Below are 288,358 nucleotides of genomic sequence, written 5' to 3'. Positions count from 1 at the left end.
TATTCAAATTTTTTTTCATTAATTAGGTTGTTTTTATTATTTTGTTATTTTTGAGCTACATGAGTTGTTTATGTACTTTGCATATTAAGTTCTTATCAGATGTAAGATGTGTAAATATCTTCTATGCAGTAAGCTGTCTTTTTATTCTGCTATTGTTTTCCTTTGCTGTACAGAAATATTTTAGTCTGATGTTGTACTAGTCATTTAATTTTACTTTCATTTCCCTTGCTACCAAAAGACATTGCTAATGTTAATATCAAGAGTCATTCACTTACATTACCTTCTGTGTATTTTATAGTCTTTAATTCATTTATATAAAGCTAAAGAGTGATCAATCTTAATTATTTTATTTTAAATATATATATATTCCCCAGTGGGGACCCCTCTAAGACTGCACCCTCACTACAAACTAGCAATTCTCAGAAGGGAGGCTAGGTCATCCTACTTTGCCACTCAAGGAGGACTGGTCTTGTAAAGTGTGCAGCCTAGAATGTTCCTAGCTATGACCATGGAATGTGAACTCAGACTGACAGGGACCCTGAGATTATATAGGTTACTGTGCTAAATATTAATATACATGGGCCCTGGGTAAGATCAATGAGGTAAAGAGTTTATGATATATATTCAAGTTTGGGAGTCACTGTCTACCCTAACCCAGCTCTCAAATTCCATCTTCCACTCTGGCACCATCGTCCCAGGTATTTTTAATCCACTTTCATGTTAGCCTTTAAGCTTAAGCAAACATTACTAAAGTTATTGGCTCCAAGGAACATAACTCAGATAGACATACCAGCTTCTTTCCACCCTAGGGTCCCTATTGTCATTCTCATTAATCCTACTTTTTGGTCCCTATGTATTTTGTCCTGCTTTATATCTTACTGTCTTTGAGCCACCAAGTTCCAGGTGCTACAATGATCCATCCTATCCCGACCTCCATGGGCAGATAACCTTGCCAATATGTCCTGGAACCTAACCTCTTCAGATCCCTACCTTACTAGGGAAAGATAAAGACAGGTTGGGATTTGGATTGACCTGTCAACATCTATAACCAGTATAGAAGCAATTACAGAAGCCAGAACTCCTTCCTTCTGCACCCCAAAAAGAATTTTGGTCCATACTCCCAGATGGGAAAAATGGTTGAGGTAAGGGGCCAGAATGTTCTGAACTCCATTTGCACCAGAATCTGAAACTTTTGTAACTAGGAACCTTTGTTTTTGCCCCATCACTGAGAAGGAAAAGAATTTGAAGAACACCTGAGGAAGTCTGACCCTGAGAGGGAAGAGTAAAAAGGAAGAACAGCCAGAAATTATAATAGGTGTATGAGTGGCTTAGAAAGGATGCAAAAAGTGGGTTTTAGCAAAAAATAAAAACAGACATCAGCTTCCACATGGGATTATCTCTTTGCCCAAATGGCCCACATGCTTCTCTGATGCATGCCTTTTCGTTTTCCTGAGTAAAAGTTTAAAATCTGGGAAAAGGGAAAAAAAATCCTATGAGGAATATTTAGAATACTTTGTGGAGTGGGGAGATACTATGGTTATACAAAAAGACTTTCTTATCTGAGGCACCAAAGGTCCCATGTTTAATCCCCAGCTCCAACATAAACGAGAGCTGAGCAATGTTCTGGTGAGAAAAAAAAAAAAAAAGAACAATGGAATCAAAGTCATTTATATGAATCATACAAACAAAGGAAGAAAGAGGAGGAGGAAGAGAAGACTGTATTGTGTCTTTTAAGACAAAAATGGATTGAACTGATGGTGATTATAGTTAGTGAAGTAACTAAGGAATTGAAGTACAACTACAGGATGATGTCACTCATATGTGGAATATAGAGAATTAAAGTGTATGAACTTGAAAAAATAAAAAATATTTATTAATTATAATTAACATATCTATGGTCTTGGAAGAACAATGGTGGTTACTGTTGGAAAAGTGTCAAAGCACAGAACTTTGGTGGCAGGAGTGGTGTAGAATTATATCCCTATTATCTTTTAATCTTGTAAATAACTGTTAATATAATAAAAAAATACAGACCCAAGAAAGAAGAAGAGTGAGACCAAAACACTGCTTAACTGTGGTTTACAGTGGTGCTGGATTAAACCTAGGGCCTCATAGTCTCAGGCATGAGTCTTTTTTGTATAATCACTATTCTACATCCACAGTCTCTGATCAAGCTAGGTTCTTTTGCATGTAGTTTTCAGGGTTTTTTTGAACACTAGTTATTGAAACTTTTGAACACTATTAGTTGAAAAAAACAAAAATCTTCCTTTCTCTATTTTATACTCATGAGAGTCTCTTAAAAGCATATGGTACCCAAACATCTTCAAAAGCAGGCAGAGCAGCAAGGTAACATTATTGTTAAGTGCCTTTTTAGTCTCATATGTCATTTTATAATTTGAATTCAGTAGGGACTTTAGATCATAAGAAAAAAAAATAACCATATGTTGAGAGAAAAACATTTATTACTGAGATTAGTGATGTTTTAAAGAGCTGATCGATTAACTTACATGAAATTTCATTTACTTTCCCACACAATTGTAATGTAACAGTTTTCCCATTTGTAAGCCATTTGTTTCCAATGAAGCCAAGAAAGTGGTTTGAAAAATGAATCTGAGAAGCACCATTTGAGGTCACATAATTGTTTTTTTTCTCACAATAGAATCATGTGCCTTCATATTTATATAACGTATTATCATGTTATAGCCAAGAAGTTTAAACAAATAAATTACTATTCTATTATAAAGTTTGTCATAGATGAAGGCATCCATAAATATGGTCATAAATAAACATGACTTGGTTTCATTTCAAAATCAATAGTGACATTTGACATAAAAATCAAGTTTATAGATTACTTTCCACCACCCATGTTTCAAGAACTTGAAGCAGATAAATTGGATGCAAACTGCACATCCACAGCACACATTGCCTCAGCTGACTCTTGGTCTGTCCCTTTAAAATTAAAGGGATTTTGTAGGATGGTAAAAGAGCTCACATGGATGGTGTTCTGCTTTGCCATGTGTGTTATCTTGGTTTGACCTCCGTCCTCAAGGCGAGAGTGAGAGAGAGAAAAAGAGAAAGAGATGACAGCACTGAAGCTTCCTTATGTTGTGAGAACTGAGATCAACTTACTGAAATTTATACCCAGTTTTTGCACATTAATTGTATTATAAATATAAAGACATATACTTTTGAATTTGACTATGATGGTCATGTTGCTATTGTACTTTGTTGTTTTTCTGACCTAAGTACCACCCAGCTTTAACTATTGGCAGGCCTAGGGAGCAAATCTGGTTCCTCTTGTATTCAAGTTCTGTAAAACTTTACTATACTGTACCCCCAGCCCTTGATCATCACATTTATATGTTATAGGGATAAAATTTATATACAGTTGTTTTATGTATAAAATTTCATGAGGTCTGACAAATGGGACATTCATATAAAATAATCAGAATTGAAAAGCTAAATTGAGAGGAGACTTCCAGAGGCAGAGCTACAGAGCAGCAGCAGCTGTGTTTCTCTCCTCTCTTCTCCAGGGTCAAGTAGGAATACCAAAGGAGACAACCTGGGACAGCAACAAGACAGGACTCGAATGATATCAGGAACCCAGAAAATCACTGGTGAGTGCAAACAAGTGTGGTGCATGTACAGAGAGGAGCCTAGAGAGAGATTAAGTGGCTGGTAACAGTCCAGCAGTTTATCAGTTGAGACACCACCTCCAGTCTGTTTCACCAACAAAAAGACAGCTTAAGGAAAGAAAGTACTCCCCTAAGACTCACCAATGCAACTGTGAGTCTCCATTGCTACCCTTCTCAGAATCTGGAGCAGCTGTGGGGAGGCCCTGTGCTGACATGAGGGGACAGAGAACTAACCAGGAAAATCAGGAGAAGATCTATACATTGGTGGCTTAGCAGTGGGGCTGTGAGAGTCTCTTTGCTTAACCACTAGATTATCTCTGCCACACACTGCTTTATCTCTTGGACAGGAATCAGTGATTAAAGCTAAGAAGCCTACTTGTACTTTAAAAGCCCTCAGGCCCTCATAGCCTACAGGTAAGAAAAAGAACAAAAGAGACTTTTAAGCCACTGAGCTCCAACTCAGGGAATAAAATAACATGAAAACAACTGTCAATTCCCACAACTGTGAACTCTTTAATTATCCTTAATTATCTATCAAGTCAATCCAGGATGGAATGATCAGTAATTTGAAAAATGCTGAGAGAGGGAACTCATAACATATTATAGAGAATGGCTAAACCAACAACAAGAAATATTGGAGAAATGAACCAGGACAAGAGTCCAGCAAAAATCCCTCCAAAGGGTGAAGCACAAAATAATGAGGTCAACATCGAAATACTAGTTAAGGAAATAATCACAGGAGTGAGTAAAGAGTTTGAAAGAATTGTCATCAGAAATATAGAAACAACAAATGAGACTCTGGAAGAAAACACTAGTTATCTCAAAGTTATTAGAGAGCTGAAAGCTGAAATAGCTGAGCTAAGAAGGCAACTAGCTGAACAAGCTAAAACAGTATCAGAACAGGGTAACAAAATAGATGAACTCCAGAAAACAGTAGAAGGGAGAGAGAATAGAATAAATAAAGCTGAAGACAAAATTAGCAAGATCAAAGACAAATTAGAAACAACTAAAAAAGAAGTAGGAGGTCTCAAAAAGAGATTAAGAGATACTGGAACAACAACAGAGACCTATGGGATGACTTCAAAAGAAATAATATACACATTATTGGCTTACCAGAGGAAGAAAGAGAGGGAGGGGAAGAAAGCATTCTTCAGGACATAGTAGCTGAGAACTTCTCTAGTCTAGACAACATCAAAGACATAAAGATTCAAGAAGCCCAGAGGGCCCCAAACAAAATTAACCCAGACTTAAAGACACCAAGACACATCAGATTTACAATGGAAAGGAATAAGGCTAAATAAAGGATCCTGAAGGCTGCAAGAGAAAAACAAAGAGTCACCTACAGAGGAAAACCCATAAGATTAGCAGTAGACTTCTCCACACAAACACTACAGGCCAGAAGAGAATGGCAAGATATCTATCGAGTGCTCAATGAGAAAGGCTTTCAACCAAGACTACTGTATCTTGCTAGACTGTCATTCAGACTAAATGGAGGCATAAAAACCTTCTCAGACAAGCCAACAGTTTTAAGAATCAACTATCACTAAGCCTGCCCTGAAAGAAGTTCTGAAAGTTCTCCTATAAACGTTCAGACCACCATAAATATGCCATCTATCAGAACATTCTAAAAATCTACAAGAATGGTGTTAAGATATCTTCAATCTTTGGTATCAATAAATGTCAATGGCCTGAAATCACCTATTAAAAGACATAGAGTAGGAAGATGGATTCAAAAACACCACCCAACAATATGTTGTCTACAGGAAACCCACCTAACTCAGTAAGACAAACAGAGACTCAAAAAAGAATATCATACAGAAAAATATCATATGAGCCAATGGCCACAAAAAAAGGGCAAGAACAGCTATTCTCATATCTGACATGATAGACCTTAAAATAAATAAAATTTTAAAAGATAGGGATAGACACTACGTAATGCTCAGAGGATCAGTCAATCAAGAGGACTTAACAATTATTAACATCTATGGACCCAATGAGAAGACATCTAAATACATCAAACATCTACTGAAAGACAGCTACAGCAATATATTAACAGCAGCACAGTCACAGTAGAGGACTTCAACAGCACACACTCTCAACTTGACAGATCATCCAGGCAGAAAATCAATAAAGACATGGGGGGAATAAATGAGGAGATAGATAAACTAGAACTATTGGACATTTTCAGTGTCGTTCAACTGAAGAAACTGGAATACACATTTTACTAAAATCCACAAGGGTCAGTCTCAAGGATAGACCATATGTTAGGCCACAAAGACAGCATCAGCAAATAGAAGAGCACTGAAATCATCCCAAGTATCTTCTCAGACCACAGTGGAATTAAACTAATACTTAACAATCAACAAAAGATTAGAATAGTCCCAAAATGTGGAAGCTCAACAGTACACTACTTAACAATTATTGGGTCAAAGAGGAAGTAAAGGAAGAAGTTAAAAATGTTTCAAATGTTCAGTGAAAATAAAGACACAAGCTATCAAAATATTTGGGACACAGCTAAGGCAGTAGTGAGAGGGAAATTCATAGCCATACAAGCACACATTAGGAAACAAGAAAAAGCTCAAATAAACAGCCTGATTGCACACCTTAAAGACCTAGAAGAAGAAGAACAAAGGAACCCTAAAGCAACCAGAAGGACAGAAATAATTAAAGGTAGGGCAAAAATCAATAACATTGAAAATGAGAAAACCTTACAAAAGATCAATGAAAGTAAATGTTGGTTCTTAGGAAGAGTGAACAAAATTGACAAACCTTTAGCCAGACTCACAAAATGAAAATGGGAGAAGACCCAAACAAATCAGATCATAAATGAAAGAGGAGATATCACAACAGACACCACAGAAATTGAACATATCATGTGAGATTTCTATGAACAACTAACTATATGCCACCAAGCTAGAGAATCTGGAAAAAATGGATGATTTCCTACATACCTACAAACTTCCAAAATTAAGTAAAGAGGAACTAGATAACATGAACATGCCCATCATAGCTAATGAAATTGAAACAGTTATCACAAACCTTCCCAAAAATAAAAGTCTTGGACCAGGTGGTTTTACAAGTGAATTCTACAAAACCTTCAAAGAAGAACTAATACCTCTACTTTTAAAAGTCTTCCAGAAGATTGAAGACACTGGAATACTCCATTCTAGCTTCTATGAAGCCAACATCACTTTGATACCAAAGCAGACAGAGACACAACCAAAAAAAAAACACTACAGACCAATATCTTTGATGAACATAGATGCTAAAATATTGAACAAAACTCTAGCCAACTAGATACACCAGCATATTCTAAAGATTGTTCATCATGACCAAGTGGGGTTTATCTCAGGGATACAAGGTTGGTTTACTATATGTAAATCAAACAATGTGATCCACCACATAAACAAAAGCAAGACCAAAAACCACATGGCCATATCAGTAGATGCAGAGAAAGCCTTTGATGAAATACAACATCTCTATATGATCAAAACACTAAAAAAATGGGAATAGATGGAAAATTTCTGAAGTTAGTGGAGTCTATATACAGCAAACCTACAGCCAACATCATACTCAATGGTGAAAAACTGGAAGCATTTCCCCTATGATCAGGTACAAGACAGGGCTTCCCTCTATCACCATTACTATTCAACATAGTGTTGGAAGTGCTTGCCATAGCAATCAGGCAGGAGCAAGGAATTAAAAGCATACAAATTGTAAGAGAAGAAGTCAAACTCTCCCTATTTGCAGACAACATGATAGTATACATAGTAAAACCTATAGAATCCAGCAAGAAGCTTTTTGAAATCATCAGGTAATAAAGTAAAGTGACAGGCTACAAAATTAACATGCAAAGTCAGTGGCATTCCTCTATGCAAACACTAAGTTAAAAGAAGTTGAAATCCAGATATCAATTCCTTTTACTATAGCAACAAAACCAATAAAATCAATAAAATATCCATAACACCCAACCAAAAAGAGGTGTGCACTCCTATGTTCATAGCAGCACATTCATAATGGCTAAAACCTGGAAACAACCTAGGTGCCCAACAACAGATGAGTGGCTGAGAAAGCTGTGGTATATATACACAATGGAATACTATGCAGCTATCAAGAACAATGAACCCACCTTCTCTGACCCATCTTGGACAGAGCTAGAAGGAATTATGTTAAGTGAGCTAAGTCAGAAAGATAAAGATGAGTATGGGATGATCCCACTCATCAACAGAAGCTGACTAAGAAGATCTGAAAGGGAAACTAAAAGCAGGACCTGACCAAATTGGAAGTACGGCACCAAAGTAAAAACCCTGTGGTGAGGGGTAGACATGCAGCTTCCTGGGCCAGTGGGGGTTGGGAGTGGGTGGGAGGGATGGGTCACAGTCTTTTGGTGGCGGGAATGGTGTTTATGTACACTCCTAGTAAAATGTAGTCATATAAATCACTAGTTAATTAATATGAGAGAGGGAAAATTAATTGTATGTCTCGAAGTTCTTTAAAACACAGACTGAATCTTTTTAATATATAGGCTGTGTAATTGATATGCAGACTCTCTCAAAAGCCTAGACCAAGTAGATCAGAAGCATCTGGAACCTGGTGACTGAAAAGAGAGTTAACATACGAAGCCAAACAAATTGTTGAGCAATCATGGACCCAAAGCTCAGAATAGTGGAGAGGAAGTGTTAGGGAGGTACTCACTGCAAACTCTAGTGTACTTCTGCTTTCAGGTATATATTTTGCAGTAGTTTATAGATACGTGTGAAGATATGCTGTCTCTCACAGAAACTTTCTTACTTTCTAACAAAGTCCCCAAACCTAAATATACACCAGTTTTGGTGAGTATAATTTTGAGTGGGGGGCCAGGTGGTACTGCACCTGGTTGAACGCACATGTTACAGTGTGCAAGGACCCAAGTTCGAGCCTCTGGTCCCCATCTTCGGGGGAAAGCTTTACACGTGGTGATGCAGTGCTTCAGATATCTCTCTGACTCCCTCCCTCTCTATCACTCCCTTCCCTCTCAATTTCTGACTGTCTATATCCAGAAAATAAATAAAGATTAAAAAAAATTAAGTTACAATTTTGAGTGGATGTACATTTTTACCAGTTTTAGAGTGAAATGGTTTCATAGTTCTCTATTAACTAAAATTTGACAACAGAGTTTTCAAAGATGCTATCCATAAGATTAAGAAAAGTCCTTTCTATTCTTACTTGATTAGAACTTTTTAAATTACCAGTAGTTATTAGATTGCTCAAAATTTTTTTCTGTAACTATTGAAATAAAGATTCCAATTTTTCTTGTTTGTTCTGTTAATGCAGTGAATAAAATTAACTGGTTTTGATGTTATATGATGTTATACATATAGACTAAAAATTCATTTCACTAGTAAATTTTTATTGAGTTAAAATTTGTTTAAAATATTATACAATTTTTAGGTATAAAGTTTCATACTTGAACATCTGATATGTGCACTATGCTTACAAAGGTTCACCAGCATCCAATCAATCCCCTCTATCTTTTTCACCCACCAATTCCCATTCTCCTTTGGTAAACACCATTCTGCACTCAGAATAAAAGGGTTTGTTTTGTTTCATTTTCTTTGTTCATGTGCCTTGATCTTATCTAGCGTATACTGATATAAATGAAATCATGTGGTATTTGTTTTTCTCCTTCTGACTTATTTCAGATTTAATGTAATATCTATCCATGTTTTAGTAAATGACAAGACCTCATCTTTTTATAGCTTAGCAGTATTAACGCTTGATTATGTAGACCACATTTTCTTTATCTAAAACACTTGTGTTGTTTTAGTGTCTTGGTTCGTGTAGATACTGCTTCTCTGGGAGCTGGACAGTGGTGCACCTAGTTAAGAACACATAGTAGCTTTGTGAACACAGAAATGTTTATGTGTCCTCAAATTATTTTGTTTGTATTCTTCAGATAAATGCCCAGAAGTGGATATCATAGCTAGATCATAGGTAATTCTATCTTTAATTTCTTTTGAGGGTCCTGATATTTATGTTACAAAGGCAACACCTTTATTTAAAACTGTATTATACACAGCTGCAAAGTTCAAGCTGGTTCAGAAAATGTAAGCAAGCAATGGATAGATAGACAGAAACAAGGCACCCATAACTCCATCCTCCCAGGTAATTTGACTTTATTCTGCTTAAAATACGAGAGGATTTGTCATTTATTTTGTTATAAAATCATATACTAAGTCATTTCAAAAATAATTTAGTTATCTCATTCTCTTCATAAATCTACCCTACTGAAGAAAAAGCACAGAGAGGGATTCCTTCAGTCTAAGCACTTAAACTTCAAATTGGTAATCAGATTGAATTTTAACAGTGGGCTCAAATTGTTAATACATTTCTAATAATAATTTGTTCTCTGAAAGATTAAATCTCCTAAAAGCTTAGACCAGGGAGAACAAAAGCAACTGGTGTCATTACTTTATAAGACACAGCTATATGTAAATAGCATTAGAGGACATAAATTATGGTGGGGTCTTGTATGATACAGCAAATTCTAACAATGGAATTTCAAAGTTAACCCAATTGCCAAATAATCTGGTTATAGCAATAACTATCTATTGCCTTCTTAAACCCTTAGACAGCAGGAACCTTCCCTTTCTCTATAAACCCATATTTCTCCCAGTCCTGGAACCTCTATGGTGGGGCTCACTTTCCTGCACACTTCTCTCAATTCATACCAACTAATACTGCCTCTGCTGATCCCAACCTGATCAATGCAATCAGTGCCACCTTGGCATATTTCACTTCGGACTGTGTCCAGAGACATCAGGCATGGAGTGTCAACCCTTCAGCTTCATTACTCTGGTGAGACCTTTCCTAGCTCAAAGAACTCCTTAAAGTTCATGATTAGTCAACAATTTTCTCTGCTTTATATTTTAACTCTTTTTCAGCCACCAGGTTCTAGATGCTACCATGATGCCAACCTGACTTCCTGGGCAGATGACCCCACCAATTTGTCCTGGAGCCTCACCTCCCCAGATTCCTACCCCACTAGAGAAAGAGAGAGACAGGCTGGGAGTATGGATTAACCTGTCAACGCCCATGTTCAGTGGAGAAGCAATTATAGAAACCAGACCTTCCACTTTCTACACACCCTATAATGATCCTGTGTCCATACTCCCAGAGGGGTAAAGAACAGGAAAGCTATCAAGGGGGGGGGGGGGGATGGAATATGGAGTTCTGGTGGTGGGAATTGTGTGGTATTTTATTCCTCTTATCCTATGGTATTTTTAATATTTCCATTTTATAAATAAAAATAAAAAACTAAGTTGTTGGGTATGGCATTATTAAAATAGCACCTACTAGACAAAAATACCTGGAAATTTCTTAGTACAACATTGCAGTGGTGTCCTTTCCTACTTACGACATTAACACGCATTAACTGTGCATGAATTAAGGCAAATATTTGTTCTGCTATATCACATCCCCTTACAGGTGTCATAGAAAGGAGCTTAAATTAGAAGCTGAGAAATGTTTGCTATCACTGATTTCCAAAGAAGTCAATTTTTGGCAGAAGTCAAAAACTTTAAATGTTGATTGCTATCAACAAACTGTATTCTTTCCAGGACCTCATTTCCTGAGTAAAAATGTCAGATAAAGAAAAAAAAAAATTCTCAGACTTTCAGGAGTCATGGCCATGGAATAACTGGGACAAAATCACCTCTCCTCCCAAAACAACAAATAAATACAACAAGAGACCCAACTGAAGTCATAATCTACAGCTAAAAGTTCTGCAGCCTCAGATGTGGTTTGGGGCAAAAAGGGGCTTGGGTGTGGGTTGAAGAACAGCAAAGTCAAAGCAGAGATCTGGGTTGTGTGGGTGCTGAACTGTGTCATTTTGGCAATTTCACTTTAAGCACAGCAAGCATGTAACATTGAAAAGAGACAGAGTTGCTTAGGATATATCCCCAGGAGAGGAATTGCAGAATCAAAGGGTAGGTCCATTTCTAGCCTTCTGAGAGTTGTCCAGACTGTTCTCCACAAAGGTTGGACCAATTGACATTCCCACCAGCAGTGTAGGACAGTTCCTTTGACCCCACACCCTCTCCAGCATTTGCTGCTGTTACCTTTTCTGATGTATGACAGTCTCAGAGGAGTGAAATGGTATCTCGCTGTCTTTATTTGCATTTCTTTTTTTTTTTTTCCTTCCAGGGTTATTGCTGGTCTCGGTGCCTGCACCATGAATCCACCGCTCCTGGAGGCCATTTTTTCCCCTTTTTGTTGTAGCTTCGTTGTGGTTATTATTATTGCCATTGTTGATGTCATTCGTTGTTGGATAGGACAGAGAGAAATGGAGAGAGGAGGGGAAGACAGAGAGGGGGAGAGAAAGACAGACACCTGCAGACCTGCTTCACCGCCTGTGAAGCGACTCCCCTGCAGGTGGGGAGCCGGGGGCTCGAACCGGGATCCTCACGCCGGTCCCTGCGCTTTGTGCCACCTGTGCTTAACCTACTGCGCCACCGCCTGACCCCCTTTATTTGCATTTCTCTGACAATCAGAGACTTGGAGCATTTTTTCATGTGTTTCTCAGCCATCTGGATCTCTTCTGTGGTGAATATTCTGTCCATGTCCTCCCCCCATTTTTGGATGGGGTTATTTGTTGTCTTGTTGTTGAGTTTGGCAAGCTCTTTATATATGTTGGTTATTAAACACTTGTCTGATGTACGGCATGTAAAGATTTTCTCCTATTCTGTGAGAGGTCTCTTGGTTTGGGTAGTGGTTTCTTTTGCTGTGAAGAAGCTTTTTTTTTTATTTTTATTTTTTATTTTTTTGTTTTGTTTTGTGAAGAAGCTTTTTAATTTGATGTAGTCCCATAGGTTTATACTTGCCTTAGTCTTCTTTGTAATTGGATTCGTTTCATTGAAGATGTCTTTAAAATTTATGTGGAAAAGAGTTCTGCCAATATTTTCTTCTAAGTATCTGATAGTTTGTGGTCTAACATCCAAGTCCTTGATCCACTTAGAATTTACTTTTGCATTTGGTGAAATAGAGTGGTTCAGTTTCATTCTTCTGCATTTTTCCAACACCATTTGTTGAAGAGACTCTGCTTTCCCCATTTAATAGTCTGAGCCCCTTTGTCCCAACATATCCATCCAAAAAGATCTGTGTACACATATATTCTTGGCAGCACAATTTGTAATAGCCAAAACTGGAAGCAACCCAGGTGTCCAACAGTGGATGAGTGGCTGAGCAAGTTGTGGTATATATACACAATGGAATACTACTCAGCTGTAAAAAATAGTGACTTCACCGTTTTCAGCCGATCTTGGGTGGACCTTGAAAAAATCATGTTGAGTGAAATAAGTCAGAAACAGAAGGATGAATATGGGATGATCTCACTCTCAGGCCGAAGTTGAAAAACAAGATCAGAAAAGAAAACACAAGTAGAACTTAAAATGGAATTGGCGTATCGCACCAAAGTAAAAGACTCTGGGGTGGGTGGGTGAGGAAAATACAAGTCCAAGAAGGATTCAGAGGACCTAGTGGGTGTTGCATTGTTATTTGGGAAACTTGGGAATGTTATGCATGTACAAACTATTGTACTTACTGTTGAATGTAAAACATTAATTCCCCATTAAAAAAAAAAAATCAGAAAAAAAAGAAAAGAGAAAAGAGAGAGAGGCTTAAAACCTCTAAGTGTTTGACTCAGGGGAGCTTTAGCCTTCTGAATTCCAGGCAAGGACTCAATATAAAACAGGGCACTTGTGACCAAAAGACAGCCCAAAGCAACCACCCCACCCCCACCCTGTCCACCAGCCACAGATCATACAAACAACGGAAACCTAGAGATCACAACAGCACCACCTGCTGGCCATCAATAACCAGCACAAAAGTGCACAAACAGCCAACTATGCTGTATCAGCAAGACAGAACTGAAACAGGAAATCCAATCTAAATTACAGATTTAGAGAGACTCTCATAGACAGACTACACAGAGCTCATTATAAGTACTATCCAAGAAATTAAGCAAGAAGGGGAGTCAGAGGTAGTGCAGCGGGTTAAGTGCATGTGGCACAAAGTGCAAGGACCAGCATAAGGATCCTGGTTCAAGCCCCTGGCTCCCCACCTGCTGGGGAGTCACTTCACAAGCGGTGAAGCAAGTCTCCAGGTGTCTATGTTTCTCTCCCCCTCTGTCTTCCTCTCTCCATTTCTCTCTGTCCTATCTAACAATGACGACATCAACAACAATAATAACTACAACAATAAAACAACAAGGGCAACAAAAATGGAAAAATAAATATAAATAAATTTTTTTTAAAAAAAGGAATTAAGCAAGAAATAAAGGAGCAGGTTACTACAGAATTAAAACACATGAAAGAGGAACTTATAACTAAGAATCGCCAAATCTTGAAAGAACTTCAGTCAGAACTCCAGGGAATAAAAGACACCCTAACTGCAACCCAGGCCCAGGTAGAAGGCTTAGCAAGTAGATCCACACATTCAGAAGAAATAATCTCTAGTCCAGAAGGTACGGCTACCCCACTCTTTCAATTCAAAGATGAGGGAGAGGAATGGTTCAGAAAGACTGAAGCAACTCTCTGTGAAATTGCAGACTCCATCAAAAGATAGAATATAAGAGTGATAGGTATACCTGAAGAGGAGGACAAGGCCAAAAACCCAGAGTCCATTTTCAGAGTGATTTTAGCTGAGAACTTCCCTCACTTAGGAAACCATCACAACATTCTCATCCAAGAGGCAGAACGATCAGCCAGATTTAGAAACACAAAAAGACCAACGCCAAGGCACATTATTGTAAAACTATCAAAAGTCAACAACAAGGAAAAATTTTTTGCTGGATGCTAAGGAAAGGAAAGAAGTTACATACAAAGGCAGAGCTATAAGACTTTCATCAGATTTCTTTTCACAAACTCTAGAGGCAAGGAGAGAGTGGAATGACATATTCAAAGTTCTAAAGGAGAGGGAATTCCAGCCACGAATATTGTATCCTGCAATTATCCTTCAAATATGAGGGAGAAATAAAGGTTTTCTCAAATGTTCAAGAACTAAAGGAATCTGCCACAATCAACCCCACCTTACAAGAACTACTGAAGTGAGTCCCACAAGAAAGGAGGAAGCAAAGGAATACATGTTCCAAACACCAAATTGCAGATGCTACCAGGATGTTAACCTGACTCACCTGGACAGACAACCTCACCAATGTACCCGGGAACCCCACCTCTCCAGAGCCCCAGTAAGGAAAGATAGGGACAGGCAAGGAATATGGATCAACCTGTCAATACCCATGTCCATCGGAGAAATACCCATGTCAATACCCATGTCCATCTGGTTTCCATTTCAGAAACCAGACTTCCCACCATCTGCACCCAATAATGACCCTGAGTCCGTGCTCCCAGAGAGATAAAGAATAGGAAAGCTTCCAAGGGAGGGGATGGGGTATAGAACTCTGGTGGTGGGAAATGTGTGGAATTTCACCCCTCTTGTTCTATGGTTTTTGTCAATATCTTCTATTTTTCAAATAAATTTAAAAAGAAAACAAGAAAAAAATTATCAGGATGGAGAAATAACTCACTTTGTACAATACTGCTTTGCCATGTGTGAGCCTGGCCCCAACCACATTGAATGAGGTTTTGTGCTGTGTTATCCCCACCCCCTCCCTTTGTCTCTCACACTCCCATGTACATATGAACATAGTTACAGATATGAGATATAGTTATTTATTACTATATAATACTATAATAATTCCTTTAACATATGCACTTGTCTCTCCTCTAATTTTTATTAATGTATGATTTATTTATAACAGAACAAATAATTTAAATTCTTTAATGAAAAAGACGGTTAAGAAAAAGATAGCAGTTGAAGGTCCCTTTCAGTTTGGATACTGTTTGAACCTATAATACACAGCTGAATGTTTCAGCTTTATATTCTTTCCTGCCTCCGACCGAATGTCAAAATATTTGAGACTTTCTGACACACTTGTGTAGTGCAGTGTGTTTTTTAATATCTATTTTCATCTTATCAACAAGATTTTCAGATTCACTTTCCCATTGTCTACTATATACCTTCAGGTTTCATTAGTTCAAACCTTTTTATTGCTATGTTATATGTAGTTCATTTTATTATTGTGTTTGTTTGTTAATTTTTCTAAAAATTAAAGCTTCTAGTTTTGTAATATTATTAAAGCACTACTATAAATATTTACAAAATTCTCTTTTTTGTGCAGGTGTCCTATTATTTCTCTGGAAAAAAATATCTGGAATTGCAAATTCTAAATCTTAAGGTTGAATATTTGTTTAGTTTTAAATGTCTGAGAATTTCAATTCCTCCACATATTTACTATTGGTAGGTGCTGTCAATCTCACTTATTTTAAACGTTTAAATTGATGTCCATTCATATCTCATTGTCATTTGAATTTACTTTCTCCGGTGGCCAGAGATAGTGGACATATTTTCATGTGCTAATTAATCAGTCACTTGGCTTCCGTTATGATGGTTCTACTCAACTTTTTGTCCACTCTCATAAACTTTTGGTCTTTTTATCTATAAAATCATAACAATATAGTTTGGATACTAATCCTGTGTCAGATAGATACATTGTGAATATTTCTTTTCTTTTCTATTGTGTGTGTGTGTGTGTGTCTATGGTTGTCGCTGGGGCTTGGTGCCTGTACTATGAATCCACTGCTCCTGGAGACCATTTTTCCCAGTCTGTTCCCTTGTTGTTGTTGTTGTTATTGTTATTGCCATTGCTGCTGTTGTTGAATAAGAAAGAGAGAAATTGAGAGAGGAGGGGAAGACAGAGAGGGGGAGAGAAAGATAAGACACCTGCAGACCTGCTTCACCACTTATGAAGCAACTCGCATTACAAGTAGAGTGCCCGGGGCTCAAACCAGGATCCTTATTCCAGTACTTACGCTTCACGCCATGTGTGTTTAACCTGCTGTGCTACTGCCCAGCCCCTGTGAATATATTCTGTCAGTCTTCATTGTCTTTATTTTCACATAGAACAGAAATCTTCAATTGTATCAACTCAAATTAGTGCTTTCTCTGGTGTGAGAAATCTTCACCTTTGTTCTTTATTTCTAACTTACTATCCTTCAGATTTCAATGCACATTCCGAGGGATTTAACACGACTTTCAGGAATCCACACACATGTTAGGTGGTCAAATCTGGCCTGAGATATTTTTATCATTATTATTATTATTTTATTTATAAAATGGAAATATTGACAAGACCATAGGATACAATTCCACGAAATTCCCACCACCAGAACTCCATATCCTAGCCTCTCCCCTGATAGCTTTCCTGTTTTTTATCCCTCTGGGAGTATGGACCCAGTGCCATTATGGGGTGCTGAAGGTGGAAGGTCTGGCTTCTGTAATTGCTTCTCCACTGAACATAGGCCTTGGCAGGTCAATCTATTCTCCCAACCTGTCTTTCTCTTTCCCTAGTGGGGCAGGAATCTGGGGAGGTGAGGCTTCAGGACATATTGGTGGGGTCATCTGCCCAGGAAGTCAGGTTGGCATCATGGTAGCATCTGGAACCTGGTGACTGAAAAAGAGTTAGGATATGAAGCAGAACAAACTGTTGACTAATCAGGAACCTAAAGACATGAATATTACAGATGAAGTTTTGGGGTCTCTATTTTAAAAAAAGCTGATAGGTCTATTATAGGTATATTCCAAGGGACCCATGACTACTAGTTTTTGCCTGAGCCTGGCATCTAGTATGAAGGTGGACCCTAGTTATTGTCTGTGTAGATGGTGTCATAGTTGGAAAAATGAGACAACCGTCAATCAGAGTTGTGGTCTCATTTGAAAGTCTAGCTGGGTGAGTACAGGGAATACTCTCTAGTCCCAAAGTCACTATATGACTATTGCCAGATCTCGATCCTTTGCCTCACTAGCACAGGGCTAGTACAGGGCTGACTTATTACATGATAAGTGACTTCATTGTGAAATCTAGATCAGGGGCCAGATTGTGGCACATGGTTGAGCACACACTTTATCATGCACAAAGGCTCAGGTTCAAGTCCTGGTCCCCACATGTAGGGGAGGAAGCTTCAAAAGCAGTGGTGAAGTAGTGCTACAGGTGTTTATCTCTCTCTCCCTCTCTATCTTCCCATTCCTTCTCAGTTTTGGTCTCTATACAAACTAAATAAATAATTTAATTACATTAAAGAGATCTAGGGGAAAGTAAGAGAGAAAGCTGAACCCCAACACAAAAGTGCCAGTTTTCTAGTTCCATCCAAGAAGACATCACGTTAATTGAGATAAGCCAAACAGAGAAGGACAAATACCCAAAGACCTCATTTATAAGTGGGACCTAATAAATAGAAACAGGGAAGGAGAAAACAGAGGGAAACATGAACTGGGCATGGTGTATTGCATCAAAGCAAGGTACTCTGGGGAATGAGAGGTGGAAGAAAACTTTGAAATTATACTCATGTGACAATGCACTATAAAGCATAATCACCTTCAATAATAAATAAATAATAAAGAGCTAGTACTTTTTTTCTTTTAACTTATGCTATTGAGGGAAATTATAATTTTCATGAGTAATAGTCACCAAAAAATCCAATCTTTTCATCACTTCATTTTAGAAATGATAGCCAGTGTTTTGCCATATTTTATCTTTTTTAATAACTGACTTTTAAAATAATTTATTGTAGTTTTAATTTTGGATAGAGACAAAGAGAAATTGAGAGGAAAGGGGGTAGGGAGAGGAAGAGAGAGACAGACAGAGAGAGACAGAGAGAGAGAAAAACCTGCAACACTGTTTCACTGCTCACGAAGCTTCCTCTTGCAGATGGGGGCCAGAGGTTTGAATCAGGATCCTTATGCATGCCACTGCCTGGCCCCTCATATTTTATCTTCATAACTAGTCAGTAAGTATAATTCTTGAGAGCTTGTTTAGAGGTTCTAGCAGGGGAGCACAGCTACTCGTACACCCTTGACCAAAGACTGGTCCATCTCTATTCGGCAAGGCCGTCCTCTTCGACTGAGTGCGCAGCTTCGGGGCAGACGCACATGGAGCGGTGAGGGAGGAAGGGGACACCCGCCTAGCAAGCCAGATCAGCCGAATCAACCCTGGCGAACAATGGGGTGACAGATGTCGCAACCAGACCGCCCTCACATCCGGTAAGTATAATTCTTAAGTATAGTTTATACTTAAGAAGGAGATGAGAAAAGAAGTGACTAGCAGGATGTAAGAATCTTTAAGAGTCAACCTAAAGTTAGCCACATTAGCATTTATAATTGATGAGCATGTAGAGTAAAATTTTGTCACCGGGTACCTGCTTTACTTTGTTGGTCTCAAACGTCCTTATTCTTACAGTAGTCCTATCTGAACTTCAAAACATATGTCAGTGAAGATTTCAAAGAATTTCCCAGCTGAAATCACAAATTGATCTTCTAAAGTCTTTATTGTATTCTCAAAGCATGACACATTCAGAGGACAACTCCTACTCCCTTCTCAGGTTTCAGTTTAATCATCATTTCCCCCAGAAAGTCTCCCCAATTCTTCAGGGCTAAATTTGGAATACACTTTAGATTCTATTTAAGTCTCTGTTGTTCTCTTATTATAGTCCTTAGTACCCTGTATTGCGACTGCAATTGTACTTGTCAGTGTAATGACTGTAATACAAGCACTTTGAGGACAGAAAGCCTTTTTCCTCATTGTTGCATGTCTGCTGTTTTTCCTAGAAATCTACTGGAAAGTTCCTGCCTCAGGTAGAAATATTAATTTCTAAATGCAAATGGTCACCCTATTTACAAAAACTAACTTAATGTCAATGTCTTGGGTGGGAGAGCAGCCAGTGAAAAACATAAAAAGAAAGAAGAAAAAGGAAAAAAGCCAATTATCTCCTTTGTAGCATACCTCTTCTCAGATTTGCTCACTCACTGGTCTAAGGATTATTTAGTCTTAAAATATATCACCAAAATGAAATAGAAATAAGAATGTTGAGTACAGGTTGCACATTGGCAGGGCAATGAATCACAGCTTTGTGGCCACTCTGCAGCTATTGGGCCTTCCTGCTGGGTAATCTGAGAACCATGACAGACATTGTTTGACACTCCAGGAAGATCATTTTTGACAGTCAGTAGTTAATTTTCTCACTTTAGCATTTGATTTTTTTCCCCTCCATTTGGAAATGATTCTTTTGTGTACTTTGACTTTCCATTCCTTAGGTTCTCCAAGGTTGCCAGGGAAGATTGTAGAAAATCTTTTGAATGACAACACTTCAGCACTTTTTCTGAGCATTGAGGAATACTGTTGCTCATGCTTTTGGAGGATGGATTATTTTTTTGGCAGATAGTGTGGCCTCCACAGGGCTCATTAGGCTTCCTGTTGGGAAGATCTAAAGTGCACAGTTGAATACTGTCATAAAAAAAAAAAAGTGGTTTAGGTTTAATTCCTAATGGAGCTGCAAAGACTACAGCTCATTTTTGATCTCTGAATTCGAAAGTAAGCCTTTTCTAGTTGTCATATTATTGACTGCTCATTCCAGAGTCATGATTTCTTTTCTCTCTAAATCTTTTATACTCAGAACGTTATTTTGATGCTTAGTATAGATGAGGAGGTTTGGCTAGCTCATGCATTTAATAATATCAACATTTCCATCCTACAGTGTGTGTGTTTGTGTGTCACAATGGAGATCTCTTTTTCAGGACCTAGTTTCTTGAGATCATGAAGTCACACATGGGAAGTTGGGGGCGGGTCTGGGCAGCACAAGGACCCGGTTTGAGGCATCTGTTCCCCACCTTCAGGTAGGACGTTTCATGAGCGGTGAAGCAGATTTACAGGTGCCTTTCTCTATCTTCCCCTCCCTTCTCAGTTTCTCTCTGACCTATCAAATAAAACACACTCACAAAAGGAAGAGGAGGAGAAGGAAAGGCCGCCAGGAACAGTGGGTTCGTTAGTGCCAGCACCAATACCCCCAGTGATAACCTTAAAGGGAAAAATAATTGTACATCAAGGGCCAGATGGTGGCACTGGTAGAGCACACATTATAGTGCACGAGGACCAGGGTTCAAGCCTCTGGTCCCCACCTACAGGGAGAAAGCTTCATGAGTAGTGAAATAGTGCTGCAGGTATCTCTCTGTATCTCTTTCTCCCTCTCTGTCTCCCCCCTTCTTAATTTCTTAATTTCTGTCTGTCTATCCAATAGTAATGAAAAAAGTTAAAAAAGAAAAAGGAAAAGAAGTCATACATCAAATTTGGTTGTCTTTTTTCTTATTGTAGCCACTAAGTTACAATGGTTCTCACGTGGTCACAGGCAAACATTTTAATGTCTGATGTTCTTTCTGGTGGTGAGGGATAGAAGTAATAATTTCTTGTTTTTGACTTAGGGTGATTTGACAATGAAGGTTCATGGCAATTGTATGTCCTGGATGATTTTTCTCCCTATCTGTCTCCTTCCCTCAATTTCTCTCTGTCTTATAAAAAAATTAATTAATTAGTTAATTAATTAAAAAAGGGGGAAAATTAGCCCAGGAACAGCGGATTCATAGTGCAGGCAGTGAGCCCCAGCAATAACCCTGGTGGAAAAAAAAAAGAGGGGGAGAGAGAAAGACACCTAAAGACCTGCTTCACCACTTGTGAAGCAAACTCCCCTACAGGTGGACAGCTGGGAGCTTATGCTTTGTAATATGTGCACTTAACCTAGTGTGTGTCACCATCCCATCCCTGCCTTTTTTCCTTTACCTTAATAATTCTTTAGCTTTTAATCCTTGTTAGCTTTATGGTATATTTGAATGTCTATTGCAGGGAAATTGTGAGGATGTGGTTGAGTTTGGCAGGGCTTGACTTAAGGGGACATGCATCCTGTCAGTCTCGATCTCGAAGGGATACAACCCCCCAAGGTTTGCCTCGTCTTATCAGACTCCCTGCCTCACAAAGCACCCTGCGTTCCTGATACTATGGCCTGCTCCCTTATTATCTACATAATCATTGTTTTGCCTGAAAGATCCCCACCCATTCCATTCCTTTGATCTATCTTCTTTCTACCCTCAAGACCCTCCCTACCTGCAGGGTATTATTTATCCTACCAGTTAAAACCCTCGCAACAGTTGCTAAGGAAGTTCTTACCTTTTCCAGCTCCCTTTTGCCTTTTTGTGCCCCTTTCCAAACCATGTCAAGCCATTTCCATTTCCCACTTTCCACTTCTGGGTCCAACTCTTAAAAGCCTTGGCTCTCTGATCAATAAAAAATTTAATTGCCTTGCCACCACCAGCTCTGTTCCTGGGTCATCTCTCTTATGTCGCTGAGTGAGTAGCAGCCCAGGCTGGTTCCAGTCACGTTCTCTCCAACCCAGAGAGTACCACCCAAGAAGAGGCACCCCCACACTAGCCCAGCAGTCTATAATTGATAGCTAAATGTTATTTGAAATTCTTAAAATCTGGGATTACCTAGAATTCATCACTTATTATAATATAAACTAATAATCTCTGCATGAATTAATAATTTCTGCTTTTAAACAGAAAATATAAAAAGCACAAATATGCCACTTACTGGATGTTTTATCAGTGAACAAAGGCTACTGCAGCAATTCCAAGGAGATCATATCCCTTCCTGTAAGTAGTTCCAAAGTTTGTCTTCACATTTGCAGGATAGTCTTTTTGTCCTATAGCATTAGACTATATTGTCTCACCATTTTAAAATGGGAAAATGATAATGCTGCAACAGTTTTAAATACAATTTTGTAAAAGGAAAAATTGGTTAGCCTTAACCCAAACTAGTTATTCTACTTTTTTTTCGCATTGGATCCTATCCTTATCTATTCATACCTATATTTTGTATGGCATATATTCCACTTTTGACACGATAGTCCATTCACTTTCCTATGTCTTTTAATAAATTTCAAATCATCATTTTTGTGTAAGTCTGATTTTTCAAAGGAGACTTATTGTTTTACAGCAAAAATATTTGTGTTTCCTTTCCTCATACTCTAAGAAAGATGTGATATAAATATCAGTGAGCTGCCATATCATTGATGCAGAGTTGCTGGCAGGATGAAGAATTTCGCAGGTGAATTTACAATGGTGAGTTAATTGTTTTGAATTAGGACTTTTTCTTCAGTCAGTACCTGTAACATTATGTCCTCTCAGGTCCCCAAAAGTAGACACTACATTTCAAGTTCAGGTCCTATGCAGGTCAACTATTACCTAGAGTTTCTTTATAATCTTTAAAAATCCATAAAAAAATGTTTTGGGATGCATTTTTTGAACTAAAGTGGTGATAAGGATTATTATTTTGTCAACAAAGTATTACTCAGTAATTTCAACAATAAATCTATTAACATTTTCCTTGAATAAGTTTCTTTAAAACAGCAAGCAAATAGGTATGTTGGATGATTTAGCGTTATTAAAAATTATTTTAGACATGTACTGATTTTTGTTACTGTTTTTTTTTTCTTTCAGTGTGCCATTCTTATTTAGGCCTATCTGGAAAATTAAGAGCTTGGGGTGTAAATATGTAAATGGATTATCCTCTCCATTCATGTTGGATGATCTTAATTTTACAAGAATTTTAGCTCTATGGTGGTGCTTGGCTCCCACTGAGATGATCATTTTTTTTGGCAGAATGATCAGTTCCAGCTGTGTGAACACAACATGGCTCCTTTCTGGCAGATGGTGAAAATAACTCATCTTCAGGTATACGTATGAGGAAGCTGCACTGCTAGCATGCTGCATATATGCTGCACCATTATAGCTAACATACTATCACACGGGTCTCAGCGTCAATACGAGCTGTGGCTAAGGAAATCCCATAGATGTAGAAAAAGCAGCACTTTACAACTTGAGATTTGGGAGTCAGAATAAAACTTTGTTCTCTTTTCCTATTTATACCAAAAGAATACTACAGGACTCATGCTATTTCCTATGATAAATGAGCTTCATTTGCTTTCCAACATGTACACATTTAATCCATCTTCAAAGGATGAACCTAATTGTCTTGAGTTTTTTTTTCTTGCCAGATTGTAGCTTAAAGAAATAACCTTACAAACATCTTCCTTCAAATAAAATCACTACTGGAGGCCCCCTTCATCCACCTAATCCATACTTTTGCTATTTTTCTTCCTGCTGACAAGGACAGTCACTTATAAAGTATTCTTTACAACACTAGAGCAGTGTTGTAAGATTAGCAAATTATTGAACAGATCATCTAAGAAGAGTGGATGTGCTTGTCATAATAATAATTTCAAGTTTTGAGGAGTCGGGCGGTGGCACAGCGGGTTAAGCGCAGGTGGCGCAAAGCGCAAGGACCGGCGTAAGGATCCCAGTTCCAGCCCCCGGCTCCCCACCTGCAGGGGAGTCGCTTCGCAGGCGGTGAAGCAGGTCTGCAGGTGTCTGTCTTTCTCTCCCCCCTCTCTGTCTTCCCCTCCTCTCTCCATTTCTCTCTGTCCTATCCAATAACAACCACATCAATAACAACAACAATAATAACTACAACAACAACAACAACAAAAAGACAACAAGGGCAACAAAGGGAAAATAAATAAATAAAATTTAAAAAATATATTAAAAAATAATTTCAAGTTTTGCTTATTTTATGGCATGCTGTACTTGGTTTTTTAATTATTATTTATTGCAAACCTACAATCTCAAAAAGAAACTAAGTAAAGAAGGAAATAGCTGAAATTTTACCTTAGGGGAGAAAAATAGTGCACATTTATCAAGGTTCCCTATCTAGATTCAAAGTAGAATTATTTGCAACATTAATGCATTAGATAGCGGACGGAATATAGTTTAATAATACAAAAAAATAGTAGAAGGGTGGGGGGCATCATAATGCTTATGCAGAAACTCTTATGCCTCAGGCCCCAGGTTCCAGGATCAATGCCTCTTACTGCCATATACCAGAGATGAGCAGTTAAAAAATTTAAAAAACAAAGTTATAAGAGAGACTTGGGGGATTGAATCCACAGCAGGGCGCCCATCTTGCATACATGAGGCCAAGAGTTCAATCCCTGGCATCCTAAGAGAATTAGTTGTAAATGAAGAGTGCATGAACTTCTATGGATGATAAACCAGTACTTTGCACATGTGCTCTCACTTTCTGTCTCATAAAAAATCACCTTAAAAAGCTCAAGTAAGGGGCCAGGAGGTGGTGCACCTGGTTAAGCACACACAGTACAGTTCACAAGGAGCCAGGTTCAAGCCCTGGTCCCCACCTACAAGGGGAAAGTTTCATAAGCAATGAAGCAGGTCTGCAGGGCTTCTCTCTCTCTCTCTCTCTCTCTCTCTCTCTCTCTCTCTCTTCTCTCTCTCTGTCTCTCTCTCTCTCTTCTCCCTCTCTGCCTTTTCCTCCTCTCTCAATTTATCTCTCTATCCAATAATAATAAATAAATAAATTTAAAATATATATAAAGTAAAGGGATTAAAAAACGAAAACAGCTGAGGGACAGGGGAGATAGCATAATGATTGTGCAAACAAACTCTCATGCCTGAGGCTCCATGGTCCCAGATTCAATCCTTTGCACCACCATTTACCAAGGCTGAGCAGTGCTCTGAGAGAGGAGGAGAAGGGAGGGAAGGCGAGGGGAGGGGAAAAGAAAGAACAACTGGAGTAGAATGTAAAAGACATTGAGTTGACCAAATATTCACATGTTCTCCTAAATCTCCTCCCTTATGATAAGATTATGGTCACATGACTAATTCTAGCCATTGAGTGATGTGTACTACTTATAGAATGACACAACTAACAATTGTTTTTTTATTTTTCTACCTTTATTACCTTTGGCAAAGTGATCCACAGGGTAACCAGTTTCAGTAAGTACAGTCAAAATAATGAGAAAGACACCCTAGTCCGCAAAAGAAAGAAACTTCTATTGTGTTTGGTCAATAATTTCAGAGTTTATCTGATATAGCTCCTGGAGTTAATTCCCCTGACTACTATAAGGAATAATGATTACCTCTAGGTATTCTGAGTGATTAGTCATTTAGAAAAGTAACATGGGGGGGGGGTCAGATGGTATCGCAGAGGGTTAAGTGCACGTGTGACCAGCTCAACAATACGGGTTCAAGCCCCCCCCCCATTTCTATCTTTCTCCCCCTCTCTGTCTTCCCCTCATCTCTCCATTTCTCACTGTCCTATCCAAAAATGATGATATCAACAACAACAGTAATAACTACAACAACAATAAAGCAACAAGGGCAACAAAAGGGAAAATAAATAAAAATAAATAATAAAAGAAAAATAACATGGGGAGAGGTAAACAGCATAATGGTTATGCAAAGAGTCTCATGCCTGAGGCTCTGAAGTCCCAGGCTCAATCCCCAGTGCTACCATAAACCAGAGTTGAGCAGTACTCTGGTTAAAAAAAAAGAAAAAAAAAGTAATGTGATTAAGAAAGCAGGACTAAGAAAATTAAAACATACAGAAATACATTTAAAAATATTTTGTCCTAAGGAACCCAACATATCCATCCAAAAAGATCTGTGTACATATATGTTCTTGGCAGCACAATTTGTAATAGCCAAAACTGGAAGCAACCCAGGTGTCCAACAACGGATGAGTGGCTGAGCAAGTTGTGGTCTATATACACAATGGAATACTACTCAGCTGTAAAAAATGGTGACTTCACCGTTTTCAGCCGATCTTGGATGGACCTTGAAAAATTAATGTTAAGTGAAATAAGTCAGAAACAGAAGGATGACTATGGGATGATCTCACTCTCAGGCAGAAGTTGAAAAACAAGATCAGAAGAGAAAACACAAGTAGAACCTGAACTGGAATTGGCGTATTGCACCAAAGTAAAAGACTCTGGGGTGGGTGGGTGGGGAGAATACAGGTCCAAGAAGGATGATAAATGACATAGTGGGGGTTGTACTGTTATATGGGAAACTGGGGAATGTTATGCATGTACAAACTATTCTATTTACTGTTGAATGTAAAACATTAATTCCCCAATAAAGAAATTATATATAAAAAATAAAAAATAAAATAAAAATATTTTGTAGTGGGCACCAGGCAGTGGCACACCTGGTTAAGTACACATATTACAGTACATAAAGATCTGGTCCTCACTTGCAGGGGGAAAGTTTCACAAGTGGTGAAGCAGGGCTGCAGGTGACTCTCTGTCTCTTGCCCTCTTTTTTTTTTTTTAACTTTCTTTAATCACTTTTTTTTACTGGATAGAGACAGCCAGAAATTGAGAAGGAAGGGGAAAGGTAGAGAGGGAGAAAGAGAGACACCTGCAGCACTGCTTCACCATTCATGAAGATTTCCCCCTACAGGTGGAGACCAGGGGCTCGATGTGGGTCCTTGTACATTGGAACACATGCACTCAACCAAGTGCACCACTGCCTGGCCCGTCTTACCCTCTTTCTGTCTTCCCCTTCTCTCTCAGTTTCTCTCTGTCTCTATCAAATAATAAATAAATTTTTAAAACTTTAAAAAGAAAAAAATTAAATATTTTGTAACAATCATAACTGTACAAAGATGAATTTTATTCTCTTGAGGGAAAAATAGTGTTTCAACAGCATAGGAATGCTGCAAAAAGGACTGGAACTTTCAAGAATGCTTGGCCCAGGGATCTAACAGAGAATGTGTCACTCTGGTTGCAGCTGTAATTTATTATAATCATTATTTTATTTATAAAATGCAAACAGTGACAAGACCATAGGATAAAAGGGTTATATTTCCACACATTGCCCACCCACCAGAGCTCCATATCCAATCCCCTCCCTTGATAGCAGTAATTTTTACAAGAGGAAGGATCCCTAGCAAGACTGTGAAGGCCTGTGCTATTGCTTTTAAAGGCAATAGTACTATACACTAGCTATCTCTCTGGAAAGTGGCTGCAGCCAAGTAGTTAAACTTTCATCTCACCCTCTCCCTTGATGAATTTGGAAAACTTTTTCAGTGTCCTGCATATTTCTCCATTCATCCTTCCTTCAGATGCGCATGGCTTCTGACCTTTCTAAACAGCATCCTTTCTCATCCTTTAATTCTTTATTCATAGCTGAGTTATTTATTTTTCAAAACTCCTTACCCATTATCTTGAATTCCCAGTCATGAACCTTAAACCTTAAGCAATAAGGCCTTGTGCCTTCTAGCATCAAATTCATATTCACTTGAGCACTACCAGCCAGAAGCAGTTTAGTGCGTATGATTTGTTCATTTTTAAACTGCTGTGCACTGCTCTGACAAAGGAAGAACTTCCCTGAAGTAAGTTTGCAGCAACCCTTCCAGGCAACATCTTCCTAGGAAGACGAATTCAATTCTTACGCAGATTATTGATTCCTATCTGGATTAAATTTAAAAATGGATGAACTCAATAGGCATTCACTCGGCAATTCAAAATGTATTTCTGAGCACCTGCTATGTACCCCAGGTGATAAGAGTATACCTGCACAGAACTAATGCTGAGTGTGTGCCTTCTTAGAACTTGCATTCAGTTAGGAGTAATTAGAACATAAATAATAAGCACTGAGGAGCAAGGTAAAGGAGATACGCAGATATGTATGGTGCTATACTATAGTAAGACCAAACTGAGCCTGTCAAATTTATTCTTTGTGGCTTACTAATATCTCATGTGAAGCTACCTGATTTTATCTCAGGGAACTGAAAATCAAAATTTTTTTGTATGCTCCACAATCTATCTCAAGCTGCCATATTTCATGAGATAATTACCTCAAAACCCCAAACAGAGTGATATATACTGTTGGCTCACAATCAACAAGGACAGTGGTCCAGAATGGCAGTGGAGATGATGTAGTATATCTATTAGGCAAAAAAAAAAGGAAAGGAAAGGAAAGCAGAACCAGAAACTTGTCCAATGCAACAGCCAAGGTTCAGAATTCAAGAAATTTTCAGAAAAGGAAGGACCAAACAGAGCTGTCCAAACAAAACATCTTTTCCCAGGCAGAGAAAGGACACAGATGGACAAGAGATTATTGTCATGTGCAGCCGATGCCACCACCAGGGCAGGGCCCAGCAGTACTCTGAGCCAGCATGCAGAACACCCAAATGCCATAAGCCAGAGGTAGCCATATGTAAGCATCAATGAAAGGCCATTTGATAGTCTCTTTACTTTTCAAAACTGGCATTTAAAATCACTCTGGCAGATGGAAGAAAAATATGTAATAAAAGTTGACATTTCATTTTACTGTCTGTGTTTGTTAAGTTAATCTATTATCATTCACTGGGATACTAGTACTGCATGGTAATCAGGAGCTGGCAGCTTGCAGCTAATGTAAAGAGTATATAGTTTTAAAGAAACAAATAGATAGTAACCAGAAATATGTATGCACAAGTACGTGATTACCTACAAAGTGATAATGAAGGTTAGAGGTATGAAAGTCTATGTCAGTGTTTGGTGATAATCATCATTAAAGAGCATTCTTTTGATTTTTATTTTATTATTTTTTAAATATTCTATTTATATGCAAAAATATTTTATATCTGAGGCTTTGAGGCCTCAGGTTCAATCCCAGCACCACCATAAGCCTGAGCTGAGCAGTGCTCTGTTCTTTTTCTCTGTATCTCTCTTTCTCACTAAGAGATTACATAAAAGCATATTTAAAATAAAAGCAAAATAAAAAAGAGATACACTGAAAGACCAGAGCACTGCTCAGCTCCTGCTTATGGTGGTACTGGGATTGAACCTGAGGCCTCAGAGCCTCAGGTATAAAATCTTTTTGTATATATACTATACTGTCATACCACTGCTCGATATCATTCCTTTTAACAGTACATTGGAAGGAGAGTGAGGAATTAGAGAATCTCTCTTTTGTTTTATGCCTTCATTTTTGTCTTAGGTCTTTATATGGGAAGCCAGTATTTTCTTTTCCAACATCTTTCTACTTCATTTGAACAGGCAACTTTTAAGTGGACAATTTTCAGCCACAGTCTGTTACTTTTGATTGAGAAATATACCACTTCCCCCATTTATCTCAGATAGTTAAATATTAAACTGATTTAAACTGTCATTATATTATGTAATAGCAAATGTGGATGCAGTTAATGTTTACATCATTTTTAGGGATTACAGAATAATTTATCCTCCAGAAATGAATTTCCTTTTTATCTTGATCCACTTTTATTATTCTATCTTTTTAAATTTTTATTAGTGATTTAATATTGATTTACAAAAAGTGGGATAACAGGGGTATAATCCACACTGTTCCCACCATCAGAGTTCTGTGTCCCCATTCCCTCCACTGAAACTACAGTAGTTCTCCCAAGGTCACAGATATGAGTTGACAGGAGCCCAGTAACCTGTCAGTCTGAGCTCATAGTCTCTGGTCACACCTGGGAATATTCTAGGCTGCTATCATTTCAGGACCAGCCTTTCTTGAGTGGTAGAGTAGGATGACCTAGCCTCCATTCAGAGAATGGGGCATTCCTTATTAGTGCTACTTTATAGTGAGGATACGGTCCTTGAGAGGGCCGTAAGAAGCCTTATGATGTTATTCCTGATGGGAGTGACCAGTGATGGTGGAGACAGGAAACTATTAGAGGTCTTGGCCCATATTGTCTATGGGGGGATCCAAGGAATCCCTGACTAGATGATGGGGTGGCCTGATAATGACCATAAACATCATTAAGCATCTTTTTATTATTACTATTATTATCATTATTACCAGCATTATTGAAGTGGTTTGGTGTTGGCATTACTAATCTGTTGCTTTTTATTTTCTTTAATTCTATTTTATTTGATAGGACAGAGAGAAAGAAAGTTAGAGGGAAGAGGAAGACAAAGATATAGATAGATATATAGTGAGAGAACTGAAGACTTTACCATTTGCTTTACCTTTTGTGAAGTGACCCCCGGTAGGTGGGGCATGGGGGCTTGAACCTGGGTCCCTAGACGTGGTAACCTGTGCAGTCAATCAGGTGCCCCACCACCTGGCCCCTCATTATTCAGTCTTTATAGCTTTTCTTTTCATCTTCCTTTTACCCAGAATGTCAATGGTGTATGTCATCATAGCATAGCCCATATACCTGCTTCCATATCAGAAGGGAACTGGACCCTGGTACACAGTTCCTGTATATAAAATGACTCTTTTTTCTTTCTTCTTCACCAAGACTTCACAACTCAGGACAGACGTTTTAATGGGGGGGGTGGGGGGTGGGGGGTGGGAGGAGAGGAAGCAAAGAAAAGATACCACAGCACCAAAGTTTTCCAGTACAGAGGACACTGACTTAAACCTGGACCGCCCACATGACAAAGCAGACATATTATCCAGATGAGCCATCTAATAGGTTCTGCAATGGTTTCTTGTCTCTAGCACCTGCATTCAAGAAAAGCTGCAAGTGCCAGCCGATTAATGCTTCTAGGAGTAATACTGAATCCATGAGGGCTAATGTTGCCAGCCTGATACTGCAGCTTCTTGCCATCTGGTGGAACTATAGTGACGTATATTCTTAACAGCCTTATAAAGAATCTCCCATGTATTTCACCTCACTTTTCCATAATGGCAGCCTGTTACAGCACCATCCTTCCTTCTCTGTGAAACTTTCCTATGCCACTTTGCTCATTGGGATTCTTCCCCAAATCTCAAATCCCTTATGCCCTTGTCCTTCTTTGAGAGACTGCTTTGGGGAGAATTCAAATTTCAGCTGTCAACCGTTGTTGTAACTTGAAACTTAAAAGGGGCTCTAGGCTGCAGCACATAGGGTTCACTGCGGGGGCACTGGGAACAGATTTAAACAATTCAAGGTTTATTTAGGGTGATACTGGGCTGAAAGGCAAATATCTAGGTACTGCAAAATAATCGGCTCCATTTAAGGTTAAGCAAAAGAGAGGTTTATTCAATAAGATCACTGAGAATGTGAGGGGAGAAGTCTAGCTAGGAAAACAGGCAAAAGTCCGAAGTCCACAAACTAAGTTACCCAAGATCATCACGTGAAAAGACCAGGCTCAATCCACAACTAAGGCAAATGGAAAGTCCACGGTGAAGGTAATCTAATCAAGATAGGGAGCTACTCCAAGTCCACCCTTAAATACATCCCTTTGTCAGTCTGCTCCACCTCAGCTGACGTCATTCATATGCTGATTGTCCCAAACTCTTATTGGGGTTACAACAAATTGTGAAGGGAAATTAGCCACCAAACAAGCATTAAATACTCACATATTGTGCTGGACACTGTCTGTTGTTTGTATATAAATTTTTTAAAAATATTTATTTATTCCCTTTTGTTACCCTTGTTGTTATATTGTTGTTGTTACTGACGTCATCATCGTTGGATAGGACAGAGAGAAATGGAGAGAGCAGGGGGAGAGAAAGATAGACACCTGCAGACCTGCTTCACCACCTTCGAATCAACTCCGCTGCAGGTGGGGAGCCGGGGGTTCGAACCAGGATCCTTATGCGAGTCCTTGTGCTTTGCGCCACGTGCGCTTAGCCCACTGTGCTACTGCCGGACTCCCTGTATATACATTTTTTATTTTGATTTCCAGGATGGAGCTATGGTGACCTAGGCCTGGAACATTGGCTTTCCCTCAGAAACAATAACAACGATATATAACAAAATCACTCAATGAATTTCACCAGAGAACAGCTAGGATTTCTGTAAAAGAAATGAACATCATTATCTGAAGGTTGGTAGCTGTGAGTGGGCAGCAAGAGGAAGAGGTAATGGAGATAAAGGCTCCAGCAGAAATGTGGTACTGCATTGCCCGTGGACACCATATTTACAATTCCTTCAAATCTAGTGGGCAGATTTAAAGAACCCCCACAGAACCACTCAACCAAATGAGGAAGAAAAATTTTAATAAGGAGCTCAAGACTGCTATTTAGAGCTAAAGAAGGCACATGCCCTTGAGCAAGATCCAAGGAACTATTCACAGGAACTAGGAAACTGAACACTGTATCCTTGTGGCAAAGGTGGCCCAGTTTCCCAGTTGTGATAAGATCCCTGGTGACTCAGGTCAGACTGTCCTGTAGACAAGAAAAGTGACTTTGACCTCACAGCACAGCTCCTACATTGAGGAGTCAGTTTGGGAAGAGAAGGAGCTTTGTGATCTCTCCCCCTCACACCTTCCAGAATAGGAACACTTGATGCCATATTACTGTCACTTCTTCAAAGCTCTTCCCCTCCCTTCACAATTCACATACAAAGCAGAAACAAGCACTACCTATAACCAACAACAGAAACCAAAACAATGGATAAAACCAGTAAAATGCTTACTCTGCAAAAACAAATAAGGGTCTGTAAATCTAGAACTATCAGAGAAAGAACTTAGGAAATACACTGCCAAGAGATTTGAAGAAATACAAAACCCTCGATTTAATATAAACAAGTAGTTTAAGAAAGAAACCTGTGACTTCAGCAATTAACTTGATAGAAAATGGAAAACTTGAAAATATAGCTCCAGGGTATAAGTGACACTTTAAAAGGAAAAAAGAAGGGGGGGGAATCGTCGAACTGTGAATAAAACTTTTAAAATGTGTGGTGTTATCCTTGGTAAGGGGAGCTGGAGGTGGGGGGTGAGGAGGGTATGCTATGAAACAATACCTCTGTAAACTTATGATCTCATAAAGTATTATTAAATCACTAATAAAAAAGTAATGAGTTTAATTACTTTTGAAAATTCTTCCCACTGAATACCCTATTAGAATAAGGTGAGTCCCTATATCCCATAAGGAAAAATATGATATTCTTACATTCATTTTTTATAGTCTTTGTTCCCTTTGATTATTTTCACAGGTGGAACAAGTGAGAGCCCAGAGGGTTTAAGTGCATACCTTAGCCACTGCACACTCTAGAATGTGTGGTGAGGATGTACTAGTGTGGTCCATTTAAAGTCATGGATTTCACCAGAAGAAAAAGGAGAAGGAAGAGGGAAAGGAGGAGGAGGAGAAAAAAAACAACAAGAAGAAGGGGGAATGTATTAGAGAATAAATATTGACAATGAATAATAGAGACTGGTTAATATTCTCTGGTGGAGGTGGAGTCAAGCCTGCTATGTGACAAGATCTAGCCAGGCAAGGACTACCTGAATACAGGCAAGTCCTAAGACCAAACTAAAGCTATTTACTCCTTATTGTTTAATGCCTGAAGTGAAGTCATGTGGGACTATATGGAAGTTTGGTAGAGCTTAGGGAAGCTCCCCCAATCTTCACGGATAAAGGTCTGAAAAGACACCTCTCTTGTTAGCCTCTCTCCATAGAGATGAGCCAAGAGACAAAAATCTATCAGACTCAGCTTGCCCTCTGTAAGACTTCCCAAATTCACAAGGAGCCTACATCCTCGCCCCCCCACTGCACTCACTCAAAGTTCACACATTCCACTTCCTTTTGATCACAAAGGAAGAGCACATCCTGTCACACACTCCTAACACCTAACAAGTGAAAATCCCCCCAAGACCCGTATTTCCTGGATCCCTTTTGATGTCTTTAAAGCCTTGTTCTTCCTTCTCTATCTCACCTTACTGGTTCAACCACTATTCTTCTCTCAAATGCCTTTGGATAATTAAATGCCTGCAAGTGTATTGATCTTTATGTATCAACTCTTGTCATACCAGCCCCTGCTATAGGGGCATGCTGACCTTTAAGAAACCTGTGAATTCCGACGTATGTGAAAACTGTTCTTTTCTAGCCTTCTATATTAACCCAAACCCACTCCCCAATAAACGAGTGTGTTCGTACCAGAATCCTCCCCGAGTTTCTTTCTTTTCATATAGTCTCTTGAACTAGTGATGGGAACTTGGTAAAGTTTACCTTCCTAGCTGAGAGTCAACCCACTCGAACTCCGGCAAAGTCAGGCCTGCTGTCTGACAAGGTCCATCCAGCAGGGACTATCTGCAAACAGAGAAGTCCTAAAACCAAACCGAAGCTATTCCTCCTTCTGTTTCCAAACACACTGGTAATTTGAGGACTTATTGGCTCTTTTGGAAATACACAAATATTACCTAGGTATAATAAAAAGAGATCCCCAGGGGAAGTACATAGTAACAATAATTATGGCAGTGAGTGTAACAAGACTAAAAATGGCTTAGGAGCAGCAGTTGTTGTACTCATTAAGAGGCTTTCAGAAAAAGAGCTATTTGCCACTACTATAGCTTCTCTATTAGCTAGACTCAGACCAAAGGCCAGTACTATGGGTGGTTTAAAGTATCAGTGGCAGACTGTGGTCTCCACCTAAATATAAAAAGACCCTATTACCTACCCTCACCCACAGACCCCACACTTCCACTTACAGGTATCTATGATGAATATAGAGGTTGTGTAGTTAATAACTAACGTTAGGGTATATGGGTAGAAGTTAGTAAACTTTCATATATGCAAAGGTTGGCCAGAAGACAGCCCCCATGGTGTGTGCTTACTTTACAGCAGAAGATTTCTTTAGGTAGTCAGCTTACTAGATATTACAAAAGACTTGGTTTATATGTTCTAGTTAGACCCACCCATCCAAGAATGGAAGAAAAGCTATTAGATTGAGTTCCAGGGAGGAATCGATTCATATAAGTCAGTACAGGGAAATGGTCAAAACAAAGATGGTCATTTCAAGGGGAGATTTAGGCTGCCCCAGACCAAGGGAACTTTTAAGGGGAGATTAAGATGCCCCAGACCAAGGGAACTTTCAAGGAAAACATAGCTAAAATAATAATAATGTTGTTTAAGGTTATTCTTGATGTTAATAAAAACAATCATGCATGATGTCAATTGTATCCTTGATGTTAATGAAAACAATCTTACATGATGTCAACTATATCCAGGTAAAAATTGTTTAAAAATAAAGCTCTACAAAGAGAAAAACCAAGGTGCTTCTCTCCTGATAGAGGTGCCTCTCTCCTGCACTTGAAGCAGCTGACATGTCTCTCACTTCATTTACCCGCTGAATCCCCTTCCTTCAGGAAGTACCCTAATTATTCTGCTGAGGCTGGCCCCCCAGCAATTCTCAACATGAAAAATTATACATAACAGTAAACAAGAAAATCAAATATAAAGATTGGTTAAGTGCACACACTATAGCACACAAGAACCCAGATTCAGGGCCCCGGTCCCCATCTGCAGAGGGAAAGCTTCATGAGTGGTGAAGCAGGGCTATAGGTCTCTCCCTCTCCTCCTCTTATCTCTATCTCTGTATCTATATAATAAAAAAATTAAAAATATTTTTAAAAAAGGTTCATAGATGCCCTATAGACAGGAAAACATTTGAGCAATACTAGCTGCAGCAGGCTATTTTTCTAAGAATGGTTATAACAATGCTGCCCCTTTCATGTTGTTTCAACAATATAGCTTTGACAGTCCTCAAATACGAGACATATGTTAAAGTGATGTTATGAGACTTCTGAGGGTAGGTCATGAAAATCTGTGCACTTCCATTTACTTTCTTGCAATTAAATATTATTTATTTACTTATTTATATTTATTTATTTATTTATTTATTTATTTGCACTTGGCCAACATGGGATAAGAAGCAAAAAAGGGGGGGGATTTTCAAGTTAATTCAATTGCCAAATAATTTGATTATAGCAATAACTATCTATTTCCTCCTTAATCCCTAAGACAGCAGGAACCTCCTGCTTCCTCTATAAAGCCCGTATCTCCCCCCAGCCGGCCTGGAACCTCTAGGGTGGGGCTCACTTTCCTGCATACTTCTCTCAGTTCATACCAACTGATACTGCATCTCTGCTGATCCCAATCTAATTAATGCAATGAGTACCACCTTGACATGCTTTACTTCGGACTGTGTCCAGAGACATCAGGTGTGGAATGTCAACCCTTCAGCTTCATTACTCAGATGAGACCTTTTCTTTCTTATAGGATCCTCTAATTCCATTTCAGGTGGTTCCTAACAAAGCCTCCAAAACCTAGAAATAGACCAGGTCACATGAGATAGGACAGATGTACACATGTACCCATAAATTAGGACAAAATATATACCTGAAAGCAAAAGTGCACAATAGTGAGGCAATAAATAAAGCAAGCAAGTAGAAAGACTTAAACAGAGACCATAAAGTACCTAATAAAATAGTTTCTACTTAAACTTAGATACCCTCCTCACCTACTTCCTGGTACACTTCCCTCAGTCACTCCAAAGTTAACCTTATCAAAGTAAGGACTACAAAAGCTGAATAAGGGCAAGAGACTGACATACTTTAACAATGACTCTTTAGTCACTATCAGGCCACCCCATCAGCTGTGGCCCTAGTTCAGGGAGTCCTGGGATTCCCACACAGACATGATGGGCCTAGATCTCGAATAGATCCCTCTCTACATTGTCACTGGTCATCTCCATCAGGAACAACACAATGGACCCCTTTTGGGGCCCCCCATAGGACTTTGCCCTCAAAATGAATCAACAATGGTAGAGAATGTTCCATCTGCTGAAGGGAGGCTGGACAACATACTCTATGTTCCACTTGAGGAAGATGGGTCCTGTATTTGGGGCAGCTTGGAATGTTCCTACTCATGACCACAGAATGTGAGCTCAGACCTACAGGGATGCAGAGGTTACATAGGCTCCTAAGCTGAATATGGGCCCCAGATCAGATCAAATCGATGGGGTTTAGAGTCAACAGTATTTATACACCTTTCCCATATTTGGGAGCGACTCTCTTCCATGATGGAGCTTTCTAGCCTCTTTTCCAATCATGACATCAACTCCCCAGACAACAACTTGGGTCCACCAGCATATCAGATTTCCGGCTCAGACAAAAGTTATGGGCCCCTTGGAATCTCATTAAAATAAGCCTACTAGCTATCTTCAAAATGGAGACCCCAAATCTTCATCTGCGAGATTCCAGCCTTTAGGTTCATGATTAATCAACAATTTGTTTGACTTTATATGTTAATTCTTCTTCTAACATGATGCCAACCAGACATTCCTGGGAAGATGACCCCACCAATTTGTCCTGGAGCTCCACTTTCCCAGAGCCCTGCCCCACTAGGGAAAGAGAGAGACAGGCTAGGAGAATGGATCAACCTGCCAATGTCCATGTTCAGCGGGGAAGCAATTACAGAAGCCAGACATTCCACTTTCTGCACCCCATAATGACCCTGGGTCCATATTCCCAGAGGGTTAAAGAATATGAAAACTATCAAGGGAGGGGACAGGATGTGGAGTTCTGGTAATGGAAGTTGTGTGGAGTTGTACTACTCTGATCATATGGTTTTGTCAGTTTCCTTTTTATAAATATATATATTTTTAAAAAGTGGAAAGACCCACATGAAGAGGAATTGAGCAAGACTCCTGATTAAGAAAAAATGGGGGGATCGACGGTAGTGCAGTGAGTTAAGTGTACGTGATGCAAAGTACAAGGACCAGCATAAGGATCCCAGTTCGAGCCCCTGGCTCCCACCTGCAGGGGAGTTGCTTCACAGGCAGTGAAGTAGGTCTGCAGTTGTCTATCTTTCTCTCCCCCCTCTGTCTTCCCCTCCTCTCTCCATTTCTCTCTGTCCTATTCAAAAACAAACAACATCAACAACAATAATAACCACAACAAGGGCAACAAAAGGGGGGGGAATGGCCTCCAGGAGCAGTGGATTCATGGGGCAGCCACTAAGCCCCAGCAATAACCCTAGAGGCAAGAAAAAAAAAAGGCTGTATGTACTCAAGGTCAGCTGCCACCAAACAGGGAGAACGATGACTGAAGCAGACCACTTCTGGGTCTGAGTCAATGAAACAATCTTTAAAGACACACACACACACACACACACACACACACACACACACACACTGAGAGAGAGAGAGAAGAGAAAACCACCTGAGTCACATTTGAGTACAGGCACATGTGGCTTGTGGATGGAAAGGGGTTGAGGGAGCAATTGCCTGGACTAAAAACCTGTGCTCAAGGATGACTGGCACCAAGTTGGGAGATTGGCAGCTGAGACACACCACTTCCAGGTCTAAGTTTAAACAACAAAAAAGCTGCTAAAAGAATAAATCACCTAAAAACTCACAAATTTACAACCATGACCTTTCTTGACCTTTCAATGCTATTGATCCACAGCAGCAGGGAGACTCTATATTGACATCAGGAACACTGAACCAGTATGGCAATTCAGAATTAAATCTCCCCTCCTCTATCAAGATATATAAACAGGGGAATTGAACACCTTAGCCATAGCATCTTCTACTGGCACAACAACAGAAGAACACTAAATACAGAAACTGAGGAATACTCGGAGCACAGTGACAGAGACAGATCTAAAAAAAATGACAGAAATAGAGTTCAGAAAATATGAAACCAAGAAACTAAAGTTATGATTCAAGAACTCAGTTATCATTTTACAAGGAATTACAAGTATAGGTAGAAAAATAAAAACTCCAAACAGAACTGAAGGACCTGACGAACACTTAGAATGCAGTTCAGATTGAGGAAGAAGCCTCAGACTTACTCTGGTAGAGGAAAGAATATCAACACTAGAAGAAACAACCACCACACTCTGAATTTAAAATTCATAGGGAAGAAAGGCTTAGGAAAAATGAAGCACTTTTCTCTGAAATAGCAGACACCATCAGCAAGACAAAACACAAACTATTGGAATCCCTAAGGAAGAGGAGAGAGAGAGAGAGAGAGAGAGAGAGAGAGAAGTAGAGAACACATTCAAAGAAATTTTTCCATACATGAGTGATGTTCAAAATATAGAAATCCAAGAAAGTGAACACATCCCTAAATTCTTGAATCTAAAACAACACAAATCAAGACACATTATTGCAAAACTACCCAAAGCCAGGGACAAGGAAAAAATATTGTGGACTGCCAGAGAAAGAAAGGAAGTCACATACAAAGGTAGTACCATCGGGCTTTCATCAGATTTCTTATCACAAATCTTAGAGGCAAGGAGGGAATGGAACAGCATATTCAAAGTACTGATAAATAAGGATTTGCAGCCATGAATTCTGTATCCTGCTAAATTATCCTTCAAATATGAGGGATAAATAAACATCTTTGCAAACATTCAGAAACTGAAGGAATTTGTCACTACCAAACCTGCCTTGCAAGAACTACTGAGAAGTGACCACATGAAGAGAAGAAGGAAAGTAATTCCAAATTTTAATGCAATGGCCAGTCTTAGAATAAAATCAGGAACACAACAACAGGGAAACAAAGCACAGGAAATGGTGTGCAAAATAGTCAGAATGGCACTGTCCAATGTTGGTGAACCAACACCAACTTTAAAAAGACTCTTGTAGATATTATAAGTTAGATACAATATTCATGATCATCATATAACAAAATATGGCACTAAAGGCAAATAGAAATATATACAGTAGGTAAGATCACCATAGAAAACCATCCGCATAAAATAACAAACAGAAACAAACAGGAAAAGAGTCAACAAGAACATAAAACAACCTCAAAACAAAAACTGGAACGACTAGAAGCAAACCACATTTATCAATAAGCACCCTAAATGTGAATGGCTTCAATTCACTAGTCCAAAGATTCAGAATGACTGAATGAATTAAAAGGCAAGATTCATCTATTCTGTGTCTTCATGAAACGCACATCCAAAAAGAAAGACAAACAAAAGCTTCCGGTGACAGGTGGGTACAAGGTTTTCCAAGTCAATAATGCAAATAAAACAGCAGGAACAACTATTTTAATATCAGATAAATTAGAGTTTCAGGCAAAGAAGTTGAAAAGAGACAGATATGGACACTACATATTTGTCAGAGGATCAAACCAACAGGAAGGCATAACTATTCATTCATTTGTGAAATCTAGACATCTTATTTACATGAACTCTCAAAATAAATCCAAACAGAAGCAAGCATACTGTCTGTAAAACTTGTGAGGACTATGGTAGTTAACTGTGGAAGGTTGGAGGAGGCATACAGAACTTTGGTGGTGGGTGTACTATGGAACTATACACTGTAGTCTTATAATCTTGTAACAAACTATGAATAAATAATAAAAATATTTTAAAAATTAATTAAAATAAAGATTGCTGTCTTCCTTTCTGTATTTTAGTCTGAATATTATTAATCATTAAGTGGATTTAGAACATGTAATTTTAATACAACAGGTTGAATTGAGATGACAAGCAGAGATAGATACAAATCAATTAGTAGGCATAGATGCTAGAGACCCTAAATAGTGGTTTAAATATTTTTCTCTAAAGTTCTTGGTAATAAAAATAAGCACTTTTAGTATGTAAATGGTATTTGTTATCTTAATACACTCATCACCAAAAACCTGTCAGATTTATCACTCCAGTCTCCTTTTGGTTGGACATTTCCCACTGTCTTTGGCAAGGGAAAATTCTGTTTGACCATCTGCTATTAAAAATAATTAAATCCATATGGTCTGAAATTCCATGAGAAATTTTAAGATTCAAAAAACAGTACCTAGATCTAGTTAAAAAGAAAAACTGCCATTTCGTGATTCTCCTTTCCCTCATATTTTCAAACTGTTTAAGACATTGTAAACTCTATGCAAATATTATGATTCCCAATCTCAAAACGAAAATACTTCAGTTTTTTACACTACAACCATTGTAACAAAAGTTTTTAAAACATCCATAATAGTTCGTTAATTAAGTCCCTTTGTCTTTTACAATACTATTTCCCATATTCTACACTATACCTGACATTAAATATTTTATGATGAAATGGAAATAGAGAGCAGGGAGAACAAAAGCACAGAGATATAGTAGAAACTAATTATTTGAAAGTATTTTAACCATGTAGCCTATATTCTGGGCAAATAGATCAGAATTAAAAAAATATCCAGAAAGCAAATGCACCCCTCTAAAAGGGGGGAATACTTTTTGAATGAATTATGTATTTATTTATTTATATTTGTTTATTTACTGTTGGATAGAGACAGAGAGAAATTGAGAGCAGAGGGGAAGACAGAGAGGGAAAGAGACAGAGAGACACCTACAGCTCTGCTTCAGCACTCATGAAACTTTCCCCCTTCAGGTTGGGGGACCAGGTGCTTAAAACTGGGTCCTTGTGCCCTGTAATGTTTGCGCTTAACCAGATGTGCCACCATCTGGCCCCTTTTTGAATGAATTTAATTTACTATTTCACAAAGTACCAAAGTAATCATTAACACAATCTTAAACTTTGCTATATATATTTGAATTATTAATATTGATTTTACTTCAAATTACTATATATAAAGGCTTTCAGTTCTCAGCCCTACCTTACGTAGGTAAGAAGATAGACTCTTCTTTATCTGCAAAGGGAATATATTTTAAAATACTTAGGAGTGGGTGTCTAGCCACCTAAAGGAGTTACCATTAGAAAATAGTATACTTCACGTAACTTAATGCCCCTTGTTTCACCTTATTCTTACAGTGCATTACAGTTTCTCTGCTATTCACTTCCACCCCTATTACCCATGGATTTTCAAATTAGAGTTCAGTTCTTCTACTAATTAGATGGAGATGCCAAAAGTAGAAAAACCTCTGAGATCCATTACTGAAAGCAAATTGGAAGCAGCTCTAATGACCCTCCTGTAAAAAAAGAAAAGGAAGTCAGATGAGACAGATTGAGATTCACAGAGGAGTAATTCCAAGCTAGGGAATACCATGCAAACTCTAAGAGCAGTGAAAAGATGGCACTGGGGTTACCAAGGACTTCCTTATGGATTTCATTGTATTGCAAGACCTAGTCATACCTTCTCCTTTACAGTTTTACAGAAGATGTCTACTAAGTCTTGACAAGTTATTGATAAGATCATATCTCTTGCTCCCAAATACTTCTTAATTAGGGGAGGGTCAAAAGTACTTCTTAAATACACAGTGATAAGACTCAAAGGAAATAATACTTGTTTTTTTTTTAAAAGACACTACTGATGATGTCATAAGTGATCATTGGGAACTAGTGCGTAATGGTGGAAATGGACTAAGTTGGTAGTGGGAGTGGTGTCCAGACAGCTATCATGGGAATATAAGAAATTATACTCACATGACAACTGTCTTATTTGTTAGGAGAATAAGTCATTATTTCCCTAATAAAACACTTTTAAATATTAAGTTAAATATCTTCATTATTAATATTATGGTAATTTCATGATTATCATTTGATTTTTCTATGATTATTGTGGTTATCACATTATCTGGTTCTGTCAAGAAGTTGTGAAGGATTATATATATATGTGTGTGTGTATGTACAAACACTCACATATACACACAAGTACATAGTTTCTATTTTATCATTTTTATTTATGATTAATAGTAATTTACAAGATTCTAAATTACAATATAGAGTTCCACACCACAACCAAAATTTTGTGTCCCCATTCTCCCACCTCCCAAAGATAACCATAGTTTTCCCAAGTCTTAAATCAAATAATTTATTTCAAGCCTGATCATGGCCAAAATATCCAGGAAGAGTCACTCAAGTGAGATAACAACATAAAATCAGAATCCTGAAACTATATTAATATGGTATTCACATGCTTCTCTTTTTTGCTAAAGCTTCATTTCATCAGCAAAGGAAAAGTGACAATTTCAGGAACTTAAGAATCACATGGGGCCAGGTGGTGTCATACCTGGTTAAGCACACTCATTGAAGTGCACAAGGACCTAGGTTCAAGCCCCTGGTGCCTACCTGTAGGGGGAAATTTCAAGAGTGGTGAAGCAGGACTGCAAGTGTTTCTCTGCCTCTTTCTCTCTCTATCTTCCCCTCCCCTCTTTGTTTCTATCCACTAGTATATAGAAATATTCAAAAAAAAGAATCACATAATTTCATTTTAATATTATCCAGAGAAGATATGATCACTATACTCCCTGATAAAGATTGAAGAGTCTTAAATCTGATCAGCACTTCTCATCTATGCCTTAAACAGTTGCTTTTGTGGTGGTAATGCCACCAGAGGACTTTTCTTTGCTTTTCTTCCTTTCTTTCAAATAGAGGCTGAAAGCAAGAGAAAGACAAGGGATAAGGAAAAGATATACTGCAGCACTGCTTCACTGCTTCACTGCTTCACTGCTTGACATTTCCTCTTTGCATGGTGCTCCCATGTGGTGACCCAGAACTGGAACCCAGATCCTCATGCATGGCAAAGTATGCACTCTTCTGGGTGAGCCATCTCTTAGGCCCTAAAATAAATTTTCTTAAAGAATAGAAGTCTGGGAGCCAGGTGGTAGCACACTTGATTAAGCACACACACTACAGTGTGCAAGGACCCAGATTCAAGCCACTAGTCCCCACGTGAAGGGAGAAAGCTTCAAGAATGGTGAAGAAAAGCTGCAGGTGTCTCTGTCTCTCTACTTTTCTACTCGCCCCAGTTTCTCTTTATATATATATATATGTATATATATATATATATATATATATATATCCAATATTAAATATATTTTTTAAAAAAGACCAGAGGTATTTTCTAGGGAGATGGTGTCAGAACTGCAAATAGGACTAGAAAGCTGGATCAGGGAAGAGAGTAGTTCCCAAATATGGGAAAAGTATATAAATATTGTTAACTGTAAATTCCATCGACTTGATCTGGGGGTCCACATTTAGCACAGGAGCCTTTGTAACCTCTGTATCCTTGTAGGTCTGAGCTTATATTCTGTGGTCATAGCTAGGAACATTCTACGTCGCACTCATTGCCGGACCTATCTTTCTCGAGTGGTAGAGTATGTTGACCCAACCTCTCTTCGGGGAATGGAGCAGTCCCTTCCATGCTGATCCACATTGAGGGCAAGGTCCTATAGGGGCCTATAAGCAAGTCTGCTATGTTGTTCCTGGTGGAGATGACCAGTGATGGTGGAAAGAGGGATCTGTTAGAGGTCTAGGCCCATGTCTATGTGGGAATCCCAGAATTCCCTGACTAGGGCTCAGGTGATGGGGTAGTAACCAAAAGAGCCATCATTAAAGTTTGCTGGTCTCATGCCCTTATCCAGCTTTTGTAGTCCTTACTTTGTCTGACAAGATTGGCCTTGGAGTGATTGAGGGAAATGATATAGAAAGTATGTGAGGAGGGTATCTAGGACTAAGTTGAAACTATTTGATTAAATACTTTATGGTGTCTTTTTTAGGTCTTTCTTACTTGCTTGCTGCATGTATTGAGTTACTGCAAACTATTGTTCACTTTTGCTTTAAGGTGTATATTTTCCTCAAACTTATGGATACATGTGAACATGTGCCCTATATCATGGGTGCTGGTCTATATCTAGGTTCTGTGGCTTGCTAAGATGTACACCACCTGGAATGGAATTAAGGAGCCCTAGGAACTAGGAAAAGTCTCACCAGAGTAATGGCGCTGAAGGGTTGACATCCCATGCCTGTACATAATACCTTTGGTCCTGCATGTTAGCTGTTGGGCTCAGGCAAAAATTAGTAAAGTCATGGACCCCTCAGAATATACCTAAAATAGACCTACTAGCTTTTCCCAAAATGGAGACCCCAAATCTCACGTGTTATATTCTTGCCTTTAGGTTCCTGATTAGTCAACAATTTGTTCTGCTTTATATCATAATGCTTTTTCAGCCACCAAGTTGCAGATGCTACCATGATGCCAGCATGACTTCCCTGGGCAGATGACCTCATCAATATATCTTGAGACCCCACCTCTCCAGAGCCCTGCTCCACGAGGGAAAGATAGAAACAGGCTGGGCATATAGGTCGACCTGCCAATGCCCATGTTCAGTGGAGAAGTAATTACAGAAGCCAGCCCTTCCACCTTCTGCACCCCATAATGATGCTGGGTCTATGCTCCCAGAGAGGTAAAAAATAGGAAAGCTTTCAAGAAATGGGATGAGCTACAGAACTCTAGTAGTAGTAATAGTGTGGAATTTTTATCCCTTTTTATCCTATGGTCTTGTCAAAATTTTTGTTTTACAAATAAATAATAAAAAATAAAAATAAACAAATAAAAGTCTATCTATTGACAAAAGTAACTTTGTGTAAATGAAATTCACTCTTCTGTCAGGACTTAACGCCTTGGTTTTATTTACTGTGTACTCATAATAACTTTAATTCAATGTTGGGAATACTTTATACTTACAGTGAGCAAAAGAAATTATGGGCATGAACATATTTAGCATATGGCTGATGTCAAGAGTATACGACAGGCACACATAAACTCACAAGGAATTGTGGGTATGGGGAGTTACTTAACCAAGCATCGGATGGAAGTTCAGCCTTTTTTGCTCTTTTTGCCTCCTTTCTGCCTTTCCCGTCTCATCTTCTCCCTGGTCCTGCGTGTCTTGAAGCTAAACATTGGTGAACTAAGTTTAAAGACTAATGGTTTCTGTCACATTTGTAGATAGCTTTTTTCTTCTATTTCCTACTATGGTTTTTATGTACCTAATAAACCCATGTATTAATAAGCCACACAACAAAAGCCCAACAGAATTTTTTCTTTTTAAAATACTTTAAGTCATACCTCGTGGGATGGTAATTAAATTCCACCCTCATACTGGCAAAATAGCTCATACGGATATTCTTTATTACGTGTACAACCCAGGTCAAAGGATGTCCCTGACCACATTGAAAGAAACTTTGGTGCAATGAGCTCCTTCCACTCTATCTGCTTCTCTGTTTCTCTCTTTCTACCTGAAAAAGTCATCATCATCATCACCATCATAATTCCACCTTTCATAAGACTAACTCCTTAGTAACCTACCATATGAAGTTGTCTCGCTTCTACATCTGAACCTGTCTTGGTGAAGTTGAGCAGCGTACATGGAGTAGCCTCCAGCTCCTCCCGGTGGCTAGAGTGACCACTAACATTTCCTGAAAGGTTTAAAACTGAATCAATTCAAACCCCAGTCTGTGAGTTTGTCTAAAGGCTTGGCAAGCCTTGAACACCTGTTATCAAACCCATCCTGAGCCTCAGAGGCCTCATTAAATGTCTGACATCTGGTATACACCAGGATACTTTAGCAACTGGGGAAGAGCATCAAACAGATTAAAATCATAAAATTATCCCCAAATTAGCTCACCAGATGTGGAGTACAGATACCAGGAAGTTGTTGTTGTTGTTTTTCAGTTTCTTCCTTGCATTCGACTATAATAAATATCAGTGCTTGTTATCCCAGCTAATTACACAGTTTTCCAGCACCAAGAAAACTCCATTTTCCTTTCATTTCTGACACACACCATTTAGCTGTACCCCCTCTAATGGTCTGCTTCCTTCTCTTTTAAGAATGGAGTGCTACAGCCAGCTAGCTAGTAATGCAACACTAAAAGCTACTTCATCCTCCAACTCCTATTCTTTTTAGGGTTAATTTTGAGGCACACCCTAATTACAGAAATTCATAGTCTTTAAAAAAATGGCTATTTTCAGACGTGTTTACAAGACCATAATCTGAAACATCAGTCAAAAACAGCTTGAACTGATTGCATCCTTCTCTGGAACAGAACATCTAGCAGCGGAACATCCATTTGTAGCTGGTCCATCTGCCCTGTAATTAAGGCTGCATTGCAACCCTGTTTCAAACTTACTTCTGCAGAACAGCTGAGATCCCTTAGATAAGATGTCAGAATATGTGCTTCTGTATAGCATCCAATTTTTTGGTTTACATGACCAGAGCCAATTGAGCACTGAATTTAAAACATCAGAAATATTGGTGATATGGCAACCTATATACGTAGTAGCCTCCATAATGACTACGTTACTCTCCCAGGTGCCACTTGTAAATTCTCTTCTAAGACCCATTCAATGCTCACTGAAGGAAAGATACTTCTGCTGAATGAAAAAAAAAAATTACTCTGTATGTACTCTGTACAAAAAAAAAGTATTTTTTACACTGGTTAGTACAATTTGTACCAACTTTTCCAAATCACAAGTAGTTTTTCACTGAGTTCATTCTTGCACCATTATTTGCATGAATAGATGTTATAATGTACATTTAAAAAATAATAAGGGGAGTCGGACTGTAGCGCAGCGAGTTAAGCGCAGGTGGCACAAAGTGCAAGGACCAGCTTAAGAATCCCTATTTGACCCTGGACTGACGACCCCACCAATATGTCCTGGAGCTCCGCTTCCCCAGAGACCCACCCTACTAGGGAGAGAGGCAGACTGGGAGTATGGACTGACCAGTCAACGCCTATGTTCAGCAGGGAAGCAATTACAGAAGCCAGACCTTCCACCTTCAGCAACCCACAATGACCCTGGGTCCATGCTCCCAGAGGGATAGAGAATGGGAAAGCTATCAGGGGAGGGGATGGGATATGGAGATCGGGTGGTGGGAATTGTGTGGCACTGTACTCCTATTATCCTATGGTTTTGTTAATGTCTCTTTTCTTAAATAAAAATAAATAAATAAATAAATAAATAAATAAATAAATAAAAATAAAAATAGAATCCCTGTTTGAGCCCTGGCTCCCCACCTTCAGGGGAGTCACTTCACAAGCGGTGAAGCGGGTCTGCAGGTGTATGTCGTTCTCTGCCCCTCTCTGTCTTCCCCTCCTCTCTCCATTTCTCTCTGTCCTATCCGACGACGACAACAATAATAACTACAACAATAAAACAGCAAGGGGGGCAACAAAAGGGAATAAATAAATATTTTTAAATAAGAAGAAGAAATCAGGGACAAGGTGGTAATGCACCTGGTTGAGTGGACATGTTACAGTGCTCAAGGATCTGGGTTCAAGCCCCTGGTCCCCACCTGGAGGGGAGAAGCTTTCTCTCCTGCAGGTGTCTCTTTCTCACTTTCTAATTCCCTTCCCTCTCAATTTCTCTCTGTCTATCAAAAATAAATAAATAGGAAAGTTTCTAGCATTTGGCAGGCCTCTGCAAAAGGGTTCTCTTTAAAGATAATAATCAGAAGAAGACATCAAATTTAGGAATCAAGGATGCGAATAGTGTGACACAAAGAATCCAATGCCTTCTTTCAGGTCATCAGAGGCAAAATTGAAACTGTTGTCTTCTGCCTGAAGCAAATTCTGTGAAAACAAAAGTAGCAAGTGGTTTCAGAGCCTGACATACTTATATAAACTGCTTATTGCTGATATATCTTAAATATCTTTCTACAAAAAATTTTTGATCATTAAGTAGGCTCCACAAACTTCTTAAAGGAAACAACAGGGATTATACTGCCTGACTGATAAATATTTAAGAACCCTTGAGAACAAAGCCTTGTTTTGCTCTGCTGTGCAAGGTCATGGATTAAGTTTGGCACCAACTACCTGGCTCTCCTATTTCTCTACTTTAAAAAATTATCTTCTGGGTTAGGGAGATAGCATAATGATTATGCAAAAGACTGTCAAGCCTGAGGCTTCCAAGTCCACAGTCACATTCCCAGCACCACCATAAACCAGAGCTGTGTCGTGCTCTGGTCTCTCTGTGCATCTTTCTCTCAGTATCTCTTTCATTAAAAATAAATAAGGAGCCAGGCAGTGGCACTTCCCGTTAAGTGCCTGTAGTACTGTGCGCCAAGATCCACGTAAGGACCCGGATTCGAGCCCCTGCTCCCCACCTTTAGCAGGGGCACTTAATGAAAAGTGAATCAGGTCTGAAGATTTGTTTTTTTAAAAAATATAAATAAATAAGTTTATTTTTAAATTATCTTCCTTAAAAAAAAATGGTGCCTCTGCTCTCTTTTTTGCTCACAGCTTACACTGTCAAAAGGTCTTACAGCCTTGAGATTCAGAGTCAAGTTTTGAAGTAACACAAAGATGCTGAGGAAGAAGCAAGTAAAATGGATATGCATTCTGTCCTGGCACTTGAGCACTTGGAAGCAGTCCATACAAACATGCACTCACACACACATACAAACACACAAACTTTCATGAAATCATCCCCAAAACTATTTATTAGATAGATTAATTTCTCCAAGCAGTGCCCTCTCTTGGATGGGGGGGGGGGGGGATCTAGCCCATCCAAATGTTCTTTGTTTTCTCTCAAATGCAGGAGCTGTGAATGAACATGATTTCAAGTCAATAGAGACATACATAATGTATGAGGAGGATTTTTTTTAAATCATGCATTTCTAAACACAGTTGTTAAGGTTACGGCAAGTAATATAAATGCAGAGAACATCTTGCTGCAGAAGCAGGCATTGGGAACCCCCTACTGGCTTAGCCAGAGGAAAACGACCCCACTGGTTCACTCAGCAACAGCTGTGGGATCCAGATTATAAATGCCTCCGAAGGCAACATGAATATGAGCTTGAAAATATTCATCTATTCTTCTGATACAAATTTGCTGATGCATCGCTGTCTCACTAGCTCTATAAACTAAAGCACCCCAGCCACAGAACAAAAAGAGCTGAATCCCAGATTCTTTGAGGGAAAAAAAGTATATGATGTTCAAGAAGGCACATGTGAAATGACTTTCCTTTCAAATCTCAAAATGAGTTGGCAGATGGTAGTAAGACTAAATAAAGATATCAAATCAAGAATGCTATCACTGTTTTAAGTTGCTGAATTTCAAGAATTTCAGTATGTTTCTATTTGTCATTTCCTGTGGGGAGACATCTCTGGCAAAATGCAGTCACATTCTTAGATAATGCAGAAAAAAATACTAGTATCTTGTTCATTGATTCATAAACATCACCACGGAGTTGGACAAAAACATTCAGGCTATCCTATACAAAATCCAAATTTTCAGTGGTTGAGAAATGACTAATGTATTAAGAGGAAAATTCTGAAGTACTGGTCTCACCTGAAATTGTGATAGCAGTAAAGTAAACATTTTTAAAGTGATGAGTTATCTAGTTATTCTAACCAGATCAACTAAAAAGTGGATATAGTCAATGATCCTTATATTTTAAAACTCAATATCAGAAACGCAATGTAAGATGATTTCCCTACCTTCAAGAGAACATAGTTTAATAGGAGACATAAATGCATTAAAGTTCTCACAAAAAAGTTTATATACAGTAAGGTCTTATAGATAGTACATAACAACATATTTTATTTATTTATTTTTTCATTTTTATTTATGATTTAACAGTGTTTTACAAAATTAGAAAATTTCACTTGGGGGGGAAGGTGGTTGCACACCTGGTTAAATGTTCACATTACAGTGTGCAAAGACCCAAGTTCAAGCCCCTGGTCTCCACCTGCAGAAGGAAAGCTCCACGAAGGGTCAAAAAGGGCTGCAGGTATCTCTCTGTCTCTTTCCCTCTCTATTTCTTCCTTCCCTCTCAATTTCTTTTTTTTTTTTCATTTATTTACTCATTTTTATTTTTTAAAAAAGATTTATTTTACTGACTATTTTTTCTACAAGTTTTAAGGGGTAAGGTTTTAAAAAAGATTTTATTTATTTATTAACGAGAAACATAGGAGAGAGAGAGAGAGAGAAAGAACCAGACCCCACTCTGGTACATGTGCTGCCAGGGATTGAACTCAGGACCCCATGCTTGAGAGTTCAGTCCTTAGCCACTGCGCCACCTCCTGGACCACAATTTTAAATTTTTTTAAATTTAACTTACTTACCAAATAAAAAATAGAAAATATTGACAGAACCGTAAGATAAGAGGGAAATTATTCCATACATTTACCACCAGAGTTCCATATCCCATTCCATCCACTGGAAGCTTTCCTATCCTTTAACTCTGTGGGAGCAGGGGCCCAGGATCATTTGGGGTCCGTCTCAATTTTTGTCTGTCTCTGTCCAATAATAAATAAATAAAAATATTTTTTAAAAAGAAAGAAAATTTCAGGGGTACAGTTTCACACCCATACATGGTGTTTAAGTCATCACACCTTTTATAATCATGAACAAATAACGATTCACTGTATTGTATAAGCTCTAATATTTGGTTGACACAAGGTTTTTAAATCTTTCATAACATAACAGCCTTATCAAATAAAAGGTGGTGAAACAAATTGATTGATCACCACTAAGGAAAGATAGAAACAGGCTGGGGGTATGGACTGACATGCCAACACTCATGTCCAGTGGAGAAGCAATTATAGAAGCCAAACCTTCCACTTTCTGAACCTCATAAAGAATTTTGATCCATACTCCCAGAGGGGTAAATGTTAGGGAAAGGTGATTGACCAGAGGGCTCTGAACTTGAATTTCATCAGAATCTAGAGAAAGAAGAGGAAATGGAGGAGGAGGAGGAGGAGGAGGAGGAGGAGGAGGAGGAGGAGGAGGAAGAGATGGAGGAGGAGGAAGAGAAGGGGGACATTCAGAAGTAGTAGGTATAACTTAGAAAGGAAGAGAAAGCAGGACCATAGAAAAAAAATGGGCAAATACATATAAATATAGATAGATACTGTAAGAAATTTGACCCATATCTATAATCATGGGAAAACTAACACAGTTTCTAATGGAGGAAATGGGGACACAGAACTCCAGTGTTAGGAACGGTATAGAATTATACACCTATGTGGAGGTGGTGCAATGGATAAAGCACTGAATTCTCAGCCATGAGGTGCAGAGTTTGATCCCTGGTAGCACATGTACCAGAGTGATATCTGGTTCTTTCTCTCTCTGCCTAGCTTTCTCATGAATAAATAAACAAATTCTTTTAAAAAAAGAATTATACACTTGTTATCTTATAATTTTGTAAATCAATATTAAATAATAAAGAGATTTTTAAAAAACTGATCAATCAATAGGTTCAGATTAGTAGGTCATGTTAAAAATCCTTAAATTTCATCTGTAGATATTGAACAATGAGGCCTAACAGGAAAGAGTGCTACAATTGATTAGAAATGCCTGTCTGGAGATATACAGAAGAGGATTCGACAGCAGGAATATCTTGAACTTGCTAATCCATTTCTACTCTATTTGTAACTGCTTTTTAAAAGACTAATAGTATTCATGAATTATTTTACATTCTCAATACTGAATATTAAGCATTCCTACGTCTCTCCCAGTTCAGAATAAGTTCTAAAATCTTTTTAATTCCACCATGCCCTCTTTCTCTCTCTCTCTCTCTATATATATAGTTATAGTTATAAATTACTTCACTAAGTTCAGTGTTATCCCAGTTCTCTTAACTTTTAAAAATGAATTATTTTAAACATTCTTAATAGTGAACCAAAGTGAAATCAGAGTAAGATTTATCTCTTCACTGATAATAAATATAACAGTGCTACCAATATTGTATTCATTCTTTTTTTTTTTTTTTTCAGACAGGTATCTTGCTGGAGGACTTTATTTCTCTATGGCACTTGACTTTGCTACCGCTCTAAATAGTATCGCACTTTTAGTGGCATTTCCTTTTTTTAAAAAAAATTATTTATTTATTTATTCCCTTTTGTTGCCCTTGTTGTTTTATTGTTGTAGTTATTGTTGTCATTGTTGTTGGATAGGACAGAGAGAAATGGAGAGAGGAGGGGAAGACAGAGAGGGGGAGAGAAAGACAGACATCTGCAGACCTGCTTCACCGCCTGTGGAGTGACTCCCCTGCATGTGGGGAGCCGGGATCCTTATGCCGGTCCTTGAGCTTTGCGCCACCTGCGCTTAACCCGCTTGTATTCATTCTTTTTGGCCTCCATGGTTATCACTGGAGCTCGGTGCCAGCACTACAAATCCACTGCTCCTGTGGCCATATTCTCCATTTTATTTGATAGGACAGAGAGAAATTGCAAGAGGGTAGGGAGATAGGAAGAGAGAAAGATAGATACTTGTAGGCTTGTTTTGCAGCTTGTGAAGTGCCCCCCCCCCCCCGCAGGTGAGGAGCCAGGGGCTCAAACCTGGATCCTTGAGTGTGTCCACCACCCAAACCCCATATTATGCTCATTGAACCACAATACAACTGTGTGTGTGTGTGGGGGGGTGTTTTATTTTGTCTTTGCCAGGGTTATACTATTCTGTTACAGCTTTTTAGGTAGAAGAGTCAGAGAAACCACAGCAAAAAAGTTCTTCCAGTACTCTGGGGTGTGGAGGCACAAACCTAGGTTAGAACCATGGCAGACCTGGTTGCTTCTCAAGTGAACTCTCTTGCCAACATTTCGAGTTTTGTTTTGTTTTATTATTTTTTTGTCTGTTTTATTTTTCACCAGTGTTATCACTGGGTCTCAATGCCTGCATGATAGGGGGGAAAAAGGCTCCTGGTAGTCTCTTTCTTACTCCCTCTCTTTCTGATAAAAACAGAGAAATAGAGAGGGAATGGGGCAGAGAGAGGAAAGGGGAAAAAAGAGAGAGACTTGCAGCACTGTTCTACAACCCATGAAGTTTCCCTCCTGTGGGTGGGGACTGGGGACTTGAACTTGAGTCCTTACACATGTACACTCTACCAGACACACCCATTTTCTGCTTCCTCAACCATGTTTTTGACTTGCCTCTGAAGGTTTTACTATTTTTTTCTATTTCTTTCATCTTTTGTTAAGTAGTTTCGACTTCCATACTTATCACTCTGATTTCCACAAACCTGTCTAATACCAATAAAATATGAACTCTCGAAGAGCATTTATATACATATGTATTTTGTTTTTATTGAAGCAATAATGTTCTATAACATTATTATATGTAAATTCCAGGTGTACAGCTTTGTACTTGAACGTCTGGATTCATCACACTATGCTCACTGTCTAAAGTTTAATTCTCATCCACTACCACACTCTGTGCACACAAAAAACAAAAAGCACAGGAAGTCGGGAGGTAGCGCAGCAGGTTAAACATACATGGCACAAAGCGCAAGAACTGGGTAAGGATCCTGGTTCGAGCCCCCAGCTCCCCACCTACAGGGGAGTCGCTTCACAGGTGGTGAAGGAGGTCTGCAGGTGTCTATCTTTCTCTCCTCCTCTGTCTTCGTCTTCTCTCTCCATTTCTCTCTGTCCTTTCTAACGACGACATCAATAACTACAACAACAATGAAAAACAACAAGGGCAACAAAAGGGAAAATAAATATAAAAAAAAGTTCAAAAACAAAAAAAAGCACAGACATTTTTGTGAATTTTTATTTATATGTGGATACTGTCTTAGCATATTAACATTAAAGAACATTATCTGTTAACTTGGCATCATCTCAGAATGTATTTAAGTAGACAACATAGATACTAAATCATCTTTGCTCCACTCATCCTATGAGTATTTACTATGAACACATAGTTATTAGGTAAGCTGACTGTTATGAAGGACTTGGAGAAAACATAAATCCAAGAATGAAAAAATTCTACATGTACAGTATGATTTCACTCTTCCCATTATTCTTTTTTCCAACACCATAGTCAGTATTTTCAAAATGCTATTTATGTGTTTTCATGTGTGTGTATGTGTAACCAGACCGCATACCTGCATGATTTCACTGTTGTGGGTCACTCTTCATTTACACAGAGATGGAATGAGTGAAAGACATGAGAGTACCTCTGGTGTGAGAACTTGAACCTGAGTCATACACATGGTAATACAGGCACCCTACCTGATGAACCATCTCTCTGTCCCCATTAACGTGATTTTAGGCTCAAATTTAAACCCATTACTCTTAAACTGCTATTGCATGTCACTTCTTCCTCTATTAGCTGCTAAACAATTTAGGAGTGAATTAAAGTCCAAATCCTCTATTATACAGTTTTATTTTTATTTTACATAGTACATGTTAAGTCTACTTAGTATCTTGTATAGTACACAGTACTAATTTTTTAATTGAAAATTTTTAAGTTATAGATACTAAGTAAGTCAGAGATGCGTTCCCAAGAAAATAGTCTTATGCAAAAGGTACACGCCACAATGTTATTTATAATAATAAATAGTTTAAAACTATATAGAAATGTCTAACAACAGAGGAAGGGTGATAAATAATGGTGTGGCTAAATGACTAAAAACATCCCATCATTGAAATCAATGTTTGATAAAACATTTTCTTTAAAATAAAGGGAAAAGCAAGACACATGACATAAATTATATATATATATATATATATATATATGATTTTTCATAGAAAAATAAGATGCAGGATTTCATATAGTAATACATAAATGTTACCTTAATGGAAAAATACAGATAGATTTTGTTAAACATTAATAGCGGTTGTAAATATGTAGCATGATATAAGCTTTGTTTTTTAAATTTATTGGTATTTTCTAAATTTTTCTTTAAGAAATGTCTGCTGCAGCTGGGAGTATGGATCGACCAGTCAATGCCCATGTTCAGTGGGGAAGCAATTACAGAAGTCAGACCTTCCACCTTCTGCAACCCACAATGACCTTGGGTCCATACTCCCAGAGGGTTAAAGAATGGGAAAGCTTGGCGCAAAGCACAAGGACGGGCATAAGGATCCTGGTTCGAGCCCCGGCTCCCCACCTGCAGGGGAGTCGCTTCACAGGCGGTGAAGCAGGTCTGCAGGTGTCTATCTTTCTCTCCTCCTCTCTGTCTTCCCCTCCTCTCTCCATTTCTCTCTGTCCTATCCAACAACGACGACAACAATAATAACTACAACAATAAAACAACAAGGACAACAAAAGGGAATAAATAAATAAAATAAATATTTTAAAAAAAAAGAATGGGAAAGCTATCAGAGGAGGGGATGGGATATGGATATCTGATGGTGGGATTTGTACCCCTCTTATCCTATGGTTGTTAATGTCTCCTTTTTTAAATAAATAAAAAAAATTTTTTTAAAAAAGAAATGTCTGCTGCTTTATTGAGGCATATTATTTTTCACAAGAAGTTTTAAACTTCCTCAATTTATCAACAACATATTTGAAAGTTGCATAGATTAACTTACTCAGGTTTTGGTGGACCATTTGCACATTGAAATAGCACTATGTAAGTGGTCAGAGAGTGTACTTTCATCAGTAGGCCTCTAGAATTTACACTAAGATCAGTCACATGTCTAACACCTGACAAAGCAGAGCTCCAACAGAATCATTCTAGTAAAGAGTTTTCAAAAGTATTAAGATACACACAATGGGCTGGTGAAAATGCTCATATAGTGCACTGCTTTGCTATGTGTGCGACCCTATTTCAAGTTAATAATTTGTGCCTTAGAAAAAGATAATAGTGCTAATTTTATCAAAGGAAATAGTTTTTTTTAAACTTAGCTACTGTAAAACTGGACAGTTTACCTTCTAAACAGACAAACTGGAGTATTGCTTGGGGTGGTGAGAAGTTTTTTTAAAAAATGTCATCCATTCCTAAATGTACTTATTTTTTAAACTGTTTTACTGATTAAAAATTAATACAACAAACTACACATTTAAAGTGTACATAGTGTGATAAACTTTAACACACACATATATACATACATGTACATATGCATATATGTATCAATGAAACTGTAACACGATCAAAGTTGTGAATGTTCTTCACTGTAAAAGATGTCTTTATATTGTTTCATAAATGTTTACGTCTTCTCACGCAACTTACATACCCTCTCCTCAGATTAGTTTGCCTTTATAAATTATAGATAAACCTGTTCACTGTGAACTGGTTTGCACTTTGTAGGATTTGATATATGCAGAATTGTTTCAAGTGTTCTATCTTTACTAGCATCATTCATTTGACATAATTGCTTGGAAATTAATTCATGGAGTATAATATATCAATAGTTTATTCACTTTTATTGCTGAACAGTTTCTATTCTATAGATTTTTACCTAGAAAGATTATACTGCAAACATGTATAAAAATACATTTTATTAGGCCTAACATTTGTCCAGTGACTAAAACAAAGCTAAAATTGAAATCTCAACTAATGTTAGTTGATATTTAGATAGTACCTTTACACTGAATTTACCAAGTTTATATTGGCACTTCCTGTCATTATAATATCCATAAACATTCCAGTTCTGATGGGTTTGCTTACAACTTCTTCATGCTAGCAAGAATTAAGGGATTTGCTTAGAATGTTACATTGTGGATTAGGAGACTCTGATAAGACTAAATTGGAAGGACATCACAATTTCTTTAAAATCTTGTTTCAAATCCTGCTTTTAGTTTCCCTTTCTGTTCTTCTTTCTCAACTTCTGTTGATGAGTGGGGACATCCCATACTCATCTTTATCTTTCTGACTTAGCTCATTTAACATAATTCCTTCTATCTCTGTCCAAGATGGGTCAGATAAGGTGGGCTCATTGTTCTTAATAGCTGCATAGTATTTCATTGTGTATATGTACCACAGCTTTCTCAGCCACTCATCTGCTGTTGGGCACCTGGGTTCCTTCCTGGTTTTAGCTATTATGAATTATGCTGCTATGAACATAGATGTACACACATCTTTTTGGTTGGGCATTATGGAATCCTTGGGGTATATCCCCAGGAGAGGAATTACTGGGTCATATGGAAGGTCTATGTCTAGCCTTTTAAGAGTTCTCCAGACTGCTCTCCACAGAGGCTGGACCAATTTACATTCCCACCAGCAGTGTAGAAGTGTTCCTCTGTCCCCACAGCCTCTCCAACAATTGTTGCTGCTGTCCTTTTTGATGTATGCCATTCTCACAGGAGTGAGGTGGTATTGCAATGTTGTCTTTATTTGCATCTCTCTGACAATCAGCGACCTGGAACAGTTTTTCATATGTTTGTTAGCCTTTTGGATCTCCTCTGAAGTGAATGTCTTGTTCAAATCCTTTGCCCATTTTTGGATGGGGCCATTTGCTTTTTTGGTGCTAAGTTTGCTGAGTTCTCTGTATATTTTGGTGATTAGTCTCTTGTCTGATGTTTGGCATGTGAAGATCTTCTCCCATTCTGTGAGGGGTCTCTGTGTTTGTGTGATAGTTTCTTTGGCTGTGCAGAAGCTTTTCAATTTGATGTAGTCCCATTGATTTATTTCTATTTTAGAAAATGTTCCCACATAAACCTCAAGGACATTGAGAGCAGGGCACCAATGTAAAAACACTGTGGTGAAGGGGAGGGTAGCCATTGGGCTTCCTGGCACAGTGGAGGGTGGGGGGTGTATGGGGGGGATGGGACACAGTCTTTTGGTGGTGGGAGTGGTGTTTATGTACAATCCTATTAAAGTGTAAACATTATATAAAGTACTATTTAATTATTATGAGAGGCGAAAAACTAATGATATGTCTAGAACTTCTTAAAACACAGACTGAGTCTTTTTAATACATAGGCTGTCTTTGATATGTTCTCTCCCAAAAGCCTAGACCAGGGAGAACAGAAGCAACTGACAACACAGCTATATACAAGAAGCTAGGTACAATACCCCAAACCCTATCAGAGGGACTTTCCAAAGTTAACCCTATCACCAAATAATGTGATGATAACAATAACTATCCATTGTCTTCTTGAACCCTAAGACAACAGGAACCTCACAGTTCCACTATAGAGCCTATATTTCCCCCAGTCCTGGACCCTTAGGGTGGGGCCCACTTTTCTGCATGCTGCTCTCAATTCAAATCAAATAATACTGCATCCGCGAATTGCAACCTAATCAATGCAACAAGTGCCACTGCAACATGCTTCACTTCAGACTGTGACCAAAGACTTCAGGTGTGGAATGACAACCCTTCAGCTTCATCACTCGGGTGAGACCTTTCCTTTCATAGTATTCTCTAATTCCATTCCAGGTGTTCCACTCCCCAATAAAGTCCCCAAACCTAGATATAGTCCAGGTCCCCTGAGATAGAGCATAGGTTCACCCCTACCCATAAACTAAGGAAAAAATATATACCTGAAAGCAGCAGTACACAAGAGCATGCAAGGAATACCCACAACACTTTATCTGCACTATTAAAGTCTTTAGGTCCATGATTGTTCAACAATTTGTTTGGCTTTGTATGTTAACTCTTTTTTCAGCCACCAGGTTCCGGATGCTGACCAGACTTCCCTGGACAGACGACCCCATCAATGTGTATTGGAGCACCACTTCCGCAGAGCCCCACCCTACTAGGGAAAGAGAGAGACAGACTGGGAGTATGGATCGACCAGTCAACGCCCATGTTCAGCGGGGAAGCAATTACAGAAGCCAGACCTTCCACCCTCTGCAACCCACAATGACCCTGCGTCCATACTCCCAGAGAGATAGAGAATGGGAAGGCTATCAGGGGAGGGGGTGGGATGTGGAGATCGGGTTATGGGAATTGTGCGGAATTGTACCCCTCTTATTCTATGGTTTTGTTAATGTCTTCTTTCTTAAATAAAAAAACAATTTTTAAATCTTGTTTCAAGTAGAATTGACAGTTGCACTTTCACTGTTCTAGTTTCTCTCTGAACTGCATGTTTGTGTAAAAAAAATGAAATGACACTACTAAATTACATAAAGAGAAAAGTAGGACTGGAGAGACATGACCACTCAGTCCACTCTTAGCTTTCATGCCTGAGACTCAGAGGTTCCAGGTACAACCCAAGGCAGTAACATAAACCAGATCTGAACAGTGCTCTGATTTCTCTCTCTCTCCCCCAATTCTCTGATTAAAACTATATCAATTCTTCTTTTTTTAATTTTTTAAGGAAGTAGTATGACTGAAGATGAGGACTGAAGTAAAGGTAAGAGTAAATTGCAATCTAGACTTAAAGATGATATCTCATAGACTTTCATAGTTTGAGTTAAAAAAACAACTTGATGGCCAGGTAATCCATTCCCCTCAGTTTGCAAATATAAGAAATTTAGTGACTTCACAAAAAGAAAGGATACAAATTTGTGCAAGCAATTTTTTTCTCAGTTCTCAAAAGTCTTATTTCATATTTATCCAAATTTATTGACACTGATTGAGCCTCTCTCTCTCTCTCTCTCTCAATCTCTCTCTCTCTCTCTCTTTCTCTCTCCTCCAGCCAGTAGGGCTTGTAAAGGTCAAATGCACTGCTTGTCACTAATAGCAGTGTTTCTTCTTCCCACTCCATATAGTAGGACTGACACTCTACTTTTCCAAAGGACTTTGTGAAAGAGGAAAGACTCACCACATAGATTTAACACATTAGGGAACTGCAAAGTAACTTGTACTTATTAAAATGGGCAAACGGCTCTAGTTCTTGGTCTAGGGAAGGCAATTTATGATAGTGACTAAGAGCACAGATTTAAGTGGAAACAATACTAATTGTAATGTTGAATTGTATGAACAGTTTTGCTTCTTTAAGTCTGGCTTCCTCATCTGAAAAATGTGATAAATGTTCACATGTATTCAAGAAAAGTAGAGGAGTCGGGGGGTAACATAGAGGGTTAAGCGCATGTCACAAAGCCCAAGGACCGGCCTAATGATCCCAGTTCGAGCCCCCGGCTCCCCACCTGCAGGGGAGTTAATTCGAAGGTGGTAAAGCAGGTCTGCAGGTGTCTCTCTTTCTCTCCCCCTCTGTCTTCTCCTCCTCTCTCCATTTCTCTCTGTCCTATCCAACAACGACATCATCAACAACAACAACAATAATTACAACAACAACAAAAAGAAAAGTCTAATTACTTTACTTATTATTAAGGAAATGAAAATAAAAAATGCAATTAGAAGTCATGTTACACTGGTGAGAATGAACTACACTTAAAGAGAGAGGGAGGAGGTGTGAGGCAGAGAGAGGAGAGAAGACTAGAAGCAACATGCAGAGTGCAGAGATAAAGAAACTTTGTACATTTTCTCTGTGAAAAACCACATGGAAATTCTTTTACAAAATAAAAAATAGGATGGTGGGTGGTGGCATACCTGTTTGGGCACATTACCAGGCTCAAGGACCCAGGATCGAGCCTTGGTCTGCACCTGCAGGGGGAAAGCTTTGCAAGTGGTGAAGCAGTGTTGTAGGTGTCTCTCTGTCTCTCTCCCTCTCTATCATCCTTTCCCCTCAATTTCTGGCTGTCTATTCAGTAAATAAATAAATACATATTTTTTAAAAATTAAAAATAGGAAGACCATAGAACTCAGGAATATAATATGTAGGTATTAATCCAAAAAATGTGGAAACAGGGTCAGCAGTGAGCTTTCCTAGGAAGGTGCCTGGTCTGCCATACAGTCAATCTAGTTTCAATCTTGGTCATACTGCACTGGGGAAAATTTTGGTGATGTAGTGCTATGGTCTCTCTCTTTTGCTTTCTGCCTGCCTGTCTGTCTGTCTGTCTGTCTCTAACTGAAAATGGTGACACAGAGAAATGAAGTCCCAGCCATGACTTAAAAAAAAGAAAAAGAATACGGAAACACAAATTTGAAAAGATAATACACTTCTATGTTAATTGCATCACATGAAAGCTTGCCTACTTGCCCACTGAAGGATGCATGGATATAGAAGTTGTGGTATACATACAGTGGGTTTGTACTCAAGTGTTTGAAAAGTGAAGCTTTACCTTTTATAACAACAATGGTAGAACTTGAGGTGACTATGCTAAATAAAATTAAGTGAGGGAGTAGAAGACAAATTTAAGATAATTTCTCTCATATGTTGAATAAAAGAAGCAAGTAGTTTAGAAAAATCAGAATAAAAACACAACAAAAGGGTCAGATAGGGCCTCACTTGGTAGACTGCATACATCATCATGCATGAGAACCTGAGTTCTAGCCTTGGGTCCCCACCTACATGAGGGGAAGCCTCACAAGCAGTGGAGCAGTGCTGCAGGTGTCTCTCCTCTCTGTTTCAAACTTTCTATCTCTCACTCTCTATCAAGAAGAAAAAGGTGAACATGACCCACCAGTGACAAAAAACAAAACCACAACAAAAAAACTCTTAGAACCCACGTTGATTGCAAATGGCAGCTGAAGTGCTTCCACACCACATTAATATTTCTCTAAGTAGCTCTTGTTGTCATCTAAATGTTGGGGGAAAAAAGAATCTTTTCTCTGCTTTTTATCCCGTTAGAAATTTGCTGAATTCAGGATCTCCATCATATAAAAGGAAGAGTCATGTTTTGAAGACAATTTTCAGATTACCACTAATAGCTCTAAAAGATCATGTGTTTTCTTTATAGCACTCTGCATTCAAAGCTGACTAGTTAATAGCAAATTAAGCGCAATAATAACAATTACAAAAATGTTGGTTTTTTTTTTTAACCTCAGAAGTACTATTAGACAATAGAAGGGATCAGATAAACTAGCATAAAATGATTTCAAGGTAATGATCTAGTCAATAGTATCTGAATGCCACTAAAAGGAACCCCATCCTAATCTAAAGGGGAAAAAAAGTCTATTAAAATAAGAACTAAAAATGTTAGACAGTCAATGATATTTCCCCTCTAAAGTTGCTCCTTAATAGTTCATTTTTCAGGATTAAGAATGAAGAATTTAGTCTTAGAGAAATTAGTCTTCTCCAGGTATCTGTCCAATGAAGGGATATCAGCTGCAACTTCAACTAATCATCATAAGTAAAAATTTTAAACATGACCTTCCAGATCTCCCATGTCTTCCCCAAGAATCATTTTCATCTGAAAACTAGGTTTTATAAAATATTAAATTAAAGAAGTGAAGCCAGTACTTCCCTAGAAGTTGGAAGTTAAGCGTTCTCTCTCTTGACCTACCTACCTGACATAAAGTGACCTAAAAGACACAAGCGCTTGCTCTTACACATTTGTTTCAACGTTCAAGGACACAGAATTGCTAAAAGAAATTTGAAAAAGCATTTTTTGTGAAAATGTAAAAAAAAAAAAATGAGCAAATACTCTTAAATACTAGGAAAAAATAAAACAGTTTTATCTTTAGACAGAGTTTAATACAATTAATGAAAAAAAATAGGTATCACTTACATCCTTCTTAAAAAAAACAACTCTTAGACTGTGTGAAAAGTATGGCAAATATAAGAGGAGAAAGGAAAGTAGTGTAGAGGGGGCCAACTGATAGTGTGAGTGGCACTAGAACTTTCATTGTATATATAATAAGGTATGTATACATACCAAGCTATAAAACTGTCCTCCAGAAATTCATATAGTATGTAAAACAATACCACTGTCTTTGTATAACATGTACATTTATTTTAGAAAAGAAACAATCACATGAAAAGTGATGGTACAATATCTGTCAATAATATTTTTCATTATTATTCTGCAGTCAAATAGAATTATTCACATTTAATGCTTTTTTTCCCGGAAGAGCATTGTGAGCTGATAGCTTTCCATTATTCACAAATGTACTGAGGCAACTGTCAAGGTATTGTCACATGAAATGTAAAGTACTGTAAACACATCCTATCAAAACCACTACATAGTATTTTCCAATTTTTTTTGGTTAAGTAAAGACCATATTTTTCTCATAGAATTATAGACTGAGAAATAGAGCAGCAATGAAGCTTCAAAACCATTGTGGTAGCAGCCAGTGGTGGCACACCCAGTTGAGAACAAACATTATAGTGCACAAGGACCCAGGATCAAGTCCCTGCTCCTCACCTGCAGGGGGACGCTTCATAAGTGGTGAAGCAAGCAGGCCTGCAGGTGTCTATCTTTCTCTCTCCCTCTCTAGTTTTCCTTCCCCTCTCAATTTCTCTCCTTCACGTCATATAAAAAATAATGGGGGGATGGCTGCTGCTGGGAGCAGTAAATTTGGTACACAGTCACTGAACCCAGCGATAACCCTTGGGGCAATAAAAATAATTAAATAAAAAAAACATGTGGCATGATGATAATGTCACTTAAGCATCAAGAACTTGGTGAGCTGACTTCCTTTCCCTCTTTATCCCTCTTTATGCCCATCTTTTTTTGTCAAACGAAATTCAAAGGACTGAGAGTAAGTGCGTGCAAGTGAGAACAGCTCATGAAAACTCAATGTAGCAGTTGAATCTGGGAAAATGAAGCGATAAGAGACAAAAGTTTGAGAATAACTGAATCAATTCAATGTGAAATAACTTTTCTGTATTGGAACCAGATAAGTGTATTGGGAACACTATATAAATCGCTCTCCTCTTGTTTTAAAAGATCTTTTGATAAATGACTTATTGAATTAGTGAATGAAGGTAAGAAAGGTGGGACAAATTTATTCTTGTCTCTTAAGATTTGTTTGGACATTCTGCAAAATGAATGGCTCTCAGCCTTCAGAAAGAGTGTTCTTTCTGCACAGTGTGCCTCTCTTTCACTGCTGTGCCACATGTGACACAAAACACAATTAGCCTTTCAGTCGGGCTTTGCATTTTTCTGATCTTCTAACAACTGGGTGTCAGATATCTCGATGTATAACTACCCACTCACAACAAGATTACTTATTAGACTCTTTGTTACCTACTTTTATGAAAGATTTCTGAAAGCTAAAAGGAATAAATTAGCTCTGCCAAACCTGCGATAAAGTTTCTTTCTCTAACTGATTGTTAATGATATTTCTGTGATCTTACAGTTAATCCCTGTCAAGGACAAGACAATTTACATCATCCTAAATAGAAGACCTCAAAAGTTACATAACATACATTTGATTCTTTTTGTTCTACAGTAACATTTTTCTCTAAATACTATACTTGCATTTAATAACAAACAGAAAAAAACAACAGCGTGGTCTGGGAGGTGGCGCAGTGGATAAAGCATCTGACTCTCAAGCATGAGGTACTCAGTTCAATCCCCGGCAGCACATGTACCAGAGGATGTCTGGCTCTTTCTCTCTCCTCCTATGTTCCTCATTAATAAGTAAATAAAATCTTTTTTAAAAAAAGAGAAAATAACAGCAACACTTCCTGAATGTAATGAAAGCACAAAGTAGGAATGCAAAATCAAAATAACCATTTTTATTTACATTTCTCGGATTTCAATGCCTACATTTTTTTTTTCTCCAAGTGTTATTTTAGTATTAACCCATACTTTACAGAAACGTATAGTCTGGTTATTTCTTTTTTTTTTTCTTTCTTTTTTTATTTTTTATTTTTAAATTTTTTATTTAAGAAAGGATTAGTGAACAAAAGCATAAGGTAGGAGGGGTACAACTCCACACAATTCCCAACACCCAATCCCCATAACCCACCCCCTCCCATGGTAGCTTTCCCATTCTCTATCCCTCTGGGAGCATGGACCCAGGGTCGTTGGGGGTTGCAGAAGGTAGAAGGTCTGGCTTCTGTAATTGCTTCCCCGCTGAACATGGGCGTTGACTGGTCGGTCCATACCCCCAGTCTGCCTTTCTCTTTCCCTAGTAGGGTGTGTCTCTGGGGAAGCTGAGCTCCAGGACACATTGGTGGGGTCTTCAATCCAGGGAAGCCTAGCCAGCATCCTGGTGGCATCTGGAACCTGGTGATTGAAAAGAGAGTTAACGTATGAAGCCAAACAATTTGTTGAGCAATCATGCATCCCAAGCTTGGAATATTGGAGAGGAAGTGTTAGGGAGGTACTCACTGCAAACTCTAGTGTAATCCTGCTTTCAGGTATATATTTTGCAGTAGTTTATGGATACGTGTGCACATAAGCTCTCTCTCACAGAAACTGGTGTATATCTAGGTTATGGGACTTTGTTAGAAAGTGAACTACCTGAGATGAAATTAGAGTGTACTATTAAAGGAAAGGTCTCACCAGAGTAATGAAGCTGAAGGGTTGTCATTCCACACGTGAAGTCTCTGGATACAGTCTGAGGTGAAGCATGTTGAGATGGCAATCGTTGCTTTGGTTAGGTTGTGATCGGCGGATGCAATATTATTTGGTTTGGATTGGGAGATGCATACGGGAAAGTGGGCCCTATCCAAGGGTGCCAGGACTGGGGGAAGTAGGGGCTCTATAGTGAAGATGTGAGGTTCATGCTGTCTTAGGGTTCAAAAAGACAATCAATAGTTAATATTATTATCACATTATTTGTTAATTGGGTTAACTTTGAAAAGTCCCTTTGTTATGGTTTGCTGTACAGTACCCAGTATATTGTATATAGCTGTGGTATTGGAAGCTTCTAATCTACTTGGTCTAGGCTTTTGAGAGAGTCCGCATATCAAATACGTAGCCTATATATTAAAAAGATTCAGTTTGTCTTTTGAGAAACTTTGAGACATACAATTGATTTCCCCCTCTCATATTAATTAACTACTGATTTATATGTCTACATTTTGCTAGGAGTGTACATAAACACCATTCCCACCACCAAAGGACTGTGACCCATCCCTCCCACCCACTCCCACCTCCCACTGGCCCAGGAAGCTACATGTCTACCCCTCACCACTGGGTTTTTACTTTGGTGCCCTACTTACAATTTGATCAGGTCCTGCTTTTAGTTTCCCTTTCAGATCTTCTAAGTCAGCTTCTGTTGATGAGTGGGATCATCCCATACTCATCTTTATCTTTCTGACTTAGTTCACTTAACATAATTCCTTCTAGCTCTGTCCAAGATGGGTCAGAGAAGGTGGGTTCATTGTTCTTGATAGCTGCATAGTATTCCATTGTGTATATATACCACAGCTTTCTCAGCCACTCATCTAGTCTGGTTATTTCTTATGAGCTGAGATAATATCATCCATCTTCAACATTAACTTTGTTATTAATAAATATAACAGACTCACATAGATTCTCAATAAATGTTTGTTTATTGCTGAATAAAACATCTCAAATAGAGACAGAAGAATATTGAAATTAATATGTAGTTTAAGTAAAAAATAATGACAACAATTTATGGAGTAGGTTGCTTAACGTACATGATATGTTTGTAAGATCATAAACATATGATGATGATTGTGAAAGTAAGTAGACTGAAAATGTCTTTTACTTTAAAAATTTCAAGTAAAAAATAATTGAATTTAAAAATAGTGTAGAAAGACAAGAGATAGATCAGATTTAAATATATTTCTGTTAGAGAAAGAGAGAGACTAGTGCTATGCTCCAGTGGTTCCAGGGATTGAGCCCAGGACCTCACATGTGCAAAGTACACACTCTGCTACCTGAACCACTTCCCCAGTTTCAGAGTACATCACGTTTATACAGCATGTATCCACTCGTCACTATGTCACCATCATCTCTCCATGTATTGATGTTGTGACCTCATAGGGTACCTCTCTGCTCTCAGTTTGTCCCATTTAATAAATCCTCTACAACATAAGTGAAAGTATCTCTCCTCTGCTCCAAATTCTCTAATTACTTTTGTTCACAGAATATAATCTGAAATTCTCCTATTTGCTTATAAAACTTCCTGCCAGCTGTCCAATTTCTTAGTCTTACCCCCCAAAGCTCTTCCTTTCCTCCAGTTGCTATGAAGCAGTCTTTCCCCATTGTTCTTGAATATTCCAGATGTAACTTTGGTTTAAGATATTTGCATTTTGGAGGGGCCAGGTAGTGGCACACCTGGTAAGCATACATATTATCAAGTGCAAGGACCTGGGTTTGAGTCTCCCATACTCCCACCTATAGGGGTTCTGCTTCATGATAGGTGAGGCAGGTCTGCAAGTGTCTTTTTTGTCCTCTTTCTATCCCATCCTCTCTCAACTTCTCTCTATCCTACCTAATAAAAATTAGAAAGAAAAAAAAAATGAAACAAAGGCCAGCAGGAGAGGTGGATTTGTACTGCTAGCACTGGGAACCCCAATACCCTGGCAGCAATAAAGAAAAAAAGCAAATGCAATGTGGGGCCCTAGATTGGACCTAAAGGGGGGGGGGAGCGGGCAGTTGCGCAGAGGGTTAAGCACAGGGACTGGTGTAAGGATCCCGGTTTGAGCCCATGGCTCCCCACCTACAGGGTGGTCGCTTCACATGTGGTGAAGCAGGTCTGCAGCTGTCTATTCCCCCCTCCCCCCGCCGTCTTCCCCTCCTCTATCAATTTCTGTCTGTCCTATTCAACAGCAACTACAACAATAATAATAACAACAACAATAAGCAACAAAAGGGGAAAAATAGCCTCCAGGAGCAGTGGATCAATCGTAGTGCAGGCATGGAGCCCCAGCAATAACCCTGGAGACAAAAAAAAAAAAAAAAAGACATGGGGGGGTGGAGGAGAAAAAAAATTACATTTACTGTTTCCTGGGATGATCTTTTCTTGTTTCTGCGTGTCTACTTCATCTAGGTCAATACAGATGCATCTAGGTCAATACAGATGCATCACGATCTTTCAAAGAGGCAATTGCCATAAATAATTTCAAATAATTCAACTTTGTATTAATCTGACTTACTATAGTTTCCTTCTTTTAAAAATTTTAATTTATTTTATATACTTTAAATGAAAGACACAGGGAAAGAAGGGAGAGACCAGAGCAGTGATCAGCTCTGGTTTATGGTGGTGCTGGGCACTGAGCCTGGGAGCTTAGAGCCTCAGGCAAGAAAGCTGCTTGCATAACCATTATGTTGTCTCCTCAACCCTAGTTTCCCTCTTTGTCTTTGTTGCTATGGCACTGCTATCACATTTAATGTTTATTTGTCCCTTTATTTACTCCAGATCTCCCTCCACTAGGGCATTAACTCCAAAAGTATACAGTCATATTTACTGTTGAGTCTTCAGCGCTTAGAAAAGTGACTGACACATAGTCACACTCAGTAAGTAGATAAAAATGTCTTAAATAAATGACTCACTTGGTTGCCTCTGTTTACTAAAAATGACCTATTTAAAAATTTTATTTATCTAATGAGAGAGAAACTCAAAGCACTACTCCAGCAAGCACAGTACCAGGGGCTTCATACATGTGCTCCACTACGGAACAGCACACTAGGTGGTAATAACCAGGGGCTTAGGTAGTATTCTCCAGGAGACTGTGTGTGAATCACTGTACTGTACAGGGTGCTAGTTCACACATAGCTAGAATTCAGAGTTGATTCACTGGGAATCAATTGATGGAAATGGGAGTAGCACCGCCTATATTGGCCCTAGTGATCCATAAAAACATTTTTCTTCCTATTCCCACTACTTTATGCTCTGCAGGTCTAGAGGTCTCAAAGAACATCATTCTTCTTCTTCTAGCGTTTGCCAAAGAACATCATAATTTCATTGAACAGGAAGTTAAAATTATCTCTTGACAATGTTGGGTTCCTAATATCTCTGAATCAACAGCATGGGACTCACAACTTGTGAGTACATATTCAAGGATATGAAAACACTTAATTAAAAAGACATATGAACCGCTATGTTCATATCTTCTACTCACAATAGTTAAAATCTGGAATCAGACTAACTATCTATCGACAGATGACTAGGTAGACAAGTTATAGGATATACGTGGGGTCCAGAACAACTGAGGATGTAGATCCTTCATTCAGAAATAATTAAAACTTCTGAGACAGCATCAGCAAAGCATTATGCTATGTGCAGGACGCTGTGCAGCTGTAAAAGTCACACTAGGAGTTGGTCCTGACTGAGACCAGCTTCACAATATTTTTGTAGATCCAAGGACTGAATTACTAAGTTAATTTATTTCCATAGTCTACAGTTTTTCAAAGTCAATGCTGTAAATAGATAATATTTTATTTTTAGATGCAATGATTACAGTAGTCAGTTGCTATTGCAAAACTCTGTGTATTTTTCTTTTTAAGACTTTAATTTTCTTTTAATTCTCTTTCTTTCTTCCTTTCTTTTTTTTTATTGGATAGAGATAGCCAGAAATAGAGAGGAAGAGAAAAGTGAGTTGGAGAGGCAAAGAGACACCTGTAACACTACTTTACCACTTGCAAAGCTTTCCCTCTGCAGGTGAGGACCGGGGACTCAAACCTGGGTCCTTGCACACTGTAACATGTGTATTCAACCAAGTGTGCCATCACCTGGCCCCTGAACATTTTTCTACAAATGAAATTACTTACCAAGAAAACGTCTGGTGTTTATAGCCTTGCCTTTAAGACAAAAATGCTGACCAACTAAATGGAATGCTTCATGATTTTTAGCCTACACTTCTAAGAGAACAAATTAATCTCACTTGTTAGAGAGAAAAGATCAGTATAATATCTTCAGAAGAAAAAAGAAAATGCAGCTATTACGTATTTTCTATCTTAAAGTTTAGAGTGGGTAATTATAGTTCCTTGCCATGCATTTTCCATTTTAGTCCTTTAATGTTCACTGAAGGTTGCAAATTATGTCATCAAACCATCCTGAGTTCTCTAGGTTTCTGTGATATCAAAATTAAACACAAAAAATTTCCTTCTAAATTTACATTGAATTTAGCATAATTCTCCCTCTCTTAAAATGTTAAAATTGATATTCTTTAGGATGGGATGTATTCCACTATGACAAAATATATAGGATCACAAAAAAAAATTGAAAAAAGGATGAATGTATGAAAGAAAGAAAATAAATGAGGGAAAAGGAAGCTAATTAGTGTAGTAATATCACTATAAGAAATATTCACATTTTATGACAAAGAAATTTGAAAAATAAAGGAGTGATATGACAATTTGAAGGAAAACATTAAGTGGAAAGAAACTTTCTTCAAATGTGACTCATAGCAGCGAGAAACTGAATCACACACTGTTCACACAAAGTTCTGACTCACTGAACATACTGCTACTTATCTATTCTCTAATCATTCCTTCCTTTCTCTTAGTGGGAACCATGACTTTATTCTCTGGACATTGTGCTTACAAATAAATATTTAATTCTCCAGTATCCCTTGAAGTTGGGTATGATGTATGACTAGCCATTAAGTTGTTACCAATCTTGATTATATGTATATTCATTGTGATTAGTATTAGATTCTTAATTATCACATTAAGTAGGTGTATTTTACAAATTTCAGTGCTGAAACAATTAATTTTATTTCCTTTGATCCTGATTCTTCTTCAGCTTTGAAAACATTACTCTGGTGTGTTTTTTTTTTCCCCACAAACATTTTAGCAATGTTTTCAATTTCTACTGTCATTGCTTAATTCTTAGTCAAAATTCTCAATTAATATCCAAGCCTTAAATTCAAGTGTAATTTTTCCATTTGTTAGAATTACCATATATCCCCTAATGACTTTGAACTAGCACAGTTTGAGGCTTTAAATATGAGATGGTGAATTAGAGATTATTTCTGTGACTATTTTATTCCCAGAACGATATAGACAAGCAGACTCAAGAACAGTATGTCATGATATAATAGACACAATATTAAAAAATCTATGCACTTATAATAATTTTTGATACAGAAATCAAGAATATACAATAAAGAAAGGATAATCTCTTCAATAAATGGTATGAGGAAAACTATATAGTTACAACAACAAAACTGGACTACCATGCATCAAAAACAAACAAACAAAAAACCCAAAATGGGTAAAAGACAAATATGTGGCCTGAAACAGTAAAGACACTAAAAGAAAACAAAGCAATAAATTCATTTACATTGTCCTTGGCAATGTTATTTAAAGTCTGACACCAAAAGCAAAGACAATAAAACATTCATATGTGACTGGGATTATATCCCACTGCGGAGCTTCTGCACAAAAAGAAGGAAACCGACAACAAAATAAAAAGGTAACCTATGTAACAGTAAAAAACGAAAAAAAATCATATAGCACTTAGTGTCCAAAATATGAAAAGAATTCATACAATTCAATATTAAACTGATTTTTTAATATGGCAGAGGATCAGAGTATGTTTTCAAAGAAGAAATCCTAAGAGTTTTCAAGGAAATAGTATAAAGGGACAGTACTTAAATAGAAAAATGCTCAATGTCATTGACCACCAGGGAAATGCAAATCAATACCACAATTAAATAACATTCCACAAATATTAGGAAAGGATACCTAATCAAACAGGCAATAGACGCATGGGGGTAGAGAGCATAATGGTTATGCGAAGAGACTCTCATGCCTGAGGCTCCAAAGTCCCAGGTTCAATCCCCCACTCCCTACCTGCAGGAGGTTTGCTTCATAGGCAGTGAAAATTTATTTATTTATTTTCCTTTTTTTGTTGCCCTTGTTTTTATCATTGTTGTGGCTATTATTTTTGTTGTTCTTGATGTTGTTGTTGTTAGATAGGACAGAGAGAAATGAAGGGAGGAGGGGAAGACAGAGAGGGGGAGAGAAAGATAGACACCTATAGACCTGCTTCACCGCCTGTGAAGTGAACCTCCTGCAGGTGGGGATCCGGGGCTTGAACCAGGATCTTTACTCCGGTCCTTGTGTTTCACGCCATGTGCACTTACCCCACGCTACTGCCTGACTCCCAATGGATAGTAATGCTTTTTAAAATCCAAATTATAAATTTGTATCAAGCATGACTGATTTTACCTATCCAGGTACCATCATGCCATCACTTTTTTTTCCCCCTATGCATCTTAGAATTCAGAAGGGAAAATATTGTCATGTAAATAGAATTTTATCTTTATTTAAATTGAAAAATAAAGACAGGCTTTCTGTCAGAGTGTCTGATTGATTTGAAAATGACCAATGGTTTTGCTAATTCAGTTAAAAGATAGATATTTTCATACGTTGGGAAAGTTAGTCTGTAACTTCCTAAATGTTGACACACTGTAAGCTTAATTTTTTTTATTTTGTAGCTATATTAAATTTATTTATTAATTATAAGGTTTTTTTGGTAGAGCCTTTTAAGATTTTCTCTGTATAATAATAAGCCAAGTTGAGATAGCTTTAATTCTTTCTAGTTTGGGTTATTGCCTTATCTTGCATAAATCTCTGTGTGTTACAAGTACTATATATTGAATACAAAGTGGTAAGAGTAGGTATCTTCCTTTTGGTCTTGTCTTAGAGAAAATATTTTCATCTTGTTACCAAAGGAGACATCTGGGACCACAATAAGACATTGACTAGAACAACATCAGGAACCCACCAAATCACTGGTGAGTGCAAACACTTGTGGCTCCTGGACAGAGAGGAGCCTATGGAGAGATTAAGGCGGTGCTAACAGCCCAGCAGTTTACCAGTTGAGATACCACCTCCCATCTCTTCCACAGACAAAAAGCTGAAGGGAGGAGAGGACTCCCCTAAGACTCACCAAATGCAACTGTGAGTCTCCACTGCTACTGCCCTCAGAAGCTGGAGCAGCAGAGTGGAGGCCCTGTGCTGAAACCAAGGGAAAGAGAACTAACAAGGAAACTCAGGAGAAGATCTCTACAAAGGTGGCCAAGCAGTGGGGCTGTGAGAGTCACTTTGCATAGCCACTGGATTATCTCTGCCCCACACTGCTTTATCTCTTGGTCAGGAATCAGTGATTAAGCTAAGAAGCCTACTTAGAGTTTAAAACCCCTCAGACCCCTATAGCCTACAGGGAAGAAAAAGAACAAAAGAGGCTTTTAAACCACTGAGTTCCAACTGAGGGATTAAAATACTATTGAAACAACAGTCAATATCCACAACTGTGAACCATCTACACTTGGCCTCGCAAGAGCTTAATGTGCACCTTGGCGATACGAGAATCCGGCATGAAGCCCAGCCAGTCTATCTTGGCGTTACTCTCGATCGCACTCTGTCATTTCATGAACATCTCATAAAAAATGCAGCAAAGGTGGGCGCGAGGAATAACATCATTGCAAGACTGGCCAGCTCCTCATGGGGCACGAGCGCTTCCACACTACGATCATCCTCTCTGGCATTATGCTATTCCACTGCAGAATACTGTGCCCCAGTATGGTTCCGTAGCCCCCATGTCCACTTGGTCGATTCCAAATTATATTCCTCCATGAGGATAATTTCTGGAACCATCCGTTCCACCCCGGTCCCATGGCTGCCAGTTCTTAGCAACATCACCCCGCCAGATATTCGTCGGGATGCGGCATCATCTAAGTTCATTTCCCACGTCTACGCTCGACTGGACCTGCCAATACACGCGGATATCTTCGCCCACCCTGTCCATCGCTTGACGTCTCGTCACCCAATCTGGTCCCCTACGCCTACACTGAACTTCTCTGTTCCAGTCTCTTGGAAACAGAGCTGGCAGTCAGCTGAGGTAAAGAACAAACACCTCATCACAGACCCCTGCAAGCGTCAACCCGGCTTTGACCTAGCACATTATGATTGGGCCCTTCTCAATCGCTGTCGAACAGGCCATGGCTGGTGCGCCGCTATGTTCCATCGCTGGGGAGCCAGAGAAGACCCGAACTGCCCCTGCGGCTACAGACAGACTATGACCCACATAGTCAACCACTGCCACCTCTCCAGATTCAAAGGAGGTCTCGAAACTTTACATCAGACTCAACCTGACGCTGTTGACTGGCTGCGGAAGAAGGGCAAACGCTAGAAGAAGAAGAACTGTGAACCCTTTAAGTACCTTACTTAGACACAAGTCAATTCAGGCAAGAGTGATCAGTAATTTGAAAAGTACTGAGAGAGGGACCACATAACATACTATATAAAATGGTTAAACCAACAAGAAGAAATATTGGAGAAATGAACCAGGACAAGAGTCCAGCTAAAAGCCCCCCAAAGGGTGAAGCAAAAAATAATGAGGTCAACATCCAAACACTAATTAAGAAAATAATCACAGGAGTGAGTAAAGAGTTTGAAAGAATTGTCATCAGAAATGAGAAACAACAAATTGAGACTTTGGAAGAAAACACTAATTATCTCAAGGTTATTAGAGAGCTGAAAGTTGAAATAGCTGAGCTAAGAACACAACTAGCTAAACAAGCTAAAATAGTATCAGAACAGGGTAACAAAATAGATGAACTCCAGAAAGCAGTAGAGGGCAGAGAGAATAGAATCAATGAGGCTGAAGATTGAGGATGAATTAAAGACAGCTAAAAAAGAAGCAAGAGATCTCAAAAAGAGATTAAGAGATACTGGAACAACAACAGAGACCTATGGGATGACTTCAAAAGAAATAATATACGCATTATTGGTTTACCAGAGGAAGAAAGAGAGGGAGAGGAAGAAAGCATTCTTTAGGCCATAATAGTTGAGAACCTCCCTAATCTAGACAACATAAAAGACATAAAGGTTCAAGAAGCCCAGAGGGTCCCAAACAGAATAAACCCAGACTTAGAGACACTAAGACACATCATATTTAGAATGGAAAAAAATAATGATAAAGAAAGGATCCTGAAGGCTGCAAGAGAAAAAACAAAGAGTCACCTACAGAGGAAAACCCATAAGATTAGCAGTAGACTTCACACAAACACTACAGGCCAGAAGAGAATGGCAACATATCTATCGAGTGCTCAATGAGAAAGGCTTTCAACCAAGACTACTGTATCCTGCTAGACTGTCATTCAGACTAGATAGAAGCATAAAAACCTTCTCAGACAAGCAACTGTTGAAAGAATCAATTATCACCAAGCCTGCCCTGAAAGAAGTTCTGAAAGTTCTCCTATAAACATTCAGACCACCATAAATATGACATATATCAGAACACTCTACAAATCTACAAGAATGGCATTAAAATTTCTTCAATTTTTGATATCAATAAATTTCAATGGTCTGAATTCATCTATTAAAAGGCACAGAGTAGGAAGATGGATCAGAAAACACAACCTAACAATATGCTGTCTACAGGAATCCCACATAACTCAACAAGACAAACACAGACTCAGAGTGAAAGGATGGAAAACTATCATACAAGATAATGGCCCACAAAAAAGGGCAGGAACAGCTATTCTCATATCTGACATGATAGACTTTAAAATAAATAAAATTAAAAAAGATAGGGATGGGCACTACTTAATGCTCAGAGGATCAGTCAATCAAGAGGACTTAACAATTATTAACAACTATGCACCAAAGGAGAAGCCATCAAATATGTAATGAAAGAGCTATAGCAATATATTAACAGCAACACAGTCATAGTAGGGGACTTCAATACCCCACTCTCTCAACTTGACAGATCATCCAGGCAGATAATCAATAAAGACATGATGAAGCTATATGAAAAGATAGATAAACTAGAACTATTGGACATTTTCAGTGTCATTCATCACAAGAAACTGGAATAAACATTTTACTCAAGTCCACAAGGGTCATTCTCAAGGATAGACCATGTTAGGCCACAAAGACAGCATAAACAAATTCAAAAGCATTGAAATCATCCCAAGCATCTTCTCAGAACACAGTGGAATTAAACTAATACTTAACAATCAAAATAAGATTAGTAATAGTCCCTAAATGTGGAAGCTCAACAGTACACTCCATAACAACTTCTGGGTCAAAGAGGAAATTAAGGAAGAAATCAAAATGTTTTGAGAGTTCAATGAAAATGAAGATACAGGCTATCAAAATATTTGGGACACATTTAAGGCAGTATGGGAGGGAAGTTCATAGCCATTCAAGCACATATTAGGAAACAAGAAAATGCACAAATAAACAGCCTGATTGCACATCTTAAAAGACCTAGAAAGCACAAGGACCGGCTGGAGGATCCCGGTTCGAACCCCGGCTCCCCACCTGCAGGGGAGTCGCTTCACAGGCGGTGAAGCAGGTCTGCAGGTGTCTATCTTTCTCTCCTCCTCTCTGTCTTCCCCTCCTCTGTTGTTAAAATTCGTAAGGTTCTTGCCGGGCCGGCTAGCTTCACAGGCAGGAAACAGAGACGCGGAGACAACGGCTGGGCAGGGCAGCTGTATTTCTTTATTCAGGAACAACGATTCACAAACTAAGACAACTAATCACCAAACAGAACTCGGCTGTCTCTTTGCGGCGGCACAAGCACTCTCTTACTCTCGAACTCAGGAACTCTCCAACTCTGGAACTCCGGAACTCTCGTACTGGGGAACCCTCTGAAACTGACACACTGGAACTCTCTCTTACTCTGTAACCCTAAAACTCTCTAACTCCGGAACTCAGGAACTCTGTCACTCTTGAACTCAGGAACCCTCTCCCGGGGTTCCTTTTGGGGCGGGGCCAAGCGGGCCCGCGAAATTAGCAGGCCTGATCCAATTCTCTTGGTGGGGGGAGGGCTAGAACAAGCCAATGTAAAGCATACAACACTCCTCTCTCCATTTCTCTCTGTCTTATCCAACAACGACAACAACAATAACTACAACAATAAAATAACAAGGGCAACAAAAGGGAATAAATAAATAAAATAAATATTTAAAAAAAAAAAGACCTAGAAGAAGAAGAACAAAGAAACCTTAAAGCAACCAGAAGGACAGAAATAACTAGTTAGGGCAGAAATAAATAACATTGAGAATAAGAAAACCATACAAAAGATCAGTGAAAGTAAATGTTGGTTCTTCAAAAGAGTGAACAAAATCGACAAACCTTTAGCCAGACTCACAAAACAAAAAAGGGAGAAGACCCAAATAGATCGAATCATAAATGAAAGAGGAGATATCACAACAGACACTGCAGAAACTCAACATATCATGTGAGGCTTCTATGAACAACTATATGCCACCAAGCTAGAGAACCTGGAAGAAATGGACGATTTCCTAGATACCTACCAACTTCCAAAATTAGGTAAAGAGGAAGGTAGGCAGGAAGGAAGGAAGGGCGGGAAGAAAGGGAAGGAGGGAAGGAATAAAACTAAAACGGCTGCCAGGAACTAAGAATTTGTCATGCAGGCACTGAGCTCCTGTGATAACCCTAGTACTGATGATAATAATAATAATAATATTAAAAATAAAATAATAATTTTCAGTGAACACTAGAAGATGGAAAAGGCAAGGAAATATTCTCTCCTAGAGTCAAGAAGTTGGTAATCTTTTGTACACCTGAACCTGAGACTTCTAGCTTTCATAACTGTAATACAGCCTTTTGATTTAAGACATTTCCTTCTGGGTACTTTACAGCAGTTTTAGCAACAAATAGGAACAGTGAAAGAGATTTTTATTATTTACTCACACACACACACACACACACACACACATATTATTTATATAGCTGTCTCTTCATCAGACTTTAACTTAATAAAGGGTAGTTTGTGCTTATTTTATTCACCACTGCACAAATGACAGTGTCTGACACCTATTAGCAGTGGAATATTTGTAGAGTTAATGAATTTTACACGATGAACTACATCAGAGGATGCATCAGTGATGAGATTTAATAGATTTTAAAATCTATGCTTGTTCAAATAAGCCACTGAAAAGCAATAATAATAATCTTAAAATAGTTAATCATAATACTTCAAGTAGTAAGAGAATATCCTTTATGTATAATTATCAAATGTCTCATTTAAACCAGCTCTGATTAGCTATTTAAATTGCATGTTCTGGGATGATATTCCTTAAAGAGAAAGCATTGTTCTTTTGATTTTATTAAATCATTGCTGTCATGTTTTAGGAAAGAAAACAATTAATCTAAAAAAAAAATTACACCAAGAGAAATGTAAACAGGAACAGTAAAAAAATCAGTTTTTCCTTTTCATCACAGGTAACTATAGCCTTAAGGAATTATGTAAGATAAGCAATGGTAAACACAAATAATTGTCATCTTAAAGGGTCTCACTGTGAATAATCTTATGAATATAGTATAAATATATTTTTGCGGGGGAATTTGTAATACATGAAAGGGCATGAGATAAGTATGCATGCAACTGGCTTCTTGCTCTAGTGATTTCGAATTCATGCCTTTTCACTAATTAGTATGTATGCCCATGTGTGTAGCCATCTACATACCATATTCAGGCACATAAACTGTGTATATATTATATATTTATAATATTTATATTCACACATTTGCATCCCATTTTGAAGCTTTATTATTATGATAGACTTTTCTGTGATTACTAGTACGCATTATCTCAACATATCCTAAATTTATAGACTGAAAGTTGCTAGTATTGAAAGGAAGCAGAGAACTTGAATTTAATACTTTTTTTAAGGTCAAAGTAAGTAGTCAAAGTCAGCTCAGCTGTGTATAATTTATCCTTGTACTTCCCAGCAATGCAGAACTGGCAGATTAATTCCCCCTTACCACAGATGGGAAATTGGGGCCTACAACACTTCACTAACAAGCACAGAATTTTAAATGCTAAAATGCCTATTTTTCTCACAGTAGACCAAGAATTTAATTCTACTTTTAATGACACTAGGGATTTATGCAAAGCCATTATCAGGCACACAGACATTATTCCCACATTTATAGGCCAGAGAATTATGTTAGAGTAAGAATCATGTTGCCAGGAAGATACTGTTTCCAGACAACTTATCTTTGAAGTTGCTCATAGCTGTAATCCTACATTTGTCTTTTTAAAAAATGTATCTGTTTTATGATAGAGAATCCAGAGACTTTCTATGGCTTATGTAGTGCCAGGGATCAAACCCCCAAGACTTCAAATATGCAGCAGCCTTTCCGACCACATACTTGGTTTTCAGTAACTTAGAAATCAGGAAACTTTCTTGAACATTATACTACCTAGAAGTTTGTTAATGCCTAATTGTTGCATGTTCCTATTTCAGATAATGTAGCAATAAAAACTGAATTATCCTTAGGAAGAAGCCTATAGATTATCGCTGTGAAAAAAGAATATAGCTTCCTACGATACTATCTTTTAATGTTTAACCTGTGCTTTTAATATGTACAGACCTTACGTCAATTTATGGAGCAATATATTATATTAATTAGATATTGTTATTGCAGGTAAATAAAATCATTTAATTAATTTCTAATTAAGGTTAGAAAAGTTTCTGTGACAGCCAGCCATGAATCAAAATGTGAGTCTAAGACTAATGTAACCAAGATTTTATAGACATGACTTAATATAAAGGACAAAATAATATCATAGGACATCCCTTCCCAATAATGACACAGTTTTACTATACAGAATTTAGTCTTTAGACTAGAACCAGAAGCGTCCCCTGGGGGCTTGTTAGAAATGCAGAGCTCCAGTCCCTGTTCAGCCTGAATGAGAATCCACCAAGTTACTGGATTTCCCAGGTGATCCTACTGCACACTAACGTTTTCAAGACAGTAGCCTAGGGAGCATGGATATTGAAAAGAGATCTGGCTTATCTTTGAACCATTATTTTCTAGTGGGTAAGCTAATTTTCTAAGGTTCATTTTACTCATGAACTATCGAGGTAGTAGTACCTCTATTTCTGGATTCGTGGAACATTTAAATGCAAAACAGTAACAACCAAAATCTGGCTAGTACACAAAAGGAACAGAATGACTCATAGATTATTATCTCTTAAAATTATATTGAATTTGTGTATCTGGTGGGCTTAAAATACCTGAAATTAATTAATTTAAATTAATTAATTAATTAAATTAATTAATTTAAATTAATCCTGTGAGAGAACAGCAGATATCTGCGTATGTGTGTGTGTATGCATATGCTTGCTTCTATCCTTTTTAGTTTTCTTCTTTCTATTGATTTAATATTCACTTACAATATTGTAAGATTTTAGGAGTACAGTTTCATACCTATACACTTGTGTACATATAATTCACCAACCATACTCACGAATGAACTCTCCATCTACTGGTGGAAAAGAGTATTAAAATGGCAATCAAATCTCTCTTCCTCTTGTATACTTTTGCCTCTTTCCAATTTTATTTAGATTTTGGAGGCATTGGTGGCCTTAAGAAAGAGATCATACATTTGGCCAGCACTATATGTACTTGGCTCTTTTGCTGTAAAAGTAACCATATACTACATGTATTACATAAAATAAAATGTAAAAGCTATGTGTGAACTGTGAAAAGTAATATGACAAAAACAATAAATTTACCAGTGAGAATATAATTACATACGGATTCTTAACTAGTAATTTAAATATTCAAGCCTCTTTTAACTTTAGTAGTAGAAAAAAGTTAAATTTTAACAAACCAATTTTTGAACAGATTCCATTAGAGTTTAACAATGCTTAATCATTTTGGTATGTATGCCTACTTTAAATTTCCAGTATTAAAATGAAGAGCATTTCAGAAAAATAACAGTTGAAATAAAGTTGAACAACATTAAGCTTGTTTTATTTGAGATTTTATTTATTTATTAGAGTGCGATAAAGAGAACCAGAGCATCATTCTGTTCTATGTGCTGCCATACCTTGAACTTGGCACTTCATGTGTGAGTCTAATTCTTTTCCACTGCACCACCTCCCTCCCAGACCACACTAGACTTGTTAACATTTGCTAATTTCAATTTGTATTTGTTTTAGTCTAAGTAACATTCATTACAAAATCTAAGACTCAGGCATACATCACTGAAAATCAACATGTGTATAGATCATACTGTTTGCATTAAAAGTTTACTTAAACAAACAAAAAACTCCACTTTTATCTTTCTATATAGCTGACTCATTTAACCTGATTTATCCACTTCCCCTCTGATAACTATAAGTTGATCTAGTGGTCTAGAAGTTCCTTTTTGTTTTATTTATTCATTTACTTTCTCTATATACCATGAGTGAAGTCATACAATAGTTGTCTTCCTCCATCTGACTTACTTCAATAAACATAACACTTCCTAAGTCCATTCATGTTCCTGCAGATGGCAAGATATCATTATTTTCTATAGTTGGATATTATTCCATTATGTATATATATCATGTCTTTATTCATCTGTCCATGAGTACTTATGTTGTTCCCAGTTATTGATAATTGCAAATAATGCTGCAATAAACATGGGGATGCATATTTCTCTTTCAATTTGTTTTTGCTTTTTTTCATGTAGATACAGAGGGCTTGAATAACTTGATTACATAGAAACTTTAGTTTTAATTTCTTGATACATTGCCATGCAATGGCCATCTATGAAAAGATATTCGTCATCTCTTAGTAATAGGGGAGTTCATATCAAAACAACAAAGAGCTCATCCTTGCATTTGTGAAAATGACTATGTCCCCCCCCCCCAAAAAAAAAAAAGAGGAAGAAGTTTTGGAGAGATACAGAAAGGGGAATGAATGGTGGTGTACCTGGTTGAGTGCACTTACCATCATGAGCAAGGACCCAGGCTCAAGCCTCCAGTGCTCAGTCCCTACCTGTAGGAGAAAAGCTTCAAGAGCAGATCTGTAGGTATCTCTTTTTCTCTCTCCTTTTCTATCTCTCCATCCACTCTCAGTTTATCTTTGAATATGTACAAAATAAATAAACAAAAACAAAAAGAGAGAGAGGGTACAGAGAGAAGGGAATTTGTGTAAACTGTTGATGGGAATGTGGATTGGTTGAGTCGTTATGGCACACAGTATAAATTCATATTAGAATTTAGGGATCCAGGTGGTGGAGCTGGTTGAGTGCACATGCTACCATACACAAGGACCTGAGTTCGAGCCCCTGGATCCCACCTGCAGTGGGAAAGCTTTGCAAATGTTGCAGCTGTGTTGCAGGTGTCTCTCTCTCCCTATCACCCCCTTCCCTCTTGGTTTCTGGCTGTCTCTATGCAATAAATAAATGAAGATAATAAAAATATAATAAAAAATAAAAGTTTAAAAGAAGCTGTTTCAGAGGGATGAGTCACTAGTAAGAAAAAGAAATACACTAAGCAGCCATTTCATATTAAATTTTTTATTAAAATCAAGTCTTGACGATATATTTAAAATGACATGTTCCATGAACAAATATTATAAAAAATTCTATGTGTAATTATTGGCACAAAGTTTATTATTAAAACAAAGCTATATATATATATATATATATATATATATATGTGAATATATCTAAATGCATATCAATAGTCTGGAATACCTGAGTTTTAATTGGTTTTCCAGATAGTGTGAAACATGTTTCATCCACTTAATAAAGGACACAGTCCATCTAGTAGGGATAACTTTGGTTAACGGATGTTGTTTCCAGCAATCATATAGAAATCTCAAATGGGATTAAGATTTATCTTCAGAGGTTTCTTCCAAGGGGAGGTTGGTCTGTGAGGAAAGGAAGGATTCCCAGGTAGCAAGGCACTGAAAGATATAAACACAGCCTGAGATCAACAGTAGTTTACTTTCAGTGTTAAAATAATTAATACATCCTGACAACATATCTGTTCTTAGGACAATCTGCCCGACCCCTACCCCTCTCTCCCAGAAGTTTGCTATAATCCTCGTCATTTCCCCTTATATTTTAGATACTTAGTGAGGGAGAGAATTGACAATTAAAGTGGGATATCTAAGGGGTTAAGAGATTAGCATGGATTTATTTGCTAAATAATCCACCATCATCTTGTTGTCTGGACAAAAAAAAAAACACCTAAAAACCTAGTTCAAAGCTATGGAAGGGGAAATGGATGGAGGCTTGATGAGTACTTTGATAAGAGTGATTCCTTAATGCGATCTGAGTCTCACTACATCAGATGTGGCTTTGCACAAGCTGATTAATCTTTATTATAGTTTTTCAACTCTAAAATAGATTGATGATGGGGGGTTGTCAGTAGTGCAGCGGGTTAAGCACACATGGCAAAGCACAGACTGGTGTAAGGATCCCAGTTCGTGCCTCCAGCTCCCAATTTGCATGGGGGTGGCTTCACAAGTGGTGAAGCAGGGCTGCAGGTGTCTCTCTGTCTCTCTCCTTCTCTGTCACCCCCTACCCTCCCAATTTCTGCCTGTCTCTAACCAATAAATAAAGATGAAAAAAAAACTTCAAAAATCAGACTGATGACCGTATTAATGACTGAAGCAATTGTGAAAAATTAATATATGTCTCTGCAAAATACCTGGCAAAGATAAGTGCTAAGCAACTATCAGTTCCTGTACTGTGGAGGTCTGCTGCTACTTGTTGGTGAGATTTGGTTATCAATATGCCACTGGGGGGGAGGGTGAAAGGAATCAGGAGGAACTAAAAATGGTGGGTGGACACAAATATGAGTGTGACCTACATCATAATTTTGCCTTGGGATGATATTTTTAATAGCTTATTCTGTTATCTGTATGACATTCATCTGCAACATAATTTTCATAGTTTGTGTGTTGATGCAGAAGAAGAAAGATAAGGAGAAAATAGTTATCTGAAATAATGTAAGCAAGAAGTCAACAGAACAGTATTTTTAAAAAGATGAAAGAAAGAATACATGGCAACCATCTGGCCTCATACATATCTCTCTATAGCTGATTTGTATTAGTTAATAGCAGTAACAAAAGCTCATGGAGCTTATAGTGTAGGTAAAAGGAAAATATAAAACAAGGAGAGCATAAAGGTCAGGAAGATAATGGAATGATTCATTTTAAAATGGTAAGTGAAGGGATAAAATATTATTTGGGAGGTTAATGATAAGATACATAAAACAACAGGCAGGGGTGGCTTATGGTAGAGTACAGGACTTCCATGTGGGATGGCCCAAGTTCAATCCTTGGCAATGCACATAATAGAGCAATGCTCTTACCCTCTTATTCTCTGAGTACATCCTTTAGAAAGGTACACATAAACAGTAAAATAACAAGGCAAAGAGTTATACTGAATACACAAAAATATCTAAAAGGAAATAATACAGAACTGTATAGTAAGTAGAAAAAAAATAATGAAGATAATGATAGCAAATGGATCAAACAAAAAATAAATTGCAAGATAACAGACTGAAACCTAACAATGCCTATATAAATGCAAATTGTCTAAATACTCTAGTAAGAAACACAGACTAAATAAAAATCAAGGTTCACTTATGTTCTATTTCTTTTAAAAGTTATTCATCTGTTTTAATGAGAGACGGAGAGGGAGAGAGGGGAAGGGAGAGGCTCAGAGGGAAGGCAAAGAGGGAAGGAGGGAGAGAAGAGGGGGAGACCAGAGCACTGCTCAGCTCTAGCTTATGGTTGTGATGTGGATTAAACCTGTGACCTCAAAAGCCTCAGACTCATTATGCTATTTCCCCAGCCCCACCTTATGCTCCATTTGTAGAAATCCACAAATAGGTTAAAAGTAAGAGACTAAAAACATGAAACATGCAACAGATAAAAATGAAAGCTAGGTAACATAGTTATCAATATAAAATTCAGAGCAAAGATTATACATAAATGTCAATTTATAATGATAAAGTGGTCAATTCATCTGGAGAACACAACTTTGAATGTGTGTGGGGGGAGATACTATTTCAAAATTCATAAAGTAAAAACTGACAAAATGCAAGAAAAAGAAAACTCCATCATTATAATTCATTTTGATACACTATTCTCTTAAGTACTAATTGAGCATGTCAACAGAAAATCATCAATGATGTAGAAGATTTGAATACTACTATCAATCAACTTAACAAATATCTACAGCACAAAAGAGCATGCTTTTCATGTGCACATAAATTTACTAAGGCAGTCATATTCTGAACTATACAAAAAGTATCATAAAATTTAAAGCCATTCATACAAAGCTTCCTTCTTTCTTTCATTCTTTTTCTCCTTCTTTCTTTCATTTATTTATTATAAGACAAAGAGAAGAAAGGGAGAAGAGAGAGGAAGGACCAGAGCACCACTCTGCTCTGACTTAAGGTGGTGTTGGTGATTAAACATGGGAACTCTAGAACCTCAGGCAAACAAATCTATTTTTTTAAATTTCTATTTCTAAAAAAATACTGACAAAAACCATAAGATAAGAAAGGTACAACTCCACACAATTCCCACTACCAGAACTCCATATCCCATCCCCTCCCCTGATAGCTTTCCCATTCTCTATCCCTCTGGGAGTATAGACCCAGGGTCATTATGGGGTGCAGAAGGTGAAAGGACTGGCTTCTGTAATTGCTTCCTCGCTGAACATGGGCGTTGGCTGGTCGATCCATACTCCCAGCCTGTCTCTCTCTTTCCCTAGCAGGGCAGGGCTCTGGGGAAGCAGAGCTCCAGGACACATCGGTGGGGTCTGGCTGGCACATGCTAGCATCTGGAACCTAGTGGCTAAAGGAAGAGTTAACATATAAAGCCAAACAAATTGTTGACTAATCATGAACCTAAAGGCTGGAGTAGTAAAGATGAAGATTTGGGGTCTCCATTTTGAAGATAGCTAATTGGCCTATTTTAGTCATATTCTAAAGAGCCCATGACTATACTAGGTTTTTCCTGAGCCTGACATCGGATATGCTGGTGGACCCAAGTTATTGGCTGGGGAAATGATGTCATGGCTGAAAAAGGGCTAGAAAGCTGGAGCAGGGAAGAGAGTAGCTCCCAAATATAGGAAAGGGGTATAAATATTGTTGACTGTAAATCCCATCAATTTTATCTGATCTGGGGCCCATATTCAGCTTAGGAGCCTATGTAACCTCTGCATCCCTGTAGGTCTGAGCTCACATTCTGTAGTCATGAGTAGGAATGTTCCAGTCTGCCCCAATTTCAGGAACCATCTTCTTCAGGTGGTAGAGTATGTTGTCCAGCCTCCCTTCAGAGGATGGAACACTCTCTACTGTTGTTGATCCACACTGAGGGCAAGGTCCTATGGGGTCCACAAAGGGGTCTATTAATAAATGAAGCAAGCAAGTAGAAAGACCTAAAAAGAGACCATAAAGTACCTAGTGAAATAGTTTCTACTCATACCTAGATTCCCTCCTCACCTGCTTCCTATTATGCTTCCCTCAGTCACTCCAAAGTTAATCTTACCAAAGTAAGGACTACAAAAGCTGATAAGGGCAAGAGACTGGCATACTTTAATGATGACTCTTTAGTCACTATCAGGCCACCCCATCAGCTGGGGCCTTAGTCGGAGAGTCCTGGAATTCCCAATCAGATATAATGGGCCTAGACCTAGAATAGATCCCTCTCTCCATTGTCACTGATCATCTCAATCAGGCACAAGTCTACTTTCTAAGCACAAAGAAATGAAATTTGAAATGACAAGTACAAAGGTGCACTGCCAAATATTTGAACTCTAAATTGGAAACCAATAAATTCACGTAAAGGGGGGGGTCTAGAAAGAATTCACACTAAATAACAAGTGAAAATGCTGCATGTCAAAAATCTAAAGACACAGCTAAATAATGATGGATATCTATGCCCTTAGTGTCTATATTAGAAAGCAAATATTTTAAGTAAATTACTTCAGTTTCTATCTTAAAAGCTAAGAAAGAACAAATTAAGCCCAAAATAACCTGAAGGAAACATACACACAAACACACACAAAAAAGAGAGTAGGAATCAACTCAGGAAAAAAAAAAAAGAAAAAAAATAGCAATGTATGAAAACTACTTAAAATCTAATACTGAATCTTCAGAAGTATTAATAAAGCTAATAATCATCCAGTCAAAATGATCACAAAGAGAAAGCACAAAAAAATCCATATAAGAAACATATCAAATTCTATTGATGAAAAAAAATATGAAAAACTATACCTGTATATTTGGAAGCTTAAAAGAAATGGACTAGTTCCAAGAGGGACACACACTATTAAAACTCCACCAGAAGAAATACATAGCCCCAAATAATCTTAATTTGTTGTTGAATATTCCCAGGGCAGGCAGTGGTGTACCTGGTAGAGCACACATGTTACAATGCACAAGGACTCAGGTTCAAGTCCCCATTCTCCACCGGCAAGGGGAGTTTCATAAATGGTGAAGCAGTGCTGCAAGTGCCTCTCCTTCTCTCGTTCCTCTATCTCCCTCTTCTCTCTCAGTTTCTCTCTGTCTCTATCAAAAAAAGTAAATAAAAATTCCCCATAATAAAAACAAAATTAGATGCACTGAGGAAGCCTATGAGTTAAAGACAAAATCACAATAATTCTAAACAGACTCTTCCAGAAAATTAAAGTGCTAATATACTTTACTACTTAAGAAAACCAAAGACATTACAAAAGCAGACTGCAAACCAATATCCCTCATAAACACTGATTTAAAGATTTGTAAACAAGGCCTAGGAAAATATCGCACCAGACTTTCACGGCAGAAGCTCATATCCCAGGCTCAATCTCCAGCATCACCACATGCCAGAGCTAAGCAGTACTCTAGTCTCCTTTGTTGTCATCAACTTTTTAAAAATTTGTTTTGTTTTAATGAGAGAGATATAGAGTGACAGCACTGCTCAGCTCTGGCACTGAACTTGGGATCTCAGAGTCTGAGGCATGACTGCCTTTTGCATAACCATTATACTGGATCCCCAACCCTCTTTAACCAGTAAATTAGGAGTAGAAGGAAACTTTTGTAACCAAAGAACAATAAAAATACCTACAGCTGGGGTCGGGCAGTAGCACAGCAGGTTAAGCACATATGGTGCAAAGTGCAAGGACCAGTGTAAGGATCCTGGTTCCAGCCCCCGGCCACCTGTAAGGGAGTTGCTTCACAAGCAGTGAAGCAGGTCTGCAGGTCTTTTTATCCCCCTCTCTGTCTTCCCCTCCTCTCTCAATTTCTCTCTGTCCTATCTAACAACGACAGCAATAACAACAACAATAATAACCACAACGATTTAAAAAAAAACAAAACTAGGGCAACAAAAAGTGAAAAAATAGCCTCCAGGAGCAGTGCGTTCATAGTGCAGCCACCAAGCCCCAGCAATAGCCCTGGAGGCAAAAAAAAAAATTACTACAGTTGACATTATAATAGAAATGTACTAAATATTAACTGTTATTAATATCTTATTACCTTTTAGAGTAAATGAAACTGTTTTGTACTCACAACTTTCCTTTACCAAACTATATATATTAAAAAATGAAATACAAAAATGCTGTAATAATAATTTTAGAAATCTATCTTCAATGCTTATAATAAAGAAGCCCACTCTTGGGACTGGAGGGCTGACAGAGTAAGGCCATATTTCAGTTTTTTGGAAAGTCCTGTTTTATTTCTACATGAACACTCACTCTGTCTTCCTCTCTGTAAATCTATACAAAATTTCCTATCTGGCTACCCTGTAGGGCGATGCAAAGCAACAACTGCTTTCAGGAGATACCATATCTTTCTCATAACTCTGCCAAACCGTCGCTGAAATAAATCTCTGAACATCAAGGTAAAATTTAAAGTGAGATCCTCAGCAGTTTACCCTACTTATAATCCTGTTAAATAAATGATTTAAGTTACACCAAAGATGACATTGGTCCTCAAATGAACAAACTTCCACTGATATATTCTTCTACTTCAACTATTTTAGATTAATAAATGTCTACAAAGATAATTAGTAGCCATCTATGTTGATTTTGTCAATTACCATTTTCTTTTCTTTTTAATTTTATAATGATAGAAACAGACAAACAGTGAGGAGGGGCAGAGAGAGAGAGATTGCTAATGAAATTCTCCCTTGCATGTGGGGACTGGGGGTTCAATCCAGTGTCTTTGTGCACGGTAACTTGGGGACTTTACTGATTTATCACTGCCCAGTTGCTGAATTAGAATTTTCATTTCTGAAATATGCCCTAAAAGTGAAACAGAGAGGTAAAGTAGCTACTTAACTATCTCCTTACCTTCTACCATGCTAAAGGCTGAGAAATAATTTACATATATATATATATATATATATATATATATATATATATAGAGAGAGAGAGAGAGAGAGAGAGAGATTATAAAACAATAGCATAGAAAATCAACAGATGTGGGAGTTGGGCAGTAGCCAGCAGGTTAAGAGCACATGGCGCAAAGCACAAGGACTGGCCTAATGATCCCAGTTCGAGCCCCCAGCTCCCCACCTGTAGGGCAGTCCCTTCACAAGCAGTGAAGCAAGTCTGCAGGTGTTTATCTTTCTCTCCCCCTCTGTCTTCCTCTCCTCTCTCCATTTCTCTCTGTCCTACCCACCAATGACAACAATAATAACAACAACAGTGAAAAAACAAGGACAAAAAAGGGAATATATAAATAAATAAATATGAAAAAAAAAAAAAAGAAAAACAACCGAGGTAACCTGGTAACTGCCATAGAGGGTGCTTACATATTCCCTTCTTTAAACCCTGCAGAGAATTTATGAATCTTATTTTACATATGAATAACTATGGCTAAAAAGGTTAAGTATGGGGAGGCAGGTGGTAGTACATCTGGTAAAGTGCACACACTGCCATGTGCAAGGACCTGGGTTCAAGCTCCTGGTCCACACCTGCAGGGTAGATGCTTCACTAGCAGTGAAACAGTGCTGCCAGTATCTGTCTTTCTCTCCGCATTTTATCTCCTCCTTCTCTCAATTTCTCTCCTTCTCTATTAAAAAGAAAAAGAAAAAAAGGGAGTTGGGCAGTAGCGCAGCAGGTTAAGCGCACGTGGTGCAAAGCACAAGGACCGGCATAAGGATCCCAGTTCGAACCCCGGCTCCCCACCTGCAGGGAAGTCGCCTCACAGGCGGTGAAGCAGGTCTGCAGGTGTCTATCTTTCTCTCCTCCTCTCTGTCTTCTCCTCCTCTCTCCATTTCTCTCTGTCCTATCCAACAATGACTACATCAATAGCAACAACAATAATAACTACAACAACAATAAAAAAGGGCAACAAAAGGGAATAAATAAATAAATATTAAAAAAAGAAAAAAGAAAAAGAGAGAAAGGAAGGAAGGACTGCTGGGAGCTGTGGATTTATAGTGCAGAAAACAAGTCCAGCAATAACTCTGAAGGCAATAAAATCAATAATAAAGAAACAAAGGTTAAATATGACTGTGATATTATAAATCTAAGGTGAGGAGAGGTAATGCAGTAGTTATGCAAAATGCCTTTCATATCTAGACGCCACAGGTCCCATGCTTAATTTCCAGTACTAGCATAAACCAAAACTTAGAAATGGTCTAATTAAATTAAATTAAATTAAATATAAATCTGATACATAGAAAAGTCACTATCCATAAATGGATGTATAATCTTGGTTAATCACCAGGGTGCATTTAACAAGTCACTGGGTCATTATGGTAAGATACCTTTCTTCTACATACTTGCTGAGGTAAAGTTTTGGAATGGGAGATGGGTAAGAAATGCATAACTAAGGAGCTGAATGAAGGGACACCAGGTGGAGCACACACACTACCTGAGTAAAAGGATCTGAGTTCAAGTCCCCAGTCCCTGCTTACCGGGAAGAAACTTCAAGAGTGGTGAAGCAGTGCTGCAAGCGTCTCTCTTTCTCTCTTCATCTCTATCTCCCTCCCCCTAATTTTTCTGTCCTACCGCAAATTTAAAAAGACACACAGAAAAGAAGTGCATGACTGCAAGAGACATCATTGATCAAATTTTATGAAAAGGTAAACATATGAAAAGGGATATATAAAAGTTGATTATTTAAAAATTGATTCCCAAACACCTCATGGAAATTCTTTATCTGTATAAAGGTGATGGAGTTGATGTATACCAAATTATAGATAAGGCATTGATTGAACTACTTATGCAAACTGACTAGCCATCACAAAAACTACATATTTAATGTATTAATTTACTATCTGGTTTCTATTTCTCTCTAAACTGATTTAGTTTTTAAATAAGGGTTCACTAAGTTTGCTCAACATTCCAATTTTAAGTCTGCAAAGCTAGAGATTTATTTCTAAACTGTGTAGCTTCTGATGATGCCAGACCTCTTTTGGAATCTTGATAGCAGACTTCTCATTATATAAATATGCTAAAGGATCTTATGGTTAATGTTTAATATTAACTTGTTATTGATAACTTCCATATTTAATAAGTTAATATACATCCACCTATTTAAACATAATAAATGATTTCTAATACTCTGTACATATCTTTACTCATTACTGCTTTGTTTTAATATGAAAAACTAAAAAAAAAAAAAAAAAACCCTCAAGACAGTTCAACATCTGTGTCTAGAACTAGACAGAGGGTGTAAAGAACCATAAAGACAAAATAAAATATCAAAACCTAGTCTGAACCATTTTTTCTAATCACAAGTTACATTTTTAAAAGTCATTTCTATTTTAGTTTACTTGGTTTCTCATTACTTTCTACTAAGTAATCTATTTTCTTTTACTTCCGTAACAGTACAATTACTGAAGCAAGCTGGTAAATAGCAAAGTTAAGAGTCACAGTAAAATATGTTCAGCACCAACTACTGACTTAACCTTTAATAGTACTCACACAAGGTTCATTTTACATTTTAGCTTTTCATGATCATAAGAGAATCAATAGCAAGAATTTCACTTTCAGTTGAGTAAACTGTCACAATTCTCTACACTTATTATTTAAGCTACTGATGAAATCAGGTAGTACATCTTCTAGTTTAAAAAACTGATTCACAAAAACAAGTACTAGGCTTTCTCTAATGATTCATGCATTTCACTGCAGAAAAAGTCAATACATACACTGTATGATATTAGGGAAAATACTGGGTGAACAGAAAGCAGATCTATCAATAACGTTCCCTCATTAAGAATCCAGTGTATATTTTCTCAGGTGGTACTAGTTCATATCTTGGCCGACTGGGCTTCAGCGAATGACCTCTCCCTATTATAGGATCCCAAACAGCCAGGCTCTTTTCACAGTGCTAGATGGAATAAAGACTCGTCGCCCGACCTGTGCTGGATTAGCACAGTCAACGGCCAAGTCTTTCCCGCTACGAGACAAGTTCTCAAGATCTTCCCGCACAGTCATCACCGCCCAGCTATCATCCACATTGGTTTCCAGCTCCCACTGATTCTGTGCTCAGAGAAACTAAGATGGAACTTTCGGAAAGCAAACTGGCGTGTGTTCAGTGATCTTACCAACAAATCTATTCCTGCAATTCCAATTAACTCTATCCCCTCTGAAGATTCCTACAGGCGCTTCCGCCAAGCCATCTTCAAAGCAGCTTCCCAAGCTATTCCCTGTGGGAGACGTGCTAACTATACGCCTTGTCTTAATGCTGAATGCAAGCAACTACTAAAGCAGTATGATGAGTCAGGCGACCCAGATGTGGCCGAACATCTCATTGCCTCCCTGGATGTAGCACGCCAAGCCCGCTGGCAACAACTCACGGAAAGTCTGAACTTCACCCACTCAAGTAGGAAGGCCTGGAAGCTTCTTCACAGACTGGGTGCCGGTAGCCAACCCTCTCCCGTCTCCCATCCTCCCATATCTCCAAACTCAGTGGCCAATCACCTAACTCAAGTTGGACGTGCTAAGATCGACCCAGTATGGAAAAGAGAAATTTCCCATGAGTGGTCATCCCACTTCCGGTTATCTTGTCCATCTCCAAAACTCCCTCCCTTTACACTGTCTGAACTGGAAGACGCTTTGAAGAGGGTTAAACAGGGAACAGCTGCTGGCTATGATAACATCACCCCAGAACTCATTCTTAATTTGGGCCCCGCGGCAAAGAAGTGGCTCACTACATTCCTGTCCCACATCTTGGAAACCGAATCTATGCCCAAAATTTGGCGTCGTGCGAAGATAATAGCAGTTTTGAAACCAAAGAAAGACCCAACACTGGCCGCCAGCTATAGACCAATTTCTCTCCTCTCCGTGTGTTACAAACTCCTTGAGAGGCTGCTTCTGTCACGAATTTCTCCTCTTACAGAGAACTTCCTATCACCCGCCCAAGCTGGTTTCCGCCCAGGAAGATCTACCTGCGAACAAGCCCTGGCCCTCTCAACTTACATTGAGAATGGATTCCAGAAGAATTTAAAGACGGGTGCTGTCTTTGTTAATCTCACAGCAGCCTATGACACGGTCTGGCACCGTGGTCTCCTAGTCAAGATCTCAAGATGCCTGCCTCCATGGGTGGCCAACACTATATCGTTTCTTCTCCAAAACAGAAGATTCTGTGTGCATCTGGGTGACAAGTCTAGCAGATGGAGACCTGTCTCAAGTGGCCTCCCCCAGGGCTCTGTTCTGGCTCCTACGCTATTTAATATTTACATCAATGACCTTCCAGAAACTTCTTCAAGGAAGTTCATCTACGCCGATGACATCTGCTATGCAACTCAGGCATCCAAGTTTGACATCCTCGAGGAAACACTCATGAAAGACATGTCTCTGATATCTGATTACTGTAAAAAATGGCGACTAATCCCTAGCACTGCAAAAATGGTATCATCTGTTTTCATCTATACCATGCCTCGGCCTCGCATGAGCTTAATGTGCAGCTTGACGATATGAGAATCTGGCATGAAGCCCAGCCAGTCTATCTTGGCGTTACTCTCGATCGCACTCTGTCATTTCACGATCATCTCATAAAAACTGCAGCAAAGGTGGGTGCGAGGAATAACATCATTGCAAGACTGGCCAGCTCCTCATGGGGCGCGAGCGCTTCCACACTACGATCATCCTCTCTGGCATTATGCTATTCCACTGCAGAATACTGTGCCCCAGTATGGTTCCGTAGCCCCCATGTCCACTTGGTCGATTCCAGATTATATTCCTCCATGAGGATAATTTCTGGAACCATCCGTTCCACCCCGGTTCCATGGTTGCCATTTCTTAGCAACATCGCCCCGCCAGATATTCGCCAGGATGCGGCATCATCTAAGTTCATTTCCCACGTCTATGCTCGACCGGACCTGCCAATATACACAGATATCTTCGCCCACCCTGTCCAACGCTTGACGTCTCGTCACCCAATCTGGTCCCCTACGCCTATACTGAACTTCTCTGTTCCAGAATCTTGAAAACAGAGCTGGCAGTCAGCTGAGGTAAAGAACAAACACCTCATCACAGACCCCTGCAAGCGTCAACCCGGCTTTGACCTAGCACGTTATGATTGGGCCCTCCTCAATCGCTATCGAACAGGCCATGGCCGGTGCGCCTTTATGTTCCATCGCTGGGGAGCCAGAGAAGACCCGAACTGCCCCTGCGGCTACAGACTATGACCCACATAGTCAACGACTGCCACCTCTCCAGATTCAAAGGAGGTCTCGAAACTTTACATAAGGCTCAACCTGATGCTGTTGACTGGCTACGGAAGAAGGGCAAACGCTAGAAGAAGAAGTTCATAGTCAAAGCCTTTTTGCTTTTGTTTCTACACACAGGATCAAAATCCTTTCAAATAAAGGCTTAGACATTTTGGCTTTAATTACAAAGCTAGTTTTGAAAGCAGAACTTTTGCTAATTTAACAAAAAAGGTAAGGTGATATAGGAAGTGGCACAGTAGATAAAGCACTAGAGTCTTCAACATAAGGTCCTGAGTTCAGCCCCCAGCAACATATGTACCAGAATTAAGCACTGGTTCTTTCTTTCACTCCCTCCCTCCTACCAACACATGTACAAACACCACACACACACACACATTCTGCCATCAAAAAAGACATATGTCTATTCATTTCACAGGTTCTTTCACTCACTCCCTCCCTCCTCCCAGCACATGCACAAACACTCTCTCTCTCTCTCTGCCATCAAAAAAGACAGATGTCTATTCATTTCACAGGTTCTTTCTTTCACTCCCTCCCTCCTCCCAGCACATGCACAAACTTCTCTCTCTCTCTCTCTCCCCCCCTCTCTCTCTCTGTGCCAAAGGACAGATGTCTATTAATTTCTTCTGTGAGAGTATGAGAGTAATAATTCCACAAGCATATGTGACCAAATTTTCTAAAGAATAAATATTTACACAAATGAAGTTTCTGTAGATATAATATAACCTCCAATGGAGACTTTCACATCTAAAAATCAGTATTTTCTCAAGCTGGTAGGATGGGGAGAAGTTCTATTCCACAAAAAGAGATTTTAGGCAAATCTCTTTTTTGCTTCTCTAAGTTAAAGAATAGGAGACTTGGGCTATATATGTCAAATTTCAAATGGCAACTAACACTAAGGGTTTCCATGGGCTAGGTATATTTCACAACCAATAAGGAGTAATTTTTTTTTGCAAAGCATACAATTTATAAATATGCCTGGTTTGATAGTTTGAAAAATGTAGCACATATAAAATTACATTTCACCTTTTACTAATGTAAGTTAATAATAATTATAATTTCCAAAGATTTAAAAATAATTTTAATAACTTCTATTAAGCTTAACAGTTTATCAATAATGCTCTCTCATTCTCTGATAATGAAAATTGCTGAAACCTTATTACCTCCTAGGTATAAAAGTAATGACTTTACATATATATTTTTATTTCTATATCAATCATTCAATCATTTAGTAGGTTTCCTTAAAGTGATTTTCTATATTAGCAATTTCAGGTTCAAGTAAAAAAAAAAAAAACTTATGACATCATGACAGAGGTAAACTGGGTGAAACATCTGGAAAGATACTTATAAATAGAAAAGCTTCAAATTTTATTTTAAGTGCCTTTCTAGTAACATTACATTTTGCTTCTAGGGCCTTTCTTTTATTGTTATTTCATTATATGCTAGTAAACATACCAGTGTACATATTTAATATCCTTGCACATCTATAATATTGTTATTATTATCTGAAGTTATAGATGATGCTACTGAGACTTACCAATTTGTTTTTTTAAGTCTTCAAATGTTCAGGGTCAGTATATAAGCTCAATTAATGGAGAGCACATGTTTTCCCATACACGAGGCCCTAGATTAGATATCCCACAGGACATCAGAGTACTATGCATAGCACCAGTTATGCTTTACAAATAGTAAATCAGTACTGGGGTGTTTCTTTTCTCTTCTCCATCCTTCTTCTTCTCCCCCCCTTTAATGTCCCTGTCTTCCTCTCCCTCTTTATGTCTACTTCAATGTCAAAGGGAAAAAGAATTCATTGGGAGTGGTGGGATCATACATGTACAATGTAGTTAAGCCCAAAAAAATGACCACAAAAAAAGTTAAAGTTCTTGCATTTTAAAGTCACAAGTTATATATGTCTTAGTCACCAAATGATAATGACAACATAAAATTAGAATCTGCAGGTAATACTACTATTCTTTTCATAGTAACAGCTAATAGAAAATTAACTTTATATTAAGTATAAGTAAAATTAATTTAATATTATCTAGAAACCTCTGGTAAGTGAAATAATCACAAATTGGCTTGAAACAATATCATCATGTCTATTATTGTGTTGAAAGTCAAGTTTTTTTAAAACCAGAAATTTTTATATAGAGTCAAAGGTTATGTTTCTAGTTTTTCCTAAGCTTATTATTACTCTGATTTAAGACTCAAAACAGTAATGAAAATTTACAGGAGTTGCATATCTTAAATTCTGAAATGTAGTCAATCCCAAAATAAATTAGAATATCAAGTTACTAGAGGAAAGCAACTCCTAATATTTTACAATACTTCAATTTTATTCATTTTTCAATGTCTAAATTCAGCAAAAATTGGACAGCTGATGCTATTATAGATCAATAATTTAAAATAACAAAAATTTGCACTTTTTCCTAAAATTTACTTTTATACCTCTCAATATAAATAAGCTTGCATTTGTAAACATTGTAAATAACTGCAATACAAACTTAAAGCAAAAGGACTCATTAGCTACAAATGCCATCTTGTGGTCCATTTTTAAATTATTTTATGATAGTCTATAGCTCTAACTCAGAATCTGCTAAAGAGAAAGAGCTTTGCATACAATTTATTTCATTGTTCTCATTTCTACATATGGGAAAGCTGGGACTTCAAAAGGCCAAACACATTAGAAATCTCTACTGGAGAAATTTAATACAAGTGCCAAATTTTGAATTTATTTCCTTTCAACTCACTTTTTCTAAGTCATATTGTCCAGTTTAGTATCAGAGACTTCGAACACCTGGTTTATTATCTGTGTTTAATTAGCCATATATTGAAAGACAACAAAATATTTTTAAAAAGCAAATTTACTCTGAAGTACTGAACAAATATCAAAGAAGAGTTATAATACTTAAATGCATTATTTTTAGGAATTTCACTTATAATCTCCTAAAAATTTATAAGGGGTATATGTGGATGCCAAAAGAAGGAAAAGGGGAGGAGTATGGTTGTCTTTACTTGAAAGATGAGTAAATTGGGGAATTATTAAGATTTTTATACCTAGTGAGTAGTAAGTATCCTGTTGTTGTTGAACTTTAATTCTTTTAGTAAATCTATCTTTCTTCTTTAACAGGTTCTATCATGCAATGTACATGCATAAAGTCTTGTTTCTTCCTTTTCTTTACATTGAAATATATGCATATACATATATATAAATTATATCATTTACACAGTATAACATGAAAGTCCTTGATTCAGCACTATATATTTGATATTATTTTATTACCTATCTATTCAAATTCCTAATTAACTTAACGACAGAAAGACTTATAAAGGATTAGAAGCTTGGGTCATCTAGCCTACGGTGTAATTGTGTGCTTCACATCTATACTCAACTTTATTTGTAAAAATAAAAAATGATGATATTGATATTGTGGAATATGAGAGATTATAAGAATATGTTTATAGAATTTCTTTAGAAAACAGAAACCCAGGAAACACTGAAAACTTTTAACTTGATTAGTTACATGGGAACAAGAACGGTAACTATGGTGTATATATACACAATTCAGAACAGAAATTATCACTTACATTAAATATAATAATTCATTAGAGAATAATTTAGAATACTAAAAACTAAAATTCTATTTTATGGATGCGTTAGTAATTAATGAAGGGCAGGTTTGATTGCATAATGGTTATGCAAAAGATTTTCATACCTGGAGCTTTTAGGCTCCAGGTTCAATCCCCCAGACTACCAAAAGTCAGAGCTGGCAGTGCTCTAGTAAAAGTCAATTAATCAATAATGAATTCATGAAAATCATATTCTGTTAATAATTTTAATTCTGTAATTAATTTTTACATAATACTTTAACATAAAATGGGTTTTACGCTTTCAAAGAAATAACACTGCTAGTAAGAAGTTTTACAGTCTTAGAAAACAGAAGGGATTTTAGAACTGAAGAATCAGTGGTACACAGAACTTGCTCTCAAGAGGTTAGCACCACAGATGAGTTGTGCTCTTGTCAAAAGAACTTAAGAGGACAGGGAAGATGCCATAACCGTGTCTCTTAACTCATACACGATTCACGATATGATCTATCAACCTAGAAGGTATCTTCCTTCTTTAGTAACTAATCTTGAGACATGGGCCCACAATCAACCAAAATGGAATGCCATTAACAGACGCCCCAGTTCCAGCAGAGGTCTACTGATGATCTTGAATCCTTAATGGTGTGAGCCCTCTCAGCAGACAGAAAGATCAAAAAAGTTTAAACTGTAAAATGACACAGGCTATTCCAGGTTTCCCAGCTGATCACTGTTACTATATGCATTTAGGTTCTATTTGAAACAAGAACTGATTGCTTGCCAAAAATTATTTCTGTGGCCTAAGTGGGAAATGAGGTAGGATTAGTCACTAAGCAATCAGCTGTTGATCTTTTTACTAAAAATATAAAAGGGAGAGCACTTACTCAATGAATTGTCCCTTAATGTCATTAAGAATATAAAAAGTGGGCTGATTAAGTTAGCTCACCTGGGTAGGACATGTGATAAGGGTTTGCAGTTTTAGTGGAAGCTTTGGTGCTGTAGTATCTTTCCTATCTCCCACTGTCTCTCAATTTCTATCTTGAAAAAGCAGGTTCTGAGAAGTGAACCCTCAGAGATGACTATATATATATGGTATTATCCTTTTAATGAAAATGAAGGTTCTTAAATAAATGATATTATATCAATATAGCCTGAATTATCAATATAGCCAGAAATTCAAGATTCCACAGTGAGTGACTCCTGGTAAGAAAGAATGGGACCAAAGAATGTGATAGTTTGGAAATTTTAACTAGTATAAGAACTATTAAGTTAAATAAATCTAGTAGTTTTAAAGGTTTTTAAAAATTAATCTATAATAATAATTATTATTATTATTTTACCAGAGCACCACTCAGCTCTGGTTTATAGTAGTGTGGGGGACTGAGTCTCCGTCTTTGGAGCCTCAAACATGAAAGCCTCTGCATAATCATTATGCTACTATACCCCCACCACCACCACTACCACATTTAGGTGTCTTAATCTCTCAAACAGGTATGTTTACTTAAGGAACTCTGATTTCCTGAGTGCTGTGGATTAAGTAGGTCAGGTTTCAGTTTTAGTGAATGTTACAAAGCATGGCTGTGAAGAAGAAAAGCACCTTGAAATGAATTTTAAAAATCCCTATCCTAGATACCTCTGAATTACTCCAGTTCCAGCCAACTTCTTTGTTGTAAAGATTTAGGAAAGTGAGTTCAGACACATTAACTTTAAAGAAAATGTCTCTTTACTGAAATTCATTCTAAGAGATTGTCAATATAAAAAAGAACTTAAATGGTTCAGTATAGATTATCTATTATGTCCATCATTTAAAAAAAAAGCTTCAGAACTACCTGTAATTCCTAAGAATCATAATTATATTAAATAACTCTGGCTGGCTACGTGCTGTTCTCATCTTTCTAGCTCCAAGAATGGCTATTCACAAAAAGTTGAGCAGCATTCGTTGTTATGCATCAGAAACTATAGAGGTTAACTATTTTGGTAACAAATGTTATATTATCCCACTGTTTCCAAAAACTCTCTGGGGCTAATTGTAATAATCACCCAGGAAGAAATGTAGCCTCTATTTCTCTTGACTGAGTAGAATTTTACTCATCTCCACCACATAAGTAAATACACAACTGAGGGTTCCAACAAGGGCTCTGTAAATACAACTTTTGGGCCAATAAAAGGACTTTTACACTACTCATCAGATAAAGAGAACAGATACAATTTCTCTTTGTGGCAATGGATAGTATTATTTACTATTAATAGAATAGGATTGTGCTATTATTTCTTCAAACATACTGTATTTTAGTTACCATATATTTGTATTTGCCTATATATATCAACTTAAATCTTCATTCTCTTTGATGAAGAAAATAGATATGAAATAGTTCTCCTCTCTTAGTGTTCCTGAGTCTCTGTTAGGGATTTGACTAGTTTTATTAAAGCCTAATAAATTCTACTTTTCCCCCAAAAATCTCACTTTATTCCTGAAATATGCCCTCCCTGACATTTGCTGTTTTTTTCTGTAGAGATGATTGACAAAATCTTTTTGTATCTTTACCTTTGCATTTCATAATATACATTCATAGCATAGCACAGGGATAATCATCTTTCATTTTTTGTTTTACTGTTTCACTCGTAATCTTTTAGAACTATTCATTCATTTTATATCATGTTCTCTTTTTGAGTAACTGACTTTGAAATTATAACTTCCTTTTCTGTAATCTTTTCAAGCGATTTTACTAAATTCTAGCAACTATGATTCAGAATGGTCAGATTTTTGTTCCTTTGCCCTTCCTTCCTTCCTTCCTTCCTTCCTTCCTTCCTTCCTTCCTTCCTTCCTTCCTTTCTCCCTTCCTTCCTCCCTCCCTTCTTTCCTTCCTTCTTCCCTGCCTCTCTTCTTTCCTTTCTTCCCTCTCTTCTTTCCTTTCTTCCATCTTTCCTACCTTCCTTCCTTTGTTCTTTCCTTCCTTCTTCCCTCCCTCCCTTCCTTCCTAATTGCCTCCCTCCCTCCCTCCCTCCCTTCCTTTCTTCCTTCCTTCCTTCCTTCCCCCCTTCCTTTTGTCACTGGGGATTCCATGCACCAGGACATTTTTAATATAGGGAGAGAGAAAGAGAGACAGACCATGGCACTGGCACAGTGGAGGCTAGGCTCAAAGATGGGTTGTCTCTGTGATAAGGCACGTGTACTATCCAAGCAAGGTATCTGGCAGGTCCACCTCCCAAATTTTGAAAATGTTATTTTTATCCCCAGAATTCTGTCATTATACATAACACTGCTTCATTGACGGATGAAATTCAGTTTAGAGAATTCATTTTTTCATGGAAATGAAACACACTTCCATGAAGAAACATATTATATCACTTAGTAGACACACTCCTTCTCTTAAGTGTTCATAACAATTTGAGTAAATTATTTAAATGCACTTTTAAGAAAATGCAAGGCAAAGCTGTATTAAGTTAAATATATTTACATATTATTTTCATAATAAATTGTAACCTTTTAATGGTGAGTTTTAAGTCTGATTTTGGATGAATGATTTTATATTAGGCAACTGATATTCTTTATTCTATTTATTTATTCATTTACTTAAACCTTTGGATAGGACAGGGAAATTGAGAGGGTAGGAAGGGGGAGGAGAGGGAGAGATATCTGCAGCATTGCTTGAATCCAGATCCTTTTGCACCATGATGTGTGTGCTCAATCAGTTGTGCCACTGCCCAGCCGCCTGGACCCACAACTGATATTCTTAAGGAAGACTGATAGAATGGAGAGATAAAGCAAACTATAACTTTTTTTTTTATTTCTTGGAATTATTACCTGCAGGTCATCCCGAGGCTCTCCACCTCCCTGGCCACTGGTGACAGAGACCGGGGTGGCCCCTGGGGGATCTAGGGGGGTGGCATGATGATGAGGGTGGTGTGCTTGGAGAGGAAGGAAGCATACGCAACCAGCTTTGGGAGAAGCTTTGTGGACAACTCATTTATTAAGGGATACAAGCAAGTAGATATACCCAAGGCTCAGAAAGGTTGAAGTAATTGTTGTATGCTTTACATTGGGTTGTTCTAGTTCTCCCCCGCCAAGAGAATTGGATCAGTCCTGCTAATTTTGCAGCCCGCTTGGCCCCACCCCAAGGAACCAGGAGAGGGTTCCTGAGTTCCAGAGTAAGAGAGAGTGCTGGTGCCGCCGTGGCAAAGAGGCAGCAGAGTTCTGTTTGGTGATTAGTTTGGTTTAGTTTATGAATCGTTGTTCCTGAATAAAGAAATACAGCTTCCCTGCCCAGCCGTATGTCTCTGGTCGTCTCTGTTACCTGCCCGTGAAGCTAGCCCGGCCAGCTAGAGCCTACGAATTTTTAACAACAAGTAATCATTAATCTACACAAAATGCATAGTTACATCTTGACCTTCTAAGTATTTGATCACAACTGGAAAGTTACCTTATAAGGTTTAGTCAGGAGCTCACAATGCATAGACAGGCATTTTTCTCTAAGGGTGAATTACAAGCAACTCAGGGTGGAGGGGGGGAGCAGTTTGAGCAAAACCAGGATGGGTTTCAGGTTGGCCATACACAGTAATTCATGGCCTTTGTTCAAAAGGGATGGGGGAGCATGTACAGGAAGGTGCCCTGACTGGAAAAGCCCACCCATCATAAGTTCATGAGGTCAGGAGGGACCTGCCTAACGTCTCTCCCCCCTAGGAGGGAGGGAACTTGGGATCAACCTGTTCAGACTCTCATGGAAATAATGGTTTGGACTTCCCAGACCCTTTTGTGGCCCTTTCCCCACAAATACCTAGAAAGTTTTTAAAGTTTAGTGTTTATAAGCATTATTTATGAAAGCAAAAAGTTAAAATAAGATAAATGATTAACTGTTAGTAGCCATCTGTATTAATATCCATGCCATGTAAAATTTTTAAACATTGTCATCTTAGAATAGCAAATTATTTCTCTATAATTAGATTTAACTAATTATAATATATAACTCTCTAGATGAAAAAGTTATGGGTATTCTTATTCATTATATACTAGCACACTTACCTTTTGTTGTTACTGTTTATATTCTTAATAAGCATGCATTAGTTTCATAACAAGAAAAATAAGGCTACAAAATAAAGACTTCCATAAATATGTTAATAATGTACTATGGTTTATTCCTTTGCAAAATTTTATAATTATTTCATTCACTTAACTTCTAACAGCTTTATTTCACAAAAAAAAGTGACATTATATGATGGGTATAGTCTCAGAAATTTAATCTTAATGCCCTGTCATTTCAAATGCAATATAGACCAAGGACCAACTCCTTTCTAATCTCTCATCACCTTCTTAATAATCATCATTATTAACATGATCAATAAAAAATTCTTTGTATTTACTAGATATAATTAGGGAGCAATTAAGAGACACCCAAGCACCTTTTCCAGAATGTCCTATTTGACAGTTTTAGCACCTCCTTTATTTTCTAGAAGGAAATAATTTCCTTTGATTATTTTAATCTACTTCAAAATTTTTCAGCCATTTACAATTGGACTTTCAGCTTTAAGGTTTCTCCCCCCCACCACCACCCATGATTCCACTGCTCCCTGACCAATGTTTTCATTAAGATGGCGGGGGGGGGGGAATAGTGAGGGATGAAAGGGAGAAATGGAGAAAACACAGAGAAAGAAGCATAGCACCAAAAATTCCTTCAGTGCCATAGCACTGCCATCTGGTGTCAACACTAAAACTTGGGGCAGACACAAGGCAAGGCACAAACCCTACCAGGTGAATATATGCTCCACTGTTCGTCATATAGTACAAAATGGAAATGATTTCACTGCACCTGTTCTGTATTTACTGTGAAATACATGATTTATATTTGGTGTGAACCAAATATCTCCAGGTAAAATCACACATCTAAGTACATCATTTGAGTATGGCAAGAACTGACTTCTGATACAGACCTCTACAACTTATATTTAAAATTAAATTTTCCAGTCATTTTGATATTTAAATTTTAAGTTGTAGTACCTTATAACTAGTTATTTTATAGAATATTTTGTATAAACTATTTCATGTCATAAAGGTAAATCCAAAGACAAATGTTCAGCCTTATTTGATCTTATTTGATCTATCAGACTAGGAACAAATTCCTTTAGGAATTTTTTTTTTGAAAATGTTAATGAGAAAAAAAAAATCTTATTTCCCACTCTGACATCATCTCTCCAGGCAATGCCTTTATCCCAGCTGCATGTTAGCTGTTGAGCTAGGTCAAAAATTAGTAAAGTCATGGGGCCTCTCGGAATATACCTAAAATAGATTTCCTAGCTTTTTCCAAAATGGAGACACCAAATCTCACCTGGTATATTCTTACCTTTAGGTTCCTGATTATTAAACAATTTGTTCAGCTTTATATCTTAATGCTTTTCAGCCACCAAGTTGCAGATGCTACCATGTCGCCAATCTGACATCCCTAGGCAGAGGACCCCACCAGTGTGTCCTGGTACTCCACCTATCCAGAGCCCTGCCCCACTAGGGAAAGACAGAAATAGGCTGGGAGTATGGATCAACCTGCCAACACTCATGTCCAGAGGAGAAGTGATTACAGAAGCCAGATTTTCTACCTTCTGTACCCCATAATGATCCTAGGGGTCATTATGATCCCTCCCAGAGGGATAAGGAAAAGGAAAGCTTCCAAAGGAGGGGATGGGATGTGGAACTCTGGTGGTGGGAATTGTATGAATTCGTACCACTCTTATCCAACAGACTTTTTGATCATAATTAAATCAATAATAATTTAAAAAAAATAATATGGTTCAACTTTTAAAAAGAGGAATGGAAAGCATCTGGAATATTTTACTTCCCTGTGTAGCTGAGACATCCTGAAGTTAATAGATAACAACGGACTGGGCTGTTTCAGGCCTCACAGTCTGTGTACTAATTAGGAAGCCTTGATTATTTAAGGGCTCTAACTTCCTGATTATGCTAAGACTGATGTGCCAAATTAGTTAAAACTTACTCACTGCGGGGGGGGGGGAGAATAATAAACAAAAGTTGTAGGGGCCTTATGAAATTATAATAAAGAAAACAAGTGATTCCTTCAACTTTACATATTCAAGATGCCAAAAGTTCTACAATTCTAGTGATATTTCAAAATAAAATCCACTTTGAGGAAGGAGTTTTAAAAAATATAACATACTGATATAAACTGTTGTGGAAAAAATGAAATTTGCAGGGCTGGAGTGGCAGCATAGTGATTATGCACAAGACCTTCATGCCTATGGCTCCAACGTCCCAGGTTCAATCTGCAGCACCACCATTAGCCAGAGCTGAGCAGTACTCTGGTCTTTCTCTCTGTGTCTTTATCCATGTAGCTACTCCTCTCTCTCATTAACATAAATTTTAAAAATTTTTTAAAAAGAATGAAACTTGCAAGCTGGCAACATGGCAAAGCAAAGCTAATTTAACTATTTCTAAAAGGGAGTATTTTGTATAAATTAAACTCATTCTAGTACTGGAGGAGACTGCATAATGGTTATGCAGAAGATAATCATTCCTGAGGCTCTGAGATCCCAGGTTCAATCCCCAACACCACCATAAACCAGAGCTGAGCATGGCTCTGAAAACACACACACACACACACACACACACACACACACACACACACACACACACACACACACACACACTAGAGAATGATAAAAATAATCTTGCAATTCTACTTAAATAATTAAACATTAAAACATTAAATCACCAGAATCTGCCTATCAGTCTCTAGCCAACCAGGTGCACACCTTACTCTTTCTTGCTCTAACAGCCTCCTATTAAGCATTTATTTTTTTCCTATTAACCCATATACAGTCAGAATAACTGTTCTAGGGGGTCGGGCGGTGGCGCAGTGGGTTAGGCGCATGTGGTGCAAAGCGCAGGGACGGGCGTAAGGATCCCGGTTCCTGCAGGGGAGTTGCTTCACAGGTGGTGAAGCAGGTCTGCAGGTGTCTATCTTTCTCTCCCCCTCTCTGTCTTCCCCGCCTCTCTCCATTTCTCTCTGTCCTATCCAACAACGAACAACATCAACAATGGCAATGATAGTGACCACAGCGAGGTTACAACAATAAGAGCAACAAAAGGGGGAAAAATGGCCTCCAGGAGCGGTGGATTCATGGTGCAGGCACAGAGCCCAGCAATAGCCCTGGAGGAAAAAAAAAAAAGTATAACTGTTCTAAAATGCAAATCCCACATTATTACTTCTCTGTTGAAATATCTTGGCTTCTGTTGGTGCACTGCACCAAAGTAAAAGACTCTGGGGTGGGGAGAGGGGAGAGTTCAGGTCCTGGAACAGGATGGCAGAGGACCAAGTGAGGATTGTATTGTTTATGGAAAATTAGCAAATGTTATGCACATACAAACTACTATAGTTACTGTCGACTGTAAAGCATTAGTCCCCTCAATAAAGATATCAAAAGAAAAAAAAATATGATACCTCCCCCCAAAAAAAAAACTTGGCTCTCATTTCCATTAGAATAAGAGAAAAAAAAAACACCTAAATTTATAAGGTATTCAAGAGGGTATTCAAGACACATTAAGGGTATTCAAGACACATTACCCTGAAATATGGGATGTTAATGCACTGAATACTTCAAATTGAAGAAGTGAGAGAAAATGGCAGAAAAAGGAAGATTACTGACCTTCCTCTGTCCCTTCTCCTACAAAACAAGAATTAAAAACATTCTCCTGAGAGGGAACCAACTTAATTGTAGAAAAAAGAAACATCTTTATCTCCAGTGACCTGGGGACCTGGAAAGACTCAAAAACAATTCTGCCAAATTCCCCCAGTTTACTATATTTTTCTTACATTCCTTAACCTAACATAGTTCCACATCATAACTAGCAAAAAACAGTGAGACCTATGTCTTCTAATGTCAATCTCTTTATGTATAGAAAGTGTCATGAAGAATTTACATCAAATTAACTCATCTGCTTTACTCCAATTAATCTACTTTTGTCATTTTAATGTTGAGACCAAACCAGGTAAGCTGAGAGCACCAGCAGAAGTGCTCTCCTCTCCAACAACTCTGTTTTTTTAACTTAACACTTACTTCCACTCTTCTGCTTTCCAAATAGGACCTGAGTTATTAGATTATGTTCTCTCATTTCTAGGCTTTTGTGTCTGTTTTTTTTTTTTTTCTGTCTAGAACTCTCTTCTTTATCTGATCACCTCTTACCAATTATTTAAGAATTAGCTTAAGGAGATGAGGAGATAGCATAATGATTATGTAAAGCAGACATGCCTGAGGTACAGAGATCTCAGGTTTAATCCCCAGCACCGCATTAAGTCAGAGCTGAACAGTGTGCTGATATATTTTTTTAAAACATCAAAAAAAGGGGAGGGGACTGTTTTATATATGTCCTCTTTAGCCTTCCTTACTCCTTCTAGATTAAACAGGTGTTTCTTTTGCATACTGTGTTCTCTCCAGGGCCCAGCATACTATCTAAAAGGGCCTAGAGGTAGCACACGTGGTAGCACACGTGGTTGAATGCATATGTTACTATGTGCAAGGAACTAGGTTCAAAACTACCTCCCCCACTCCACTCTCCATTTGGGGAAGGGGGAGAGCTTCAGTGGTGAAGTAGTGCTGCAAATGTCTCTCCCTATCTTCCCCTTCCCTCTACTCTGTCTCTATCAAAATAAAATAAAATAAAATAAAATAAAATAAAATAAATTTTTACATAGCTTGGTTTAAAGTGCCTTTCAGCTGATAAACACTAAAGGTTATAAAGCATAAAATAATCTGTCTTAATACACTATTTTACAAATTTATTACTTCAGGCAGAGATAAGGTTAAAGATGTTTAAAATACACATCCTAAAAAAAGTGATACAGTATCATAAACATCATTTAAAATAAACATAAAATAGAGCAACTGTTGTAAAAAAAAATCATTTAAAATGCAAGACAATGATGAAACTCTTTCCTAAATGTAAAAATTAAACAAACAAAACTGAAATTCTTTTGCTAAAAGAATAACATACCCCTTTATAGATTCCCTCCCCCCCATCCCAGTGATACACAGGGCAGCGGGGATGGCAGGGTCCTATGGTTTAGACTTTGAACAGATTTTTTTAGATTTATTTTTTATTTTATAATTTCTTTATTGGGGAATTAATGTTTTACATTCGACAGTAAATACAATCGTTTGTACATGCTTAATATTTCCCAGTTTTCCCTATAACAATACAATTCCAACTAGGTCCTTTGTCATCCTTTTTGGACCTTGAACAGATTTTTTTTTTTTTTTGCTCATTCAACCCTATGTTTTTTTGTTTTTTTTTTCCTTACTTGCAAACCCTTTATAAAGGAAAGGGAAAAGGTTGTGAGACAGGAAAATCATTAAGAAGCATTATCAAGTGGTTCTGACAAGTTCAAATCCAGAGGGCAAAACAAAACAAAATGTAGCATAATTCTTTCTTACATTAAGTCCAGCTCAAATTAGGCACTTTGGTCAAGCTACCTCCTTGAAGGGAAACTCATCCTTTCTCAACATAAGCACACTTACTTTAGTGGCTGACTTTAGTATTACCCTAATAACTGTCAACTTCATTGCCACTGAACCACCAAGGAGATTCGGAATGTGACACTTGGTATCATAATATGCTCATTAGCATAGGACATAGGGAGAGTAAGAGACAGAATGACTTAAAAAAAAATGAAGCAATATCAAATATCATAAATTACCTGTTCATAATAGTGAATGTTCTCCTCAGCCATATCTGTAAATGCTGATTTGATATCATTCTGCATATTTTGTTTCCATCGATCCCAATCTGCTTTCAGGGCATTATTAGCGCATTCTACTTTATCTTCAAGTTTTCCAATTTCTTCTGTGAGCTGAATTAGATCATAAAGAGATAAACTGACCTATGCATTCTTGCTACTGAGTTCACTGAATCTGAGCAGTTCTGTGGTTCTTTTTTTTTTTTCATTCTTTTTCAAGAATTAACTGTTCAAACTATGTTCACTACCAAAGTGCCAAAATCCATCAACCATCTGCTGAGCTCTCTTTACCCTTCCTGCTCCCTTCATGTTTGCTTCTTACTGTTTTGTATCCTTGTCTTGAACCATGTCAATAGGGTCACTTATTTATAAGTATATGCACTCTTTAAAGTAGTATTCTGCTAAGTCTTTGAGACCATCTAACAGGATGCCACTTTAAAAATAATAATAACAGGGAGTTGGGCGGTAGTGCAGTGGGTTAAGGGCACATGGTGTGAAGCACAAGGATCTGCATAAGGATCCAGGTTTGAGCCCCCGGCTCCCCACCTGCAGGGGAGTCACTTCACAGGCGGTGAAGCAGGTCTGCAGGTGTCTGTCTTTCTCTCCCTGTCTCTGTCTTCCCCTCCTCTCTTCATTTCTCTCTGTCCTATCCAATAACAACAATAATAACTATAATAACAATAAAAAACAACAAGGGCAACAAAAGGGAAAGTAAATAAATAAATATAATAATAATAATAATAATAACAGAGGTCTGTGAGTGAAAGGGGCTAGGCCAAAAGAAAAACTGCTGAAAGGCTAACCTTGGGCAGATCTGGGCCTGCCATAAAAGAAGTTCAGGAACTGAACATGTGTGAGGTCCCAGAGCTGCAAACAAAACACAGAAATAGATGTCTAGTAGGGTTCCATGGTCTGCTACCAATTAGCACTTGACCTTGGCTAATGTCAAACTTTGGGCTTCAGATCCTAACCAGGTGAAGATTATGAGCACAATGTATGCTCAGTTCTAAAACTGCAAGGGTACCTACAACAGTTGTAACCATACTGTTACCCATCCTGTCCTCTGTCTAGGTTTTGTAATCTAACGTTGCTCTGCTCCAGAACGGAACAGCTGGCAGAGTGCTTTACTTATACTGGCTTCAGGAAGGACAGTATTTAAATCAAGTATTCTATCTTTCTCTACCTGTAGATACAGTTTAAACAGGGTACTGTCCTAAGACATTTATAAGAAAGAGTATTCCTTTTGAATCATCTGCAACTCTCCATCACACAAGTCCTTGGAAGTGGTACTTAGGAAACTGTACTCCTAGAAAGGAAACCTATACTGTTCTGTAATCTTACTCTCACCTACAGAAAGGATTAAAATCGTATCAGTAGAACACTGGACTAAGAAGACTGACAGTTGGGATGCACTGGATCAACCTTCCCGTGGTGCATCCCGTGAGTACCCATTCATTGGGGAAACTGACGATCCTTCCTAGCCGACTGAATCCACATGGATCCCAGTCACTTTCAAAGCCATTAACTGGCTACAGAAGAAGGGCAAACGCTAGAAGAAGAAGAACTGACAGTAGATTAGACTGGCCTCAGTTTAAACCACATCATCTTTCTACATATAAGGTAGATTACATAAGGTAAGTTTATCTTGTTGAATCTCTGGTTTCTTCATCTTTAAAATGAATATAAAAATAATACTTATCTCATTAGGATTGTTTATGAAAGCTGTCTAAGACTATGAACATTAATTGATTTGAAGAGGCCCAACAATTTGCCTGAAAAATGGTATCTATTACTATGGACACTACTACCATCATAAGATATCATCATTACATTAGTTTGTGAAATTGAAATTGATTCTCTTCTTGCTGGGATCTAGGTCACAAGACAATTTCTAGTATTATTTCTTAATCTATTTTCACTAATGTAAAAGAGGATATATATATATATATATGTATATATATATGCCTTAAATATAATCAAGTCATGTCTTTGTGTGTACATATGAGTAATTTTTTCTTTGATGATTTCACCATTATTGTGGGGAACAGGAAAAGACAGACATTCCACTGAATCATTTTCTCATAATTTCAAGATACTCTAACTGATAATAATCATGAAAGCAGTTGATTCAAATTAAGAATTATCTGGATATGTCTTCACTAACAATTAAGGTATAACATTACTAGAAGACTAATTAATTCATCTCACTTTTAGCTAGTTCTTTGGTATAAGGAAGCAGGCATTTAGACGGTGCCAAGCAGGCACTGAGCATATATAATGAACAAACATTAACTGAAAATCAGCAATGTTAGAAGCCTGGCAATCCAAAGAACCCCTTTGGGGTTTCAATTATCCTCTAACCATATAGCAGGTTTCAATAACTTTAAAAATAGGAAATTCAATTCATATTTTCTACTGTAAAACAGCATTAAAAAGATCTGAATTTTAAAAGATTAAAACATGAAAAATTCTTTTCACAAATAGTGAAAGTAATTTGGCCCTTAGCTGGTAGAAAAACTGAAGCAGGCAGCACTTTTTAAAAACCAGGGAGTGGGGTAATAGTGGGACAAGTACTAAAAGATTTTGAGATGGAAAAAAATTATATATATATATATATATATATATATATATATATATTACACACACACATAAACAGCAAGGTCAATTGGCAATTTTTAGTTTCAACTATATCCCATTAGAAATTAGTCACACAATTAAAGGGAAACCATTAACACTAAGAGTTCAAGCAAACAAAGCAATATTCTCCAATAATGAATACCTACTACAGTACTACAGTACCAGTAACAGAAGCAATGGGATAACAGTAGCATTTCTACTAAGGGCCATTGTATTATGCTATAAACTTTACAAACATATTTCACTCAGTCTGCATAATAATGTTACATATTTGCTATTCTTATCTTCCTTTTCCAAGAAAGAAAACTGGGGCAAAGAAATGAAAGTGATTACACAACTGTTTATAAAATAATATTGATTCAAAGGAAGGTCTTAATTCAAGGCTACCAGCTCTTTCCATATTGATTGAACAGAATTAAGCTGGCTTTTCCATGCCACTCAAAGTTGAACTGATACAGCTCTTACCTCAAGGAATCTAGAGTCATGCAAAAATAAAATAGAAAATCAAGGACACTGAGACAATGAGATGTAAGCTACAGAGTGTGGCAAAAGAATGTCTAAAGGTAGTTTTGGCATCTGAAGGGCAGACAAAAGGAACAGGGGAAATACAATTTGATAGGCTGATAAAACTCTAGTCACTAGATGATGTAAATGACAATGAGCATGAAATGGATTCTGCTGAAAATGAGAAGTCAATGAAGGTTTTTGCACCAGTTCCCTGGGTCACAAGCAGGAATGTCTAAAAGAATGAATGGGAGGAGGAAAGCAGAGAAGGAAACCAATCGACTTCCACTGGAATTCAGGACACAACAATGATTAAAAAAAGAAGAAAAAAAAAAAGAATGATGGAGGGGATGTTGGTGGAAGGATCTGGTTCATTCTTATTTACTCACAAATCTAGTACTGTTTACTCAGTCCTCATCTAGTCTGTGTTTGGAACTATTCAATAGTTCCAAAGGTGAAGAAATAGGCCTTGCTCCCAAGGACTCATGCCTAAAGGAAGAAATAAAGTATGCAGAAAGCATTTCATTTAAACAACAGGAATGCAACCCTAGTAGCATGGTTACTTTGAACATACTGAAAATTTTTGGTGTATCATTAAGATTGGTACCAAAGTGTAAATAGGGGGAGTAGCAAAATAAAGTAGAGGAAAGAGAGGCAGTCAGATGTCAGGACTTAAAGGGCCATGATTCTGTGAAGGTGTCAATAGAACTGTAACCATTTTAAAAGTGTAAGGAAGAGATATAAAGACCATAGTAAATAATCAGATTTCTAATGCCAAAGAAACTGAGAGGAGATAAAAATGTCTGGAGGTAAAATCAGGGTTTAGCAATTCACAAAATGTGACCTTAGGAGAAACAGTCTGCAGTGCTGATAAGAACTGGAACAGCAGGTGGGGAAGGGTGAGATAGGAGATGAAGGCTTGAGTTACTACATTACAGTGATAATATGAGGATTTATTGTCCTACGCAGTCTTGCAGGGTGAGGTATATAAACAAACATTCAAAGCCACTTAGTCACATAAAAAAGATCAAGTGATTTTTGAAGGTCAACAAGAGTCAAGATTGGCCTTAAACTACAAAGTGGCTTTGCAATAATACTCAAGTGGTTTGGGCAAGGCAAGGTGTGAGGTGATAAAGACATATCTATAGTACAGGAGTTCAACTGAGTATTTAAAATAATGAAGAAAGGCAAAACTAAAAGAAAATTTCCCATATATTTAAGTAATGCTTGTATTGCCTTGGCATGTCTTCTACAACAAAAAACAGAAATATGGTTCATTTGAAAACTTAGAATTTACTGCTATGAAATGAATTCCTTGTTCATCCAACTCATTAATATACATGCACACAGAGAACTAGTTCTATTTATTGCATGTGCTCTCATCAGATAAAATCAATTATTTTATTTTGTATTGGTATAGTGCTATGCTTTTATAGTTCTTGTTGTCTATGAAACACTTGGGTTCTAAGTGCTTCAAATATCATTCACATTTGATTAAGTAACTTGACTAAGTATGTGTATATCAGAATCAAATCACAGTAAGAAATGTGAACTCAGGAAACTTCACGTGTCTGGGTTTTGAAAAAAATGTTAAGAAAAGTAATTGAAATTTATTTTATAAAGAGCTTGAAGAGGGGCCAGATAGTGGTGCACCTGGTTGAGTGTGCATGTTACACTGCTTACGGACCCAGGTTTAAGCCCCTGGTCCCCACTTGCAGGGGGAAAGTTTCAAGAGTGGTGAGGCAGGTCTGCAGGTGTCTCTCTATCTCTTCCTCACTATCTCTTCCTTCCCTCTCAGTAGCTGGCTGTTTCTATCAAATAAATAGAGATAATAAATATTTTTTTAAAAAAAGAGCTTGAAGAAAAGGATGGCAAAAATTAGAGAAGGCATAAGTAGTTCATATTCCCAAGAAAACTATACTGTAAGAGTTACATGCTAGAGAGATTATAAGAGGAGAAGACATACAGGGGCCAGGCAGTGGTGCACCAGGTTAAGTGCACACAGTGCAAAGCCTAAGGACCTGCGCAAGGACCCTGGTTCAATCACTTGGCTCCTCACCTGCACGGGAGGGGGTGTGTGTCACATCACAAGTGGTGAAGCAGGTCTGCAGGTGTCCATCTTTCTTATCTATCTGTCTATCTATCTATCTATCTATCTATCTATCTATCTATCTATCTTCCTTCCCCTCTCAATTTCTCTGTTTTATCAAATAAAAAAAAAATGGCCATAGGAGCGGTGGATTTGTAGTGCAGGCACCAAGCTCCAGCAATAACCCTGGAGGCAACAACAACAACAACAAAAAGAACAAACATAGGCTTCAGTAAACTTGCAATATGATTCACTGCAAATTCTTCTAAAGTACAGACCCATAGTAAGGGAAAAAGTCATAGAGGCAAAGATTAAAGAAAGTAGCATACCAAAGATAGTAAGCCCCACCAACATCAACATATGGAATGTCAAGTAACATTTAATTAACAAACTTCACTATATCTCATCATTAAAAAGCATGAAAAGAAACAATACATATCAGAAGAAATCTATGTATACCCTACACTCATAGCAGCACAATTTGTAGTAGCCAAAACTTAGAAGCAATCTAGATGTCCAACCACAGATGAGTGGCTAAAAAACTATGCTATTCACACACAGTGGAATACTATTCAGCTGTTAAAAATAATGAAATCATATTCTTTCAGTCATCTTGGATGGAACTTGAAGAGATTATGTTAAATGAGATAAGCCAAAAAAGGACAAATACCAAAAGATCTCACTTATAGGTGGTACTTAATCAATAGGGAGAAGGAGGGAGAACAAAAGTGAAATATGGAATGGATATGGTGTATTTTATCAAACAAAAACAGGACTCTGAGAAAGGAGGGAAATGGAGGAGATGAAGAGAACCTTGCATCCTGATACATGGTGATGTAAAAGGACCTAGGTGTGGTTGAGAGGGTTCTGCAGATAACTTTAACATGAAGATGAGAAATTACACCCATGTGCCAATGACTGCACTGTATACCATGAACTCTCCCCACCACAAGTAAAATGACTTTAAAAAATTAATTCTTCCTTAAAAAGAGAAGGAAGAGAAGCAAAGCACAGGTCTTTTGCTCAAAGAAAAGGAAAATATAGGTGAACTGACACCAGCAGGTCTTGGGAAAAAGAGAGGAGGGGGTAGAGAAGTGGAAAAGGGGGACTCTAGGCCTTTTTCCTCACTATAAAGCAACAATGGTAGGGACTGTCACACTCTAAGGGAGGCTGGGTCAGCCTACTGCCATTCTAGGAAGACTGGTCCTGAAATGAGTGCAGCCTAGAATGTTCCCAGCAGTGACCATGCTCAGAATGACAGAAACAGGTTACACAGGTTCTTTTGCTAAATAAGAATATATATGGGCGTTAGGTCAGATAAATGAAGTAACAGTTTATTGTATTAATATACTTTCTTCATGTTTGGGAGTTAAACTAGCCCAGCATTCTAGCTACATTTTCCCAGACAATACAGTTTTTAAATGTTTTGTTTATTTATTTTTTTAGAAAGAGACAGAGAAGGAAAGAGACAGAGAGAGACACCTGCAGCCCTGCTTTACCACTTCTGAAGCTTTCCCCTGCAGGTGGGGACTAGGGGTTTGAACCTGCTTCGTTGTGCACTGTAAACCCAGACAATATTTTTAGTCCACCTGTATGCTATAGCTATCAAGCTCAAACTAAAATTACTAAAGTCATGGGCCCCAAGGAACATACCTAAAACAAACTTCCTAGCTTCTGTCTACTCTAAAATTTGCATTCTCATCTCTTTTATTCCTACTTTTTGGTTCCTATAAATTGTTTAATTATATTGTTTTGTCTTGCTTTTAGATCTTACTGCCTTTCAGCCACCAAGTTGCAGATGCTACCATGATGCCAGCCTGACTTTTCTGGGAAGATGACCTCACCAGTGTGTCCTAGAACCTCACCTCTCCAGAGTCCTACCCCACTAGGGAGATATAGAAACAGGCTGGGGGGTATGGATAGACCTGTCAATGCCCATATCCATCGTGGAGAAACAATAACAGAAACTAGAACTCCCACTTCTCTGCACCCCAAAAAGAATTCTGGTCCATACTCCCAGAAGGGAAGAAATATTAGGAGAGGGCTTTGAATTCCAATTCCATCAAGATCTAGAGAGAAAGAAGAGGAGAAAAAGGAAGAACATTCAGAAGTAGTAATAGGTGTGGGTCTGACTTAGAAAGGAAGAGAACGAGGGACCATAGGAAAAAAAGGAGGGGGGGTGGCAAACATATATTAATATAGATAGTTATAATATCTGTGATCTTGGGAGAACTACTACAGTTCCCAATGGAGGGAGTTGGGACACAGAATTCTGGTGGTGGGAATGGTGTAGAATTATACCCTGGTTATCACACACTTTTTAAAAATCAATATTAAATCACTTATAAAATTTAAAAAGAAAAATGGGTGTTGACCCAATGCACTATGGTGGGAGAGGATGTCAGTTGCTGATGGTGTGCTATGCAGACACCTATAACAGGAAGATTAAAAAAAAATTGTAGTCATGATGCTGTTTTATAAAACACTCCTATAAAGTGATTTCTTGAAGGTTAAATTAAAAAAGATATTAAGTTTTATTTTTTGATGCTATTTTTCTCAGTGTGTTTCCAATGCAAAGGCAAGACCAAAAACCAGCCTTTCTCCAGATGGATTTAATGAGCTTATCTGGACATTCTAGTTGGGCAGAAATACATTTATTCAGCAATTACTTTGGAATAGCTCTAGATATAAGAAAAATTATGAGTGAAAGCTGTCAGTTTTGAGAGGAATGGGAAACCTTAAGAAGGTTTTGATCTGCATTAACAATGATGGGAGTCTTAACTGAGTGGGGTATATGTCCTTTTTTGTTGTTGTTGTCGTTACTTTTTATTGCCACCAGGGTTATCATGAGGTTTGAGTGACTGCAAATAAATCTACTACCGGCACACATTATTAATTCATTTCTTTTATTTGATAGGGCATAAACAAATTGAGAGGGAAGGGAGAAAGGAAGGATAAAGAAAGATACCCACAACAGTGCTACATTGCACATGCAACTTCCTACCTGCAAATGAGGACCAAAGGCTTAAAACTAGATCTTTACACTTTACACTTGATAGCATCTATCTTTCTTTCCTTTTCTTTTCTTTTCTTTTCTTTAAAGTTGTAAGGTGTGGAGCAAGTCTGCACTTGCTTTTTTATTTTTTATTTATTTTTTTATTGTTGTAGTTGCTGGAGAGGACAGAGAGAAATAGAGAGAGGGGAAGACAGAGAGGGGGAGAGAAAGACACCTGCAGACCTGCTTCAGCGCTTGTGAAGTGACCCCCACCCTGCAGGTAGGGAGCCGGGGGCTTGAACCGGGATCTTTCCGCCAGTCCTTGTGCTTTGCACCATGTGCGCTTAATCCACTGCACTACCACCGACCCCTTATCCCACTATTTTTATTTCTTTATTGGCGGATTAATTTTTGACAGTCAACAGTAAATATAAGTCTGTACATGCATAACATTTCCCAGTTTTCCACGTAACAATACAACCCCCACTAGGTGCTCTGCCACCATGTTCTAGGACCTGAACCCCCCCACCCCCCACTCCAGAGTCTTTTACTTTGGTGCAATACACCAGCCAGTCCAAGTTCTGCTTTGTGTTTTCTCCTCTGATCTTGCTTTTCAACTTCTATCTATGAATGGGATCATCCCATATTCATCCTTCTCTTTCTGACTTATCTCGCTTAACACGTTTTCTTCAATCTCCATCTAAGATGGGCTGAAAATGGTGAAATCACCATTGTTAATAGCTGAGTAGTATTCCATTGTGTATAGAGACCACAACTTGCTCAGCCACTCATCTGTTGTTGGACACCTGGGTTACTTCCAGGTTTTGGCTATTACAAATTGTGCTGCTATGAACATAGGTATACACAAATCTTTTTGGATGGATGTGTTTGGTTCCTTAGTATATATCCCAGGAGAGGAATTGCAGGGTCAACAGGGTAGGTCCATTTCTAGCATTCTGAGAGTTCTCCAGACTGTTCTCCAGAGGCTGGACCAATTTATATTCCCATCAGCAGTGCAGGAGGGTTCCTTCGACCCCACAACCTCTCCAGCATTTGTTGCTGCTACCTTTTCTGATGTATGGCATTCTCACAGGAGTGAAGTGGTATCTCACTTTTGTCTTTATTTGCATTTCTCTGACAAGCAATGATTTGGAGCATTTTTTCATATGTTTGTTGGCCTTTTGGATCTCTTCTATGGTGAATATTCTATTCATGTACTCTCCCCATTTTTTGGATGGGGTCATTTATTTTATTGTTGTTGAGTTCAGTGAGCTCTTTATATATTTTGGTTATTAGCCTCTGTCTAATCTATGGCATGTAAAGATCTTCTCCCATTCTATGAGGGGTCTCTTTATTTGGGTAGTGGTTTCTTTTGCTGTGCAGAAGCTTTTTAATTTTATGTAGTCCCATTGGTTTATTTATTTTTTTTTGTTTTATTCTTTGTAATTAGATCCATTTCATTTAAGATGTCTTTAAAACTATATGGAAAAGAGTTCTGCCAATATTTTCCTCTAAGTATCTGACAATTTCTGGTCTAACATCCAAGTCCTTGATCCACTTGGAATTTACTTTTGTGTTTGGTGAAATATAGTGGCTCAGTTTCATTCTTCTGTATGTTTCAACCCACTTTTTCCAAAACCATTTAATAATCTTTGTCAAAGGTTACATGTCCATAGGTGTGGGAACATCTACCTTCCATATACCAAAAAGAGTAAGCAGATTTGGTAAAATTTTTTGAACTACACTGCCCACTAAATTATGTGTCAGAAATGAATCTGATTGACAATTGAACTACATTTTAACAAATAAATTTTGTCATGATAATTCTAGGGTAATTAATTGTCATGTTTCCCAATAGTTTCACAAAAAAAAAAATCATTTATAAAATTTTCAATTTGAGAAAGTCACAGTCCTACAGTCTACATCCTCAGGATTTGCTGTCAGAGATACAGAAGAAGTCAGTGAAACTTTGTTGTTGTTGTTTTTTTAACACTGTGACTCTGACTGTTAAAAATAGTCTATGTGCAATTTCACTTCCCTCGAGGGACAATCCTTCATCATTATCTTTAATACCAAAATCTAGAATCAGTAGTAAAAACTCTAGAATTAGTAGTAAGTAAGAAACCCTTGTCCACCTACTGTGACTATCTCCATTTGCAAGAACAATGGTCACATCAAATAGGCAGAATAATCAAAAGTTAGAGTCTCTCCAGTCTCATGACTGAGTCTTTAACAACAATGCACTTTACAAGGGTCTGTTCCTAAAGTATTATTGAATGTTCTTTCTTCATTAATAAGTAATAGTAACCTCACACAGATTAGCCTAGTGTGTAGAAATTTATGAGTCTAACATGGCCTCAATAAAAACTGACAGTGCTGACACCAGCACTGGCAATTACAAATCTTTTTTTTTTTCTCTGCCTATCTGAAATGTAGGATGATTTAAAAAAATTCTTATTCAGAAACACAGATATAAAAGTCCTAAAAAAAATTAGCAAGACAAATTCATCAATGGTCAGGCTGCATTTACCCCCAGAAACTCAAGGACAGGCAGAATGAGAAATCATCTCATTAAGTGAATAATGTAGGAAAAAATTCCAAAATTACAGGAGTAGATTAAGAAAACTACTCAGTAAAATTCACCTTCCACTTAAGAATAAATCTCTCATCACATGAAGAGATAAGAATTATCTTAACCTGATTAAAAATACAGAGAAAGGGGGCTGGGCAGTGGTGCGACTGGTACGGTGCACAAGTTATACTCAAAGACCCACGTTTGACCCCTGGTCTGTGTGTGTGTGCGTGTGCATGTTGGAGGGAGTGGTGGAACAGGCTGTAGGTACCTCTCTTTTTCTACCTCTCATCCTGTTTCTGTCTCTATCATAATAAAAAATAAAAATAAAAAAATAGCAAATACTATTATCAGTGAGAGAATTTATTTTAGAATCAGAAATAAGAATATCACATCCCTAAGAACATTATAATGTATTTTTCAGCCATCTCAATAATTTTAAAAAATGGTATGGATATTGGATAAGCGAGACAGAAATAGCAACATGCATACATGATAGGTTCTTTCTACCTAGAAAACCCCAAGATTAATAAACAAGTCTTTAAAGTCAAAATTCACTGAAAAGACTGCTGGATGTAAGGTAAGTATGCAAGACTGATTTATACATCTCTAGTACAACCCAAAATATTCGAGTATATAATTAATCAAGCATATAATTTACTGTAAATACAAAGAGTAATGTAATTATTAATAAAATTGTCAAAAGATGAAAAACCACTTCTTTGGTAACAAATTATGTATTTATATTTTTATCATTTTACTGGGGGAAATAATGGTTTATGAAACATCTCTTGATGCTTCTATGTACACCTACGTTTGTAACAGCAGCCTGTAATAGCTCAAACTTGGAAGTAATCCTGATGTCCAAAAACAGTTGAGGGGTTAAGAAAGTTATGGTACATGCTGAAATAATGCCCAAATAAAATTAAGGAAGAGAAAAAGGAAGGAAGGGAAGGGAGGGGAGTGGAGAGGGAGAGGGAGAGGAAAGGAAGGTACAGTAGATATATTCAACAGACTAATAATCTGCTGTAAAAATGGAGATTTTAAAGCTTACTGAGTGACAGCAAAGACGAATTCAAACTAAATGGGGAGGTGCCTGAAAAACTCTTCTATTTTAAATCTTCTAGCTAGGTCTCTTCATTTTCAGTTTAAATACTAGTTCCTCAGCTCATCCTCTTTAGAACAGCATTTATGGGTAAAACAGTTTCTATTATACTATTCTCTATCTCAGCCCATTGTTCCCTTCTTCACATTCATTAGAACTAATAATTATTTTACTTATTTATCTATTGGGTTGTGAGAAAAGCTATGACACATTTTTTTTTTCATGTTCTTCTGTGCGAAAATGCATTGTGACTTTTCCGATAACTCAATTATGTCCCCTTCTTTAGGAATGGAATCACCACCTTGAGGACCCAGATGTCTGTCCCTAAACTACTAGATCCCAGCTTAGATTATGTGGGAATTAGATATGTACTTGCAGACCCAAGAAGTAAGTTTAGAAAAATAAAATATTAGTAATGAATGTAAAACTGTTTCTCTACTGCCTATTCAAGCTCTATTTCTTTATCTGAAAGAGTACAAAAACTAACAAGGTACATGTACTTAATCCTAATGGCACATATCAGCAAGTCTTTGAGTAAAACATAGAAATCTGAAGGCATTAGCTATTCTAGCTTTAAAATATCTTCATTGTTTCCTTTTCTAAAGGGTTTCTCTTATTATTTCCTTTTATGGGAAAAAAATCAACCATTCAATCTATTTATTCAAATGCTAAAAATTTCTCTTTATAATCAGAAAAGCTGGGGAATTAACAGTTCTTGGAAAAATAATATACCTAAATAAAAAGATTCAGATTGCCACTCCATCAGAAGACAATGGAAAATTCAAAAATTTGATTCTGATCTGACAGCTACCTCTTCCTAACAAGAATTAATTAAATTGCAGGGGAGAGAGTAGAGGGCTCTTAACAATAAAATTATATTATTTTCTAATTTGTGAGAGAGTTAAGATGTGTCTAAAGAAATTAGATGCTTGATTATACAATGCTGCTCAGGCATACATGTGATTACTAAGTAGTATTTTTTATATATATATACAATACACACTACTTTTCTTTAAAAAAAAAAAAAAAAGGAAAGAAAGAAAGGAAGAAAAAGAAACCTTTCTACCTTGAGACCCACCGCAATTTTGTTATCCAAATGTAATTTGTTGAATAAAACACAATGCATATTCTAAAAATGACAAACTGAATCATGAAACACCTATAAAAATGGTTGATGCATCAGCTTTCAAGTCAATATTTCCAACAGCATTAACATCGTGTCCCTCAAATAAAGAATAATCATGATTTCCTGTGACACTGGAGGCAAGAAAAAGCCAATTATTTAAATAGCTCTATTGTAGGAAATGTGGTGATCTTTCAATCCTCTGTACAACAGAGGTACTGTAACTACATACTGAAACAAAGGGGATACATTTCTTTCCAGGTGTTTCCTCTGAGATGCATCCTATTAATACAGACCCTTAAGAAAGGAAACACATGGCTCCTTACTACTAAAATAAATACACTATCCTTTAACTCTTTAGGCATAGTCACTTTCTGTACTAGTTTCTTAAGAACATAATCCACACTTGGGAAATATGTTCACTATGCTACCATTATCTACTAATTATCTATTAATGTTAACATTGATTTCCAAGCGGAAGTCTAAACTGATTTTTATTTCACTGGCCTTCGCAGGGTATTTAACTTTGTGTTTCCAAAAAAAGTTATTTTATTCACTACGTAAGCAAAATGCTATCTTAGATATTATTTCCAAACTCTTATTATATATTTGCAAGGTAAATGCCACTTTCCCTATTTTAATAGTAAGAAAATCAAAGTATGCTGACGTTTAAATCGGGTTTCTGTAGCATGTATGTGCGTGTGTGTGTGTGTGTGCAGAGTGTGTGCGTGTAGAGTGTGTGCGTGTGTGTGTGCATGCTGGGGGTTGAACCTAGGGGGTCTTAGATGGGAGATACAGTCTACTGAGCTGAATCTCCATCTTCTTCTTTTGTTACTTGGATTCTCTAAGTTGTGATCCTACTCTGCCATATTACAAAATTCCTCAGCCAGTATATGCATTTCAGGTAAGATAGACAATAGCTCACAAAGGAACTTCCACTTACATTTAATTAATCATTTACATTGACCTCTTCTTTAATGCTTTTAATTTACTACATATTATATAATACCAATAAAAGGTATGGCTATAGCAGTACAAATGAATAATGCTTAAATAAAATATGTACATATACTGGGTCATGTGTTAAAAAAAATCTCATGTGACAACTCTCTTGTCAGTCATTATTTCCCTAATAATAAAAAGCAAAAAGAAAGAAAGAAAAGAAACCTTTAGGATGGAACTGGTGAGATAGTTAACCTGAAGGGGGCAAGGCAGTAGCACCCCTGGTTGAGAGCACACAATATCATGTGGAAAGAACCAGATTTGAGCTCTGTTCCGCACAAGCAGGGGAGATGCGTCAAGAGCAGTGAAGCAGGTCTTCAGGTGTCTATCTTTCTTTCTCCCTCTTACTTCCCCCTTATTTCTCAATTTCTCTCTGGCCTATTGAGAGAGAGAAAAAGGGAGGGAGGGAGGGAGAGAGGGGGGAGATAGTTCACCTGGGAGGGTGCCTGCTTTGCCAGTTGTACCACCCAGGTTTAAATCCACAAATATAAGACAGTACTACACTGAAGGAAGCTTTGATACTTGAGTATGTCTCTTTTTCTGTATCTATCTTTCTCTGTTTTAAAAAGTTGACCCACAGAAGTGAGACCCTCATATTGAGAAACACAGAGAGAAAGAGGGAGGGAGAGAGGGGAAGGGAGAGAGAAATCTGAAGAGCCTCTGATTCAGCAAGTTTGCTTCTAGGTATATATTCCACAATCTGGTAGTACATTTATATACTATGTATACAATATATGTTTAAGTTTATTCACCGAAGATTGTTTAAAGTAGCAAACGATTGGATGATTTTCTTGAGGTCTGAAAGTACCTGTTTTATATAATCTTGGGAGTGTATATATTAATGGTTATGTCCTCCTTATAGTAATTAAAAAATAAAAGGCTCCACTGGGCATTGTCTGGGGTTTAACAAACACAAGTTTTATTACATCACAGGCTATTTAGGTACAGCAAAATAGGCAAAGGGGCAAAGATCAGCTAGCCATGATGGCCAGGAGCCATGAGTCTTTTAAGCTAGTTACCAGTGCTCAGCTAAACGTGATCAGGTGCCAAGGAAGTGGCATGGCTGGTCCAGGGAGAAAAGCAGGCAAGAGCAGCAGGATCAGAGCATGCACGAACAGAGCTCAGGAACAGAGAGCAATTTCCACCAGACACTTGCTTAAATGACTTCCTATAAACCCACAATCCCTTGTTTGGTTGTGCAAATCTGGAGTATGCTCTCCAGGCTGCCATCAACCTTACACTATTTACGTTCAAGTCCCAAAATTCCTCTTGGACTGATCCTCTGACCAATATGTAGTTTTCAACTCTGATCACCTTTGCCTGATACTCCATTTTATCTGATAGCAGAATAGTTGTTCCTGCTCTTTTTTTCCCCCACATTATTGGCTTGCAATACCTTGTTTCAGGTCCTCTAGAATACTATATTGAAAGTCCATAAATAAATAAAATGAAATGATAAGTGATATAAAAATATTGGGGGGGGGGAAGAACAGTAAAGAGGAATTTTTTAGCTTGAGTATGGCCTACACCTCCACTTAGGACAGATCGTGGAATATATACCTAGAAACAAACTTGCTGAATCAGAGGATCGATCATAAAAGTAGCTAGGTGAAGGCTAATAGCAGCATATTTCTCACTGTTAGAAAGGAAAATACAAATATTGAAAAAGAAAGAAAACAGAATGAAATAATGCTATAATGCTGTAGTTTCAAAGTAATTTCCTACACAATTTTATTAATTGCAAAGGAAAGAAGATGATTTTATAGTAGAGAAGGTGGACAAACCTTATCCTTAATCAAGTGATAAAAGATTACATTATGATTAATGGGAAAAATAAGCATATGTCACTTGACAGTGATAGGTGAAAAGATCAAGCATCACTTGAGCAATAAAGCTGTCAAGAATGATAGCTTAAATCTAATCACAGGAAATATAAAGTTGAGACAGGAAGTAGTCTACACAATAATTGGCTGGCAATTTTCAAAAGCATAATGGTTATGAACGTCAAGGAAAGATAAAATACTGTCCCAGACTGAGAAGACATTTCACTAAATGCTGTTGAGAGCATTAGAGAACACTGACAAAAGTTGAACTGGGTGTGAGCATTCTACAACAGTAACATCTCATTGACATATTGTGGTTATGTAGAAGAAGGGCATTAAGAAATCATGAGCAATGAAGTTTATAATTATTAATAGGTTTACAACTATTTTTGAGTGGTCTGGGAGGTGACATAGTAGATAAAGCACTGAACTCTCAAGCATGAGGTCCCAAGTTCAAACCCCAGCAGCACATATCCCAGAGTGATGTCTGGTTCTTTCTCTCCCTCCTATCTTTTTCATTAATTAATAAATAAAATCTTTAAAATATATATATATATATATATATATATATGTTTTTGAGCTATAGTTAAGCTTTGCTACAAGTTTGTTATCAAAACCTTGAAAATACTAAATTTAGGGTCAAGAGATAATACACAGGACAGACTGCAATTCTTACAATATGTGAGGCCCATGGATCAAGCTATAGCACTATTTGACAGCACTAAAACAAAGCTAAGTGGACCACTATGGGTGGCAGAGTGATGCTTTGGTGTCTCCATTTCTGCTTTCATAATATAAACTATAAATTCAGTCACAGAGACAACTCAGGAGAACAAATGTGTAGGTTTTAATCCCACACACTGAATAATAAGTAAAAGTAAATAACAAGTAACGTTTCTTTCTTGACCATCTTCTGTGGTTCCCCCATTAAACTGGAAAGAAACTCCAAGAAGGCATCTTCTTATCCTGATTTGAGTTTCATCCTCATTTGCAATCCCTACCCCTTTACTCTCTATAATTTACCCATCTTATTATTATTAGACTTAACTAAGATACTGAAACATGTTAAGCTCGATCTCATTTAAGAGCTTAACATGAATTCCTCTCTGTAGAATATCTGTCTCCAGATCTTGGCCTCACTGTTACTCAAGTTTTATTCTCAATCTGGTCACTTCATCTAAATATCTTTTCCCTCTTGGTGTCTTTATGTCACACAATCCAGTTTCATTTTCTTCACAGCACTAATCACTATCCAAAATGGTCATAACATTTTCCCCTTCTTCTCAGTGCCCCACCAGACCATAAGCTCCTCACTGTGGCTTCCCCAGACCAAGAGATTAGATAGACATAGAAAGAACTAATAACAATATTGTGTGTTTGAAGACCTAGACTTTAATGTTCTCATCCACACAAATAGCAATAAACTATGGTATAGCTTTAATGACTTCTTAATGAATAATATGTGAAAGCGATTGCCACAAGCCAATATGAACTATATAGATGCCTAAAAAGGGGATAGCACCAGTTTGAATCTAGAACCTCTTGGAAGGTCTAGACTGTCACTCTGACTAGGGCATTCTTTCCCTGAGCGTACTTCCTCTGCATCTAATACTCAGTAGAGAAAAAGACTACTCATTGAAGCCTAAAAATATAATTTATCAAAATGTACTTAACTTTGTGATATGGCTGTATGCAAAAAAGGAAAACATCTGGTTCTATTTTCTATGAAAAAAAAACTTTAGAAGTACTAATTCTTCTAAATCAGGAAGTCATAGAAACAGATCATCTAGTAGTGCACTAGATTTACGTATCTCCAGTGGTGCATACACCAGAATGTCACTCTGACCCCCCCACTCTTTATCTCTCTCTGCCTCTCTATAAATAGAATAAATATTTTTTCAAGAGGCACAACCTAAACTATTCATACTTCAAAAATTGTATGATACCATTACAGGTTCTCTACTGTATTATTCATTATACTTTCTTTGTGTAATTTAAGATATATTTTTTTCTTTTTTTTTTTACCAGAGCACTGTTCAGCACAGGTTTATGGTGGTGTGGGGGACTGAACCTGGGACTTTAGAGCCTCAGGCATGAGAGTCTCTTTGTAAAACCATTATGCTATATCCCTACCCTAATTTAACATAATTTTTACTGACATGAGCTCTAGATTTATAAATATTCATTCAAAATCAAAATTTTTCTTCAAAGTAAGCATTATTTCTGACTGTTAATGGGTGAAAATAATTAATGTCTGATTAAGGTCAAAAGCTAAGTAAAAGTGAACAAAAACCTTCTCCAGGCTTCAAACTCTCAGTGTGTTATTGCTCTAAGCATAATCAAATATTTATTGAGTGCTCAGCCAGGGCTGAGAGTGAAAGGGATATGTAAGGCAGACCCTTAGGACACATTTCTTATTAACAAACAAGTATAAATTAAAAGGAAATTAAGTTTATCCTGGGTTTCTATTAAGACAGATGTTTAAACTATTATATTGATGGTGGGCAGTACTCCACAAACCAAACCATAAATTTGCAAGGGCACCATAAGCAGCATTTCTTAAATCCCAGAAGGAATGACTAGAATTTTAAACTACCTCTTTCATTTATCCATCTTTTTTTTTTTTTTCTGTTGCCCTTAGGACGGTGTGTGTGGGGTTGGGGAGGGGCGCATGTTTCTAGAGAAAGACAAAAGAGCATACAATATCGCATTGGGAAATCATTTACAACAATGTTGCACTGCCTCTTTTTCTATAGTCTCTTATTGTCTTTTTCCTCCTACCCTCACTCACCACAAACACACAGGTCTTATTCATCAAGACCCTAAGTTTAAATGTTCTCCTTTTTCAATTCAGTAAGTGCTGTTATGCAATAACATCCCTAACAAATTTTACAGCTAAAAATTTGCAACTTTTACTCATATATCTTAATACTATTATTATTTTACTTTACCTAATTTTCTTGGTAATAACTGAGTCTACTGGTGTCTAAGTAAGCATTCACAACAAACATACTGGTGTTTATGAACTACAACCAATAACACATTTTTGTGATAAATGTTTTGTTAAAAATGTGTTGATCTTTGAGGTGATTTAGAATATTTTATCACCAGTTTTCACTAGTTTCTTACTTGTTTCATTAGATGGCTTTCAAAATAAAACTCTACAACTTATTTAAAGATACTAAGTAGATAAAGGCATGAATGTAAAGAGAATATAAGAAGAGGAAAAATAAAATCAGATATTTATGTATTAAACAAATGAATCAGAATAAATTACTGAGGAAAAAAATGGTAAAATTACAAAGAGAAACACATGGATCAACAGGTTTCTGTTTCTAAGGTATACATTTTTTTCCCTCCTTCTATTTAGTTAACTATTCACTGTCAGACTTTACAACTTTATATGTACAACAACAGCACATGAATTGTATCCCCCTACCATTCAAACCAATGATGCCTCACAATGATGAGAGTCCAAAGGAAGAGGACTTGTAGACACTGCCTGGAACTCTCTGTAAGAGGAGAGGCTGTTGAGGATTACTCATTCACCCCTACCAAACTCCCTCCCAGCTTGGGTTTATACCCTCTAATATGAGGCTTCAAATAGCACATATTTGATTGCTTACCCACAATCCATTTCCTCTTCCCCTTCTTACTAACTAAAAGAGCCCCCATTGTTAGTTGGTTTCTTGGTTTTTTTCTAGGTGCTTTTATTAGCGGCCATTTCCTAAGTGGCCCAAATCCATCCTAATGATCATATTCACACTGCAAGTGACTGATTTAATAATGAGTTTTCATGCCAATAAAAAAATGTGAGGACAGAGAACTTTCTGAGGCATGGCTATGGAATAGCAGTAGCTGTGTTTTACTCTCCCTGATCAACTAGGAAAAGCAATGGAAATAATCTGAAAACTCTACAAAATACAACCAGGATTTCATCAAAAACTCACCAAGCCGCAAGTGAGTACAAACATGTGTGGCTAATGAACAGAAAGGGGGTAATTTCTAGGACAAAAGGGCCCTACTCAGGGACAGCAGGCACCAGACTGGGAGTGTGGCAGGAAGGTTCACCACTCTGGATCCCAGTTAAAGAAATTACAGTTAAAAAAGGAAGGGAAGGGGATGGGATGGGAGGGGAAGGGAAGGGAGGAGAGGGGAGGGGAGGGGAGGGAAGGAGGAAGGACAGAAAAGAGGAAGAAAGAGAAAGACACCTAAGCCACAGGTGAGTAAAGGCACATGTGGATTGAGGACAGAAAGGGGGTATGTAAGTGATTTCCAAGACTAAAAAGCTGGGCTCAGAGAATGTAAGCACCAAATTAGACTAGTGGCTGACAACATGCCAGTTTTGGGTCTGAGTTTTAGCAACAAAAGACTGTTTTAAAAAAAAAAACCTAAAAACACATCAATTCACAACTGTGACTTCTTGAGTCTCCACAGAGGCTCGAACAGCAAGAGGAAGACCTTATATTGACATCAAGGTCACAGAACTGGCCTAGTGACTTAGGATAAAGTCTCCATTCCCCTACCAAGTTATATAAACAAGGAAATCAAACAATTTAGTCACAGCATCTCCTGCTGGCAGAACAATGAAATTCACACTAAATGAGGAAAGAGAAATGCACAGAAAGCAATGACAGAGGACCCAAATGACCAGACAAGCACAGATCTAGAAAATATGACAGAGCTACAGTTAAGAAAACTCTTTATGAAATCAATTCAAGAAGAAAGTGATGCTTTTACCAAAGAATTACTAACTACTGAGGAAAAACAAACAAGCAAAAACACACCTTCAAACAGAGCTGCAGGGACTAAAAGGCACTTTGAATGCAGTTCAGATTAAGGTAAGAGGCCTGGACTTAACCACGTGAAGGAAAGAACATCAACACTAGAAGACACAACCACCACACTATGAATTTAAAAACTCTTGGAGAGGAAAAGCTTAGGAAAAAATGAAGCACACTTCTCTGAAATAGCAAACTTCAACAGAAAAATTAAAATCAGAGTTACTAGGACCCCTGAGGAAAAAGAGAGAGAAAGGAATAGAGAACATATTCAAAGAAATTTTAACATATCCTAAGAAATTTTAACACAGAGAAATTTTAATGGAGAATTTTTCATACCTGAGCAATATTAAAAATATTGAAATCCAAGAAGGTGAACACACACCTAAATTTTTGAATCCAAAATGAGACACACCTAGATGCATTATTGTAAAACTGCTCGAAACTAGGGACAAGGAAAAATATTGCATACTGTCAGGGAAAGGGAGAAAGTCACATACAAAGGTAGAACCATCCGGCTTTCATCAGATTTCATCACCCTAGAGGCAAAGAGGAAATGGAATGGCATATTCAAAGTACTAAATGGAATGTACTAAATGGAAAGTACTAAATGGAAAGTACTAAATGGAATGGCATATTCAAAGTACTAAAAGATAAGAATTTCCAACCACAAATTCTATATCCTGCTAAATTATCCTTCACACATGAGGGATAAATAAAGATCTTTTCAAATATTCAGAAGCTAAAGGAATTTGCCACTACCAACCCTCCCTTGCAAGGATTTCTGAGAAGAGTCCAACATGAAAAGGAGAGGCAAAGCAATCCCACCTCTTAATGTGATGATCAGTAGTAAAACAGAAGGAGGAACACAATAGGGAAAATAAGACAGAGGAAAGGGGGAGAGCAAAAGAGTGGCAAAACCCAATGTTGGGGAACCAAGGCTAACTTGAAAAAGACTCAGTAGACAGATCTGCAAAAGAATCAAAAATAACCCAATAAAAAAGTGGGTCAAAGAACTAAACAGACAGTTTTCCAAAGAGGAGATATACATGGTCAGTAGACACATAAATAAAAGCTCCACTTCATTTATCACTAAAGAAATGCAAATTAGTGGTCTAGGTGGTGGCGCAGTGGATAAAGCATCAGACTCTCAAGCATGAGGTCCTGAGTTCAATCCCCAGCAGCACATGTACCAGGGTGATGCCTATTTTTTTCTCTCTCCTCCTATGTTTCTCATTAACAAATAAATAAGATCTTTTTTTTAAAAAAAAAAAAAGACTTTCTGATTTAAAACCTATAAAAAAAAAGAAATGTAAATTAAAACTATGCTGAGATATCATCTCGTACTTGAGAGAATGGCTTATATTAACAAGCCAGAAAAGGATAGATGGTGAGAGGTTATGGTCTAAAGGCAACTCTGCTTCACTACTGGTAGGAATGCAAACTGGTACCAGGCCCTTTGGAAGACTGTATAGGCAGTCCTTAGACAAACAGAAATGGAATTACCTTATGACCCAGCAATACCACTCTTAGGTATTTATCCAGTGGACACTCAAGCATTAATTCAAAGGGACATATACACCCCTGAGTTCATAGCTGCATTATTCACAACAGTCAAAGGATGGAAGCAGCCTAAATGGCCATTAAAAGACTACTGGCTAAAGAAGTTATGGGATACTTCCATGGAATAGTACCCTATAATATAAAAGATGAAACTATGTCCTTTGGGACAAAATAGATGTGACTAGAGGTGATTATGTTTAACAAAATAAGTAGAGATGTGAATGACAATGACCAATATATATGGAATGACAATGACCAAGATATATGGAACCTAGAGATCTGATTTATATCAGCTTACCAAAAAAAAAGAGAGATAAATAAATAAATACCAGAAGCAATGGCGTATTGCACCAAAGTAAAAGACTCTGGGGTAGATAGGTGGGGAGAATACAGGTACAAGAAGGATGACAGAGGACCTAGTGGGGGTTGTATTGTTATATGGAAAACTGGGAAATGTTATGCATGTACAAACTATTGTATTTACTGTCAAATGTAAAGCATTAATACCCTAATAAATAAATTAAAAGCAAACATCAGAAGCAAGCAAACTGTAATACTTATGAGGACTATGGATATCTTTGTGTGCTAGGAGGATGGGGATGCAGCATTTTGGTGGTAGGTGTGATGTAGAAGTATACATTGTAATCTTATACTCTTGTAACAAACAATAACAAATACATTTTTTAAGTGAGGACACGTCTACTGAATACTAATAAAAGACAGTATACAAGAAAAAAGTCCCTCCTCCTTCTAGTGGATTGTGTTATCTTCTTTACTATCTTTTCAGTGTGTGTACATGTGCCTACATGTATGTTTGAGTACCTATCTGTTTGAGAGATACACATGTATATGCAAAATGAAAAAAAAGAGCATACACACAAAAAAGCTAATCATATAAGGAAATGAGGTGTATAGAAAGCAATAAACTTGCAGGAGGAAAGTTAGGCAAGAGATGTGAGCCACCAAATATCTGGGAAAAGGAAACGCCCCACACTGGGGGGGTAAGCTATTTCAATAAATTTTCTCAAAGTTTAGGGAAAAGGAAATCTTGTTCTGTGCAGCATTCTGTACACTACTGAAAACATCTGAAAATTAATAACCACTATTTTGAGGATGAGAGCAAACCATTAGTTCAAAAATAGTTAAGTCATACATAGCAAAGACCAGCTTGAATAAATCTAGTATCTTTTTATATCTACTGAATGTGGCTATATGCATATTCAGATTATAATCATCTTATGAAAATGTATTTTTGCTCACATAAATATACTGCTAAATAGCTATGGCATTATGTCTAGATCCAACTCAGATTCTGTGCACATATTGCTAAATGTCTAATGTATTCATATTCATTTATATTTAAGTGCTGCTTGAGTAGAAAACTATAAATCATCCATTCAAAATTAAAAATAAAAATAAAATGGATATGCAACATTATTTAGCACCACAGATGAACCTTATTTATCTTACAGTTAAGCACTGAAGTGAATAAGCATTTTAAAACAAGAGCTATGACTCTAAAAACTTACAACTAAATTCCACAAAAACCACAAATTCCTCCCAATATCTGAATTTCCTCATAATCTCAGTTATTGTTATGCTATAATCTCCACAGCCAGAAGTTCTCTGACATTGATGAAATAAAATATTTCATTGAATATCTTCCTGGATAGCATGCAATGCAAATCTGTTTCTCAAAAAAATTAACTATTAATATTTGCCTCAATTATTCCACATCAAATTGTTTGAGTAAATGATTCATGAATGGAAAAGTGGTTTTAAAAATTAGACGGGTGCCAGGTGTGGCACATCTAGTATATATAACCAACCAAATATGTGGTCCTGGGCTCAGCGCCATTGTCCCAACCGCGCGTGTGTGTGTGTGTGTGTGTGTGTGTGTGTGTTTCACAAATAGAGGAGTGCTGCAGATGTGTTTTCTCTCTCTCTCTCTCTTTCTATCTCAAATTCTCTGTCAAAAAGAAAAAATGAAAATGTTTTTTTAAGAAGTTGAATGTCCTAGTACAGACCTGTTTAGTTCATCTTAATGGCCCAATTAGGTATCACCAGTCATCTGTGACATTTTTGTATTCATTCATAGTGACCCCCAACTAAATGATGGCTTTAAATACTACCTATTAAATACTACCTATCTGGTAGTAACTATAAACATTTATCTTTAGTTAAATTTTTATATTTTCTTAAATTTTTTTTTTGGTAAAACAGACTCTTGTACATGCACAATTTTACTGACACAGGTGACAACTTTATTCAGATATCTAGAGAGAGAGAGAGAGAGAGAGAGAGAGAGAGAGAGAAAAGACACCATAGTGGTCTGGGAGGTGGCACAGTGGATAAGGCTTTAGACTCTCAAGTATGAGGTCCTGAGTTCAATTCCTGGCAGCACATGCACCAGAGTGATGTCTAGTTCTTTCTCTCTCTCCTATCATTTCTCATGAATAAATAAATGAAACCTTAAAAAAAAAAAGACACTATAGCATTTCTCCTGGCTCCATGACACTCCCATGTGCTGCCAGAGCCTGAAGCTGGACTTTACACATGATGCAGCATATATCCTACCCACTCTCTAGACCCAATATGATTTTTTAAAAAATATAATTGACTTTCACTTGAATATCTGATAGTTCTACTTTATGTGTTAAAATTCTAATCACTGCCATTAAACCTATTCTTTGCAAACTCTATTAATGCCAATTCTTAACCTTTCAATTGTTCAGTCAAAACCTCTGTATCATCTAGATTTCTTTCGTCTTCTCATAGTTCAGTCAGCCAAATACTGGGTTGTCAGAAAAGTTGTAATGCATTTTCTCATAGAAAAATATGTCATGGATTTTCTGACAGTGCAATAGCAAATTAATCTGTCTTCAGAATATACTCAGAGTCTGACTAGTTCATATTACATCCACCTAGGGCGAAGAGTTCTATCTCCTGGTGTTCTAAGGGCTAGCTTTCCATTCAGATCTGAACTGCATGTATACATCACACATAGAGCACCACTGTTTCCCATCCCACACATAGTAACCATTTCACAGTTCAAGTTGTGTTACTTCTTTTTCAACTTTCCTCTTTCTGTCTCACCAGGACTAAACCTTATGAGGCCCTGAATAATCTGTCTCCTGCTTAGTTCTCTAATCTCACTTCTCACAACTTTTTTGCTTGCTTAATGCATTTCCAGCAATACTAATCACCTTGCTTTTCCTAGACTGTGCTACTTTCATTTTGCACTTATGCCTCCAACCCCCTAAAATGCTTTTCTTCCTGATATGTCTATCATTCAAGTCCTCACCGCTTTCAGATTTTACTTAAACATCACCTTCTTGGTAAATGTTCCCCGATCTCTACTTCCAAGTTGCATTGCTCCTTAACACTCCTCTCTGCCACTGTTATTACTACAGATAACCCACATTATTTCATTAATTATTCATTTCTTGTTGTCTCTATTTATGAGATTGTAAACCTCAGGAGGACACACTTGTATTACCACTGTTTACACAGTACTTCGACTAGCATCTTTCTGATTGTAGGTTCTCAATAAAATCTGCTGAAAGGTTTTGCTGAATACCTCTACCTTAATGCCATATTCTCGTGACATAAAGCTGCACATTTCCAATTTTCTTCCTTTTTATAGCTCAGTTTATAGAGTCACGATCTGGCCTCGTCACAAGCTAGAAATGTCAAATGTTGTTAACAACTTGAAACAGAAGCCCTCATTCTTTAAATGTTATGGGTTCTATTTACATTGTATCCTTCTCAAATTTACTCCCCTATGCAACTCCTGCCATTTTAAGTTCAAAATCTCATTGAATCCACACTGCCCAGATGAAAGTCCATATTTAACATGATACATGATAAGGATCCTTCTCACATCTAGTGATGGCGCACCCTGACAATCACATCCTCCACCTCCCCTACACCCTGCTCTCTATTCCAACTTGGTTTGCTCAGTGTAATATGTAAAAGCGTCACTATTCTTTTAAATATCCATACATCAAATCATGCTCTCTCTACTCTTAAATGAAAAATTCCTTTGTCATTTTTACAGAACTCATCTCAAATATTCTATGAAATCATTAAAATAACAACTACTGTGCAGTTAATATGATCCAAAAATATTTCACATTATGCCAATTAATCATTAAGCAAGCCTACAAAATGGCATGAACAATTTCCCCATATAAAGCATTTAAAACAAGGCTAAAAGAAATATGTCTTAAGTTACAGTTAATAATCAGATGAATCAAAATTTGATTTTAGGTCTACCTAATTCCGAAGATGTAATTCTAAACAAATATTTGAAGTGACCTTCAAATTAGCATTCTGAATGTCTTTACTGGTTTGAGGCCATTTTGAAAACATCTATTTTACTGCTATAAAATAGAAGAACTACAAGCCACAAGTTCTCAGAACAGCCACTTTACAACTACCCAGGTAATAAATCAAGGAGTTCATTCTAAAAATGGTTTGTGTATCAAAAAACACATTAACTGTTGCAGAAATTATTGCACTATGGGAAATGAGTGTCAATTTATAGCATATGCATATACAAAGTTACAGGCATAGTAAAAAGACCACAGCCTTGTATTTGTAGGCCATGAAGTCAGCATAAAGGTCACCTACTCTATCCGGTATGACATCTGGAATGTTACACCAGTACTATATTTTAACATAGTAATTACAATCCCCCTTGTCTTTGTTCTTCTCAGTAGAGCTTCCTTTCACTGACTTCATTATTAGAAGAGGCTTTCCTGAATCTGCATATAGCATCCCACCCAAAGGTGAATTTGATGGCGCCTCTGAAGGTAGTCCCAGCAAGTCTCCAGAGAAATAGCCCTAGGTTTGTCTCCAAGGTGACCCTACTTGAGTTGCCATGGTAAAAATCCAGGCTAAATTGCTATATTCAGTTCTCAGCCAAGGTCGCCATGGTGACTGGAAAGGAGGGCTCCTTAGAAGGTTCTCATAAGGGCACGTTTCCATGGTGACCCTATCATGCATATTTCCAAACAACTTCCCTTTGGTTGTTCTGTGACCAATCATAGCAGGTTCATTTTGAGAGTAACCCAGGAAGCTTTCTCCCAAAGTTGCCATCATAATACATGGAATTTGGAAGTGAGATCTCTAAACAAATAAACTGTCTGAAAATGCAAATGGTACTCTGCACAAATCACTAAAATAGTCCTTATAAATTTTAAGAAGAATCTGTTTTTATGAGTAACATAATACTTGCAATGTCTACTAAATATGTCTGCTTCAAATCTTTATAAAGCATCTTACAAAATACAATGCAAATAATCAGTTTCAAATTTCTCCAATTTTACAACATAGCAGCAAATTAGATTTTTAAAATATAGTGGACAAGACACGCACACAACTGAAATCCTAAATACAGATGGTTCATTAGGTTATAATGAGTTATCAAGGAATGTTACAGTGATAAAGAATATATCTGCAAGTCAAATGAAAAAAATGGTTCATTTTTTTTTTCAGTTGAGCTGGGAAAACCTACTCATATTTGGGCTGAAACTCTATTTTCCCTGTGTTTTTATAGTTTATACAATCCTAACTTGTCTTTTCAAATTAAAATACAAATATAGGCCACTCTGAGCAGTTGCTTAAAATTTTCTGCTTTTTCTAGTTTGCAGTCAAGAGCAAAATTTCGTCTAATTGCTGATTGCAATATTAAAGGCTTTTTAATAAATAAAAATATATTTATTCTAGTGTTCTAGTGATTCAGTTATAATTTCTGTATGTGCCACAGCACTCCTATGTGGCACTGGGGTTCAAACTTGGGTTGTGATTATCAAGGCATACTTCTTCTCTGTTACGCCCCATACTAAAGTATTACAAGGAAGAGATGAAACTTGGGGGAGGGGGGAGGTTATTCCTTTATAGAGGATTTTACATTAACTAGAAAAACCTATTTATCTTGTATAAATACCCTATAAAACTAATGAAAACTGAATTCACTTACTGAGTACTTACCTCTGGAACAATGCAACATATTTTCTTTACTTTTTTTTTTTTTAATACTCTAAAAACTTTAAAAAATTATTCAGACTCATTCCAAGAGACTGCATTGAGCTGGAATGACAGAAAAGCTTGCTGACTCCCTTGGTACTCAATATATAATAGAGTCTTGGAAGAAATTTCAGCACCACTGAGTATTTAGAAACAACTATGCAGGGGAGGAGGAAGATGGCGGACTGAGAAGCTGCTAACAGCGAGTGCTCTGATCGCATCGTCGGCAACGGTAGGATTTTCTGCCTTTAGCAGGCCAGTCAATAAGGGGTGACACCAAAGGAGTGATTATATTTTAATTTGGGTTAAGAATTAGAGTATAGGTGACACGGACTAGCGGGGCTCCAGACTTCCCAGGCGGCGCCGGGCAAGGCGAGTGTGCTGGGCATTGTCCTCCGCCCGGGAAGGCGGCTCCTCCGCCGGTTGCAGAGCGCGGCGGCGGACAGAGGACCCGGAGAGAGCACTATAGCTCGGGGGCTTACTCTTGGGAGTCTCCAGGGTCCACCGCGACCCTGAGGGCGGATCCAAAGACTTCTTGAGTATAGCTCTCATTGGATCAAAGGACTTGGAGCTAGTTTTCATTTTCGAGAAATCCTTTAAAAAAGTCTGGAGGGGGGGGTTTCCTGGAAGATGGCGGACGGAGAAGCTGCTAGCCTCTGAGCTCCGAACACACTCCCCTGGAGACAATAGGATTTTCTGCCTTTAGCAGGCCAGCCAATAAGGTGTCCTTAGACACCAAGGAGGTGACTATAACTTAATTTGGGTTAAGAATTAGAGTAGGGAAAAAAATTCTTTTTTCTTCCTTTTAATTTTCAAGCATACATCCTTCCCGCCGCCCCTCCCCCCCATAAGCAGTCCCTGGGACCAGCTCCTAGCAGGATACCCCATACCACCAAACAGGGTGTTTTGGTTTTTTTTTTGAAATCACTGATACACATTTGGGAAGTTCCTTGCACTGCTCTTTAATTACAACTCTTCTTCTTATCTTCTCCCTTTTCTCTCTCTTATCACTCTCTCTCTTTTTTTTTTAATCCTGTCATACACTTCTTTCTTCTTTGCCTTTCTGAATTTGTGAATTACTTTGGGGAAGAAATCTGACTCAGAGTGGACTCTCTATGTGTGTATCTCTGCTCTAGTTCCCTTTCCCCTCTTGTTACCCCTAGAATATACACTGGATAGTAGATTTGCATAACAGTCTATTCTTGCTATCCTCTCTTTCTTTTCTCTTACTTCACTGGGATTTGGTTACTATTTTTTCACGGACTGGAGAAATTGTTTGGCTAACTGGTAACGATTAAACTACTTCAATACTTACTTCAGTTGCTACTGTAATTCCGGAGGTTGGTGAGTGCAATTGTCATAAAGGTATTTAGTACAGTGTTACTTGTACTCAAGACACAACAACTGAGGAACAACAGAGCATAAAAAAAGAGAGAGAAACACATAAATAAAAAAAATGGGTAGATTAAAAACAAATAAAACTGCTACCCGAATGAATGAAGACAAGAGCCCAGAAGAAACTACAAATCAGTCAGAAGTAACCATAGATAGGAAAAGTATGCAAGCAATAATAAACTTATTAATCACAGAAATGAAAACAACATTGGAGGAAAGGAATGGCAGTATTAGGGAAACAACAGTTGAGACCCCCAAGGAAAATACTGATTATCTTGAGGCAATTAGAGAACTGAAAGCTGAAATAGCTGTAATGAAGAAAGAAGCTGAGGCAAGGGAAAGCAGACTAACAGAAGCAGAAAACAGAATTAGTCAGACAGAGGATGAGTTAGAGAAAACTAAGAAAGAGGTGAAAGAGCTTAAGAAGGGATTGAGAGACACTGAAAACAACAGAGACATATGGGATGATCTCAAAAGAAGTAATATTCATATAATTGGCCTGCCAGAGGAAGAAAGAGAGGAAGGGGAAGCAAATATTCTAGAGGAAATAATACAAGAAAACTTCCCAGACCTGAATAACAGAAAGGATATCAAGGTTCAAGAGGCCCAGAGAGTACCAAACAGAATCAACCCAGACCTGAAGACACCAAGACACATCATAGTCACAATGAGAAGAAGTAAGGATAAAGAAAGGATCCTAAAGGCTGCAAGAGAGAAACAAAAAGTCACATACAGGGGAAAACCCATAAGATTATCTGCAGATTTCTCCACTCAAATTCTAAAAGCCAGAAGGGAGTGGCAAGATATCTATCGAGCCTTGAATGAAAAAGGGTTTCAACCAAGGATAATATATCCTGATAGACTTTCATTCAAGCTAGATGGAGGGATCAAAACCTTCTTAGACAAACAACAGTTAAAGGAGGCAACCATCACCAAGCCGTCCCTGAAAGAGGTACTAAAAGACCTCTTATAAACAAGAACATCACTATAATACTTGCAATATATTAGAGTAAACAAATTGTTTTTTAGAACAATGGCACTACAATACATTAAATCCATAATATCAATAAATGTCAATGGCTTGAACTCACCCATCAAAAGGCACAGGGTGGTGGGATGGATCAGAAAACATAACCCAACCATATGCTGCTTGCAAGAATCCCATCTGTCACAACAAGATAAACACAGACTTAAAGTGAAAGGATGGAAAACTATCATACAGGCTAACGGTCCACAAAAAAGGGCAGGAACAGCCATTCTCATCTCAGACACGATAGATTTTAAATTAAATAAAGAAATAAAAGATAGGCAAGGACATTACATAATGATTAGAGGATCAATCAGCCAAGAAGACTTAACAATTATTAACATCTATGCACCCAATGAGGGACCATCTAAATACATTAAGCATCTACTGAAAGAGTTTCAAAAATACATCAATAGTAATACAATAATAGTGGGAGACTTCAATACCCCACTCTCACACTTAGACATATCAACAAAGCAGAGAACCAATAAAGATACAAGAGAATTGAATGAAGAGATTGACAGACTAGACCTCTTGGACATTTTCAGACTCCTCCACCCCAAAAAACAGGAATACACCTTCTTTTCAAATCCACGTAACACATACTCAAGGATAGACCACATGTTAGGCCACAAAGACAGCATCAATAAATTCAAGAGCATTGAAATCATCCCAAGTATCTTCTCAGACCACAGTGGAGTAAAACTAACATTTAACAACAAACAGAAAATTATTAAAAGACATAGGATTTGGAAACTAAACAACATGCTCCTTAAGAACCACTGGGTCAGAGACTAACTCAAACAGGAAATTCAAATGTTCCTGGAAACTAATGAAAATGAAGACACAACCTATCAGAATATTTGGGACACAGCTAAAGCAGTACTGAGAGTGAAACTTATAGCCATACAATCACATATTAAACACTAAGAAGAAGCCCAAATGAACGACCTTACTGCACACCTCAAGGATTTAGAGGAAGAGGAAGAAAGGAACCCTAAAGTAACCAGAAGGACAGAAATCACTAAAGTTACAGCAGAAATAAACAACATCGAAAATAAAAGAACCATACAAAAGATCAATGAAGCCAAATGTTGGTTCTTCGAAAGATTAAACAAAATTGACAAACCCCTAGCCAGACTCACCAAACAAAAAAGAGACAAGACTCAAATTAATAGAATTGTAAACGATGCAGGAGATATCACAACTGGCACCACAGAAATCCAGAGAATCCTGCGAAACTTCTATAAAGAACTATATGCCACCAAGCTAGAGAATCTGGAAGAAATGGAACAATTCCTAGAAACCTATGCACTTCCAAAACTGAACCAAGAAGAACTACAAAATCTAAATGCACCAATCACAGACAAAGAAATTGAAACCATTATTAAGAATCTCCCCAACAACAAAAGTCCTGGACCAGATGGCTTCACAAACGAATTCTACAAAACTTTCAGGAAACAGTTAATACCCATACTTCTTAAGCTATTCCATAAGATTGAAGAAACAGGAATACTCCCTTCCACCTTTTATGAAGCCAACATCACCCTGATACCAAAAGCTGATAGGGACAGAACGAAAAAGGAAAACTACAGACCAATATCTCTGATGAACATAGATGCCAAAATATTAAACAAGATCTTGGCCAACCGGATACAGCAACACATCAAAAAGATTGTTCATCATGACCAAGTGGGATTCATCCCAGGAATGCAAGGCTGGTTCAACATCCGTAAGTCAATCAATGTCATTCACCACATCAATAAAAGCAAAGCCAAAAACCACATGATTATCTCAATAGATGCAGAGAAAGCCTTTGACAAAATCCAACACCCATTCATGCTCAAAACTCTACAAAAAATGGGAATAGATGGGAAATTCCTCAAGACAGTGGAGTCTATATATAGCAAACCTACAGCCAACATCATACTCAATGGACAAAAGCTGAAAGCATTCCCCCTCAGATCGGGGACTAGACAGGGCTGTCCACTGTCACCGTTACTCTTCAACATAGTATTGGAAGTTCTTGCCATAGCAATCAGGCAAGAGAAAGAAATCAAAGGCATACAGATTGGAAGGGAAGAAGTCAAGCTCTCACTATTTGCAGATGATATGATAGTATACATAGAAAGACCTAAAGAATCCAGTAGAAAATTACTGGAAGTTAATAGGCAATATAGCAAGGTATCAGGCTACAAAATCAATGTACAAAAATCAGTGGCATTTCTTTATGCAAACACTAAATCTGAAGAAGAAGACATCCAGAAATCACTCCCATTTACTGTTTCAGCAAAATCAATCAAATACCTAGGAATAAAGTTGACCAAAGAAGTGAAAGACTTGTATACTGAAAACTATGAGTCGCTACTCAAGGAGATAGAAACTGATACCATGAAATGCAAAGATATCCCATGCTCATGGATTGGAAGAATAAATATCATCAAAATGAATATTCTCCCCAGAGCCATATACAAATTTAATGCAATACCCATCAAAGTTCCACCAAGCTTCTTTAAGAGAATAGAACAAATACTACAATTATTTATCTGGAACCTGAAAACACCTAGAATTGCCAAAACCATCTTAAGGAAAAGAAACAGAAATGGAGGCATCACACTCCCAGACCTTAAACAATATTATAAAGCCATCATCATCAAAACAGCATAGTACTGGAACAAAAATAGGCACACAGACCAGTGGAACAGAATTGAAAGCCCAGAAGTAAATCCCAACACCTATGGGCATCTAATCTTTGATAAGGGGGCCCAAAGGATTAAATGGAAAAAGGAGGCTCTCTTCAATAAATAGTGCTGGGAAAACTGGGTTGAAACATGCAGAAGAATGAAATTGAACCACTTTATCTCACCAGAAACAAAAATCAACTCCAAATGGATCAAAGACCTAGATGTCAGACCAGAAACAAACAAATACTTAGAGGAAAACATTGGTAAAACACTTTCCCACATACACCTCAAGGACATCTTTGATGAATCAAACCCAATTGCAAGGAAGACTAAAGCAGAAACAAACCAATGGGACTACATCAAATTGAAAAGCTTCTGCACATCCAAAGAAACTATTAAACAAACAGAGAGACCCCTCACAGAATGGGAGAAGATCTTCACATGCCATACATCAGACAAGAAACTAATGACCAAAATATATAAAGAGCTCAGCAAACTTAGCATCAAAAAAGCAAATGACCCCATCCAAAAATGGGCAGAGGAAATGAACAAAACATTCACCACAGAGGAGATCCAAAAGGCTAACAAACATATGAAAAACTGCTCTAGGTCACTGATGGTCAGAGAAATGCAAATTAAGACAACACTAAGATACCACCTCACTCCTGTAAGAATGGCATACATCAAAAAGGACAGCAGCAACAAATGCTGGAGAGGATGTGGGGACAGAGGAACCCTTTTACATTGCTGGTGGGAATGTAAATTTGTACAGCCTCTGTGGAGAGCAGTCTGGAAAACTCTCAGAAGGCTAGACATGGACCTTCTATATGACCCAGTAATTCCTCTCCTGGGGTTATACCCCAAGGACTCCATAACACCCAACCAAAAAGAGGTGTGTACTCCTATGTTCATAGCAGCACAATTCATAATAGCTAAAACCTGGAAGCAACCCAGGTGCCCAACAACAGATGAGTGGCTGAGAAAGCTGTGGTATATATACACAATGGAATACTATGCAGCTATCAAGAACAATGAACCCACCTTCTCTGACCCATCTTGGACAGAGCTAGAAGGAATTATGTTAAGTGAACTAAGTCAGAAAGATAAAGATGAGTATGGGATGATCCCACTCATCAACAGAAGTTGATTAAGAAGATCTGAAAGGGAAACTAAAAGCAGGACCTGATCAAATTGTAAGTAGGGCACCAAAGTAAAAACCCAGTGGTGAGGGGTAGACATGTAGCTTCCTGGGCCAGTGGGGGGTGGAAGTGGGCGGGAGGGATGGGTCACAGTCCTTTGGTGGTGGGAATGGTGTTTATGTACACTCCTAGCAAAATGTAGACATATAAATCAGTAGTTAATTAATATGAGAGGGGGAAATCAATTGTATGTCTCAAAGTTTCTCAAAAGACAAACTGAATCTTTTTAATATATAGGCTATGTATTTGATATGCGGACTCTCTCAAAAGCCTAGACCAAGTAGATTAGAAGCATCCAATAGCACAGCTATATACAAGATACTGGGTACTGTACAGCAAACCATAACAAAGGGACTTTTCAAAGTTAACCCAATTAACAAATAATGTGATGAGAATATTAACTATCGATTGTCTTTTTGAACCCTAAGACAGCAGGAACCTCACATCTTCACTATAGAGCCCCTACTTCCCCCAGTCCTGGCACCCTTGGATAGGGCCCACTTTCCCGTATGCATCTCCCAATCCAAACCAAATAATATTGCATCCGCCGATCACAACCTAACCAAAGCAACGATTGCCACCTCAACATGCTTCACCTCAGACTGTATCCAGAGACTTCACGTGTGGAATGACAACCCTTCAACTTCATTACTCGGGTGAGACCTTTCCTTTTATAGTACACTCTAATTTCATCTCAGGTAGTTCACTTTCTAACAAAGTCCCATAATCTAGCTATACACCAGTTTCTGTGAGAGAGAGCTTAAGTGCATACGTATCCATAAACTACTGCAAAATATATACCTGAAAGCAGAAGTACACTAGAGTTTGCAGTGAGTACCTCCCTAACACTTCCTCTCCACTATTCCAAGCTTGGGATCCATGATTGCTCAACAAATTGTTTGGCTTCATATGTTAACTCTCTTTTCAATCACCAGATTCCAGATGCCACCAGGATGCTGGCTAGGCTTCCCTGGATTGAAGACCCCACCAATGTGTCCTGGAGTTCAGCTTCCCCAGAGACACACCTTACTAGGGAAAGAGAGAGGCAGACTGGGAGTATGGACCGACCAGTCAACGCCCATGTTCAGCGGGGAAGCAATTATAGAAGCCAGACCTTCTACCTTCTGCAACCCTCAACAACCCTGGGTCCATGCTCCCAGAGGGCTAGAGAATAGGAAAGATACCATGGGAGGGGGTGGGTTATGGGGAATGGGTGGTGGGAATTGTGTGGAGTTGTACCCCTCCTACCTTATGTTTTTGTTCACTAATCCTTTCTTAAATAAAAAATTTAAAATAAAAAGAAACAACTATGCAACTGAACTATATATATTTAGTAAAATGTTAGACAAGAAAGTTCATATGGATATATTAAGAAACATAAAAACTTACCAGATCAGGATCTGCCTTTTTATAGCTCAAAGCTTCAACTTTGGAATCCAATTCTGCTTGTATTTGGTCTCTTCTTTTCATAACACCCTTTATATTCAAACACAAGATGAAATTGATTGTGCTTGGTCTTATAACCTTTTGCATAACAAGAATATTCATTTCAGAAAATATCTCCCCTTAAGCCACCAGTGATTTAGTAATCTAATGCCTTAAGTATATTTAACCTCTATCAGTTTACATGAAAATAAGAATTTTAAAAATAGTTTGCTATAAATCCTTTCTTCATTTTCCCAGTGCACACCTTACTAGTGTCAGCATCTTGCATACAACTTTTGACAGAATATTTTTTCATAAAAAAAATTCTCTCAGGGGGCTGCGTGGTGGTGCAACTGGTTGAGCATATATGCTACAATGCTCAAGAACCCAAGTTCAAGCCCCCGGTCCCCAATTGCAAGGAGAAAGCTTTGCGTGTGATGAAGCAGGGCTGCAGTTTTTTCTCTGTCTCTCTTCCTATCACTCCCTTGCTTCCCAATTTCTGGCCATCTCTATCCAATAAATAAATAAAGATTAGAAAAAAATTCTCTCAGGGGGCCGGGCTGGGTTAAGTGCACATGGCGCAAAGGGCACAGACTGGCCTAAGGATCCCGGTTCAAGCCCCTGGTTCCCCACCTGCAGAGTGAAGCAGATATCTATCTTTCTCTCCCCCATCTTCCCCTCCTCTCTCCATTTCTCTCTGTCCTATCCAATAACAACGACAACAATAATGGCAACAACAATAAAATAACAACGATAAACAACAAGGGCAACAAAGGGCCTCTAGAGGAAGCAGTGGATTCATAGTGCCCCAGTGATAACACTGGAGGCAAAAAAAAAAAATTCTCTCAAGGTCTGGGGATATAGCATAAAGGTTATGCAAAGATACTCTCATGCCTGAGGCTTCAAAGACCCAGGTTCAATTCCCCTGCACCACCATAAGCCAGAACTGAGCAGTGCTCTGGTAAAAATAAATAAATAAATAAATTTCTTTCAAAGGAGAAAAATAAGAAAACAAAGAGAAAGTAAGGGAAACACCTGACGTGCATGCTGTGATGTAAACAGGTTGCACCTGGAAGGTCACAGGACCACTCACCGGGAAACACCTAGTCAGCACCAGTCCTCTTATCTAACTCAAAAGTGGTATTTAATCAAATAGTCAATTGTAATGGGAAGTAGGAAAACTGAAGTGTGTGTTTACATCTTAAACATTTTATTTTGGCTTAAAATATATAAATACTAATCAACAAGCCAAGCTTCTGATGAGAAATCAAGGCCTCTTCTCTGGGATGATGGGAATGCCATCTTGTTTTCTAAGCAAGCATGATTTCACATTACAGTATAGTTAAATGTAGAACACCTCATGAAACAAGCTGAGTACAGAATCCATCTCAAGTCTTTAGGTTTGCCAGTCTTTTACAATGCCTCTCCTTTGATGACTCCATTTTCTCTGAAGACTCCCTGCTGAAGAGAAATTGGCTCTTCTCCTTTGTACTTATTTCCCATTGATTTTCACTGTGTTGTAAAATTACAATAATGAACAAAATTTCAATGTTTAAATAGAAAAAAATGGGGGGGAGAAGCAGTGGTGCACCTGGTTAAGTACACACTATATTACCAAAGAACCTGGGTTTAAGCCCCCTTTCCCCAAGTACATGGGGGACACTTCACAAATGGCAAAGCAGGTCTGTCTTTAGTCCCTCTTTTTATCTCCCCGTCTTCTTTCAATCTCTCTCATTCTGCCCTATCTAATAAAAATTAGGAAAAAAGAAAGAAAGAAAGAAAGAAAGAAAGAAAGAAAGAAAGAAAGAAAGAAAGAAAGAAAGGAAATATGGTCACCAGGAGCATTGGATTCATAGTGCTGGCACCAAGCCCCAGCAATAACCCTGGAAGCAAAAAATTAATTAATTAATTAAAGCTAACTCTCTATGAGCAAACAGAGTGGAATTAAGGGCATATGGGGGGGTAAGGTCTTAGTGAGGTGCAGGTCTTTGGCTGTTTGTAGAGGAAGGAGGAAGTTTAGATACAAATAATTTCCATGGAGGCCAGGTAAGACCCTATTTGGGTGAGAACTGAGAGGGACTAAAGTTAAAAGCACTGTGAAGTCCAGTAAGTCTAGTTTTATTCCTGGTGGGGGGAGGGGACTATTAAAACATTCAAAAAATTTAGCATTTCTCCTATTTTCAAAGAAAACATTATTCACAGATCCTTTGATATATCCACCAGTTTAATTGTCACGAACCCCATCTTTCTCTAGCCAGATGATGCCTCCTGCAATTTGGCTCTATTTTCAAGAGGTCCCCATAAATATTTAAGATTATGCTTCATATAGACAGACAGTATAAAGAGGTTGATTAAAGAAACAACAACAAAGACTTAGGTAGGGAGGCAGCATAATAGTTATGCAAAAGACTTTCATGCCTGAAACACTGAGGTCCCAAGTTCAATCGCCTGCATCACCATAATGGACAGTACTGTAGGTTTTTGTTTTTTTTAAAGGGGGAGGGGAGTAAATATTATATAAGACTAATCATTTTACCAAGGCATAAATTTCTTATTTATTTTAGCTCAGATTGAAGGAAGCATTCCAATATAAGACACAACCATAACTGCAATATAAATCCTACTGATTATACCCTAGGAGTCTATAAAAATAATGCAATCATATAAGGACCTACAAAATGATTCTTTCTGATTGCTACTATAATTCTTTACATCTTTAATAATTGCACATCATATAAACTGCATAATTTTCATCCTGACACAATAAAAAGCAAAGCACATTTTTTTTAAAGAAAAGAATATACTTTTTTTTTCCTATGACACTAATCAGATCTCTTTGTAGACACACAGGGGGAAATCAAAAACAAAGTAAAACAATGGGGTACAGCCAAAGAAACTGATGGAGATGTGAAGGGGATGCCTCAGCAGGTAAGTATCAAGTGACCTTTGGAGAACCACAAGGGTTTTTGCAAGGAATTAATAGTTGGATACAGAATATCCACAAAATACGTAATGGGTCTGTAAATATCAAAGAATCAGATCTTACACTAAATGGTAGCTTTTCTTACCAGAGGCAAAATTATTTTAAAATCCACAGAGATCATTAATACATGTAAACAGAAACCAGGCATAACTCAAACTACAACTGACAGAATAAATGGGTTATATCTGAATTTGTAAGTTGACTCTTTTCCCACTAAAATACCAAAGACAGGAACAAATCCTTTCACACAAGGTTGTGATAACAGAGATTGGTACTGGTAAAAAACTTAATCTTAGCAGAAAGTATTTCTATAATGCCTGTGATCTAGGAGTATAACAAGAACATAGGAAGTTAAAGGCAAAACTTTGATATAAGGAGAACAAAAGCCTTTTCATATAGTGGGGAAAAAAGTTTTTTATTTGAAGGATTTTTGTTTTGACATACCCAAAAAAGCCAGAACAAATATCAAGTTCCTATTTAAGTTCTTTCTAAATAGTAATGTTCTTTCTACATAATATATTGCTAAATCAACTGTACCTAGAAACTGGAAAGTATCTTTTTCATGAAAAGAAAATTCTACTGTACTAAAAAGAATTTAAAGAAAAATTGTGCTTGGAATACTTCATTATAGTCCCTATGTAAATCTTGACTAAGAATATTTTACCCCTGTGTATAATCTTGTAAATTAATATTGCTGTGGAATATTCCTATCTCTGATAAATGTATTATCTTGCCATAAACTGACTCACACAGTGAAAAAATATCTAAATGCAAAGCATCCTGGTAGGACAGGAAGATGGTGGTGGAAAAAAAAAAAGTAGAAAATGCCTCTTAGGGGAGGGGACCAGATGTGGCTGACCATCTCATTGCCTCCCTGGATGCAGCACACCAAGCCCGCTGGCAACAACTCATGGAAAGTCTGAACTTCACCCACTCAAGTAGGAAGGCCTGGAAGCTTCTTCACAGACTGGGTGCCAGTAGCCAACCCCCTCCCATCTCCCATCTTCCCATATCTCCAAACTCAGTGGCCAGTCACCTAACTCAAGTTGGACGTTCTAAGATCGACCCAGTCTGGAAAAGAGAAATTTCCCATGAGTGGTCATCCCACTTCCGGTTATCTTGTCCATCTCCAAAACTCTCTCCCTTTACACTGTCTGAACTGGAGCTTTGAAGAGGGTTAAACCGGGAACAGCTGCTGGCTCTGATAACATCACCCCAGAACTCATTCTTAACTTGGGCCCCGCGGCAAAGAAGTGGCTCCCTTCATTCCTGTCCCACATCTTGGAATCTGAGTCTATGCCCAAAGTTTGGCGTTGTGCGAAGATTATAGCAGTTTTGGAACCAAAGAAAGACCCAACACTGGCCGCCAGCTATAGACCAATTTCTCTCCTCTCCGTGTGTTACAAACTCCTTGAGAGGCTGCTTCGGTCACGTATTTCTCATCTTACAGAGAAATTCCTACCACCCGCCCAAGCTGGTTTCCGCCCAGGAAGATCTACCTGCGAACAAGCCCTGGCCCTCTCAACTTACATTGAAAATGGATTCCAGAAGAATTTAAAGATGGGTGCTGTCTTTGTTGATCTCACAGCAGCCTATGACACAGTCTGGCACCGTGGTCTCCTAGTCAAGATCTCAAGATGCCTGCCTCCATGGGTGGCCAACACTATATCGTTTCTTCTCCAAAACAGAAGATTCCGGGTGCATCTGGGTGACAAGTCTAGCAGATGCAGACTTGTCTCAAGTGGCCTCCCCCAGGGCTCTGTTCTGGCTCCTCCGCTATTTAATATTTACATCAATGACCTCCCAGAAACTTCTTCAAGGAAGTTCATCTACGCCGATGACATCTGCTATGCAACTCAGGCATCAAAGTTCGACATCCTCGAGGAAACACTCACGAAAGACATGTCTCTGATATCTGATTACTGTAAAAAATGGCGACTAATCCCTAGCACTGCAAAAATGGTATCATCTGTTTTCAATCTACACCATGCCTCGGCCTCGCGTGAGCTTAATGTGCAGCTTGGCGGTACGAGAATCCGGCATGAAGCCCAGCCAGTCTATCTTGGCGTTACTCTCGATCGCACCCTGTCATTTCACAAACATCTCATAAAAACTGCAGCAAAGGTGGGTGCGAGGAATAACATCATTGCAAGACTGGCCAGCTCCTCATGGGGCGCGAGCGCTTTCACACTACAATCATCATCTCTGGCATTATGCTATTCCACTGCAGAATACTGTGCCCCAGTATGGTTCCATAGCCCCCATGTCCACTTGGTCGATTCCAAATTATATTCCTCCATGAGGATAATTTCTGGAACCATCCGTTCCACCCCGGTTCCATGGCTACCAGTTCTTAGCAACATCGCCCCGCCAGATATTCGTCGGGATGCGGCATCATCTAAGTTCATTTCCCACATCTATGCTCTACCGGACCTGCCAATATACGCGGATATCTTCGCCCACCCTGTCCAACGCTTGACGTCTCGTCACCCAATCTGGTCCCCTACGCCTACACTGAACTTCTCTGTTCCAGTCTCTTGGAAACAGAGTTGGCAGTCAGCTGAGGTAAAGAACAAACACCTCAACACAGACCCCTGCAAGCGTCAACCCGGCTTTGACCTAGCACGTTATGATTGGGCCCTCCTCAATCGCTATCGAACAGGCCATGGCCAGTGCACCGCTATGTTCCATTGCTGGGGAGCCAGAGACGACCCGAACTGCCCCTGCGGCTACAGACAGACTATGACCCACATAGTCAACGACTGCCACCTCTCCAGATTCAAAGGAGGTCTCGAAACTTTACATCAGGCTCAACCTGACGCTGTTGACTGGCTATGGAAGAAGGGCAAATGCTAGAAGAAGAAGGGGAGGGGAGATAGAAGAATGGTTATGTAAAGCGACTCTCAAGCCTGAGGCTCTAAACTCCTCCACCAGCATGAGCCAGAGAACTTCCTGAGTCCAGTTGTGTTCTTACTGCCAGTGCTTTAGGAAGCTTTTCTTTTCTCTGGCAGTTTAAGTACTTCTTCCTAACCTGTGCTGTTCTGAAAACTCATGATGCTGAATTTGTGTCTTTCTTCACTATGCTGCCCTATCAAATAATAAATAAATATTCAAAAAGGAAAAAGTAAAAAAGGTAATAGATGATCCTAGTCATACCTGGTAGAGCATGCATGTCATTATGTACAAGGACTTGGGTTCAAGCCCCTTGGTCCCCACGTGTAGGGGAAAGCTTCAGGAATGGTTGAAGCAGTACTACAGGTGGGTCTTTTTCTCTTTCTCTGTCTGTTTTTCATACCTCTCTCAACTTCTCTCTGCCCCATCAATTAAAAGAAAGGCAAAAATAAAAGGGAAAAAATGGCCCAGGGTAGCAGTGGGTTCATAGTACAGGCCCTCAGCTCCAGAAATAACCCTGGCTTTTGCAATAAATAAAGTCAGATCAGAGACCAAAGTAAAAGTATAATTAGATGTTCTTACCATTAATATCTCACTATAAAGCACATACTCATGTACAACAGGAAGCAGGGTCTCTGAGAGTCCAGCCATCTGCTTTTCAGTGGCCTTACAGCATTTGTCAATGCAGCTAGCAACACCTTTTAGAGTATCAACCAAATCTTCTTCTGATGCTGACCAAAGAATGTGAACTGGACCATATTCTTTCATTTCATCATAATAGTCTGAAAAAAGAAAAATCTCTTCAATTATAGTAGTTTCTGAATTCTTATAGTAAAAAAAAAAAAGCACCTTATTTTCTCATTTACATATATTCATTGACATGAAATAAGAAAACAGATATATCATCCTTCCTAAGTTGTTCGGTCATCCCAGTCTGCTCATGTCAGTCCTGGAATGACTACTCTCAAGGTATAATAAATAACAGCATCCTTTTCATTCTCAAAAGTGTTCTGGCATAGTGACAATTTATATGATTACCATACCAAGATCTCCTGTATACCAAACAACTATACAAGGTTGTCTTGTAGACAATATGACCTACACAAAACTCATCTTTTTCCTTCCCTTCTCCAGATTGTGTATCCTACTTAATGTTAATTGCTATGCAGCAACCTAAGCAAAATATCTGGGGGTCATCTTAGTTTCAAACCTGCATAAAGTTAATCAACTGCCAATACCAAAATTTTTCTATCCATCTGCCTACCTACCCATCCATCCATTTTCCCATTTATCTATCTACCTGCTTATCTAGTTTCACATCTACAATTATCAGCATCTTCACTCTGCATTACTTCAGGGGAACTTTAACTATTCTCCTCCTTTGCATTTTTTCACTATTATGTAAACACTGAAAGTTCTCAGTCAAATTAGGTTATTATTTTTAATGTCTATTTATTTACTCTTAGATAGAGACATACATAAATTGAAATGGGAGGAGGGAGAAATACAGGGAGAAAGACAGAAAGATACCTACTGCACTGCTTTACCACTCAAGAAGCTTTCCCCCTGCAGGTGGGGACCAGGGGCTTGAACCTGTATCCTTGTACACTTTAACGTGTACACTTAACCAGGTGCACCACCACCTGGCCCCTAGAACATTCTTTATGAACAGTCCCTACCTTGCCCTCCAGATTCACTTGACGACAGTTTTACTTTATTAAAGACATTTTAATTCAAGCCAAAACTATTGCCCATTCCCGGTTTTTCCTAACTCAAATACTGCACATATCTTTTCTGGATTGTCCTCTACCATTTCTATCATGAAACAATGTACTTCTCATGGTTTTAATTTTAAAATAAATTTTAAAATAGGCAGTTCTAATTCTGTTTCTATGGATTCTCAGATGTTTGCTTATCATAATTTTATATACTTCTATTAAGACATCATCATACTCCATTATAATTGCTTACATCACCCATATACTTCTACATATTTTTTGAAGCAGGAGGAAGTCTTAAATTTTTACGTCTCCAAAACTGATTTATAATGTGTTCAAAGTTTTGTCAAATAAATGAAAGGATGAAGAAAGAAACATCTCAACACTCAATAAATCAAGTATCTAGATATTTTCCTCTTAAAATCTGAATTTTTTTATGTTTTTTGCTTTCACATTATCAACTTTCAACAACAATGTTATACTAGAATATAAATAAGCAGCTAGTGTTCTGTTTTTACTGAGTACATTTTTTTCTTTATGGAGGGGATTATCGGTTTACAGTCGATAATAAAATATAGTCATTTGTACATTTGTAACATTTCTCAGTTTTCCACATAACAATTCAACAGCACCTCTAGGTCCTCTTCTTTTTTTTTTTAAACAAGTATTCTGTTTTATTTTAATTTTATTTTTAATTTTTATTTTATTCCCTTTTGTTGCCCTTGTTTTATTGTTGTAGTTATTATTGTTGTTGTTATTGATGTCATTGTTGTTGGATAGGACAGAAAGAAATGGAGAGAGGAGAGGAAGACAGAGAGGGGGAGAGAAAGATAGGCACCTGCAGACCTGCTTCACCGCTTGTGAAGCCACTCCCGGGCAGGTGGGGAGCCTGGGCTCAAACCGGAATCCTTGCACAGGTCCTTGCTTCACGCCACCTGCCCTTAACCTGCTGCACTACTGCCCAACTCCCTCTAGGTCCTCTTCTGCCATCATGTTCCAGGACTTGAACCTTCCCCCTACCCCAAAGCCTTTTACTTTGGTGCAATACAACAACTCCAGTCCAAGTTCAAGCAGTGAACATTCTTTATAATATCCATATACAAATAATGCAGTTCTCTGCATTTAATTATCTCACTATTTGCCAGAGTTGCCTGAAAAAATTTTCAAGGCACACCAAAGATTTAAAAAAAAGAAAAAAAAGTATAGAAAGTAAAGAAGTGAAGCACGTATCAGAACCAAATATGACAAGGATGTTGGAATTATCATACCAGGAACCTATAACTATGATGAATATGACAGGGATTCTAGTGAGTAGACAGCAGACTCAAATGACTCAAATGTAGACTACAAAGAGATGGGAAATATATTGCCTTACTACACCAGCAAATGCAGAAACTAGTCACAATGGAACATTCTTGTCACATTTCAGTGAATCTACATACCTCTTTCTTCCTTATAAATTCTCTGAGATATTTTATCTATCAAATTTATTTTTTGGCTAAATGTTTCAATAAAGCTATTCATTTCCATGAATTCCTCTGGGCGGCTTTTAACTCCTCTCATTGATGAAGCAACAGCTCTGACCGTCTGCCCCATCCTGCTGAGCAATCCAGGCCCTTGTTTCTTATGAGAAGATAATTCCTAGACACAGGAAAAGTTACTATTGGTGAAACAAACAACAATCTAGCAAGACTCAACAAAAGAGAAACCTAATTTTTATGAAATAAAAATGTCTCATGTATTTCCTTTTTTTCTGTATTAGCTTGAAGCAGATGAGTTGTGTTAAGTTATAGCTTTTCTTCTTCCAAGTTTCAGTGTCTTTGGTAATGCTGTTCTCTAAAGTACATGTAAACATGTATACCTGCTCTGTTAAGAGCATGAATCTTTCTTTCCTGTCTTGTGACTCTATGTCAAGTACCTGTCACAGTGCCACGTATATACAGGTGTTACAGTAATCAATGCACAGATGAATAATATATGTTTTATATGAGACATAGAGAAACAACTGACCCAAAAGTTGAAATGAACAATGTTGGGTTTTGAGTGAGCTTGGCATTGAATATGCTAATTTTTTACTTAATGATTTATTCATCTCTCTTGTCTCAGGTGAAACTCTTCTGTCATATATAATAAATATAATAAATCACTTTTTTAAAAAATAGGCTGGCAATACAACTCACCTGGGAAGGTGCTTGCTTTCCATATATGCAAATCAAATTAGTGCCACTAGAAAAATCACTAATGCTGTGGTCCCTATGTCTCAGTATGGATCAATATTATTTAATGCGGACCACCACTATATCCATTAACCCTGAATAAAAGGGGAAAAAATGAAAAGAAAAACATCTTCCTGTACTAAAAATACTCTTTCCAAATTAGGTAGTTGAAGGATAAGTAAGCAATTTAGGTAGTTGAAGGATAAGTAAGAAAACTGTATTATCTAGCCATCATTCAATCAGACCCATTTAACAAAGACTTTCATTCTAACTTTAAATTGTAGCATTCTTCAGCTCTAGCTTATGGTGGTGCTTATGAGAGAGTGAACAAGGTACTTAAGAGCCTTAGGCATCATGAAAGTATTTTACATAACCATTATTCTATGTCCTATAGCCATTATAACACAAAATAATAGTGTCAATAAAAGAATTATATGGAAGGGAATGTGAAGAAGATATAACACTTCTACTGTGTTCATATGTAGATTTGACACAGTATCATATCTGAAGGTTATCTTGCTAGTGCTTTTTGTTTTTCAAATCCAGTTAAGTCAGTAACATCACTGATTTATAAAAGTAAACAAAAAGAAGTATGCAACTGCTATACTTACATATAAGTATACTTTTTACAGTTATGTGTATAACTCTAAAGGGTTATATGAATATAAATCAAAATTATTTACCCAAGCTTGTGCAGTTAAAAAAATTTTGAAGTCTTCATTAAAGGTTAATGTTGGATGATCAGCAATTCGATTCAAGAATTTATGCAATGCTTTCCTGCGTGTCTCGATGAAGTCATCGTTAAAGCGTTCCACCATTCCTTTCACTATAAACTTCTCTGGCAGTGGCTAGGGTGGGGCCGGGGAGTGGGGATGTTATTTGAACATTATATAGCACCAAAAATTCACACTTTTCCTTGTTAGAAGACTATGTGAACAAGTGATAATTTTTTCATAAAACTATTTGCTTTAATTCACAATGCTGGGAGCAAAACCTGCAAAATTTTAACATAATAATGTCAAAAATAAAAGCTGCACTAGTGGGTCAGAGAGGGGGGCTAGTTTGGTTTGAGAGTACTGAGTCCTATATACAGCAAAAAGAAATGGCACTTTGCTGGCAGGCGAGGCATCTATTTGAGAGAGATGTAAAACTGTACACGTGAGACCACTATCTTGTAAAAACATTCTTATTTATTTATTTATTTATTTATAGGAAAAAGATAAAGAGAAATCAAGAGGAAAAAGGGATAAAGAGAAAAGAGCTACTCTTGGATTTTCATTATTATAGGTGAGACCAGGGTCTTGAACCTGGGTCCTTGTAACTCATGTGCCCAATTAGGTGTGCCACTGCACAGCCCCCCTCAATAAAAATTTTTAATCTGTACATAAAAAGAAGTTTTCTTTAATGCTGCCAAAGTAATGATCTACACTGAATTAAAAGATTTCAAATTATGGATGGAATAAAGAGTTCAGCTGGTAGGTGCATGCACTGCCACACATATGACCCAAGCTCTAGCCCTGGCACCACATAGAAGGTGCTATGGCAAAGGACAAAACTTCAGTGCTATAGTATCCCTTCCCCTTACTTCCCGATCTCCTTCTTCCCTTCCTTTCTTCCTTTCTCCTCTTCTTCCTTTCTTCCTTCCTTTCTTTCTCCATGTTTGTATCTTTATCTGAATGAAAAACGGAGACCTCCCCCAATTCTTCATCTGAACTATTCCAGCCTTTAGGTTCATGATTAGTTAACAATTTGTTTGGCTCTATATGTTAACTCTTTTTTCAGCTACCAGGTTCCAAATACTAACATGATGCCAACCTGAATTCCTGGGAAGATGACCCCACCAAAGTGTCCTGGAGCCTCACCTCCCCAAATTCCTGCCCCACTAGGGAAAGAGAGAGACAGTCTGGGAGTATGGATCGACCTGCCAACACCCATGTTCAGTGGGGAAGCAATTACAGAAGCCAGACTTTCCAATTTCTGTACCCCATAATGACCCTGGGTCCATACTCTAGAGGGATAAAGAACAGGAAAGCTATCAGAGGAGGGATGAGCTACTGAGTTCTGGTAGTGGGAACTGTGTAGAGTTGTACCCCTCTTATCCTATGGTTTTTGCCAATGTTTCCTTTATATAAATAAAAATAAAAAAAAAAGAAAGAAAATATGGCCCAGAGTGGTGAGACAGCATATGCACTACATGTTGGCTCTACCAAATAATAATAATAATAAATAAATAGGGGACAGGTGGTGGTGCACCTGATTGAGCACACACATTACAGTGTGCAAGGACCCAGGTTAAGCCCCTGGTACCCACCTGCAGGGGGAAAGCTTTGCATGGGGTGAAGCAGTGTTGCAGGTGTCTCTCTGTCTCTCTCCCTCTCTATCACCCCCTTCCCTCTTTATTTCTGGCTATCAAATAAAATAAAGATAATGAATTCTTAAAAAATAATAATAAATATGAAATTAGGTTCTAGACATTTTAACAACTAAAGATAAATTGCAGCTATTCTGCAGTGGGGAGGGAGAGTGTAAACTTACGGGAATAATCAGAGTGGGGTGTGCTTCTTCAAGTTTTCCCTTCAACCAAATGAAATCTTGGTACCGTCTCCTAACTTCAAATTCACTAGAGTCAAATTCTCCACGAGTTGTCTGCAGAAAGTAAAAGAAAATAACAGCACAGGCAACATAAGACAGAAAACATTTGCCCAGAGTTATTTTAGACATTCTGAAATAACTGGATCTCTAAGAAAAATTAACAAACTTAATTATTCAGTGTTTGTCAGCCTGTATTTTTTGCAATTATCAATTCATGCAATAGATGAAACAAAGCAAACTTTCCAGTATTTCCAAAAAGAAAGAAAACATCATCTTCAAATTTAAAATCCAAACTAAAAATCTGTCTTAGAACAACCATCTGTCTTTCACAAGATTTTAACTACTATTATCTTTGGCATGACTTTCTTGTTAACAGAAAATTTACTCTGAATTTAGGTTTCAAATATATTAATAGATTTCTTTTCTCAAGTTGTATGTTTGGGAATTCAGAATTTGAAGAAAATCCTATTATTTATTTATTTATTTGCAATTTGGAAAATAACCTGAATGTAACTGAGAAAAAATTGTTTTTCTGGAATTAACTTAAATGAATTGCCTATCTAAATTTTTCTCTTAGCACATTAAAAACCCCAACATTTTATAAAGTGTTTTTACCACTGTTTAATTTTTAAATGTTATTAATGGATATTTGATGTGAAAGAAAATGTTCCTGTCATTTCTCAAGCAATCTTATTTTGAGTTTTATGCCTAAACTCCTAAAACTTAAGCAGATACATTAAAATAGCTGTTCTCAACAAACTAAGAATCTATGCCAAAACATATGACAAGAAGAACACTGGTAAAATATAAACCTCATTACTATTGCCTGAATCTCAAACCCAATACAAAAATGGATTCTCTAAGCCATACTCACCTTACATAAGAAAAATCACTACCACCAAAAATTTTTTTAAACTGATTTTACCTGTTAAAAATTATATGCAGTAACGATAAGGCTGAGAATATTGAAGAATAAAGATGGAACTTCAATCATTCAGGTGGTAACATGCTTAATATCAAGCTGTCTAAGTCAAAGATGCATTAATTGTCAAGGAGTATAGCTCACAAAAACTATGCTTTCCAAAGTTTGTACATTTAAAATGAATGTTTAAAATAGGTTAGAATGTAAAATGATTCAAGCCCTGTGGAAGACTACTTTAGAAACATCTATGTGCACTTATGCTCACAGTAGCACTATTTGTAATAGCCCTAATATGAAACAATCTAAATGTCCAATGACAGATGAATGACTAAAAGTTGTGGTGTATATGCACGTGGAATAATATCCAGTTGTTAAAAATGAACAAATCACCTCCTCTGCCTCACTATGGATGGAACTTGAAAGAATCATGTTAAGTGAGGTCAGCCAGAAGGAGGATGAGTAACAGATGCTCTCAGTTATAGGCAAAACAAAAGAAAAAAGAAGGGAAAAGCAAAACACAGGGTGGAACTTGGACTAGACATGATGTGTTACAGCAAGGGGATGAGGTGCAGGGAACTAAATGGAGTTAGAGGCCCTGGAAAAGGGGGAGGAAATCCTACTGTGATGGGATTGGTGTACAGAAACATTTCATGGAAGGATGTGACAGTAATTGTTTTGTAAATTATTATTTTCTTAATAAAAGATCAAGTATCAAAAACACACTATTACACAGTATATTTTAATAAAACATTACCTTTCTAGAAAAAAGGGAAGATAATCAGAGGCAGAAATCTAAGAATCTAGATTCTCACAAACACTACACAATCTTACTAGAATGGTACAAATTATGGGAATGGTAAAAACAGGAAAGCCATATCTAGTAGAAACACAGTATACTCTGTGTGTGTGTGTCTGTGTGTGTGTGTGTGTGTGTACATATATATGTATACATATTTGTGTTATAGTATATATATACACACACATGCACAGAAAACATTACAGTTTACTGATTAAAAAATGTATTTTAGGGCTGGGTGGTGGTGCTCTTGGTTGAAATCACATGTTAAAATTTGCAAAGACTTGGGTTCACTATAATACCATCACTTTCAGTACTATTATAACCACCATTATAAGAATAGTTTATATATATATAATGGCACAGATACAGATAACCCATAGTAACTATATATCAAATGTCAGAATGAAATTCATAGGGTGATTAGATGATTTTCACAATTTTTTTTCTAGAAAGAATGAATGACAATAACAACAAAAGCAACACAAATAGTTTTTTTAGTAGGCTGATGTACTTCCTGCCCATGCTTCCCCTCTCTAGGATTTTCTATTTGTTTTAACTAAGGTTTTTCTATTTTTTTAAATTAACTTATTTTCCCTTTTGTTGCCCTTGTTGTTTTCACTGTCATTGTAGCTTTTTTGTTGTTATTGATGTTGTCGTTGTTAGATAGGACAGAGAGAAATGGAGAGAGGAGGGGAAGATGGAGAGGAGGAGAGAAAGACAGACACCTGTAGACCTGCTTTACTGCCTGTGAAGTGACTTCCCTATAGGTGGGGAGCCAGGGGCTCAAACTGGGATCCTTACACAGGTGCTTGCACTTTGTGACACATGCACTTAACCCATTATACTACCGCCCGCCCAACCCCCTTTAACTAAGGTTTTTCTACTAAAGTATTCATTCTATACCTTTGTCCTTTCTTAACTAAGTACATCTTTCTACTCCTTATGGGACTTTTTCTCACTTCTGGATATCAAGCTCACACTCTACCTTTAGTGGATGAGCTTTCTAGATAAATCTGCATTCTTTGTCAAAAAATAAATAAATAAAACAATATATAACCATCATTACAAGAGACAGCTATCTCTATTCTGAGTGGCATGTTTCTAATAACACATTCAATAGTCACTAATACAATGAGACAGATGCGCACCCCATTCCCCCCGCTATGTCCAGTGCAGCATCATTTTTATCAGCCAAGATTAAGGAACAACAGAAGTGTCTGAGTAAATGAATAAAGATATGGTGTACGGACAATAAAATATTACTACTCAATTACTAAAAAAATTAAAATCTCCAGATCTGCTTTAAAAAGGATTAATTTAAAGAAGGAGAAGGAGAAGGAGAAGGAGAAGGAGAAGGAGAAGGAGAAGGAGAAGGAGAAGGAGAAGGAGAAGGAGAAGGAGAAGGAGAAGGAAAGGAAGGAAGGGAGGGAGGAAAAAAAGATAGAGGAATGTCCTTATAGGTGGAGCAGTGGAAGAACATAGGATTTGCAAAAATGAGGCCCTGAGGTTTGGCTCTGAACATTTCATACATCAGAGTGATGGTCTGGTTTGTTCTCTCTCTCCAATTTTTCTTCTCTCTCAATTTCTCTCTCATCAATAAATAAGTTTTTGTTTTAAATGGTGAGGGGGACTAAGAGGTGACACATTGGGTAAAACACACATGTTACCATGTACGGAGACCCAGATTTAAGCCCCTAATTCCTACCTGGAGGGCAGAAGCTTCATAAACAGTAAAGCAGTGCTTCAAGTGTCTCTCTTCACTATCTCTTTCTCCCTGTCACCCTCTATAAAAGAAAGGAAGGAAGAAAGAAAGAAAGAAAGAAAGAAAGAAAGAAAGAAAGAAAGAAAGGAGAAGAGAAGAGAAGAGAAGAGAAGAGAAGAGAAGAGAAGAGAAGAGAAGAGAAGAGAAGAGGAGAGAAGAAAGTTGCCAGGAAATAGCAGTGGACTCCTGTAGGTACCAAGCTATAGTGATAATTATGCTGGGAAAAAAGATGAGCAATTGAAGAAATAACTCACCTGGTAGAGCAGGACTTGCATGCCTAAGGTTCCCAGTATGATCCCTCATGTTACACATCCCAGAGTAATACTCTGGCTTCTCTCTCATGTGGAACTTTCTACTTCATAGGGAAAAAAATAAAAAACTGTATATTCTCTTTAATTTAGAATAGGAGTCTTACCATCTGCAACAATATGGATGAGCCTAAGGGGTATTATGCTAAGTAAAATAAGTCAGAAAATGAACAACAAATACTGTATGATCCCCTTCACATATGGAAAATAAAGCAATACAACAAAAGTAAACTCATAGATTATGAGAACAAAACTGAGGTTACCAGAGGAAAAAGGAGATGGAATGGTTAGGGTACATAACAGATCAAGATGGTCAACTACCTGCCGACAAGAAATAACAAGACTTTGGGTTGTGATTATAATATTGGAGTTGCACTATGATACTGCATACCTGATATCTATATTATGGTATGAAGCAATGCTATTGCAAAAATAAAAATGCTTTTAACTCACAAAGAACTTACAAAGTTAGTGTTATTTTATTTACAAATGAAGAAACAAAGCTCAGAGTGTTAAGAAAAAAAAGACAGTAAACAGATCAAAACTTAACTCCTGTTGTTCATTCTACAATGTCTCTATATAGTATTTATGCATTTATGTATTTATTTAAGACAGAGAAATTTAGAGGGTAGGGAAAAATTGAGAGAGAATGAGAAAGAGACACACCTGCAGCCCTAATTCACTACTTGTGAAGCTTTCCCCCTGTGGGTGGGAACCAGGGCCTTGAACCTGTATCCTTGCCCACTATAATGTGTGCGTTTAACCAGGTGCACCACTGCCTGGCCCCCCACTCCACAATTTCTTTACATTTTTATGTGCTTCTAGGTCTTGTATATCTATTATTTCACTTTTTTTTCCATTCTTTTTACTTCCGACAGAAACGCAGACAAAGAAAGGAAGACATTTTAGCACCAGAGCATCCTCCAGTGGCATGACACTCCCATGTGTTGCCAGGGCTAGAATCCAAGCCATGTGCATGGCAAAGCATATGCCTGATGAGAAAGCTATCCCTTGGCCTCTCTACACCCTCCTGAGATGACTGTGATACTACAAATTTCTTTACTCACTCATTCACCACAATTATAGATTCCTTCCTTACTGTGTTGTAAGGTCTATGTTTGGAATTATGGACAATTTAAGATACAGTTAAATTCCTAATGAAGCCCGTAGGCTTGGTGGAATCAATACAAGTAAACACTTAGTCTTGATTCATATACAGGAAGTGCAATCACTGAACACTAATTACAGGTCAGATATTTGGCAAAGTGCCTTACAATGATTACCTATCTTCTATCAATTCTTACAGCAACTCTACAGTATTGGGTTGTATTATCATTTGTTTTATAGATTAGTAAAACTGAAACTTTGAGGACTGAATTATGCTTTAAATGACTTTGTTATACTGACTCCAATGACTTACATTCCTTAAGAATTCAGAACAATGTGAGAAAAAAGAAAAAAAAAGGACTTTTAGTTTGTGGGGGTAGGTGGGGAAAGCAGACAGTAAACAACAGAAGACTCACAAACATTATTTTGAGATTTGCCTTGGAAAATAAACAATAGTTCTTCTGTCAAAGAAGGTAACACCAGACAAAAATAAAAGCATATGCAGAGTCATAAGAGCAAGAAATACCCTAGAATATTCAGAGAACAGAAGCAATTTTATGAGTGGAATGCAAAAGTATTAAAAATAGAAAGTATACGATATTCTTTATATGTAATACAAAAGAATTTCTACTTTGGGGGGTTGGGCGGTAGCACAGCAGGTTAAGCCCAGGTGGTGCAAAGCTCAAGGATTGGTCTAAGGATCCCGGTTCACACCCCCAGTTCCCCACCTGCAGGGGAGTCGCTTCACAAGTGGTGAAGCAGGTCTGCAGGTGTCTGTCTTTCTCTCCCCGTCTCTGTCTTCCCCTCCTCTCCATTTCTCTCTGTCCTATCCAACAACGACGACATCAATAACTACAACAATGAAAAACAACAAGGGCAACAAAGGGGAAAATAAATAAATAAATATAAATTTAAAAAATTTTAAAAAAAAAAGAATTTCTACTTTGTTCTGGAAAAAATAAGAAGTTAAAGAAGGACTTTAAGAATCTAAATAGGGCCAGGGACATAGTAATTTCAAACCAGACTTCCATGACTAAATCTTGGAGGTCCCAGATTCAATCCCCAATATTACCATAAACCAGGGCTATGAAGTGCAGTCTGGTCTCTCTGTGTATATGTCTTTCATTCAAAAAATAAAATAAAATAATTTGAATAAAGAGATTAGATACATAATTTTCCCTTTTTAAAATTACATATTTGATAGAGACTGAGAGAGAAAGGGGAGGCAGAGGAAGAAAATGACACACTTGCAGCACTGCTTCACTATTTTCAAAGCTTTTTCCCTGTGAGTGGGGACCAGGGGCTTTAACCTGGGTCCTTGTACATGGAAATGTGTGCTCAACCATGTATACCACTAACAGGGCTCCTTATGTATGCAAATATTTATGAGGTGTAACAACGAAATAGATGTCACATTTGCAGAAGTGATTTTAAAAATGGTCCAAAACCTTTTCAGCTATGAAATAGGTATACTACTAAAGAATTCATTAACAAAACACTGTAACTGATAAATGGTATTAGAATAACTTAATATTTTAAAGTTACAATTACATAAAGGTCTGTAAAGAAAAATCCACTTATACTATTCGACATTTTGTTAGCAACAAAGAGCCTTTTTGTACACAGTGTTAAAGTGGCTTGGGTTTTAGATCTATTCTACCCCTCAATTAACAAATAACTTACAATAGCTAATTATCTCAGAAAAAGTAACCATTTGTGCCTATTTAGAAAAAAAAATTGTTTTTGCAATCTTCAGTAGAAATACAAAAATAAAGTATTATACTGTGATTTTCACTAATTATTTTATTTATTAGTACTCAAAGGTTCTTATTTTCCAAAGACATTTGGTTATAATTTTTTACACTTAAAACATGAATACAACTATTAGCAGAAGGACAACTGCTTAAAAAAAAGTAAGTGCTTTTCAAGTTAATTTCAAATTCTCTGATGACATATAAAATACGTGACAGATTAGATAGGACTGTGTTATCCAACACATTTGGGGGGGGATCAGTTCAGTTAAAATTCTCTATTTTTGAGGAGGTTGAGCTAACTTCCAACAACTCAAAGAAAATAACTCAAGAAAATGTTTATGAATTATATACCTTAGTAATAATCCTATAGGTAATGAAAGTTTCAATGGTAGTGACATGGCTTTCAGGTTCATCAACTGTAATGAAAAGATCTTTCAAATCTGGCTCATCTTCAAACTTGACTTGGTTGATCATTGATAAAGGGGATGTTGGCATCATAGGACTGAAGGAATTTATATCCATTAGTGAAGCATCCTAAGGAAAGACACATTAAAAAATTATTATCAACAATCAATAGAAAAAAAATAAGTTAAAAAACCTGGTTCTTATACATTACCAATAAGTTAAATGTGATAAAAAGGAAAGTTATTATTGGAATTCTACTTAAATATCTTATGGTAGCCATCTACTTTTACTGTTTCCTCTTAAAGTACCACTTTACAGCAATGGGCAGATAATCCAGACAAAATATTTAAAAGAGAATGGCTGTAAATGAAGTAACTGATCAGATGAACTTAATAGACATCCAAGTTTCTACCTAACAGTAATGGATGACACATTTTTTCCTAATGCACATCAAAGATAATCAAGAATAGAGCATAAATTGGTCACAGTACAAAAATATGTAAAATTTAAAATACAATAAGCAGGGAGTCAGGAGGTAGTGCAATGGATTAATCACAGGTGGTGCAAAGCGTAAGGATCAGAGTGAGGATCCCAGTTCCAGCCCCCATCTCCTCACCTGCAGGAGGGTCGCCTCACAGGCGGTAAAGCAGGTCAGCATGTGTCTATCTTTCTCTCCTCCTCTCTGTCTTCCCCTCCTCTCTCCATTTCTCTCTGTCCTATCCAACAACAACAACTACAATAATAAAACAAGGTCAACAAAAGGGAATAAATAAATAATATTAAAAAAACTTTAGGGGCCAGGTGGTGGCACACCTGGTTAAGCACACAAGTTACAATGCACAAGGATTGGGGTTCAAGCCCCCAAGCCCCACCTGCAGGGGGAAAGCTTTGTGAGTGATGAAGCAATGCTGCAGGTGTCTCTCTGTCTCTCTCCCTCTCTATCCCCCCACTTCCCTCTCAATTTCTGGCTGTTTCTATCTAATAAATAAAAGATAATAATTTTTTTTTTAAATACAGTAAGCAGGGCCCAGGCAGTGACCCACCAGGTAGAGCCCACAGGCTACCAATGCACTGTGGTGTTCTCTTTCCCCATCTCAACCTTTCTATCTGCAAAAGCCAATTCAGAATGGTAAAGCCCCAACAAAGAATAAATAAGTAAATCAAGCAATAAATTTTTTATTCTAAAAATAAAAGTAAAGTTTCTCAAGGGTAACAACAAGGGCAACAAAATGGGAAAAATGGCCTCCAGGAGCAGTGGATTCATAGTGCAGGCAGAGAGCCCCAGCAATAACACGGGAGGCAAAAAAAAAAAAAACAGGAATTTGATTGACCTTTGTACCACATTCAAGGAAATACACATTACACATTAGAAAAATCCCACTCTTAATATCTTGAGAAAAGTTTGTCTGGATATTTTGTGGGAGGCCAGTTCTACACTATTGATCACATGCTGATGACAGAGAGGGAACCAGATTGTAGGAGTAACAGTGGGAAAAAAGAGAAAAAGAGAGGGACTTTCGGGGCGAGGCTACAGAGGAGCAGCAGCTGTGTTTCTCTCCTCTCCTCTCCTGGGTCAACTTGGAATACCAACGGAGACCACCTGGGACCACAACAAGACAGGACTAGAACAACTTCAGAAAACCACCAAATCACCAGTGAGTACAAACACTTGTGGCTCATGGACAGAGAGGAGCCTAGGGAGAGATTAAGTGGCTGGTAACAGTCCAGCAGTTTATCAGTTGAAACACCACCTCTAGTCTGTTTCATCAACAAAAAGATGGCTGAAGAGAGGAGAGGACTACCTAAGACCCACCAAATGCAACTATGAGTCTCCATTGCTAATGCCCTCAGAAGCTGGAGCAGCAGCAGGGACACCCTGTGCTGACACCAGGGGACAGAGAACTAACCAGGAAAATCAGGAGAAGATCTATATCTCAGTGGCCTAGAGGTGGGGCTGTGAGAGTATCTTTGCATAACCACTGGATTATCTCTGCCCCATCCTGCTTTATCTCTTGGTCAGGAGTCAGTGATTAAGCTAAAAACCCTAATTAGAGTTTAAAAGCCCTCAGACTCCCATAGCCTACAGGGAAGAAAAAGAACCCTTTAATTACCTTACTTAGACACAACTCAATCCAGGCAAGAGTGATTAGTAATTTGAAAAATACTGAGGGGGAGGTGGGTGGTTAAGTGCAGGTGGTGCAAAGCTCAAGGACCAGCTTAAGGATCCTGGCTAGAGCCCCCAATTCCCCACAAAAAAAAAAAAAAGGAAAATACTGAGAGAGACCTCATAACATACTATATAAAATGGTTAAACCAACAATAAGAAATATTGGAGAAATGAACCAGGACAAGAGTCCAGCTAAAAGCCCCCCAAAGGTTGAACCACAAAATAGTGAGGTCAACATACAAACACTAATTAAGGAAATAGTCACAGAAGTGATTAAAGAGTTTGAAAGAATTGTCATCAGAAATGCTGAAACAACGAATGAGACTCTGGAACAAAACACTAATTATCACAAGGTTATTAGAGAGCTGAAAGCTGAAATAAATGAGCTAAGAACACAACTAGCTAAACAAGCTGAAACAGTATAAGACCAGGGTAACAAAATAGATGAACTCCAGAAAACAGTAGAGGGCAGAGAGAATAGAATCAATGAGGCTGAAGACAGAATAAGCAAGATCGAGGATGAATTAGAGACAACTAAAAAAGAAACAAGAGATCTCAAAAAGAGATTAAGAGATACTGAAAAGGACAACAGAGATGACTTCAAAAGAAATAATATATGCATTATTGGCTTACCAGAGGAAGAAAGAGAGGGAGGGTAAGAAAGCATTCTTCAGGACATAATAGCTGAGAACCTCTCTAGTTTAGACACATCAAAGAAATAAAGGCTCAAGAAGCCCAGAGGGTCCTAAACAGAATTAACCCAGAATTAAAGACACCAAGACACATAATATTTACAATGGAAAGGAATAAGGCTAAATAAAGGATCCTGAAGAGAAAAACAAGAGTCACCTACATAGGAAATCCATAAGATTAGCAACAGACTTTTCCACATAAACAATACAGGCCAGAAGAGAATGGCAAGATATCTATCAAGTGCACAATGACAATGGCTTTTAACCAAGACTACTGTATCCTGCTATTCTGTCGTTCAAACTAGATGGAGGCATAAAAACCTTCTCAGAGAAGCAACAGTTGAAAGAATCAACTATTACCAAGCCTGCCCTAAAAAAAGTTCTGAAAGGTCTCCTATAAACAGACCACCATAAATACGCCATATATCAGAACACTGTAAAAATCTACAAGACTGGAGTTAAAATATCTTCAATCTTTGATATCAATAAATGTCAGTGGCCTGAATTCACCTATTCAAAGACAGAGAGTAGGAAGATGGATCAAAAAATACAACTCAACAATATGCTGTCTACAGGAAACCCACATAACTCAACAAGACAAATACAGATTCAAAGTGAAAGGATGGAAAACTATCATACAAACTAATGGCCACAAAAAGGGCAGGAACAGCTATTCTCATATCTGACATGATAGACGTTAAATAAATAAAATTTTAAAAGATAGGGAAAGATAATACTTAATGCTCAGAGGATCAGTCAATCAAAAGGACTTAACAATTATTAACATCTATGCACCCAATGAGAAGACAACTAAATACATCAAACATCTACTGAAAGACAGCTACAGCAATATATTAGCAGCAGCACAGTTATAGTAGGGGACTTCAACACCACACTCTCTCACCTTGACAGATCATCCAGGTAGAAAAATCAATAAAGACATGAGGGAGCTAAATGAGGAGATAGATAAACTAGAACTATTGGACATTTTCAGTGACAATCATCCCAAGAAACTGGAATACACATTTTACTCAAGTCCTCAAGGGTCATTCTCAAGGATAGACCATATGTTAGGCCACAAAGACAACATCAGCAAATTCAAGAGCACTGAAATCATCCCAAGTATCTTCTCAGACCACAGTGGGATTAAACTAACACTTCACAATCAACAAAAGATTAGTAATAGACCCAAAATGAGGAAGCTCAACTGTACACTCCTTAACAACTACTAGGTCCAAGAAGAAATAAAGGAAGAAATCAAAATGTTTTGAGACTTCAATGAAAATGAAGACACAAGCTATCAAAATATTTGGGACACAGCTAAGGCAGTACTGAAAGGGAAGCTCATAGCCATAAAAGCACACATTAAGAAACAAGACTCCTCACCCACTTCCTATTACAGTTCTCTCACTCACTCCAAAGCTAACCTCATCAAAGCAAGGAATGCAAAAGTTGAATAAGAGCAAGAGATTGGCAGTACTGTAACAATGACTCTTTAGTCACTATCAGGCCACCCCATCAGCTGGGGACCTATTCACGGAGTCCTGAGATTCCCAAATAGACATGATGGGCCTAGACCTCAAATAAATCCCTCTCTCCATTGTTATCAGTCACTTTTGTGACTGATAAGAACATAATAGAAGGAAGAACATAATAAACCCCTTTGTGGGGCCCCATAGGCCCTTGTCCTCAACTTGGACCAACAATAGTAGAGAATGTTGTCCACCCTCCAAAGGGAGGATGGACAACATACTCTATGCTAAACCTGAGGAAGATGGGTCATGATAATGGGGCAGCTTGGAACGTGCCTACTTATGACCACAGAATGTGAACTCAGATCTACAGGGATGCAGAGGTCACATAGGCTCCTAACCTTAATATGGGCCCCAGATCACATCAAATTTATGGGGTTTAGAGTCAACAGTATTTATACACCTTTCCCATATTTGAGAGCTACTCTCTTCCCTGATCCAGCTTTCTGATCCTTCTGCCAGCCATGACATCACCTCCCCAGACAATAATTAGGATCCAGCTGCATATCATATTTCAGGCTCAGGCAAAAAACAAACAACAACAAAAAACTAGTATAGCCACATGCCCTTTGGAATATAACTAAAATATGCCTACTAGCTATCTACAAAATGGAGCGACCCCAACTCTTCACCAGCATTATTCCAGCCTTTAGGTCCATGATTGTTCAACAATTTGTTTGGCTTTGTATGTTAACTCTCTTTTCAACCATTAGGTTCCAGATGCTAGCATGATGCTCAACAGACTTCCCTAGACAGACAACCCCACCAATGTGTCCTGGAGCTCCTCTTCCCCAGAGCTCTTCCCCACGAGGGAAAGAGAAAGACAGGCTGGAAGTATTGTCGATCTGTCAACACCCATGTTCAGCGGGAAAACAATTACAGACGCCAGATATTCAACCTTCTGCATCCAAAAATGACCTTGGGTCCATACTCCCAGAGGGTTAAGGAATGGGAAAGCTATCAGGGGAGGGGATTGGATACAGAGTTCTTTTTAAAAAATTTTTTAAATATTTATTTATTTACTTATTTTCCCTTTTATTGCCCTTGTTGTTTTATTATTATAGTTGCTGATGTCATCATTGTTGGATAGGACATAGAGAAATGGAGAGGGGAGGGGAAGACAGAGAGGGGGAGAGAAAGATAGACACCTGCAGATCTGCTTCACTGCTTGTGAAGCAACTCCCCAGCAGGTGGAGAGGAGGGGCTCAAACCCAGATCATGCAGATCCTTGTGCTTTGCGTTACCTGTGCTTAACCCACTACACTACCGCCAGACTCCCAGGAGAGTACCAGAGTTATGGTAGTGGGAATTGTGTGAAGTTGTACCCCTGTTATCCTATGGTATAGTCAATATTTCCTTTTTATAAATAAAAAAATTAAATAAAAAAATAAAAAGGAAACAATAAAAGCAAAAATAAACAGATTGATTACACATCATAAAGACCTAGAAGAAAAGAACCAAGAAACCCTAAAGCAACCAGAAGGACAGAAATCACTAAAGTTAGGGCCAACGAAAGTAAATGTTGGCTCTTTGAAAGAGTGAACAAAATTTACAAACCTTTAGCCAGACTCACAAAACAAAACAAGAGATGACAACCCAAATAAATCAGATTGTAAATTAAAGAGGAGGTATCAGAACAGACACCACAGAAATTCAGCACATCATGCGAGACTTCTATGAATAACTATATGACACCAAACTAGAGAACCTGGAATAAATAGACGATTTCCTAGATATCTACGAACTTCCACAGTTAAGTAAAGAGGAACTAGATAACATGAACAGGCCCATCACAACTAATGAAATTGAAACAGTTATTCACAAACTTTCCCCAAAAAAGGCCTGGACCAAATGGTTTTACAAATGAATTATACAAAACTTTCAAAGAAGAACTAATACCTCTACTTTTAAAAGTCTTCCAGAAGATTGAAGGCACTGGAATACTACTCCTTTCCAGATTCTATGAAACCAACATAACTCTGATACCAAAAGCAGACAGGGATACAACCAAAATAGAAAACTACAGACCAATATCTCTGTAGAACACAGATGCTAAAATATTGAACAAAATTCTAGTCAACCAGATACAGCAGCATATTAAAAATATTATTCATCATGACCAAGTGGGGTTTATCCCAGGGATGCAAGGTTGGTTTAATATACGTAAATCAATCAACGTGATCCAACACATCAATAAAAGCAAGAACAAAAACCATATGGTCATATCAATAGACACAGAGAAAGCCATTGACAAAATACAACATCCTTTTATGATCAAAACACTACAAAAATGGGAATAGATGGAAAATTCCTAAAGATAGTGGAGTCTATATATAGTAAACCTACAGCCAACATCACACTCAATGGTGAAAAACTGGAAGCAATTCCCCTCAGATCAGGTACTAGACAGGGCTGCCCACTATCACCATTATTATTCAACATAGTGTTGGAAGTTCTTGCCATAGCAGTCAGGCAGGAGCAAGGAATTAAAGGGACACATATTGGAAGAGAAGAAGTCAAACTCTCCCTATTTGCAGATGACATGACAGTATAAATAGAAAACCTAAGGAATCCAGCAAGAAGTCTTGGATAGCATCTGGCAATATACTAAGGTGTCAGGCTACACAATTGACATACAAAAGTCAGTGGCATTCCTCTATGCAAACACTAAGTTAGAAGAAACTGAAATCCAGAAATCAATTACTTTTACTATAGCAACAAAAACAACAAAATATCTAGGAGTAAACCTAGCCAAAGAAGTAAAAGACATGTATACTGAAAATTATGAGTCACTACTCAAGGAAATTGAAAAAGACACAAAGAAGTGGAAAGATATTCCATGTTCATGAGTTGGAAGAACTGACATCATCAAAATGAATAGACTACCCAGAGCCATCTACAAATTTAATGCTATCCCCATAAAGATCCCAAACACATTTTTTAGAAGACTAGAACAAATGCTACAAATGTTTATCTGGAACGAGAAAAGACCTAGAATTGCCAAAACAATCTTGAGGAAAAAAGAACAGAACCGGAGGCATCACACTCCTAGATCTCAAATTGTATTATAGGGCCGTTGTCATCAAAACTGCTTGGTACTGGAACATGAATAGACACACTGACCAGTGGAATGCAATTGAGAGCCCAGAAGTGAACCCCCACACCTATAGACATCTAATCTTTGACAAAGGGGCTCAGACTATTATATGGGGAAAGCAGAGCCTCTTCAACAAATGATGTTGGGAAAAAAATGGGTTGAAACATGAAAACAGAAAAATGAAACTGAACCACTGTATTTCACCAAATACAAAAGTAAATTCCAAGTGGATCAAGGACTTGGATGTTAGACCAGAAACTATCAGATACTTAGAGGAAAATTTTCTGCATAAATTTTAGACATCTTGAATGAAATGAATCCAGTTACAAAGAAGACTAAGGTAAGCATAAACCTATGGGACTACATGAAATTACAATTGCTTCTGCATAGCAAAAGAAACCACTACTCAAAGTGAGACCCCTCACAGAATGGGAGAAAATCTTTACATGCCATACATCAGACAAGAGGCTAATAAACAAAATATATAAAGAGCTTGCCAAACTCAACCACAAGAAAACAAATAACCCCATCCAAATATGGGGAGAGGACATGGACAGAATATTCACCACAGAAGAGATCCAAAAGGCTGAGAAACATGAAAAAATGCTCCAAGTCTTTGATTGTCAGAGAAATGCAAATCAAGATAACAGTGAGATACCACTTCACTCCTGTGAGACTGTCATACATCAGAAAAGGTAACAGCAGCAAATGCTGGAGAGGTTATGGGGTCAAAGGAACCCTCCAGCACTGCTGGTGGGAATGTCAGTGGGTCCAACCTCTGTGGAGAACAGTCTGGAGAACTCTCAGAAGGCTAGAAATGGACCTACCCTATGATCCTACAATTCCTCTTGTGGAGATATATCCTAAGGAACCCAATACATCCATCCAAAAAGATCTGTGTTCACATATGTTCTTAGCAGCACAATATGTAATAGCCAAAACCTAGAAGCAACCCAGGTGTCCAACAACAGAGAGTGGCTGAGCAAGTTGTGGTCTCTATACACAATGCCTTCACAGTTTTCAGCCGAACTTGGATGGAGCTTGAAGAAATCATGTTAAGTGAAATAAGCTGTCGACTGGCTACGGAAGAAGAAGAAGAAGAAGAAGGAGAAGGAGAAGGGGAAGGGGAAGGGGAAGGGGAAGGGGAAGGGGAAGGGGAAGGGGAAGGGGAAGGGGAAGGGGAAGGGGAAGGGGAGGGGGAGGGGGAGGGGGAGGGGGAGGGGGAGGGGAAGGAGGAGAAGGGGAGGGGAAGGGGAAGGAGGAAAAGGAGGAGAAGGAGGAGGAGAAGGAGGAGGAGGAGAAGAAGAAGAAGAAGTCAGAAACAGAAGGATGAATATGGAATCATCTCACTCTCAGGCAGAAGTTGAAAAACAAGATCAGAAGAGCAAACACAAGTAGAACCTGAACTGGAATAGACGTATTGCACCAAAGTAAAAGATTCTGGGGGGGGGGGGGGGGGTAAGAATACAGGTCCAAAAAGGATGACAGAAGACCTAGTGGAGGTTCTATTATTATATGTAAAACTGGGAAATGCTATGCATGTACAAACTATTGTATTTACTGTCAAATGTCAAACATTAATCCCCCAAGAAAGAAATTTAAAAATAAAAAGAAGAAAAGAAAGAGTAGGTGTGTGTGAGGGGGTAGGGAGAGAAGAAAACATGGAGAAATGGAGAGAAGGGAGCAGTTTTTGTGCACAAACTTAACACAAAAAATCTTAACATAAGTTATTCCAGATGTCAGAATTGCTATTGAGCTTAATATGTTCCTATGCAAATTTCTGTATTTCCAAATAGTCTAAAGTAAACATATGTTATCTTGAAAATATGTTAAAACCACTAAAGCCAACACAATATACAGTATGTTCAGAAATAGTAAGAAATATGGTGATAAATTTAAAAAATAATAACAATATAGGCCCATTTTGACCAACCTTGAATTAAATTTGACTTAATTTTTTTACTCAAAGTTACATAGGAAATTTTTTTAATATGTGTTGAATCACATGAAGGTGGCTTGTCAAAATAAAGTGTGAAATATTTACACAATAGGATATACTATGTGCTCACTAAAACAAAATTTAGTGGCTCCCAGGAGTCTGGTGGTGGTGCATTGGGTTAAGCGCACATGGCACAAAGCAAAAGGACCAGCCTAAGGATCCCGGTTCGAGACCCTGGCTCCCCACCTGCAGAGGAGTCGCTTCACAGATGATAAAGTAGGTCTGCAGGTGTCTATCTTTCTCTCCCCATCTCTGTCTTCCCCTCCTCTATTTCTCTCTGTCCTATCTAACAATGATGACATCAATAACAACAGTAAATACAACAATGGAAAACAATGGCAACAAAAGGGAAAATAAATAAATAAATGCCCACTTTTTTTTTATTTAGAGGCTCCAAAATAAATATGCAATTATCATGTATAAATATACAAATAGTAGTTTTATAAGCTAACAAATTTTAATGGACAAGTGTACTTGAAATTTCATTGACACTGCATACAACCTTGTGCTCCCCACAACTGATTTCTTTTACTTACTACATAATTTAGCACTCTGTTTTTCCCCCCCTCTGGCTTAAAATGCATCCTGTTGTAGAGTAGGAAAGATCAGCATAAATGTAAAAAGATTCACAATTCCAATGAGTGTAGTTTAGTGTCATAAAAATATGTAGCAGTATCTAGCAAAGAAAGAAAATGACAGGCTGAAATTTAACAGCATCCAGGATTTCTGTAGAAGAATTTAAATTACTATGAATCACTCAAAAACATTCTTTAAAACCTCCATAAAACTGACTCAAAAACATTCTTGAAACCTCCATAAAACTGAGTTGTATATTCACTTTTAAAAAGGGGGAGAGAGTGGTCTGGGAGGTGGCACAATGGATAAAGCATTGAATTCTCAAGCATGAGGTCCCAAGTTCAATCCCCAGCAGCACATGTACCAGAGTGTTATCTGGTTCTTTCTCTTTCTCCTCCTATATTTCTCACTAGCAAATAAATAAAATATATTTTAAATAAATAAATAAATAAAATAAAAAGGGGAAGAGAAAATACACAGACAATACTTAGAAGATTTACACTGGGACAGGAATAATTGTAGAAAGTAACTGTTTGAAACAATCCAAAGAATCAATTAACCAAAAAGAACTTCATTTAATCTTTTATGGTTGAAGCTTTTCAGGAATAATGGATCACTGAAATATGTTCTTTCCAAACAAAGGTCTCACCTGTATAATAACGCTAGACCCTTTCTCTTGCTTGTTTTTTCTTCTTTATACATTCACTCATTCTTAGCATGTGTGTATACATTCACTATTGTATGAATTATTACATCATGAAAGTCTTTTTTTTTTCTTAAAGAGACTAAAGCAAAGGGTTAATTATCTTTGTGATTGTGATATTGAATGGCAGAGGAGAGATAGCTTGCTAGGTAGGGTACATAACTTACCAAGGCCAAAGAACCAGGTTAAAGTACCACATGGGAGGAAAAGTAGAGCAGTGCTGTGGTATCTGTATATGAAATTTTAAAAATTAATAATAAATAGAACTGAGTAATTTTTCTCTAGATAACCCAGTAAAAGTAGAGAAATCTTGGGATGGTTTCACAATGGAACTTAAATTTATGTAACAGAAGCCAAATGATTACAAGGAATCATTGTATTTTATTCCTTCTCCAAACCAACATAATCACTGCAAGAGAAACCACTTAAATAACATTACTGATATAAGCCAGTGTTAGAACTGAATAAGTAAACATGATACTGGAATTTACTGATAGTCACAAATTAAGGGCAAATGTCACTTGCTGTTACTTTGAGTTTACTATAAAAATGTGGGTTGAATGTTTTCCCAACAATCATTTAGTAAAGTCCTAAGACCTAGTAACTCAGACTGTAACCTTATTTGGAGACAAGTCTTTATAGAAATGTTCACATTAAGATATGTTCACTGAGGTGGAACCTAATACAATGTGATTGGTGGGTGTCCTTTAAAAAGGAAGGAAATTTGAACACAGAAATACAAATAGAAGAAAGATAAAAGACAAAGAAGAAAAAATACCACTGACAAACCAAGTAGGGAAACCTCTAATAGATCCTTTCTTAAGTCCTTAGAATTAAGCAAAATTTCTGACAACTTGATCTCAGACTGGTAGCTTCCAGAAATGTGAGACAAGACCAAAAAAAAAAAAAATCTGCTTCAGATGTATAGTCTACAGTAATTTATTATGACAATTTTAATAAAATAACAGCATTTCTATACAGAGTTGAAAACAAAAATTTAAGGAGGAAGGAAACTGGGGGGGGGAGAGGAATTACAACTTTGTGACTAATACAATCCACCCTTGCTCCATTCATTCATTTTTATTTTTTACAGGTTAGTAATCAACTTCAGTAATTTCTAAGAAATATTTTTGCTCCTCTGTTAACATGCCATCAAAGAATTCACAGTAACAGATGTATAGAAAAGAAGTGGTTTACCAACTTGAAAAACAAGTAACTCAAGTATAAACGCTTGGTAACAAACTTTAACAAGGATCTGCATATGGTTTTACAAAGTGAAGTTAAGATGATAAAACAGTTTATACATATGTTCCTTTGCAGAAAAAATTATGCTCAGTACCTGAGGTTCCCAAGTCCCAGGTTCAATCCCCCACCCCACCATAAGCCAAAGCTGACCAGTACTCTGGTTTAAAAAAAATTATGCTCAGTAAAGGAAGATTCAATGGTCATACAGTGTATATGTATATGTATATGTGTGTGTGTATGTATGTATATATATATATATATATATATATAAATTGTTATAATTTTTTGTATTGAGAATGACTCCATTACATATTCTCCACTGACCAGCCTGCCAGGGTCAGAGCCTGGGGTTCATAGCAGTAAGATTATGTCCCGGTTGAATCAAAATTAAAATAATGTAACAGAATGGCTGCTCCCAGAAAAAGGGCTATCACACCCTTCAAACCATAAACCTCAGGCCACGTTTCTGTTTTTCTTAATTCCAGAGAATCCAGTTCCAGACTTTGTCAGAGAAAGAAAGTGTGTGAAGTTGCAATAAAAAAAAAAAATGGGGGGCTGGGCAATGACACTGCGAGAAGTTTAAGGGCACAGGGTGCGAAGTATGAGGACCAGTGTAAGGATCTCGGTTGGAGCCCCTGGCTCCCCACCTGCAGGGGGGTTGCTTCACAGGCTTTGAAGCAGGTCTGCAGGTATCTATTTCTTTCCCCCCGTCTTCCCCATCTCTCTCAATTTCTCTCTGTCCTATCTAAAACAATGACAGCAATAACAACAATAAGAAGAAGAACAATGATAAACAACAAGAGCAACAAAAGAAAAAAAAATAACCTCCAGGAGCAGTGGATTAGTAATACAGCAATAACACTGGAGGTAGAAAAAAAAAAAAAAAAAAGACAAATGCTATAAGATAGTTCCAAAATTCTGCCATAATAGCAAACAAAATTCACAGCTAACAGTTTGCCAATATTTGAGTACTCCTGATGTACACACCAAAAGAAACAGCCTACATCAAATGACTAATATCAAACATCTATACAGAATTGGTACACATCTAAAAAAGAAATAAAAATAACCCAATAAAAGTAGGCCAAAAAAACTAAATTTTCTTTTTTTTTATTTCTTTATTGGGGAATTAATGTTTTATATTCAACAGTAAATACAATAGTTTGTACATGCATAACATTCCCCAGTTTCCCATATAACGGTACAACCCCCACTAGGTCCTCTGTCATCCTTCTTGGACCTGTATTCTCCCCACACCCCCATCCCCACCCCAGAGTCTTTTACTTTGGTGCGATACACCATTCCATTTCAGGTTCTACTTGTGATTTTTTTTTTCTTCTGATCTTGTGCTTCAACTTCTGCCTGAGAGTGAGATCATCCCATATTCATCCTTCTGTTTCTGACTTATTTCACTTAATATGAATTTTTCAAGGTCCATCCAAGATCGGCTGAAAACGGTGAAGTCACCATTTTTTACAGCTGAGTAGTATTCCATTGTATATATATACCATACTTGCTCAGACACTCATCTGTTGTTGGACACCTGGGTTGCTTCTAGGTTTTGGCTATTACATATTGTGCTGCTAAGAACGTATGTGAACACAGATCTTTTTGGATGGATGTATTGGGTTCCTTAGGATATATCTCCACAAGAGGAATTGTAGGATCATAGGGTAGGTCCATTTCTAGCCTTCTGAGAGTTCTCCAGACTGTTCTCCACAGAAGTTGGACCCACTGACATTCCCACCAGTAGTGCTGGAGGGTTCCTTTGACCCCATAACCTCTCCAGCATTTGTTGCTGTTACCTTTTCTGATGTATGACAGTCTCACAGGAGTGAAGTGGTATCTCACTGTTATCTTGATTTGCATTTCTCTGACAATCAAAGACTTGGAGCATTTTTTCATGTTTCTCAGCCTTTTGGATCTCTTCTGTGGTGAATATTCTGTCCATGCCCTCTCCCCATATTTGGATGGGGTTATTTGTTTTCTTGTGGTTGAGTTTGGCAAGCTCTTTATATATTTTGTTTATTAGCCTCTTGTCTGATGTATGGCATGTAAAGATTTTCTCCCATTCTGTGAGGGGTCACAGTTTGTGTAGTGGTTTCTTTTGCTGTGCAGAAGCAATTGTAATTTCATGTAGTCCCATAGGTTTATGCTTACCTTAGTCTTCTTTGTAACTGGATTCATTTCATTCAAGATGTCTAAAATTTATGCGGAAAATTTTCCTCTAAGTATCTGATAGTTTCTGGTCTAACATCCAAGTCCTTGATCCACTTGGAATTTACTTTTGTATTTGGTGAAATACAGTGGTTCAGTTTCATTCTTCTGCATGTTTCGACCCATTTTTTTTCCCAACATCATTTGTTGAAGAGACTCTGCTTTCCCCATTTAATAGTCTGAGCCCCTTTGTCAAAGATTAGATGTCTATAGGTGTGGGGGTTCACTTCTGGGCTCTCAATTGCATTCCACTGGTCAGTGTGTCTATTCATGTTCCAGTACCAAGCAGTTTTGATGACAACGGCCCTATAATACAATTTGAGATCTAGGAGTGTGATGCCTCCGGTTCTGTTCTTTTTTCCTCAAGATTGTTTTGGCAATTCTAGGTCTTTTCTCGTTCCAGATAAACATTTGTAGCATTTGTTCTAGTCTTCTAAAAAATGTGTTTGGGATCTTTATGGGGATAGCATTAAATTTGTAGATGGCTCTGGGTAGTCTATTCATTTTGATGTTGTCAATTCTTCCAACCCATGAACATGGAATATCTTTCCACTTCTTTGTGTCTTTTTCAATTTCCTTGAGTAGTGACTCATAATTTTTAGTATACATGTCTTTTACTTCTTTGGCTAGGTTTACTCCTAGATATTTTATTGTTTTGGGGGCTATAGTAAAAGGAACTGATTTCTGGATTTCAATTTCTTCTAACTTATTGTTTGCATAGAGGAATGCCACTGACTTTTGAATGTTAATTTTGTAGCCTGACACCTTACTGTATTTCCTGATGATTTCCAAAAGCTTCTTGCTGGATTCCTGAAAATTCCTGAAGATAGTGGAGTCTATATATAGCAAACCTACAGCCAACATTATCCTCAATGGTGAAAAACTGGAAGAATTTCCACTCAGATCAGGTACTAGACAGAGCTGCCTACTATCACCATTACTATTCAACATAGTGTTGGAAGTTCTTGCCATAGCAATCAGGCAGAAGCAAGGAATTAAAGGGATACAGATTGGAAGAGAAGAAGTCAAACTCTCCCTATTTGCAGATGACATGATAGTATAAATAGAAAAACCTAAGGAATCCAAAAAGAAGCTTTTGTAAAAACCAAATTTTCTAAAGAGATACATATGGCCCACAGACACATAAAGCAATGTTCCACTTCACTTATCATTTAGAGAAATGCAAATCAAAATTATACTGAGATACCATCTCACACCTGAGAAAAATGGCTTAGCTTACATTAACAAACCAGGAAATGACAGGTGCTGGAAACACTGTGGAGGAAAAGGAACTCTATCTTGCTGGTGGGAATGCAAGCTGGTACAGGCCTTTTGGAAAACTGTATTGACAGTCCTTAAGCAAATAAAAATGAAATTATCTTATGACCCAGCAATAGCACTTTTAGGCATTTATCCAGTGGACACTCAGGCACTAATTCACAGGGACATGTGCACCCCTATGTTCATAGCTGCATTATTCACAATAGCCAAAGAGTGAAAGCAGCCTAAATGCCCATCATCAGATGACTGGCTAAAGAAGTTATGGGATACAGTCCATGGAATACTATTCTGCAAATCAAAAAAACAAAGATGACATTGTATCTCTTGGGACAAAATGGATGGAGCTGGAGGTCCTTATACTTAAGAGAATTAAGTAAGAAATGAAAGACAACTACCAGATGGTCACTTATATGTGGAATCTAGAGATCTGATTCACAAGAACTTGCTAAAAAAAAAACACACACAATAATAAAATAAAACAGAAGCAAGTTTGTAAGACTTGTGAAAACTATGCTGGATGTCTTTGGGAGAGTGGGGAAACAAAACTTTGGTGGTGGGTGCGTGTGGAATATACATTGTAGTCTTACAATCTTGTAACATACTATTAATAATTATTTTTAACAAAGAAACAGGCTAAAAGGTGAGATGTGATCTCTTTAAGAGTGTCCTTTTTTAATGTTACTCACTTAAATGCTACTCAGGAAGATCTCATAAATAAAACATGAATTACTCTGATACTGATAATTGTATCCACCATCTGTGCACAAACATCTATTTTCTTTTTTACAAGTTGAAGGAAAAAAAATGTGAGAAGTGTGATAAATCAGAATACTGGCATGAAAAGGCCATGCGAATAAAATTGCTGATGCACAAGAAACACACACCAAGAGACATCTGGTAACAAGGCAACTTAAAGTGGAAAGAGTTTGAGAAACCATGTTGTTAGGAGGGACACTCATCTTCATGGGTCTAAATTTAGAATCACCAGCTGTGTTTTGGTTTATAATTCTTTCAATCTGCCTGCTTATAATAATAATAAAATTAGAAAAGCTTTCTATGGAACACTGCTGAAAATGTGATTGGGGGGAAAAGCCAGTTTGTGTCATGTTCTATAAATGGATGTACAACACTCTAATCTTGTTTGACATAATTTCTAGTGCTATGTAGTATATATACCCTTGTATGAATATCCATTAAGCCATATTTCTGTTTCCACTGTTTCTATTTTCCTTTTTCTTTAAAAGAATTTATTTATTTATTTATTTATTCATGAGAAAGACAGGAGGAGAGAACGAACCAGCCATCACTCTGGTACATGTGCTGCCGGGGATCGAACTCAGGACTTCATGGTTAAGAATCCAATGCTTTATCCACTGCACCACCTCACAGACCACCACTGTTTCTATTTTCTAACAGATTGCTGTGCAGAAAGATACCTCGAATTCCAGTTTTATGCACTACAAAGCACATGACTATGGAAAATTGGCACATAATATTGACACAATTTTTTCCTGATCACAGCTCTCCCCCCTAAAAAAATCAGTGGTACGTTAAAAGAAAAAGAAAACCTCTGCAATCAAATGAAACTAAACTTAATTCAAGTTTAGACATGTACCAGCTGTGAACTTGGCCAAATCTCCTTACTTTTCTGAGCCAGTGTTCCCACTTGGCAAATTCCTAGCAAGATCATATTTGGCATTGAATTAAAGATTATTAAAGCAAAATAATATTGATAAAAATATGATGTACATATCTGCTTGAAGAACTTTTTTTTTTTTTACTTTTGACCAGAGCACTGCTCAGGTGTGCCTTATAGTCTATTACATGAATCACTGTTATCTTCCTGGCTTAACACTATAATAACTGTCTAATGTTTAGCCTTAACAAAACCCAAAAGAAGTATATTCTCTACCTTTTCCTTTTGTAACCAGATACCAACAATCTTTATTTCTTGTTTTCCAGATGAGGGAATCAGATTTAGCCACTTGGTCAAACTCCTAACTACTATTAAGTGAAGGAGTCAGTATGTGACTTTCTGTCAGTTAGTCAAATATACCTTGAGATATGATAATGATCTCTAAGATTTTACACTGAATTCACTTTTTCAGTCCTATAAAGTTAAATAGAAATCTAGAACAAGAATAATCATTTTCAATGTGTATGTAGCACACAAAAACCTGAGGAAGTAAAGTACATCAAAGGCAGCACTAGCAGAAATAGGAAAAAAAAAAATACAAAGAATGCTTAATATGTGTTATATATGCCCAGGCTACATATACAACACATCAATAAAAATCAACTACAATTTCATGCTAGAACATGGATACATTTCAAAGATTAAATGTTGGGGGGGGGAGAGAACCAGAGCATTACTCTCACACATGTAATGCTCGGGAATGAATTTGGGATCCCAGCCTGAGAGCCCAAGGCTTTATTCACTGTGTCACTTCCCAAGCCACAGAATAGTATTATTATTAATTTTAATCTAACTTTTTAAGTTTTTATTTATAAAATGGAAACACTGACAAGACCATAGGATAAAAGGGGTATAACTCCACACAATTCCCACCACCAGAACTCCATATCCCATTCCCTCCCCTGATAGCTTTCCTATTCTTTAACCCTCTAGGAGCATGGACCCAGGATCATTATGGGATGCAGAAGGTGGAAGGTCTGGCTTCTGTAATTGCTTCCCCGCTGAACATGGGCGTTGACAGGTCAATCCATACTCGCAGCCTGTCTCTCTCTTTCCCTAGTGGGGTGTGGAACCGGGGAGGTGAGGCTCCAGGACACATTGGTAAAAGCTGACAAAAATATCAATCAATATTCAATTAGATACAATATGTGTATGCACACATGCACATTCACACATACAATTAACTTTCTCAGAACTACTGAAAAAAAAATTAGGCACTTTAAAAACAATTCTATGTATAAGATCTAGATACCAAGAATATCTTTGGTCATACATAATAAGGCAGAAAAGACCATAACTGTTAAGACTCTATTTTGAAATGTCCTAAGGTGTCGTTTTCGACGGGTTAGGTTGTTTTCGCCGGGCTGGCTTCACGGGCAGGTAACAGACGACCAGGGACTCATAGTTGAGCTGTAGGCAGTATCTCTTTATTCATGCAGGACGCAGCACAATCTAAGCCGAGCTGAGCTAAACTAAAGGTAAAGTACTCTAAAACTCACAATGCTGTCTTTATATATACTTGCCAAGTAGGGTGGAAACAGGGTGTGACATAGAGAGGGTGGAGAGAAAAGTGACTGGTGACAATCAGAGTGTGACAAGGAGAGGATCAGGGTGTGACAAGGAGGGGGGGTGGAGCAAAAACATATCATGAAACAGTGGGGATTGAACCAATGCCCTGGAGGGAGGTACTTGTTAACAGCGGTTATATAAATAGAATGAAGTGGTTATGTAAATAGAATAGTGTTAAGCAGGGGGGATTTAAACCAAATGAAACAGAAGGGGTCTCATGCATACCAACAATTCCCCCTTTCTTTTTAACTAATGGCCATTGCGGGGTGAACAGAAATGTATATTGTACAGGCGTTTTCAAAAGAACTGGCATAAGACATGGAAAACAAAATAGGCGAACAGCAATAACCAGTGTGATGCCAAGTGGAGCTTTTCTTGCCTCAAAGGGCAAGGCCTAGCAGGCGAAAGGGCATTTCTTGCCTCTGGGAACGCTTCATGCCTCTGGGGGCATCTCTTGCCTCAAAGGGCGTTTCCTGCCTCTGTGGGCATCTCTTGCCTCTTGGGGCGCTTCATGCCTCTGTGGGCATAACCTAATAAGGAGGGGGAGTTTTCTGCCTCTGGGACAGAGCCTGCAGGCGAGGGGACATGGTCTATAAAGTTTCAAGGCAATTGGCTGAAGTTAGTCTTTGAGAAACACAGCAGTGTGTACCAGTAAGTCCGATGGAGGTGTCAGTCCAAAGTAGCTGACCACAGAAGAAAATGCCGGAGGATGAAACGCTGCACGTCTGTCTCGATGGGGAATGTTGGCCACCAGAATTCTGCTTTTCTGTAGAGAGTGAGCTTTCGAGTCTGTGAATCTGTTTCTTCAGGTCATGCCAGGTCACATTATTGGTTTCCGGGGGCGATGTCAGAGAACAGGGGTCCAAATGGATTTCCGGGAATTCCATTTGAGTAGATGCTTTTTCATGTGAAGACTTGACAGCTGAAATTCACTTACTTGTCAAACAAAACTTGTAGCAGATTAGAAGTTTACTATAATTGATAACTCCATTATAATTGGAAGTCCTTTCTAGTATCATTTCAAGGTTGTTAAAACAGTTTAAACTCAATAAAATGTGGAAAGGTAAACAGAAGAACCACGGTTAAAAGCCTTAGGCATGAGAATAATTAACATAATCATTGCACTATCTGCCCCACCCATAACTCATACAGTTTTCAGGATTAAACGTTTCAGATTCATGTCAAGACGTAAAAGAGAAATCTTAGGAGGGAAAAAACAATTTTTGAATTGTTTCTGGATGTCTCTAGAAATCATGGCTGCGTCCAGCATTTTTTTTTTTTTAAGTCAATGTCAAACAAAAATTCAGTCATTCAAATCATTCTCTTATGAAACGCAACTTGAACCAGATTATCAAGATCTCACCATGTAGGATTAAGAATCCCCGGAGGGCGACCTAGTCCAAAAAGGTCCTCGAAATTCCATTTAGGGTGTTTCTGACTGTTCTTGTTGGATTGCTTCAGGCACCCATTTTTAAAAGCGTCTTCCCATTGAAGAAAGAATCCAATCAGGAGAGTAGAACTAACCACATGTCTCCATACTTGGGAACTGCCAGGGTACTCGAGAATGTTCTTCAAATTAGAGTAGTCCTTCTCCATGGGAAACATTCGAGAAGAAGTCCAGAAAGTTCCAGGGGAAATCCCCATGCATATCCCAAGGTCTACGATCACGGTCATAAAGAACCAAATTGTGGCCTGGAGCAAAATGTAGTCCTTTTCCTCAGGAAACATGGGAGAGGGAATCCATAAAGTCCAAGGAGAAATCTCCGTGCATCTCCCAAGCTCTATGATCCTGGTCATAAGAAACCAAAGTTCCCGGTGAGGGAACCGAAGTGTGGCCCAGAGTAAAATGTTCCAGAGACAGAGAAACTGTCTCATAATGAAACAGTAGAGGCTTTGGCAAACCTCTTCGTAAGTAGAAGAGAAGACCATAGTGCATAGGTAGGCAAAGTCTTCACTTATCTGGGAGTTGCGCAGGTCTGGTCCCACGTTGTTGCGCCACATGTCGTTTTCGACCGGTTAGGTTGTTTTCGCCGGGCTGGCTTCACGGGCAGGTAACAGACGACCAGGGACTCATAGTTGAGCTGTAGGCAGTATCTCTTTATTCATGCAGGACGCAGCACAATCTAAGCCGAGCTGAGCTAAACTAAAGGTAAAGTACTCTAAAACTCACAATGCTGTCTTTATATATACTTGCCAAGTAGGGTGGAAACAGGGTGTGACATAGAGAGGGTGGAGAGAAAAGTGACTGGTGACAATCAGAGTGTGACAAGGAGAGGATCAGGGTGTGACAAGGAGGGGGGGTGGAGCAAAAACATATCATGAAACAGTGGGGATTGAACCAATGCCCTGGAGGGAGGTACTTGTTAACAGCGGTTATACAAATAGAATGAAGTGGTTATGTAAATAGAATAGTGTTAAGCAGGGGGGATTTAAACCAAATGAAACAGAAGGGGTCTCATGCATACCAACACTAAGGAAGCAAATCTGTACAGACATATTTACAGAGTAGTGGTTGCTATGACAGGGAGTGAACAGATTAATGACAGCTGACCCAGGAGATTTTTGCGGCAAGATGAAAATATTCTAAAGCTGACTTACAGTGATATATGACTCAGCAAAAAAAAAAAAAATTACCCCACCTGCAGGGGAGTCGCTTCACAGGCGGTGAGGCAGGTCTGCAGGTGTCTTTCTCTACCCTCTCAATCTTCCCCTCCTCTCTCCATTTCTCTCTGTCCTATCCAACAATGATGACATCAATAACAACAATAATAACTACAACAATAAAAAAGGGCAACAAAAGGAATAAATAATTTTTTAAAATTAAAGATTTATTGACTGATTTTTTTGCAAGGGAGAGATCAGAGCATAAGCACTTATAGGACTCTAACTCAGTCTCAAGAGTGCAAGTTCACTGTATCCACTGACAATTCAGAAAATTTGCTATGAAAAAATCGTTCACCTAAAATAAGTGAATTTTACAGCACTTCATTTATAGCTCAGTAAAGTCAGTTAAAAGCAATAAAAGAAGTATGTCATTTAAAACATTTCTCACAGTGAAAAATAATAAAATTATTATTTCAATTTTTAAAACTGCTAGTTTAACTTTTTTTAGACAGGGAGAGATAAGTATATATATGTATGTGTACATATATACATATATATGTATATATGTGTATATATATATATATATATATAGAGAGAGAGAGAGAGAGAGAGAGAGAGAGAGAGAGATGGAGAGATGTAAAGAGAAGACACAAGACCATGGCAGTGAAGTTTTCATCCATGCAGTAGGGGCCAGGTCATATACATCGTAAAGTAACACACTATCCAAACCAGCTAATCCTTAGCCCTCACTTATTTACTAATGTAAATGTTTAAATGTATTCTTTTAAAAAATATTTTATTTATTTATTGGATAGATACAGAGATGAATAGAGAGGGAAGGAGTAGATAGAGATAAATATATATATTTTTTAAATAATTCAGCAGAGTAGTGGGAGAATGCATGCTTTGCCTGCATGGAACTCTGGGGTTCTATCCCCAGCATCATATATGACTGAGCAGTGCTCTCTTCTATTTATCTCTACCTCAAAAAGCCAATAAATCTTTAAAAAAAAAAAAAAAAAAAGACTCCATAAGTAATATTAACTTAAGTGGTTCGGGGAGTTTCACAGTGGATAAAGCACTGGACTCTCAAGCATGGGGTTCTAAGTTCAATCCCCAGCAGTACAGGTACCAGAGTGATGTCTGGATCACTTTCTCTCTCTCCTCCTATCTTTCTCATTCATAAATAAATAAAGAAAAATAAAGAAAAGAAAAAAAATAATAACATTAACTTTCAGGAGACTAGGTTAGCAATAGGTTAGCACAACAGACTTGCAATGCATGAGATTCTAAATTCAGTCCCTATCATTGCATACGCTACAGTGATGCTCTGGTCTTCTCTCACTCCTCTGGTTTGTTCTCTCTACTCTGATTCTCATTAATAAATGAATGAAGAAAGCATCTGTAAGCATATAAACTTCAAATTTGAAGTCTCTTGACATCATTTTCCCAAAACCTTTGTAATAATTTTCTCTATTTCCAATGATTAATAGTGTTTGCTGTTTGCACGACACAATTATCATTCCCTTTCTTATGATTTCCAAAGGATTTTTTTTTTTTTTTGGAGAGAGGAGAAGGGTTTGAAAATATCCAATCCCCTTTCCAAATATAATGCTGCCTATACCTTCTACTAGTGCCTGTCCCTTTCTATACTTGCACTTCCAATAAGGAAATTCACTACCAGGGCCTGGGGTGGCAGTGCATCAAGTAGAGCGCACATGTCACAATGTGTGTCGTATGCTTTACATTGGTTTGTTCTAGCCCTCCCCCGCCAAGAGAATTGGATCAGTCCTATTAATTTCACGGGCCTGCTTGGCCCCGCCCCAAGGAACCCCGAGAGAGGGTTCCTGAGTCAGAGAGTTCCTGAGTTCGACAGTGCCAGAGTTGAAGGGTTCCTGAGTTCCTGAGTTCGAGAGTGCCAGAGTTGGAGGGTTCCTGAGTCCTGAGTTCGAGAGTAAGGGAGAGGGTTCCTGAGTTCGAGAGTGCCAGAGTTGCAGAGGGTTCCCCAGTACGAGAGTTCCAGAGTTCCAGAGTAAGAGAGAGTTCCTGAGTTCAAGAGTAAGAGAGAGTGCTTGTGCCGCCGCAAAGAGACAGCAGAGTTCTGTTTGGTGATTAGTTTGTCTTAGTTTATGAATCGTTGTTCCTGAATAAAGAAATACAGCTTCCCTGCCCAGCCATTGTCTCCACGTCTCTGTTACCCGCCGTGAAGCAAGCCAGCCCGGCCAGCTGGAGCCGTCCGGAAATTTTAACAACAAATGTGCAAGGACCCACGTTCCAGCCTCTGGTCCCCACCTGCTGGGGGTAAGTTTTGCAAGTGGTGAAGCAGTGTTGCAGGTGTCTCTCTGTGTCTCTCTCCCTATCACTCCCTTCCTTCTTGATTTCTAGCTGTCTCTATCCAATAAATAAATTAAATTTTTAAAAAGGAAATCCCTCCCCTTCTTGCCAGAGTAGGTTTCTACTACTTTTAGTCAACATTCCTCATAAAGATAGTTTAAAGAGTTTACTTCCTAGGCAAAAGAAAGTTTTCATATGTGGAGTTATTTTATGCTTAGCATTTACTTCTTTTTTTAATATTTATTTATTTGCTTCCTTTTTGTTTCCCTTGGCTTTCTATTGTTGTAGTTATTATTGTTGTTGTTATTGATGTCATCATTGTTAGATAGGACAAAGAGAAATGGAGAGAGGAGGGGAAGACAGAGTGGGGGAGAGAGAGACAGACACCTACAGACCTGCTTCACTGCTTGTGAAGCAACTCCCCTGCAGGCAGGGAGCCGGTGGCTTGAACTGGGATCTTTAAGCTGGTCCTTGCTGCTTTGTGCCATGTACGCTTAACCAGCTGTGCTATCGCCCAACTCCCATTTTCATTTCTTTAAAAAAAAAAAAAATCTTTATTTATTTACTGGATAGAGACAACCAGAAATCAAGAAGGGGGACATAGAGAGGGAGAGAGACAGAGAGACACCTGCAGCCCTGCTTCACCACTCGCAAAGCTTTCCCTCTGCAGGTGGGGACTGGGGGCTCAAACCTAGGTCTTTGTGCACTGTAACATGTGCACTCAACTAGGTGTGCCACCACCTGGCCCTATGTTTATTTCTTCTATAGCAATTTAAATAGATTTTGTCCAGAACTGATATTCAGCATAGCTCTGTCATCTGGCAAGAATATTTACTCACCATTTATTACAACCAACATATTTTAATTCTACTTAGGCTTATATCTATTTTGTTTAGATAAGAAATAACAAAGCAATACAATCTACTGAAAACAGATCACTGTAAAATTACTGTAATAATTGGGTCTACACATAAGATTAAGGTTGTAGGCCATGTTATACACTATCACATTTATTCCTGAATGTATTTATTCTGACTCTCCCATCTTCAAGTAGTTTAATAACTTAAAGATAGATAAGGTTTTAAAGAAGAGAAATGAGTATATATTTATAAGGCAAAATATAATAAGTACTAGAAGATTTAAAATATGTGGAGCAAAGAGTGGAGAGAAATTCTAGCTGGGAGACTAGATCTTCTCTTAGGGAAGAAGCAGTAGTACATTGAGTCTCAAATAATGAAGAGATTTTGTTTTGAAGATCAAACAATAATTACACAGAATTTTTTTAAATACAGGGTAAGCTCACCAAAAAGCATGTGGGCCAACCTAGATTTCTGCTTCTAGATCAGTGCTTTTCAAATTTGTGCCAACAAGTCACCCATGAGTCCTATTTTAAAATGCAAATTCGGACTCACTGGATCTACAATAGGTTCTCACACAGCATTTCTAAGTCTTTCAGGTGATCCATAGATTTATAGAACACACTTTGAGTAATAAGGCTCAGGAAAAGAAAGAAAGGTGAGCAAGGGGGCAGGGGTAAGTAGCATAATGGCTATGCAAAGAGACTCTCATGCCTGAGGCTCCTAAGTCCCAAGTTCAATCCTCTGTACCACCATAAACCAGAGCTAAGCAGTGCTCTGGTAAAAAAAAAAAAAAAAGGTGAGCAAGGATGACAGAAACCCAGGATACAAGCTGATCACTGAAAACCTTGACAGTCAAAATGTGATGATCAGTGCTGTGTGCCCTGGAAACATCAGTTTGCTGAAAACACACAGGACCAACAAGAGACAAAAGGCTAGAAGAATGAAGACATATGATCCTATTTTAATGGTCCTTAGAGCTAACCATATAACTACTCTGTAGGAGTGGGAATATAAAGAAGGCACTAATTCCAAAGGGGGGGGGGGAGAAGAAGAAGAAGAAGATAAAGCCAAAGGTAACTTTTCAGATAAATGTAAGCAAAACACAGAGAATGACTCTAAGAAATAAACAGAAGATAACAAACACTCCTAGGTGCTAGATACGTAAGGAATTGTCACATCATTAGCAAAGAATTAAATGGAAATACTAACAAGTATGAGGAGAGAAATATACCAGAGACTGGTGGAATAGTTCCCTTTGGGAACTGAGTTGAGGGGATGAGTAAGACCATGTAGTTACAACTTTCCACTACTCTTACAGTTAAATTTAGTAAATTAAAAATCCCCTTTGTAATAGACTTTTATTAATGGGATGGCTCAAGGGTTATAACCACTGTCCTCTGGGAGTTACTCATACAATTCATGACAGAGCATTTTTAGTGACAATTCATGGGCATGCTAAGAAACTCCTTTCATTTTTGAACCTTCAGTTAAGAAAACAGAATCTGGTGGTGGGAATCATGTGGACTTGTATCCCTCCTATCCTACGGTTTTGTTAATGTCTCCTTTTATAAATACATAAATTAATTAAGAAAAAAAAAAAAGAAACCTCCCTTAAACTGACCTAAAACCTGTCCACACATTATTTTTGACCTAGTGATTCTAGCTTTGTACTTAAAAGTCTATAAACATTCAGCTAGCCTTGATCATAATGACAGGAAGAGTCTGTTAAAAAGTTTGTTAGAGGAACTAACCATGTGTTTTCCCATCTAGATTACTTTTCACTCTTCCTCAGTCTTTCTTCACAGGCCATAATTGCTGGAGTGTATCATCAGTAAAACTCCTTTGTTTCTTCTCCTTGAATATATAAAAAGTTTGTTAAAAGTTTGTTACAGGAACTAACCACGTGTTTTCCAACCTAGATCACTTTTCGCTCTTCCTCAGCCTTTTTCCACAGGCCACAATTGCCAGAGTGTATCATCAGTAAAATTCCTTTGTTTATTCTCCTTGAGGAAGGCAAATGTGTGACAAAATTGCTACTACTGCAGCCCTGTCCACTTTCCATGACGATGGAAGACAGTGCTGACAGATCCAAACCCACTTTTGGCTAAAATGAATAAAGCTCAGTCCCTACGGAAGCAGAGTATGTGAAAGAATAAAATTACAAAGAGCTAATAAACTATTAGGTTCCCATTAAAATATAGAGGGTGGTAGAAAGAAAAATGCTTGGGGCAGTAGAGGTGCACCTAGTTGAGTACACACATATGTATGTATGCTCAAGGACCCGGATCCAAGTTCCTAGTCCCCACCTATAACGGGACAAGCTTCCAAATGATAGCACAGTGCTGCAGGTATCTCTCTCCCTTTCTATCTCCCCCCCCCCCGCCTCTCAATTTCTCTATCTATATCCAACATAAATAATGTAATATATTTTTTAAAAACACTAAAATGTATAAAATAAAGAGTATAGAACCAAATTTCAGAAGTGCATGGACAGTTCAGGTTAACTACAATATATATTTTAGATTTACATTTATATTTAACCATAACATATGTCATATATAGTCTATATGACCTTAAAGGCAGGGTATTTGTTTAGACTCAATGTCTTTTGTACATACAGATCTTTCAGATGTTAAAAAAACTACCTAGAGTAATATCAAAGTCTTGACAAGCCTTTTCTGAAATTTCCTTATTATTTTAATTCTATTGTTGGCGATATATTCACAAAGAGATTTTGAAAATTTCTCATCTTATCTCTACTTATACGTATGACACTCACTTCCTTTGAGAAGAAAATAAAAGAATACATAAAAGATGGTTATAACTACAGCGAATACAGTTTTGAGTAAGATAAGCATACAAAGCACTAGATCCACCTTAGTTACTTGTTTTATTATTTTTATCACAATCTTTTATTCCTATTCTGTATTTATTTTTTAATCTGATAGGACAGATATTAAGAGGAAAGGGGAAATACATAGAGAGTTTGTGAAGCTTTTCCCCTGCAGGTGAGGACCAGGAGCTTGAACTTGGGTCCACTGCATTGTTATTTGTGTACTCAGCCAAATGCACCACCATCCAGCCCTTATTCTTTTTTAGAGGCTATTTTCCCCTTTTGTTGCCCTTGCTTTTTATCGTTGTTGTGGTTATTATTGTTGTTGTTATTGATGTCGTGGTTGTTGGATAAGACAGAGAGAAATGGAGAGAGGAGGGGAAGACAGAGAGAGGGAGAGAAAGATAGACACCTGCAGACGTGCTTCACCGCCTATGAAGCAACCCCCCTGCAGGTGGGGAGCCGGGGACTCGAACCAGGATCCTTAGGCTGGTCCTTGCGCTTTGCGCCACCTGCACTTAACCCGCTGAGCTACCGCCTGACCCCTCTTTTTATAACAAAAAAACCCCTCCAAAATGATGTTTTATTAAGGCAGGATCAGAATATATTATATATATATGTCAGGGAAGGGTTAATACATGACCTGCCTGCTATAATTCTGTATTTCAATTTTCAGTTAGACGACAGAGAACACACACACACACACACACAAAGTATGTGTATTCATACGTGCTTGCATGCCATATATACCTACTAAATATGTTTAATGCACAAATATTAACCGTAGATATGCATACTATTATTACATGCGTGACGAATGCATGTACAATCCTACAGTCACTAGTTTTATCCCCAAAACTAGTTATGCCAGAGTGCAGTTTTGGTTCTCTCTCTTTCAGTTGGTTCTCATTAATTCAGTCGAGATCATCAAGGTAAAAAAAATTTTTCATTTAATTATATTTTTTAAAAAATTATTTTTTATTGTGTGTACATGAGAGAGAGAGAGAGGAGGGGAGAGAGAGACAAAGAATTTTAGATAAGATAGAGAGGGAGAGGGAGTCGGGCGGTAGCGCAGCGGGTTAAGCGCATGTGGTGCAAAGCACAAGGACAGGCCCCCGGCTCCCCACCGACAGGGGAGTCCCTTCACAGGTGATGAAGCAGGTCTGCAGGTGTCTATCTTTCTCTCCTCCTCTCTGTCTTCCCCTCCTCTCTCCATTTCTCTCTGTCCTATCTAACAATGACGACATCAATAACAACAACAATAACTACAACAACAATAAAAAAACAACAAGGGCAACAAAAGGGAAAATAAATAAATAGAATTTAAAAAATTTTTTAAAAAAAGGGAAAGAAAGCAAAGAAAGACAAAGCATCACCAGCACATGCTTTGCTGAATCTGGGAACCTCAAGCATGTATGTTTAATGCTATAATAAAGCCATCTCCCCAGAGTCATTAAGTTTATTTCTTGGGTAACTATAACCCAAACTAATAATAAAATATTGATTATACCTGTCCAATTTCAGCTGGTACTCACTAGCCACAGGTAAATATTTACATTCAAATGTAAGTTAATTAGAATTTAGTTCCTCAGATATAATATTCACATATCAAGTGATCAAATCCAAAGCTGGTTACCTGAGGTAAGCAAATGTAGAACTAGTCCTTCCAGGGCAGGGTGGTAACATACTCAGCTAAGCACTCATCTTATTATGCACAAGGACCCAGGTTCAAGCCTCCAGTACCCACCTATAGGAGGCAAGCTACACAAGTAGTGATGCAGTGCTACAAGTGTTTCTTTTTCTCTTTCTTTATCTCCCTCCTCTCAATTTCTGCTCTAGCAAATGTAAGAAAAACAGAAAATTCAAAAAAATATATATTTTTAAAGGAACAAGCCCTTCCTTGCACTTCTTTTTTTTTTTAATATTTATTTTATTTATTTATTCCCTTTTGTTGCCTTTGTAGTTTTATTGTTGTAGTTATTATTGATGTTGTCGTTGTTGCATAAGACAGAGAGAAATGGAGAGAGGAGGGGAAGACAGAGAGGAGGAGAGAAAGACAGACACCTGCAGACCTGCTTCACCACCTGTGAAGCGACTCCCCTGCAGGTGGGGAGCCGGGGTTCGAACCGGGATCCTTATGCCGCCTTGCACTTCTTTCACACAGCAGAATCCTATGGTGGCTGTGTACAGCAGACCAACACTCCAGAGCATCTAACTATGAATTAAGCACTATTTATAAACTCTTCATAAGTAATTTTTGTTCTCCTGCTTATTATTTACCTTCATTTTATGGATGGAAAGCCTGAGTGAGGCACTGGGGGTTTACCTAATCTGCCCAAAGAAATAAAGCTATGGAGTCAGGATTTCAAATATAGACATCATAGTCTCTAACAACTAAATAAGTACTGGCTATATTTTAATTTATTAAGACTAATGGCGGGAGTCGGGCAGTAGGGCAGCAGGTTAAGCTCACGTGGCGCAGAGCGTAAGGACCAGCAGAAGGATGCTGGTTCGAACCTCCTCCGGCTTCCCACCTTCAGAGGAGTCGCTTCACAAGCGGTGAAGCAGGTCTGCAGGTGTCTATCTTTCTCTCCCCCTCTCTGTCTTCCCCTCCTCTCTCCATTTCTCTCTGTCCTATCCAACAACCACGACATCAATAACAACAACAATAATAACCACAACAACGATAAAAAGACAAGGAAAACAAAAGGGAAAATAAATAAATAAAAATTTTTTAAAAAAGAAAGTCCATAGGAAAAAAAATAAAAATAAAAAAGGACTAATAGCACTTTCTTTGATGCTATGCATTTATCCAAGTTAAACTACAGCATCTTCTGAACCTGGTAGTCTAGTTTATCAAAATTAGTAATGACTGTGCCATATAGCTTATTTAGATGTCATAGTTTTTTTATCCCAAAAGTTAGTAAGATAAAATTACTTTATTATTTTTATATTTTATTAGATTCAGAAGTCTACTTAGTCAAGAATTCAGACAAAATAGTAAAAATGCCTCAGCTACAATTCAAGGGCTAAAAGTATTTCAATGCCTGGCTCTGAATTCAGTTACAGGTTCCCTCTGCTATCTGGAAGTGGAGTGTTTCTGCTTTATATGATTTAGTAAACTATTTGGAGGGTCTGTGAATGTTAATTATCATTAATTTATATGGGTAAACTTTTTAACATTCCAGAAAAATATCTTTAAAAAATCATTCCAAAGAGGAAAATTCTATCAGTACTTTCAGATTGCTGGAAAGCCTATGTCTTCTTCCCTCAGAAGCCAGTTACTTGGTTCTGAATGAGACCAGGGCCTCTGCCTGGGTCAGCTGACTAGAATATTTAGATATGATTAATTTTATTTATTTATTTATCTACTTATTTTTAGCAGGGCACTACTCAGAGAGTATTGAACCTGGGACTATGGAGCCTCACACATTGAGTGTCTGTATAACCATCAGGCTCTCTCTCCCAACCAAGAACATTTATATATGGTCTCCCAAGAAATTTTGGAACAACGTGGAAGTTGTAGCAATTATTTTTTATTTATTTATTTTTTTAATGATAAGAGAACCTAAGCTTTACATTGACTCATGGGAATCGAATTCAGGACCTCATACTTAAAAGTCTAGCACTTTAGCCACTATGCCGAATCTGGAGCCACTTTAGGTGTCTTACATGGTTGCCCCAAAATGTATAGTCTCCCAATGACCAAAGTGGAGGCACTGAAAGTTACACAGCATCATCCCCTATTGATCAAAGCAGTCAGCATCTCACCCAGATTTAAGGAGAGATATGCAGCTCTCTTATGATGAGAAAGTGGCAGGTCACATGCTGAAATGGGAGGGCAGTGATGAGGCTATCTTTATCCAAAGCTCTTCTCCACACTGCTGTACTACGTACTGTGCTCACTGGTGTTGACCTCCAGCCCTAGCTCTCATCCAACCTATTGCGTTCTTGCAGGTGACCCCTACCTATAGCAGCATAAAAGCTTGTGATATTTCAGAAAAGACCACAAGCAGGATATCCAAGAACGGGAGGAGAAAATCTTAGGAAAAGCACTCCTCATTTCTTCCCTGATCTGGTACCCTATTTTTGGCAATGCCACATTTCCAGGTACATCTCTTTGTAAACACGGCTAATGAGGAAGAGGGCCGCTTCCACAGCTCCAGTTCTCACTGGGTTCTACTTTTCTCTCCCCTTTCGGAAAGGATGAACTACTGGAATTTTAATACTGCAAGTCTCTAGATGCCTAAGTACACCTCGTTTCTGAACCCTGACTCAAATTCTTTAAATATATATTTCATTAAACTCATTCTGCCAGTTGGGAGATGGTAAAATGATAGAGCAAAGAACTTAGAAGAGTAATGGGCTGGGCGGTGGCACATGCAGTTAAGTGCACATAGTATTATGTGCAAGGACTCGGGTTAGAACCTCCACCCCTACCCTGGTAGAGTGGAGACATTTCACAAATGGTGACGCATGTCTGCAGGTGTCTATCTTTCTCTCTCTTTTATCTCCCCCTCCCCTCTCAATATTTCTGTCCAATCAAATAAAATAGGGGGAAAAAGGGGGGGATGGCCAGGAGAGTGGTGGATTCAACAGTCCTGATAGCAATTAAAAAAGAAAAAAAAAGACAAGTATAGAGTCACAACTTTGATCCCTAGCACTATATATGCCAGAATTACACTTGGTTTCTTTCATTAATAAATAAATATATTGGGAGTCAGGCAGTAGCATAGCAAGTTAAGTGTACGTAGCGCGAAGTAGCGCGAAGCTCAAGGACCAGCGGAAGAATACCGGTTCCAGGCCCGGGTTCCCCGTGGGGAGCCACTTCACAGGCGGCTAAGAAGGTCTGCAGGTGTCTTTATCTCCCCCTCTCTGTCTTCCGCTCCTCTTTCCATTTCTCTCTGTTCCTATCCAACGACAGCAACAACAACAATAATAATAATAACCACAACAATGATAAAAAAAACAAGGGCAACAAAAGGGGAAAAAAAATGGTCTCCAGGAGCAGTGGATTTGTGGTGCAGGCATCGAGCCCCAGCAATAACCCTAGAGGCAAAAATAAAATAAAATAAAATTTTATATATATATAATAAATAAGTATATTTTTAAAACCTTCTTCATTTAAATCACAGAAAAACTATCATATTCTCTCTCTAGCCTATGAGTAACACAGGTATACACGATGAACTAAAAAGAGAATGTTCAGAGAAAAAAAATGTGATAGTCATCAGACTTCCAATGTCTTCTAAATATCTGATAGAACTGCTGAACAGTACAGTTAAGTCCCTTTATGATTATGATGAATGTCTGGGTTGACAGAGATTTGATAGATATTGGATGTCTCAACAAGTACATCCAATTAGTCCCTTAAAATTAACCTTATACACAAAAATATCAGTAATAATTTCACATTTTTCATTCAGAGAACAAGCTCATTTTCATATTTTTGATTTACCATCTATACAATCTTAGTTTTTATCATTCTTTAAAAAAAACCAAAATTACCTCTTTGTAAAATGTCCATAAACAGTGTATTAAATGGTTTTACAGTTTTGATAGTTTTGCTGGAGATTAAAATTTAAAGTCTACTTGTGTATACCTTTCAGAACTTCCTCTGGACCAGTTATTTAAAAAAAAAAAAAATGATTTCTAGGTCTTGCATACCGCACCTGCATTCTATGAATTCTCAAAGATGAGTAGTGGTGGTGATGATAATAATTACATTTGCTAATTTATTGATTACCTGAGATGGTCTATATCTTGCTTCCTGAATATCTTTTTAAATGGCCAAAAATAAGAGTTACCACTTATTGAATACTAAATAAGCACATCAGTGTTTGTGAGCTACTTACCCATCTGTATTACAACTACTATTTCCTCTACAAATCACAGAATTTAATAAAAAATAACAGGAAGAGGAATTAAAAAAAACAAAATAAAGGGAATTCAAAAGAATAAAGGGAATTTATTGCATATAATATAGTTCCCCTCAAACGAAGAAAATACTAAAAGGTAATAAAAGTACACAAAGTAACTATTGATACCACTCAGCATAGGCAGCAGTAAAGTTCTATAGTAGAGAAAGTAGGTCAAACAGAATATTTAAACTTACTTGTCTAACAGTGGTTAACTGCTAAAGTTTTCAACTTACAAAAACAAAAACAAACAGCTAAATATATTTTTAAAAAATCTTTTTAGGTTCAATCATCGTATACTTTTACATTAATGGGTGTGTCCAGTTTCTATAACTGATTCTTAACTTAGTTTCTAAGTCCCCAACATGTTTACAGCACTAATCAAACTGGGTTGATTCACAATCTTCTGTACTAAAATTTATATCTTTTAAAAAGAATACATTATTAAAAATGTAAAAGTATGTGGATAGTGAACTTTTATTTAGAAAATAAATCTCAACAAATGATCAGAACCATGAATATTTAGATTCCTTTCTTCTGAAATAGCTTTAAGCAATTCACCAGAAATGCTTATGTAGAACTGCTCCTACCTGCAATCTGTCATTTCTTTTCCACTTGAATTTTAACTCCCACTAACTCCCAACACTTACAGAGGCCTAAGTAAATGAAATACTTTGAAGTCCATAAGTCATTAGCTTCACCTTAGATCTCTGGCAATTATTAAAACTGATTCTAGAATCTCAGGGATGAGAAATTACCTAACAAGTCTAATAACAACCAAAGAAGATTCTAACACTCAACTGTCACTCCCATCAATAGCCCTCTTCCTCTCTCCACGATAAAAGTTTCACAATGCAATCATATGATATTCACAAAGTAGCAGTATCTTAGGAGAGAATATAAAGAATTGCCTGATTGTCCCAGACTAAACATAAAGAATGTTTTAAGTACAAAATGTCAGTAGTAATTGCTTTTTACAAGCAAATCCACTGTTTTACCATTTGAATACATAGAAAGACCAAATAACTTTTAACAAATGCACACAACTGGAACTTTAAATATCCAGAGTACAGCTGTGTCTACTACTGCTTCACTTAATGCAAAAAGAAAAAGGGGGAGAGGGTACATTTTGCATATTCCTCTTTGGGATCATAGTGTGCCTGTTCACTTCATAACTTCAGTTTACTCTTCCAGAATAAAGCACAAATTATGTATGTAATTTTAACCTATTATCTCAAAGAAACATTAATCTACTTCGTAGCTTTCTTAGTAATTAATATAAGGTTCTTATCTCCAGTCTTCTAACAACAGCAATGTGAGAAACTGGAATGATAATCAACTGCCCCTCATGAAAGGTATTCCTCTTTTCCAAAACCTTTTAGGAAAAATTACAATCACCAATTTACAATGCACCACAGTTTAAGCGCACCACGAACAAGTCAATTTCCCGCCAACTATAATAACAAATTATGAGGGGCTTTTTGGTCCTAGCCGTTCTTGGGGAAGAAAAAAAAAAAAATGAAAGTGGCTGACACTGGGTTGGAATGGCAGTATATTATCAGAAAATCCCTCAGCTCTGCTGCAGGAGCCCTGTTGGACACAGGAACCATTTTCTCCTAAAGGGAATTCTCTTGCACCGATATCCACTAGACGTGAGAGTCATTTCGAGTCTCAAATCTCACCCAAGTCTCAAATGCACAGCCAGTGACAACATGACAGGAGTTCGGGGCTGGCTACTCCCAAAAAGAGGCCAGGGAAGACGGTACTTTTCTCAGGACTACAGCCTCCAAGATTTCGGACAGTATCTACAGATGTCAGCGTTAAAGACGGAGCAAAAAGAAAACACACATAGATATGCACACGCACACAACTTTGCAAATTAAGCCAAGCCAACGATCTGTGAAGTCGAAGGTCGAAGTACAGAGAAGGGAGTGCCTGCGCTTCGAGGCCCACCGAGACTCAGCCCCGGATGCGGCGACGTACCGGGTGAGGTCGGCCCGCGACAGCGCACCGCACCCACCTCCAGCTTGGAGCCTGCGCCCGGCTGAGCGAGCGCGCTGGACGGCTGCCGCGCACCGCTGCCAACTCCGGGAGTTGACTTGGAACTTTCCCGGGACGAGCCGCCAGCGCCCTCACCTTACTGAACACCTCCAGGTCATCCTCGTCCTCGTCCAGATCCAGCACTTCAGCCGGCAGTAGCACAGAGGAGCCGCTGCTGCCCGGGTGGGAGACACCGGCCCCCAGGTTCTCGCCGCCGGCGCCCCCAGCCGGGAGCCCCGAGGAGCGCGGCTGAGCTGCAGGGCGCTCGCCCTCCATCCCAACAGTGCGCGCCCGGCCCACCGCCGCCGACAGCCGGCTTCCCCTGCGCCAGCCCATTGGCTCCCGCGCACCCAGCGCCTCCCCGGCCAGCCCCGCTCCCAACCCCCTGGCCTCTGCGCAGACGCGGAACTGCAGGGCGAGCGCGGCGCCTGGCTGGTTCCCACCTGGCCTGGGGCCTGCTGCAGACGTGGGTTTGTTGCCCTGGGACTCCGGGTGTGGTGTAGAGAGACATACTGCCCCTAGAGGAAAATCTGGGTCTCCGAGGTAGGAGGACATCGTCCTCGCACTGATCTGGCTTAAAAGCTGCCAAGGTGTTTCTGCCAAGGGAACCCTTCCAACTTCAGAAGATCCACAGTCTGGACTGGAAGGCATCTCACCCGGATGGGGGGCGGGGGACGAGAGTCAATACTATAGTTTCTGTATTTTAGTGATTCTCTTCCTTCTTAGCTGTGGTTTTCCAGTCTGTCTTCTAAGACTAATGCAAAAATAAAAGACATGAAAAGCTCCTCTGTTTTGTAATTGATTTTTGACGCAGTGGCAGGACTCTGTGGTCATTTCACTGTCAAGCAAGGGAAGCTGGATCTAAATATGACATTCAACCACTTTGAAATGCACCTTTACTCCCAAAAGTCTTCTTAAAGCGATTGAACAACTATGTTACTAAGAACTGAGGACAACAAGCAGGACTGGGTAGTGTTACCAAGTAATAGCCTTCAATCTTTGCGCTGCCAATGCGAATCTATAATTACTTAGTTGCCCATTAATTGTTATTTTAGAGATGGAGAATAAAATCAAATTCTAAAAAGAATGGAAAGTTGGGGGCAGGAGTAGATAATACAATGGTTAAGTAAAGAGACTCTCATGCCTGAGGCTCCAAAGTCCCAGCTTCAACTCCCAGCACCACCATAAACCAAAGCTGATCAGTGCTCTGGCAAAACAAAAAAAAAAAAAAGGAAAGTCGGATGCAAATTGGCATTCCAATATTTACATTATGTTTTATTCTTTCAACTCTAACTGTTTTCTGTCATCACCCATAGCAACAATGTCTAAGACCTTTGCACTTAACTAGAGAGGAATCTAAGGAAGACTAGATTTTTAAAACCTCTCCTGAAAAAATATTTAGGTTAGTGTTTAAAATTATTAATTCAAATGGGGTCTAGTTTACTAGAAAGATATCTCACTGGGTAGGGTGACTGCCTTGCCAAGCAGGTCTTCCCAGCATGGGATGTACTTTGTCATGATAGAAGGTTCCTGTGCTGTAATTAATCTTCCATATCTCCACTTCTCTCCCTCTCCCTCTCTCTCTCTCTCTCTCTTTCTCTCTCTCTTTCTCCACCCTCCCCCCTCCATAAATATTTTTTTTAAGGAAGAGTGGTCTTGGATGTGGCACAGTGGATAAAACATTGTACTCTCAAGCATGAGAGTTCAATCCTCAGTAGCACATGTGCTCGAGTGATGCTCTGGTTCTTTTTCTCCCTCCTTTTATCTCTCACCAATACATTAATTCTTTAAAAATTAAAATAAATAAATAGATAAAATGAACAAAGAAAGCTCATCTTGAACCTAGCAGCGTATTAGAATTCATTCCTATAATGACCTAACTTTGTATCTTCAATACTTTCACCTCCCACTCCTCCTCATGAATACAGTTCACCCATGCCTAAAGCACCTGAGAATATAATCTCTACCTTCACAAAGAAAGAAATTCAAACCTGAACATTAGTAGAATAGCTCTAAATCTAGTCCTCTGTTAGTTCCTCTGTAGTCCTATTGATATTTCCCAACTATTAATTACTAACCTGTTCGCTCAAAGGCATGGAAAATCCTCAGTTGCCACATAGTAACACAACCATTATGGCAACCTAATATATGAGGCTGTGTAACAAGCACTGGTAGAACAGTAAGATTGGCACCTACAGCACAAGACTCTTCACAAATTTATTATTTGATCATGACAAATTATCAGATGGGGCTTTTTGAAAAGTATTGCTATGAACTACAAATATGTTTATATCCTGGGACTTTGTAAGAGGTTTATTCATATACATTTTCCAAAAACAGCTCTTTTTAATTATTTATTTATTTATTTAAAGATGAAACTGAGAGGGAAGGAGGAGATAATAGGCTTAGTTTTACTTGGAATGGGCTTTTGGTGCTTTCTCTGTAATAACGGAGCTGGGTTGTAACTGATTTTCTTTACCAATTAGCATGGTGCTCACTGAAGAGTCTAGAAGAATAGTGGAGATGAGGAGCAGCGGAAGGACAGTAGAAAGTCTAGAAGGACAGTTTGTGATGATGACTCTTGTTTTGCTTTTTAATTTGAGATAAGCCTACTTTTATTAATGCAGTATAATACTTTTCTAATTTATCACCTTTCACAATAAGATTCTTTTATTTATTGACTTATTTTCTTTTTCTCTCTCTAAGCCCTGATGGAATTCAGGATGAAATCATAGTCACATTGCAACTTGGTGGCTGAACGTTGATAAGATATAAAGCAGGACAAAATATTTAATAAACAGGAACCAGAATGTAGGAATAGGGCAGAGGGGAATAAGAATTTTAGGATGGAGGAAGATAAGAAGTCTATTTTAGATATGCTTCTAGGGGGACATGACTATAGTATTTTTTTCTGGAGCATGATAGCTAACATGCAGGTGGATTAAAATAATGTCTGGGAAGATGGTGTCAAAGTTGAGAATAGAACTATGAAGAAGGATGAGGGTAGAGAGTTGCTCAGAAACTCAAAGATCTATACATGCAATTAACTGTTCACTATAATGATCTAACGATCTAATCTAGAGCCCATATCTATTCATAATTAGCACAAGAGCCTGTACAATATCTGAGTGTTTGTCAGACTGAGCTCACAGTCCATGGTCACAGCTAGGAACATTCTAGGTTGCACTCATTTCAGGACCAGTCTTCCTTGAGTGGCAGAGTAGGATGACTCAGCCTTATTTCAGAGAGTGGAGCAGGCCCTCAGAAAGTGAGGATATAGTCCTGAAGAAGTCCAAAAGAGGGCTTATAATGATGTCCCTAATGGAAGTGACCAGTCATGGTGGAGAGAAGGATCTGTTAGAGGTCTAGGTCCATTGAATCTTTGTGGATATCCAAGGATTCTATGACGAGAGCTAGGGAGATGATGGCATAGATGGCAGTGACCAGAAAGGCAATCATTAAGTAAGCCAGTCTCTTGCCCTTTTCCAGCTTTTGTATTCTATTCTATTTGAACATGGGTTCAAACCCCTGGTCCCCACCTGCAGGGGGAAAGCTTTGTGAGTGGTGAAGCAGTGTTGCAGTGACTCTCTCTTTCTCTCTCTGCCTATCACTCCCTCCCCTCTTTATTTCTGGCTGTCTCTTAAGATTTAAACAAATGTATGGTGCCTTCTTTAGGCCTTCCTACTAGATTGCTGAGTTAAGTAGTTCTAAATTAATTAAGCACTTGTATTTTGAGGTATATATTGCTCCTACCTTATGGATATGTATATACATGTACCCAGTCCCCTAGGCCCTTACCTATATCTAGGATCTGTAACTTTACTAAAGAAAACATGGGGTTGAGGGGGACAGGGGGCAGTAGTGTACCTGATTAAGCACAAATAGTAAGAAGCAAAAGGATTGGGGTTGGGCAGTAGCACAGCAGGTTAAGCACATGTGGTGCAAAGCACAAGGACAGGCATAAGGATTCCGGTTCAAGCCCCTGGCTTCCCACCTACAGAGGAGTCGCTTCACAGGCGGTAAAGCAGGTCTGCAGGTGTCTGTATTTCCCCCTCTCTGTCTTCCCCTCCTTTCTCCATATCCAACAACAATGACATCAGTAACAACAGCAATAATAACTACAACAATAAAACAAGGGCAACAAAAGGGAAAATAAATAAATAAATAAATATTTAAAAAGGTAGAAGAAGAATAAGCGAAAGGATCCACGCAAGGATCCAGGTTCAAACCCTCTCTCCCCAAACAAAGCGGAACTGCAGGTGTCCCTGTCTTCTTCCCCTCCTCTCTCAATTTCTCTCTGCCTTATCCAGTAAAATGGGGAAAATGGTCACCAGGAGCAGAGGACTCATAGTGCTGACACTGAGCCCCAGTGATAACACTGGAGGAAGGAAGAAGGAAATAAAGAAAGGAAGGAAGAAGGAAAAGGAAAGGACCAGCAGATCATAGTTCTAAGGTGTATCCTGTGGAGAATTTTTTTTTCCCCCTCATTAGTTCAGTCCCTCTATAGTCTCTCTACTGGAAAGTTCCTATAGGGCATAGGCTTTTCCCCCGTAGATATTATTATTATTATCATTGATTTAATAATGATAGACAAAATAGTAGGATAAGAGGGGTACAATTACATACAATTCCCACCACCAGAGTCCCATATCCCATCCTATCCATTAGAAGTTACCCTATTCTTTATCCCTCTGGGAGTATGGACCAGAATTCTTTATACTTTATTCTGGGGTACAGAAAGTAGAAGGTCTGCCTTCTGTAACTGCTACTCCACTGAACATGGACATTGGCAAGTCAAACCATAAGCCCAGCCTATTTCTTTTTCTGATGGGATAGGGCTTTGGAGAGGTGAGGTTCTAGAACACATTGGTGAGGTCATCTGCCCAGGGAAGTCAGGTTGGTTTCATGGTAGCATCTGCAACTTGGTGGCTGAAAGCAGTAAGATATAAAGCAGGACAAATTGTTTAATAATCAGGAACCTAAAGGTAAGAACAGGGCAGATGGAACTAAGGGGTTTTGTGTGGGAAGAAGCTAGGAAGTCTATTTTAAGCATATTCCAAGGGGCCCCTGATTTAACTAATTTTTGTTTGATCCCAAGTAACTAACATGCAGGTAGGCTGAAAGTATTGTCTGGGAAGATGGTGTCAGAATTGAGAATAGGACTAGAAAGCTATATCAGGGCACAAAGTAGCCCCCAAATATTAAGAAAGTGTATAAACACTATTGACTCTAACTGCCATCAATCTAACCTAGGGCCCATTATCTTCACATTTAGCGAGGGCAGAGATTTTTACAGTATTTGATATGCTTACATTGTTAGTGCAACTGTGGTGGCACTAGAAAGTCTAGAAAAGCCAGATGCAATAGGCCTGTCCTCTGTCCTGCAGTCAAAGCATGGACATATATCACAAATACTGGAGGTCAGTCATCCACAGGTCTTTGTATTACAGAGTCTGATTTCAAATAGAGATATTATTAAAGTTATAATGGAAACAACAAAGAATCATAACTGTAATCCCATACTAAAGCAATTTGGTTTGGATTGTCACATAAAGACATGACTTTATGTCTTTTATTTAGAGGTAAAGTATTAGAAACATCCTAGAAAATCAAAGTAGGACTATAATCTCTTTAGATGTCAGAGATAAGAAAAGGGTTTATGAGTGGTGGGAAGATTTGTTTTTCATAAGTTTTATTTTATTTTTTATTAATGAGAAACATAGGAAGAGAGAGAAAGAACCAGACATCACTCTGGTACATGTGCTGCCAGGGATTGAACTCAGGACCTCATGCTTGAGTGTCCAATACTTTATCCATTGTGCCACCTCACAGACCACAAAATTTTTTTTATTATATTTATTTATTTATTAGACAGAGACATCCAGAAATCAAGAGGGGAGAGGGTGGGAGAGAGAAAGAGAGACACTTGCAGCCCTGCTTCACCACTAAGTAAAGCTGTCCCCTGCAGGTGGGGACTGGGGACTCGAACCTGGGTTCTTGCACATTGTAACATGTGTGCTCAGCCAGGTGCACCACCACCCAGCCCCTGTTTTTCGTAAGTAATAGAACTGATATAACATTCATTTAGATGTGAATGCACTGGTAACCACTCTACTCAGTATCTCGCTCTCTTTTAATATATATATATATATATATATATATATATCTTCAGTTTTCAAATTAATACATGTACTGAAGTATATACATAACAGTCTGTAAAACACTTTTTATTTTTTAAAGTTTTTTTATTATTTATTTACTTATTTATTCCTTTTTGTTGCCCTTGTTGTTTTATTGTTGTAGTTATTGTTGTTGTTATTGATGTCATCATTGTTAGATAGGACAGAGAAAAATGGAGAGAGGAGGGGAAGTCCAAGAGGGGAAAGAAAGATAGACACCTGCAGACCTGCTTCACTGCCTGTGAAGCAACTCCCTGCAGGTGGGGAGCTGGGGGCTCGAACCAGGATTCTCACGCCGGTCCTTGCACTTTGGCAACCTGCGCTTAACCTGCTGCGCTATCACCCGGCTCCCAATACTTTTTATTAAAAGGTTTATTCCATAAGAAAGGGAGAGAAACCATAGCATCACTCTGGCATGTATGATCTGAAGATTGAACTCAGCATCTCAGGCCAATTATTCCAGTAATGGACAGCTGAAATTTTCTTTCTTTGTTTACCTTATTAGTGATTTATAATGATTGACAAGATTGTGGTATAAGAGTACAATTCTACTCCATTCCCACCACCAGAATTCCATATCCTCTCACCTTCATTGCAAGTTTCCCTATTCTTTATCCTTCTGTGAATATGAGCCAAAGATCTCTATGGGGTGCAGAAGGTGGGAGGTCTGGCTTCTGCAACTGCTTTTCTGCTGGACATGGGCATTGACAGGTAGATCCGTACCTCCAACCTGTTTCTATCTTTCTTTTCCAAGTGGGGTAGGACTCTGGGGAGGCAGGATTCTAGGACACATCGATGAGGTCGTTTGCCCAGGGAAGTCAGGTTGGCATCACAGTAGCATCTTCAACTTGGTGGCTGAAAAGCATTAAGATAAAGCAGAACAATTTGCTTAGCAATCAGGAATCTAAAGGTAAAAGTATAGCATATGAAATTTGGGGTCTTCATTTTGGAAGGAGCTAAGAAGTCTATTTTAGGTATATTCCAAGAGGCCCATAACTTTACTAATTTTTGCCAGAGCCCAACAACTAATGTTCAGGTAGGCTAGGAACATTGTCTGGGAAGATGGTTTCAAAGTTGAAGACAGGATGAGAAAGCTGAATCAGGGAAGAAAGAAGCTCCCAAATATGGGGAATGTATATAAATATTGTTAACTGTAAACCCCATCGATCTTACCTAGGGCCCATGTTTATTCATATTTAGCATAGGAGCCTGTGTAACCTCTACAGCCCTGACAGTCTGAGCTCACATTTCATGGTCATAGCTAGGAACATTCTAGGTTGCACTCATTTCAGGACCAGTCTGTCTCGAGTGGCAGACCCTGCCTCCTGTCAGGGTGACTTCTGCCACTGTTTTATACTGAGGGCAAGGTCCTGTAGAAGCTCACAAGAGATGTTATGATGTCATGCCTGATGGAGATGACCAGTGATGGTGGAGAGAGCAATCTGTTAGAGGTCTAGGCCCGTTATATCTATGGGAATTGCAGGATTCCTTGACTCTGGCCTCAAATGATGGAATGGTCTGGTAGTGATCAAAAGGTCCATCATTAGATCATTAGAGTGTGCCAGTCTCTTGTCCTTATCTTATTTTATATAGTATGGTTGGATTTAGAGTGCTTGAAGGAAGAGAAATAGGGAATTATAAGTAGAAAATATTTGACTAAGTACTTTTTTTTTTTTCCCCTCAGCTCTGGTTTAGAGTGGGACTGACTAGGATGTCTGGACTTTGAACATGAAAATCTTTTTTATTTATTTTTTTAATTGGGGGATTGTTTTACACCCAAAAGTAAATACAATACAAAAGTAAACACAATAGCTTGTACATGATTAACATTTCCCAGTTTTCCACACAATAATACAACTCCCACTGGGTCCACTGCCATCATGTTCCAGGACCTGAATCCTGGATTAAATACTTTATGTTGTCTGATTAAGGTTTTTCTATTTGCTTGCTGCACTTACTGAGTCACTGTAGACTACTGTGCACTTTTACTTTAAGGTACATATTTTCCCCAAGTTTATGGATACGTGTGCACATGTGCCCTATCTCATGGGACCTGGTCTGTATCTAGGTTCTGAAAATATGTTGGGAAGTGCACCACCCAAAATGTAACTAAGGAGTCTTATGAGCTAGGAAAATTCTTAATATTCTCTTTTCCATTTCTTCTTTCCTCCCTCACCCCCCACACCTTTCTCTCTCAGGTATGCACTGCTCAGCTCCAGATTCTGATGGTGCTGGGGATTGAACTTGTGACCTTTGATGCCTCTGGCATGAAACTTTTTTTGCATGACCACTATGTTATCTTCCCAACCCCCTTTTTCAGTTTCTAAGTACTCAGTAATAGGAGACCCTCTCCCCTGGTATCTTTATAAACATGCTAACTAAGAAAAAGTTATACATACCTTTTTCCTCTCTTAGTGTCAGGTGACTACCCATTTCTATCCAGAAGACAGGAAAGTAATCATGTAACCACTATTGCATATCTAGGAAAAAGAAAACAAAACTACTAACTGGGGTAACTAAAAAACCAAAGTGCTCTGCAGAGAACTGATTGGAAGTTGATGAAAACACAGCTTTGTGGGTGCTGGCTAGTTAAACAGTAAAAGTACCAGATCAAAGACTGGAGTATCATTCGAGAAATTCTATTCTACTAAATTCTAAGAAAAAAAGAAAAGTAAGGGGCCAGGCAGTGGCACACCTGATTAAGTGTACACATTGCAGTACACAAGGACTCAGCTTTAAATCCCGAGACCCCATCTGCAGGGGGAAAGCTTCATGAGTGGTGAAGCAGGGTTGTCTCTCTCCCTCTCTGTCTCCCCCATCCCCTCTCAATTTCTGTCTGTCTCTATCCAATAATAAATTAATACAAGTGGTCTGGGAGGTGGTGCAGTGGATAAAGCATCAGTCTTTCAAGCATGAGGTCCTGAGTTCAATCCCCGGCAGCACATGTAACAGAGTGATGTCTGGCTCTTTCTCTCTCCTCCTGTATTTCTCATTAATAAATAAGTAAAATCTTTAAAAGAATAAAATTAAAAAATTAATTAATACAAATATAAAAAAGAAAAGTTGTTGGTATGCTTCTAAAAATCCCTTCTGTTTCATTAGTTTAATTCCCCCTGCTTAACACTATTCTATTTACATAACCACTTCATTCTATTTACATAACCGCTGTTAACAAGCACCACCCTCCCTCCAGGGCATTGGTGGTTTAGTGGTAGAATTCTCACCTGCTCCGCCCCCTCTCCTTGTCACACCCTGACCCTCTCCTTGTCATACCCTGATTTTCACCAGTCACTTTTCTCTCCACCCTCTCTGCATCCTGTTCCCACCCTACTGGGCTAGTATATTTATCAGGACAAGATTGTTTGTAGTAGTTTAGTTTAGTTTAGCTTGGTATAGATTGCGCTGCGTCCTGCATGAATAAAGAGATACTGCGTACAGCTCAACCATGAGTCCCTGGTTGTCTGTTACCCGCCCGTGAAGCCAGCCTGGCGAAAACAACAAAAAGTAATGTTAGCATGCAGCTGCCAGGAAAATTACTCCCAAAAGATTCCCCAGTACTACATATGTCAGGACAGATAGGTGCTATTCTCTCTTTGTATTTCTCTCTGTTTTGGTCTGTCTGTCTGTCTGTCTCTCTCTCAAAAGGATCTTTTCCTTAAGTTTTGCATGTTGTATATTTGTATTTTTAACCAGAATACTGCTCCACACTGGCTTATGATGGGATGTATGTGTTTGGGGGGATTTAACCTGGGACCTCTGAGTTTTGCATAACCATTATGCTATCTCCCAGCCTTCTCTCTCATGAAATAAATTTTTAAAAAAAGATTAAAAAAAAAAAAGAAAAAAGAAAGAAAGAAAGGAAAGAAGAAAGAAAGACTTACTATGCAGAAAAGAAATCAGACAGCTGGAGACTGAGATAAGGTTTCTCACATAGTCTCAGCAGAGGTGGCAATACATGACATTTCAGGCCTGGACCAATGAATCCAACAAGATCGTTCATTTTTCTTATAGCAGGTTGTTTTGTTTTGTTTTTTGGTAGGACCAAGTGAAGTGGAGAAGGGAGAGGTAAGTAGAGGGGGGAGAGAAAGAGGACACTTGAAGCACTGCTTCACTGCTCTTGAAATTTCCTCTCTTCAGGTGGTACTTGACCTTTGTGCATGGTAACACGTGCTCTTAACTGCGTGCGATACAGCCGGGTCTCTTATTTTGTTTTTGTTTGTTTTTGTAGATAAAGAAAGAAAGACGTAGGCAAAGAGAGAGATTGTGTGTGAAGAAGATCACAATACCAAAGCTTCCTTCAGTGTGGTGGGGGCCTGGCCTAAACCTGTGTCATGCACACTGTCATGCAGCACACATTCCCAGTGAGCGATTTCACCAGGCCTCTTTAGTAGTTTTAAAGGCAATTGCCTGATTTGTCAATTGCTTTGGCTTTAGTCTCCAAATCAGGTACAATGTAACTATTTGCACATGAACTAGTCTCTGGAGCCAACACAACTAACCCAAGCTGCCTAATTGCCCCAACCTTAAAGAAGAACAGGGAGCTGTGTTGGGAACATGTGTGAGCCTAATAGAGCTTAGGGAGAACCACCCCCATCTTTGGATGGAGGTCTGAGAAGATAACCTCTTGGTAAGTCTCTCTCAACCTCAACTGAGGTGAGCATAAGGGGGGAAACTCAGACTTGGTTCTTTCTTTCTTGACTCTCAGGCCCACAGATACCCCAGTACTTCCCTCCATTAACTGCAGGCCACATGGCCACAGATTCACTTATTCAAAGTCACCTTCTGATCACAGAAGAACACACCTTATCACACACTTCATCACACACCTCAGAGCCCAGACAAGAGAAATTCCAAACTATATGGCCTTTTGATATCCATCTCTCTGTCTCACCCTACGGGTTTAACCCCTATGCTTCTCTCAAATACCTTTGGATAATTAAGTTGCTTGTGTTATGGAAAATAACTGTCTTGTATCTCATCAATTCCTGTCATACCAACCCCCTACCTTAGGGGCATGCTGACTGTTAAGAAACCTGTAATTTCTGTCATGTTGCAACAATAATTACCTCCATTGCTTTTCTATTTAACTCATGTCCACTTTGCTAATAAACGGACTCTAGGATTCTGGGACTCTAAGGACTCAGATTCTAGATTCACACTAAGAGTCCCCTGGTGTCTTTTACTAAGTGTCACCCCTGTCGTGAGCGAGAAAGAACCAGCCCGTTACCTTTCCCCTGGAGGACACCCTGCTGGAGATGGAGGGAGACACCCTGAAATCTGGCGCCCATAGTGTGGGGCGGAATTTCCCGACCCCAAACACCCGGTTGAAAAAAATGCTGGCCCAACCGTAGAGGATCGGGACCGTGACTCCAGGAAATCAAGAAGCAGTACCAAAGTACATTGGAAGGTAACCCCGAGGCTCTCGTTTGAGTCCCTGTGATCTTTCTCTCCTTCTCCCTATCCTTCAAGCTCCAGGGAAGCTCGTGGAGTGGACACAGAGAAGGAACCTCAGCAGATCAGAACCCTGGCCAGGCTCTGAGAAACTGAGTGTCCTTCCCCTGTTTAATCTTAAACGAGTCTGACCTAATTTTTTCCTCTCCCACTTTTGTGGCATTTTGTTCTATACCCTCTCCTAATTTCTGAGTCAATCAGACATTAAAGTGGACCTAGGCATGGTCTTAAAACTGCTATTTTCTGCTTAAAAGGAAAACACAAAAGATAAAGCTTTTTTGTGACAGCCAGAGCCCTCAGAAAACGATTAAACCAGTTCTGAGTGAGATATTACCTGGCTAGCAAGTTATTCTTTAAAGAAAGAAAGAAATCAATCAAACAAGACGGTCTCTTTAACTTAAAGGTTATTAGAGAACCAGCACACACTTTTGATAGCAATTTAATGATTTGTTTCTTTAAAAATCTAAAATGTACCTTAGCCCAGAAAAGAAACTTCCAAGATTTTTTTCTAGGCGTGGTGGTAAACTAAACCCGCCTGTTCCATCCGTGCAGCGAATCACATCACAGAGCTTCTGCTCCACAGATTGGCAAAGACTGCAGTCAATCATTCCTCTAGCCACACCCGCCCCTCCTGGGGTCGGGGTGGAGGGGGAGTGGCTGTGAGCTAAGGAAAAAAATTTTTTCACCAAGAATGTCTGTTCTAAATTTGTGTGCTAACTTTGTTTTCACTAATGTGTGTTAACCCTCTGAAATAACTAGATTTTGTTTTAAGTTTTAAATAAGATTTAGTTAAGCTGAATGTGATTTTAAAGATCCTGACTTGTAGAGTTGGCACACCTTTACCAGACTAAAATATAAGACAGTTTCATCCTTCTGATAGCTAATATCAGCATCAATTCATTAGTTAAAAGTTTTTCTGAGATCTCTAGGCATGGTAAAATGCCTCTACAGTCTCTCTCACTCTTGTGAGAATTGTAAACCTTAACAGCACCCCAATACCAACTGCCACTGTTTGTTAATTTGTTAATTCCATGTTTGAACTGGCTTTCTAATAACCCAGTCAGTGTAGAGGAGTGGCCTTGCCAGGAATAAAGGGTTAAACATGATATTCCTTGCCTGATAAAATTTTTTTTTATTCAGCAGATGTGATTCAACAAAATTATTTAGTCTAATATTGTCATCTAAAATAAATGTAACAGTAAAAATTTATTTTTAAACATTTAAGCTATGAGGTTTATCTTAGCTTTTTAAGTGAAAGATCAATTAAGTTGTGTACCCACCCTTGTTTATAGCTGCCCTAAGGGTGTGATAAGCTTTGTGATAAACAAAGATTCTAACAAACTAAGTTTAAAATTGTTTAAGTGATTAAAAAAAATAGTAAGCATTTTATCATGTCAACACATTAGGTATTGACTTTCTATAACATACTGGTATATTTTAATAAAGAGCCTTCTAAAATCATATGAAGGAACTCAAGCCAATTCTAACCATTAAACTTCTAACTTGGTACACATTATTTTCTCTTAAGTAAATAATAATTGTACAATCTACAGATGAAGAACCGACTGCTCATATGGTAAGATTTAAAACTAAACATTTTTCTTTTTTATTTATGGGTGTGTGATGACTCCTAAAGTCACTCATATCTTAAATTTTTTTTTTTCATTTTTTTACAAGCGTCTTAAATTTTAACGCTTGACCTGCCATAGTGAGAGCACTTTACTGGCTCCTGCTTTGTTTAATTAAGATCCTGCTATTCAGAATTTGAAGACTAATCCCCATTGATAAAAGCCAGTGCTCTCTGGCAGATTGATGTAACTCACCTGCCCATGTTTGGTAAACATTTTTTTTTTCTCAATTGGTACTTTTTCTAAATTTATGTGGGCTATAGTTCAAACAAGAAAAACTATAACCCTTAAGCTCAATTAATAAAAAAAGAAGGGGAATGTACCCCCCAGTATTCAGTTGGCTAAAGTATCGATGAAGTAACTTTACTAAACCTTAATATTTACAGAAATTCGAATTGTCCATTTATTATATCTAATTGACAAAGCCACCCAATTTATAGAGACACATAGTCATAGAGACACATTTTTTTTCTTTTTTCTTTTTTCAATGCTGGAATGTTTGTTTTCCTTTTATTATGGTGGATGACATTACTGCTCTTGGAAAATCCACAGAGTCCCTGTTGGCAAGTCCTTACCATTAAAGGACACCATGCCAGTATATACTCCAGCTAACCTCACCAGCCTACCCAATTCTCTTTCTGCTGACCTAGTTTTCGTGTCAGTTCTTCTCTACCTGGTCCTTGCCTCCTAGTTTTTCTTATTCCACAGCTGACCCTCTATGAAGAAGAAGAATTTCATCAGCTGGCGCTGACCCACCAGAGGACCAGACGTGCTGTTTCTTCCCCTGAACATCACATCCACTGACTGCATCCCTTAAACTTGCTGGTGGACTTTGGGACAATCTCTCTATGCTGCTGGGCACATTGAAAATCAACTTCGACAGTCCATTTGACTTCACCTCAGCCTGGAGCCTCTCCAGAGACAGATGAACTCCCTTGCCAAGGTGGTACTCCAGAACTGCCATGGTTTGGACTTGATTTATACTAAATAGTGTGATCTTTGTCTAGAAAAATGTTGTTTCTTTTGTAAATGAAATTAGATTTGTAAAACCGAAATGTTAATATCTTGCACAAACTTAGCTGTGATATTAAGAATTCCTTTTCCTCTTTCGGTACTAACTCCTGGTTCTCTTCTCCTTTAACTGCTTGGCTTCTACCTCTCCTAGGCCCTTTGCTAGCTATGGTAGCTCTATCGCTGATTATTCCTTGCCTCATTCAATTCCTCAAGAAACGCATACATGACATAATTAATGTTACAGTACAGAGAGTCTCAGTTCACCCTTACACTCATATTCCTTTAGAGGAAAGAAATGCTCTAACTGACATTGATCCATAAACACAGTTCATTAATTAAAGAAATTAGGAGGAGATGTTGGGAACATGTGTGAGCCTGATAGAGCTTAGGGAGAACCACCCCCATCTTTGGATGGAGGTCTGGTAAGATAACCTCTTGGTAAGTCTCTCTCAACCTCAACTGAGGTGAGCATAAGGGGGGAAACTCAGACTTGGTTCTTTCCTTCTTGACTCTCAGGCCCACAGATACCCTAGTACTTCCCTCCATTAACTGCAGGCCACATGGTTGCAGATTCACTCATTCAAAGTCACCTTCTGATCACAGAAGAACACACCTTATCACACACTTCATCACACACCTCAGAGCCCAGACAAGAGAAATTCCAAACTATATGGCCTTTTGATATCCATCTTCTCTCTGTCTCACCCTATGGGTTTAACCCCTATGCTTCTCTCAAATACCTTTGGATAATTAAGTTGCTTGTGTTATGGAAAATAACTGTCTTGTATCTCATCAATTCCTGTCATACCAACCCCCTACCTTAGGGGCATGCTGACTGTTAAGAAACCTGTAATTTCTGTCATATTGCAACAATAATTACCTCCATTGCTTTTCTATTTAACTCATGTCCACTTTGCTAATAAACGGACTCTAGGATTCTGGGACTCAAGGACTCAGATTCTAGATTCATGCTAAGAGTCCCCTGGTGTCTTTTACTTTGTGTCACCCCTGTTGTGAGCAAGAAAGAACCAGCCCGTTACCTTTCCCCTGGAGGACACCCTGCTGGAGTAGAGAGACACCCCAAAAGAGCTAAAAAGCATTTCATGAGGTTTCAGGTAGAAGTCAACAATCTGGCCAGATAAACTGAACATTTCACTTATTTCCAATAAAGCTAAATTAATTTTGTCCACATCTTATATTCCAGATATCACAATTTACATTGTGATTTGTTTAATGTTAAAAAGAAACACAGCGCTAAACTGTGGTCTGGCTAAAACAAACAAACAAAAGAACAAAACTGAACTACTCAAAGTTGTAAAAAAAAAAAAAAAAAGGAGAAATGCTAGTACTAGGGCAGGTAAAAAAAAAAAAACATGTTTGGGGGGCCAGGTGGTGGTGCACCTGGTTGAGTGCACATGTTAAGTGCGCAAGGAGCCAGGTTTGAGTACCCGGTCCCCACTTGCAGGGGGAAAGCTTCACGAGTGGTTAAAGAGTGCTGCAGGTATCTCTCTGTCTCTCTCTATAACCACCTTCCCCCTCAATTTCTGACTGTGTCTATCCAATAAATAAATAAAGATTTAAAAAAGCATGTTTGTGACTTACATTATTATTTGATGCAATTACCAGAAACTTTTTGTATTTCAAAAACAAATCTCATATAAATATTTCCCTTATAAGTGCTAAAAAAATCAATTTATATTGCCTACACCCCCATAAACCAGAACTGAGCACTGCTCTGGTAAAAAAAAAAAAAAATCAATTTATACTACAAAAGCAGTGACTCATATTTTATTTGTCAGTATCACTGACAACAGAGTAGTTTTAAAAAAGAAGTAGGAGAGTGGCAAACTGGGGTGGGGGCACCTGACCAACAATGCATGTTATCTTGTGCAAGGACCTAGGTTAGCAACACCGCATTCCTTACCTTGTTTATGTGTGTGGGGAAATCACTAGAGATGAAACAGGTCTGCATGTGTTTCTCTTTATCTCTCCCCTTTTTGACCCCCCACCCCACCCCCTCAATTTCCCTCTGTTCTATCTAATAATAATAAAAAAATGTCTGCCAGATCCTGTGCATTTGCCTGAGCTCCAACAATAACCCTGGTGGCAATAAATCAAGTTTTAAAAATGATGCTAGTGCTTTAGAAATTGAAATGTTGTAGGCAGATTGTATGAGAAAAATTGAGGTGGATTTTGCCTTTTATTAGTACTTGCAAATCAACATGAGTTTGCAAAAATGATAGCATAAGTATGTAGGAATATCATTTTTTGAAAAAAAATAGTCTTTTCTGCAGAATTAATTTTTGGACATAGTATCCAATTTTAAATTCATAAATAATCAGTCCATTTAATTAAGTTTATATATACACATCAGTAATTAATACAGAGGTGATTTTATATTTTCCAATGCTGTTTGAGCTCCCAGCTGCCCACCTGCAGGGGAGTCACTTCACAGGCGGTGAAGCAGGTCCGCAGGGGTCTTTCTCTTTCCCTCTCCCCTCCTCTTTACATTTCCCTCCTCTCTCCATTTATCTCTGTCCTATCCAACAATGACAACATCAATAACAACAGTAATAACTACAACAACAATTAAAAACAAGGGTAACAAAAAGGGAAAATAAATAAATATAAAATTTTTTTTAAAAAGGGGAAATAGATATTAAAAAAGGAAAAAGATTCAATTTCCCAATGCTAATAAGTTTCAGTAGTACTTCAGTACAAATAAGATAATTCCAGTTTGATGTCAGAATTCAGCAGTTTATTTTATCTTTAAATGTTCAGTTATGAGATTGAGTGGTAGATAGCTCACTGGATAGGTGTGTTTATGCCTTGCCATTCTTGTGACCAATTTGAGCCCGGCACCACAGAGTACCATAGCACTGAGAGAAGCTTCGATGCTGTGATATCTGGCCTGGGTGTAAAGAAACCATAATTGTGTGAGGCCTCAACTCAGCAGAAAATAAAACAAACCAAAAATAGTTATAATAAGTCTGCTTGCTTCAAACTTACATGTAAATGATATATTAATTTAATCTTTAAGATCTAATGTAAAATGTTATTTCTTCACTTGGAAATTTACCCTGGAGATATCCTTCCCCACAATATTATTATCATTATTATTTATTAATTAATTAATTTATTTACCAGAGCACTTCTCAGCTCTGGTTTATGGGAAATTGAACCTGGACTTCAAAGCCTCAGGCATGGTAGTCTCTTTGCATAACCATTATAGCCATTATGCTTCCACCCCTCCACAATATTATTTTTTATAAAGAGGACTTAAAAATAATATTGTTACTCATTAAGCATGTGGGCTTTGGAATCAGAATTTCTGCTATAAAGCTCTGACTTTGCCCCTTAATAATTGTGATAATTACTTTACACCTCCAAGCCCTAGTTTTTTCATCTCTAAAGCAGAACTAATAATAGTTGTGAAAACTGAATGAAATAATCCATGAGAAACACTTAATAAAATGCCTTCCCAATAGTAAGTATCAAATAAGTATTAGTCACTACTATGAGAAAGACTGTCATACCTATATTTAGAAGGCCCCCCTGGTAACATGCTGTGATCTGACAGGGATACACACCTTCTCAGCCTCCAAACAGATCTTTGTCTGCAATTAAGGGCCATGTGGTGATGTTAGAAAATATATATATTTTTTCCACCAGGATTCACTGTTGCTTGGTGCCAGCACTAGGAATCCACTGCATATGGTGGACATTTTTTTTTCTTCACTTTCTTTTTTTTTTCTTTTCTTTTATTTGATTGAACAGAAAGAAATTAAAGAGGACAGGGAGATAGAGAGGGTAAGGTAAACATAGACACTTACAGATTTGCATGCATTCTCCCTGCAGGTGGGGAGCGAGACTCAGACCTGGTCCGTGCACCATCACCTGGATTCTAGAAAATTACCGGACAAGTAATCACTTCTACTTCACCACATAAACTTATGTGGTGGCCACAGCGGGAGCCTGGGTCCTCTGTACCGAAACTCTGGTATAGATCTTCACAAGGTGGACAATGAACTCCTGATATGGATATTTGATGAACACTGTCTCTTTGCAGAGATATGGGTTAAGATAGGTACAGGTCATGGATGGCATCAAAGGTGACCTTAGCAAAGTTCCCCAGAGTGGTGGTGCAGACCCTGGCAGAGGTGTAGCAGTCGTTGATGCCAGCCATCATCAGCAGTTTCTTTGGTTGGGGGCTGACACGATGTCAGTACCCTTGGGGGCACAGATGGGGCTCACTAGGACTCATCAGAAGCAACCTGTGACCTTGTAGGGCATCCAATGGGTATGTCTGTATGGGTGTCAAGTGCTCCAAGGAGGTGGCCATTGCTATATGAGGGGCCATCATTCTCGCCAAGCTCTTCATCATCCCTGTATATAGGGGATACTGGGGGAACAAGATCCATAAACTTCACATGGTGCCACATGACCACAAGTATCTTGAACTTGGTCTGCTGCCCAGCTCAAGTTTCCTTCTACACAGGCATAATCCTAAGAACCTCATCATGAGGGATGGCCCCAGGAAGAAGTCAGTGACCTCTGACACCTTAATGGGCAAGGAACAAAGGCAGATTTCCTCCGGGTACTTGATCTTCATGTCCTTGATCAGGTGGCCCAGCTTGGTGACCTAGATCCAGTCCTTGTTCTCGGCCTTGCCATTAGAGGTTCTCAGCCTGGGTCCATAAGAGATTCTAATGGGATCTATCACATTTAATAAGATGCACTACTTTGAAAAAAATCTAAAATATTTATACAGGTTACTTTATGGGATTATGAAAGAAAGAAACATGGGGGGCCAGGATGTGGCGCACCTGGTTGAGTGCATACATTACAATGTGCAAGAACCAGGGTTCGATCCCCCAGCCCCCACCTACAGGGGGAAAACTTTGCGAGTGGTGAAGCAGTGCTGCAGGTGTCTCTCTGTCTCTCTCCCTCTCTATCACCTTCTCCCCTTCAATTTCTGTCTGTCTATCAAATAAATAAAGGTAATAAAAAAATTAAAAACCCAAACAAACATCAAACTGGACCCAATACATGAGGCCGGCAGTTACGTGGATGGCCTCACAACCCAAGGAAAGCCACTGGCCCTCTCGTCATTGGTTCTTGTGACCACGTGAAACAGAAAGAAGTGCCAGGAGAAATTCAGGTATGAACTTCCACTTTATTTGAGGTAAGCACAGGGTTTTATAGCAAACAGAACAAAGGACATTTTGCAAATATGTCAGAAATTACAGGTTTCTTGAAGGTCAGCTACCCCTATGGTGGGGAGGGGTAGGAATGACAAGAATTGATAAGATACAAAAAGGTCAAAGCAACTAGTTTCCATGATGCAAGACATGTTAATTATCTAAAGGTATTAAGGAAAACATAGTGGTTAAACCAGTAGGGTGAGATAAAGCAGAGAAGGGCAAAGCTTTATGTAAATCATAGATATCAAAGACACGGAAATAGGTGTGCGGGTCTCACTGCCAGGGTACTGGCAAGGCTTGTGATGGAGTATGCTTATGTATGTGATCAAAGGATGAAAGGATGGTGAACTCTGGGTGAATATAGTGAACTCTGAGCGAACTTACAAGCAGGCTGCCGTTTGGTCTGCTAGCAGGGGAGTGAACTGTGAGAGGATTCAGGTTTTTGTGAAGCTTTGAGAGACGAACAAGGGGAAACTGAGTCATGGAAAGCATTTCCCTCTTAACTCCATCCCTAGAAGGGAGAGTCTAATAAGTGGGGTGTCTTTCCAGACCTCCATCACAAGGATGGGAGAGTTCCCCTAAGCTCTACCAAGCTTTCACATAGTCCCACAATATGAGCCATGTAAAAGATCACTTAGAGGACTTTCTTTAATAGCCACTTAACATGGTTCCAGCCAAGTTCTTATCTTAGAATTAGGTCATTACTTCTCAAAACTCTTTAAGTCAAAGAATTCAAATGAAATCTTACAGGACTTTAGTTAGAAGTAGGTCACTTTAAGTTATCAATCGCTTGATTAAAATGAGCTTATTTAATTCATTTTTGCTTTTTTACATTTCATAAGGTTCTTTAGTCCTTTAAAAATTACCTCAAGGGAGTTGGGCGGTAGCGCAGCAGGTTAAGCGCACGTGGCACAAAGCGCAAGGACCGGCATTAAGGATCCCAGTTCGAGCCCCCAGCTCCTCACCTGCAGGAAAGTCGCTTCGCAAGTGGTGAAGCAGGTCTGCAGGAGTCTATCTTTCTCTTCCTCTCTCTGTCTTCCCCTCCTCCTCATTTCTCTCTGTCCTATCCAACAACAATAAGAATAACTACAACAATAAAACAACAAGGGCAATAAAAGGGAATAAATAAATGTAAAAAAAAAGGTTATAAAAAAATTACCTCAAATACAAGCAAACAAGATTTTCTGTAGGGAGGGAGTGGGGGAGTGTATCCAAGCAGAGCATATTAGTCACAGTTCCTGCCTAATTAAAAAAATTCACTCAGCTCAAGTGTTTTTTCAGAGAAATTTAACAGAAAGAACTAGCTTTTTTTTTTTTTGCCTCCAGGGTTATTGCTAGGGCTCGGTGCCTGCACTATGAATCCACTGCTCCTGAAGGCCATTTTTTTCCTTTTGTTGCCCTTATTATTTATCTTTGTTGTTGTTACTATTATTGTTGCTATTGCTGCCATTGTTGTTGGATAGGACAGAGAGAAATCGAGAGAGGACGGGAAGACAGAGACAGAGAGAGAAGTACAGATATCTGCAGATTTGCTTCTCTGCTTGTGAAGTGATCCCCCCGCCCCTGTAGGTGGGGAGCCCTGGGATTGTACCCGGATCCCTAAACCGGTCCTTGCACTTGGTGCCATGTGCGCTTAACCCATTGTGCTACCACCCAGCCCCAGAAAGAACTAGTTCTGTATGCATTAGAGGGCAGAGAAACCAAAATATAGAGCATAGACAATCAAGGAAAGATGCTTGCAGGAAATAGTACTATAAAGAATCTAGGGAAACAATGGGAAAATCAGAACCTAAAAGTTCAGAGGCAGGAAACATGCCTGGCAGCCACTGGTTCCTAAGACACAGCTGAAGATGGTTCTGAGAGTCTTGAAAGAAGTCGGAATAAAATCAATTGTTATTGCTATGACAACACTTTGCTAATTTGTCAAGATCAGCAAGTGAACACAAAAAGGAAACGCCTCATATCTTCTTGTTTTTCAATATCCTTTAATTTATTATTTTTTCCTTTTGACAACATACAGTTCTAGAGCTAGTCATGGAGTATAAGTTAATGAGTTTGGAGTTGACCTGTAACAGGTAAAAAAAATCCTACACACAGAACTAGTTCCTTGTTCCTTCTTAATTTTTTTATTATCTTTCTTTATTTGTAGAGACAGAAATCGAAAGGGAAGGGAGAGGGAGAGAGAAAGAGAGACACCTGCAGCACTACTTCACCACTCACAAAACTGTTCCCCCACAGGTGGGAACCAGGGGCAAGAACCCGGGTCCTTGCACATGGTAACGTGTGTGCTCAGCCAGGTGCTAACCACCCAGTCCCATTTATTTTTCTTTCTTTGCATTCTAGTTCTGCAACATTTAGTTTCTACCATCCTAATATTACCTGTCTTGCTATATTGTATCTCTGTTTGGGTATATTAATCATCTAATAGATTCATTCAGTTAAGTTTATGAGTTCAATAAAAACTTAGAAAGTGACTAGTATGAGTTTTAAGCCCCTTCTTCTTCTAGCGTTTGCCCTTCTTCCGTAGCCAGTCAACAGCGTCAGGTTGAGCCTGATGTAAAGTTTCGAGACCTCCTTTGAATCTGGAGAGGTGGCAGTCGTTGACTATGTGGGTCATAGTCTGTCTGTAGCCACAGGGGCAGTTCGGGTCATCTCTGGCTCCCCAGCAATGGAACATAGCGGCGCACCGGCCATGGCCTGTTCGATAGCGATTGAGGAGGGCCCAATCATAACGTGCTAGGTCAAAGCCGGGTTGACGCTTGCAGGGGTCTGTGATGAGGTGTTTGTTCTTTACCTCAGCTGACTGCCAACTCTGTTTCCAAGAGTCTGGAACAGAGAAGTTCAGTGTAGGCGTAGGGGACCAGATTGGATGATGAGACGTCAAGCGTTGGACAGGGTGGGCAAAGATATCCGCGTATATTGGCAGGTCCGGTCGAGCGTAGACGTGGGAAATGAACTTAGATGATGCCGCATCCCGACGAATATCTGGCGGGGCGATGTTGCTAAGAATTGGCAGCCATGGAACCGGGGTGGAATGGATGGTTCCAGAAATTATCCTCATGGAGGAATATAATTTGGAATCGACCAAGTGGACATGGGGGCTACGGAACGATACTGGGGCACAGTATTCTGCAGTGGAATAGCATAATGCCAGAGATGATCGTAGTGTGGAAGCGCTCACGCCCCATGAGGAGCTGGCCAGTCTTGCAATGATGTTATTCCTCGCGCCCACCTTTGCTGCAGTTTTTATGAGATGTTCATGAAATGACAGAGTGCGATCGAGAGTAACGCCAAGATAGACTGGCTGGGCTTCGTGCCGGATTCTCATATCGCCAAGCTGCTCACTCGAGGCCGAGGCATGGTGTAGATGGAAAACAGATGATACCGTTTTTGCAGTGCTAGGGATTAGTCGCCATTTTTTACAGTAATCAGATATCAGAGACATGTCTTTCGTGAGTGTTTCCTCAAGGATGTCGAACTTGGATGCCTGAGTTGCACAGCAGATGTCATCGGCGTAGATGAACTTCCTTGAAGAAGTTTCTGGGATGTCATTGATGTAAATATTAAATAGCGTAGGAGCTAGAACAGAGCCCTGGGGGAGGCCACTTGAGACAAGTCTCCATCTGCTAGACTTGTCCCTAGGAGCATACCAAAACAGATATCTTAGTCTCTTTACACCCGAGTCCCTATTCAAATTCACCCTATTCTTACTCTTCAGTTCCTATTTATTAAACATTTTGTCCTGCTATATATCTTACTACCTTTCAGCCAACAAACTGCAGATGGTAGTATGCTCTCATTCTGACCTCCATGGGTAGATAACCTTGCCAATGGGTCCTGTAACCTCACCTATCCAGAGCTTTAGCTCATTAGGGAAAGATAGAAACAGGCTAGGGGTATGGATCAACCTGCCAAAGTCCATTTGCAGAAGAGAAGCAATTACAGAAGCCGAAGCCCTTCTTTCTACACCTCTCAAAAGAATTTTGGTCCAGGGGCAAGGTTAAATAGTATAATGGTTATGCAAATAGAATCTCATGCCTGAGGCTCCAAAGTCCCAGGTTCAGTCCCCCGAACTGAGCAAAGCTCTGGTTGAAATTTTTTTTAAAAAAATAGGGGCTAGGTGGTGGTGCACCTGGTTGACTACACATGCTACATACAGCACAAGGACCCAGGTTCTAGCTTCCAATCCCCACCTGCAGGGGGAAAGCTTCACAAGTGGTGAAGCAGGGCTGCAGGTATCTGTCTGTCTCTCTCCCCCTCTGTCATCCCCTTCCCTCTCCATTTCTAGCTGTCTCTATCTAATAAATAAAGATTTAAAAAAATAAATAATAAAAATAAATAAATAAATAAATAAACATAAAAAAGAAATAAAAGAATTTTGGTCTATACTCCCATACGGAGGAAATGTTAGGGGATGATGACCAGAGGGCTCTAAGTCAGTTCCACCAAGACCAGAAATAATTGTCACTAGAAAATTTTAATTCCATACTGAAAGGGAAGGGAATCTGGAAAACATCAGAGAAAGTTGGGCAATATTTCAATTATGTAAGAGAGAAGAGGACAAAGGAAGGGCACTTGGAAGTAGTAATGGGTGTAGCTATGACCTAGAAAGGAAGTGAAGGCAAAGCTGTAGAAGTGAACAAAAATGGGCAAAAGAAATATAGATAGATGATAGATAGATAGATAGATAGATAGATAGATAGATAGATAGATAGTCAACCCATATCTGTGACCCTGGAAGAACTACTGCAGTTTAGATTAGAGGAATATGGGGACACAAAACTCTGGTGGTGGAAATGATGTGGAGTTATATTCCTAATCTTATAATTTTGTTTAAAAAAACTATTAAAAAACAAAGTAGTTCAGAGAGTTTTGGACTCCAATTCCTTCAGGATCCAGAGAGAGAAAAGGAAAAAAGAAGGGCATTAGGAAGTGGCAGTGAGTGTAACTTTGACTTGGAGAGGAGGACAGAGCTGGACCTTTGAAGAAATGAGCAAAATATATAAATATACACAGATAGTTATAGAAATATAGTCACCCCACATCTGTGACATTGGGAGGTCTACTGAAGTTCCCGGTGGCAGCAATGGGGACTCAGAACTCTGGTGGTAAGAGTGGTGTGGAATTATACCCCTGTTGTACCAAATTTTGTAAATTAATATTAAATCATCAATATAGAAAAAAAGTGACTATTATGCTCTAGTCAGATGACATTGATATAAAGGTGAAAATGATGCAATGTTGTTCTTATGCTATTGACTCAAACCATTGTATCTTATTTTTTAAAAAAATGTATTGTCTATTTATTTGATAGAGACAGGCAGAAATCTAGAGGGGAGGGGGAGATAGAGAGGGAGAAGAGAGACAGAGAGACACCTGCAGCCCTGCTTCACCACTCATGAAGCTTCCCCTGTACAGGTGGGGACCAGGGGCTTGAACCCGGGTCCTTGCACACTGTAACATGTGTGCTTAATCAGGTGTGCCACTACCCAGCCCCAAAACATTGTATTTTCAATACAGTGATTACCCAGCCACCAAGAGACTCAGAAGAGGAGTGATTATTCCAGTATGTGCTAGTAAGAAATAATAAAACAGACATGAGAAAAGGGTGCTTGAATGCTACTTGAGCTTTATATTGAAAGCTGAGGAGAGTGCAGTGGAGTAGGCTGAGCAATATCATTTTATTAGTGTATAAAGTGCAATCTAAGGATTAGGAAAGTCATGGATTGGCAAAATAGCTCACTTGCCACATGTGTGACCCAGCTTTGAGTCTACAATGCTGTATTCTCTTTGACAATCTCTCTCTCTCTCTCATCTCTACCTGAAAAAATTCTCTTGGAGAGAAGAATACTTAGGGGTTAAAAAAAAATAGAAAGAGGAAGAGACTAGAGTTAAGGCTGGAGATATAAGCCCTGTCTTATTTCTACAAAAATCTCCTTAATGTATTTAATATCATGCACTTAGTGAACACTCAAGACTTAATGAACAATTAAATAAATGAGGGATTATTCAGGATCCAATTTGGTATAGATGATGATAAAACTATGAGAGGTTATTAGATCCTAGTCATTACAGATCTAAGAAAGCACACAGTTAAAGAAGCAGTAATGGCATTCCAAATTTAAACTTCATGATTTCAAGTAACAGATGTTCTTCTCATATGAAATTGTATAAGAAAAAGTTATGACTAGATTTCATGTAGTCAATGTTTCTGGATGTGATGTTGACATTAAATTCAATTATTCAGGATTAGTGCATGTGAACTATAAGAAAGTGAGGAAATATTTTTTTTTAATTGGTGCTGAGTTTGCTAGAGACTGCAAGTGGAGCCTGGGTATATCATTAGACTAACAGTGCACTCTTGCCAATGGATTCCTTTTATGTTGAACCTCTAAGTGCATTTTCTATGAAAGGCCAAGATGATGCAAACAGAATGTTGATTTTTGTGTGTGAATACAAAGGAAACAAAGTTATATGAGATTATACCACCTCAGAAATATGTAATTTAGGCTTCTATTTTTTGCTATTAGTAACTGAATTACATTTGACTATTTAAGCTTGAATTGGACCACTATTCCCACAACTAAAGAGCCTTATAGGTTAAAGAACAAACGAACAAACAAAAAACCTGTTCATAAATGTTAGGGAGCAACCAAGGCATTTTGAACCTGAGAGACCAGGATCCCTGCAGAAGAAAATGCATTGAGCTTAGCCTAACATTTGGTGTCACTATTCCCCTTGAAGCATTTGCTATTTGTAAGTTGTGGCAAAGAATCTGAAAAGTCAACTAGAAAGCACCAACTAAAAGGCTGATAAATCTCACAGAATTTTAGTGTGAGCAAGACAATTTTCAGGTTGGGACCTGCTAAGAATGAGGCATCTGAAGACAATGCTACACATTTATCTGATACTCAAGAAGGGTCATACTCTAGGAATAAGGATAAAAAAAAAATAGATTATCCCGCACACATATTGAAATCTAGTTTTCAATAGCCTATTACAGTGGACTAAGGTAATCTATTTCATTAAGGTTCTCCACTCCCATATCAGGCAGTCAGAAACAAATGTAAATGTTCTGTGGAGGAGGACATCATTCAGAGTTCCATGTTAGCCTCACTGTGAGTGTAAATTTTGTTCTGCATTCAAAGAAAAACTAGGAAAAAAATGCTATAAGAAAGATTTTTTTTAAGTAAGAGAAAACTATCACCAATATAAACAGATCCACTGGTGATACATATATTGGCTTTCCTAGAATGAGGATTTAAAATTGCTCTGAACAATAAATTTTATTTTTTGAATGACCTCTATATTCACATATGTGCCATTTCACTGCCCCTAGGTAACTTTTAATTCAGAGAGAAACACAGAGAAAGATGTGGGAACTAGGCCTGAGCCTTGTGCACATAGCAAGGCGGTGAACTATCCAAGTGCGTGGCTTTACTCGCCCACATATTACTTTCAGCTGTACAACATAATTATTCAACATTTCTATATGCTGCTAAATGATCATCACAGTAAGTTTTGTTAACATCCATCAGCATATCTACTGACAAATGTCTTCTCTCATGAGTACTTTTCAAGAGTTACTCTGTTAGCAGCTTTCCAATATGAATAACTAATTACCAGGTTAGACACTACAAGTACTATGACTTATTTAATATATAACTGGAAGCATATAACTTATGAGCCCCTTTCTCCATTTCACACACCTCACTCCTGTTCTATGTATCTGTGATTTTTTTGGCTTTCTTTTCTTTTATTATAGTTTTATTGGGGAGGATTCTTGGATTACAGTATAGTTGTCGATACAAGTGTACAATCTCTCATTTCCCAGTTATAGGTGTCTGCAGAACACTCTCATTCCCAGTTCAGGTCCTTTTCCACCATCATGTGCCAGGATCCAAAGTCTTCTCCACCCCATTCTTCCCCTCCTTTCCCAGAGTCTTTTACTTTGGTGCAATATACGCCTGTTGTTTTGTTTTCTACATAGAGGATCACAAACGTTTGCCTTTCACTGTATGATCTCTTTCACTTTGCAAAATGTTTTCCAGATCCATCTATGCCATTTCAGTTGGTAAGAATTCATTCTTTGGGAGGCACTGGAGACACGGAGCATGATGGTGGATAAAAAAAATCAAATTGGAGGTGGTATCAGTGCACAGACAACTATCATGGAAGGATGAGAGACCATCCGTGTGACAACTACCTTGTAAACCATTATTTTTTAATAAATGAATAAGGTTTTAAAAAGAATTTGTTTTTAAAAAGAATAATGCTGCAGTAAACAATGGGATGCATGTATATCTTTTAAAATTAGTATGCTGTTTTCTTTGCACAAATAACTAGAAGTAGAATTTGCTAGATCATATAACAAATCAATTTAAAAACAGATTAAATCTATTGAAAGCAACTAGGAGAAAAATACATGGGCTGAGACATGGAGAAGATAAATAAAGCAGGCAATTCAAGAAAGGAGCCTCTGACACAGAGGGAATGATAAACAGACCCAAAACATTTGTACTTAAAAATCTTTGCATAGAGGAAGTGAAAAAAAGTAATAAAAATGAAAGAAACAATCCATAATAATTTTACAAACTGAAAATTGAAGTTAACATTGATAGATCCAATAATTTTTTACAAGTCCCAAGCCAAAATAATAATAATAATACAAAGACAACTATGTCAAGGCAAATAAGACAATGATAATAGCATAGATTATCAAAAGACAATTGTTACTTTACATTTGTATTTTTTAAAATTATTTATATTGGGTGAGGAAAGGGCTAATAGTTTACAATGCAGTCATTGCCACTTGGGTACAATTTCTCATCTCCCTGTGAAAGTTCTCTGTGGAACATTCTCACTCTCAACCTAAGTTGTTTTACACTATCATGTACCAGGAGAACTCCAGGGTTCTCTCTAGCCCCTTCCTAGGAGCTTCCACAGAGTCCTTTGCTCTGATGAAATTCATCATTCTTAGCCCATATTTCACTCTGTGTTCTCTTTCCCTGTCCCTGTTTATTAATAGGGACCTATAAGAGAGATCACTCAGTATTTGTCCTTCTCTTTTTGGTTTATCTTTAAGAATTTATTTATTCATGACAGAGATAGGCGGAGAGAAGGAACCAGACATCACTCTGGTACATGTGCTGCTGGGGACCGAACTCAGGAACTCATGGTTGAGAATCCAATGTTTTATTCACTGCGCCACCTCCCGGGCCACTCTTTTAGGTTTATCTAACAATGACGTATTTGAGTTTTATACAAGATGATGCAAAGGAGATGGCTTCATCATTTTTCAACACTAAGTAATAGTCTGTCATATGTATATATGGTAAATGTTTTTAGCCAGTCATCTGTTGTTAGGTATCTGGGCTGCTTCCAAGTTTTGGCTACTACGAATTGTGCTGCTATGAACATAGTGATATATATCTATTCATTTTTTTAAATGTATAAATGTAATTTTTAATTTATTTCCTTTTTGTTGCCTTTGTTTTTATTATTGTAGTTATTGTTGTTGTTGATGTCATCGTTATTGGATAGGAAAGAGAGAAATGGAGAATGGAGGGGAAGACAGAGAGGGGGAGAGAAAGACACCTTCAGACCTGCTTCACCGCCTGTGAAATGACTCCCCTGCAGATGGGGAGCTGGGGGCTAGAACCGGGATCCTTTCTCAAGTCCTTGCTCTTTGTGCCACGTGTGCTTAACCCGCTGGGCTACCGCCGACCCCCAAAGTTTTTTTTTATTATTATCTTTATTTATTGGATAGAGACAACCAGGAATTGAGAGGAGGGGTAGATAAAGAGACAGTGAGACACCTGTAGCCCTGCTTCACCACTCACAAAGGTTTCCTCCTGCAGGTGGGGACTGGGGACTTGAACCCGGTTCCTTACACACCATAACGTGCACTCAACCAGGTGCAACACCACCCGGCCCCTACATATATGTTTTTTTTTTTTTTTTATGATTTTCCCTTTTGTTGCTCTTGTTGTTTATCATCATTGTTGTTATTGTTGTAGTTGCTGTTGTTGTCGTTTCTGGATAGGACAGAGAGAAATGGAGAGAGGAGGGGAAGACAGAGAGGGGGAGAGAAAGACAGACACCTGCAGACCTGCTTCACCGCCTGTGAAGCGACTCCCCTGCAGGTGGGGAGCCAGGGGCTCTAACCGGGATCCTTATGCCAGTCCTTGTGGTTTGTGCCTCCATATATCTGTTCTTATAGGTGTTTTTTTCTTTGTTTCCTTTAGGTAAGTCCCGGGATGCATTGGATCTACCTTCTCGTGGTGCATCCCGTGAGTACCCATTTATTGGGGAAACTGACGATCCTTCCTAGCCGACTGAATCCACATGGATCCCAGTCACTTTCAAAGCCAGCAACAAGCAGACATCAGGCTCAACCTGACGCTGTTGACTGGCTACAGAAGAAGGGCAAACACTAGAAGAAGAAGAAGGTGGGGGTCGGGCGGTGGCGCAGTGGGTTAAGCGCACGTGGCGCAAAGCACAGGGACCGGCGTAAGGATCCCGGTTCGAGCCCCCGGCTCCCCACCTGCAGGGGAGTCGCTTCACGGGCAGTGAGGCAGGTCTGCAGGTGTCTATCTTTCTCTCCCCCTCTCTCTGTCTTCCCCTCCTCTCTCCATTTCTCTCTGTTCTATCCAACAACAAAGCAATGTCAACAATAACCGCAACCAGGCTGCAACAACTAGGACAACAAAAAGGGGGAAAAAATGGCCTCCAGGAGCGGTGGATTCATGGTGCAGGCACCGAGCCCAGCAATAACCCTGGAGGAGAAAAAAAAAGAAAAAAAAAAGAAAGAAAAAAAAAGAAGAAGAAGGTAAGTCCCCAGCAGAGAAATTTCTAGGTCATAGGGTAGGTCTATTTCTAGTGTGCTAGGCAATCTACCAATTTATACTTCATACCAGGAGTGCAAAAGTGTCTTTCCTCCCACTTCCTCTCTAACACTTGTCTAACACTGTCCTTTCTTTTTCTTTCTTCCTTCCTTCCTTCCTTCCTTTCTTTCTTTCTTTCTTTTTTTTTTTTTTTTTTTTTGCCTCCAAGGTTATTACTGGAGCTCAGTCTTGGTGCCTGCGCTATGAATCCACTGCTCCTGGAAGCTATTCTTTTTCCTTTTTGTTGCCCTGGTTGTTTTATCATTGTTGTGGTTATTATTGTTGTCGTTGTTGTTATATAGGACAGAGAGAAATCTAAAGACGTCAGGAAGATGGGGGGAGAGAAAGACAGACACCTGCAGATCTGCTTCACTGCTTGTGAAGCTACACCCCTGCAGATGGAGATCCTTATTCTGATGCTTGCACTTCGTGTGCCATGTGCTCTTAACCCACTGCACTACCACCCCATCCCCTTAACACTGTCCTTTCTCATGGCTATAAAATGGTATTTCACTGTTGTCTTTATTTGCATTTCTCTGATAATCAGTGACTTTAAGCATCTTCTTATATGCCTGTTGTCTGTTTGGATCTCTTCCTTGGTGAAGTTTCTGTCCATGTCATCACCCCATTTTCTTGCTTGCTTTTTTGGTGCTAGTTTGTTGACTTTTTTTTTTAAATGTATTTTGGTCCTTTACCTGAAGTATGTTGTGTAAAAATCTTCCATCTGTAAAGAGTCTCTCTGTTTGGGTGATGATACCATTTTCTGTGCAGAAAATTTTCAATTTGAAGTCCCATTTATATATATTCATCCTTTTTTTGTTATTAGCTTTACTTATTGGATAGAGAGCTAGAAATCAAGAGGGAGGGGGTGAGAGAGAGGGAGAGATAGAGAGAGATACCTGCAACACAGCTTCACCACTAGCAATTTTCCCCCTGCAGATAGGGACAGGGGGCTTGAACTTGGGTCCTTGGGCATTGTAACGTGTGCTCAACCAGGTGTGCCACCACTCAGCCCCTCATTGATATATTTTTGTTCTTGATTTCTTTACTGTTGGACTTGAGTCTTTGAAGACATTTTAAAGCATATATCATGAAGAGTTCTTCCAATATTTTCTTCTATGTATTTGATAGTTTCTGGTCTAATGTCTGTATCTTTGATCCACAGAGTTTACTTTTATGTATTGGTGGTCCAGTTTCAATTTCATGTGCTTGCACTTTTAAATCCAATTTTCTTTTTTTTTTTTCTTGATTTGTTTATTGGATAGAGACAGCTAGAAATTGAGAGGAGTAGGGGCGATAGAAAGGAAGAGAGATAGAGAAACACCTGCAGCCCTGCTTCACCAATCATGAAGCTTTCCCCCTGCAGGTGGGGACCAGAGGCTTAAACCCGGGTCCTTGTGCACTTTGGTGTGTACACTTAGCCAGCTGTGCCACTGCCTGGCTCCTCAATCCAATTTTCTCAACACTACCTGCTGAAAAGACAGACTCTCCATTTAATATTTTGGACCCCCTTGTCAAAAATGAACTGTCCATAGTTATGAGGACCACATTGTATTTTCTTTTTTTTCTCCTAACTTACTGTATTTATTTTTATTTGTTATTAATAGTATGTTATAAGATCAAAGTTCTGGATTCTCACCATCCCAAAGACAACCACGACAGTACTCACAAGTCTTAGAAACAGTTTGAACACTTTTTTTTTTTTTTTTTACTACACATTGTATGTTCAAACAGCACCAAAATATCCTTCAATGTGATGAGGACAAGGCTTGAATCTGGGTTGTACATCTGATAAATCAGTGCTTTATCCAAAAGAGCTATTTCACCAGTTTTTTTTTTTTTTTTTTTTGTAATGTTGGTTCACAGAAATGTACTGGGGCAAATTAACTGGCTGCATTTGTTTCCCCAATATTTAAAAATCCATCAAGCACAATCTCAACAAAAAATTGAGGAGAGAGCATGATTTTCAGGAATTTTTTTATATTTATTTATTTTCCCTTTTGTTGCCCTTGTTGTTTTTTATTGTTGTTGTAGTTATTGTTGTTGTTGTTGTTATTTATGTCGTCATTGTTAGATAGGACAGAGAGTAATAGAGAGAGGAGGGGAAGACAGAGAGAAGGGGGAGAGAAAGATAGAGACACCTGCAGACCTACTTCACTGCCTGTGAAGAGACTCTCCTGCAGGTGGGGAGTCAGGGGCTGGAACTGGGATTCTCTTGTCCTTGCGCTTTGCACCATGTGCGCTTAAGATTTTCAGGAATTTTAAACTTTATTCAAGAAAACTGAGAACATTCATATGTTAGGCCAAGAGAGAGACAGAGAGAGAGAGAGAGAGTAGAGCCCCCTTATTCATATCTGGATGTGGCGCTCACCTCAGTAGAGGGAGAGAGAGAAGCCCCCAGAGCTTTTACTCATGGGAGGCTCACCTAGCAAAGACAGCAAGAAATGCCCACAGGTCTAGTCTAGTTTATAACACCCAACCTCTGCCTTCACCATTCTAAGCCACACCTGTCACTTCCATTTCCTGGGCAGCAGTTTCTTTCCCCCAAATACTTAATTCCTGTCCCCCAACAGAACCATTTATGTTTTAACACTACATTATTTTTTTAATTCTCTCTCTCTTTTTAATATTTATTTTTCCCTTTTGTTGCCCTTGTTGTAGTTATTATTGTTGTTGTTATTGATGTTGTCATTGTTAGATAGGACAGAGAGAAATGGAGAAAGGAAGGGAAGACAGAGGGGGAGAGAAAGATACCTGCAGACCTGCTTCACCCATTGTGAATCGACTTTCCTGCAGGTGGGGAGCCGGGGGCTTGAACTGGGATCCTTCTGCTGGTCCTTGTGCTTCATACCATATGTGCTTAACCCGCTGTGCTACCACCTGACTCCCTCACTCTCTTAAAATTTTTATTTATGAAAAGGAAACACAAAAACCATAGGATAAAAGGAATATAACTCCACACAATTCCCACTACCAGAACTCTTATTCCATCCTCTCCCCTGATAGCTTTCCTATTCTTTATCCCTCTGGGAATATGGACCCAGGGTCATTATGGGGTGCAGAAGGTGGAAAATTCTTTTTTTAAAAAAAAAAAATTACCAGAGTACTACTCAGCTCTGGTTTATGGTGGTGCAGGGGATTGAACCAGAGACTTCATAGCCTCAGGCACAAGAGTATCTTTGCATAACCATTATGCTATCTAGGCGCCCCCCAGCAGTACAATTGTACCTCTTCAAAATGTGGTACCACACCCAAGTGCTAATCTGTTTCTAAAACAGTAGGTTGTACTTCCTCCCTGCTTTTAAACCCCTCCCCCATTTACCTCTGGCAGTCTCATTTTTTTGTGGTCAGAGTTTAAGTGCTTGTTTTTGTTTGGCTGCACCATAGCTTTGTTTCTTTATATGTTACAGATGAATGAGATGATTTAATACTTGTCTTTATCCTTCTAACTTATTAAAAAATGTTTTTTCCTGTTAACTCTTCTCTCTGCTTTTTTTTTTGTAACTGCAGTATTTCCCTCATGAAAGGAGTGTTTTTCTTGTTTATTTGAAGTTTTATCTTAACTAATTGATTTACGTTTTTCTTTCTTTTTTCTTTTTTTTTTTTTTTTTTTGCCAGAATACTGCTAGCTCTGACTTGTGGTGATTATTAAAGATTAAATCTAGGACACCGGGTGCCTCACACATGAAAATCTACTACTCTACAGCTGATACTATCTCTCTTGGCACATCTGTTGTTTTGAAACAACTCCACAACGATTCAAGAACATATTCATTTGTCAAAGAAACTACAAATTTCCTTGTATTTTTTTCTTTAAACTTTTGTTTTGTGTAAATATGTGCATTTTCATATAGCCAAATTCAGCAGTCTTTGCCATATGCCAGAACTGAGCAGTTCCCTGGGGAAAAACAAAAAAGAAAAGACTAGATACAGGTCACCAGTAGAGCACATATTTTACCATGCATGAAGACCTGGGTTCAAATCCCTGGTCACCACATAGTACTTTCACTCTTATGTTTACCAGTGGGCTTCAAAGAATCAGGAAATTGCTACTGTCACTAAATTCAGGGCTGTGATCTGTCCTTTGTAGTCACAGCTACCACAAGCTGAGGTTGCTGCAGAATTGTACTTTGACTAAAGCTAACACAGTGGCCTACCACTGTCAGAGAAAGAACAGCTTCTGCTTACTGTGTACCTTCTAAATACTGTATAATGATTCTGGATGGCTGGCATATATTTCTTTAATTTTTTTTATAGGTAAGAGAGAATTTAAAAGAAGAGAGGGAGATGGAGAGGGAGAAAGAGAGATACTTACACTGCTTTTGAAACTTATCCCCTGAAGATGGGGACTGGGTGTTTTGTTTGTTTGTTTTTCTTACTTTAAGGAATGTTTACCAGTGATTTGGTAATGGTTTACAAGATAAGCAAGGAATTTTGAAAAAGACAGCTCACCCTAGACAGAGAATCTTTGGATTTCCCCATAGATAATAAGTGTCTAGACCTCTGATAGAGCCCTCTCTCTACCATCGCTGGTTATACCAATTAAGAACATCATTATAAGCCCTTCTGTAGGCTTCTTCTGGACTGTACCCTCACTATGAAATAATAGTGGTAGGGCTTGCCCCACTCTCCAAAAAGAGGCTTAATCTTAAGACTGGTCCTGAAATAAGAGCAACCTAGATGTTCCTGACTTGACAAAGACTCAGAGGTTGTACATATGAATAGATATGAGCCCCATATTAGGTAATTATAGTGAAGAGTTAATTGCATTTATCAAATTCTTTGAATTTGAGCAACTCTCTGCCCTATTCCTTCTTCCTGGTTCTAGTCTTGTCTCAACTCTGGCACCATCTTCTCAGACATTATTTTTAATCCCCTTGTATGTGAGCTATCAAGCAAATCAAAGATTATTGAGACAGTGGCTCCTAAGAGCATGCCTGAAATTGACTTCCTAGCTTCTTTCTACCCTTCTTTCTGCCCTTTCATTTGCTCTATTTCTATAATATTGTTCCTGTTAATTAAATCTTATTCTCCTGCTTTCTATTTTACTGCATTTCATCCACCAATGTAGGGAAATTGTGAGGATGTGGTAGAGCTTGGCAGGGTTTGACCTGAGGGGTGCATCTATGCTGTCAGTCTCTCTCTCTACTAAGAGGTCAAGTGAGGAAAGACACAAGGACCCCAAATGTTTGCCTCATCTTATCAGACTCCCTGCCTCACAAAGCACCCTGAATTTTTCTGCCTTCAGGAGCCCAACATTCCTTAAAACATTAAACCAGCTCCCCCTGCTCCACCCTGCATTCCTTGATACTATGGCCCATCCTTTTATTATCTACATATCAGTCTTCTGCTTTGTCTAAAAATGACTTAAGGCTTCCCCCCTATTCCCCCACCCATTCTGCTCATTTAATATATTCTTTTTTCTACCCTCAAGACCGCAGGATATTATTAATTCTACCAGTTAAATCCCTAGCAACAGTTGCTAAGGAAGTTCCTACCTTTCCCAGCCCCCTTTCACCTTTCTCCGCCCCTTTCCTAACTGTGTATGGTATTGTCAAGCCACTGCTGTTTCTGACTTGGCTCTTCCGTGTTCCAACCTGGAGGAGTGCGCACGTGCAGACCTGGAGGCTGACATCGGTCTGTGCCAAGTGGCTTAAACAGGTGTGCTACCCGCCAGACTCTGGGGAGCTCGGATGAACACAGATTTGAATTGCCTTGCTGCCATGAGCTTGGTTCCTGGGTCATCTCTCTCTCTCTCTCTCTCTCTCTCTCGTTGCTAGCTGGAGATACCAAGTTGCAGATGCTACTATGATTACATCCTGCCTTCCCTGATCAGACAACCTTACCAATGCTTCCTGGAACCTTGCCTCTTCAGAGCCCTACTGTTGTATGCTTTACATTGGGTTCTAGTTCTCCCCCGCCAAGAGAATTGCATCAGTCCAGTTAATTTCCTGGGCCCACTTGGCCCCGCCCCAAGGAACCCCGAGAGAGGGTTCCTGAGTTCCAGAGTACCAGAGTTGGAGGGTTCCTGAATTCCTGAGTTCGAGAGTAAGAGAGAGAGTGCTTGCGCCGCCACAAAGAGACAGCAGAGTTCTGTTTGGTGATTAGTTTGTCTTAGTTTATGAATCGTTGTTCCTGAATAAAGAAATACAGCTGCCCTGCCCAGCCGTTGTCTCCGCATCTCTGTTACCCGCCCGTGAAGCCAACCTGCCGGCAAGAGCCTTCCGAAATTTTAACAACACCCTACTCCACTAGTGAAAGATAGAAATGGACTAGAGATTTGGTCAACCTGCCAATGCCTATGTCCAGCAGAGAAGCAATTATAGAAACCAGAACTCCCATCTTCTGTATCCTAAAAACAATTTTGGTCCATACTCCCAGAAGGATAAAAAATAGGGATGTTTCCAGTGGAGAGGATGGGACACAGAACTTTGGTAGTGGGGACTGTATGGAATTAAGCACCTATTACAATTATACCTCTTACAATCTTGTAAATTATTATTAGATCATTAATAAAAAGATACTCCTCAGAACTAATCTATAGATGTAAAATATCATGAGAAGTAATACAAATGTACCATTTATTTTTATTATCTTTATTGTATAAAGACAGCCTGAAATTAAGAGGGAAGAGGAAGATAGAAAAAGAGAAAGACAAAGAGACACCTGCAGCCCTGATCCACCTCTTGTGAAGCTTCCCCTCTGCAGACAGGGGGCTTGAACTCTGGTCCTTATGGCAATGTAACATGTGTGTTCAAGCAAGTGTGCAGCCACCCAGCACCAAAAAATTACCTTAAAAAAAAAACATTGTTATTGGATAGAGAGAGAAGAAAATTGAGAGGGGAAAGTGAGTCAGAGAGGGAAAGAGAGAGACAATTGCAGCCCTACTTCACCACTACTGAAGCTTTCCCCGTGAAGGTGGGGATCAAAGGCTTGAATATAGGCCCTTTTGCACTTAAACAGGTGCCAATGCCTGGCCCCAAAGAAGTGACAGAAATAGATACTAAGGTTCATTTTATCTAGTAAATCTACACAATTTTGTGAATGAAAAAATAAAACAAATAATAGTATTTTTATTAAATTGATAAACATTTAAGAGATTGGTTGTGAAATGGAGCTATGTGCCAGCATCCGGCGCCCAACATGGGCACCCAACTTGGGCACCTTTATTGGGGGGGGTTAATGTTTTATATTTGACATTGAATACAATAGTTTGTACATGAATAACATTTCATAGTTTTGCACACAGCAATAAAACCCCCAATAGGTCCTCTGTTATCATTTTCCAGGACCTGCACTCTCCCCCACACTGACCCCAGAGTCTTACTTTGGTGCAATACAACAACTCCAGTGTGATACGCCAATTCCATTTCAGGTTCTACTTGTGTTTTCTCTTCTGATGTTGTTTTTCAACTTCTTCCTGAGAGTGAGATCATCCCATATTCATCCTTCTGTTTCTGGCTTATTTCACTTAACATGATTTCTTCAAGCTCTATCCAAGATGGACTGAAAATGGTGAAGTCACCATTTTTAATAGCTGAGTAGTATTCCATTGTGTATATATACCACAACTTGCTCAGCCATTCATCTGTTGTTGGACACCTGGGTTGCTTCCAGGTTTTGGCTATTACAAATTATGCTGCTAAGAACATATGTGTACACAGATCTTTTTGGATGGGTATGTTGGATTCCTTAGGATATATCCCCAGGAGAGGAATTTCAGGGTCAACAGGGTAAGTCCATTTCTAGCCTTCCTAGAGTTTCCCAGACTGCTGTCTACAGGAGTTGGACCAATTTACATTTCCATCAGCAGTGCAGGAGTTGCTGCTACCATTTCTGATGTATGACATTCTCACAGGAGTGAAGTAGTAGCTCATTGTTGTCTTTATTTGCATTTCTCTGACTATCAAAGACTTGGAGAATTTTTTATGCAGGGGTAGTGCTGCAGGAGAGAGAGACTCTGGAACACGAAGTTGAGTGGGAACACAATGCAATTTTTTATTGATCAGAGAAAAATGCCTTTATACCTTCTGAAGCGGAAGTGGCAGGTTGGAAGAGGAAATGGGTAGGAGAGTGGGTGGAGAGAAGAAAAAGAGCACTAAGATAGCAAGCTTCCATCCAACCGTGGGGATTAAACCAATGCCCTGCAGGCAGGGCGAGTCTCAGGCAAAACAGTGATTATGTAAATAGACCACAGAATCAAGCAATGCAAGGGAACTGGTGTTATAACCAACATGGATAGAAACAGAAGGGGTCTTTAGAAGCAGAATTAGCCAAAGGAGAAATGATGACCAACATTTTCTGATGTGTTTCTTGGCCTTTTTGTATCTCTTCTGTGGTGGATATTCTGTTGAATTGTAATGATGATAGTGGGCAGCCCTGTCTAGTAATTGATCTGAGGGGAAATGCTTCCAATTTTTCACCATTAAGTTTGATGTTGTCTATAGGTTTGCTATATATTGACTCCACTATCTTCAGGAATTTTTCATCTATTCCCATTTTTTGAAGCGTTGTGATTATAAAGAGATGTTGGATTTTGTTAAGGGATTTCTCTACATCTATTAATATAACCATGCGGTTTTTGGTCTTTCTTTTATTGATATGGTGGATCATTTTGATTGATTTATGTATATATATATATTTTAAATTATTTTCCTTTTTTTGTTGCCTTTGCATTGTTGTTGTATTTGATGTCATCATTGTTAGGACAGAGAGTAATGGAGAGAGGAGGGGAAGACAGAGAGGGGGAGAGAAATATACACACCTGCAGAACTGCTTCACTACCTGTGAAGTGACCCCCCCCCCCGTAGGTGGGGACCCAGGGGCTTAAACTGGCATCCTTCTGCCAGTCCTTGCATTTTGTACCACATGCGCTTAACCCCCTGTGCTACTGCCTGACTCCCGATTTACATAAATTAAACCAACCTTGCATCCCCAGAATAAACCCCACTTGGTCATAATGAACAATCTTTTTGATATACTTCTGTATCTGGTTGGCTAGAATTTTGTTTAATATTTTAGCATCTATGTTCAACAGAGATATTGGTCTGTAGTATTTTTTTCTTTTTTGGTTATGTCTCTATCTGCTTTTTTATTGGAGTTATATTGGCTTCATTGAAGCTGGAAGGGGGTATTCCTGTGTCTCAATCTTCTGGAAGACTTTTAAAAGTAGAGGTATTAGTTCTTCTTTGAAGGTATTGTAGAATTAATTTGTAAAACCGTCTGGTCCAGGACTTTTTTTTGGGAAGGTTTGTGATAACTGTTTCAATTCCATTGTCTGTGATAGGCCTGTTCATATTATCTAGTTACTCTTTATTTAATTTTGGAGGTTCGTAGGTATCTAGGAAATCGTCCTTTTCTTCCAAATTTTCTAGCTTGGTGGTATATATATATTGCTGTTCATAGAAGCCTCACATGATACATTGAATTTCTGTGGTATCTGTTGTGATATTTCCTCTTTCATTTATGATTCAATTTATTTGGGTCTTTGCCCTTTTTTGTTTTGTGAGTCTGGCTAAAGGTTTGTCGATTTTGTTCACTCTTTCAAAGAACCAACATTTACTTTCGTTGATCTTTTGTATGGTTTTCTGATTTTCAATGTTATTTATTTCTGCTCTAACTTTAGTTATTTCTGTCCTTCTTGTTGTGTTAGGGTTCCTTTGTTCTTTTCTTCTAGGTCTTTTAAGATGTGCAATCAGGCTACTTATTTGTGTTTTGTCTTTTTTCCTAATGTGTGTTTGTATGGCTATGAACTTCCCTCTCAGTACTGCTTTAGCTGTGTCCCAAACATTTTGATAGCTTATGTCTTCATTTTCATTGTACTCTGAAAACATTTTGATTTCTTCCTTTATTTCCTCTTTGACCTAGTAGTTGTTAAGTAGTGTACTGTTTAGCTTCCACATTTTGGGACTATTACTAATCTTTTGTTGTTTATGAAGTGTTAAATTAATTCCACTGTGGTCTGAGAATATGCTTGGGATGATTTCAATGCTCTTCAATTTGCTGATGCTGTCTTTGTGGCCTAAGATATGGTCTATCCTTGAGAGTGACCCAAGTGGACTTCAGTAAAATGTGTATTCCAGTTTCTTGGGATGAATGACTCTAAAAAATGTCCAATAGTTCTAGTTTATCTATCTCCTCATTTAGCTCCCTCATTTTTAAAATTGATTTTCTGCCTGGATGATTCATCCAGTAGAGAGAGTGGGGTTTTGAAGTCCCCTACTATGACTGTGTTGCTGTTAATATATTGCTATAGCTCTTTCAGTAGATGTTTGATGTACTTAGATGTCTTCTCATTGGGTGCATAGATGTTAATAATTGATAAGTCCTCTTGATTGACTGATCCACTGAGCATTAAGTATTGTCTTTCCCTATCTTTTAAAATTTTATTTATTTAAAGTCTATCATGTCAGATATGAGATTAGCTGTTCTGACCTTTTTTGGGGGGGCCATTGCTTTGTATGTTAGTTTTCCATCCTTTCGCTTTGAGTCTGTGTTTGTCTTGTTGAGTTAGGTGGGTTTCCTGCAGACAGAATATTGTTGGGTGGTGTTTTCTGATTCATGTTCCTACTCTGCCTTTTAATAGGTGAATGCAGGTCATTGACATTTATTGATATCAAAGACTGAAGATATTTTAATGCCATTCTTGTAGATATTTAGAGTGTTCTGACAGATGGCATATTTATGGTAGTCTGTTTATAGGAGACCTTTCAGAACTTCTTTCAGGGCAGGCTTGGTAATAGTTGATTCTTTCACCTGTTGCTTCACAGAGATGGTTTTTAAGCCTCCATCTAGTCTGAATGACAGTCTAGCAGGATACAGTAGTCTTGGTAGAAAGGCTTTCTCACTGAGCACTCAGTAGATATCTTGTTAGTCTCTTCTGGCCTGTAGTGATTGTGTGGAGAAGTCTGCTGCCAATCTTATGTATTTCCCTCTGTAGGTGACTCTTTGTTTTTCTTTTACACCCATCAGGATCCTTTCTTTATCCTTATTCCTTTCATTTAAATATTATAGTTCTTGGTGTCTTTAAGTCTGGGTTAATTCTTTTTGGGACCCTCTGGGCTTCTTGAACCTCTATGTCTTTTATATTGTCTAGACTAAGTTTTCAGCTATTATGTCCTGATGAATGTTTTCTTCCCCTCCCTCTCTTTCTTCCTCTGGTAAGCCAATAATGCATATATTATTTCTTTTGAAGTACTACCATATGTCTCTGTTGTTGTTTTCAATATCTTTTAATCTCTTTTTGAGATCTCTGACTTCTTTTTTAGTTGTCTCTAATTTGTCCTCGATCTTGCTAATTCTGTCTTCAGTCTCTTTTATTCTATTCTCTCTCCTCTTTTCTGTTTTCTGGATTTAATCTATTTTGTTACCCTGTTCTGATACTCTTTTAGTTTGTTCAGCTTGCTGTTTTCTTATCTCAGGTATTTCAGCTTTCAGATCTCTAATAACCTTGAGATAATTAGTGTTTCTTCCAGAGTTTCATTTGTTGTTTCTGCATTTCTGATGATAACTCCTTTAAACTCTTTACTCATTCCTGTGACTATTTCCTTAACTAGGAAATTAACTGAATGTTGACCTCATTTTTTTGTGCCTCAACCTTTGGGGGGCTTTTAGCTGGACTTTTGGCCTAGTTCATTTCTCTAATATTTCTTCTTGTTGGTTTAACCATTTTATATAGTATGTTATAAGGTCCCTCTCTCAGTACTATTCAAATTACTGATCACTCTTGCCTGGATTGACTTGTGTCCAAGTAAGGTGCTTAAAGTGTTCACAGTTGTGGAAATTAACAGTTTTTTCAACATCAGACTCTCAAGCATGAGGTTTTGAGTTCAATCACAGGCAGCACATGTATCAGAGTGATGTCTGGCTCTTTCTCCTCCTATTTTTCTCATTAATAAATAAATAAGATCTTTAAAAAATACTGTCCCTTAGGCTTCGTGAGAGCCATGAACCATGGTAATGGCATAGGAGGGCAGAGAGGGTTTATAACTTTGGTAGAGAACTTACCCTGACATGTGTGGTAACAAAATCATTCTTCTATTCTCACATATTGTAAAACTCTTTTGAATCTCTATTTAGATTAAAAAAAGAAAAAATAGAGAAATGTGGCATATACAGATACAATAACCAGCCAAGTCACTGAAATTTCAAAAAGCTTTTTAAAACAACTATTTAATGATCTAAATAACTCATCCACTTCAGTAATACAGATTCATCACTCATGTATAATTGCTGATGACAGCTTGATTTATAACTTCTGTGTTTTGTCTATGTGCAACTGTATCCAAAATACACATTTTCTATGAGAAATGTGCATATGATATGCATATGTAAATATATATTAGCATATAGATGTATACAGGTACAAACTGTTTAACTTATTATGCCATGTTTGTTTTTATATATCATTAAGTATAAAAATTTTTGGTTCTTTTTAGTAGTTGAGTAATATCCCCTACAGTAAATATCACATATTAGTTGTATTAAGACTTGAATACTACTTTGTGGTATGCCTAATGTTTTAATAAACATTCATAAATCTTTGCACATTTTTAGGAGTGTCCAGAAAAAAATATGTTAGAGTAGAATGTCTAGACTGTATTACACTTTTTAAATGTATATTGTCAAATTACTTCATGAAACATTTTCCTTTCTTTTCTTTCCTTTTTTTAAACAAATTTGCTCTCTTACTAATTGTATTTGATTTTTGCAAGTAATTTATTTAGCCTTCTTCTCTGTCAACTGGGAATACCAAAGGAGATCACCTTGGAGCACAACAAGCCAGGACTAGAACGAATTAGGGAACCCACCAAAACACCAGCGAGTGCAAACACATGTTGCTCATGGACTGAGAGGCACCTAAGGACAGATTCCTGGGGCTAAAGCTCATTTCTACTCCTGAACAGCTGTAACAGTTGGGCAGTTTACTGGTTGAGACACCACCTCCAGTCATTTTTACAAATAAAAAGACTGCAGAGAGGAGGAGAGGATTTCCCTAAGACTCACCAAATGCAACTTTGGGTCTCCATTGCTACTGCCCTCAGAGATTGGAGCAGCAGGGGTAGGCCCTATGCTGACATCAGGGGGGTAGAGAACTCACCAGGAAACTCAGGAGAAGATGTACACCCCAGTGGCCTAGTAGAGGGGCTGTATAATGGGAGCTTTTCTACATTGTTCTCCTGAGAAGAACGTGGTGAATAATTGCCTCAGAACCCACAGACTATAAATAGGAATTGCTTAGAAAGTCACATGGCCCAGCAGTGCTGTCCAGCCTGGCAGAGAAGCTGAATTGAGCCTGAAGTTTGGATCCTTGGGGTGTGAGACTCTCTTTGCATAACTATTGTTGACTTAAAAATTATAATGGGGCCAGGTAGTGGCACACCTGGTTGAGCGCACATGTTAGAGTGCTCAAGGACCCAGGTTTGAGCCCCTGGTCCCCACCTGCAGGGGGAAAACTTTGCAAGCAGTGCTGCAGGGGTCTCTCTTTCTCCCTTTCTATCACCCCTTTTTCTAGATTTTTGGCTGTCTCTATCCAATACATAAACAAAGATAATAAAATGTATTTTAAAAATTGTAATATAATTTTTATCTGGTTTTGAAGTAAGCTTGGTTAATTTCTCACCTCCTCAATATGCATTACATCACCACCAACACCATTAAAGTACGAATGTCTCTGCACTATAGTTCACTGAGCCATCTTGTACTCTACAGGCCCCCATGTGCCTTTGCTAATCTTAGTTCTGCATTCAGAGTCCATTGTGTTTGTTTTTCTTTTTCTTTTCAAAATTTTCTTTTTCCATTTATTTACTGTATAGAGACACCCAGAAATTAAGAGGGGGGTGATAGAGAGGGAGAGAGATGGAGAGACACTTGCAGCACTGCTTCACCACTCATGAAGCTTTCCCCCTGCAGATAGGGACCGGGGACTTGAACTTGTGTCCTTGTACATTGTAACATGTGCACTCAACCAGGTGCACCACCACCTGGCCCCAAATTTGTTTTTCTTATATTGTTTGTTCCCCCATATGGGTGAGGTCCTTCTCCAGTATTTGCTTCATTAAAGATATGACATACTTATGGAAAGTAAAGTAGATGGGAGATTTTTAGAAACTGGCTGTGTGATTGTTGGGGCTGGCAAGTCTGAAATCTATAGTCATGACAAACACAGAAGAAATTCAGCTAAAGATTGATACTGACTGTGATAGCATAATTTGTAAGGAGAAATCTGGAAGAAGATTTCTTCTTTGGCATACTTAAAAAATCTTTAACTAATTTCATAAAGTCCATCCATATATGGAAGAAAATTTGCTTTAATTCAAATATTTTAAGATGATTTTAACAGCCCCTTAAAATGTAACCCACTAGTTTTAACACTTATGCACATAACTTGCCTGCAGCAATTATAACTTCCATGCTTTAGTGGTTATTTTTCATTTCCCTCATATCTTCAACTCAAATTAGTTGGGATTCCTCTGAAAGGAAGAATTGTCCTTTCTCACTTAATTATTTTCATATGAACACATGGGCATTTAGTTTATACTTTGATGTGTAATCTAATAGTATGTTGTATATTTTGTTGCTCCTCTTGTTTCAGTGTTTGATCCTGAGAGCTCTTGTTGGTTGATGAGCTTCCCTTCCCTTAGTTTTTCTACACACACAGTTTGATAATTGGTAATGCAGTAGCCTAATAAGTAACATGAGGGGCAGGGGTAGAAGCAGAATTTTGGTGATGGGTATGATGTGAAATAATAACCCTGTAATCTTAAAATCTTGTAAAGCATTATTAAATTACTAATAAAACATTTTTTAAAAAACAGTAACAAAAAGTACTATATATTCCAAATAATCGTGATTTGAGAGAACAATGCTTTCCTAAAAAATAACAAGAGATGAATGAGATTCCTTATAAAAGAAGCTTTATAAAAGAACCTCAAAATGTACATGTTGTGGTCCAGGAGGTGGCGTAGTGATAAGGCTTTGGACTCTCAAGCACAAGGTCCTGAGTTCAATCCCTGGCAGTACATGTGCCAGAGTGATGTCTGGTTCTTTTTCCCTCCTCCTAACTTTCTCATTAATAAATACATAAAATATTTTTAAAAAGTTAAAACAAATAAATAAAAGTGTTTAAAAAATGTGCATGTTGACTCTTCTACAATGCTGGTAAAGATGTAAGTTGGTTCACTTTCTATGGAAAATAGTCTGGGGATTCATTAGAACTCTAGAAATGGACCTATCTTATGGCCCAGCAATCTCTTTCCTAGGGATTTACCCAGGGAAAACAAAAACAACTATCTAAAAAGATCTATACATAGCTATTTTCGTAACACCACAGTTTGTAATAGCCCAACAACGGATGAATGGCTAAGGAAGTTATGGCACATATATACGATGGAGTACTATGCAGCTTTTAAAGATGAGGACAACTACTTTGCAATATCATGATCAGAACTCAAAGGCATCATGTTGAGTTAGATAAGCCAAAAACATAACAACAAATGCTGAATGATCTCACATATAGGTGAAAATTAAGAACAAAGAACAGTAAAGTAAAACAAGGTAAAACTTGGATTGGATTGCACCAAAGCAAAGGACAATGGGAAAGAAAGGAAAGAGACAGGATGAAAGGTCATTGGGTTTCTATTGTGTCTCCTAGATACCAATTTCTCTCCTCTCCGTGTGTTACAAACTCCTTGAGAGGCTGCTTCTGTCACGAATTTCTCCTCTTACAGAGAACTTCCTATCACCCGCCCAAGCTGGTTTCCGCCCAGGAAGATCTACCTGCGAACAAACCCTGGCCCTCTCATCTTACATTGAAAATGGATTCCAGAAGAATTTAAAGACGGGTGCTGTCTTTGTTGATCTCACAGCAGCCTATGACACGGTCTGGCACCGTGGTCTCCTAGTCAAGATCTCAAGATGCCTGCCTCCATGGGTGGCCAACACTATATCGTTTCTTCTCCAAAACAGAAGATTCTGGGTGCATCTGGGTGACAAGTCTAGCAGATGGAGAGTTGTCTCAAGTGGCCTCCCCCAGGGCTCTGTTCTGGCTCCTACACTATTTAATATTTACATCAATGACCTTCCAGAAACTTCTTCAAGGAAGTTCATCTACGCCGATGACATCTGCTGTGCAACTCAGGCATCCAAGTTTGACATCCTCGAGGAAACACTCACGAAAGACATGTCTCTGATATCTGATTACTGTGAAAAATGGCGACTAATCCCTAGCACTGCAAAAACGGTATCATCTGTTTTCCATCTACACCATGCCTCGGCCTCGCGTGAGCTTAACATGCAGCTTGGCGATACGAGAATCCGGCATGAAGCCCAGCCAGTCTATCTTGGCGTTACTCTCAATCACACCCTGTCATTTCATGAACATCTCATAAAAGCTGCAGCAAAGGTGGGAGTGAAGAATAACATCATTGCAAGACTGGCCAACTCCTCATGGGGCGCGAGCGCTTCCACACTACGATCATCATCTCTGGCATTATGCTATTCCACTGCAGAATACTGTGCCCCAGTATCGTTCCGTAGCCCCCATGTCCACTTGGTCGATTCCAAATCATATTCCTCCATGAGGATAATTTCTGGAACCATCCGTTCCACCCCGGTTCCATGGCTGCCAATTCTTAGCAACATCGCCCCGCCAGATATTCGTCGGGATGCGGCATCATCTAAGTTCATTTCCCATGTCTACACTCGACCGGACCTGCCAATATAAGCGGATATCTTTGCCCACCCTGTCCAACGCTTGACGTCTCATCACCCAATCTGGTCCCCTACACCTACACTGAACTTCTCTGTTCCAGACTCTTGGAAACAGAGTTGGCGGTCAGCTGAGGTAAAGAACAAACACCTCATCACAGACCCCTGCAAGCGTCAACCCAGCTTTGACCTAGCACGTTATGATTGGGCCCTCCTCAATCGCTATTGAACAGGCCATGGCCGGTGCGCCGCTATGTTCCATTGCTGGGGAGCCAGAGACGACCCGAACTGCCCCTGCGGCTACAGACAGACTATGACCCACATAGTCAACGACTGCCACCTCTCCAGATTCAAAGGAGGTCTCGAAACTTTACATCAGGCTCAACCTGACGCTGTTGATTGGCTGCGGAAGAAGGGCAAACGCTAGAAGAAGAAGAAGATACCAGTTAAGGGGAGATGAGAGGTTGTGTCTATATGCTAAAGTTTATACTGTAAACCATTATCTCCCCCTCCCCAATTAAAAAAAAAGAAAAAAAATCAAAGAACTATGTAGGGCGAATCCTCAATGGACTACAGTCTATAACAGATGTGTTGTTTTATCCAGCTGGCTTCACGGGCGGGTAACAGAGACAACCAGAGACACACGGCTGGGCTGAGAACGCAGTTTAATTTTTATTCGCAAATGGGCAAATCACCACACCATGTGCTTTTCTCCATCATCTTCTTTCCACAGCTGCTGCTGGGACTCTGCCCATCCTTAGCATAGGGGGCGGGGAGAAAGCAGGGCGTGAAACTAGCAAGGGGCAAGCCAATTCTTCTCAGAGGTCAGGGGGAAGGGAACATACCAACAATTCCCCCTTCTGTTTTTAACTAAATGACCACAGTATCAGGGGTGTGGGGCGAACAGAAACCTATATCGTACAGGCATTTTCAAAAAAGAAAGTGGCACAAACATGGAGAAACATGTAAGCAAGTAACAAGAACCAGTGTGCTGCCAAGGGAGGGCCTGAGGAGGCCATTTTTTGCCTCTGTGGGCAAAACTTTATCAGCTTAAAAAAAACATTTCCTGCCTCTGGGGGGCGTACTTGCCTCGATGGGCATTTTATAGCATGGGGGCGGGGAACGGCCTAGAGTCCCAAAGGCAGCTGGCTGCAGTCAATGTTTGAGAAATATAGCAGCACTTTTGCACTTTTGTGCAAAGTGTCTAAGGGTGTACCAGTGAGTCCAATAGGAGTGCCAGTCGAAAGCATATGTCCACAGAAGAATGCTGGGGGGTGGAGAGTTGTATGAGGAAGGTCTGCTGCCAGAATTCTGCATTTCTGTAGAGAACTTGACAGCTGCAATTTACTTACTATGAAACAAACTTGTAGCAGGTTAGAAGTTTATCACAATTGATAACTATTACAATTAGAAGTCTTTTTTAGAATGATTTTAAGGTTGGCTAAAATTTAAACAATATAATGTGAAAAGGTAAACATGAGAATCAAGGAAAGAAAACCTCAGGCATGAGTATCATTAGCATAGCCATTGTGTAATCTACCATTTCTAATAGAGAAGGTAATCGAGAGTTTTACATATCAACAAGTCTATTTAACCTTTTGTTACACCCATTTAAGATGGAGACACACCCTAGGTGTGCACAGGTTTTGTTTAGACCAACTTAGTTAAAATATATTGATTGTTAACTAATTTTTACCTCAGACTTTAAATGTAAGTTAATTTTATCTTTATGAGAATTACGTTGAAAACCTTTTTCATTTAACTTTGCCTGGTAAGAATTTAGCCTTAAAGTTATATTCTTAACCTTAAAGTTAATGTTACCAAACTTTAAACACACACATACACATACATGGTCTTCAATATACAAGGAGAGAAACTTTTGTTATGAAGACATGTCATTTTAAACACGAATTTAGATCTATACTGTCTTAGCCGTTCTGGGAGTGCGTTGTCCAGCGGTGGCCTCTTGGGCAGCTTCACTTCTAGGAATTGCAGGTTGCAATCTCTGGATGAATCTCTGCATATTTTAGCTCATCTGTCTTCAGACCCAAGCTGGAGATCTAGGCCAGGGGGCCCAGTTTCGGCAGGGAGCCCATGGTCTCCAGGTGGCCCGGGATCTGCCCAGACTTCATAGCAGGAAGGCGGGCGGGCCAGCCGTGCAGAAGGCGTGGGCCGAGGTTCCCCGGGGGTGGCGGCCATGATAGGCTGCTGTGGCCCTGCCCCATGGCCCTGCCATGTCTGCTGCCCTGCTCACAGTGGCCGAGCAGCGTGGAGGGAGCCCATGCCCAGTGCCCCGCGCCATGCGGTGGAAAGCCGGCTCCTGTGGGCTGGCGTTGGGAGGAAACCACAGAGTGGTCCAGAGATAAATGTTCCAGAAGCAGTGAAACAGTCTCTTAAAGAAAGGGCAGACACCTTTGGAGATCTCTTCACAAGCAGAAGAGAAGGCCATAGTGCATAGGTAGCCAAATTGTCTTCACTTATCTGAGAGATGCACAGGTCTGGTCCCACGTTGTAGGCGCCATATGTTGTTTTATCCGGCTGGCTTCATGGGCGGGTAACAGAGACAACCAGAGACACACGGCTGGGCTGAGAACGCAGTTTAATTTTTATTCGCAAATGGGCAAATCACCACACCATGTGCTTTTCTCCATCATCTTCTCTCCGCGGCTGCTGCTGGGACTCTGCCCATCCTTAGCATAGGGGGCGGGGAGAAAGCAGGGCGAGAAACTAGCAAGGGGCAAACCAATTCTTCTCAGAGGTCGGGGGGGGAAGGGAACATACCAACACAGAAGATTCAGGGATTCAGAAGTGGGAAGGGAGTGTTACTAAGGAGAGACTTACGATATAATGGTTTGATTAAGGGTAAAATGTACTGATATCTGTCAGGGAAATGTTGACATGTACACTTATGACAATAAAAATCCTGTAAATCAATATTTTTACAGTAAAGTGATACTGTAATTGGAAAAAATGAAATGAAAAATAAATAAATATATTCATGTTGAAGTAAATAGGGATAACATGATAAAACTTAACCTAACTATTGTTTTTAAACAGAAATATTTCTAATAAATATGGAATTTAGAAAAAGATAAGCCAAAATGGCCATGTTGACATTTATCAATTAGTAATTAGTAATAAACTAAACAACCAGTATATTTCAGGATGATGGACACTGAATGTTAAAGAAAATGAATAAAGTTTCTGTTGGAAACAGGAGTAATTCATTGTATCTGAACATGGCCTGGGTAAAATTACCTTAAGTTGTTGGATTTAATCTCTTCTAAGTTTTCTATTGATTATGATTTGACTCCAGATTCTGAAGTAAGATTGCTTTAGTTCCATCCAGTCTTAGAATTCAGTACTTGGGTTCTGGTATTTCTATTCCTTTGGGTTTTACTTTCCTAATTTGTGAAATGATTTAAGAGCAAACTCTTAAATCAGAGGACTAGGGTGTTGGGGGTTGGTATACGTTCTGAAAAGATGTAGCATACAGCATGGGGACTGTAATCAATAATATGGTATTGTACATTTAAAAGCTGCTGAGAAAAGATTACAGATGGGCTTACTGTGATGACCATTTTGTAACAAATCATTATGTGATATAACTGAAACTAAACTAAGATTGCATATCAAATATATCTCAATAATAATTGCTACTTATTATGGCTTAGGAAGTGATATAATCAGTAAAGCAATGGATCTTCAAGAGGATGTCCTGAGGTCAATCAGTGACATCACATATTCTGCACCCCCTCCTGTAAAAGTTAAAAATATAAATCTTTACCTTCACTGCCACCAGGTTTAACTCTGGACCTCAGTGCATTGCTCCCAGTGTCTATTTTTTCCTTTTTTTTTTTTTTATTTGGTAGGACAAAGAGAAAATGAGAGGGGAGGGAGAAATAGAGAGGGAGAGAGAAAGAGAGGCACCTGGAAAATTCCTTCACTGTTCATGGAGTTTCTCCCTTGCAGGTGGGGACTGAGAGCATGAACCAGGGTCTTTGCACATTGTAACATGTATGCTCAGCAGGGTCCACCACTACCTGCCCCCCTAGTCTTTAGAAGAATCACTACTTAACTCATAAGATTGCTATGAAAATTAAATAAGATGGCACTGGCCATAACCTGTGTTGCTAAACGGATGTCTCATTTGTACAGTGGATACAGGCCATATCTGAGTTACTGCTATGAGGTTTTGTTCAGATTGGAGGATGTCAGTAGCAGAAGTTATGAAATGCTCCAAAATCTATAGGGGGATGGGGGGCTGGAGATAGAAATCTATCTTCCACGTGAGGGAATTGAGCATTAAAATTCAAGTTCTCTCATACACCTTCCCCAATGACTCAATGAGAAAGAAGCAGGTAGCCACTTGTGGAGAGAACATCATTACCATGAATATGCTTTTCATAATTTCTTTATCCAGTCATCTGCCAATGGGCATTTAGGCTACTTCCACTGTTTGGCTACTGTAAGTAGTGCAATTATGAGCTTTCTATTTTCTAATAAAAATAATTTTAGTTATTTTCACAAGAGTTGGGTACTGTATATTCTCTTTCTAGTAAACATAAGAAAGTTATTTTATAGTGATAACACAGATTATAGCAGTTAAATGACACCTTTTATTGTTTCATTAGGCAACTAATGATTTCCAAGATCCAGTTTTCTCTCTCCCTCTCTCCTTTCTCTCTTTCCCCCTCCCTCTCTCTTCCTCCTTTCTTTCTGCTTTTCTTCCTTCCTTCCTTTCTTATTTCCTTTCCTTTCTTTCTCTTCCTTCCTTCCTTTCTTCTTTTCTTTCCTTCCTTTCTTCCTTCTTTCCTCCCTTTCTTTCTTTCCCTTCCTCCCTCCTTCAATTTCTCTCTCTCTCTCTTTCTTTCTCTCTTTCTTCCTGATAGGGTCAAAGAAGGCAGAGATGCAGAGAGAGTGTAAAAGAGACTACAGTACCAAAACTTCCTTCAGTTCTCGAGTTGCTAGGCTTCAAATATGGCCATAACATGGCAAAGCAGCACACTACCCAACTAGTTGTTTCACCACCCTGTGAACAATTAATCTGTCTGTGACAAGGGTCTGCACATCAGTTACAGCATCAGCTTAAGTCTTTCTTCACCATCCGGCACAGGTCCCCAGCCCACTTAAATGAAACAACTTCAGAAATCCCAAAGATATTAACTAGATGTGAGGGCTCTTCTATATCCAGGTTCTGCTTCAGCTTTGCAAAAAGCTCTGCTAATTGTGGCAAATGCCTCCTCCGGAGTGTTGCTGATTAGCTCATTGGCTGAGTGTTACTGCTGCAGGAAAAACTTGATACTCTGTGTCTGGCTAGTATTAGAAAATTCCTCATTTCTGGACATTTTATGGCACCCTGCTGGCATATAGGACCTTGCTGACCCTAATTAAGGACAAACTCAAAGTTGCAATGTGCAGTACACTAAAGATACCAAAAAAAGCAGTAGGCCTCTATTCCAATACCTGATTTCCCCTTGAGGCATTCTGACCCTTGAATCCATTGTGTGACATTAGTTAACTCACAAAATATAGATTTTACTTTTTCAACTCTTCTGTACTGCATTCCTACTTCCTCAACTCCACAACTCTTAGTTTACTGTCTTGTTTTTTAAAGTTTTCCACTAACATTTAAAGAAATGGTGTGTGCAATAGAAAGTAATTAACATATATCACTTAATCTCTTCTGAAAGCATCACCCCTTGATAATCTTTGGAAGAAACATTGTATACAATGTCACACACACACACACACACACACACACACACACACACACACACACACACACATATATTTGACAACTATTGTCCCTTTGATAACCTTTATTTGAATCAACAAACAAGTAAATGCTGTAAAACTTAAGGTTAAGTTAAGATTGCACTAAAATCCAAGGTATATTTCCTCCCTAATTTGAGGCCAGACCCCATAAACCTATTATTGGTTTGAATACAACAAATGATACAATGCTTTAACTACTGGGAGAAAGTCTAAACTCTTAAGATAAAGAAAGGGCTACAAAAGCTGAATGACAAGAGACTGGCTCACTTAACAATGGCCTTTTTGTTCAATACCAGGCCACCTTATCATCTGGGGCCCTAATCATGGAATCCTTGGATTCCCACATAGGTTATATGATCCTATACCTCTAATAAATCCCCCTTGCTACAGTCACTGGTCACTCCAAATAGGAAGGAACAGCCTCACAAGGCTTCTTGTGAGCCTCTCCAGGAGTTGTAGGAATCATGTTAAGTGATATAAATCCAGAAAGAGAAGAATGAATGTGGGATAAGAACATAAAGGGGAAACAGAAGAAGAAAAAACAGAGAAAGAAAGAAAGAGCAGAAGGGGAAACACAGAGTAGATCTTGGACTGAGTTTGGTGTATCTACCTTCAGATATTATACAAACATTTTGTGTATTCTATAAGAAATTATAACAGTCTGGTTGGCATCATGCTAGCATCTGGAACCTGGTGGCTGAAAAGAGACTGAATATGTAAAGCCAAACAAGTTGTTGACTAATCATGAACCTGAAGGCTGGAGTAGTGCAAATCAAGAGTTGGGGTGGGGGAGTCTCCCTTCTGTAGATAGCTAGTAGGCATACTTTAGTTATATTTCAAAGGGCCTGTGGTTATACTAGTTTTTTGTTTTTTTTCACTCCTGAGCCTGAAATCTGATATGCAGGTGGATCCTAATTATTGTCTGGGGAGATGATATCATGGCCAGAAAAAGGATCAGAAAGCTGGATCAGGGAAGACAGTAACCCCCAAATATGGGAAAGGTGTATAAATATTGTTGACGGTAAACCCCATTGATTTGATATGATTTTGGACCCATATTCAACTTAGGAACCTATGTGACTTCTGCATCCCTGTAGATCTGAGCTCACATTCTGTGGTCATGAGTAGGAACATTCCAAGCTGCCCCAATATCAGAACCCATCTTCCTCAGGTGTAGCATAGAGTATGTTGTCCATCTTCCCTTCAGAGGATGGAACATTCTCTACCATTGTTGATTCAAGTTGAGGGCAAGGTCCTATGGGGGCCCACAAAGGGGATTTCACCTTACCCTGGCAGTTTTATATGTAAGGTAGGCTAGAGTGCTAGTGAATTTTTCTCAAAATGTATGTTCTTTATACTTAATTTTTATGTGTTTCTATGTAAATAATCATGAGGGTTATTGGGGCTTCTCTTCAGAGTCTAACTCCTCTTCAATGGTAGACTATATAATCTTTTGCTATTCTGTCTTTGATAGACTAATTACAATCCCAAGGAAGGTTCTTTGTTTTCCTGGTATGGAGTGACTTTTACTTTAACCCTGAGCTTAGGACTTGAAAGATCCATTTTTTTCCCCTTTTCTCTCTCCCTCTCTCTTCCACCAGGGTTATTATTGAGGTTTGGTGCCAGAACTTTGAATCCAACCTTCTGGCCATTTTTCCTCCTCCCCCTCATTTTTAAAATTAGGTTAAACAGAAATTGAAAGGGGAAGTAGAACTACAGAGGTAGAGACAAAGAGGGACATCTGCTCATGAAACTTCTCCACTGCAGCTAGGGATCAGGGGTTTGAACCCTGCTCTGAGCATGGTAATCTGCGCACTCAAGTGGCGAATCGCCACCCAGACCTGAGCTCAGCTCTTTATATGTTTTGACTATTAATCCTTTGTTTGATGTATGGCAAGTAAAAACCTTCCATTCTAAAAGGAATCTCTGTTTCGGTGGTAGTTTCTTCTGCTGTACAGAAAGTTTTCAGTTTGATATAGTCCCTTTGGTTTATTTTTGTTTTCCTGTGACTTGACGTGAGGCATTGAAGATGCCTTTAAGCTTAGATCAAAAAGAGTTCTGTCAAGAACTCTTGACAGAATTCTTGTTTCCTCTAAATATTTATGATTTCTGGTCTAACATTTAAATCCTTGATCCATCTGGAATTTACTTTTGTATGTGGTAAACTTTAGTGGTCCTGTTACATGGGGGGGGGGTGGCCAGTGTCTGAGGGAAGACCCCAAAACAGTTTTCTTCAGAGAGAAGTCAGGTCCAATCACATGTCACTTTTAGAAAAATCACAAGTGACTCTGTCATCAGGTGTGCAAAACTTGTATTTCAAAGAATTAAGATAGAAGTCATGTAAAAACAGAATTAAGGTGCAGGTTAATCTGTGACAGATTACAAAATATAATGAAAAGAATGATTTTTTTTTTCATGTGTTCTCCCTTCTCTTCCATTCCCTGTTCTAGTCCCAGCTGGAGCTAGTTTCTCATGGGTCCACTCAGTTTATCTGCCTTTCCTACTGTATTTCTGTATTCCAGGTGTGGCTATCTTTCTAAATATCCTTACTTAGTTTAAAGTGCTTCCACTTATTTTCCTAAAAAAACATTCCTACTATTTTCCTGGTGTTTGCTTTCAGTTCTTTCCCACTTGTAGGGGAAATATGTCTTAAACAATACAAAGTGGTCATAGATTCAGACCGTCCCAGGTAACTGAAATTCCAAGCCTCCTTCCTACCCCTCCAATTTTCCCTTAACAGACCAGTTTTACTCTTATGCTTGTTTTAACTCAATTTTCCCACCACATTTGTTAAAGCGACTCTTCTTCCTCCATTTAATATTTTGGGCACCCTTGTCAATAATTAAATGTCCTTAAATTGAGGGGCTTATTTCTTGGCTTTCAATTCTATTCCACTGGTCAGTGTATCTATTTTTGTTTCAGTACCTGGAAACTTTGATTATAATAACCTTATAATATAGTTTGAGATCTAGAAGTGAGATACTTCCAATTGTGTTCTTTTTGCTCAAGATTGTCTAATTTTTTTTTCCCTCCAGGGTTATCACTGGGGCTTTGTGCCTGCACTATAATCCACTGCTCCTGTGGCCATTTTTTTTCTTTGATTTTTTTGGATAGAACAGAAAGAAACTGACAGGGGAGGGGAGACAAAGAGGGAGAGAGACAGAGAGAAACCTGCAGACCTGCTTCATGGCTTGTAGAGTGACCCTCCTGCAGGTGGAGGAGCTGGGGGCTCAAACAAGGATCCTTGCCTGGGTCCTTGCCACTTGGTACTGTGTGTGTTTAACACCTTGTGTCACCGCCAGCCCCCGCCCCAATTGTTTTATATAGTAAAAACTGCAGAGTTAAGTTTGCCTTGTTTTTCAAGTTTTACAAGCAAAGGATATCATTATTTCCTGAAAAAAAATATACAGGTGTCCAATCATAATATATATATATATATATTTAACCCCAGAAAAATCATTTATCTTAAGTCTGAAAAATATCAAACCTAAAATTCTTGCCAGGTGAAATGTTCTCAGGCCCTTAATTTCTTTTGGTCAGGATCTAAAAATATTTGCTGTGACCCCCTTGAGCTAGAGGTATTGATTTTTTTAATGGGTACACTTTTCTCAAATGGAGTCCATCACTTAAACCTAACATCCGCTCCTTTGTGGGAGACGCAGTTTCTTGTTTCCACATAATTATTGGTCTCCTTTTTGCTACTGATATCACTGTGTTTAAGAGTCTACATATTCTCTCAAGGAAATTCAATGCCAGAAAACAAAGAGGCAATTGGATTTTTAATAATTGATAAGTTGTTATAAAAGTTACAACAGAATTTTTAAATTTAAAGACAGAATTTTGATCTCTTCTACATAATACACAGACCTTTTATCTTTTGAGATCGGATAGGTTTTATCTTCCTAAGTTGAAATAGATAGTTTCTCTATTTTATGTCACTTTGAACTAAGTGTGAAAATTTTAGGAATTACAGAAGCTGTCAAAAATTAAGGTTTTTTTTTTTTATGACATCTTTACAGAAAAGGAAAGTACCCAGTCCATGAGGATTTCATGGTACCCATTTGAACATGTTTCAATATCTCGTACTATTCTCATGTAACTAGAAGGCACCTGGCAATAATCTAAGACATGTGGTATTAGGTGGTGACAGAAGAAGATATTTTTAAAAAATAAACTTGCACTTTACTCAGGACAAATGATGCTGAGATGTTTGTTCTCATTTCTATTTATTTATTTATTTATTTATTATTTTTGAGGGGATTAATGGTTTCCAGTCAACAATAAAATACAATAGTTAATACATGCATAACATTTCCCAGTTTTCCACTTAACAATTCAGCCTCCACTAAATCATCCTCCACCATCATGTTCCAGGACCTGAACCCTCCAAACCCCACGAGTCTTTTACTTTGGTACAATAAACCAACTCTAGTCTAAGTTCTGCTTAGTGATTTTTCTTTTGATCTTGTTTTTCAACTTCTGCCTGTGAATGAGATCATCCCATATTCATTCTTCTCTTTTTGACTTATCTCACTTAACATGATTCCTACAAGCTCCATGCAAGATGGGCTGAAAATGGTGAAATAACCATTTTTAATAGTGGAGTAATACTCTATTGTGTATATGTTGCCCTCGTTTTATTGTTGTTATTATTGATGTCGTCGTTGTTGGATAGGACAGAGAGAAATGGAAAGAAGAGGGGAAGACAGAGAGGGGGAGAGAAAGATAGACACCTGCAGACCTGCTTCACTGCCTGTGAAGGGACTCCCCTACAGGTGGGGAGCTGGGGGCTCGAAATGAGATGCTTATGCAGGTCCTTTTGCTTTGTGCCACCTGCGTTTAACACGCTACGCTACAGCCCGTCTCCCCTTTCACATCTTTTATTAGGTTTACTCTTAGGTACTTTGTTTTTGCTGCTATAGTGAGTGCGACGGATTTTTTTTTTAATTTCTTCTTCTTCTGACTTAGCACTTGCATAAATGAATTCCACCATCTTTTGTATGTTAATTTTTTAGCTTGATACCTTACTCTATTGCCTGATAATTTCCAGGAGCCTCCTGCTGGATTCTTTAGATTTTTCTATGTATACTATCATGCTGTCTGCAAATAGTGACAGTTTGACTTCTCTTTTAATCTGTATCCCTTTAATTCCTTTCTCTTGCCTAATTGATATGGCAAGAACTCCCAACGCTATTATGAACAGTAACGAATCGAGCTTCTATTCAGACATGACAGGATCTGTATAGTTTTCTTGAGGAGAACAAGCACAGGTGTGATATTCAGTAGGCATCTGATCTTCAGTTTGTTTATTTCTTTATCTTATATACCAACACAATTTTTAGAAAATTAAGAAGATTAGATAACAAAAGCATTTAAAAAGAAATCAAAAGATGAAGGGGTGGGCAGTAGCTCACTAAGTGAATGCACACACACTACCATGCACAAGGACCCTGGTTCAAGCCCCTACTCTCCACCTGCAAAAGGCCTCTTCAGGATGTGTGAAGCTGGTCTGCAGGTGTCTATCTTTCTGTCTCCCTGTCAATTTCCCTCTCCTTTGTCAGTTTCTCTTTGTCTTGTCAAATAAAAACAGAAAGGAAAAAAAAAAGAGAGAAATTGACTGTAAGAGTGGTAGAATGGCAGAGGAATGAATGGCAGCACTCAGCGATAACCCTAGTAGTACTTAACCGGAAGATGGGAGTTGGGCAGTAGTGCAGCGGGTTAAGGGCATGAGGCACAAAGTGCAAGGACCGGTGTAAAGATCTCAGTCTGAGCCCCGGTTCCCCCCCTGAAGGGGGGTCCGTTCACAAGTGGTGAAGCAGGTCTGCAGATGGCTATCTTTCTCTCCCCCTCTCTGTCTTTCCCTCCTCTCTCCATTTCTCTCTGTCTTATCCAACAACGATGACATCAGTAACAACAATAATAACAATAATAAGTACAACAATATAAACAAGGGCAACAAAAGGGAATAAATAAATATTTTTAAAAAAATCAGAAGATAACTATTAATAAAATAGAGGGGGCTGGGCGGTAGTGCAGAGGGTTAAGCACACATGGCGCAAAGCACATGGACGGGCTTAAGGATCTGAGTTCAAGCCCTGGCTCCCTACCTGCAGGGGGTGGGGATCGCTTCACAAGTGTTGAAGCACGTCTGTAGGTTTTGTCTTTCTCTCCCCCACTCTATCTTCCCCTCCTCTCTCAATTTCTTTCTGTCCTATCCAACAATAATGACAATATAATAACAACAATGATAAACAACAAGGGCAACAAAAGGGAAAAAAATAGCAGTAGACAAAGGTATTTATAGAGCTAGGAGTTTGCATGCCTGTGTTCCTACATCTGATTCTTAGTACCATATATATATGTTGGAGAAAAGTTGTACTCTGATCTCTGTTTTCTGCTCTCTTATAAAATAAAAATTAAAAGAGATGACTTAGAATGACTGATTTTACAACAAAAATTAAGACAAAATCATTATGGCATTAGTGTATGAATGGACTGGATGAAGGTTTTTAATCTTGGTAAAGATAACTCAAATTAATTTTGCATAAAAATGTTTATTCAATTAGAAGAACTTGATCAGTTGTGACATCTAGGCAGCTATCTAGAAGATAGCAAGAAATCCATGGAACTCATAATCCAAAGAACTTATAATCATTTCTGCACCTAAATCTAAAGAAATTCATTCAGAAAATAGCACCATTCCATGAGAGAGGAAAGAGGGAAGGAATATATTTTAGGGGAACATCATACTTCTTCTTCTAGCGTTTGCCCTTCTTGCGCAGCCAGTCAACAGTGTCAGGTTGAGCCTGATGTAAAGTTTCGAGACCTCCTTTGAATCTGGAGAGGTGGCAGTCGTTGACTATGTGGGTCATAGTCTGTCTGTAGCCGCAGGGGCAGTTCGGGTCGTCTCTGGCTCCCCAGCGATGGAACATAGTGGCGCACCGGCCATGGCCTGTTGGATAGCGATTGAGGAGGGCCCAATCATAACGTGCTAGGTCAAAGCTGGGTTGACGCTTGCAGGGGTCTGTGATGAGGTGTTTGTTCTTTACCTCAGCTGACTGCCAACTCTGTTTCCAAGAGACTGGAACAGAGAAGTGCAGTGTAGGCGTAGGGGACCAGACTGGATGATGAGACGTTGAACAGGGTGGGCGAAGATAACGCGTTTGGCAAAGGACAGCCCCTCAACATTAAGTTGGAGGACTCGAAGAGCAGGACTAACAGCTTGAAAGCTGTCAGGAGCTGCTTGTTGCTGGCTTTGAAAGTGACAGTTGGCTAGGAAGGATCGTCAGTTTCCCCAATGAATGGGTACTCACGGGATGCACCACGGGAAGGTCAATCCAATGCATCATACTGATAACAATCTAGTCAGTTTCAACGCAGCCCCACTCTGATCAGATAAATTTCTTCCAGATACTTCTTTATGAACAACACTTGTTTTTTTTTTTTTTTTGGATCACCTCTTAGTAGGTCATGAAACAAATATTTTTGAGCACATACTCAAAAATATACTTTTACCCAAAGCAGTGTCTTTTGCATGATCTGCCCTTTTCTCTGTATTAGTAACCCTATTTTTCTCTAAGGCCTGACTCATTTCCTAACTCTCATGTAAGTAATCTGCAGTGCATATTCACAGTTGTGCGGGCTATGCCTTTAGACCTTTGATACTGAAATCTTTTCTTCTCCATTTTTTTTTCTCTTCTACCCACCTCAAACTGTGTAGGACAGCTTTTCTAAATTATCTAAATGAGATGTTTACCATTGGCAATACTTGGAATGACTTTTGGAGACACACAAATAAAGTTTTATATTAAATAAAAGAATTACATTAAATTATAATAAATAACAGAATGACATAGTGAAGATTATTATCTTTTTTTTGTAAACAGAGAAATGCTCAGCTTTATGATGGTGCAGGTGGACTGAATGTGGAACCTCAGGTGCTTCAGGCATGAATGTCTTTTGAATAACCATTACCCCTCTCCCTCTCTCTCTGTATCTCTCTCTATCATTAAACTAAATAAATGAGAATAATTTAAAAAACATATATATATATATATATATATTTTAAAATTAGATGTTGGAGAATGTCTGGCTATAGAAGGTAAATCCCTTCTTTTATTTCTTTCTCACTAAAAGGAGAAGAAAAGAAGAAAAAATATGGGAACTTGTCCATGTAGGGGAGCAAAAACTATCACTCCTGGAGTATGTTTTTGATGAAAAGAGCTGATTTCTGTCATGCTGTGACTTGGAGGAGAGAGAGAGAGAGGAGATCCAGAGCGGAGAGGGAACACAATTCTTTATTCCTGTGGGCACCTCAGAGTTGGGTGAGAGCAATGGTTAGGGCCACGTGGAGCTAGCCAAAATGGCCACCTCTCACAGCAACCCTCCCTGCGTCTAATCACCTAAGTGAAAAGCGGGCAAGAGAGACGAGGGGCGGAAGAAGAAGGGCTTTATAGGGCAATGACCAGGAGTGATGTGTCGGGACAGGATTGGTTGAAAAAGGCACTGCGAGAATATCAAGGAAGTGGCAAAGCCTGAGGGGACAGCTTGGCAGATGTGACTGCATCTGCATAATTCCCCAGCAATTTCATTGAGGGGATCCCTGAAAACCAATACACACTTGTCTTAGAAATAAAGGCTTTGAAATAAAGGCTCAAGTGAGATTCTTGTGTGTGCAAAAGAATGAGTATTGATATCCCTCCAGAGCAGCTCTTTAGAGAATCTAGGCTTAAATTTCACCAGATAATCTAGATTCATAGCTTAGTGTTGCCCTCATCTTCCTGACCGCTTCCCTTCTTCTTCCTGGAGAAAGTGGACCTTGCTAATCCTGACTTCTTCCCTAACTCTTCTGCAATGGAAACATGTTATAAAATGATGCCTGGGATTGATAGCATGAGCTGTTGGAATCCACGAAGTTCCTCTCCTGCGTGTAGGAGGTATATGTCATCAATTAAATTCTCTTTACTTTTTCTTATAAATCGACTTCATTTCATTTGGATTATGTGCCTAGCCTTGACAAAGTAAGGGGGATAGAATGATTTCATTTCCTTCTAACACAAACATACACCCTACCACTTGATAAAATGGGCAGAAGTCATTACTCATGGAAAACGGACAACTATAAAGAGCTATTGGGCAACTCCAAATTTCTAACCAAAAAAGCAAAAAATTCTATGGATTTTTATGACTTGATTTGGGAATTATCAAACAATTTAATATGATTACTTAAAAACAAGAACAATAACAAACAACTTCTTTGTGTAGGTAGTACTATGGTCTTCCTTAATACCAGCAACATTTGATATATACAATCACTTTATCAAAGTGTGCTGACCCTTTTAAAATCTATGAGAGAGAGAGAGAGAGAGAGAGAGAGAGAGAGACCAGAGTTACTCAGCTCTGGCATGTGATTTAAGACACACCCATTTTCTGCTCTAACAGGCTGAGCTATCTCCTCAGTTTTCTCTGATCCTGGTTTAGAAGATTAATTTTTCTCAAAGCAGTATTTTATTGCTACTGCTATTAGACATGGGACTTTGACATTTTTAAATTGGCAATAATGCCATAACATACTTTCTCATTAATACCTTATGGTATCCATAAAACAGGTGAACTAGAGACAGGCATTTATGTCAGAGAATAGGTTTTTATGACCTGTGTAAAAGGCTTGTTTCTTAACCTGTATTATCTTGAGTTATGGATGGTTAGGCATTTTTTTCATGAAATAATCAATGTGATATCTACTTTTATTTCCATAAGGGAATTACACTTTTAAAAAAGAGTACTATTTAAACTGATGATGATTATGCCTAGTGAAAGGCAACTACCATGTGGTTTCATACATTTTGTGTAACAAGTATTATTGAAACACATGAATTTTCAAAAAAAGAAAGGAAGGAAGAAAGAAAGAAACAGAGGAAGAAAGAAAGAGCAAAACTGCTTCTGAGGCTTCATGAGAACTATAAGTGGTTATGGAACAAGGCATAGAACTTTGGTGGTGGGTACAGCATGGAATTATTATCCTTAATCTTATAATCTGTAAGCCATTACTAAATCAGAAAGAAACTTTTTTTTAAGGTTTAACTTTTAAACTTTGTTTGTTTATTGGATAGAGACAGCGAGAAATTGAGAGGGAAGGGGATGATAAGAAGGGAGAGAGACACCTGTAGCCCTGTTTCACCACTTGCAAAGCTTTTACCTTGCAGGTCTCAAACCTTGGTCCTTGAGCACTGTACGTAACACGTACGCTCAACCAGGTGCACCACCACCCGGCCCCTGAAATAAACATTTTTTAAAGATAGAATATCTTTTGTGCCAACAATATAGCTCACCCAGATGGTGTGCCTGCTTTGTCATATTCATAACTCAGGTCATATTCATAACCCCACCACACTGGAGAAAGTTTCCGTGCTGTGGTGCCTTTCCCTCTCTCCCTTCATCTTTCCCTTTCTAAGTGAAGGAAGTCAGTTCAGAAGAGTATTATTTTTTTAATGGAACAGAGCTGGGAAGAAACTCAGCTGTAAATTGTAGGACTTGTATATATGAGATTCCAGATTTTCTCTCGCGCGTTGAATATACCAGAACTAAGAAGTGCTCTGCTCTCTCTTTCTCTCTCTCTCAAGTCATATAAGTACTCCACATTAACGGATTGTGCCACTGGAGCTCCCCTCTCTTAATTCATAAGGGAACAAATGATTCAGATTTTATCTTTTAATTTATTTTTATTTTATTGGGTAGAGACCGAGAGAAATTCGGAGGGAAAGGGAGATAGAAAAGGAGAGAGACAATTGCTACACTACTTGACTACTTGTGAATCTTCCGTGCTGCAGGCAGAAATTGGGAGCTTGAACATGGGTCACTTAGGGCAGGGGTAGATAGCATAATGGTTATGTAAAGAGATTCCTCATGCCTAGGGCTCCAAATTCCCAGGTTCAACACCCTGTACCACTATAAGTCAGGGATGAGCAGTGCTCTGGTTAAGAAACAAACAAACCTGGGTCCTTGCGCATGATATGTGTGCACTTTACTAGGTTTGCCACCTCCTGGCCTGAATCAAATTTTCTTGACAGAGAAGAGTGCAAGTATCAACTCTGAAAACTGTAATGCCACTACTTGTCCAGGAGTTTCCCCCCGGTGGCATGTCATTCAGCACAATACAAGTGAGCCTTACCTGGAGGTCCAGAAGTAAGCCCCCACACCTATGGATATCTAATCTTTGACAAAGGGGCCCAGACTATTAAGTGGGGAAAGCAGATTCTCTTCAACAAATGGTGCTGGGGGAAAAAAATGGGTTGAAACATGCAGGAGAATGAAACTGAGCTACTATATTTCACCAAATAGAAAAATAAATTCCAAGTGGATCAAGGACTTGGATGTTAGACCGGAAACTATCAGATATTTAGAGGAAAATATTGGCAGAACTCTTTTCCGCATAAATTTTAAAGACATCTTCAATGAAATGAATCCAATTACAAAGAAGACTAAGGCAAGTATAAACCTATGGGACTATATCAAATTAAAAAGCTACTTCACAGCAAAAGAAGCCACTACCCGAACCAAGAGACCACTCATAGAATGGGAGAAGATCTTCACATGTCATACATCACACAAGAGGCTAATCACCAAAATATAGGAAGAGTTTGCCAAACTCAACCACAAGAAAACAAATAATCCCATCCAAATATGGGGAGAGGACATGGACAGAATGTTCACCATAGAAGAGATCCAAAAGGCTGAGAAACACATGGAAAAAATGCTCCAAGTCTTTGACTGTCAGAGAAATGCAAATCAAGATAATGAGATACCACTTCATTCCTGTGAGAATGTCATACATCAGAAAAGATAACAGCAGCAAATGCTGGAAAAGATTGTAGGGTCAAAGGAACCCTCCTGCACTGCTGATGGGAATGTCAATGGGTCAAGCCTCTGTGGAGAACAGTCTGGAGAACTCTCAGAAGGCTAGAAATGGACCTACCCTATGATCCTGCAATTCCTCTCCTGAGGATATATCCTAAGGAACCCGATACACCTATTCAAAAAGATGTGTGTTCACATATGTTCTTAGCAGCACAATTTGTAATAGCCAAAACCTGGAAGCAACCCAGGTGTCCAACAACAGATGAGTGGCTGAGCAAGTTGTGGTATACATACACAATGGAATACTACTCAGCTATTAAAAATGGTGACTTCACCATTCTCAGCCGATCTTGGATGGAGCTTGAAATAATCATTAAGTGAAATAAGTCAGAAACAGAAGGATGAATATGGGATGATCTCACTCTCAGGCAGAAGTTGAAAAACAACATCAGAAGAGAAAACACAAGTAGAACCTGAACAGGAATTGACGTATTGTACCAAAATAAAAGACTCTGGGGTGGGTGGGGGCAGAGAATACAGGTCCAAGAAGGATGACAGAGGCCCTAGTGAGGGTTGTATTGTTATACAGAAAACTGTACATGCAAATGTTATGCATGTACAAACTATTGCATGTACTGTTGAATGTAAAATATTAATTCTCCAATAAAGAAATTAAAAAACAAAACAAACAAACAAAAAAATCAAGTGAGCCTTGCATTTTGGAGACAAGGACTGGGGGTTGATCCAAATCAATATCTAACCTTAGCCAATAGTCAAACTCATAGCATGTCCAGAAATGTTCTGATATCAGATTAAGAAAGGTTTGTACCAAGAACACTGAACAACATAATTAAAAGAAAGCCTTTATTTTAGGTTCTTGCTATTCTGCTAAGTAAATTTTTAAATGCTGCTTCCCTTTAGATGATTCACTCAGATTGTCAATAAACTGCCTAGCTTTAGAACAAAGAAAGTGGCTTTAGTAAGAGAAGAACAATTAAAGAGGGGCATGAGAAGGTAACAGAATTTAAGAAAGCACCAAAGCACAAATTAGACAATATGTGCATGTGTGAGTAAATGCATGAATAAATGAATACATTATGAGATGGGAAGAGAAGGCAGTGTGTTGAGGACAGGCAACAATCAAGAGATATTCGAAGATGTGTTTCGAGAAGTTATCAGAAGGAAACTTCAACACTATCTTGAACTGAATTTATTTTTATTAGTGAATTTAAAAAAATATTTATTTATTTATTCCCTTTTGTTGTCCTTGTTTTATTGTTGTAGTTATTGTGGTTGTTGTTGTTGATATTGTCATGGATAGGACAGAGAGAAATGGAGAGAGGAGGGGAAGACAGAGAGGAAGAGAGAAAGACAGACACCTGCAGACCTGCTTCACTGCCTGTGAAGTGACTCCCCTGCAGGTGGGGAGCCATTGGCTCAAATTGGGCTCCCTATGCTGGTCCTTGCACTTCGTGCCACTTGGCGCTTAACCTGCTGTGCTACCGCCCGACTCGCTGTTAGTGAATTTTTTTAAAAATTTGTGATAAATTGTGTGTTACAAGAGTGTAAGATTACACTGTATAGCTCCACACCACGCTCATTACCAAAGTTCTGTATCCCTATCCTCTTACCTCTGAAAGGTAACCACCATAGTTCTCACAAGTCTTAGAAACAGCTTGCTTATTTCTAGTTTTTTGTTGTTGCTGTTGTTTGTTTTGCAGGTTCACCTGTTTCAGTTCTGTAGATTTTCACATGTGAGTGAAACTATCCGGCAGCTGTCTTTTATCTCTTTACTTATTTTGCTAAGCATAATCACCTCTAATTCTGTCCACTTTATCCTGAAGGACACAGTATTTCTCCTTTATTTTCTCCTTTTTCCTCTTCTTCTTCTCCTACTTCTTTCTTTACTTCAGAGTAATATTTAAATGTCCCAAAAATTCTTTAACCACTAACCTGTTATTGGCCATTTAGACTACTACCAGTCTTTGCATACTATGAATAATGTAGCTATGCATATAGGGCTACTCATGTCCTTTTGAATAAATGTGTGTCCTCTGGGTAAATGCTTAAGAGTGGCATTGCCAAATCATAAGGTAATTCCATTTTTTATTTGTTTAAGGACTTTCCATGCTGTTTTCCAAAGGGATGCACCATTTTGAGTCCTCATCATCAGAAGAGTCCTTTTTTCTTCACAACCTCACCAACATCTGTTATTTCCCTTTTTATTGATATAGGCCATTTTCACAGGTATGAGATGAAGTCTCAATGTAGTTTAAATTTGCATTTCTCTAATTATAAGTGGAGCATGTCTTCATATGTTTATTGGCCAAGTGCATCTCTTCTTTAGAAAACTGTTTATATAGTCCTTTCACCCATTTTTCTTCCTTCCTTCCTTCCTTCCTCCCTTCCTTCCTTTCTTCCTTTTTCTTTCTTTCTTTTTGTCTCCAGGTTTATTGCTGGGGCTTGGTGCCTGCACCACAAATCCACTGCTCCTGGAGGCCATTTTTTCCCTTTTGTTGCCCTTGTTGTTTATCACTGTTGTGATTTTTATTGTTAACGTTGCTGTCATTGTTTTTGGATAGGACAGAAAGAAATTGAGAGAAGAGGGGAAGAGAAAGATAGACATCTGCAGACCTGCTTCACTGCTTGTGAAGTGACCTGACAGCAAGTGGGGAGCTGGAGGCTTAAACAGTTCTTTCTGCTTTGTGCCGTGTATGCTTAACTGGCTGCACTATAGCCTGACACCTGACCCAATTTTTTCATTGGATTATCTTGATTTCTTTCATAGATCTGTACTAATTCTGTATTAGATATTTGATATATGTTTGTTGCATGTGTGATGTGTGTAAATATTTTCTACCATTTACTGGGTTGCCTCGCTATTCTTGTGTAGTTTGCTTTTGATGTGCAGAAGCTTTTCAGTTTGGTGTAATCCCATTTATTTACTCTTACTTCCATTCTCCATGCCCATAAAGTTGAGTCTCCAAATACATCTTTGATGTGAAGACCTTACAAAGTTTCACCAATGTTTTCTATAAATTTTAGAGTTTCAGGTCTTATTATTTAGTTATTTTACCAGCCTGGAATTAAAACATTTTCTTTCTCCTTTTTACAGTTAGGTAGAATCTACTTGGTAGATAAGGAAGGTATGGTTCTTTTACTAATTTTTCTCATTTTCCCCACCCTTTCCTCGTTATCTGCTTTTTTTTTTTTTAAAGATTTTATTTATTTATTAATGAGAAAGGAGGAAATAGAGAACGAACCAGACATCACTCTGGTACAAATACTGCTGGGGATTGAACTGAGAATCTCATGCTTGAGAGTCCAGTGTTTTACCCACTGGGCCACCTTCTGGACTATACCTTGTCTGCTATTTTTAATGAAACTGAGGATGAGGGTGGTGGTGGTGGTGGTAATAAGGACAGGACTATTATTACCTGACTAGCTGGGTTCATGATTGCTAGAATTGGTAGATGTTGTTGGTTTGCCTATGTTCATATATAGAAGATCAAGACCCCCCCATTATTTGGAGCATTTTCATGAGCTACACACAGACATTTTGCCTGCATTATATCCTGAAATACTCTTTACTCAAAAGGATGTGGATTCCTTCCATGCACTATGGTTGCTGTGTCTCCTTTCCCACCCACTGAGTATTATGCTATCTACTTCTCACGTGATTCTGCTGAGAATATAAGCAAGGATGATAGCACGTGGTACTCCCATATTTTATCAGTATGTATATCACAGAATGTTTTGCTTTTAAAAACTGTGTGAAGTTAAGATGATTTTTTCATGCATCAATTACTCTTTCTTGCTACCAAGACAGTTATTAATAATTCCTCTAATCCTTTACATAACTCAGTAGCCAAAGCTAGTGCTAATATTCTCAGGCATGAATCTCACTTACAGACAGAAGCTGAGAAACAACAGGAAGGGAAAACACAAAGTCGAACTTGGACTCAGGTCTGGGCAGGGGAAAGTGACTTTCATGTTCTACTGCAAGATGGTGGAGGAGGACCTAGGCTGGGGGTATGAGAATTTTGCAGAAAACAGAAATTTTACACATGTATAAACAACTGTATTTACTGTAAACCATTAATTCTTACCCACTCTCCCCTTAAAAAGGAAATTGAGCTGAAGAAAAATATTCGCAGGCATGGAAAAGATATCAGTCTTCTATATTTCATTATAATCTTGTCTCTTCTTTAAGTAAAAAATAGAATAACAGGAACTAGATTTACCCTTATATTTAAAATAACAAAAATAACAGACTAAAAATTTAAAAAGTGACTTTCAGTCTTAACAGAGGAAAATCAAAGGAAGTAAACTCGTTCATTTTTCCAGCTAATTTCCCAGCAGCACCACGAAAGGGGGAACTAAACAGAGCCCAGCAGACTCCATGCCTTAAGAAAAGGAGACATGAACACAGGCAGCAAAAGAAATTAGAATTCTTTGACTAGATAATGTAGGGGAGAGTGCTTCATAGAGTTCCAGGAGAATTGTGCAAGGTCTTCCCCTTTCTACCTCTATAGCTTTAATTTCCTGTGCTATACTGTTGTAGAATTGTAGGAATAGGGCTGTGGTCCTGGAATTTTGATACAACCTGCCCTTTGTTTATCAGGTTAGAGTCCCAAATCTTAAAATCTTTCCCAATTGCAGTTAGAGGTCATGTTTATTGTTCTGTGAAGAGAGACTTTTTTTTTCCTTGTGGGAGTGAGGGGGAGGGGAAGAGCCATCTCAGTGAGTCACTGCCAGTTGGATGTTGACCTTATGCCATTGCTGAGTAAAGCTCATTTCCAGTTGTTTTGTTTTTGTTGTTGTTGCTGTCATGTAGATTGTGGCATACATTGGTGTTGATGGTAGGAAAAGACAGTTCTTTAGATTCAGCCATCTTAGCCTTACCTCAGAAAGCAGAGTGTCTAAAGTGAAAAAAACAAACACCAATAAGTAGAATTAGCATCAGATTAGAAGCAATGGCATAGAATATTAGTGAACTTGAAGCATAGTAATAAAAATAATCTACAGTAAAACAGAGAGCAGACACACAAGAAAATGTGAACTTAAATTTAGTGAGGTAGGACCACTTTAAATAAGCAAGTAATTAAAGATGTCAATGAAGGAGAGAAGGAAGAAAATACAGAATGATATATTTTTAAAAATCTTACAAGAGAGCAAAAGTGAAAGCAGAGCTCCTGTCTGTATATATGGTACTTGGAATTGAGCCTGCAACTCTACTCATGTAAAGAACGTATTTCTACATTCTAGGCTACCTTCCTAGGAGCAAAATTACATATATACATATATATGTATATATAGATAGTATATGTATACATATAATTTTGGCATATGTTGTTAAGTGGTGGTCTAGCTTCATTTTTTTATGTGTCTGTTCAGTTTCCTTTGCACCATTTGTTGTAAAGTTCTTTGTCATAGGTTAGGTGCCTCTATATGTGTGGCTTTATTTATGGGCTTTTTATTCTGTTCCAAATGTCCATTTTTTGTGCCAATACCACTTTATTTTATTTATTTAATTTTATTTTTAAGTATAAATTGAATTCAGGAAGCATGATGCCTCCATTTTCTTTTTCTTTAGGAATGCTTGGATGCTCATCTGCTTTATGAATTCATATAAAAATTTGGATATGTTGTCCAATATCCTTGAAATACATCACTAGGATTTTGATAGTAATTGCAATGAATCTGTACATTATTTTGGGTAAGACGGTCATTTTAATATGTTTGTTCTACCAATCTGTGAACAAAGACTATCCATCTGGTTCTCTACGTATATTTCCTTTTCAATGTAAATTCCTCTGATATCTCTTTCTTGCCTGATTACACTGGTGATGACTTTTTTTTTCCTCCAGGGTTATTGCTGGGGCTGGGTGGCTGCACTAGGAGTCCACTGCTCTTGGAGGTCATTTTTCCCATTTCATTGTCCTTGTTGTTACCTTGGTTGTTGTTATTATTTTTGTCATTGCTGTTGTTGCTGGATAGGACAGAGATAAATTGAGAGAGGAGGGGAGACAGATGCGGGGGGGGAGAGAAAGACAGACACAGGGACCCCCCTTGCAGGTGGTGGTGGTGTGTGTGGGGGGGTCAAACCCAGATTCTTGTGCCAGTTGTGCTTTGAACCATATGCACTTAACCTGCTGTGCTACCGCCCTACCCCCTGACTTTTATGTTGAGAATAGAGATGTACTTTATGCCTGAGGGGATGCAAGATGTAGAATTGTTAATATTCATGTTTCTTAATGGCTCACAAAGTGTGTGGGTGGCTAAGAAAATGAATGCAGTGCAATTAGCCCAAGTTTGGGGTGGGGTGGCTCAGGTCTTTTGAGCTGAGGAGACAGTATAATGGTTATGCAACTGCATTATATGCCTGAGGCTCTAAGGTTTTAGGTTCAATCACAGTTTTGGTTCAATCATAGTTTTGGTTCAATAACCAAAACTAAGCTGTGTTGTGGTCTCTTTCTCTGTCCTACCCTTTCTCTCATTAAAAAAAAACAAGGCCTTTAAAAAAAAGGTATTTTATACTATCATAGTTACAAAGGAATATGAATTCTTCCTGTTTTGTCTAATTTTCATTTACCATCTTTAGAGTGCTAACTTCTCCTTCCTCTGTCATTGAGTAAAGTTCTTCATTTAGCTGAGCAGGCAAAGAGCTGAATTTCAGTGATAAAATAAGCATAATAGCATCCGCATTAAATCAAACTCCCTTTACTAGTCTTTAAAACTGATGTATTCTCCAAAGAACAGACACACATGGCCCACAGGCATATGAAGAAATGCTTCAATTCATTAATCATTAGAGAAATGCAAATCAAAACTATACTGAGATTCCACCTCACACCTGTGAGAATGGCCAAAAATAACAAAAAAGGAATGGATAGGTGTTGGGAGAGGTTGCGGAGAAAAAGGGACTCATCTACATTGATAGTAACAATGCAAACTGGTGCAGCCACTTTGTAAGACTGTGGAGAATCCTTAACCAAAAATGAAATTACGGGACTTGGTGGTGGCACACCTGGCTGAGCACATATGTCACAATGTGTAATGACCTAGGTTCAAGCCCCTAGTCCCCACTCACAGGGGGAAAGCTTCACGAGTGGTGAAGCAAGTTTGCAGGTGTCTCTCTGCTTCTTTCTCTATAACCCCCTTCCCTCCTCTTGATACCTGGCTGTCTCTATCAAATAAATAAAGATAATAAAAAAATTTTAAAAGAAGATTAGCTTAAAAAATTTGAAATTACCGTGTGATCCTACAATCCCACTCTTAGGCATTTACCCAAAGGTCACAGAACACCCAAAGAGATGCATGTACTCCTATCTTCATAGCTACATTATTCACAGTGACCAAAGAGTGAAAGTAGCCTAAGTGCCTATCTTCAGATGACTGGCTAAAGAAGTTATGGGCTTTATATTCCATGGAATATTGCTCTGCAATAGAAAAGATGATATTGTGTCCTTTGGGACAAAATGGTTGGAACTGGAGGTGATTATGCTTAGCTAAATTAGTAAAGAGATGAAAAACAACCACTGTTAGAGGCAGTAACTATAGAATAGTTATAAGTATAATCGCTTTTGAGTTTTAAGAATAGTTTAAATATAGTTGCTTTTTGCCCTCCTGCCCAGTGAGGTGGGAAATTCCTTGCCCTTTTCCCCTCAACAGAACTTAAAAGGCCATCAATTACTTTAACAGACCCTGCAGTGAACAGACCTCCTCATGACCTTTGCATAGGGATACTGTCACCAGGTAGTTCAAACAGATGGCCTGATGAATTACAAACAGATGGCCTGATGAATTACAAACAGATGGCCAGGTGGTCCCAACAAAGAGCAAAGGAATGTGGTGACCCCCTCCCACTTAGGCGGGGACCTATTGGTCTGGTGTGATGTTTAGAACTAGCCCATGCTTTATTCTGAATGGATCAGGCTATTGATAAGTTTGAAATGATTGGATATAGGCTAATAAGGTGATGTGTTCCCCCCTCCCTGAGTGGAGTCTGAATTCCTATAAATTGTGTGGTTTGAGCCTTGTTCAGGGTCGAGCTTGGTAGACTAATACCAGTCACCATCTCGGCCCGGATTGCAATTCGTGAACAAACATCTTTTGCTTCCTTGCAGTGGATGGTGGTTTGATTTTGCTCGCTAACAACCACCAGATGGTTTCACTTACATGTGGGATCTAGAGAACTGATACACATCAACTTACAAAAATAAATAAATAAAAAGGAAGTAAACTATTTCTAAGATTTGTGAGAATTATGGTGGTTATCTTTGGGAGGTGGGAGGGGTCGGGGACATAGAATTTTTGGTGGTGGATGTGATATGGAATTATACACTCTAATTCTACAATCTTGTAACCCACTATAATCAGAAATAAAAATTTTTAAATGAGTAATCCTTTGCTTTTATTGAACTGGAATTCCAATAGGGCTCTTATTATTATTATATTTTGTATAAAATTTCAAAGTTTTGTTCAGCCTGTTAGACTGCCCTATTCATATGGAAATCCAGTGATGAGGTAACATCAAGGAAAAGATGAAAGAAAGGTTTAAGATGGAGAGATTTTGAAACATATGCTTATAAAGACTAGGAGCATATGAATACGAGGATATGGAATTCTTTTTCTGAGCCAGGCTGAGCAGTGTAACTTTTTTTAAAGCTTCTTACATTTTCTTAGATTATAAATGTGAAACTACTATTTTTTGAAGTGTATTGTGTCAAGAACATTATACCTAAATTAATCTAGCATTTCTTTTTTTCATTGAAATCTAATGAACATATTTTATCATTTATGAAGAATACATATATATATATATATATATTGCATTCAGATAAAATCTAGAGAAGAAGGTAAATAAGTTTTTGTATGTGAGCATTCTGAATTAGAGTTCAATGTACTATTGTCCAAGAACAGGCTCCCTTCAATTTTTTTGATGCAAAATATGTTATTCCAGAAGACATCTTTTATATCTTCTTAGAGATGTCCTGAAAATTACCAGAGAAATACAGATATTGGGAACATGACATACAAAATATGCCTAATGTTAATGTTAAAAGAAAATTTATAAGAAAAAGCACCATACTAGATTTATAGCTTTGGTTATAAAATGACCAGGTTCCAGGTGCTAACATGATGCCAACAGGACTTCCCTAAAGGATAGAAGACCCCACCAATGTGCTCTGGAGCCTCACTTCCCCAGAACCCTGCCCTACTAGGGAAGGTCAAGAGTTCCCAGCAACTTCTGCTCACAAAGAATGAGGAGTCACTTCTCCTGGGTAAAGCTTCCTTCCTGGAAGGAGACCAAGAGCTCAGGTCATTGTACTTGATAATGTGTGCAGTCAACTGAGTGTATCATTGTCCAGTTCCCTTTTTGATGTTTTCTAAAATAGTTTTCAGCCAGACCCTTGATCGAATTTTACTTAAGAGCTACCATTTACTGCCAGTGCCCTGAATGTGTTACTGGCTATAAAATATTTCTCTCTTCCTTCTTTCCTTCTTTCCTTCCTTCCTTCCTTCCTTCCTTTAATTCTTTCTTTTTTTTTTTTTTTTTTTTTTATCTCCAGGGTTATCGCTGGGGCTGGGTGCTTGCACTCTGAATCCACTGCTCCTGGTAGCCATTATTTTTCCACTGTTGTTGGATAGGACAGAGAGAAACTGGGAGAGGAGGGGAAGACAGAGAGGGTCAGAGAAAGATAGACACCTGCAGATCTGCTTCACTGCTTGTGAAGAGTCCCCTTGCAGGTGGGGAGCTGAGGGCTTGAACTTGAGTCCTTGTGCACTGTAACATGTGAAATAAACCAGTTACACCACCACCTGGCACCATTCCCAATAAAAAATATCTTTAAAAGTTTTTTTTCATTTGTTTTTAACCCAAGTCATGAATCCCTTTTTTTTCCTGTGAAATTTGTTAGAAAAATTCAGGAATCTTCGAGTCATTTTTCTGTATACACTCTTTATTATACATAGCTAAAAGAAACCAGTTGGGAGTTGGGCTGTAGCGCAGTGGGTTAAGCGCAGGTGGCGCAAAGCACAAGGACCGGCATAGGGATCCCGGTTCGAACCCCGGCTCCCCACCTGCAGGGGAGTCGCTTCACAGGCGGTGAAGCAGGTCTGCAGGTGTCTATCTTTCTCTCCTCCTCTCTGTCTTCCCCTCCTCTCTCCATTTCTCTCTGTCCTATCCAACAACAACAACAATAAAAAAACAACAAGGGCAACAAAAGGGAATAAATAAATAAAATAAATATTTAAAAAAATTAAAAAAAAAAACCAAACCAGTTGACACTTTTAACATTTGACCAAAAGTGTTCTTACTCCAAACCACCATTTCTTTTTTAAATTTTTTCTTATTTTATTTATTTTTTGCTGGCAATTTAAGATAAAAAGTAGAACAAAATGTTTAATAAACAAGAACTAAAACGTAGGCATATATAAGATGAAATTAGAGATCATAGAGTAGAAAAAAGCTAGGACGTCTATTCTAGGTATCAAACCACCATTTTAAAGCTATATTTTTCATTTGCAATGTTGCTGAAATATTTCTCTCTGGATAAAAAAAATCTTTATTTCTTCAACTTCCAGTGATAATTTTCTTGATGTCTTTCAAGTTTTTCTGTCTCCTTAAGCTCTCTCCAGTTTCCACCAGCCATCAAAATTACTACAACAGAATCCAGACTCTACTGAATGCTAAACACATAATATTACAGTTGATTTTCATGAGAAGTCTACCAAAACATGTATCTACATATCTAATCAAGAGATGATTGTGCCAAAATCATCATTGTCCCAACTACTTGCAGGATCTGCTATCAGGAAAATTTCTTGTGATGTGTCAGAGTAAAGGTAATTCTGGAGGACTGTGCACAGGCAAGTAAATGCTCAGACTAGAAAAGCAATGTCACTTCAACTTATGCATTATCTAAAAACAAACAAACAAAAGAACAACAACAAAAATGTGGCATAGGCAAACTGAAATCAAGAAGGTGGAGATATATCAACACAATCTTATCACGTACTTTGAAGATGAAAGAAACATTTGTGACCATCCCACATGTTTATCGCCTCCTAAATAGTTCCTAATATAATTCTGGTCCTAAATAAATACTCAGTAGATAGTAACCATTGTTGCTATGATTCTTATTATTCTTATTTATTCATTAGTATTCTCATTATTATTTTCTCTGTTATGGTATAATGATTACTGATTACAGCTAACCATCTGTTAGTCAGTTGTCACCTTTTAATGTAACATAAAATAAATTAAATCGTGACTTGAGTTCAAATTTTGCCATTTACCAGCTGTATAAAAATGGGAAAGCTGGGCACCAAAGTAAAAACCCTGTGGTGAGGGGTAGACATGCAGCTTCCTGGGCCAGTGGGGGGTGGGAGTGGGTGGGAGGGATGGGCCACTGTCTTTTGGTGGTGGGAATGGTGTTTATGTACACTCCTAGCAAAATGTAGACATATAAATCAGTAGTTTATTAATATGAGAGGGGGAAAATCAATTGTATGTCTCAAAGTTTTTCAAAACACAAACTGAATCTTTTTAATATATAGGCTGTGTATTTGATATGCGGGCTCTCTCAAAAGCCTAGACCAAGTAGATTAGAAGCATCCAATAGCACAGCTATATACAAGATACTGGATACTGTACAGCAAACCATAACAAAAGGACTTTTCAAAGTTAACCCAATTACCAAATAATGTGATGATAACATTAACTATCGATTGTCTTTTTGAACCCTAAGACAGCAGGAACCTCACATCTCCACTATAGAGCCCCTACTTCCCCCAGTCCTGGAACCCTTGGATAGGGCCCACTTTCCCGTATGCGTCTCCCAATCCATACCAAATAATATTGCATCCACCGATCACCACCTAACCAACACAATGATTGCCACCTCAACATGCTTCACCTCAGACTGTGTCCAGAGACTTCATGAGTGGAATGACAACCCTTCAACTTCATTACTCGGGTGAGAACTTTCCTTTTATAGTACACTCTAATTTCATCTCAGGTGGTTCACTTTCTAACAAAGTCCCATAACCTAGATATACACCAGTTTCTGTGAGAGAGAGCTATGTTCACACATATCCATAAACTACTGCAAAATATATACCTGAAAGCAGAAGTACACTGACTACCCCCCTAACACTTCCTCTCCACTATTCCAAGCTTTGGGTTCATGATTCTTCAACAATTTGTTTGGCTTCGTATGTTAACTCTCTTTTCAATCACCAGGTTCCAGATGCCACCAGGATGCTGGCCAGGCTTCCCTGGATTGAAGACCCCACCAATGTGTCCTGGAGCTCAGCTTCCCCAGAGGCAGACTGGGAATATGGACCAACCAGTCAATGCCCATGTTCAGCGGGGAAGCAATTACAGAAGCCAGACCTTCTACCTTCTGCAACCCTCAGTGACCCTGGGTCCATGCTCCCAGAGGGATAGAGAATGGGAAAGCTATCAGGGGAGGGGGTGGGTTATGGAGGTTGGGTGGTGGGAAGTATGTGGAGTTGTACCCCTCCTACCTTATGGTTTTGTTAATTAATCCTTTCTTAAATAAAAAAATGCGAAAGCTATTTGATCTTTTAATATATTTTCATTTAAAATATATTTTGATAATTTTAAAGTATGACATAAATGCAGATCAAGGTTGATGCTTCAACTTTGAAACTATATAATTTTGGATCTTATTCTCCCCAAAGTAGCCATTTCCTCCATTAGAAATCTGGAGTGAGTAAATTCATAAGCCTTAAAAATCAAAAGCAAAACCAACTTTCTGCTGGAATGCCTTTTCCCACACGTCTCTAGGCAACTTCTTGAATACTCCCCATTGCAAGCTTACCTCTTCCCATGCTTTCTTCTATTGTACACTTAATTGTTGGTTTTTCCTTCTAATGATTCACTAAAGTGCTTTTTATTGTAAGCAAAATTCTATGTAATTTTGACTATGTTATTAAGTCTCTAGATATTATATTTTAGTCCTTTCTAGACTTTAACACCTGCTTTTTACCTGTTCAATTCACCTACTAGTATCATTCCTATTCAAACCACTGTTCTTGTTTGTTTTTGTTTTTTTTCCTCCAGGGTTATTGCTGGGATGGCTGCCTGCACCACAGACCCACTGCTCCTGGAAGCTACTTTTCCCTTTTTGTTGTCCTTGTTGTTTTATCATTTTTGTGGTTATTATTATTGCTGTTATAGCTATCATTGTTGTTGGATAGGACAGACAGAAATTGAGAGAGGAGGGGAAGACAGAGAGGGAGAGCGAAAGATAGACATCTGCAGACCTGCTTCACATGAAGCAACCCTCATGTAAATGGAAAGCTGGGGGCTCGAACATTGATCCTTATGCACCTGGCCTTCCAAACTTTCATCCTTTTTGATCTAGCCTATTTAGTCTTCATTTAGTTCCAGACAGTATTAACAACCTTTCTGTCAAAATATAAAAATCAAAGGAATAAATGTGTTGTAATAGACAAATGTACTAAATTTTCTATTTAACTTCAGTCTTATAACCTTCTAATGCTAAAATTTTTATATAACACTTTTTTGTTCTTTTAAAATTTATTATTATTATATTACTCTATTTATTACTTATTTGTCATTTATTGGCTAGAGACTGAGAGAAATTGAAAGGGAAGGGGAAGGTAAAGAGAAAAAGATATATATATATAGAAAGGGACCTGCAGTACTGCTTCACTATTTAAGCTTCCCCCTGCGGGTGGGGGCAGGGGGCTAGAACATGGATCAATGCAAATTGTAACGTGTGCTTAATCGGGTGAGCCACCAACCAGTGCCTAAATTTCTGTTCTTATTTTAAAGCCTCTACACGTCTCTACGCTTTTCTTATATACATTCCTTCCCTTGGCCTTTCTAACACAAATCAGCCTCTGTGTCAACAATGGCTTAATACATGCAAGAATATCCCAACAGATAGATTCCACTGCCAATCTCTATGTTCCTTAACTAATATAACCCCCTTGTCCCTTCATTTTATATTTTAAATTGCCACCAGAATTGTCACTGGGGTTGGTGCCTGTACAATGAAACCACCACTACCAACTCCATTTTTCCATTTCCCCCCTTTCTATTTGATTGAACACGGAAAAACTGATAGAGGAGAGGGAGATAGATAGATAGATAGACCGGAATACTTGTTTTAACACTGCTCATGAAGCCTCCTCCTTGCAGGTTGGAAGTGAGGGCTTGAACCCAGGTCTTTGAGCTTGCTAGTGTATGCACTCAATCAGGAGTGCTACTGCCTGTTGTCACCCCTCAGTCACTCTTATGTCAGATTATTTTCACACAGTAAAGCAAAGTCTAAATTACTCCCCTCCTTTTTAATTTTTTTTTAGTAGAGGAATTTATCTGTTTTTCTATTTGACATGGGAATCCCAGTTTGTAGACTAATTCCTGGTTTAAAGTATGTAGTCAATAAATATTTGTCAAAGAAATAAATGAGTAAGTATATTTCCATATTAACTTTACCCTTAATATCTTGCCTTTGTATATTTTCTGTACAATAATTAGTAAAATGGAAAGTTGTCTGTGGGGAGGTTGGGCAACATCCGCTACCACTCCAGGAAGATCGGTCCTGAAATTAGTGCAGCCTAGAATGTTCCTAGCCGTGACCACAGAATTCAGACTCAGATATACAGGGACACAAAGGTTACACAGGTTCCTGCAATGAATATGGGCCCCAGATCAAATTGATGGGGTTTACAGTTAACAATATTCATATACTTTTTCCATATTTGGGAGCCACTCTCATCCCTAATCCAGCTTTCTAGTCCTATTTCCATCTATGACATCATCTCCCCAGACAATACCTTGGGTCCACCTGCATTTTAGCTGTCAGGCCCAGGCAAAAATTAGGAAAGCCATGGACCCCTTGGAATATACCTAAAATAAACCTAGCAGTTATTTCAAAATGGAGACCCCCAAATCTCATCCACTATATTCTTACCTTTAGGTTCCTGATTATTAAACAATCTGTTCTGTTTTATATTTTAATGCTTTTTCAGCCACCAAGTTGCAGATGCTCCCATTACACAAACCTCACTTCCCTGGACAGAGGACCTCACGAATGTGTCCTGGAACCACACCTCCCCAGAGCCCTTTTTCACTAGGGAAAGAGAGAGACAGTCTGGGATAGACCTGCCAACACCCATGTTCAGCAGAGAAGCAATTACAGAAGCCAGACCTTCTACCTTCTGCACCCCACAATGATCCTTGGTCCATACTCCCAGTGGGACAAAGAATAGGAAAGATTTCAAGGGAGGGCATAGGATATGGAATTCTGGTGGTAGGAATTGTGTGGAGTTGTACGCCTCTTATCCTATGGCTGTCAATATTTCCATTTTATAAAAAAAATGTAAAAAAGAAAACAATGGAAAGTTGTGTGTTTTCTGTATAGTACTTATTAAAATGGAAAGTTTTACTTATTTTTCTGCTATCTTATTTATTATATCTTCCCCATTACAACAGAAGTTTAATGAAGACAGGGACTATGACTATCCTGCAAATGCTGTGACCCTCACAGACTAATACAGTACCTATTACATAGTTGGCATAAAACATTATTGATCAATTTAGTGAACTAGTGATAGGAATAATTGTAGGACATTAAAAAGTATTGTGGGGGCACTGAAGTAGTGAAAATAATCTGCCTTAGGTAGAATAGGCATGAGGTTCACTGAAGTTTTATTATCTAAGTGAAAAAAGTGATATGAATTCTAAGTAGCAGAACACTCTGTGTAAATGTATAAAGGCATGAAAAGCATGACCTTTGCAGGAAGAGTGAAAATTTATATTTGACTGAAGTGTTTCAATGTTTTTTCATTTCAGTGTTTCCAAACTGTTCTTTTCTTTATAGGAGAATGAATTATTCCATTCAAGAGAAAACCTTCCCACCAATGTTCTTGGTCCGATACTACTTCCATTGCCTATAGAATATATATATATGCACATATATACATATATATCCAATAATATATAAATTTATAAAATAAAAATATCGAGACAACAGTAGGTTAAGAGGAGTTCAATTCTACCACTAAAGTTCCATATCCCATTCCCTCCCTTGAAAGTTTCCCTATTCTTTCTCCCTCTGGGAGTATCGACTCAGGGTCATTATGGGGTACAGAAGGTGGAAGGTCTGGCTTCTGTAATTGCTTCTCTGCTGAACATGGGTGTTGGCAGGTCCATCCCAGACTGTCTCTCTTTTTCCCTAGTGAAAAAGGGCTCTGGGGAGGTGTGGTTCCAGGACACATTCGTGAGGTCCTCTGTCCAGGGAAGTGAGGTTTGTGTAATGGGAGAATCTGCAACTTGGTGGCTGAAAAAGCATTAAAATATAAAACAGAACAGATTGTTTAATAATCAGGAACCTAAAGGTAAGAATATAGTGGATGAGATTTGGGGGTCTCCATTTTGAAAAAACTACTAGGTTTATTTTAGGTATATTCCAAGGGGTCCATGGCTTTCCTAATTTTTGCCTGGGCCTGACAGCTAAAATGCAGGTGGACCCAAGGTATTGTCTGGGGAGATGGTGTCATAGTTGGAAATAGGACTAGAAAGCTGGATTAGGGATGAGAGTGGCTCCCAAATATGGAAAAAGTATATAAATATTGTTAAGTGTAAACCTGTTTTTGATACTATTGTACTATTGTAAATATGATTCATTTGCTCATTTATTTTCCAGATGAGCCATTAATATATAAACAGTCTATTATGTAAAACATTATTTGTTCATTTTGAATATAGATAGAAAGTTTGAGGAGAATGGAGAGTTAGGGAACAAAAGAGAGAGTAAGAATGAATGATAGAGACTTGCAGCACTGCTAACCACTTGTGAAGTTTTCCCCCAGTAAGTGGCTATCAAGGACTTGTGTTCTTAGGCACTGTAATGTGTGCACTCAACCAAATGAGTTAGTACCTATTCTCTATATTTTAAAATTTAATTTAATTTTACTTTATTTTATTTTTTATTGTTATTCAGGGTTATTTCTAGGGCTCAGTGCCTACATGAGGAATCCACTGATCCTAGTGACCATTTTTTTCCTCCTCCTCTCTTTATTTGATAGGACAGAATTTGAGAGTAGAAAAGGAAATAAAAAGAGGGAGAGATACAGAAAGACATCTGTAATACTTAATTTAATGTTCATGAAGCTTCTCCCTGGTAGGTTGGAAGCAGGGGCTTGAACCTGGGTACCTGCACCTGGTAACTTGTGTACCTTACCAGGTGTGCCACTGCCAGGACCCAAGGTTTTGTTTTTATCTGAGCAGCAGCAGGGCTAATCTCTGTCTTCTGGTAGGACTAGGCTTTGAACCTGGGGCCTTCGGTGCTTCAAGGCATCCTTCCAGCCCCCTGCTTTTTTTTTTTTTAATCTTGATTTCTTGTTCTGTTTTTGTAGTAACTTTAGGATTCTTTTTTTTTTCTTTTCTATATTAAAACACTGTCATCTGCAAAAAAAAAAAAAGGGAAGTTTACTTCTTTCTCTTTAGTATTGATATCTTTTATCCCTTTTTTCTTATTTGATTACTCTGGCTAGACCTTCCAGTAGTATGTTGGATGACAGTTGTCAGAATAGGAATTCTTGTCTTTTTTTTTTTCAACCTTTTATCATTGTATATGATATGCCTGTGGGTTTCTGATATGTATCTTATAATATATTGAATTATGTTCTTTTGCATCTTATTTTCAATATCTTATCATAAATGGGTTTGAATTCTGTTGTGTTTTTATTGATTTTGGTTTTTTATATTAATATATCATATTCACTGATTTATGTATACTATTGCACTCTGTGATAAATCTCACTTGATCATAGTAAACAATCCTTTCAAGATACTGCTGAATTTGTTTACTTCTTTAGTAAGAATTTTTTTTCGACATTTATAGGGATATTGACCTTTAGTTTGCTTTTCTGGTAGTATAAGGTAATGCTGGCCTTACAAAATGAGTTTGGAGTTATTTGATCCTCTTCAAATTTTTGTAAGAGTTTGAGAAGGCTTATCATTATTTCCTTCTTAAATCTTTATTAAAAATTCGTCCTTGGTAGTTCTTCACTGAGAGATTTTTGTTAACTGATTCAGATTTCTTACTAGCTCTTGATCTTTTCATTTCATTTTATTTTATTTCATGTTTTCCCAGGGCACTGTTTAGCTTTGATTTATGGTAGTGCTGGGAATTGAACCTGGGACCTTTGGTTCCTTGGGCATTAAAGCATTTTTGTGCTAGATAAGGGAAAAAGATTGGGCTCACTTAATGATGGCCTTTTTGGTCAATACCAGGCCACAACATCATCTGGGGCTCTAGTCAGGGAATCCTTGGATTTCCACATAGATAATATGAGCCTAGAACTCTAATAAATATCTCTGTCCACCATCACTGGTCACTTCCATTAGGAATGTCATCACAAACACTCTTGCGAGCCTCTCCAAGACCTTATCCTCACTATAAAGCAGCAATGGTAGTGACTGCCCTGCTCTTCAAAGGGAAGCTGAGTGATTCTACCCAGCCACTGGAGAAAGACTAGTCCTGAAATGAGTGCAGCCTAGAATATTGCCAGCTGTAACCATGGACTGAGGGTTTGAACTGACAGGAACTAAGAGGTTACAAAGGCTCCTGTGTTAAACACGGATAGATATGGGCCCTGGGTCACATTGATATGGTAAATAGGTAATTGTACTAATATATTTTCTTTGAGTTTGGTAGCTACTCTCTGCCCTGATTTGGCCTTCTAACCCTATTCTCAACTCTGACTACATTCCAGACCATATTTTTAGGTCACCTGCATGTTAACTATCAAGCTTAAGCAAAAATGACTGTTATGGATACCTAAAATAGACTTTCTAGCTTTTCTCTACCTTAAGATCCCTATTCTCATCTGCTCTATTCTTACTTTTTGGTTCCTGTTCATTAAACATTTTGTCCATATATATATATATATATATATATATATATAATATTTTGTCCTGCTTTCCACCTTTCAGCCATGAAGTTGCAGATGCTACTATGATTCCATCCTGAATTCCCTGAGCAGACAACCTCACCTCACCAATATGTCCTGGAACCTCACCTCTCCAGAGCTCTAAACTACTAGGGAAAGACAGAAACAGACTAGGGGTATAGATAGACCTGTCAAAGCCCATGTCCTGCAGAGAAGCAATTACAGAAGCCAGAACTCCCACCTTCTATATCCCATAAAGAATTTTGTTTTATACTCCCAGAGGGGGAGAAACGTTAGGGGAAGATGACCAGAGGGCTCTGAACTTCAATTCTATCAGGACCCAGAGAGAGAAGAGGAAAAATGGAAGGACATTTAGAAGTAGTAATAGGTGTATATGTGACTTAGAAAGGAAGAGAAGGCAGAACCATAGGAAAAAATAGACAAATATATATAAATATAGTTATAGAAATAATAGTCAGTGCATGTCTATGACCTTGGGATAATTACTGCAGTTTCCAAAGGAGGGAATGGAGATACAGAGTTCTGGTGGTAGAAACAGTGTGGAATTATGCCCCTGTTATCTCATAATTTTGTAAATCAATATTAAATTACTGATAAAAATTAAAAAAGAAAGCTTTTTTTCTATAACCATTATGCTATTTCTTCAGCTCATTTGATTTATTCAGATTTCTTTTGTCTTTATGATTCAATCAGTACATTTATGAATGCTTCCATTTTTTCCTATGTTGTCAAATTTTCTGGCATATAATTGTTCATATAGAATAATAATTCTCAATTAAAGAAAAACGAGACCATGGATAGCATCATTAAAGTTTCCAGTCATGAACAATTGCTGACTTGGTAAAAAAAAAAAAAGCAAACTTAAAATAAAAAAGCAAAATTGATCTCTTTTACACTTTCTATAAGCAATTAACCATTATCAGGAACTGACACAATCCTTCCTGGTGGGATATTCTATCCATATACAATATTCCTGAACCTTTGTAAAATTTAGATTGTTATTTGGTTTTAGTTTTAGGATGTTAGTGAGAGAGAATGAAAACCTAAGGGCTGCCTGCAATTAGGAGTGAATGCAAAGCAGCATGAAAATAATTATTTTGCCTGAGAATTAAGACCTAGGGGAAATCGAAAATTTACCAAAGGCAAGGGTTTGGCAATATTTGCAACTTGAAGATCTTCATATTGTTCTGAATTAAGGAACTATGTGTGTAGTGACTGTGTCTGAGTTTCCGCTAGTAAGATGGAAAGCTCTGCAAATCTACCAAAATATACAAGAAAAGGGTGTTCTCATGTGTTTGGCATGTGAAAATAACAAGTCAGCAGAAATCTAGGTTAAATACATTTCATTAAATTTTATATAATTAAAATATGATTTCAGCGGTTTCAAACAGATTGTTATCAAGAAAGTCTTGTCCTCATATGCTTAGTTGTTTCATAATGAAAAAACAAAAATCTACATTATCATTTTCTATAATTATTGAAATGCCCTATCCATCTTCTGTGTCAACTATATGTAAATAATACAATTCTAAATCTTCAAATTATTTATTATAAGTAACTATAACTTGCAGACAGTGGCATATATTTATACCTACTATTTATTTAAAGTTCATGAAATGCCTTCAACTCCCTGGAGAAAATGCACTGAGTGCATATGAAATAATAATAAAATAATAATATGCCCAAGGATAAGCTATATTCCTGTGTTTTCATACTGTGAGCATCGTGGGCATTTTATAGTACAGGTTGTTTATAAATGAGGCCCCCAGCTGCTACTGAGAGACTCAGGCAGAAAAAGGGAGTAAACGGAGGATAATAACTCTGATTATAATAGGAGGCTGTTTCTATAGTGACCTAGGGTGAGTTGCATTCTCCCTAGGAGTAAACTGCTCAGTCAGTAGCTCCTAAGAAGTACCATGTGGTAAATTACCTTCTTGCAGGTACTAAATGATACCTTGATGCCTTGAAAAAATTAGTGGGTGAGTGGTTTACTCTGAGAGCATTTTATTCCCTCTGAGTCAATGTAGGATTCTGCCCAATTAAGTTCTAGAGGGCAGGATTTGCCCTAGAAAGAACAGTTTAGAGGTTTAGAGTTTTAAAGGCAATATAAAAATTCAACATATATCTTCAAGCTAGGACCTTATATCCTGGATAAGACTTCCATTATTAGCAGAGTTATTACTTTTCTCAGTGGCCAACCAACGAGGAAAGAGTAGGAGCTTCTATTAATGTATGAAATATGTTAGCATATCATTTTTTATATTTATTAGCAGTCAATCAATTCTCTGCTGGTCTGTTCTAAAACATGTTGAGTCCTTTAGCCTATTGCAGTATCTCAAACATTTCAGACTGATCCATATTAGGTAAGTATAAGTTTCAGTTTTCTCTAGAAATGTATTTTCTGCTTTTAGTGGATTATATATTCATTTAGGTAACATAGAACTCAAGTTCAGGCTGGAGGCATTATTATGTTTTTGACTAATTTTTTTTTAGAGAAGCCTCAAATGCCATTTAGTTCTACTTTATCTAATTATTTCTCCAGCTCTGTTACAGTCAGTTAAATTGAATTAACAAGATTAAATTAATGAATTTTTGAGGAGAGTTTTCTTTCAAGACTTTAATATGACTGGGGTTATGTTAAAATGGATATAATCTCTATATAATAAAAGTGCCTTAAGCACCTTTGAATCTTGTATAAGCTTAAGTCATTAATGAAATATTTTAGATGTAGTTATTTTATGATACTTTAGTAACATTGAAAGTGTTCTATTTATAAAGCAATTTTTTTCTGAGAAAACGTGAACTTTTTCTTAAAATATTTTTTTTAGCAGGCATTTGCAAAATAAGAAGTGATACATATTCAATTGTGAACTATGATATCAAGGAACAGGAGATACTAAAGAGTATTTTGGACTTTAGTCTTCTTAACTTTTCCTCACAGTTGTCAAAGCATACTTTAAAAATGAAAACCGAGTTTGGGATTACAGTTCAGTCCATTAGAACATTAACTTCCATGCCTGATGCCCCAGAGGTGACAGGTTCAATCCTAGCACTACTTTTCTTTTTTTAAAAAAAAAATCCTAATGCCACTTTATTGAGGAAATCCTGATTTATAAGATTTTTATAATTACAGATGTACATTTCCACATTTATCTAAGATAGACATCATTACATTTTCCTGTCTACAAAACTAACATCTTATTCTACCATAAGGACTCCCAAACCTCCTCTTAGTATTCTTTCCTTCCTTCTGAGTCCTAGAATCTGCCGAGAACCACTTTATGCCAGAACTGAGAAATGCTTTTGTCTCTCTCTATTCCTTCTCTTTTTTTCTCTTTCTTATACTCTCTCTCATAATAAATAAGTAATTAAAACATAGAAATATGATCATAGAACTCATAAACATGGAAATGTATGGAAATATGAATAATGCACTCATGTTTACAAAAAATAATCGAGGAATAAATTACACCATGTAATTTTAATATTTGGAGTTACACTATGGAGATCAACTTTCTGTCACAGCCACTTAATGATAGTGCTATTACCCTTGTGAACTTTAGATTTCTCATCTGTAAGATGGGAATAGTAATCACACCTATCTCATGCAATTATCTCAATGATGAAGCACTTAGCACCTTACCTCATCACGACAAGACTCAATAGATGTTAGATATTATCACATTATTACTATCATTAAAAAGATTATTTAAATTTTTGTGAGCAGCCCAGGTCAAAGTAGAGAGTACAAATGATATTGGACACATGATTTTTTGCTGTTTCAGGAAATAATCTGTCATAGGAGAAAATATTAACAAAACAGGGAGGAAATTGTGATATACTGTTAAACATATGATAATTGTGGACTAGATAATAAAGACTATAGAAATACATGATGGTTTGACCAGAATCAGATTTCAGTCCTCGTTTTTGTCATTGGATTCAGCAAATCAATAATGCATTCAATAGGCTTGTCATTAGGTATACATACAATGGACCTGATACTTTAGAAGTGAGCTAACAAAAACAGTTCTTCCCTTCTTAGAGCTTGCCAATTGGTGAAAGAGATGGATGTCTAGAAAATAACCATAAATAAATAAACAAACAAGTAAATAGATAAAATGCAATTGCTATATGAAAAATCAGAAAGTTGCAAAGGGTTAAACAAGTACTACAGTAGGTATAAAGAATCCTTTTTTTTTTTTGAGAATTGTGGTGATAGCAGAACAATACGGATAGGAAGCAGGACAGTAGCTTGATATAATAGGGTGACTAAAAATTATTTATTTTTGATATTTTATTTATTTATTGGATAGAGACAGCTAGAAATCAAGAGGGAGAGAGACAGAGAAATACCTGCAGCACTGCTTCACCACTCACAAAGTTTTCTTCCTGCAGGTGGGGACTTAGGGCTTGAACCCTAGTCCTTGCTCATTGTCATGTGCACCACCACCTGGCCCCAAGGAAAATTCTTCAGATCACATTTATATGTAGAGTATGTGAATCCAGTAGAGGAGATGATAATTAATTGTAAGGAAAAAAAAAAGACTGTGTGGATGGTCCTTAAACAAAACTGGAATTACATTATGACTGGGCAATAACACTCTTAGGCATTTAAACAGAGGACAAACATCCAAAGAGACATACATACACCTATGTTTATAGATGCTTTATTCACAGTGTTCAAAGGTAGGTAGCAGTCTAAATGGCCATCAACAGATGAATGTTTTACACAGGTATGGAGGCATTGCATCCTTCAGGACAAAGTGGAATTAGAGGTGATTATGTTAATGAAATAAGTAGAGGGATGAAAACTAATGGATGTTTTCCTTCATATATGGAATCTAGAGAACTAGAATACATGACTCTGAAACAAAACAAAACCAATGAACAAAGGCAGAAACAAACTGTCCCTAGGATTCCGTGAGAGTTATGGTGATTATCATTGGCAGTATAAAGTCACAGAAGTTTGGTTATGGTGGTTATGGTGTGGGAACTATACCCTGTAAGCCTATAATTTTGTAACCTATTAGTAATCACAAAAATTAAAAAAGGAGAGGACTAGAACAAATAAGATGGAGGATGGTATGG

General features: G+C 38.3%; 1 protein-coding gene and 1 pseudogene across 3 annotated transcripts; both read right to left on the bottom strand.

The window, feature by feature from the left end:
• Positions 1-82,347: 82,347 nt before the first annotated feature.
• Positions 82,348-199,960, bottom strand: SNX7 (sorting nexin 7). 3 transcript variants are annotated; one of them, XM_060202129.1, is made up of 11 exons: positions 199,677-199,794; positions 175,151-175,212; positions 174,335-174,380; positions 164,164-164,346; positions 157,104-157,214; positions 155,252-155,416; positions 153,795-153,993; positions 151,217-151,416; positions 144,724-144,810; positions 108,764-108,916; positions 82,348-82,757 (listed from the first exon to the last, which is right to left on the bottom strand). In XM_060202129.1, exons 4-11 carry the CDS (start codon positions 164,332-164,334, stop codon positions 82,680-82,682), a joined length of 1,164 nt encoding a protein of 387 aa, XP_060058112.1. In that variant the 5' UTR covers positions 164,335-164,346; positions 174,335-174,380; positions 175,151-175,212; positions 199,677-199,794; the 3' UTR covers positions 82,348-82,679. The 3 variants fall into 3 exon arrangements, with proteins under 3 accessions (XP_060058112.1, XP_007527022.2, XP_060058111.1); XM_007526960.3 differs by lacking the exons at positions 174,335-174,380; positions 175,151-175,212 and having other exon boundaries at positions 199,677-199,954; XM_060202128.1 differs by lacking the exons at positions 108,764-108,916; positions 174,335-174,380; positions 175,151-175,212 and having other exon boundaries at positions 199,677-199,960.
• A 17,843-nt stretch (positions 199,961-217,803) lies between these two features.
• On the bottom strand, positions 217,804-224,456 carry LOC132541245 (small ribosomal subunit protein uS5-like; annotated as a pseudogene).
• Between the last annotated feature and the right edge of the window lie 63,902 nt (positions 224,457-288,358).

Source organism: Erinaceus europaeus, chromosome 11 (assembly GCF_950295315.1).
Source record: "Erinaceus europaeus chromosome 11, mEriEur2.1, whole genome shotgun sequence".
Taxonomy (NCBI): domain Eukaryota; kingdom Metazoa; phylum Chordata; class Mammalia; order Eulipotyphla; family Erinaceidae; genus Erinaceus; species Erinaceus europaeus.
Note: the sequence above shows the minus strand (reverse complement) of the source record. Positions and strands in the feature narration are given on the sequence as shown.

Coding starts and splice junctions, on each gene's coding strand:
- SNX7 (XM_007526960.3), bottom strand. CDS start 199,916: ATGGGCTGGCGCAGGGGAAGCCGGCTGTCGGCGGCGGTGGGCCGGGCG. Junction 153,994..155,251: donor TTTTAACTGCACAAGCTTGG/GTAAATAATTTT, acceptor TCCTGTGTCTAG/GAATTATCTTCTCATAAGAA. Junction 82,758..108,763: donor ACATTCACTATTATGAACAG/GTAATTTATGAT, acceptor TATATCTTTCAG/TGCCTTGCTACCTGGGAATC.